The 288,358-nt window shown below is 42.3% G+C and overlaps 1 protein-coding gene and 1 non-coding gene across 2 annotated transcripts; one reads left to right on the top strand and one right to left on the bottom strand.

Annotated features, from left to right (window-relative positions):
* Nucleotides 1-58,174: 58,174 nt before the first annotated feature.
* Nucleotides 58,175-58,246, bottom strand: Trnas-acu. Its single transcript has one exon. It is a non-coding gene; the product is annotated as a tRNA-Ser (tRNA).
* Nucleotides 58,247-61,292: 3,046 nt separating this feature from the next.
* On the top strand, nt 61,293-279,199 carry LOC124711817 (amino acid transporter AVT1B). The gene is made up of 10 exons (XM_047242044.1): nt 61,293-61,341; nt 167,523-167,686; nt 200,440-200,560; nt 211,086-211,198; nt 224,779-224,911; nt 234,708-234,861; nt 241,096-241,183; nt 252,476-252,682; nt 262,916-263,189; nt 277,083-279,199. Exons 2-10 carry the CDS (start codon nt 167,533-167,535, stop codon nt 277,276-277,278), a joined length of 1,440 nt encoding a protein of 479 aa, XP_047098000.1. The 5' UTR covers nt 61,293-61,341; nt 167,523-167,532; the 3' UTR covers nt 277,279-279,199.
* The last annotated feature ends 9,159 nt before the right edge of the window (nt 279,200-288,358 follow it).

The following is a 288,358-nucleotide window of genomic DNA, read 5'->3' as shown; positions in this document are numbered from 1 at the left end:
CAGTCTGATGAGTGAATCCACTGAGGATTTGTAGTGTTGGGGGTCGTTGAGCTTGTCTAATTGGTAAATTACTGGGTTATCAGGCCTTCTTGATTGCCTGTAAAATTGTCTGGCATTGTTCTTAAATGTTTTTATAACTTCTAACCGTTTGGCCGCATCAGGAAGATAGCATGATGGGAAGTTTGAAAGCATGTGGAAAACCCTCCAAAGTGCCTTATCCTGGAGGGATTGCACCCTATGTAGTTATGTTCCAGCTGCAGATAATGCATGTATAGTTCATCAGTGGGCCTATGAACATTTTTAAGGTTGCCAGATCACAGTTGATTGATGATTCTAATTTTTTGTTAATTAGGGGGTGTGATTCACTAGCCTCTGAAAGATTTTGCATCAAATTTCTGAGATGTGGCTCCACCTGGTGAGTTTTATATCAATGAGAAAATGTAGGTTTATAACTGATGTGGTCCATTGTATCAGCTTGCCAAAAAGTTGTACTTCTGAGCGATTTGGTTGATGGTTTTTTTGAAATGAGTCTAGTTTGCTGTTGGATGCGTTAAATCCTAGATACCATTTCATTGTCCAGTTCTCCAGGGTGTGACATGCTTTTTGGAGTTGATGATGAAGCACTTGTTGCCATCTGCCTCTCATTATCAAAACTGTCACCTGTATAAATGGCTCATGAAATTGATTCAGCATTAGCTTCATTTGGTCTTCATACTCAGATATGAATTAATTTGTTTTCAAATGTGTCATCCTAACATTTGTATAGGAAGAAATTAGAAAATAGACTTGTAATTAAATAAGCTAGAAGAATGGTTAATAAATGGCAATTGCGTGCATTGAACTTCAAGCCAGAGATCAGCATGATTGACTACAATACAGAGGATGCATGTTTAATTCCTTATATGATTGATTTTACTTTTGTTAGGGGAGCCTAACAGGTTGCAATTCAGATTTATGAAGATGACCAAAGAGTTACTTGAAGCAAAAAAGTGGCCACATTATTGAAGGTCAACACAAACTAACAGGAGAACAGTATGCTAATTGGATGCACCTCCAGAACTCCTATATGATGGAGTCTTACACAGAGAATGAAGAATTAATATACCAGCAGCATCATTTGGCCCCCAAGTCTGGCTATTGAGCTACTTTTTGTTTTGTCTCAAAAAACAGTTCTTCTTTTCAAATACTGTCTTTTTGCTTTCAATCTACAACAAGTATGCTATTATGCTTAGTTTTAAGGAGTTGGAGAGGTAACCAAATCTTGTGGCTGATAACTTGCTACATCCTGAAATAGAAAGAAATAAAAAAAGAGTTAAAGCAGATAGATGCTGTCTGTTACAAATAACAGGAAGTTTGTTTGAAATCAATTATACTGTGGTTGCTGTTTACTTTACACACTTCCAAGAAAGTTTTAAGTTTTCGTACCTATACCTTGATTCACTGTATCATGAGGCCATAAGGTTAGTCTTTGGATCTTACTACATAAGTCCAACAACTAGGTTGTTAGTTTAGTCACACTGCTGCAACTTGTGATGAAGCTAATTGCATTCAAACTCTTGTCAGATATTCACTGATAATTTGTAACATTTCTCAGTAACTGTTGGGCCTAACAATGGCTCAAATTTGGAGCACAAAATCAGCTTTTTTGCGATGAAGACTAGATCAAATTTAGGTCTACAAAAATAAAGAGACTGCGGCATACCACATTATCCTTTTAAGGTTTGTGGTATCTTGAGCAAGCATCATGATTTTAAGATGTTATACTGATGTCTCTGTGCTAGGAGATTACCTTGTCTGCTGCTTTAGTTTATCATCCCACTTGTTGTGGTGTCACCTATCCAATAAAATTATTGTCAAGACAGATTTCAATCCAATTGCGACACTGAAGAATATGAGGTGTACGATCATTAACTTAACTTCTTTATAATTAATGTCTTTATTTTCTTTCTGTTAACTTCCTAAAATACATATCACCCACTTTGTAGCTAAAATAGTTCCTTGCTTTCTGCAAGACATTTTTAACCTACAAAATTAAAAAAAAAACTGTGTATTGCTGTTGGCTATTAGGCCACATGGGAATACATAAGAATGAACTATCAATTTTAAGTGTTAAGAAGACCCATAAATTGCTTGAGGTGACTTGATGTGTTACCCCTTTGTATGCCATACCATTATTATTGACGAGAATGTTATAAATCAGTGAATAGGTAGTCTCTGCACACAATGGAAAGTGAGCTGTGGTCAGTAAAAATTACACTACAACAGAAATATACTTCCTTCCACAGTCTGAGATGAGATGAAATGATTATAACCTACCTTAAAAAGGGCCGTCATACAATCTAATGCATTTTGTCATCTGGTAAGTAGTTTCATAACTTTCTAGTGCCTCAGAATACTACTGAACCACATATAGTCCTGAAACGATTTTAAGAGACTGCCACCACTGATGATGTACTTAAATCATTTACTAAAGCAATTATGTAACAAAGCAAACAAAATTTGTGACTGGTAGCAGTCTCTGAAAAACATTTTCATATTTTTGATACAGTCGAGGACATTTAAGTCAATATGGCTTCAAATCGACATGGGGTTCTAATAGATTGATTTTTACTGGCCAAAAGGCTGTGCCTTTCCAGAGGACTGAGCCTTTATTTTAGGTGGTAAGACATGAGTGAGTGTGATATGAGTTTTAATATCACCCGGCTATATATATTTGGCTTATACACTTCATCCTCTGATCCATGTATAATTTAATTTCTTTTAAGATAGTTTATACTTTTTATGATCTAATGGTTATCTCTCATTTTTATGGGCACAAGCAACCTAGTTGTTTACATTATGGCTTCACACCTAGTAAGTGATCAGCTATTGGTTTGAACATTATATATATATACTAATCCCAGTGCACTCAATAATTTGTTCTCCAGCATCCATTCTTTGGCTACCTCAGCACTTTTGCACTCCCTTTTGCACATTTCATTTCCTGGGTGCCTTGGTACATGTTCCATTAGCAAGTTCCTTTATCTGATAAGTGTTATTTACAACTAGATCTATACTCTGCAAACCACTGTGAAGTACATGACAGAGGGTACATCCCATTGTTCCAATTATTAGGGCTTTCTCTCATTCTATTCACATACGAAGCATGGGCAGAATGATTATTTAAAAGTCTCTGTGTACACTGTGGAATGGGACACCCATTATCCTGAATCTGGTATAGATGAACATTCTCGGCTGTTTCACTGAAAGAATTTCATTTGATTTTGTATTATATTTCAGACTAAAATGTATAAAAAGAAATTAATCTGTTAAACTCTGTATGTACAGTTAAAATTATTCTTCTTTTAGAAATATTTGAAGGTATGAAATATCTGGCATACTTAAATTCATATTATTAATTTGCCCAATCTGATGATAATTATTAAATTTATTTTTGGACTCATTTGTAAAATAATGACATAAATTAGTAAAGATTTTTCTTTTGTCAAGAATGTTTGTAAACTCTTTTTGCTTTGCAAATTCTTTGGAATATTGTTAGCACCGCAGAATGTTAGTAGTAGTGGGCATGCCTCTGATGGAAGCAGACGTAATTCTAATCTTGTCAACAACAATGTGAATTTGTGTTCTGAAGTGGAAATTGTCAAGTCGGTGTGATACAGAAGAATGGGATTAAATAAAATAAAGTCATAGCAACAGAAAGAATTTCCTCAATTATTCAGTTTAACAGGAACCCAAAAACCAAAATTTGGTTGTTTTCGGAAACTGGAATCCTGGTGGATTCAAGTTTCTGACGACTGTGACAGATACACCATCTCTATTTCCCATCATTCTATCCTTTCAATATACGCTTAAATTTTCCCCTAAAAATTTCACTGTCACCAACTTCAGGTCCCAACTATCTTTCTGTACCTAGTATTATGTGAGCTTTACTGGAATTTATGAGTGCTTTAAACTTTCACTTTGCTGCAAATGCTTCAGCAGTTAATCACTAAGAATTTTAATACTCTTTCTTGAGGGGGAGGGGGGGAGGGCTTTTCTTTGGATCCTACAGTGATAGTTCTGGCCCTTATACAGCTATTGTAATGAGGACTGGATGCAGAGTCACTTAATAAAAAAAACTAAAAAAAGCTGTTGTTTGCACCCCATACACAGTCAACTGTCTGGTAGCAGCGTATGATGTGCAGTGCATGCCTGACCCACTTAGGGCAATCCCTTAGCTCTCAACCCTACGGCACAAGTCTAGGAACCTGCAGCTTGGCGTGTCACAGAACCTACACGGTCTCTGGTTCAGGTCTCCCGCTCACCTCAGAGTGAGGGAGCAATGATTTGTTCTGTGGACAATGCTGCAGGTTTGTGAGCTTCTTTTGGAATTCCATGGGCAAGGCTGGTATTCTCAACCTTTTCTGCCAGTCACTGAAATGATCCAAGTATGACGTTAGAGGCTAGACAGCAGGCATCTTTTGTCCCAATGTGTGCTGCAATGTGCAGCTGGTTGCGTACTCTTCCCTCAGTGGCTGCCAGAATGTACTGTTCAGCACACCGAATGAAGCTCCCAGGCATACACACTGAGTGCTCATCCCTTGCTGCCACATCCATAAGGGGTACCATTATTTACTGCACGTCTAAACTGCCAACGAGTAATAGAACCCTGTGCTTTTGCGTTTTTCTTTCCTTGACATAGTACATTTTCCACCATGTGAAGTCACTTTCACTGATGAAGTGGAACACATCACATCAGATTAATTGGTTAGGAGGTTGAGTGTAGTGTCTTGAGTTCTCCCTGGTCTGTCTCCCCTGTAAGAGGCACCTAGCCCTCCTATTGACATGCCACTCACACTCAAGTGGATGAGTAGTGACAGATCCTGTACTTCCTGTACAGTAAACTGTATCCACAGAAGAGGATATGAGTGTGTGCCAAGAAGTAATACCTCCACATTTTTTAAGCTTTTAAAATAAAACAAATATTAACATTCTACATCTTTATTCTTCAAGTCTACATGTTTGCAGCCCTCTGCTGCTAGAGAGTTACAAATTGTAGCATGTAACATGGCAGCGTGTAACATAACCATGTTGCTGCATGGAGAAAACAGTGTTCTGTAATAAGGTTTCAAATTCAAATGTACACCCACATAAGGAGGACCTTCTCCTTCAGTGTGACAATTCCAGACCATATGTGAGTGCTGCAATATATGTGACAGACTGACACTTTGGGTTGACTGTTATTGATCATCCTCCATACAGTCCTGACTTTGCCAGATTAGATTTTCTGTTTCCAAAACTTAAAGAACACATTCACTGACTTCACTTTGATTGTGATGAAGTGGTGTAAGCATAGGTGAGGCTGCGGCTCCATCAGCATAGTGAAATATGCTACAGTGATGGTATCAACAAACTGGTCTCTTTTGGGGAGAAATGTGTTCGTTGCAAGGGTGATGAGAAATAAATAAAACAATGGAAAAGGGTAGATTGCTACTCACAATAAAGATGACACATTGAGTTGCAGACAAGTACAAATAAAATCTTCACTCATAGCTTTCAGCCAAAGCCCTCTCCGGAAAACAAATACATTTACACAAGCAAGCACATGTCACACACACGTGACCACCATCTCTGGTAGCACAGATTGGAATGCAACAGTCACATTGAATGAAAGCAGTAATCTGGAGTGGGGTGACTAAGGGAGAGAGATGGCAGAGTATGAGTGGGATAAGAGAAGAGCACTGTCTGGCAGAGCATGCAGGGACCAGATGGAGGCATGACATGACTGCCAAGCACAGCGTCAGGCAACTGTGTGACAGAAAAGAGGAGGGGGGGGGGGATGGCCATCAGTAGCAGAAAAGGATAGGAGCAGTGAAGGGAAAAGACAGACGTGTGCGTTGGCAGAGGGTGGTACACAGTGAGGGTAAGGGGAAGCGAATATAAAGGAGGTGATATGACAGGGGGGACAGAAATTGTTGAGTTGAGGGTGTGAGAACAGGAGGCTACTGCAGGTCAAGGCCAGGATAATTTCAGGAGTGGAGGATGTGGTGTAAGGATAAGTCCTATCTTTGCAGTGTGGAAAAGCTCGTGGTGGAGGGAAGGATCCAGATAGCCCTGGCTGTGAAGCAGTCATTGTAATCAAGCATGTTATGCTCAGCTGTATGGGGTGGTCTACCATGCCTTTGGCCATCTGTCTGGTAGTTGGTATTCATCCTGGTGGGCAGCTGATTGGTAGTCATACCACTATAAAAAGCTGTGCAGAGTTTGCAGTACGTTTGGTAGATGATATGGCTGCTTTCACAGATGGCCTGGTGTCTGATGGAGTAGGCTAAGCCTGTGACAGTACTGGAAGAGGATGCACTGAGTGGGTGGACTGGACAGATATTGCACCTTTGTCCTCCATAGGGTTATGATCTCTGTGGCAAGGGGTTGGCATTGGGTGTAGCATAGGGATGGACTAAGACGTTTTGCAGGTTCTGCAGGTGACACACCATCACTGTACAAGATGTAGGAAGGATCTTTGATAGTATGTTCCTATTCCAGTCCTGTCACTGGCTAATCCTATCCCATAGAGGCCGAGCCATCTGTGAAAGCAGCCATGTCATATAACTGGTGTGCTGCAGTCACTGCATAGCTTTTTGTATTGGTGTGACTACTAATCAGCTGTCCACCAGGATGAACAGCCACTGCCAAACTGCGGCCACAAGCATGGTAGACCACACTGTGGCACAACATGCAGCTGAACAAAACATGTTGATTTCAATGGCTGCTGCACAACCTGGGCCGTCTGGATCCCTCCTTTTACCACCAGCTTTTCTGAACTGCAGAGATGGCAGTTATCCTTACAACACATACTCCGCTCTTGAAATGACAGTGGCCTCAACCTACAGTAAACTACTGTCCCCACGTCCTCCACCCAACAGTTTTCACCCTCTCTGTCCTATCATCTTTTTCCTATTCACCTCCCACCACCATCATTGTGTCCCACCCTTCACCAGTGCACCTGTCTGCCTTTCCACTTTGCTGCTCCTTTCCTTTTCCACTTCCCATTCCACCCTTCATGTTTTCTTTTTGAATAAGGCTTTGGATGAAAGCAAACGAGCAAGCGCTGGTAGATAGATACAATAAAAATTACACAAACACACACACAAATTTCAAGCTTTCGCAACCCAAGGTTGCTTCATCAGGAAAGAGGGAAGGATAGGGAAAGACGAAAGGATGTGAGTTTTAAGGGAGAGGGTAAGGAGTCATTCCAATCCCAGGAGAGGAAAGACTTACCTTAGGGGGAAAAAAGGACAGGTATACACTTGCACACACACATATCCATCCGCACATATACAGACATAGGCAGACATATGTAAAGGCAAAGAAGTTGGGCAGAGCTGTCAGTCGAGGCGGAAGTACAGGGCCAAAGATGTTGTTGAATGATAAGTGATGTATGGGGGGCGGCAACTTGAAATTAGCGGAGGTTGAGGCCTGGTGGGTAACGGGAAGAGAGAATATATTGAAGGGCAAGTTCCAACTCCGGAGTTCTAATACGTTGGTGTCAGTGGGAAGTATCCAGATAACCTGGACGGTGTAACACTGTACCAAGATGTGCTGGCCATGAACCATTTAGCCACAGGGTGATCCTCATTACCAACAAACACTGTCTGCCTGTGAACCTATCAGAACTCCGGAGATGGGAACTTGCCCTTCAATATATTCTCTCCTCTCGTTACCCACCAGGCCTCAACCTCTGCTAATTTCAAGTTGCCACCCCCCTACATCACTTGTCATTCAACAGCATCTTTGTCCCTGTACTTCCACCTCGACTGACATCTCTGCCCAACCTCTTTGCCTTTACATATGTCTGCCTGTGTCTGTATATGTGCGGATGGATATGCATGTGTGTGCGAGTGTATACCTGTCCTTTTTTCCCCCTAAGGTAACTCTTTCCGCTCCCAGGATTGGAATGACTCCTTACCCTCTCCCTTAAAACCCACATCCTTTTGTCTTTCCCTCTCCTTCCCTCTTTCCTGATGAAGCAACTGTGGGTTGTGAAAGCTTGAAATTTGTGTGTGTGTTTGTGTGTTTTTTATTGTGTCTATCTACCAGCGCTTTCTCGTTTGGTAAATCACAGCATCTTTGTTTTTTTTTCAGTTTGTTTCATCTAAAAAGGTATAATAGTTTTCACATTAAAAATTTGGAGGCATTACTTTTCAACATGCCCTCATACTTGAGGTACAATTGATAACACAGGTACCTGACACTTGGTAGCCCTTACAACACAGGTTACAATTGTTAGACAGTGGTCGCAATGATTTCCAGTTGCTTATGAACAGTTACAAATTCATTCCTTGCCTGAGAACGTCATACACACCAGGGCTGCCAAGCGGCTTGTGCAATCTGTTACAGAACTTTAAACTAACTTTAATCCGAGCTTGCTGATTCTTTTTTAACTTATGGATCTGATGTACTACAAGTATTACCAGTAGCCTTTTAGAACTTAAGCAGTTAAGACCAAAAATAAATATCTATTATAACAACAACAAAAATTGGTGTAAAATTTACTGTTTCACTGAAATTATCTCTGAGATTATAGCCACTAACAAATTTAATAGTAGCATTAATTAACAATAAATGCAGACTATATACACTCCTCTTAAAACAAAATTAATTTGACACAATATGTAAGTTATATACAGTAACTGCAAATCACATACTCTGATTTCTTCTTCTGTGGTGGTCAATCCAAGGATTGGTTTGCAACAGCTACAATGGCAGCTTGTCTCCATTCTGTGCGTCTTTGAGCTTTTCTCTTCATTTCTTTATAGGTGTTACATCCCACATCTTTCACGATTTGATCCATGTACCTCAGTCGTGGTCTTCCTTTTGGTCTTTTTCCCTTGACGTATCCCTCTATGATTGTGTTCAGGAGTCCTTTATGTCTTAATAGATGGCCTGTAAATTGCACTCTTCTTTTAACAATGAAACTCCAGAAGCTTCCCTTCTCACCTGCTGTTTCCAGAACCACTTCGTTTGTGACCTTGTCGATACATTTTATTTTGAGCATGCGTCTATAGCACCACATTTCAAAAGAATTTAGCTTCTGGTCTTCCTCTGTCCCGAGAGTCCATGTTTCACACCCATAGCATGCCACACTCCACACATATGATTTCAAAAATCTTTTCCTGATTTCAAGGCTGATGCTCTTAGATGTTAAGATGTTTTTCTTCTTGTTAAAAGCAGCCTTTGCTTGAGCAATTCTGCTTCTCACTTCTGCCTTGCTCCTTCCATCCCTGGTAATATTACTGCCCAGATAATTAAATTTATCAACTTGTTCAAGCAGTTCATTGCCTACATAAACTTTGACTTTCACTTGATTTTTTTTTTCGCATGCCAGTACTTTTGTTTTTGCTTTATTAATTCTCTGATTTATTATGAAATAAAGGTTGATTCACAATGGCAGATTGTCACCCTCCCATTTGTCATATCAAAGTATTCTCCCCTATAGTTCAAATGGATGCATTATTACGTGCCATCAATGGAACGTGATAGAACTTCACTGTCATGTCAAGGTTTCTCAGGAAGAATTCTGTGATGGGCCATTGGTATAGTCCTGTGATATTTCCCTGCTGCTATTGACAAGGAGCAATTCCATATTAATTCATGTTCTGCCCATATTTTAGAGTTCTATGGATGTATTCGTGTTTGAGTTCACATATGGCTTCTATTGTGTGTAAATTTCACTTCTATTTTTCATTTTATTTATTACCACAAGTTGGCAGCATATTCCATTTGTTATCTGGATATTTTTATTTTAAATTTGACAATATTATGAAAAGGGTAGGTTACTACTCATCATGTAGAGGAGATGATGAGTCGCTGACAGATGCAACAGGGGGGGGGGGGGGTGAGGGGGGTCACAGTCTAATATTCTGCCCCCTGATCTAGCTATGTAGTTTTCGTTTTACCATCTCCTTAATGATAGGACAGGTTCTGGTCATATAACTGGATTCATCAGACATGTCATGGCTAGTCTATCAGCTCATTCATTGGGACAGTTCTTGAGCAACCAGGAACCCACAGCAGGTTTACACTGTTGGTTTCCCATAGTTTGATGAGAACTTCATAGTATTCTGCAACAACCTTTGATCTCATTGTGAGAGCTGACAGAGATTTCATAGCTGCATGGCTGTTTGAATAAACGTAGATTCTATGATCCTTCTAGTATCTATGCAAATTTTCCTCCATGCACACTCTGATAGTAGATATTTCCACCTGGAATACTATGGCTCACTTTCCTAGAGAGAGTGCTCTCTCTAATCCATGTTATATCCTGGATACTTTGGCCTCAGCACCTTTGTGTGTCTTTGATCCATCAGTAAACCAGACTACATCTCCTGAATGGTGTTGTGGTTTGTTTTCTCCCTGTCCCTTTTTCCATTTGTTACAATAAAAGGTTTATTGAAGCAGCTGGAAGTTATTGTATGAGTATCTGGCATTTCCTTGACTATTCTTATATTTACAACACTCACTATATTAGTGTGAAATTCTGGATATCCTAAAGGTATCTAGTTATTTACAGTTTTTAACCTGCATGACTCTGCTGCTGCCTCCATTATAACCCAAAGGCGTAATGGCGGTATTCCAGCATGGTCTCCATTGCAGCTGTGGTTGTTCTGCTAATTATGCCTGTTATGGCTGCACTTTTCCAAGCTCCGGAGTAACCTCCTCCTCTTCTAACTTATTCCACCATACTATAGTCCAGAAATTATCATAGGTCTTATCACAGTGGTGTATATCCAATACATACTCCTGGAATTTAGACCTCAGTTTTTACCACAGGTCCTTCAAGTGCTCATAAAAGTGTCCTCTGACTTGGAGCATACATTCTGTATGTGGAGGAGTCCATGTTACTTTTGCATCCTGGGTTACCACTAGATACTTGACTATGGTACCTACTTTGCTGGTAGAGTGTTGCTGAGGAGCATGAGATTCCATTATGTGTGCTGGATATGCTTCCTAGTAAATTGTACAACAACTGTTTTCTTGGGACTGGCCCATACATCCTGTTTTCTGCACTAATTTTGCTCAATGTTCAGTGCACATTTTGCCATTGTTCTAACAATACTAGCAAATTTTCCAAGTATTATTATGACTAAATCATCTGTACATCCTTGGCAAAAGGATCAACTAGTATTTAATTGTTCAGTTAGTTCATTCACCATTAAGTTCCACAGTAAGGGGGACAAAACCCAACCTTGTGGACACCCTGTGGTGGTGTTGATCAATCACCATTTTCTTATTCATCATACCCTACTTCTACTTTTCTTCTGTTACCATGGTTTCAATCTACCTGCATGTGGTGATTTCAATGCCATGCCCTTCTCCAGCTCTGACCATGGATTTGAAGGTTGTATTGCTTAAACTCCCTTGATATCTAGTAAGTTGCCGAGAACAATTTCCTGAAAGTTTAGAGCTTTTTTCATCTTCCCAACAACCTGGAAAAGTGCTGTTTCATGTGATTTGCCTGGTTGATAAAGTTGTTGCTTTACATGGTGAGGCAGCTCAGTTAACCTCTTTTTCCCTAACGTGCACATTAACCAGTTTTTCTAATGTCTTTATAAGAAATGGATAGGTTGATGTGAGGTCCAGTAGTTATTCAGAGATTAGGATGCTTACAAATGACAGAGTAATGTGGAGAGCTGCATCAAACCAGTCTTCATACTGAAGACCACATCAATTATAAGGAAGAAGGACAGACTGATCAATCTCATATTCCTATCCTTGGTGTGATAATTCTTCCATATTTCGGAATGAAGGCAACCCTCACTGTCCTCCAAGCATTATGAATGATTCCTGTAGCTAGACTGACCCTGAACAGTCTAGATAGGTATCAAATTAAACTCTCTGCTGCTTGTTGCAGTAGGGCTGGAAAGATTCCACCTGGGCCTAGTGATTTGAATAGTTAAAACATTCCCACTGCCCACAGGAATTTTATGAAATAAACACATTCTCTGGCAGATTTCCAGTTTCCTTTCTGGTTACCTGTAAACCAGTGCCTCTGAAGTAGTAACTCCTGGCCTGTGTTATCTGCCACAGGGCATTGAGGGATGTGGGTCTCGAGGAGTACATCCAGTATCTCATTCACTGTCCGTGTGTACCTACCATCCTCCTTCTGTAGAGTATCTCCTGGATTACTCGTTATTCTAGTTTGTATTTCATGAAGTCTAGTGCAAGTGGCAATACGTTCCACTTCCTCATAGAATGCCTTCAAGGATGATAGCTTTGCATATTTGGTCACAAGGTTTTATTTGACAAGGCTCTCCCAATATTTTGGCCATTGTCCTTTCTTTCTTACAGAGTTGAACAGTCTTCTTACCTGCTTCCTTTGCAATTCCATATTGTTGTTACAATGTGGTACATATTTGTTTGTGCACTTCTTGGTGACTGGGCAATTTTCTAATTATGAAGTCGTAATGGCAGATGTCACTGCATCTGTCATTTCCTCAAAATCTAAATGGTTCCTTATCAAAATTGTGATTTAAGTTAAGTGTGAGTTTAGGTTTTCCTATGTGGGTCCCAGTCTGTTTTCCTAGTATTCCTGTGGTTCATGATCTGTTTAACATCCATTTCAACCTCAAACTTAATGTATGTATGGTTAGATAAAGATGGCTTCAATGCCACATGCCATTTGTGACTTAACTACCCATTACAGCGCATCCAAAAGCTATGTTAGTTACTTCTTACCTTCTTGAGTTCCTGAATTTGGTTCTCTACTTCTATTCAAGATTTTAAAATTACTCTCCAGTACCTATTCAAGCAGGTGCTCGCCTCTGCTATTGGTGGTGCTGCTTCTCCACTCCAGGCTGGCATCACAGCTCATCAACAGTTCCTGTGAGCAGCTGTCTACTGGTCTCCTCACTTCCTGGGAAGGAGGAGTACTGTCCTTGTAGGGAAGGTAAGCTGAAGCCATTATAGTTTCCCTTGTGCTTTCTTCCTCCTTGTGTTTGGCCATGCAGTAATAGACTCTGGGAGAGGGGAATCTGTTTGCCTCAAAAATGTTTCATTATCAGCTCTGGATAGACGTATACTGTTGGTGACAGTGACAAAGTACATGAAATATCAAGTATGTTTGAGAAATGTTGAAACAATCAGTTTCAGATAATTTAAGTTGTAACAAATTGCATGTTTAGAGCTTGTGTTAATCTTGTGATGGATATGTAGTTATCAATATACGTTTACACCTTTTCCTTTCTGTACTATTTCTTTTGCCATGTATGCATGAGATCTCTCTTCTTTTCATCATTATTTCCTCACCATAAGCAAATATTATTCTCTCATGTTTCATATAGTCACCCTTCACTTCGCCACAAACTGTCATGTCTTTTTCATTATTCCCATTGCCAAGGTAATTTTTAACAAATGTAACCACTGCATCTCTTTTGACTCTTTTTTATATTTCAGAAGCAGTTCACTGTTCTCAAATTCAAAGTGCCTGAATAGTTTGGCAAGTAAAGATCTATCTTTGTTATTTGTTTTATGATTGTTATTTCTTCTTGTTATTCGTTGTTTCTTTGTCAGCTTTTGACTAGGAATGACAAAGTTTTAATTGAATTAGTAAGATAGCAATCTTAACTTTACAATATGAGTGATGGTAGATACTGATACTCCACGAGGGGAGAAACATTGTGGAACTAAATAGGAAAGGAGATTGGAGACACAGGTAAGTGTAAATGAAAGACATTAAAAAAATCCATTTAAAGCAAATAATTTAGGCATGCATGTTGGTTAATATGATTTTCTGTGCCCACAAGGCTCCTCTCAGGAAAGCGCTCCATATGGACTATTGAAAAAGTCCTTATACATTGTTCTGACAAGAAATGCCAAGTTTTTAGTGCGCCCATATTGTCTACTAGAGTTATTGTTGTTTCTCAGTCAGTCTAATACATTATTTGGTCAGTTAGGCACAGTGTGGTCTTTTCTGTAATTATGCACAATGCCTATAGACAGTGTAATTCTGTCTATATTTTCTGGGATAGCATTTATTTGGTGCATATGTATTCTGAATTTTTGTTTCATTTGTTCAAATGCATTTTCCAAAACTCACATGGTCAAGCCTTGAAAATTTGATGTAACTCTCTTTCTTCCAATCTTTACCTGGTTTGGACTGTGCACAGATGTTTCCATCATATTTCATCTTCCCTGTCCCCATACAATCCAGTACCCACAGAAACTAATTTGTAATGTGCATCAATCAATTTAAGCAGCACAATTGAAAAAGCCTGTTTGTAGTAATAGAACTGTGAGCCTGTGTGTGCTGGTGCCCAGTTTGTACATGTTTGCCCTCAATGGCACCATGCTGTTCATGAAGTTCCAGATTTGTCATAATTTTCCTGAAATTTACTTCCAGGCCCCTTCAGTTGGTGAGGGCATTACCTGAGACATCATGACATCAGCTATAGCTTGACAAACTTCCTTCATGATATTGTACACTTTGGCATGACAAAGGCAGAAACTGGAAGAAATAATTTGTAGATTATCACCAGCTGTAAGGTACCTGCAAATATTAGAAGTGGTGTTAAATATGCTATTTATAAACTGGCATATTGTAAATCATATTTAGAAGTACTTTAACTATTTGCTTTATATGAACTGTATGTAGGAAATGCAATATGCTTCAAATATGTTTTATTTTATGTGTATCACTCTTTCCTATGGTATAGTTCAATTTTTAAAAGCATTTGAAACTGCATTGTGTTTCTCTCCCTTAGTGTACTTTATCAGTTGATTCAAATTATCAGTGATTCTGTCATTACTCATAACTGACAGTCACAATTCAAACCTATCTTAAGTTTATTAATTGGTTCTGACAAAAAATTTTCCATCCATGGCCTTGGCTGTGGACATGAATGTGAATCAAATTACAATCACTTGCTTTCATTTCAGGCCATGAATGCAAATTGAGGCAGATTTCTTTCAGGGGCCAATATAGACAGATAATTAATACAACATCAACAAGTGGTCAGGCAGTGGGAATATGAAAACTTCATGGGCTTCCTGATGCTTTATTTCAGAGAAAGGGAGACAATAACTAATACTACCTGACCAACTGCAGAAAAGGAAATGGTTTGCATACAAGAATAATAATAATAATAATAATAATAATAATAATAATAAGAATAAAGGATGTCAACACCTGCCACCACTAGTTGCACAGTTGAGGTTTAACAATTCAACAACTCCAATAAGCACAGTCAGTTCGGAGAAGAGAGTTGGGTCAACATCCCACTTTTCTGACTTACTTAAAGAACTGGTGCATCGGATAACACAATCCCCCCATTACTCTGTTTCTTATGAGCATGGCAGGTATGATGAGAATCCTGATGCCACAGAGACAAATAATCCTTTGGGATGATGCATATAAAATAGTCAGTAGGCTTTAAAGTCAGAGGCAGCTAGGAGCTATGTAGTAGGTTTCAGACCAGAATCTCAGTAATTTAAATTTTTTATAATAAACATTTCAGGAATGGCTACATATAGATTCAGAAGACTTTGAGGACATTAAAACAAAATTAGTCAAAACAGCCTTGGAATAGCACCACTCAAGAGACACAAAATGCTCGGTATTGGAATAAACAATGTGAAATATCATTACTGCTTAGAAAATAAGCCTGGCAGAAACACTACTCCATCAAATGAAGTTAAGACTTTATCAGCTTTAAACAACAAAATTTTCAAACATAAAAAATGATAAGGGCAGCCAAAAGGAAGTTTGAAATAAACTAGCTATCACTAATTCAGGAAGACTTCCAAAAGAATGATACCAGGAAATTACATAAAACTTTTAAACAAAGCCTCTAAACTTACCAACCAACTAACTATGCTTTGAAAATGAAATTGGAAAATTAGCCCTAACATCCAAGAAAACTGAAATATTAGCAAGCTATTTACTGTAAAGAAGTTGTTGAATTGAGAGGAGCCAAGAGCAAATTTGTTAGAACAAAATCCATCATACACTTGCAGAAACTCAGAAACCCGCAGCATGGATGAAATCCAAAGTATCATTGAAGATTCGAAGGACAGTAAGGTCCCCAGCGAACATTCAGTAACTGATGAAATGTGAAAAAAAGCAGATGTTTGTAAAGTAGCAGAATGGGAAGACATGTAACAAAAGCTGTGATTCTAACCATCTCAGAATATCCATTACTATATTATGAACTTAACACAAAGCTATGTAAAGCTTAAACCATGTATTGTAATATCGTTAAGATGAGGAGACGTATTGTCCCCAATGCTGTTCAATTGTGTTCTAGAAAAGGTAATCAGGCAATGGAGGAAAAAAAGAAGAAGCAATTTAAAAAAAATCATAGTTGGGATAATCTGAGTATTGGTGGTTTGGCTTCCGCAGGTGATCTTACCATCTTACAAGGGAATAGTCCAGTCTGACATGTTGAAACCCACCCTGAATATTTTTGTGTGTTAAGAACACAATGTAAGAAATACACTGTCAAAATCATAGCTGTTAAGACACATTGAAAATATTTTTTTTTTAATTGTTGAATTTACTTGTTTTTGTTGCAAAAAAGAACTGCTTAGGACAGTGGTGTGTACAGCCCTACCAACCGAGTACACAATCGGCTGCGAGAAGAGAGCATGGTGCTGCATAGTGCTAATATCTGGACTGATTCAAGTGAAATTGAAGCACCTAAATCATATGAAAAAAGTCATGTATCATTAGGGTTTTGAACAGGAGGTGGTTCATACCAACAGCTAAACTGTTGTGTATGAAATTCTATAAAGGTAACTAGCAGAGGAAAATAAATAAAGGCAAGCTGGCTAGAACATCTCAAGCAAACAATAATAATAAAGGAACAATAAGTATTATAGGTACTGGTAAAGGACTAGATATGTTTTGTGGAGAGAAGAAGGCCTTGTTCCATTTGGGCATAGTAAAAAATGGCACAAAATCTGAAAATATAACTACTTTCTTTCATAAGTGTTTCCCAGACCTCAAGAATTTTGTATTCGAGAAACTATGCATGAAGCTATTTAATTGCAGTTCTAAACTAGTAGTTGGCTATGAACTAAAGGATAAATTGATGTAGCCTTCTATATGGCCTAAAATATAGTTATAAGGCATTTTTTATTGAAGAGGAAGTACAGCTCTCCAACTGAGTATTTATTCCAGACGAAAATGTGCCTTTAGTTGAAGAACGTGTAAATACACACTTTATCAGAACAAAACTAAACAGTTTAATTACCTTTGTGGACCAAGTGAAAACCAACGTTTTGTGCATCAGTGAAGTCTGACTAGCTGATCAGGAAGGGGATTATTATACACATGTGGAATATCTTGAAATGATAAGTGCATGGTATCATAAAACAACTACTCATGGTATTTTTCTATGCAAACATCAGTGTTAGTGCCTGAGAATATGGTCTGAAAAAGTTTTGTGTTGACCTGGATTTATACTTGGCTGTGTTAAAACTGTGTAACGTGAATATTGTTGTCATGTCTGTGTACCAAGCGTCTGGTGGAGACTTCGATAATTTTCTCATCAAGATGGATAGCTGTTTGTGGTATCTAGTACATATAAATTAAGTACTTTAGCACCTATACTAGCAAAAGTGATTGAAAATATAATGAAGAACCAAGTGTTATGTTATTTTGAAGACAACAACCTTTTCCTGGATAACCAACATGGATTTAGAAGATTAAAATCTACATTTACTGCAATGCTTGATGTAATAACAAAAATACTGGAAGAATGTGAAGAAGAGAACTGCGTGGCCTTAATTCATTGTGATCAAACAAGGCATTTGATCACACCTCTTATAAGACACTGTTGGAAAAATTAAAATCTTTTGGTGTTAAGGGCATCCTTCTGAGACACTGTCATGCTACATAAGAGACAGGCCATAAAGTGTTTGCATTCAGTGAACAATGTCTCAGGAAATGGCACTTGAACAGAGTGTACCACAGGGCTCTATACTTGGCCCTCTGCTCTTCTTAATATTTGTCAGTGACTTAGGTTGTGATAGTCACACCCTGTTCTTTACATATGATGAAACAGTCATGAATAAGGTTAGGAATTCAGTTAGGCATTAAAGGAAGCCAAAAAGTGGTTCAAAGCAAACGAAATGAAGTTAAATGAAGATAAAACTCAGAAAATTTTATACGACTGTGGTAATTGTGGATCCATAGCAAATTTTGACTCCTGAGAATCACAACTGACAACAAGCTGATGCAGACCAGACACACTTTACACAGTGTTATAAGCTCTAAAGAGTAATTTATCTCCTTACAATACTCAAATATGTGATAACAGGCTAGTACTTAATCAGAATATATTATACATTGTTCCACAGTCATATCACAAATGGACTGTTATTGTGGAGACACTATATTGAAATAAAAACATACTGCTCCTACAAAAGAAAGCTGTAAGAGTATCTTCCAGCAAGAAATTTGACCATTGTAGACCCATTTTCAAGCAGCTGAGGATAATATTTAGCAAGTGTGTTTTTAACTCTCTTGTCTACACAAAAGAATGTCTACGTTCTGCAAGAGACAAGAGATTCATAACTATGACACATGAAATAAGGCCAACATCGATATTCCAAGCTTTCATCTGATTAAGACACTGGACAGTTTTCCCACAGCAGCCGTGAAGATATCCTAACACATACCACCAGATGTTTTAACTTTGCCACTCAGTATATTCAGAGGTATACTGACACATCTGCTCAACCAACAGCCACTGTATTCTGTAAAAGAATTTTTCTCTACATGTGGAATTTTAGACTGGTCAACATGATCCCATCACATGGGAAACCACAAACTGGAAACATTTAATGTTGTGGTTGGCAGGAGAGCCAACACCGTGTTACTAGAGGAGGCCGAAATGCACGCATTTTAGCTCATGCAGGCTGGCGTGAGGTCTGGAACAGGACAAGGAAATTAGAATTTAGAAAAACGGACGTAGATGGTGGAATACTTAACTTTAATCCATTAATGATGAATGTTGGTCTAGAAGGTACATGATTGACAATATCAATAGTAACTGATAATGGCGCCTTGCTAGGTCGTAGCAAATGACATAGCTGAAGGCTATGCTAAACTATCGTCTTGGCAAATGAGAACGTAAGTAGGCAGTGAACCATTGCTAGCAAAGTTGGCTGTACAACTGGGGCGAGTGCTAGGAAGTCTCTCTCGACCTGCCGTGTGGTGGCGCTCGGTCTGTGTTCACTGATAGTGGCGACACGCGGGTCTGACGTATAGTAACGGACTGCGGCCGATTTAAAGGCTACCACCTAGCAAGTGTGGTGTCTGGCGGTGACACCACATTTAAGATCTGTAAACTGTTGTTTGCAACCATTTTCAGAAATTATTATTGTGTAATACTTCTTGTCTGTTATCTTAGTTTTAGTAGTGGTTTTAATATATAATCATTAAGATGCGATGCAGTCTGTCCGGCCATGGCTAGTGAACAATATTGACTTAGTAATAGTATATTACATTACACATGACTTCCATCAAATGTGACTTTAATTTATTAAAGTGAAATATCCTTTACATATACATCATTTTATAACAATTCTTGAAGCACAGTTCTTGTGATAATTTTTGAATGATGTACATTTTAGTAACGATGAAATGTTTCCTTGTTTATTCCCCACAGTCATCACAATACAGTGAAGTGTCATTTGAATAATGAAAACAAGACAAACGAAAAATTAATGCTTTCAGGCACATCACAGTAGTTGCTGGTTTCATTCAGACAGAATTGCGGTTTAGTAAGAAAGGGTCTTGGTGGTTGTTCTGCTTATTGTACTGTGTACCGAGCATACTTAAAGCAATTCATAAAATGAGCCAATGCAAACTGATCACACACAAATGACTGAAAATTTAGAATACTTTTCTCCTGATAAACCTCAAATGTCACATACCTATCAGAAATTATATTGTCTGGCAATTTCCTTAAAAATACTTTCCACGATTGAAAAACTCCTTTATCAAGAGTCACATTGGTTGCTCTGGTTTGAATCTGAATTATATCAACATCACCGTCCTGAAAGGCAGAGGTATCGTTGTGTCCATACCACGAGTCCAACAAAAGTAATGAATTAAATTCTGCAAATGGTTAGAAACCATAGTGAATAAAATGTTAGAAATTATTCTTTCCTATTTTTTCAGATTTTGATAACTCAATTACAACATTTGTCCCACTAATCAGTAATTTTTTAATTTTTTTGTCCTGATATGCCTTGAGGCCCCTGAAAGCAGATATAAAGCTATGGGAACAGTAATCCACTCGTACTTATCACTGTCATTGTTGTATATGAATGTGTCATAGCATTAATCAGTTGCACAGCAGACTGATAAAGTGTGATTTGCTAGCAGTTCTTTCATGAAAGCTAACTGATCAATATTAGATGCAGCAGATGGGGTAACAGCAATCTTCACCTTCATGTCAACTATGAATTAACTTGTTTTGCAACTTCCTGTTCTGTATGATTTCTTGAATCTGCTCAACCATATCAGAGAAGACTTGAAATCAGCAATGTTTATCTCAGTTGCAGTGCTAAGTGCCCAAATCTCATAGCTCTCATATGATAATGGTGCACTCTCTCTCACAAGCAGCTCTATATTTCAAGAAAACTCATCTAAAGGACTGTTGTTCATATTGTTTATTCAAGTTTAGAGATTTATGTTGATTCTTACTGGGGGTTAATAGGACTTTGTGGCCACTCTCTACAGGAAATCTCTCAGACAGTTTTTCTTTCACAATTTTGTGAATTTCATTTTGGCACCGATTTATTACTTTATGTAAGTCTTTCTTCCATTTACACAGTTAATAGTCAGATTTTATAAAGCAGAATCAGGTTTCCACACTGCTTAACATTAAGCCTTATCTCATTTTGAACATTTATGCTGCCGCAAAAGCAACTGGTTATAATTTCTTTGTTAGCTGGATCTATAGAAGATGTAGCAATGCAGATAAATGTCTTGAAGAGACAGCACTACATCACTGTCATTAAACCAGAATGACTTTCTTCTTCAGAATGCCTTTCATTAAATACAGCCAGACAATTAGGTGAAATAAAAAAGAAGGAAGGAAAAATTATCAGGAAAGTCTGGGGTCCAAATACGACACTGTGACTTGGAAATTAGCAAGCAATAAGGGCATTTATGGAAAAATAGAATGATATTAGACACAATGATGTAGGGAAGACACTTTAAAGGGTAGATGAAGAAAGAATAGAAAAAATAATTTTAACATTTTTGATAGAAACCCTAAAACACCAACAATATGGATCAAAGAAGTTAAAGCAGACCTGTGGGAAATGGAAATAATGGAGGAAGAAATAGGAGAAAAAGACAGAGCAAAAGTAAAATGTATCATGGGCTTCTAGGATAAAACAAAGGAAAAGACAGGTGCAGAAGAAAGAAGAGAACAACATAGGGAAAGAATGGAAAAGTCTTTTGAAAGGAAGAAAGGAGAAAAGAAAGAAGATGTAAGTTATTGTGTGAAGTCCTTAGAAATCCAAACCAGTAAATAAATAGTTTCTTTAAGGAATACAATTTTTTCTGGCAAATTTAAAATGTGTGCCAGACCAGGACTTCAACTCCGGTTCAAGTCTCGGTTCAGAACACAGTTTTAATCTGCCAGGGGATTTCATACCAATGCACATTTGCTTAAGAGTGGAAATTCATTCTGGGCTTTTAAAAAATGATTGAGTTCTGATTCATAAACACATTATATCTTTTTGTTTGTAATTGTGTCATTATTGTCACATGCCTGCATAGGATTTTCAATAGCATTTCTCTGTTATTTGCCCACTACTATATGTGTATTTATAAGTATAAAACAATGAAATGAATTGCAGTATGGCCACAATGTGAAGTGAAGAAAGTACTATGGTTAGAATTGAAGACTGACCAGTAAGTGGGATTTATTTAGTTTATTTGCATGTTGTCAAGCATTTGTAATGCTTCATATAGAAATAGACTGAAACCTTCTGAAACTACAACAGTAGTAAAACACTTTTTTGTGAACTATACATAAAGTAATATATTGCAGTTGTCTGTTTAGATATGGTACATAATGTTGGGTTGGCAAGATATGTGAAAACTAGACAGCTATGGAATATGGTATCACATGCACTCCATTAGTTTTTCATATGTTTAGTTGGGATTACCATACGTAAAATTGCTTATCGCTGGCAGCTTTCAGATCAGTGATAAACGGAATTTTTAACTGTGGGTTAAAGCCAGTATAAGCTGCAAGGCTACACTGAAGTCATGTTAAGTCAAGTCATGTCCAATATGAATGAATGCCAATTGTTTTTTCATGGGAACAACACACCTTGCAAATTATCTCTCTGCTCTTTTTATGCAGGAAGTATACATACAACACGTGAGTGCTGGAGTCCACATTGGTATAAAAATGGCATTTATCGGGATCAGTGTTTTGCAATTTGCAACAATAGTTCTTGTGTTACCAAATATGGGGCCAAATGATTTACCACTATTCTGACATTCACACCTCATTTGCAGTTTCACTCTGCCTACGGAGAAAAAATATAGTGTTTCAATTTTGCTTTTATTTAATACTAGTTTATCTTTATGTAGTTACTATGCAGACATACCAAGTATTGTCAGTACTTTTCTTTTCACTTCATATGTACTGCAGTCAGTTATTACAAGGGTTGTATCATGAGTGTATCTTACCGATTTGTAAGTCAAAGAACTAGATAGATCATTCATGTATATTAGAAGCAAATGTACAAGGAAGACCACTGTGAAAAAACTATGGGTAACATCGGAAATATTTCAGTTGATTGACGAAAGAAACAAAGACAAAAATGTTCTGGGAAATTCAGGAATACTGAAATACAGGTCACTTAGGAATGAAATAAGTGAGAAGTGCAGGAAAGCTACGGCAAAATGACTGCATGAAAAATGTGGAGGAATCATAAAATAGATTATTGTTGGAAGGACTGGCTCATACACACAAAATGCATAACAACATTTGGTTAAGGAAAAACAAGAGTGGTAACCTTGAAAATATAATGGTCATTCCACTGTTAAATGAAGAGGAGAGAGCAGTTTGGTGGAAAGAGTGCATTAAGGCCTCTATGAGGGGGAACACTTGTCTGACGACATGATAGGAGATGAAACAAGACTCAATACCGGTATAGAAGAGATAGGTGATTCAGTATTAGAATCAGACTTTAAAAGAGTGTTGGGAGACTTAAGAATAAAAAGACAGTAGGGATAGAGAGCATTCCATCTGAAGTTTTAAAATCATTGGGGGAAGTAGCAACAAAACAACTTCTCATGTTTATGTGTAGAGTCTTGTGACGTACCATCTGACTTTTAGAAAAACATCCTCCACACAATTCCAAGGATAGCAAGAGCCAAAAAGTGTGAGAATTATCATACAATCATTTAATAGCTCATGCATCCAAGTTGCTGACAAGAATAATATACAGAAGAATGGAATAGAAAATTGAGAATGTGTCAGGTGATGATCAATTTGGTTTTAGGAAAGGGAAAGGCACCAGAGATGCAGTTTTGACATTGTGGTTGATAATGGAAGTAAGACTAAAGAAAAATAAAGACACATTCATAGAATTTGTTGACATGAAAAATGTATTCAACAATGTCAAATGGTGAAAGATGTTTGGAATTCTGAGAAAAACAGGGGTAAGCTATAGGGAGAAAGAGAGGTAACATACAAGATGTACAAGAGTCAGGATGGAACAATAAGAATCAAAGACCAGAAACAAAGTGCACAGATTATAAAGAGTCTAAGACAGAGACACAGTCTCTTGCCCCTATGAAGAAGCAATGGCAGAAATAAAAGAAAGGTTCCAGAATGGAATTAAAATTTGAGGTGAAAGGATATCAATGATAAAATTCGCTGATGACATTACTATCCTCAGTGAAAGTGAAGAAGAATTACAGGATCTGTTAGATGAAATTAGCAGTCTAATCAGACAGGAAATGGCTGAGAAAAAATTGAAGAAAGACGAAAGTAATGAGAAGTAGTGGAAAAGAGAACAGCAAGAAAGTTAACATCAGAATTGGGGCTCATGAAGTAGATGAAGTTAAGGAATTCTGCTATCCAGGCAGCAAAAAGCAACAATGGATGGAGCAAGGAGGACATAAAAAGCAGACTATCACAAGAAAACTGGGCATTTCTCTCAAGAGAAGTCTACTAATATCAAACATGCACCTTAATTTGAGTTAGAAATTTCTGAGAATGTACATCTGGAGCACAGCATTGTATGATAATGAAACATGGACTACGAGAAAACCAGAAAAGAAGAGTATTGGGGCACTTGAGATGTTACATTACAGAAAATAGTTCAAAATTAGGTGGACTGATGAAGTTAGGCAGGAAGTGGTTCCAAGAGAATCTGTGACAAAAGGAATATATGGAAAACACTGACAAGAAGAAGGGACAGGATGGTTGAACATCTCTTGGGACATCACAGAATAATTTCCATAGTGCTAGAGGTAGCTGTGGAGGGTAAAAACAGTAGAGGAAAACAGAAATTGGAATAAGCCAGCAAATAACTAAAGACATAGGTTGCAAGTGCTACTCTGAGATGAAAAGGTTGGCACAGGAGAGGGATTCGTGGTGGGCTGCAACAAAGCAGTCAGAAAACTGATGACTCAGAAATAAAAAAATAAAATAAAATAAAAAAATTAGAAACAGAAGAGGTCCAGGACAGAACTTTATGGTACTCTGATATTAACAGGTAGGGTATTTGATATAAAATTACTTAATATAAGAAACTATTCAAGAAGTAGCCTCCTGAGGCAAGTCACATGATATCCTATAATATAAATGACTAGCTGAGTACCCAGTGTTGGTGGGTATGTGTTTACTCCACTCATCTATTAGTCCATCTTCTCCTTTTCCTCTCTCTGACCGAGCGAGGTGGCGCAGTAGTTAGCACACTGGACTCGCATTCGGGAGGACGACGGTTCAATCCTGTGTCCGGCCATCCCGATTTAGGTTTTCCGTCATTTCCCTAAATCGCTCCAGGCAAATGCCGGGATGGTTCCTTTGAAAGGGCGCAGCCGACTTCCTTCCCTAATCCGATGAGACCGATAACCTCGCTGTTTGGTCTCTTCCTCCAACCAATCCAATCCAATCCTCTCTCTGACCATCTCCTCCTCCCCCAACTCTCTGTCAATCTCCTCCTGATCCTTTCTTTGTCTGTTTTCTCCTCTTCTCCCTATCTGTCCATTTGCTCAGAACTCTCTCTCTATCCATATGCTCCTTCCTCCTCTGACCTTCCCCTCATTCTCCTTCCATGCCCATATCCTCCTCCCATTCTATCTCCTCCTCACCTGCCTCTCTATCTCTGCATCTCTCCTTTCTCTCTTCATCTTCTCCTTCTCCCTATCTTCATCGCCTCCTTGTGACCTGCCCCTTGCTCAATTCACTACAGTAATTGTAGTAATAAAGAATTTGGCAAACTTTGTAAACTACTAACTTTAGGTGTATTTGCATAAAAATGCATATTAATATGAGCAAGTGTAGCTAGAATAATCAAAATTTATTTCTACTTAACTTTGCAGTCGTTGAAATTGTTAATTGGCTGTTTGTCTAGATGGCAAAACACTTTCCTGCAAGACACAGTTGAGTTGTTACTTGGAAATATATATGTTGAATTAATATTGTGATACATCTACATCTACATGATCACTTTCTTTGCAAAGGCTGATTTTTGTGAGTAGCGTGCAGTGGTGACATTCTGCTTTTTGCTTTGAAAAAGTTGAACAGAAACTCTTGAAATGTTAAACATGGGAAAAATGATGAAATGTCAGTTCATGATAAACCTCCCTCTTTCTGTCCTTCCACAGCCCAACCACATAAAGATGTTGAAAACATTCATGCAGTCATCAACAAACATCAATGTTTGATCACTGTGCAGCCGTTGGGAGTTAGTTAGTTAATTAGTTAGTTAGTTAGTAAGTTAGTTGGTGGCATGTTCCATTGATCAGTCACATGGTATGGAAGCCATTATGATATGGAACATGTCAAGTGCACAAGAAATGCACTTATGATACAAGATTTTTTAATATATATGTAATACAGTACAGTGCTAAAGATTAATATTTCTATTATTTACCCCATTCCCTTAAATGGCACAACATGCATATACTATATTAATAGATTTATTCCTATTCAAGAATTCATCCATGGTTCAACTCAGAGTTCAGTGCAGTGAATTGAGACAGAAAATTTGGTAATGAAAAGGGCGGCTGCCAAATTCATACCACAGCGGCAGACTGCTGAACAAAAACAAGTGTATGTGGAAGCACACTGTGCTTTGAAAGAAAAGTTCTGAAATGATTCAAACTGACAAAACTTGGTGCTATGCTTTCAATTCTGAATCAAAGCAACAATCAAGCCGATGGAAGACTTCAAGTTTGCCTCACTCCAAGAAAGCCCTTCAGTTGAAATCAAACATTAGAACAATGCTGATTTATTTTCTTGATGTGAGAGGAATCATCCATTCAGAGCATGTTCTGCAGAGTCAGACAGTTAACAAGGCTTTCTACTTGGAAGTTCTGAAATGACTGTGCAACAGTGTGTGGTGGACCTGGCCATATATGTGGCAGTCAGGTGACTGGTTTTTCCACCACGACAGTCCCCCTCCTCACATTGCCTTGTCTGTATGACAATTCTTGACAGGTTAAGCAGCAATCTGCAATTGTTTGCTGATGATGTCATGGTGTATGAAAGGTGTCGAAGTTGAGACACTGTAAGAAGATACGAGACAACTTCGACAAAGTTGGTGTGATGAATTGCAGTTAGCTCTAAATGTGGAAAAATGTAAATTAATGTGGATAAGTAGCAAGATCAAACCTGTAATGTTCAGATACAGTATTACTAGTGTCCTGATTGACACAGTCAAGTCGTTTAAATATCAGGAAATAAGGTTGCAAAGCAATATGAAGTGGAACGAGCATGTGAGGAGTGTGGTAGGGAAGGTGAATGGTCAACTTTGGTTTATTGGGAGAATTTTAGGAAAGAGTGGTTCTCCTGAAGGAGACCACATGTAGGATGCTGGTGCGACTTATTCTTGAGTATTGCTTAAGTGTTTGGGATCCATACCATGTCAGATTGAAGGAAGGCGTCAAAGCGTTCCTGAAGTGGGTTTCTAGATTTGTTACCACTAGGTTCAAACAAGATGTAAGTGTTAGGGAGATGCTTCGGGGAGTCAAATGGGAATCCCTGGATGGAAGGAGACATTCTTTTGAAGCTGATTGCCAAACAGTTCTACTGTTGCCAACATACATTTTGTGAAAGGACCACAAAGGTAACATAAGAAAATTAGCTCTCGTAAAAAGGCACATACACAGTCATTTTTCTCTTGCAAGTGGAACAGGGGAGGGAATAACTAGTAGTGGTACAGGGTGCCCTCCGCCACACACTGTACAGTGGCTTGAGGAATACCTACATAGATGTAGGCGGCAATGTAGGTTTTTGTTCCTCATCCACCACACTCACCCAACTTTTCCCTGTGCAAGTTTTTCTTGTTGCCTAAAATGAAAAGAGACATGTTTGCTGATGTTGATGAAGTGAAAAAAAAAGATGGATGTACTGTCAAGCAGCACAAAAGATGAATTTCAACAATGTTTTGAGAAATAGAATAAAAGATTAGACAAACATATTAGTGCAAGTGGAGAATATTTTGAAGAGCATCGAAGGCTTGTGCTTAAAATGTAAATAAATAAGTTAAAAAGAACAAGTTCGGTTTTTTGGGTATCATCTTGTGTGCAAAATTGATATAGTCAATATTTCTTAAATGAAGCAATAGAGTCGATTAATATTTCATAAACAAAAGCATCTTTCTATCAATTTTAGCTCTTTGAATAGTTGTGGATAGCAATAATTATAATACTGACTTTAAATATTCATAACTTTAAACTATCAGATATCATGTATCAACTACTTTGGATACCATCCTACTTGAAAAAAGTGGGGTGTTGAGCAGTTCAATCACAAAAGCACACCAAGAATTGTGAAAGCATGAATGTGAACAAACTTCAGACACCAAAATAATAGAACAGTCCATGGCTGCTTTTTAACAAATGTAAAAGACACCATCAACTTGTTTAAAACTGAAATGTGTCCTATATGCATAGACTTAAGAGTAGTTAAGTATTATTTTAATTACTTTGACATAAAACAAACAGATATTCACAAATGGTGTTAGAAATGATTAGCTAAATAATTTAACAATACTAAACATAGATACAATTAGTGGTGTAGTTTTTCATATAAAATATTCTTTGTAATTAGGATAAGAATGCCTCACTGCATATGTATATCAATTATCAGTGTTTATAACAGCAGAAAATACTTTATATAAAAATGGTACAAACATCAAACTTTCCTTCACTTCACTTAGTTATTTTCATGTCCTTGGGATTACATCAGCTCATTTCTTGTAACGCATCAATCATTTTCACATCTTGACTTAACTGAATGTAATTTACATGATTATGAACACTTTTCACATCTTTGCTTAATATAAGGACCTTTAAAGCAATGTATTGTACTAGGTTAATGGATAACAAGTTTAAATACCTGTGACTGACTTAATTTCTGGGAGAAATAGACTAATATCAACTTTTCTCAGAATAAACCGTACTGGTAGAAATAATAGGTCAAAGTAGAAATTGTAAATGATTTTAATATTTATACAAATCCTCAAAATATGAATCAAAAATGAAATAATAGTACCATTATTTAACAATAGTTAATAAAGTTGGAATTTTAATACATCACTATGTCTTCCTGTTGCACCTTTTATTTTTATACCAACTACAGGCAACTTAGTAAATCCTTTTGTGTTTCAATTTTTTACTTAATGCTTCTGATATCACCAAAACCTAACTACATTTGTATGTAAGACACTTGCCTTCCCAAAAACCAATCTGTACTTTGATGAACGGAGTACAAATTTCGTCACTTTTATCAGAACTAGCTTCTTCATGAAATAACTGCTCTTCAATTTTTTTGGAACTATGTCCTTCAAATTTACTGTTACTTTTACTGTCTCAATTTGCAAGTCACACTTTCACCACATTAACACAAAAATCATCATTAATACTATTATTATTAGCAATCTTATTACTCCAACTAGATACATTTGTTTGAAACTGCTTTTCACTATGGTACTTATCTTTCAGTTGTTCAACATTACTGTACTTAATATTACATCATGAATCTGGATACAAAGTTACAAACACATTAATAATCGTTTTTATGTAGTTCTCATCCTTTCTTATAACATCATTATCTAGCATCCACCAGAAACAAAAAATTCTCATTTTCCCACTTCATCAGGTAACATATATACACTGTCATGTTTGGTAGCTGAAACGTTTTTATCAACTACACATAGTATTTCATAAGAAATCAAATCAAGAAACCCATTAGCTGCTATACTGTTGTTAATATTACTCACTTCTTTAATGATGTCCTTGGGTATCTTCATAACATTCCGACAACTGCTAATATCATCGTCGATTACCATTGCATCTAATTTCTCCATAAAATAGAGAAAATACTTCTCTTGTTCATCATCTATTACTAAGTCACCACAAGTGTCATTCTATCACACTATCACGAACATCATCAAAATCTCCTTTTACTTTTTAAAGATTGCTTGTACACCTAATTACATTAGTATCATTTTCAATTAACTCAGTGCTCACAACATGCTTACCTGGTTCCTTCAACAGTGTTTCAATTCCTAAATCATCATACAAATTAATTACTTGCCCATTTTCTGATAAGTGACAAGTGTCCAGCCAGTCATACAATTTTCATGTTTTCACTGACATCTGTATGTTTATTTACCTTATCTGCGTTCTTCAGTTTAACTGGTTGACATACTTCTTTTTCAACAGACATTATGTTGATAGAATAGTACACCTTTTTCAAATAATTACTAATTACTTCACATGAATCTTTATGTCCTCTATTTTTACTACCGTCGGTCTGTTTATTATATCACTCACTTGCCCCTATCTTGCAGACTGACAGTGGAATGCAAGCTAGTTTTTTTTAGTTCCTGAATAGTTGTATTCTGTTGTCTCTTTATGCCAGCGTGTCAATGCCAACTTCTATTCACACTTTTGTTACAATCATTTCCATAGTCTCCCCTTGGATGAAAATCATTACCATTATTGTTACTATTATGATTATCTGAGAAAAAGTTTTTACCATTCTAACCCTTATGTTCTTTCTGTGGTTATTAACATTTCCCCAATTTTGATTATCTCCCTTTTGTAAATGACTGTGATTGTTGTAGTGTTGTCTTCCATTTTTCTCCATAATTCTATCTAGTTTTTTCACATATTGTAAAAGTTGATCTACAGTGCCATGTGGCCCATACAACAAGTCCCATTGAATTTTTATTGGTAAACTCATTTTCAAAGCATCTATCTGTGTTGATTCATTGAACAGTGTGCTTAAGAGTGCTACCTTCTTTATTTGACCTTTATAAAATTGTTTCATGCATCCATATCTTTACCTGTTATTTGGTCCCTTGAAAAATTCATTTTTATTCTGGTCTGTTCCATTTCTGATCATTACATATCTGAGAACTCTTTTTGAAATTAGGAATAAAAAATACCCAATGAAAAATGTGATTAGCCAATGACAATGCCTCACCTTCCAAAAATTTTTTAACAAACTTATTTTTCATGTTTCTAGCAGAACAGCCAAAGAGGAACCAAGAGGGTTGTAGAAAAAGTATTAGCAAGGTTTAGGAAATAGGGAGAGCCTGGAAAAGTAGCCCAGAATCCCATGTAAGGTGAGACTTATTGCAAAGGATGAGACGGAAAGACAGTTTGCTGGGGACTGCACTGGATAAGATTTGAAAACCTTTTATTTGTTTAGCAGATTGACGTAGAGGTTTCTGAAATTATCTCCAGCCTAATATTAGTTTAGTAGAAATGTATAGCACAAGAAAGGAAGAATTGTTCATATCATAGTGACTTTAAAGAAGGTTGAACTCCAGCAATACAAATACTAAGTACAAATAAATAATGGAAAGTCCTTGTTTATAAAAAGAATAATTTCAGAGGATGCAAACTGTTTCATTTTTAACTAACATAATCAAAAATCATAATTTTAATGCAATATTTACAAATTCCAGCCCTTCCCCTCCCAGTCTGATGTACACTAGTGTATAGTTTTTCTGCAGACCCCATGGTACATAGTAATAATAAAATAATTGGAACTGAGACACACACACACACACACACACACACACACACACACACAGTGTGGCTCACCTAACATTACCACTGGAAACACCTCCCAAACCACAACAAACACTGAATAACCAATTCTACAGACAGAAATAGAGGAAACGGGCTGGTAATAATGGTTAATATAAACCACTGAGAAATGCACAGAAGTATGATTTTCAACACATGCTTATGTTTTTTTAAATGGAAACCTGTTATTATTTTTAGCACAACTGAAAATAGAAACAAATACTTAATCAATGCTGTTTATTACGTTGTAAAATGTTAATTACATCCAGAGTAATTTGCAACATAAAATTGATGCTTGAGTAACTTCTCAGCAGTTCAGTTGTGTGTATCGGAGAGAACCAAATTAATTAGGGATACAAAAAGAACAGTGATGCAATGAAGGTACAGAAGAGACATGACCAGCACATTACATCCACATGCTAACATTTTTATTAGTCTTATTCTCTGGAGAATACTGTACTGCTCTGATTTGTTAGACAAAGATGTACATTAAAATGAGAATGTAGAAGAATGTAGGTTGCAGTAAGTACTGGGAGATGAAAAAGCTTGCACAGGATGGAGTAGCATGGAGAGCTGCATCAAACCAGTCTCAGGACTGAAGATCACAACAACAACAGCAACAGTTAAACTTACCAATTTGTTTTTTGTTTTCAATTACAGAATGTGAAAGAGTGTGTCCTGACATTTCAGACCAATAAATGGTCAATGTGGTGGCCATCATTTGCTGCACATATTTGCAATCTACCACGTAATGAATGTCTTACACGATGCAGTACATCTGGTGTAATGTTGTCACAGGCTGTCTCAATATGATGCTTCATATTCTCTGGGGTTGTAGGCACATCACAGTATATGCTCTCCTTTAACGTATCCCACAGAAAGAAGTCTAAAGGTGTAAGATCAGGAGAACAGGCTGGCCAATTTGTGTGTCCACCACACCCTATGAAACGCCCATCAGATATTCTGTCAAGGATCAGCCTAGTGTTCACTGCAGAATGTGCAGGAGTACCACCATGTGGATACCACATATGTCTATGTGTTTCCACTGGGACATTTTCTAGCAGTGTTGGCAGATAATTTTGTGGAAACTCAATGTATTTTGCAGCCATCAATGAAGTGAGGACCAATGAGATGGTTGCCAATTACCCTGCACCATACATTTACATTCCACAGTTGCTGTCGCTCTGTCAAAGCCAGCGGGGATTGTCCATGGAACAATAATGCATGTTTCGCCAATTCATTGCATCATGGTTTGTGAAACCTGCTTCATCAGTAAACAGGTAGAACTGCAACATATTCTCTGTTAATGCCCACTGACAGATATTCACTCGATTATTAAAGTCTTCTCATGTAATTGCTGATGCAGCAACACATGATACGGGTGAAATTTGTGATGATGATGTATGCGCATTACACTGCTTTGACCCATTGCACTGCCTCTAGTGATGTCACATGAACCCATGTGTGGGTTCATAGCAACAGAAACTAACACAACAACTGCATCTGCTTCTCCTGTGATGCGTTTGTTACAGACCCATTTGCGTGTTACGATCATATCTGTTGCATACAATTGTTTGTAGATGTTTTAAAATGTGCGGTGCGTTGAATGATCTCTGTCTGGGCACCTTCCTGCATACAACCTGCAGGCTGCAGGTGCATTTTGTCTACACTCGCCACAGATGAGTATCATCTCTGCCTTTTCAGTGTCAGAATAAACCATTTTCACATTTCTTACAACACTGCACACACTGTTGTACTTGCGACCTTCTCACGTTCCTACTGTGCATACTTCTGTTCTTACTTATGTACCATACACTATCACAGATGTGCAGTTGCATAGTGTACTATAGTTATTGTGAGTACTCGGACTAATTCAGCAAGTGCTACAGGCAGGCACTGAGACAGCAAAACTCTTAAACATATTAGTCTTCGTAAACATACCCGTACTGTACTTGTTTGTGACCTCACCTGACTGAACGTATGAGCTTTCAAGCATCAACTTTACATTACAGATTACTCCGGATGTACTTAACATTTTACAATGAAAGAAACAACATTGATTAAGTATTTGTTTCTATTTTCAGTTGTGCAAAAAATAACAGGTTTCCAATTAAAAACATAAGTATGTGTTGAAAATCATACTTCCATGCATTTATCAATGGTTTTTATTAACCAATTCCACCAGCCCCTCTCCTGAGTTTTGGTCTGTGGAATTGATTATTTGGTGTTTTGTTGGGGTTTTGGAGGTGTTTCCAGTGGTAGTGTTAGGTTACTCTCCTTGTATATAATCTTTAGTCATGTCACATGTGTGTGCGTGAGTTACGTTTGCATGTGTGTGTGTCATCTGTTTTTGACAAAGACTTTGTTGGTCGAAAGCTTATATTGTGACAGTCTTTTTGTTGTGTATATCTGTGACTCAGCATCTCAATAACTTTCCATATATATACTTTCAATATGTGTGTACACTTTAGTTTAATATAATTAGCTAAGTACAATGACAAATGGTACTTGGAGTTTTATTAAGACAATAAGTATATTTCCTCAAACTTCTCATGGGTAGAAATGACTTTCAGTAAAATAAATACTCACACAAATCTGAAATTCAGTGTGATTAGCTTCATCCTGTAGCCAATGTCTGAAGGACATACTGTACAGATGGTGAAATATTTTTACACTAGATTCAGTTTTTTAGCATTAACCACACAATGTTGTACCAAATATATTTACCATATGAATTATTATTATCATTTTTCTTTCAGAATCACTTCCTTGTTTATCGTTAGGCCGGCCGGTGTGGCTGTGCGGTTCTAAGCGCTTCAGTTTGGAACCACATGACCGCTACGGTCGCAGGTTCGAATCCTTCCTCGGGCATGGATGTGTGTGATGTTCTTAGGTTAGCTAGGTTTAAGTAGTTCTAAGTTCTAGGGGACTGATGACCTCAGTAGTTAAGTCCCATAGTGCTCAGAGCCATTTTTGTTTATCGTTAGATCTCAATTGATTTATATTTTGGTACCAATTACTTATAATTAGCTGGATCATTACAATTGTCCTTTCATCTGCATCATTCTACTTGTTTCAATCATTACATCACCGTGTCATCACTGTAGTCCATTCATCCACAATCCATGGTCTACAAATATGTCACACTATCAGCAACTCATGAACATAGCTTCAGCTCAAACTTGATTTATGTAAACAACACTAACCCACCACAGACATTTCTCTCAGTGTACAGTCATAAACAAGATTAACATAAATTATACAACAGAGCAGCAGGAAGTCCCTAACACATCCTGAACCTAGCATCGACAGAATCTCTATAATCATTGCAGTGTGTATCACAAACATCACAATAAAAATTCCTGTAACTCTCATCATAATATTACATAAGCCTCAAAATACATGATCAAAACATCAGATATGTCCATAGTCTCATAAAGATCATCATATTACCTATATTCAAATTATATTCTGTATACAATTCTCATACTTCACTTATGACAACACACCATGTACTTGTATACAAGAAATACACTAGATTACAACTGATTTTTGAAGCATCACATTATATTCATATTCACTTGACCTGGCACTTATCCTCCTAAAGTATGCCTTTCCTTTTAACAATAATTATAGATTAATAGGTGGCATGGATTGCGAAAGTAGACATTATATTTTTATTTCACAACAACATTTTCAACTCATTACAACTCTGGATCTTTTAGTTTCACAAAAAATGTAACTGCTGACTATAACTAAATTTTGACAGTAAAGTTTGCTTTTCATAGACTACGCACTGTCAGTTTATCAGTATTCATAGGTATTCACCTTCCCGTATTTCAAGACAGCAATCATACAGCATAATAAAACTTTGTGATAATGTACTGAATCATGAATAAATTATGTTTAAGGAAATTATAAAAATTGCTTCAGTAGTTTAATACGAGGATTGGAACTTAAATAGTGGCAACTATTTATTTACAACTGATACCCAAGAGTTACATGTTTGCACCTGTTACTGTCCTTCAAAGTAGTCACCAGCATTGTGTAGAACCCATTGCCAGTGATGTGGAAGGTGTAGTATGCCATTAGCAGAGCCTGTTCTGTAGATGGTGCGAATGGAGCCGTCTACTGCCTGTCGAATCTCTGGAACAGTTCTGACGCGAATGCCACGAAGTGGATCCTTCATCTTCGGCATCAAATCAAGTCACAAGGACTTAAGTCCGGGGAGTATGGTGGATGGTACAGTACTTCCCAGTCCCATCTACTGAGCAGAGCAGCCACAGCTTGCGCTGTATGTGCCCGTGCATTGTCGTGCAAAATGATGGGTGGGTTGTGGAGAGTGTGTCACCGCTTCTTTCGCAAAGCTGGTCGCAGGTGATGCCCCAAAAACGAACGGTAATACTGTGCACTGATGGTCTGCCATGGAGGAACATAATACAATAGGATAACACCATCACAGTCGTACGCTAGAATCACCATAACTTTAGACCGCTCCATTCGCATCTGAACAGAACAGGCTCTGCTAACGGTACACTACGCCTTCCACATCGCTGGCAACGGGTTCTACACAATGCTGGTGACTACTTTGAAGGACAGTAACAGGTGCAATCATGTAACTCTTTTGTATCGGTTGTGAATAAGTAGTTGCAACTATTTAAGTTCCAACCTTCGTATGTAGAAAAATTCTTCAAATTACAGCAAAAGTAGTTTCATCTTTCAAATGTTTTCATTATGGACAGTCTTTGAGCGCTAACTGACATCTGTCACAGTCTATCTTTGGGTAGCCTGGGCGCGGTAGAATTTTGTTCTGCAGATGTGTGCCGTGTACGTATTTTCCGTTGACTTTACATAAGATTAAACTAGTGTTGTGCTCCAATATGTGTTCATTCACTATTTTTCAGAATTCAACGGCAGGAAATATGTACTTTCTTTTCGAAGCAGGAACCCCGTGCGGTAACACATTCACTATCCACCATCAAGTGAAGTGTTGTTCTCTTGCGGCGGCTGTTCTCTGCGTCTGTTACATAAATGTCATTTAATTTAATTCAGTTAAATCGCCTCTCTGAAAACTTTCACTGCTTCAGAAAACGCGGAGGCCCAGCATGGGACGACGAAAATGCGTTTTGAATGTATATTATAAATTATCCTATTTCTGTTTCATGTCAAATGTACGAGGGCAAACCAGGAAATAAATGACTGTAAAAAAAAGAAAAAAATGAAGGTATTTATCTGGAAGTAATTTAATTAAAAGCTGTACTGTTTACTGAATAAGAACAATTTTTTTGCTATCACGACGCTATGCAACACACTGTTCAAAAGATGAGGGATACCATCGCCCTTCGCTTGTTTCACAAGTTCGACACTTTTCAGACACTTAAAGAATGACCCGTTATGAATTTTAAGGGCGATTTTAATTATGCAATAATTATGTATGTTATTAATTAAAGTTTTCAGAAATTGCGTCTTTCACGCTGCACGTCTGAAGAGGTGTTAGTTGGCCAGTCGTATGTTCTGTTACGTTGGCATCCTTCTGGCTTCTCTGCCTTGCTTAATAATAACTGTATCACGTAATTATAGACTCTGTTTCTGTGTGAATTTGTAGACAACTATTTCTATGAATGTTATAATATTTTTGTGCATTCAATGATGACAAAACCTAGAAAGGCGCAAAATATGGGCACGGGGCCCGAAACTGAAAACCAGGCAAATGCTGATTAGCAGCTACATTGCCGATCCGACAATGAAGAATGCAGTCTGCCCCGATAGCTGAGTGGTCAGCTTGACGGATTGGCGTCCTACGGGCCGGGGTTTGATTCTCGGCTGGATCGAGGATTTTCTCCGCTCAGGGACTCGGTGTTATACTGTCTTCATCATCATTTCATCCCCATCCGGCGCTCAGGTCGCCCTATGTGGCGTTTAATGTAATAAGACCTGCACCAAGGCGGCCGGACCTGCCCCGCAAGGGGCTTCCCGATCAATGCCGCCAAACGCTCATTTCATTTCAATGAAGAATGCAGACTCTGGTCCTGATATATCGGAATCCGCGACTGCAAATGCCATTATTTATTTGAGGAGACCGATGTTCAAAATGGTTCAAATGGCCCTGAGCACTATGGGACTTAACTTCTGAGGTCATCAGTCCCCTAGAACTTAGAACTACTTAAACCTAACTAACCTAAGGACATCACACACATCCATGCCCGAGGCAGGATTCGAACCTGTGACCGTAGCGGTCGCGCGGTTCCAGACGGTAGCGCCAGAACCGCTCGGCCACCCCAGCCGGCGGACCGATGTTTAACTGCAGTTCAGTGCGGAAGTTTACGCAAAACCATTAGCCAGTCACCTCATCCAGTGATTTATATGAAAGATTAGCCACAATGATGACTGCTTGCGATTCAGAATCATTGAAAAGATTTGACCGTATTGCGGAGAAACAAACCACTAAGACGACGGAAATGTTTTCTGGGGTCGCGAAATCATAATCCATTAGAAAGAATAAAAAGCTCGACTGCGTCGGCAAGGCCATTAATTATCAAATAACCACAAATCCAGAAGTAATCAAAACAGAATTATCAAGCCCCGCAGAGGCTAACCGCGAAGCACTGGATTCAGTGCAGAACCAGTCTGAGGATGACCAGGCGCTAAAAGATGCTCAGATCACGATTGAAAGTAGGGAGTAGAAGATAACAATAACCTCACTGCTCAAAGGACGCTGTTTACAAAAGCCTTTAACGACTAGGTTTTCAAAAAGAATACGGATATCCTAGAGAAAGCAGAAAAGGACATTCATACTGCGATGTAGTCTGTTTGCGCGGAAGTTATGTCTGAACCAGGAATTTCAGGCGAAGCCATTCACAATGAGCTTCGTTAGTTACGGCAAACACTGAACCGTGACTTGCCAGGACGGGTGTGAAAACGGCACTGTATAGGTCACTGAACTGAAGTGAGAAGCAGAAATAGATAAAAGTTTGTTGCGTGAGGTGATGACCTATGCTGGCGCGCCTGAGTAAAAGCTGCACAGTAGTTAGTCCGTGTAAGTAAACTTTCTCCAACCATACAGGGCCTATTAGCCCACGTGCAAAATGCTCATACGAATCCGTGGGGGCGTCACCAACATTAACAGCTACGCTTTTGGAAGAAAGCTTTCTTAAGCATCGGGAGTTTGAGTTCTTTACGCCTGAAAAGAAATGTTCTCACCCGGTCGTATTCATTCGGACTGTCAGACGAATTTTGTCTAAAACTTGGAACGAACGCCAAAAGATTCAGTTTGCAGTAGCTTAAATGCAACGGGAATCCTTGCTGAGGGTCGCAGAAACGTCTGGATCTTGTTGAACCTATGTTCAGTCTGAACAGGCGTTCCTTCTAAGATATTGGTCGATGCTTGTGCAAGCTCGCCTGAGGCGATAAGTATTCAATACTGAGACATATAACCCAAAGAATGGCAGTGCTACAGAACAAAGAAGGAATCGGTTGACAGGAGACATTCTGTGTGTGTGTGTGTGTGTTGAGAAAGGGGGGGGGGGAGGAGACCAAGAGACGAGTACAGTACGCAGGTTCGGGTGGCCATAGTTATTTGGAGGTGAGGAGGCTTGCACAGGACAGAATAGCATGGAGCGCTCCATCAAAGCGGTCTTGAGACTGAAGACTATAACAACAGCATGACAGTATCACAGAACATTCTGTCGTACCCACCCGAACAACTCAACGTTCTGTTATAATGTGTTGTTGCAGTTGTCTAATATTCAGTCCGAAGATTTCGTATCCACCTTTCGGGGAACGTCTGAAGTGGGTATCCATAAATAACACGTTCAAAATGAGCAGTGGATCTATTATGTTAGAATTAAATAAGATGCGTGTACCAAGAGTTAGCAGGATATCTTTCTACAATGGGAGAAGCAAGGGAGAAAGTTGTACCTGGAGGATAGTACCCAGGAACACGTGAGATTTTCTGGTCCATTTTGGAACCAAATGACGGAATACGCACTAGAGACGGCCAGAAGCAGTTTTAGCCATTATCTACAGTTCTTGTTGTCGCTAAACATAAGGTCGTCTTTTTGCATAATTTGTAAATATTTAGATTTCTACATGTTTAACTGCTGTATAATACATTAAAGCCATTTGGAGTATACTGTTAATTCTTGAATTACAGAATTTTAAGGCAAGTAAAATTCTATATATTTTTATAACTAGTTATATAACTGAGAACGGTTAAGCCATTCGTCGTCGGTCGTACATCTTCTTGTACCTTGAATCAGAAGGAGGTCTTTTACCATGGAACTTGTATATTTGCAAATTAACTGAGTTTCGTTAAAGTGTTGCCAATTTTACCTGTCTTGCAAATGAAAATTTATGTTAGTTTGCAGTAGTTTCTGTTTCAAAATGTATTTAACTTGTAACTGGTTCTTGATAATACTTCTGCTGAAATTAATTTCACTTACTGAGTATTGGTACGTAACAGAGTAACAATGCAACGTACAGACGATTAAATACAACACTGACAAAATTTTCCCGATTGCAACGATTTTAAATTTCAGTAGAATGTTGGTTCCTAGGTAGATGACCATGCTTTCACGTATGAGAAAACCTTAATTTTTAGGTGTAATTTTTGTAGTTTCATAAAAGGACTCCAGGGTATAAAGATGAACACCACCGTTTAAAGGCGGAATAAGAAAATATAATAAACATCTATTACAGGATTTGTTAAAAGTGAAAGTCCAGGAAGTGTTCCATGGTACAACACCCTTCCCTACATCTCTCAGGAACGTAGTAGAGACCGATGCATTTGAGCGGGGAGGAACTATTGATCACGTCCCCCCACTATATCTACATCTACATTTATACTCCTAAAGCCATCTTACGGCATGTGGCAGAGGGAACTCAATGGAACAGTGTTACCCCCCCCCCCCCCTTTTCCTGTTCCAGTCGCGTATGTTTCTCGGGAAGAACGGTCACTGGTAAGTCTACGTGCGGGTTCAAATCTCTCTAATTTTCTCTTCAAGGTCTTATCACGAGATACGCGTAGGAGGAAGCAATATATTGGCTGCCTCATCTAGGGAGTGTACGCTCTCAGTAGCTCAACAGCAAACCACACCGTGACTCTGTTGCAGTGTCTGCCACTGGAGTTGACTGAGCATCTACGTGACGCTTTCGCGCTTACTAAATGAACTTGTAACGAAACGTGCTGCTCTTCTTTGGATTTTCTCTGTTTCCTCTGTCAGTCCTATCTTGCAGAGATCCCATACTGACGACCAGTATTCTAGTACTGGTCGAACTAGCTCCTTGCAAGCTGATCCCTTTGCTGACGGATTACAATTCCTGCGCATTCTTCCAATGAATGTCAGTCTGGGATCTGCCTTACTCCCGATTCGTTTTATGTGATCATGGTTCACTGCAAATCCGTGACTGTGACTCTTCACATCTGTAGCTTGAGCATGAGCCCTTTCAAGGGGTAATAATAAAGTTTATTTACTTCATCGAAAAAAATTTACGAAATTATTTTTGTTTCTCTGTAGGTACATGCATGCAGACCTGGTATGTATGGAGATTTTCGCGCCACAGTACCGTGACACGTCGCTAGAAAAGCCAAAACAACGTGCCGCAGCCGTTTGATTAAATGGAGTATTCTGAAGAAGATGAAGTCCCAGCTATGGTTCAAATGGTTCTAAGCACTATGGGACTTAACATCTGAAGTCATCAGTCCAGTAGATTTAGAGCTACTTAAACCTAACCTAAGGACATCACACACATCCATGCCCTGCGACCGTAGCAGAAGTGCGGTTCCGGACTGAAACACCTACAACCGCTCGACCACACCAGCTGGTTTCCCATCTATAGTCGGGCAAAGTGATACTGAGTGTTTTTGGGACTAGCATGGTGTGATGCTAACAGATTACGCTCGTCGTGCGCAAACGGTCAGGGAAGCATACTGTCGAAATCTTCGGACATGAATACTGTAGACTGTCGAGACGAAGCCTTGCGGAAAGCTGTTCAAGTGGTTGTTCTTTTTTCTTATTTTCCTTTGGTCCACGACAATGTCTCATTTCATTCTACACTGGTTACAGTCACACCTGCTGCTTCTTTCGGCAGTCAAATTCTTCGACTCCCTCTCACTCCCCCCCCCCCCCCCCCCCCCCCGCTCCCTTATTTTCCTACGACGCACGCAGTGGCTTCTTGGTCTTTCTTCGGACGAAGAAACTATTACCTGGTAGTCGTTTTCAGAATGCGGACGGGGTGATTTTCGAGGTGGAACGTTTCCCAAACGGGAAAAATACGACGTCTACGAGGGCTTACAATAAGTAATGCAGCAGAGTTATTTTCTGAAAGCAGGTTGGTTTTGTTCAGGATTCCAATACACCATATTATTCCCCACACTTCTGAATACAAAACCCTACTTTTCAACATAATCTCCGTTCAATGAGAGGCCCTTAAGCCACGTTAACTGGGAGAGCCTGTATGCCCGACGTTGGACCCATCGTCTTGCTTCATAAATAACCTTTCCATCATCCACGAACAGTCCCGCGGAGTGCGTCCTTCTTTGGGCCAAACAAATGTCAGAATGTGCGAGATCCGGGCTGTAGGGCGGATGAGGGAGAACAGTTCAGTGAAGTTTTATGAGGTCCTCTCGGATACGCAGACTTGTGCTGGGTCTTGCACTCTCATGGCGAAGGAGAAGTTCGTTTGCATTTTTGTGACGACGAACACGCTGAAGTTGTTTCTTCAATTTCCTGAGGCTAGCGCAGTACACTAGTACACATCAGAGTTGGTCGTTGCAACATGAGGGAAGACATCAAACAGTATAACCCATCTACATCTACATACATACTCCGCAATCCCCCATACTGTGCGTGGCGGAGGGTACCTCGTACCACAACTAGCATCTTCTCTCCCTGTTCCACTCCCAAACAGAACGAGGGAAAAATGACTGCCTATATGCCTCTGTACGCGCCCTAATCTCTCTTATCTTATCTTTGTGGTCTTTCCGCGAAGTATAAGTTCGCGGCCGTAAAATTGTACTACAGTCAGCCTCAGATGCTTGTTCTCTAAATTTCCTCAGTAGCGATTCACGAAAAGAACGCCTCCTTTCCATCAGAGACTCCCACCCGAGTTCCTGAAGCATTTCCGTAACACTCGCGTGATGATCAAACCTACCAGTAACAAATCTAGCAGCCCGCCTCTGAATTGCTTCTATGTCCTCCCTCAATCCGACCTGATAGGGATCCCGAACGCTCAAGCAGTACTCAAGAATAGGTCGTATTAGTATTTTATAAGCGGTCTCCTTTACAGGTGAACCACATCTTCCCAAAATTCAACCAATGAACCGAAGACGACTATTCGCCTTCCCCACAACTGCCATTACATGCTTGTCCCACTTCATATCGCTCTGCAATGTTACGCCCAAATATTTAATCTTCGTGACTGTGTCAAGCGCTACACTACTAATGGAGTGTTCAAACATTACGGGATTCTTTTTCCTATTCATCTGCATTAATTTACACTTATCTATATTTAGAGTTAGCTGCCGTTCTTTACACCAATCAAATCCTGTCCAAGTCTTCTTGTATCCTCTTACTGTCACTCAACGACGACACCTTCCCGTACACCACAGCATCATCAGCAAACAGCCGCACATTGCTATCCACCCTATCCAAAAGATCATTTATGTAGATAGAAAACAACAGCGGACCTACCACACTTCCCTGGGGCACTCCAGATGATACCCTCACCTCCGATGAACACTCACCATCGAGGACAACGTACTGGGTTCTATTACTTAAGAAGTCAACCCCTTCAGAGTCCTAGAAGACCGTCGCCATAAATCAGGGTGCGGTTTTCAACTTTTTCTTCGGAGAAGAGGTGGTGTGGCGCCACTCCATGGCTTGCCGTTTTGTTTCGTTTCGAAGTGATGAACCCATGTTTCACTGCGTGTCACTATGTACGACAAAAAATCGTAACGCGCGAACAATACCGCACAGATGGTCCTCCGTTGCCTTTTATGGTGTTCTGTTTGGCGGCGAGGAACCTAGCGTGCACACACCTTTTGTGTCAGCACTATTGGCAGATACATCTAGCTGACCAGAGAGGTGCTATATTGTGATCCGTAGATCACCTCGAATGAGAGTGTCCGCACGTTCCAGCATCGCAAGAATCGCAGCTGTTTGCGTTGGCCGGCACGCGCGATATCGGACAGGCTTCCTCGACTTTGTTGCTACGATGACGACTCACCATGCTTTTGTTCACTGCCAGATCTCCGTGGACATTCTACAAGCGCCTATGAACGTCTGCAATGCTCTGGTTTTCAGCCAAAAGAAACTCAGAGGCAGCTCTCTGCTTGGAACGCACCTCTGTTACAGACGCCATTTTGGAGGTTGCGTATAGCGCCGCCACCTGTCGGAACTTCATGAACAATAGTGGTTCAAGAAGGAAAATTCCACTATGTCCCATAACAAATTCATTTGTTCAACCGAAACTGGCCGAGAAAAGAATGTGTTGTATTACTTATTAAACGCCCCTCGTACAACCATGGTCTCTGTTATATCCTAGCCAGTAATGCCACCCGAGCCCGCTGCCAAAAGGTTGGCAGCATCCAAGTCCGGACGCCGTCCGCATAACCAGCGCCAGCGAGACAGCAAATCGCCGCAAGTCTGCGCGCGCCACCGCTGGCTTCTGGCTTCTTAAGCGCTGGAGTCGCGAGCGCTAGGACAGTTCTGTATTCGCCGCTCAGTTGTATACTCGCCACCGAATTGTGTACTTGCTAGTCAGTTGTGTGTTCATCGCAGCAGAGTTGTTGTTTGTCGTCAGCCGACGCTGACCTAGCCGCTCCGACTCGAACTAGACAGATTTCTGTAGACACGGAGTTCACTACTGTGTTTCTGTATCTTCTTTAATAAAGATAGGTACCGACTTTTATTTAATCAGAGTGTTTGGGTTTTCATCTTTCTGTTCACTGTTCCAGCGGACCGGTCGGCCCGCTATTAAAAGTGTGGCGGTGACTTCGTAAGCCGTTTCTACAGCGAATTGATTGTCGCTACGAACGCCGCCACAAAAGTCTCCACCAAGTCATCATTCACTGGAAAAAATGTGTAGCACTGAATGGTGAATATGAAGAGAAGGAATCTTATGACGGCAGCTTGATCGTTTTGGAGGCGATATTTAAATCTTTATGATGATCTCTCGTACATGACTGTTATGACTATTGAGCACTCTGTCTCTGGAGAAGGAGGTTCCATTCGACAAACTAAATATGCTGGAAAACGAGGATCGACTGTGCGGCGCTGGAGTTTCCATAGATACAACAAGACCGAAGGACTTACCACATAGTACTGAGCGCTACGTCCATTTCATATTGTACTGTTTTACGACTTTCAGTTGCCTGAATGTGCTTGCAGTCGATTGCAAACCCTCGTCGTTCATAATAGGCACTATTTATGTATCTGAGAACATGCTGAAAAGTAATGTCTACGAATTTTTATGCTGTTTTATTACGTTTAATGCATGTTACTTATGCTAGTAGCCTTCGCCGCTTCGCTGGCACAGGTTGCTATCCTCTGCCGCTAGAGGGCTCCGAATTGTAGCGGGTAACATGGCAGTGCGAACAGTGCGAAACATAACTGTGTCGGTGCGTGACAAACAGCGTGCAGCAACAGAGTTTTGAATTAGAACTTCATTCACCCCTGCAGCGCCCCCTCTCTCAGTTTGACAATGGAAGACCATACATGAGCGCTGCGACGTCTGCAACCGACGCCCTGCGTTCGCTGTTGTCGATCATCTTCCATACAGTTCCGACCTGGCCCCATTCGATTGTCATCTGTTACCAAAACTTAAGGAACACTTCAATTTGACAGAGATGAAGCGGTGCAATAACAGGCGAGGTTGTGGTTCCGTCAACAAAGTCAAGCGAGAAATTTTTTCGTCGCCAGGGTGACTAAATTGAGAAATAAATATGTAGACATGAAGAATAAAGACCTAGAATGTTGATAACGTTTGTTTTATTTAAAAAAAGAGAACATTAAAGAGTTTTCACATAGAAGTTCGGAGTCATTACTTTTCAGCACGCCCTCGTATATATCATGTAAACATCCATCGTAATTATTTTTTTGACCTGTTATCCTCACTATTATCACAAGCTCTTTTCGGCTCTCACAGAATTAAACTAATTGAAGGAAAAAACTTCCTGTCGTTGAATTTATTTTTGTCGTATTGAGTTTACTGTAGCTATGGGAACGTACGGCTATACCTGACTTTGCAGTTTCAAAGACTTATATCGTATTGCAGGCGACGCGTTGTCAATGAATTTTGACTTGTTTAAATTTGATTATTGACTGTAGAGGTTTATACTATCTTCGTAAAACTGAAGTAACATTAACACATAATTTGGATTATTTACTTCCTATCTTGGGCTAATGTTGCTTTCATCTTAGCGAAATAATTGCGTTACTCATTTCGGTTTTTGTAAAATCATATCTTCGGATATGTTCATTAAAAGTTGTACGATAATTTTTCTTATAAAATTTTTAAGTTTCCAACTCAGTATTTCTCTCGTCGTAAAAAATCAGTCTTGAGATTCATCACAGACAATAAACAGAAAGTTCTCCTCTTCTTGTTCCCCTGTTCCCATTTTCTGTTGGGACGACATTGTCATGTGCTTTTTGGAAACGTTAGTGGCCGGATGCCCTTGCTGACGCCACCACTCCTGGCGGAACGGAAATTGTGTACCCCATTTGCGTACTTCTAATCTCATGTTCAAGAGTGAGAAAGTTCTTCTAAATATTTGCGTAGCGATAACGGAGGTCGGTATTTATCTGGTTGGATGTGGGAAACCACCTAAAAATCACACCCAGGCTGGCCAATTGATCAGCCCTCGTCGTTAGTCCGTGAGGCTCAATTGATCCGGGGGAGGATAGCATCCCCGAATCCCGGAAGCGGTTCGTTAACGCTCTCAGTTACCCAGAAGAGTAATAAATAAGCAAACACTCTGCCATGAACAAAGGTAAAACGTTCAAAGTTGTGAATAGCTAGGCTATGTGGACATAGAAAGAACTGATTTACAATATCGCGATTTACGATACATTTCAAATGAAATGAAATGTCGTGTGGCTAGGGCCTCCCGTCGGGTAGACCGTTCGCCTGGTGCAGGTCTTTCGATTTGACGCCACTTCGGCGACCTGCGCGTCGATGGGGATGAAATGATGATGATTAGGACAATACAACACCCAGTCCCTGAGCGGAGAAAATCTCCGACCCAGCCGGGAATCGAACCCGAGCCCTTTGGATTGACAGTCTGTCACGCTGACCACTCAGCTACCTTTTTTTTTTTTTTTTTTTTTATAAAACCCTTATTAAAAAAAACAATGTTACACATTGCAAATACATACTAAGTTATACATACATGAAGTTATTTAAACAAAGCGGTTTGATCATTTCAATTGCGCTGACATTAAGGAAAGACAACAGAAGATTGTGTTACTGACTAAATCACCAGAAAGAATTAAATTAAACATAAATACTTGAGAATGGCGGAAAGGAGATATATAATAAAGTTGACTAGCCTTCCAACTACACTTTCTGGACATTAATTGAATCTAAGTATTTCAAGTGATCAGATCTATATAATCAGTCTTTCACTGCAAAAATGAACAGGGCAATGTGCCAGCCATTGAATATTACATTTACCGGATAGAATCTTATGGTTTTAACCAATCGATAAGGAAATTTCTATAAAAAACTGTCTATTTCCAAATTTCTAGTATAAGCCAATAATGCACCTTTCATGTTTTGTGTTTGGCACTATTAGACACACAATCTCAATGTCACATAAGTTCTGTACATTAGCTTATAAATTTCAAAAAACTACTCTCTGAAGTAGAGAAAGCACACGTAATAAATATACTGTAAAATCTTAAATAGTATCCTTAAGGTAACTATAATACATCACTGTCAACACAGTCTTCTTTTTTATATTAACCAATGCCCATTCTTTCAAATACAATTTTTAGCATATTACCGAACTTTTTCTTGTGATTCGAATAGCTTCTAATTTTGTGGAACTCACACAGCATGTGTACCTTGAACTCTATGATGCTATCGGATCCTAATTTGTTAAGGACGTAGTTAACAAAATTTCCCAGCAACCAGTACACAGCGTTATTTTTTGCTTCTGGGAAATAGCGTGCTTCAGGCCTGTTTATCAATGACAGCGATATATACTCAGGGGATGTTCTTGTAATCAGAGCTATTTGCTCCCGGATCCACTTCCAACTATTCATGTGACCACTGCAAGTATATCTATGAATTACTGTGTCAACTAGATGGCATTGTTGACATAAATTTGTTTCACAAAGTCCGATTGCGTGCAGTCTTTCATTGGTGCTAACTATGTTGTTAACTGTCTTGTACCATGACGTTTTTATGTTAGACGTGAGCACATTAGAACTAATGTTCTTCCAAATCTCAGTCCACTCAATGTTTGGAAACTGTCGTTCTATTTTGTTTCTTCCTTCGCTTTTCTTTCGTTCCCGCATTATGGCTCTCGATGTTAAGTGTCGGGACTGCCTGAGTTCGACACTGACATAACTAAACTCAACATAGAAAATCCTCACGTGCTGTAAGCGACTGTTGATATTCTGCACGTCAATCGGGGGAAGCAGGCTTGGAGGTTTAATGATCTCGAAAAGTTGGCTGGTTATGCTTTCTCGCGAGTCTCTTATTAAATTAACTTGCCTTTTGATAAAAAGAGCAGAGGCTTTATCCGTTATGTCAGTTAATCCTAGTCCACCATTTTTAGGATCTAAAGTGGCTACTTTAGCAGGTACTCTGAACACTTCACCTCTCCACAAAAATTTTGTGATTTTGGACATTATTCTTCTCGCTATCATTCTCGGTATTGGAAACAGCTGGGCAGTATAATAAGCCTTAGCAAGGATGCATGAGTTGATATACTGTGTTCGTTGAACTTGGTTCATATATCGAGTTAAATTCTCTACAATGGCTCCTTGCACTTTATCTGCTGCAACTTTCCAATTTAAAGCCGTCATTTTCATAGGGCATGCTGTCAGGGTGATCCCAAGTGTTTTATGTTGTCCGACTAATTTTGCCCACTCGACGTTGATATTAGCAAAACCTCTGAGATTTAACATCTTACTTTTTTTTCCGTTTGCATTGGCTCCAGATGCTCTACAGTACGAATCAATCACTGTTGCTAGCGTGGTTACCTCGTCATTATTCCTTATAATGACCCCTATATCGTCAGCATAGGCTCTTATAACTGTTTTGTTTCCTGATAATGTTAAGCCTTTTAATGTAGCATGGACGTGTCGGAGGAAAGGTTCCAGCGAAATTGCGAAGAGCGACATGGACAGAGGACTTCCTTGAGGAACACCTCGTTGTATTTGCATCGGCCTGGATTGTTGACAATTCACCGCTATTTTAGCATTTATTCCAGTTGCTATGTTCTTAATCAACTGGATAACCCTATCGTTGAAACCTATTTTCTTCAATGTCTGTAGAAGATATTCATGGTTAACTACATCGAACGCCTTATAAAAATCTAAAAACAATAAAGCACACTTTATGTTTGTTACAGAAGTTATTGCAATGATATCCCTGAATTCCGCTAGATTTTGAAAAATGGTTCTGCCTTGCGCACAGTTCTGATGTTGACTAATAATTTTATCTGTAAGGCATGAAATTCTCTTGTTTATTATTCTAGCTATTAATTTATAATCAGAATTCAGCAGTGAAATTGGACGAAAATTATTTAAATCTTTGTTTCCATTATTTTTTGGCACCAGAACAATTTTACTCTCCTTAAACTCAGCCGGAATCATTTTACCCTGAATAACCTCATTTACAATGTCCGTAATTTTCGCACCTACTATTGGCCAGTAACGGATGTAAAACTCTGCTGGCAGACCATCCGGTCCTGGGGATTTTTTTGGTGGCGAGGCGCACAGAGTCTCATACACGTCTTCTTCACTGACAACCTCGAGAAAATTTTCGTTGTCATCTTCAGTCAGCTGTGGGGCTATGATGTCAAGGAATTCTTCCAAGGAAGTATCACTACTTTGATGTACAGAATATAGCTCGCAATAATAGCGATAAATCTCGTCCATGATATCCTGCTGGGTTCTGAGAATCGTGCCGTGTTTTGTTCGAATTTCTTCAATAAAAGTCCTTCTCCCGTTTTTCGTATGCTTCACTAAATGATATAGGGAAGTAGTTTCATCTGCTGACACCGAATTTGCCTTCGATTTTATCTTCAACCCTTCCATTTGACTTCTCTTGATATTAAGTAACTTGGCTTTGACTTTTTTTATGTCTGCTATCCGAAGTGAGGAACCTGCTGAGACTTGATCATATAGATCTCTCAAAACAGAATAGTAATACTCTATAGTGCATTTCATTTCCCTTGCGCTCTGGGCACTGTATTGAATAAGAACTTTCCTCAACTTTGGCTTTGCCATTTTAACCCACCAGTCAATAGCAGTGGCATATCTACTACGGGCTCGCAGGCATATTGCCCATGTTTCTTTAATCAGATCTTCTAAATCATGATTAACTAACAAGGAAGTGTTCAAATTCCACTGATTCTTGAATCGGCGAACCGGCTGTCTTGTTAGATTTATGCAAGCTAAGACACTTGAATGGTCTGAAAAGTACGTAGGAACGGTTTCTACTTTTGTCACGGAAGTTACAAGATTTTTAGAAATATATAGTCTATCAATCCTGCTACGTGATGTTGCCGTGACATAAGTGAACTCAACAGTGGAGGGGTATTTGATTTCCCATATATCCTTTAATTCTAAACCAGTAACTAATTGTTTTAGTTCACTTGAGAAATTAAAATTAGGTAACTGATCTTTTCGATTTAAAACACAATTAAAATCACCTCCAAGCAATAACTGTCTTGGTGATTTCCTTAACAAGTATATCAGGTCATCTTTGAAGAAACGTGCCCTGTCAGCTCGATGAGAACTTCCTGAAGGGGCGTACAAGTTGATGATAGTCACATCATAGATGTTTAGTCCTATTCCCCTTCCGGATTCCAGTCGTTCCAACTCGCTTACTGTAATCCCTTCCCTTACCAAAATAGCTGTTCCAACACTTGTTTCGGGAGACACATTTATGTAACTGACAAAACCGGGAATTACCAACTCCGAAATTAGAACTTCTTGTAACAGGGCAATATCAGTCGCGGATTCGTACAAAAATTCCTTAAGGGCCGATAATTTCAAACCGGTCGTGATTTTATTTATGTTTATAGTGGTGACAGAATAAGATTGCGTCATTGTGCTGTCACTATGTAGTTGTTTTGTTGAACTAATTTAGTTTACTGTGGTTCAGGATTCAGTTAAGCTGTAACAGTTTTCTCGGAAGGCTGAACATGGAATAACACTTCAATCAGTTTATTAGTTACTGTCCCGTTTTTTTCTACTTCTGATGTTTTCTCTTGTGCCGCAAGCAGACTGATTTCCTGGTAAACTTTCTGATTTTTCCTCCAGTGATTCGTGTACGACCGTTTCGGACTGAACATTCTTTGGGCTTGGGTCGCCCCTACTGGATTTTCCCTTCCCTTGGTTACGAGCTACATTCTCATTTGGTTGCGTCGGTATTTTACTTCGCGGCTTATCTGGAGCAGCAGCAGACGCTTTCGCAATTTCGGTTGCCGGCGCCTGCCCTGAGGTGTTGACCGTGATTTCAGTTTGGCCACCACTTCCTCGTTCTTTATTAATTTCACTCACTTTCTGATCGAGGGAAACAAATGGAGACTGCAGTTTTGCATCCTCTCCCTGAAGTTGTTTATTAACAGATAGATTCTGATCTTTGCAATCGGCTACTGCACCTGTTGTTTCTTGCAAATTAATGCTACTTACACCCCTTTCATTTTCTGGTACCGTATGTGTATTATCTTTCTGTTCATTAGTTTCCATTCGCATTTTGCCTTCAGGTTCCTCTGCCTTCTCATCGCACTGTTTTTGCTTGCGAAGTGAGGGAGTGGGACAAGACAGCTCGTCCTCTGAGCAACTATCAGTTAGCTCCAGAGGTCGTTTTTTCGGTTGCATTTCAGTTTCACGAGTAGTGGCAACGGAGTTTCCTTTTGTTGTTAACGGGGGAAATTGACTGTTATCGTGAAGGGAGACATCAGCTTGTCCCGCTGCGTAAACATCCTCAACCAGTTGTTCCGGGCTATTCTTTGGTAACAGATCATTTAAGGTAAGCTTCTGACGCTGTATCAAATTACTTTTAAGCACAACAGTTCGCCGCGGACATTCCTGTCTGAAGTGGCCGGTTTCGTTACATATATGACATGTAGCTTCCTGACCTGTATAAACAATTTGTGCCTTATACCCACAAACAGTTATGTGAGACGGAATATTCGTCTTAACGTCCATCTCTACACAGCGGACCCCGTTAAAACACTGCAGTTTAAAGCGAGGCGACCATCTTTCATTTGCAATTGATTTAACGTCTCCGTAGTTTGAAAGAGCTTCCTTAATCTTATCATTTTCAATTTCAATGGGGAGATTCAAGACACGAACGGTTTTGTAATGAATGTCCGCTCTATAGATGGAAACCTTACTTTTATAACCATTTCTATGCACAAAATCTACTTCATAGCCCCACTTTCGTAACACTTTATCAACAGTCGAAGCACTGATTAACTTGACAAAAACACAGTATTTTTCCTGATCCAGTTGCCAGGTATGAACGGTTTCAGAATTTAGACCAATTACCTGTGTAATCCAGTCATCAATTTCCAGGGATGTCGGCTGAACAGGACGGGATTCTTTGTCAAAAGCAAATACCAGAGTATTCTTCCTGAGGTTTGTAGCCATGGTTAATCCAGCGAAGCAATTTCGGTTAAACAACCGAAATTCCAAGTAGCAGCAGCAAGACCAGAAAGAGCGATCAGATCACAAGGAACAGGAACGAACACGGAGATTAACGGACAGACGGCACTCGGCGAAGCACAAGTACAGCGATGTAAACACTGAAGCGCTACCTGGGGCGGACACATTTCAAATAAAATGTTTATTTTTTTCCTAGCGACTGAAACGATTCCAGCGGCAACTTCTCCTGTGGGCTGGCCTTCGTCTGGTATGTCTCCCGCGATCGCCGCTCTCAGACCCGAAAGATGGAAGTATACAATCTTCATGTCCTATTCTCTCGCTCGGTGAATGAGACGCTAAACACAATTATGTAGTTTAATTTACTACTCTGAAGCTGATACATTAAAGATGTCACTTAAAAAAGTAACACAAGCTCACCATATGTCTCTCAGCTCTGCACTGTCATAACTTTACGGCGTACTGCGGCATGCAGTTGTCTGAATGCTCATTAAAGGCTCCTCATCGGTACAAACAAACACTGTTTCTTACGTACAGTTATTTGGCCTCCTAGGTCATTCCACTGTGGTCAAACGTAACCTGTTTTCCTTAATCGGTGGGGCAGTATGGGAAACAAAGTGTTCGTCGCATTTCATATAAGTGAGTATTTGGCCCCATACACCCTGTCGTCTTCCCTAAAGTTTCTATTTTGCTGGTCTGTGTAGGATAACACTGTCTGTTGATTTCATAACCGACTAAAACGTAGTTTCATTACGGCTGATCTATTGTAAACGTGAAGTTCTAAACGCAGATTGCACTCTCCCAGACCTTGACGCCGGGAACGACGACGCCCGTGTAAACATTACGTCAGTCTGCACTGCGTTAGCGGAGTTTCCTCAAGGTGTGTGCCTGCATGTTCATTAGGTGTGCTTACCTTGCAGCGTTAGCAAATACGTGCATTATGCACTGCTAGCAATTAAATACGGCCGCGCGGGATTAGCCGAGCGGTCTGAAGCGCTGCAGTCATTGACTGTGCGGCTGGCCACGGCGGTGGTTCGAATCCTCCCTCGTGCATGGATGTGTGTGTTTGTCCTTAGAATAATTTAGGTTAAGTAGTGTGTAAGCTTAGGGACTGATGATCTTAGCAGTTAAGTCCCATAAGATTTCACACACATTTGAACACAGTTAAATATGCACGACTACGAAGGACGCAACTACCGAAAATTTTATTGATTGTGCATATGCGGGGTGGTCGGAAACGTCTGAAAGGCTTGTAAGAGTGTTATAGGGTAGCTTGTGCTGAGTAGTAACTGTTACGAAAAAGTTCGATGTTTTGCACCGTTTCCGACTTATTTTCCATTGAAGCTAATGAGGTCATTGAGTGCGCAAATTCAAGCACCTACCAGAGACAGTGTCGACAAACATGTTTTTCGTTTGGTTTCGTCAAACGGAACAAGAGAGCGATACAAAAATTGGACATTGGATAGCAGCAAGGTGGATGGCAACAAGGATCGTTTCCCGTGATTTTTTTTTTTTTTTTTTTTTTTTTTTTTCTGCTAACCAAACGAAGAATACGTTTGGCAACGCCACCTCTGGCAGGCGGCTTGAATTTGGGCACGCAGCGATCTAACTGGCTAATTTCAGTGCTAATTAATCGGAAAAAGCACAACGTATCGAAATTTCCTCTTAACATTTATTGTTCAGCACAAGCTACCCTGCAAAACCATTTTAAGGCTGTTTCTTACCTCCTCGTATGTTATAGTAGGAAACCTAAATGATTAACCGTTCTCTTGGAAGTTTTCACGCACGGAATTGTGCGTCGTGATGCTGTTCGCAGGACAAGGATTCATCTGAAAAGACGACGTGGTGCGACTCTTGTGTTCATTGTTATTGTTGACAGCACCACGGTGGGCTCGCCTCTCTCTGCTGCTTTGGCAAGGAAAGCTGCAACAATGGTTCCCCAGGACAATGTTGTATGCCCACTGCTGTTCATTATCTGTGTAAAAATTTAGGAGACAATCTGAACAGCCGTCTGAGGCTGTTTGTGTATGATGCTGTCGTTTATTGTCAAGTAAAGCCATCAGAAGAAAAAAAAAAACATTGCAAAACGGTTTAGAAAAGATATCTGTATGGCGCGACAACTGGTTCAAAAATGGTTCAAATGGCTCTGAGCACTATGGGACTTAACTACTGAGGTCATAAGTCCCCTAGAACTTAGAACTACTTAAACCTAACTAACCTAAGGACATCACACACATCCATGCCCGAGGCAGGATTCGAACCTGCGACCGTAGCAGTCCCGCGGTTCCGGACCGCAGCGCCTAGAACCGCACGGCCACCGCGGCCGGCGAAATTGACTCTAAATGACGAAAAGTGGGAGGTCATCCGCATGAGTGCTAAAAGGAATCCGTTAAACTTAGTTAAACGATTAATCAGTCAAATCTAAAGATTGTAAATTCAACTTAATATCTAAAGATTCCAGTTACTAACAACTTAAATTGGGAAGAACACTGCGTAGGCTCTTTAAATAGCCTACACATATGAATAAATATTTGTACTGATTCCTATTCGAGCCGTCCCCGTGCGGAAAAGATATCTTAGGGAGGTATTATATCTGAGTAAGCTCACAGAAAACTGAAGGCTATACCATCAATTTTTTTATGTAGCTCAGTTGTTTCTTTTACCGATATTGGTGTCTGCCGGTCTTTTGAGCTGGTGCGATAGAGACGTATACTTGTACTCTCCCAATATTGTGTTAATTAAAAGTTATGAACGCGAAAGTCGCAAGTTTTCATTCTCCTACCGAGCTATGTCCTAATCTCCACATACAGATGCGACGACGACTTGCATTTTTAAATGGATCTTTTCGGAGAAGAAGTGAACACGAAGAGAGATTAGCCGACGCAGCCACGCCGGCATTGTTGTACGTTGTTGGGCAGACGTGGTAAATATCAAGCCGTGCACCAGAACTCAAAGGAATTAACCTTCAATCAATTTTCCAGCTCTGTCACGTTTCTTAATCCTCACGCATCCATACCTCCGTGCGTCTCTCGACTTACCATTTCTGGTGCTGCTAAACGTGCATTTGCATTAGAACGTTAGCTCTGAACAATTCAAGTTATGTCTCTCCCTAACCACTACAACACATAGAAAATGTTGTGGGGGAGGCGAACCAGAGACTGCGTATTATTGCCAGAACAGTTAGAAGATGCAACAGATCTACTAAGGAGTCTGCCTACACTACGCTTGTCTGTCCTCTTTCGGAGTACTTCTGCGAGGTATAGGATCGTTACCAGACGGTATTGACAGAGCACACCGAGAAAGTTCAAAGAAGGGCAGCACGTTTTGTGTTATCAAGGGATAGGGGGGAGAGTGTCACGGGCATGATACGGAATTTGAGGTGGACATCATTAAAAAAAAAAAAATGTGTTTCTTGATGCGGCGTGATCTTCTCACGAAATTTTAGTCACCAACTTTCTTCTCCGAATGCGAAAATATTTTGTTGACACCCACTTACATAGGGATAAACGATCACTATATTAAAATAAGGGAAATTAGTGCTCACATTTTTTTCGCACGCTGTTCGAGAGTGCAATAATAGAAAATTATTGTGAAGGTGGCACGAAGTGTGATTTGCAGAGTAGCCATGTGGACGTAGATGTAGGTGTAGAATAGTCGCCATAGCCACAGTCCCTGCTGTTCTAGACCTCGTCTCACTGTCCGTGTGGATACTTGTCTTGCGGCAAATAAGCCCATTTCCTCTATCAACGTGGGTGAAGTGGCTGTCCTTCAAATCCAAGTGAACTGTATATCTGCCCTCTCAGGTGTGAGTCGCTTGGGGAGGTTTAGATCCTATATGGCGTCGAGTATGGCCCTCCTGGACCCATCGATTCATTTATTCGCATTACAGTAGTGAGATGCCGATAGCAGCAATATCGCGGAACAATAAATTTCATTTTCGACAGATCATAATCCTACCACTTTCTAATTCCGACATATATACACATTTTAATAGAAGATTATCTTTTTTAAAAGAGATGTAACACGAACTTACCATAAACAACTAACATTCATATGCAAATTCTGAATTAGAGACCCGCTGTGTAAACTTTTCTCATTTACAGAATCTAGAAGGTGTCACTCAGCCTTACTTTGTGCGTATGTACAGAAATGCTTATCACTTTCATATCCATGCTAACTCACGCTAAAATGCAAGCACTAGAGTTTCATTCATAATGCAAAAAATAGTCAATGTAGGCCAAAACAGATTTATATTGCATTTACATAATTTACACATGTATCATAAGTACTTTTTAGTTGGCATCTTGGCATACCTAGCTACTGTTTGGGCTCATAGAAAGCTACGTGGTAAAACTGGCGAAGACGTTAATGTGAGAAAAAAGTGGGGTCATGTTACGACTTACAGGAGCTTTCCGTAATGTACAAGGAGATGTCCTCATGCTGAGTTTCGGGATATGGTCTACCGACGAAATCATAAGATGCACAGGAAAGGCGTACTGGCTCAGGAGACAGCACAGAGAGATCAGCGACAATTTGGGTATTTATGCTGATAGCAGATTCTAAATAAGGAACATGTTAATGAAAAACCGGATGCGCCTCGAGCTAATTATTGAATGGGACGGTAATCGGTAGATGCAGACAATCTAATGATTACAGTCTCGGTAAAAATGGATCATTTATTCAAGAGAAAGAGTTTCACAAACAGAGCAAGTCAATAACGTATTGGTCCATCTCTGGCCTTTATTAAAGCTGTTATTCGGCCTGAAAGTGATTGATACAGTAGCTGGATGTCTTCCTGAGGGCTACCGTGCCAAATTCTGTCCAATTGGGGCATTAAATGGTAAAAATCGCGAGTCCTGCCAATACTCCTCCAAACGTTCTCAATTGTGGAGAGATTCGGCGACGTTTCTGGCCAACGTTGGATTTGGCAAGCACGGAGATCAGTAGTAGAAACTCTCGCCTTGACAGGGTGGGCTTTAATTTGCTGAAATGTAAGACCAGGATGGCTTGCCACGAAGCGCAACAAAGCAAGGCGCAGAATATCATCGGTATACCGCTGTGCTGTAAGGGTGTCACGGTTGACAACCAAAGGGGTCCTGCTGTGGAAGAAATTGCACTCCAGACCATCAGTCCTGGTTGTTGAACGGTAAGGGGAGCGACAGGTAGGTTGGTATCCCTTCACTGAAAGGGACGTCTCCAGACACATCTTGCTTTTGATTGGGGCTCATTTAAAAGTGGGACTCACCGCTGAAGATAATTCTACTCCAGTCAATGAGATTCCAGACCGGAGACGTGTATGGAGCTCCCCTGACATTAGTGGTATACCAACCTAACTGTCGCCCGTCGTATGGTTCGACAACGAGGGGTGATGATGGTCTGGGGTGCAATTTCATTTCATAGCAAGATCGCTTTAGTTTGTCATCTGCAGCGCTCTTACAGCACAGAGGTATGTCGACGTTACTATAGGCCCCTGTTTTTTTCTCCCTTCCCAGAAGCCATCCTGGGCCTACATTTCAGCAAGATAATGCCCGTCCGCACACGGCGCGAGTTCCTACTGCCTGTCTTCGTGCTTGCCAAACCCTGTGTTGGCCAGCAAGGTCGCCCGATCTCTCCCAAATTGAGATCTGTTGTAGCAGTACAGGCAGGACTCTCCAACCATCTCGGGTTTTTGACGATCTAATGCGCCAATTGGACAGAATTTGGGTCGCTGACTTGCTCAATTTGTGAAGCCCTTTTTCTTGAATTAATCGCCCAGTTCTTCTGAAACTGTAATCATTTTTTGTCTGTGCGTGTGCATTACATCTACCGATTTCTGTCCTGTTCCCCCATTCAGATACTTCCTTCGCGGTGCATTGGGTGTATGTGTTTTTTTCCCCATCGATTGAGGGGCGATGCCTATACATCCTGGGGTTAATACAGTTATTTCTGGATCCGGAAATATATTTGAAAAACTATATGTAAATTAAAGGGAGATCACCGCTACCAGCTGCAGCGGCACATTAAGCGGAATCAGCGGCGACAAGCGAAAATGTGTACCGGACCGGGATTCGAACCCGGGATCTCCTGCTTAGTAGGCAGGTGCGGTAACCTCTGCGCCATCCGCGAAACAGCGTTATCGCAACTACGCGGACAATCTCGGTAAGCCTTACGGCCGATCCACACACACATCGAGCGCCACCTATCCACAGTCCATTACACTCATGTTCGCTAATCAGAGATTCCCACACGAGGCTGGACGTATTTGTGCATTCGCACTGAAGAAAGTGGAACTATTGCCCAGCCAGGTTCCACTGTCTTCAGTGCTAAAGCTTAAACACGTCCGATCTCCTGTGGGAGTCTCTAAATTAGAGAACAGGAGTATAATGGACAGGGACTGAGGATAGGTGGCGTTCGATGGGAGTGTAGCTCGGCCGTGAGGCGTACCGAGATAGTCTTTGTGGTTGCGATAACGCTGCGTCCCGGATGGCACAGGGACCACTGCACCTGCCTACTAAGTAGGAGATCCCAGGTTCGAATTCCGGTCCGGTACACTTTTTCACTCGTCACCGCTGATTCCGCGAAATATCCCACTGCAGCTGATAGCAGTGATCCCCCTTCCGTTCTTTCGAAGAAGCAGACACTGCGCATTCAAATAATTTTTGAAAAGGATTAAAAAGCAAAAACAATCATATATGTGACTGTGAACAAATTAGGTTGCCAGAACACACTGTCAGTAACTGGTTGATTCAAAGATACTCAGGGTGTCCCCGGAGAAATTGTCAGTAATCAGGAATATGACAGGAAGGATCATTTGAAGCTAAAAAGTGTAGTAAACATGGGCTGTAAGATGCAAGTCTTAAGAGCTATCAGCAATTATTCAGTGCAATAGATATGTTCCACAGTAGCGAAGATGAACAACTGCTCATAGTTCGTAAGGTATGCTCTTTGGAGCCCATGTTTACTATACTTTTCTTTTCTTGTATTGGCACCGCTCAAAATATGAAAAGCGAAGAGCCTGTAATGGAAGAGGTTTGTTTCACATGACTGGAGATGGAGAAGTGCTCATAGCTCCTAAGTTATGCATTTTAGAGCTCATATTTACTAAACTTTTTGCCTCGACACGTCGTTCCTTTCATATCCCTGAATATTCACCATTCCTCGTTGAACATCCTGAACAACGGACGAAGAAAGGTGCACGTCGAGGGACAAAATCATTAAGTTATGGAAACCCAGAGGAAGAATTGCGCCAGCAAAGGAACAGGGACCGTCAATAAGGAATGGGACAGCTCAAGATCTCGGAAAAGACGGGGGACCACGTGAAATGTCAGAACAATAACACAAAAACATCGACTGATTCTGTGGGTGTATATACTCGTAAGTTATCGCACGAATAGAACATAGTGGTAAAAGACTTAGTGATTCCCTGTAAAAGCAGTTACCGATAAGCCAGCTGAGTACCATAAAAGAGACCAAAACTACATCAGTTTACTAAACAGTTTGGATGGTTAACAGAAATCTATTGAGACGTGCCAGGTATGTGGATAAACAGAAAGTGCTTCTCTGTTTTGACCCTCCATGCATGCACCAACAATGATATAACCATATTTTATTCCGCAAATTGTGCGCCACTGGAAATGCAATTTTATGTAGTGCCACACCAAGGAAGAAACATGAGAATGATGTGGAGAACGAGATACCCGTACCGTTTCTTGTGCAGGTTCCACGATTTGCTACTCAGATATCTAAGAGTTGATTTTAAAAAATCTGCCTTAACGGTCAGAATACAAAACGAAGTACGACTGCAGTGCTACATTTATAAATTGGAGTAAAACCTCTGTCACTGTTGTTTCAATCTTCTCCTTTTACTGTATCCATTCAGCTTCTGATAATAGTGAACATGGCTTCAAATGTGCTAAAGTAATCCATATCAATCTAAATGTCCTTAACTACTATTACTACTACTATTTTTATTTTTTGTTATTATTAGTATCATTATTGTTATTGGGAAGGTTGGAATATCTTTAGTGCGTGTCGCTCCCGTCAAATGTAAAAGAGACCCTTAGTGCCCCCATCTGGTGAGGTTAAATTAGCAATAAATAAACATAATGCACAGATCAGATTGTGAGTCCGATTTTATGAGGGTTATTAGATTAGTAGATATTGGGTATTAGGTAGCAATAGTTAACGTAGATTAGAATTTTTTGCGCGTCAGGGAAGCAGCGTTGGACGATTTAATTAGCTAGAGGAATTCGTCTGTGTCTGCTCTGGACGTACGCATCTAAGTCTACTAGTACTACGGACTTATTAGAGACAAGAAATACGATTAGACTAGACGAAGTTTTAACTTCATTTGTTTATATCTTGGAATAGATCACTAATATTTCATGCCGCAATTTACGCAAGAACAGAGAAAGTACAATGAAATTTTGGCATAGACTACGTTTCTTTTTCATTTAGTAGCTAACACGATTTGTCATAGGCGACAAGCGTTATATGTCATGGCAAATAAATATCGATGTATACAGTTCACTTCAATTTGATGCTTGTTAGCATGTTGCCATCATGATGTTTCAATTGTAATGACTAGCACTGAAAATCAATTTACTACATCGTACAGACAATGATTCGCAGTTTCTCGAACAGTTATCCAATAACACATTTGGCTCTCAGTCGTTTCCGTCCAATTATTCTTAATCGGAAATTGACACATTAGCCGTTCTCCACTATTGCTGCAGGTTTGTATATCAACAGAGAAATACATGTTAATAATTTTGGAACACTAATTGCCTTTCATTGCAGAAACCTGTGAGGACGTCTTATAGGTCCATTGTATTAGACAAGCAAAGGACATAATCAGTATTAACATTGTATCGGCGAACTGAACCGTTGTTTCAAGACCTGGAAATTTTACGTGCGTAATATGGCGTTGAAGGTCTTTTAGCGAACGTGTAGACAACAGGTGTGATATCGTTGTCGCGTGGGCAGCAGTCTGCGCGAGAACCGGTCGTTTCATACGAGTCGCTGGCCAAGTAACTGCTGGCAGCGCATGAGAACAGCGCTGTAACTGAGCTGGTCAAAGATGTCGAACGATGCACTACCTCAGCTGCTGCAGAGTGGACTGTCTTTCTAAGCGCCTTGCCGACCGCGGGCTTCATCTGGCTGCGGCTAGCCGCGCGTCGCGGGTTGCGTGAGCTGCTGTGAGGAATTTGTGCACAACAGGTAACTTGGCGTCGCATAGTCGCTTGCACAGTATATCAAAACACTGTCTGTATCTTCTGTAGGCTGCGATACCGTACTCAGAAACTACTGTGGCAGTTGTATTACATATGCAGTTTCAGTTGTCAGATGCGTCGAAAGATACAGGAAAAGTTTACGTAATTCTGTCAACGGTGCATCTGAAAGGACGCATTCCGCTGTTTGCTGGACTTTTAAATGTGATATCTGTTACTAATTGCTTAACTGTAAATGTAAATTAAGATCTGGATGTTCAGAACAGACTTTGCGACGTCTAGCGCTCTGTATTTTGTATGACTAGTGCTTTCGTTTTGTTCCGACTATTGGAAAATATCGCTCCATTTACAAGTCGATTTGACCACCTTTTACGGCGTTTCGAGCGCATATTACAGGATGGCAAAATGTAGCTCTGAAAACACAGTTTCTGAACGTAAATATTTATTATAATTGTAGGATGACCACGTGCCTGGCGTGTTACATAACCTTGGGGGCGGGGATAATTATTGTCTGTCACGCGCTCTCGACCAGCAGGAAGTGCCAAGAACATTGACCCTCACACCCACGCGAATCAAGATTCTGTTGCGGTAAGAAATTTAAACTGTCATTTACGATTTGGACTGCTGTTTGTGTATTGCTGGATTACGTTAGCATGGTTGACGGTCCAGAAAGGTAAAAAGTTACAGTATAGAGGAACGTCAAAGTATTTTCCCTACACCACAGATTCGTTACAGAGATATCAGAGGAAATTACTTTGTGAAATAATAGTACTGTTTGGCTTTGTCTGTTCAAAGCTTTCGGCTGGACACGCTTCTTTTGTTCATTTTGTTTTTATAATAACCTCAAATTCCACCACGTTGTTTCTTCGAGCTGTCCAAAATCGCCTTCATCGTCCTCTGCTTCACTCACGGTAGCAGAAATCGCTTCTCCAGCTCGTAACTTTTGTAAATCTTTCGTGTTGCTGTGCGAATGTGAAACAAAATTCAGCACCCTAATGAAAAGACGTTAAAAGTAAATTATTTGCTTTCTAATTTAATGTTGGTAAGCTTAATTTAAAAAAAATAAAGGAATGTGTGATAAACTTGGAAATACCGAGTGAAATAAATGACAATTATGAGTCGGTGCTTCAGGCAAGCAAGGATGTTTCACTGCCCCAGACATGAAAAACGTCCCAAAGCAATAAATAACCCTTCTGAATGAGTAGTGACAAGTTATTAGAGCACATTATCCATAAAAGAATACTGGTCAGTATCGAATAATATAAATCCTACAGTGATGAAATAAGACGACAGTACAAAAAGGATTCTGATAAGCGTGTAAAAATCACATTTAACGGCGAACGAATAGAAGTATTCGTGGAATTCCAACCAGAACAAAAAATCTTCTTCGAGAAATATGAACACTGATTGACCGCACGTACTCTTCGGTTATTTGCGTATTTGATAAGTCACATCTCATCCATACGAGACGAATTTCTTTAGACTGTGAGAAAGCTGTTCATTTGTACTTGTTATCACTTTACTGTATCAATAATTACGTGAATGCATTACCACAAATTGCTATTTACTGAATTGTAAGATTAACGGAACATTTTTCAAGGCATCACGGTCTTGTTGTCTATGTCATCTTTGAGCGCTTTAACGAATTGCTGCACAATACTTGTGAAATGCAAGGGCCTGAGTTGCAGTCCCGGTCCGGTGTAAAATTTTAATTTGTGACAGATATTTAAACGGTGATGTGGTGCTGCTTTGGAAGCTGACAAATGAAATGATTCACCTGAACTAAAGTGGCAGCTCATTGTCAATTCGTGGTACTCATTTATTCCCATTCCTACTAAAGCTTTCAATATTTTAGTGTTATGTGGCTAATAAATCCTGTTCTCAGACAGCTGTACTCCGGTTAAACATATGGCGGTCACCAGGACTCGAACCTGAACCACTGTCGCAGTAGTTAGCTATGTAGGCCGGCCGATGTGGCCGAGCGGTTCTAGGCGCTACATTCTGGAACCGCACGACCGCTACGGTCGCAGGTTCGAATCCTGCCTCGGGCATGGATGTGTGTGATGTCCTTAGGTTAGTTAGGTTTAAGTAGTTCTAAGTTCTAGGGGACTGATGACCTAAGAAGTTAAGTCCCATATTGCTCAGAGCCATTTGAACCATTTAGCTAGGTAAATAAAAAACTATGGAGACAGCATAAAGAGTAACAAAAACTACATTTTTTTTTTCTGGAATGTCTATAGATGGTGTTGGAAGTGTCATGAACATGTGCATACTGTTTTAATTAGATGAGCCATATGATTTTTTTAATTAGCCTATAACTTAGATCATATAGGCAGCTTATTTTTGCATAAAATAAACAGTTTTTGATAGATCATTACTGTTAGAATACGGATACACAGTTAGTTACAGACAGGTCAATTCAGTAAAAGCATTGTAAATTCAGACTTTATCGAACACTTTTGTATAATCCACTATGTGTGATATTTTGGTTTTATAATATAGAGATGCTGATACTTGCGGCAACAGCGAATCTGTATATCGCGGTGGACAGTCTATGGTCCATTGTTGCTAACGAGGTCACCGTGTAGGTTGGCAACGGATGACTAAGCTTCACAGGTTCTTGGAAAAGGTTTAAAGTACTTGCTTGTATTCTAAGGGCACCCAAAGTGGAGGTGATCTGCATTCTCCTCTTCTCCAAAAGAGGAGAAAGATGTCTCTAAGATGTGCAGCTTGTGAATATTTTTATGGAAACATCCATAGCTTAATTCAAGTCTGGCTATTAGAGGAGCGAGGTGTATAGACCTCGAATGTGTGTGGAATGTCGCGAAATGTGAGACCGACTGTGTATTACTGCTTACTTCTTGCCTTTGTGTCGTGTAGTTTCTTCCCTTTCCCGTTGCGACCTCTACCATACCTGGTGCTACAGTGGTAAAGCATGTGCCTGCAAACCGGCAGGACCGCCGAAATTTTTATTCTGCCTTTTATCTAGCCTTGGCCTCTCGGAGGTGTGAGTAGTTGCCAGGATCGACTTGTAGTTCAGATTCCATGTCAAACGGCAGGTCCCCTTTCCTCGGTTGGATAACTGGGGTGGTTTCTGGACACATTAGTCGCCGTATTGGCGTTCTTTTAAAAGACTTGCTTCCGGTCATTGAACAGCACGAAATTATTACTACTATATGTCTCTTACAGTAAATATCGGTAATCCATACTTAGGATGACAAAGAGCGGTCGACAGATTCATTGCCTTCTACAGATATCGTTTCCAACACTTTCATAATTCTATATACAATGCGGTTTTCCGTCAAGCAGTTCGCAAAATTTTTAACTACTTTTAGAGTAGGGAATATAAAGGTCCTGTCATCTGCGAGGAGAAACGTAGTGCTTCAACTCTTACAAAAAATTCTTTTATCATGATATATGTCTCTGTCGGAAATTTTAATACTCCAGACTTCAGAAAACGTGGAATGTGGAATTTAGTGCTGGTTTTGGAGATGTCAGTATAGAAATAGATTGGCTCCGGATTCTGTTTTATTGATGTGGATATCAAGGTCAAAGAGAACGACAGTTATTACATTCAACTGAGACAAATTTATATGGAAACTGGACGCTAAAAATATTTAGTCAAGGGACCGTAATGATCTTCCTTGAAATCTTCTGAGTATCGAAATATACTTGGACTAAGGGACGATGAGTTCCAGGAATCCGAAAGGTTCATGAATGTTCTATCGAAAAAAAGCTAGTAAATGACAGAAAATGTACTTAGATTGTGAAATGTATGCGGAATGAATTATTCGCGCCCTCCGTTAAAGCACAATCCAAGACTTGTTTCGCTTATGACTTTCGAAACTGTCCACAAACAACTGTAGTATCAGTGCAAATTCAGGAGGTGTCTGAATCATAAATATAAATGTAACACAAAATCCGAGGACAATTTAATTCAATGGAACAAGGCAAACTAATTAAAACGTGCATAGTGGATTATGGGGAAAGAGATTTTGTGTGCAGGGCAAGGGTAAAGCAAAACTAAGCAAAAACTGGAATTTGCTGATAGGTTTTAAACTGTGAGACTAACCAGGTCTCTAAACAGAAACGCTGCCATCCAAGGGTAGTTGTTTCAGTGGAAACACCCAAGCATACCTCACGCCTCTCCTGAAAACTACTTCACGATTCCTGCAAACCTAAGTCTCCTACCTAATAGCAATAATTACGTTTCCAAGAATCGTTGTAAGTATGGCGTATTAGTAAGGCTGCGGAAAAAATGTCGTTCATTAGAAGCCCTGAAGTTTTAGAAACTACCGGGATGTAAGTCAAGGACATAAGACAGTTCTGCAACAATATAGCGAAACTGGGATATAAGTCTCCGCTCCTTGAATACACCGCACAACAATTGCAGGGCATCCTCTGATCATTGGTCTCCGATTCTTTCTGCTATGAATTAATCTTTTTGTAACAGAAATGTTAAGGAATGTGACTGAAACGCCGTTTAGAATATTGCAGGAATTTCGACTTTAAAAAAGGCACTAACCATAAAATTGCTGAGCGTCTTAAAATATCAGTGCATTATGACAGGTTTAGTACGTGGAAAATTTGTCTTCAGATTGCTTATACTTTTGTAAATACCGTCTGAAGGTGGATTTATCCTAGCCCGCAATATGCCATGCTGCAACTCTATTTTAAAATTTGAAATAACTTTACGTATGCTAACTTTTATAGCTGTAGTCTGTTGCTTCATTGATTTTAATTATTATGATACTTAAGTTCTGTTTTCAAAACTGTTCCTATATCATAAATGAGTTAGATTGTGCGGTCATACGTGTTGTTCAACAAAGAACATGTGATGTTACGTTTGTTTTATTAGGGAATTAAGCTGTAACCTAAAAAAAAAAAAAACAAAAAAAAAAAAACCTGCGGCTATTGTGCTCTACCTCGAGACGAGAGTGAGACGGAAATTACTTAATGTCATTCCCTCTGTGCAGCAGTAATATAGGACTGGTTTCATTTTAATTCGTTGAAGACTAGGTTTTTATACATTCGCCTGCTTCTCTTTACTGAGTAACTTTGTGATTGTTGAATTACATAGGATTTTGAAATAAAGCAATCTGTTGGCTTGCTATTTCCTCATCAATTCATTTTGTTGTATTTAATTACTTGATACGTATTACATGGAAGCGTAAATATGTTTGTTGAGATGAAGTTTCAACAGAGCAGTTAAATTAGTGCATTAACAACAAGCCCAGATCTATATTCAATTTCTGTTCCTCTTCCTGTGTGCACTGTAATATCTAAGATAAATCTAGTTTTAACATCTCACGATATAAACAGTTTTATTCCAAATCTGTGCCTTTTGCTTGGCATATACTGTTTGAAAACACGTCTGTGTTCCCACGGAATTAGAGACACGTCGATGCACAAATCTCTGAATGGATTTAGAATTGAACTGGACTCAAAAAAATTCACAACGCACTTCATATTATAAAGCCTGCTCGCCCTCTCAGCGTCTCCCTAAACGCCTGCATCATTAAAATGTAACATTCGAAAAAATGTAGAAAAAGAATACCTAGGCATTACTTTCTAAAAGAAAGTCCTTCATTTTGTCTTTCTTTACGTGAGCCATCAGCATGCATACTGCTAAAAACTGATACATCTCGTCTGTACTTGCATCTGTCCACTGTATGGCCCCGGATGATTCTTGACATCGCCCATTCATTGCTTTATATAAGCTGTTTGTTTCACTGGCAATGCGTCCCATCAATTGCTTGTCCAATTGCTTAACTTTCACTAGGTTCCTCACTTAGTCCACAGTGAAGAATCACTCCAGAACTATCGTTAGAAAAACGTAATTATGAGATGTAAACAAGCTCCGTCTGTCAGCCATGTGTACCCACTGTTTCCGGCTTTTTCCTTCTTTCTCACCCGTGAAGGGCCCCGGTTCGTGAATAATTGCAACGTCACTCGATGAATCTTTACTTTATCTTGACAACACCCCGCAGTCTTCGTGGCCTTCGAAATCACTACCACATTCCGCAGCTTAGTCTTCATTTAACAGTATTTCTCTAATTTCACCGCCACTCAAATCTTTCGAACGCTTCATTTTCACCAAACGCGAAAACTCAAGTGAAAGTATCGAATTTAGTTCCCACAGATTGAATGTATATAAGGCCTCCAGAAAACGCAAGTAGTTACAGATGTCCGCAACAGATTTCAGCACTGTTCAGTCACAGAATGGCGCATCGGTACCGATGCGGCGGCAGTTACACATGACAGAACAGCGCGCATTTACCCAACGGTCGTAGGCTGCCGTACTGGTACGATTGTCGTCCGCAATGGGTTGAAGCAAAATCTTTCAAACTAAAATTATTAGTAGTTACCAAGATGATGTTGGCCGTTAGACAAGCTCCTTGGTTTGAAGATGTGTAGGGATACCAGTGGCGTTTTACTAACGTGCTGCAATGTGGTGGCCTATAGCGTTTTATCCTACGAGGGTAAATTGAATAGATTAATTTTACATATACAAACTGAAAAGTTTAAATATCTATAAATGTTATTTATGAAGAGTTTAACACTGCGAGGAATAAAAGAAAAAAAAGCTTATGATAATAGCAGGATTCGGCCCTCAGCCAACAAATTGCTAGTCGGTGCACTGTGCTATCGAGCCAATATGTAACATTTCGCTCGAATCTCCATCATAACCTATGCGTAAATTTTTTTAGAGTGTTGCAGCTTTCCCCACGGCCTATTCAGACGAAATATTCTATGAAGTTAAAAGGGGTATCTACCTGTTTCTACTGACATAGCTTGAGACAAATCGGTGAGCCTCATTCCGTGCCCTCTTGTTATTAGATTTACTTTTCGAGTATATCTACCTAACTCTTCAGATCTCACTTTTTCCTTCAGAGATCTAATGGAGAAGGGCCTCTTCAGCAGATCGTCTGCAGATAACACTTTCATACTAAACTTACTCGTACACTCGCTACTCGCTTTTTTTACCGTCAAAGGTTGTAATCGTAACTAAATTCAATGCATTAATTTTATGTATATAAACTACATTGTTTAAATGTATTCAAAGTTTATAATTAATAATTTAATATTGCGAGGAATAAAATAAAATGAAAGAAAAGGTAGCAGCAGCAATCGAACTCGAGCCTGCAAACTGCCAGTCAGTATACGGGACCACTTTTTTCCCCTCACTGTTCTCTTCATTTGATCTGGGCGGACGTCACGTGACACCCCTTGAAGTTCGTCGTTGAATCCGTCGCTCAGTTTTTTTATTACAGAGGGGGCTATCCCTTTGACCAAACACGCTGACCTGGTGCTGTGAGGAACGTATCATTCAATGTCCCGAAATGGATGACGTCACGTCAGAGCAAGTCCAGTCGGAAACAGACAACTGCGTCCCTTTTCTGAGTTGATTTGCAAAGCAGCCAACCAACAGCTTGTTTCTAGTTACTGCGGAGAGAGCACTACAAAACATGTTTTCCTACGCTTTATTTGCTTACCAGCATGCATTCCAAGAGAAATGGCGTAGTTTTAGCGCGATTTCTGGTTCGAATTCGAATAGAAATGCCATAACTATAGTGTATAGTGCGATGTTTACATTGTATTGTAGCATATTAGCATATGATAACTGGCAACCACAGAGGATACATTCCTGGGAGGCAACTGGCGGTTAGAATCAGTCAGGTAGTGGCAAACTAACATCTCAGGAGAGTTCTCTCAGAACTCGCAGTTGAGACACACAGATTTTTCAAGGAACGATCGTTTATGGTGCATAGCCTGAAAGTCTACTGTTTGGCCAGTTTTTAAATAGGATCTAGCAGGATGACTTTTGTAGGTTTGTTGGGGTAGGCAACACGTAACGTCCGTGTCGATCTCAGAGGACCTCGTGGACAAATGCGCTCCACAGTTAGCACAACACGTCAAGATGCCACGTCTTGCACGCTATCAACTGATGCTTGATAAACAGTGAGGTTGGTATTGAGCACCAGTGCACTCTTTCCTTCCCATTTCACAGCTTAATATTCACTTCATGTTGTCTTGTAAATTTTGAACTATGGAGTCGAATCATTACAGGCTGTCTACGGCCCATTCATCTGGAGAAGCGATATTGTGTCGCTGAAATCATCCCTCCTGACTTTCGACGAGACATTAATAGACGAAAATGTGAGGATCCAAGCAGCAGCAGCAGCATGAACTCATTCACAATTGAAATCGAGAAAGGGTTTCGTTGCAGACTGAGGAACTTGTACAATTACCACAGCAAACTGGCCTAAAAGCGTGGCGTGCTGGAGCTCAGCACATAGGAAGATGGACGACAACTGAAGAAGGGGTCCCTCATGGCACAAAGCCAGACGGAAGTGACATATTGCATGTGCTTCGGACTGATACCGTATTACCCGATATATAAATCTGGTATTTTTCTATATTCTATAGTTTTCTTAGAGTTACTTTATCACGTTCATACAGATACAAGTGATAATGGTTGAACACATGACTATTAATGAAGGTCATTCTTCGTAATCATAGGTTATATGACGTATGCTTTTTGGGTATGTGTCTTTTCGGTTTGTGATCTTTGTGCCTAATTACAGCATGGACCATCGTTTGTTTCAAAAATATTTAAAACTGTAAGTCATCGCCTTCTCAAAATAATCTGCTCAAACATTTGTTGCTGTCAAATATTTGATCAGACAATATGTGGAACAAACAACACTAATCCGTGTATCAAAGCTTGTAAGCGGGGTGCGCTGTGCAACTACTAACATGAGCAGTTAAATGAAGCCCTGATATATTAAAATCTGCCGTTTTAGGAAAATTTATGCCCCCGTATTCTACTGAAAATATTATCATCACGAATGATTAATGAAGTAGCCACACACACACACACACACACACATACATTTACTTAATACAAGTGCAACGATAGTGAAAATGCATAGCCGCGTATTCCGTCATCAAATTGTAGACAATCACTCATCAAAAGACCTTTAGAAAAGTTGCATAATGTGTACACTGTCAACTTGTATCAATGAGGCTGTTTCCTCGTAGCTGTAATCACTGAATTTATACTCGAAAGAACTATTAGTCAGTTGCTTCATTAAACCAAAGAGATCGTGACGCAATCTGAGAATGAAATCTTCACATACAACTGAAAATAGACAGACCTTTGCTGTCTTATGTTCCATGAAGTATCTCACTAATATATAAAACCACAGTGTGTAGTATTCTGAAGTTATCACCATTCCAGCATAGTGTCCAGTGACCTGCCTTTCTACATCTATAATTTGGTAATTCAGAAAGCCTAATACTTATTATTAATGTGTAGCTGTAGTAACGTAGGACTGAATCATTTAATTAATCGTACCATAACTGTTCACTGATATGGCAAAGTCTACAGCAACAGGTTATCACAAGATGGCGGTATGGCAGCATGGAACTATTTTACGTAATACAGAAATGACTTACGGTTGATCGAAATAATGCAGAGGAAAGAAATTTGTATATTGTTAAAAAAAAACAAGTAAATAAATCATAAAGACTTCATCAGTTCTTAAGTAATACCATATGAAGAAAGATTCTAGAAAAAAGATAACGAAATTACGTGTTCTCAAGACACAACTTCCAGCTAGACAATAAACCATTTAGAATGCAAGAAAGAACGATAAGTATTTATTTACAGCACAACGGACGGAAAAGATATTACTCGATCCAGTTTCCATTTCACGAAAAGTAAGCAGTCCATGAGCCTCGAGTCACCACGCGTAAGGATACCATTCAACGTTACAAGTCACTACAAGTTCTGTACGCGAAATGATCGCAAGATAAAATGTGCTTGTATTTAGAACGCCCAACTGAAACTGCATGAATATCGCCTATCATGCACGCCAAATAATTATAAAGATCTCACTCAGGATCTGTAACATTCAAGCACGCTGAACCAGCTTGTGTCGCCCACAAACACACCAGACAAAAGCAGAAAGCAGGGGGGTTGGGGGTTGTTTTGGGGGAATAGACCAAACTGCGAGGTCATCGGTCTCATCGGTTTAGGGAAGGACGGGGAAGGAAGTCGGCCGTGCCCTTTCAAAGGAACCATCGCGGCATTTGCCTGGAGCGATTTAACGAAATCACGGAAAACCTAAATCAGGATGGCTGGACGCGGGATTGAACCGTCGTCCTCCCGAATGCGAGTCCAGTGTGCTAACCACTGCGCCACCTCGCTCGGTCAGAAAGCAGGACCGCGCAGCACAGACGAGAACAGTATCGAATAGAACACGGGCCAGAATGGCGTGAGCCGATTCGAATTATATTGTTTCGTGACTCAACACAGGCGAACGTTTCCTGTTGGCTGGTGACTTCGTAGTACCCAAAGATAAAAACATACTCCAGCTTGATTCAAATAATTGAACCTGGCCGTAGTATAAAATGTCGAAACATTGCAAAACAAAGACGCGACTTTATAAACTAAAAATATTGTGGGCAAGAAATGAAAGTTTCAAGCGGTTACAGTTCCTTGCAACTTTCAGGGAAACTGTACTGTCTGAGTGGCCTTGGAGCACATTACCAGTTCGTCAGGCACACCACAATTCTCACGCTTATCTTCCTAACACAGGACCACATTCTGGGACGTACAAGATAACGTCTCTCAACAAGACATTTTGCCATACCAAACTGTGCAGAGGATGACCGTTAGGTTTCCCTCGTGCGCTGGAGGCACTATTAAGTCTTCATCGATCCCCAAGGCAGGGGGTCTGTCCCTCTCCACTCTGCTAAATAACCGACTCAACAGCGGCTTTCAGTGGATCTTCTGCATCGCGAGAGACGTTCCTGCTTCTTCTAGTTCTTTTGTACAGGGAATTAAAAAATGATTCCATGTTTGGAGAGGTGGCAGTGTGAACAAACACACGCGGAAGAAACGAAACTGCTTCCGTTATTAAGGAACTTAGAATTTCCTTCAACTCAAATGGTTCAAATGGCTCTGAGCACTATGCGACTTAACTTCTGAGGTCATCAGTCGCCTAGAACTTAGAACTAATTAAACCTAACTAACCTAAGGACATCACACACATCCATGCCCTAGGCAGGATTCGAACCTGCGACCGTAGCGGTCGCTCGGCTCCAGACTGTAGCGCCCAGAACCGCACGGCCACTCCGGCCGGCCCTTCAACTCACAATGAAACTCCTAAGTTGGAAGAACTTGCTTTAGACAGTACGTTAAGCTATAAGGAACACCTGTCAAAGACATCTTCAAAACTCTGTACGAGGAATGACATTACATAGAAACCATGTGGCATTCCATCTACCAGCAACAGCTTTAACTCTTGTTTATTCAGCAGTAGAATACTGCTGTCCCATCTGGCTTAACAGTACCCCCCAGAAAGAAAATAGACGTGCAACTACTGGAAATTATACAATGCGAATGATTTAGGGCACGATTAAAATTTCTCCCGCCTTCCGGGTACGAGTTCTAAGTCATATACCTCCACCGCAACTTAAGAAGACAAGATGCACTTCTTAAAGAATTCGGAAAAATTCAAAACAATCGACTTTCATTCGTTCTCTGGGTACATAAATATTGAACGTCTCCGCTCTAGAGAACCGTCATGTGTGAAGGCATATGCATTGAAAGTGACAACTTTGACATTGAGCAATACTGGACTGCCTCTGAAGATACGATAATTGCGGATTTCAAGAAATTCCGATACATCTCTGGAAAACCCACTGATTTTGACCTCCCGAGAATATCCGTGTTAAATCTAAACTGGTTTAGAGCCGAACATGTCAAATGTGCGGGCTTATTGTATAATAATGGAAACAAAACACTTCTCCGAAGTGCGACTGTGGAGCAGAAAGGCAGACAGTCCAGCAATATCCTCCAGACTAAGAGAGTACACGGGACAATGTGAAGACATCCTCAGTACGAGTGGTAGTTACATTAATACGTGGTCCATATAACGAATGCAGTCTGGAACATCAGCGACCGTGGCGGGTTAATGTATGGTGCGACATTATTGGAGGAAGGATAATTGGTCCCCATTTTATCGATGGCAATCTAAATGGTGCCTTGTATGCTGATTTCCTACGTAGTGTTCTACCGATGTTACTACAAGATGTTTCACTGCATGACAGAAAGGCGATGTACTTCCAACATGATGGATGTCCGGCGGTTGAAGCGGTATTGAATAGCATATTTCGTGACAGATGGATTGGTCGTCGAACCACCATACCATGGCCCGCCCGTTCACCGGATCTGACGTCCCCGGATTTCTTTCTGTGGGGAAAGTTGAAGGATATTTGCTATCGTGATCCACCGACAACGCCTGACAACATGCGTCAGCGCATTGTCAATGCATGAGCGAACATTACGGAAGGCGAACTACTCGCTGTTGAGAGGAATGTCGTTACACGTATTGCCAAATGCATTGAGGTTGACGGACATCATTTTGAGCATTTACCGCATTAATGTGGTATTTACAGGTAATCACGCTGTAACAGCATGCGTTCTCAGAAATGATAAGTTCACAAAGCTACATGTATCACATTGGAACAACCGAAATAAAATGTTCAAATGTACCTACGTTCTGTATTTTAATTTAAAAACCTACCTGTTACCAACTGATCGTCTATAATTATGAGCCATATGTTTGTGACTATTACAGCGCCATCTATCACAAAGCGAAAAAAGTGGTCCAATTAAAACATTCATATTTCTTTACGTACTACACGAGTATGTAATAGAAATGGGGGCTCCTATTTAAAAAAACGCAGTTGATATCTGTTTGACCTAAGGCAGCGCCATCTAGCGGGCCAACCATAGCGCCATCTGATTTCCCGCTTCAAGCTAGACGAGTTTCGTTCTTTGTAGTTTTTTTCGTTTGACGCTTATTTCGTGAGTTTGCGCAGGAACTTTCCCGTTTTTGACAAACACCTATAATAAAATGCCATGCCATTACTGTAGATCGTCTTTGGAGAAACATGTTATAGCGTTAGTTTTCAGTCAAAAGAGTGCCACTCTGTTTATTTATTTATTTGTCGTGTGGCTTAGTTATAAGCACACGGTCACGATCGATGGACCACCCTGTATACAGAACGTAGATGTCGTTATTCCTGCTTACTAATGGGCTGAAATGCTAGTTAATGGCATACCCAACCATGAAGTCATACCAGTTCCATGGTTATTTCGTGCCGCTTTTGTGATATTGCAGTTTTAATGCCCAGCAATGTGCTACAAACTGAAAAATCACAAATTCCTACAAGTGTTACAAAATGGTTCAAATGGCTCTGAGCACTATGGGACTTAACTTCTGAGGTCATCAGTCCCCTAGAATTTAGAACTACTTAAACCTAACTAACCTAAGGACATCACACACAACCATGCCCGAGGCAGGATTCGAACCTGCGACCGTAGCGGTCGCGCGGTTCCAGACTGTAGCGCCTAGAACCGCTCGGCCACTTCGGCCGGCACAAGTGTTACATCTAGTCCGTTTACTTACTATTAATCTGCAAATGCCACACTCTATTTTTACTGTAATTACTATGTGTAAGTAAAATCTGACACAAAGGTAATTATTAGACGCATTCTTGTTCACAGCATCAAAATGTCGTGTACGAGGTACGTATTCTTGCCAATTATGTTTATTATTGCTGCTCACCTTCAGTCTTTCAGTCCACACACCTCTTCATTCGTTTCTTCCATTGCTCGAAACAGTTCGACGCCTAATTTCCCGCGAGTTTGTGCAGGAACTGTCCCTTTTTCATAAACACCTATAATAAAATGCTCTGCCATTACCGAAGAGTCGATCGTCTTTGGAGAAACATCTTATAGCGTTAGTTTACAGTCAAAAGAGTGCCACACTGTTTATTTATTTATCATGTGGCTTAGTTATAAGCACATTAACGAACCTAAGCTAAGAGAAACATTCATAAATCACACAAACGTAAAGGCTGTGAATTCAACTAAATACTTAGGGATTACTATTATATGTAACATAAACTGGAACGATCACAGATAATGTGGATAAAGCTAACCAAAGACTGCGATTTGTTGGCAGAACACTTATTATACACAAACGAGCTACTAATAAGATTGACTACTCTACGCTTCTCTGCACACCTCTGAAGTATTGCTACACGGTTGGTTGGTCGATTTGGGGGAGGGGACCAAACAGCGAAGTCATCTGTCCCATCCGATTTGGGGAGGAGGGGGAAAGAAGTCGGCCCTGCCCTTTCAAAGAAACGATCGCGGCATTTGTCTGAAAATCACGGAGAACCTAAATCAGGACGGCTGGACGAGGGATTGAACAGTCGTCCTCCCGAATGCGAATCCATTGTGCTAAACACTGGGGCACCGCGCAGATAGGATTGGCGGAGGACGTCGAAAGAGTTCAGAGAAGGGCAGCTCGTTTTGTAATACCGCGAAATAGGGAAGAGAGCGTCACGGATATGACAAGCGAGTTGTGGTGGCTATCATTAAAACAAAGGCGTTTTTTTGCGGTAGGACCTCCTTGAGAAATTTCAATCACGAACTTTCTCCTCCGATTGCGAAAATGTTCTGTTGGGGCCCACCTACACAGGAAGACATTATTGTCATGATGAAATAAGAGACATCAGAGATCGCACACAAAGATTTAAGGGCCCGTTTTTCCCACGTGTAGATATAATTGGTACTGAAGGTGTTACACTTCTGACGTGTTAACGCCGGTGACTGTGCTCTGTCTTCAAGATCTCCGTGACGTTATCTAGCAACAAGATAAGGCAACAACGCATGTAGACCTGACTGTCTTGACCTGCCTCAGTTCAGAGTGTGTTCGATTGTTGCGCTGGCCACAACATGCTCCATACAGCGGCTTGGCCGGCCGGAGTGGCCGATGGTTCTAGGCGCTACAGTCTGAAACCGAGCGACCGCTATGGTCGCAGGTTCGAATCCTGCCTCGGGTATGGATGTGTGTGATGTCCTTAGGTTAGTTAGGTTTAATTAGTTCTAAGCTCTAGGCGACTGATGACCTCAGAAGTTAAGTCCCATAGTGCTCAGAGCCATTTGAACCATTTTGAACAGCGGCTTGCCAGCCACTACGACTGATGGTCTTTGACATAGAACTGAAGCAGCATGAAAGAACGTACTGCGTCTTCGACTTCATGCTTAGCTGGATTATCGTCATTATATTTACATGTACATCTGCATTATCCTTCGCAAGCCACCTAACGGTGTGTGATGGAGGGTACTTCTGGTGACACTGTAATGATACCCCCTTCCCTGTTCCACCGGAGAATGGCGCGTGGGACTAATGACTTTCGGTCAGCCTCAACATTAACTCTAATTTCTCAAATTTTCTCGTCGTGATCATTTTGTGGGGTGTATCTGGGAAGTCCGCAGCTTGTGGTCTTCCGGTAGCGTTCTCGCTTCCCGCGCACGGGGTCCCGGGTTCGATTCCTGGCGGGGTCAGTGATTTTCCCTGCCTCGAGATGACTGGGTGTTGTTGTGTCGTCTTCATCATCATCATTCATCCCCACTACGGTCGGAGGAAGGCAATGGCAAACCACCTCCGCTACGGCCTTGCCTAGTCGGCGGTGCGGGCCTTCCGCATCGTTCCCTATGCTCCTCGGAGTACGGGACCTCATCATCATCATCTGGGAAGATGTGATATGCTGACCGACTCTTACGGGAAAGTGCTCACTCGAAATTTCAGTCGTAAACCTCTCCGTGACGCACAACTCCTCTCTTGTAGCGTCTGCCACTGCAGTTTATTCAGCGTCTTTGTGACGTCCTCGCGCGGAATAAATCATCCCGAGGATAAACGCACCGTTCTTCGTTGGATCTTTTCTCTTCTACCAGTACTACTTGGTAAGGGTCCCATAATAATGAAAAGTACTCAGGAATTAGTTAAATAAGCGTTTTGTAAGCCACTTATTTCGTGGATGAGTTACATTTCCTTAAAGACATCAATGAATCTCAGTCTGATATCTACTTTTCCTGCTATCTGTTTTACGTAGTCGTTCCATTAAACGTCGCTGTTGATACTTACTCCTAGATATTTTACGATATATGTTGTCCCCACTAACTTGTTATCAGTATTTTTACTCTACAGTAGCGAATTTATTTTCCTCTTTATGCGTGATACATTGCATTTATTTTCGTCGAGGACCCACTATCAAAACCTACACTATTCATCACTCCTCTGTAGCTCATTCTACAAATCTATACTCTCTTCTGGTGTTGCCACTTTCTTATAGACAATCGCATCATCTGGGAACAGCCTTAAGGGATTCCGACCCTTTCCACTAGATCCTGTGCATACATTGTAAACAGTAACGGTCCTGCCACGCTTCCTTAGGGTACTCCGATAATTACCTTTACATCTGTCGATTTTGTTCCATTAAGAGGGATGTGCTGAGTTCTATCTGCAAGGAAGTCTTGAATCCAGTCGCAAATCTGATCCGATGCCCGGTAAGCTCGTACTTTTTTCAGTAAAGGCAGAGCTGGAAGATGGCAGATGCCTTACTAAAGTCAAGCAACATGGCATCTACCGCCGGCCGCGGTGACCGAGCGGTTCTAGGCGCTTCAGTCCGGAACCGCGCTGCTTCTACGGTCGTAGGTTCGAATCCTGCCTCGGTCATGGATGTGTGTGATGTCCTTAGGTTAGTTAGGTTTAAGTAGTTCTAAGTTCTAGGGGACTGATGACCTCAAATGTTAAGTCCCATAGTGCTCAGAGCCATTTGAACCATGGCATCTACCTGAGCGCCGTTGCCCATAGCGCTATGGATCTCACGGAGGAACAGAGCGAGCTGAGTTTCGGAGGATCTCTCCAGGACCCATGTCGATTTTTATAAAGTAGACTTTCGTTCTTCAAAAAAATCATAATTCTGTGAGAGGTGGCAGCTGCGTATACCACATTTTGCGCTCTGACTACCCGAAAATCATCTACAAGTTTAATTCGGTATTTTTCCCATTATACTATAAGTAAAACTTGGTAATTTGCTTTCCTGCCGGCGTTGCAATTCAAATGACTTGGAGTGTAGTATTAGTAACTGAGGTAGTAATTCGTTTCAGGAAAAGTGTAACGTAGTAAGCTGTACTTCTCCAGTCTACGAGTATCGAAGGTTAGAGCCGAGAGTGCAGCGTTTATGCAACTCGCGTGGCAAGGTGTGGTATGCGCCTCGCGCAGCTGCCTCCCACTGCGGATCACGTGGCTTACGTAAGAGTCAGCTGAGTGTGACGGAGCGTGGCCTCTGCCAATTACCCTTACTTCTTACTGCTCCATCGGATCTGTTTCGGCATAGCGTGTCCATTGACCAAAGTGTCGCCACTCAGCAATTCCATCTGAGAAAATAAAAGCCGAAAATTAGAAATCAGTTTACCAGTATATGACAATCTAGTGAATCAACTCGATCGTGCATTTCAATCATGCGGCAAGTGAGATAAAAAATGGCATTTTCCTTTGACACTAGGCGTATTCTGCTGTTCACAAAGCGACGACCGTTACATATTGGGTCAACGAAAACAGATTTTCTGGACTGGCTGCTCAAAATCCCGATCTAAACACGAACACGACGTGCCTCAAAATATGCTTAAAATGGCTCAAATGGCTCTGAGCACTATGGGGTATCTCAGGTTATCAGTCCCCTAGACTTAGAACTAAATAAACCTAACTAACCTATGGACATCCACATCCATGACCGAGGCAGGATTCGAACCCGCGACCGTAGCAGCAGCCAGTTCCGGACTGAGGTGCCTAGAACCGCTCGGCCACAGCAAAGATGCTTCACAGTTTCAGTGTACATAGCAGCGAAAAACCATAATTGCAGGACTACTACAAGTGATTCATTCGTTTTTAAAGCACTACCTTTTCCGAAGTACTACTTTGTAGCGTTGTTGCTTTAATCTGTGGTGTAAGCGGTGCTGATAGACAATAAAAGCGGGTTAAAAGCTGTGAGCTGTCTGGGGAAGTTAACCTTGCATTACTGAGCAACTGTTTCACCAGGTATCCAGTCTAGCTTACCAAATTCCCAACCAGACTAACATTAATTATAATCTTTTAATAGTCATACGACAACCGGTGATATATATATATATATAAGAGAATTTAAATAAAAAGAAATAAATCAGTTTGTATTTGGAAATTTATTTTAACATTGATCATTGAAATTTCAGCATATTAAACGTGAGTCATAACTAAGCTGGTGCCTTATTTAGGACTGTGAAAATGTGAGTTTGTAATCTTACGGAACACATCAAATATGGAGCCAAGACTGGGAGACTGCATACAACACTGCATTCATAAAATAACACACGAAGAACGTTGAAACATATGCAAGAGGAAATTAAGCACAACCAACCGATTCAATTTTCACCCAAAGAAATTACGTTCGTAGCACAATCCTGTCCGTCATGTAATTACCATACACTGGTATACTAAATTCATACTAACTCCCTGTGAAATCTTCCCGAAAAGAGTAGCTGAGGGCTACTTTGATGATTACACCACACGCTTCACGTGGTCAACTTGGTTTACACAAAGAGTGTAACTCCACAATAAATTTCGATAATTAAAATAAATTAGATCGAAGAGCAATTTACAAAAGAAAAACCTCAAACTGGTTACTATCGTCTTACTATTAACCTGATGAGTCAAACAATTGTATAAGCACGTGGTACTGATCTCACAAAGTACGCCCCACGTGGGTTGAACATAAAGAAAAGTTGCTATATTGAAAAATATTGTCAAGACGAGACGTTATAATCTCACGCACAATCGCATTGAAGATTGATGTTGCTAGTTAGAGTTACTGATCAACACGTGGTTCCACTTTACTCATAAAGTAGTGACAAAGCAACTACCGGAAGATATTCTGAACTTCACACTCGAATTACACTGCGTTGCAATTTAAGATAACATTAGATATTTTAGAGCTAAACCTGAAATAAAGGTGATTAAATTTTCAGTTAGGCTGAACTTAAGAAATCCATTGTCCTACGGACTTAGCAGACACGCGCTTAGCCGGAGATCTTACCACTTCAGACGCTCGCCACGGACAGACTGACGTGGTCCCTTCCTGAGGGTGGCTCACAAATACAAACGGAAGTGGCCAGAGAGGCAGCTTCCTATGCCAACATGACAAAGGATGGACAGGACCGTACTAAGGATACAAACCTCTTTGCGTTTAGAAAGCGTAGCTACCTGTTCCGACGTTGGTCCTACTGTTCTCTAGCAGACAGGCTTGTCTGCTACCCTCAAGCATGCAACTAGAAATACCTTTGCTCATTCATCCTCTCACACAGAAGGGAAGGGGGATGGCAGTATCTTATCATATACAGTATATAAAAGAAAGCGGATGTAGGTTCCGTTTGAGACTGTGTAACATGAATTACATATAAACTGTGTTTCAAAGTGTAGTAGTGTGACAGATCGTTCTTGTTTATGTGTAAAAGTAACACGTTCCACTACTCAGTCTCCTCCCAGATAGTCAGAAACGCCACAGTAAATTTAGACGAGGAATTTATGCCGTAAATGACAACAGATTTAAGAAATTAACATGAAAGGAATCCAACAGAGACCTTTCAACTTGTAGAACTATGGCTCATGCATGAATGGAACCGTGAACTTACCAAATTTGAGTTTTGCACTCTACAGTTGTACTATGAGTGCTCCCCTCATCGTCAGACACCCATCCAAGCGGTAGCCAGGTTCGTTCCATATCTCATGCAGCATAGCACTGATGCATTCTCTGAAATGTTACACTGTTCGTGGCAGCAGGGGTAAGTAAATAAGGTCCTCAATGTACGCCCAAAAGAAGGCGTTAGGGCAGGCGATCTGGGGAGCAGTGGAAACAGAGCATCATCATCTGCCCCAAAACACCCATTTAGCGGTACGGAAGTTCGTCGTTTAGATAGCGACGAGCATCGATGTTTCAGTGAAAGGCTGCCTCGTCTTACTGGTAAATAAAATTCTCGGAATCGGCAGTCAATTGTGGATAACCACAACAGCAACATATCAAGGTAAGAGGATCGTTGATTCACTGTACTGCGTACCAAACATTCCCTCACTATCTCCACGGTTGCATCTGACGTACTTTGTCGACCGGTACTTTTCTATTTGTAGATAGAATGGTGTCCCTAAACTGTTGATGCCAACGAACAATGCTATGTTTACATAGCTGCTCTTTTCCATATTTCCTTCTGAATGCACACTGTCAAAACAGATAAACATCTCGCAAATTCCAACAGACGCACATTCTTTTCTTGCTTTTCGTCATTTTGTCAAGGCACCACACTCGTAACGCCAAGAGGTGGGCACAATGAAAAATGTGTGTGTTTACGTTTCTATTCGTGCATCATTTATATTTGTACATGTTACAGTTTTGAAAATGCAGAAGTTTGGAAACGAATGAGTCATTTATGGCAGTCCCGGAGGAGGTTCGAGTCCTCCCTCGGGCATGGGTGTGTGTGTTTGTCCTTAGGATAATTTAGGTTAAGTAGCGTGTAAGCTCAGGGACTGATGACCTTAGCAGTTAAGTCCCATAAGATTTCACACACATTTGACATTTTTTATGGTAGCCATGTAGACAAAGTTTTCCTCTTACGTGCTTAACAAACCAAAAATATTCTGTTTCATAATATAGTCCTTTAGTGGCAGAACTAATAACCGCTTTAGATATCTCCCTATGCTCTCCTGCCTTTGCACATACAATGTAACGTGACGCCACGTGTCTCATCACCGGTTTATCACCGAGCGAGGTGGCGCAGTGGTTAGCTCACTGGACTCGCATTCGGGAGGACGACGGTTCAATCCCGCGTCCGGCCATCCTGATTTAGGTTTTCCGTGATTTCCCTAAATCGCTCCAGGCAAATGCCGGGATGGTTCCTTTGAAAGGGCACGGCCGACTTCCTTCCCTAATCCTATGAGACCGATGACCTCGTAGTTTGGTCTCTTCCCCCAAACAACCCAACCGGTTTACCTGCGCCCATTGTACCCAGACACATCGACAGTACGTGTTTAGTAGCTTTGGGCGGAACTAAATTAGGTGAAAAACAACAGGCTTCAACGGAAAAGACTAGTGCAGATGCTAGCACGTCTAACATCGTGCAGCAACCAGTGGACGCCTCAGGCGCAAACTCGCAGTGCACATTCTATGGGATACACTTATTGTTGTAGCTGCACCTCCGAAGCCATTGCTGCAGTTATTAGTTTGCCACACCCTCCAGTATTGAGTTACAAGGAAAAACAGGTCACTTTCGCTCCGAAAAAGAAGTATGGTCATAAGACATCTACTCTACTTCTTGGCACTCTCCCCAAAGGAAAACCATTGAGCGGGAAAGCGAAGCGTACAAAGCATGTCGTCAAGCCCTCTAACCGTAGTGCTTCAGTAACTTCTAACGGGGAAGACAGTACAATGGACCTAGACATACGTGTGGACGATGTACCAAGCCATCTATCTCTACCCCCAACCTTTTAAACTCCCCTCCTAGGGTAGAGAACACAATGAGGGTGAACTCAATAGTTAAGATGCGCCCCTCCTTCAATGGTATGTGAGCGGTTATTTGACGCATTTAGTGAACTTTAAGGCCACGAATAATCATGTTTTTCCTTCACAGGGAGGATGATCTAAGTTGTGATTGAGCAAAGGATGGTATAGCTGTGTCCGCCGGCCGCCGTGGACGAGCGGTTCTAGGCGCATCATTCCAGAACCGCGCTGCTGCTACGGTCGCAGGTTCGAATACTGCCTCGGGCATGGATGTCTGTGATGTCCTTAGGATAGTTAGGTTTAAGTAGTTCTAAGTCTAGGGGACTGATGACCTCTGATGTTAAATCCCATAGTGCTTATAGCCATTTGAACCATTTCAGCTGTGTTCAACAGGGAAAACCATCACACTGTGACAGCACGCAGAAGTGGGTCGCCCAAATCAGGAGTGATTCCTCCGTGTTTACATCTTCTCGCCAGCTTGGAAGAAAAGTCCTTTGGTGGAACAAGAAATGGTGATTAGCAATTAGGGAGAGGCGTGCTGCATTAAGTTGATTTAGGAACAGACCAAGTGAAGATCATCTCGCATCCTTCCGGAAAGCGATTTCTAAAGCTAGGGGAATCATCAGAAGAGCAAACGGAGTGCACAGAGAGAATTTTTGAAGTCCATTAACAGTTCCATACCGGCAACGAAGGTGTGGGAGTCAGTTCTGAAGATATCAGGGAATAAAGCTGCAGGCCCAATATATAGCATATTAAACAATGGTGTCCTTCAAACAGCATCTAGGGAAATAGCGCAGACGTTGACGAAACACTTTCGTGATTGTACCTCCACGTATTACGAAAAGTATCAATTCCGCCAGCAGAGACTGGACTTTTCGTCTTACAACTCGGAGCCATATTGCTACCCTTTCTTCATGCGGGAACTGCAGTCTGCACAAACTGTTGCGCGTGACATTGCTCCAGAGCCCGATAGGATTCAATAAAGCATGTTACGACACCTAAGCATGGAGGCAAAAGAAATCGTCCCATGCCTCTGTCGTCAAATTTGAGTTGAAGTCTATTCTCTTGACCCGTGGCGCTAGGCGATTCTGATACCGCCTCTCAGGCTACAGGAGTGTTGAGCTCACTAGCTGTGTAGAAAAGATTACGGAGCGGGTGGTAATTCAGCGCCTAGTATCAACTCTTGAAACCAAGGAATTGCTCAGCAGTTTCCGATCTGGGTTTCGGAAATACCGGTCCATGCTTGATGATCTCCTCCAATTACAGGGTACGCTACAAGGGCCATTCATACGCAAAGAGCAGTTTATGGGTATCTTTTTCGATCTGGAGAAAGTATATAACACCACGAGGAGACACAATACCATCCGTCAACTGCACGATTGGAGAATTCTTGGGCGTCCCCCTTGTGGTGTCACCGCCAGACACCACACTTGCTAGGTGGTAGTTTTAAATCGGCCGCGGTCCATTAGTACATGTCGGACCCGCGTGTCGCCACTGTGTGATCGCAGACCGAGCGCCACCACAAGGCAGGTCTCGAGATACGGACTAGCACTCGCCCCAGTTGTACGGACGACTTTGCTAGCGACTACACGGACGAAGCATCGCCGAGCAGCTAGTTAGCATAGCCTTCAGCTAAGTCAATGGCTACAACCTAACAAGGCGCCATTAGCATTACATTGCATTTATCTAGAGAGAGTCTCACTTGTCTCATCAAGAGCGATGTACCAGAAGGATGGATTAAAGTTAAGTATTCCAGAAGCTACGTACTTTTCTTTATAGCATTCATTACGTATCCTGTTTCAGACCTCACGCCATCCTTCGTGAGCTTATAGCGTCCATTGCGGTCCCCTCAAACCACACTGTGTCGGCACTTCTGTCGACACATCACCCCTATCCTCACTGACGCTATTTCCGGTATTGCGTTGGTGCTACACGCTTCGATCCCTTCCATCAACAGAACGGTGTTCAAGGTAGCGTTCTGGACGCCAACCTTTTTATCATAGCAATAAATAGTGTTCTTTCACAATACGGAATTCCTAATTTGTGGATGACGTTGCATCCTTCTGCTCTTCCACAGTCCCACGAGTATTACACTTCAACTACAGCTGACCCTTAAGAAGGTGGAGGGTGTGCCGACTCTATTCTCTTGGCCCGTGGCGCGAGGCGATTCTGATACCCGGTTTTAAATTCTCCTCCGAACGAATTCGGCTCAGAGGAACTATCTTGCATTTCAAGACTTCAGTGAGGTTCTTAGGCCTCATCTTTGGGAAGTTAACGTGGGCGTGACAGCCACACCTTCATGACCTGAAATTCAGATGTCTCAAGGCACTGAACTCCCTAAAACGTCTTAGCACTGGGCAGAAAATCGGCCCAGTTTGCTCACATACTATAGAATCTCTGTCCGCACATGGCTTGAGTAAGGCAGCACGGTGTACGGATCAGCTATGACTTCTTATTTAAAGATTTTGGATGCTGTCCACCATTGAGGCAGGCTGGCCACAGGGGCTCACCGAACCAGTCCTATTCCTAGCCTTTATGCAGAGCATGTGAGACGTCTCTTACGATGTGGTGAGAACTCCTGATGGTTCAACATATGTATATGTACAAAGTGTGATCCATCTCCGATCATCCTGTTGCCGGTGTTTTTGGAGCCGCCATCAGATACAAAGGAGATGTCAAGAATGAGATTTTCACTCTGCAGCGGAGTGTGCGCTGATATGAAACTTCCTGGCAGATCAAAACCGTGTGCCGGACCGAGACCCGAACTCGGAGGGTAGGAGACGACGTACTGGTGGAATTAAAGCACTGAGGACGGGTCGTGCTCAGATGGTAAAGCACTCGCCCGCGAAAGGTCCCGAGTTCGAGTCTCAATCCGGCACACGATTTTGATCTGCCATCAAGTTTGACAACGAAGGTATAAACCGGTCGCACTAAGAGTTTTTATATCCGTGATGAGGAACATATCGAGCAACGATGTAGCAGACATAAGACTTCTTAAAGAGTGATGAAGTAAATCCCCTCCCAGATGATTGACGGGGCCACTGTTAACTTGGGCATGACAGAGTGCAACAAGGTCACCACTCCGTCTTTAATTAGAAGGTGTTTTAACGGCGTTTTATCGGAGTGTAGCGAGCGCATGGAGCTTTTTCCGAGGCGCCAAAGCAAGGAGACAGTTCTGGGTATTCCGTTACCTCCCCACACTTTCTCATCAATTAAACTACGCCTACTAAGACACATCTTTGTGTACTATGTAGAGCTGTGGGCGATCTAGAAGGCACTGGATCACATGAAACTTCTTGGTGTAGGAAAGTTTCTTGTCTGTACTGACTGTCTTACAACTCTGAAAGCTATTCAGCAAATGTTTCCACGAGACAGGACAGCTCAGATGGTCCAGAACGCCATCCATCACCTGCACAGGTAGAAGAGAGAGGTGGCCTTGTGCTGGGTCCCTGACCACATGGGAATCGAGGGGAATGAGTAACTTACAAAGCAGAGAAAGTAGCCTGCCAGGCAAATACGCATTTCAACTTCACGTCCCCCTACAGGCTGAGGTGTCCTGGTTGACAGAGTATTGGCTAAGTGGTGAAGGCACGGCTAGAAGTGGTAACAACAAGCTGCGGTCGGTCAAACCGACTACTCGCCCATTGCTCATTTCTTTTCGGAATCTACGAAGGGACGAAGTGGTCCTCACTCACCTTCGTATCTGACACTGCCTAATGAGGCCTGCTTATCTCTTGCGGCAGAAAGACGCACCAGAATGCAGAGTTTGCGACGACCAACTCACGGTGCACCCTGTTTTAAGGTCCTGTGTGTACCGTGCCGATGGGAAGGAAGGCATGGATCTATTTAAGAGGGTGACAGTAGCACGAAAATTATTGGAATTTCGTGTGGCGTCTGGACTCCTGCCCGATTTACTTGGATGGACTTTTTTATTTTCTTATTTTTATTTTTTTTAGCAGTGGCGTTATCTTTCTAGTTTCGCGATGAACAGGACATCTTACTGACTTCCATTGTTTTACTAATTCTTTTAACATGTGACAATGGAATGAGTAGATCTACTGGCAACGGTATGCGAAATTGTCTGTTACTGTCGCTATCTATGACCTCAGCTTTTCATTTTAACTAGAGTACTGCCCATTCACTAGTACCACGATCATGCGAAAGGGCGCTGACGACAATGCTATTTAGCGCCCAACAATTTCTATTCCTTCCATCCATCCATATGTGTGGCGATTAGCCACGCAGCAACTGGCCCTTCAGTACAACCCAGAAAAAGCGCCAATGAAATGTAGATATCGATTTACATAACGTGACGAACAGTGCCTCAACAACACAAGAAACAGCTTTTTTTGTGATTTTGCGGTGTACAGAAAATCTTATTTCAGCCGCAGGCAGATTAAGAAATTGATTTTCTGGCTATAATGTAATGACGTTATACAATGAGGTGACGAAAGTCTACATCTACATCTACATTTATACTCCGCAAGTCACCCAACGGTGTGTGGCGGAGGGCACTTTACTGGCCACTGTCATTACCTCCATTTCCTGTTCCAGTCGCGTATGGTTCGCGGGAAGAACGACTGCCGGAAAGCCTTCGTGCGCGCTCGAATCTCTCTAATTTTACGTTCGTGATGTCCTCGGGAGGTATAAGTACGGGGAAGCATTATATTCGACACCTCATATAGAAACGCACCCTCTCGAAACCTGGACAGCAAGCTACTCCGCAATGCAGAGCGCCTCTCCTGCAGAGTCTGCCACTTGTGTTTGCTAAACATCTCCGTAACGCTATCACGCTTACCAAATAACCCTGTGACGAAACGCGATGCTCTTCTTTGGATCTTCTCTATCTCCTCCGTCAACCCGACCTGGTACGGATCCCACGCTGATGAGCGATACTCAAGCATAGGTCGAACGAGTGTTTTGTAAGCCACCTCCTTTGTTGATGGACTACATTTTCTAAGGACTCTCCCAATGAATCTCAACCTGGCACCCGCCTTACCAACAATTAATTTTATATGATCATTCCACTTCAAATCGTTCCGTATGCATACTCCCAGATATTTTACAGAAATAACTGCTACCAGTGTTTGTTCCGCTATCATATAATCATACAATAAAGGATCCTTCTTTCTATGTATTCGCAGTGCATTACATTTGTCTATGTTAAGGGTCAGTTGCCACTCCCTGCACCAAGTGCCAATCCGCTGCAGATCTTCCCGCATTTCGCTGCAATTTTCTAATGCTGCAACTTCTCTGTATATTACAGCATCATCCGCGAAAAGCCGCCTGGAACTTCCGACATTATCTACTAGGTCATTTATATATATATTGTGAAAAGCAATGGTCCCATAACACTCCTCTGTGTCTTACTTTGTTTATCAGGCGACAGTGCGGAACTGTATCGAACGCCTCCCGGAAGTCAAGGAAAATGGCATCTACCTGGGAGCCTATATCTAATATTTTCTGGGTCTCATGAACAAATAAAGCGAGTTGGGTCTCACACGATCGCTGTTTCCGGAATACATGTTGATTCCTACAGAGTAGATTCTGGGTTTTCAGAAATGACAGTATTCGCGAGCAAAAAACATGCTCTAAAATTCTACAACAGATCGATGTCAGAGATGTAGGCCTATAGTTTTGCGCATCTGCTCGACGACCCTTTTTTAAAACCGGGGCTACCTGCGCTCTTTTCAATCATTTGGTACCTTCCGTTTCTCTATAGACTTGCGGTACACGGCTGTTAGAAGGGGGCCAAGTTCTTTCGCGTACTCTATGTAGAATCGACTTGGTATCCCGTCAGGTCCAGTGGACATTCCTCTGTTGAGTGATTTCAATTGCTTTTCTATTCATTGGACACTTATTTCGATGTCAGCCATTTTTTCGTTCGTGCGTGGATTTAGAGAAGGAACTGCAGTGCGGTCTTCCTCTGTGAAACAGCTTTGGAAAAAGGTGTTTAGTATTTCAGCTTTACGCTTGTCATCCTCTGTTTCAATGCCATTATCATCCCAGAGTGTCTGGATATGCTGTTTCGATCCACTTACTGATTGAACGTAAGACCAGAACTACCAAGGATTTTCTGTCAAGTCGGTACATAGAATTTTACTTTAGAATTCGCTGAACTGGATAGTGATATGCACATGTCCATATACAAGTTGTAAAAGGGCAGTGCGTTGACGGAGCTGTCATTTGTACTCACGTGGTTCATGTGAAAAGGTTTCCGACGTGATTAGCGTCGCATCTCGGGTATTAACAGACTCTGAACGCAGAATGGCAGTTGGAGCTAGACTCGTGGGACATTTCATTACGCAAACCGCTAGGGAATTCAATATTCCGAGATCCAGAGTATCAAGAGTGTTCCGAGAAACCCAAATTTCGTGCATTACCTCTCAACACAACGCAGTGGCCGGCGGCCTGCACTTAACGACAGACAGCAACGACGTTTGCGTAGAGTTGTCAGTGCTGACAGACAGGCAACATAGCGCGAAATAACCGCAGAAATCAATGTGGGATTTGCGACGAGCCCGTCCGTTAGGACGGCGTGGCGAAATTTAGTGTTAATGGGGTATGCCAGCAGACAGAGCCGAGAGTGCCTTTGCTAACAGCACGACATCGCCTGCAGCGCTTCTCGTGAGGTCATGACCATATCGGTTGGACCCTACAACAGTGGAAAACCGTGGCCTGGTCAGATGAATCCCGATTTTAGATGACACAGTCCGCGTGTCGCGCAGACCCCACCAAGCCATGGACCTAAGTTGTCAAGAAGGCACTGTGAAAGCTGGTAGTGGCTCCGTAATGGTTTGAGCTGTGTTTACATGCAATGGATTTGATCCTCGATTACGTTTGCCTACTTGGATACCATTTACCATTCACGACTTTCATGTTCCCAAACAACGATGGAATTTTTGTGAACGACAATGCGCCCTGTCACCGGGCCACAACTGTTCGCGACTGGTTTCAAGAACATACCGCCGGCCGGTATGGCCGAGCGGTTCTAGGCGCTTCAGTTCGGAACCGAGCGACTGCTACGGTTGCAGGTTCGAATCCTGCCTTGGGCATGGATGTGTGTGATGTCCTTAGGTTAGTTAGGTTTAAGTGGTTCTAAGTCTAGGGGACTGATGACCTCAGATGTTAAGTTCCATAGTGCTCAGAGCCATTTGATCCAAGAACATACCGGACAATAAGAGCGAATGACTTGGCCACTCAGATCGCCCAGAATCCCATAAAACATTTATGGGACGTAATCGAGACGTCAGTTCGTACACAAAATCTTACACCGGCAATACTTTCGCAATTATGGACGGCTGCAGAGGCAGCATGGCTCAATATTTGTGCAGATGACTTCCAGCGATTTGTTGAGCGCATGCCACGTCGAGTTGGCCAGTGTGGCCACGCGGTTAAAGGCGCTTCAGTCTGGAACCGCGCGACCGCTACGGTCGCAGGTTCGAATCCTGCCTCGGGCATGGATGTGTGTGATGTCCATAGGTTAGTTAGGTTTAAGTAGTTCTAAGTTCTAGGGGACTGATGACCTCAGATGTTAAGTCCCATAGTGCTCAGAGCCATTTTGAACCACGTCGAGTTGCTGTACTACCTCGGGCAAAAGGAGGTTCAACATGATATTAGAAGGTATCTCATGGCTTTTATCACCTCAGTGTAATTCTGTTAGCGACGACGAAGTTCAAAAAATTGATAGTATCTTGATAAGAGGTTGTAAGATATGCATCAACAAATGTAAACGAGAGTAATGGAATGATAATGAGGTCCCATACTACGAGGAGCGTAGGGGTCGATGCGGGAGACCCGCACCGCCATACTAGGCAAGGTCCTCGTGGAGGTGGTTTGCCATTGTCTTCCTCCGACCGCAATGGGGATGAATGATGATGATGCAGACGACAAAACAACACCCAGTCATCTCGAGGCAGGAAAAATCCATGACCTCGCTGGGAATCGAACCCGGGACCCCGTGCGCGGGAATGCTACTTCAAACCAGGAGCTGAGGACGAGTAATGGAGTGTAGTAGAATTCAGATTTTCAAAAAATGGTTCATATGGCTCTAAGCACTATGGGACTTAACATCTGAGGTCATCAGTCCCCTAGACATAGAACTGCTTGAACCTAACTAACCTAAGGACATCATACACATCCATGCCCGAGGCAGGATTCCAACCTGCGACCGTAGCAGCAGCGCGGTATCGGACTGAAGCGCCTAGAACCGCTCGGCCACAGAGGCTGGTAAATATTCAAATGTGTATTAATTCCTAAACGACCAAACTGCTGAGGTCATAGGTCCCTAGACTTACACACTTCTTAAACTAACCTAAACTAACTTATGCCCGAGAGAGGACTCGAACCTCCGGCGGGAGGGGCCGCGCAATCCGTGACATGGCACCTGAAACCGCGTGGCCACTCCGTACGGCTAGAATTAATTCACAAAATTATGCTGAGGGAATTACCTTAGGAAATAAAACATTAAAAGTATGCTATTTTGGTGACAAGATGGCCAATTTGTAAACATCAAACATAAATTTAATTTTTAGGAAGTAGTTTCTAGTAGTATTTGCTTGCAGTGTAGGCTTATATAGAAATAGAACGTGGACGTAAGCGGTGCAATAGAGGAATGCTAGATGCTACTTGGATAAACTGAATAACTAATAAGAGGTACTGATTCGAACTGGAGAGAAAAGATTCTGGTATAACTTGACTAAAAAGATGATTCACTTTATAGTACACGTCCTGAGGCATCAAATAATAGTCAGTTTGGTAATGGAGGGAAATGTGCAGGGGGAGACAAAGGTATTAGTTCAATAAGCAGGTTCGGGTGAATGTAGATTGCCATAATTATCCAGAATTGAAAGGCTTGCACAGGTTAGACTAGCATGGAGAGCTGCATTAAGCTTTTCTCGGGCTGAAGAGCACAACAGCGATCATGTGATTACATCGTGGTGATAAATTTATTTGTTTTGTTTCGCGCTGATTGACTTTACGAAAATTTCCAGCATCCATTTTGTTTCATGTTTTCAATATGTCTCGGAACAGTATCCAATCATATTTCCTTCCGTGCTACTAGAACTTGCGAGTATCTCTGAGAGAGCCTAGAAAATGTGGATCTGAATTATCTGGCGCTTAACTCAAGGCTAGCGAGTTTTAGAGGACGTCAGCATCGAAGGAGCTGCCATTTCGGTCACGAGTCCACGAGCAACCTGCGCTGGAAGTCGTAGGCAGGGTTTATTACGGAGCCAGTCGGTCACATGTGGCATTGAGCCCACGGCCTTTAAGCGTACATTCTGTGGCCGGGTGACCTCCACACCTGTCTGCGAACCGCACGTTCAGTCACGCCAGATGATGGTGCTACTCGGTCTGTCCAGTTTAGGCCGCGGGCAAATGTCTTAGTTTGGAGGCTCTTTTGTAAGATTTCAGCCGTCACTGGATTTTTGTAAGATCTTACGGGACCAAACTGATGAGGTTATCGGTCCCTAAGCTTATGCACTACATAATCTAACTTAAACGAACTTACGCTAAGGACGTCACGCACGCACGCACGCACGCACGCGCGCGCACACACACACACACACACACACACACACACACACACACACACACACACATACCCGAGGGAAGTCTGGAACCTCCGACGGGGGAAGCCGCGCGGACCGTGACAAAGCGCCTTAGAGCGCGCGGATACCCCGCGCGGCCGTCACTGGAAAAGCATTTCGCAAAAAAAGTCCCTAGCACAACAATTTTGAAATTGCTATTAAAAAGTGCTGTAACGTTGCGGGCTTTCGAATAATTATGAAATGAAATGATGGTGTGGTTGCCACCAACTACGTACCCTCCGACTCAACGTTGAAATACACTCCTGGAAATGGAAAAAAGAACACATTGACACCGGTGTGTCAAACCCACCATACTTGCTCCGGACACTGCGAGAGGGCTGTACAAGCAATGATCACACGCACGGCACAGCGGACACACCAGGAACCGCGGTGTTGGCCGTCGAATGGCGCTAGCCGCGCAGCATTTGTGCACCGCCGCCGTCAGTGTCAGCCAGTTTGCCGTGGCATACGGAGCTCCATCGCAGTCTTTAACACTGGTAGCATGCCGCGACAGCGTGGACGTGAACCGTATGTGCAGTTGACGGACTTTGAGCGAGGGCGTATAGTGGGCATGCGGGAGGCCGGGTGGACGTACCGCCGAATCGCTCAACACGTGGGGCGTGAGGTCTCCACAGTACATCGATGTTGTCGCCAGTGGTCGGCGGAAGGTGCACGTGCCCGTCGACCTGGGACCAGACCGCAGCGACGCACGGATGCACGCCAAGACCGTAGGATCCTACGCAGTGCCGTAGGGGACCGCACCGCCACTTCCCAGCAAATTAGGGACACTGTTGCTCCTGGGGTATCGGCGAGGACCATTCGCAACCGTCTCCATGAAGCTGGGCTACGGTCCCGCACACCGTTAGGCCGTCTTCCGCTCACGCCCCAACATCGTGCAGCCCGCCTCCAGTAGTGTCGCGACAGGCGTGAATGGAGGGACGAATGGAGACGTGTCGTCTTCAGCGATGAGAGTCGCTTCTGCCTTGGTGCCAATGATGGTCGTATGCGTGTTTGGCGCCGTGCAGGTGAGCGCCACAATCAGGACTGCATACGACCGAGGCACACAGGGCCAACACCCGGCATCATGGTGTGGGGAGCGATCTGCTACACTGGCCGTACACCACTGGTGATCGTCGAGTGGACACTGAATAGTGCACGGTACATCCAAACCGTCATCGAACCCATCGTTCTACCATTCCTAGACCGTCAAGGGAACTTGCTGTTCCAACAGGACAATGCACGTCCGCATGTATCCCGTGCCACCCAACGTGCTCTAGAAGGTGTAAGTCAACTACCCTGGCCAGCAAGATCTCCGGATCTGTCCCCCATTGAGCATGTTTGGGACTGGATGAAGCGTCGTCTCACGCGGTCTGCACGTCCAGCACGAACGCTGGTCCAACTGAGGCGCCAGGTGGAAATGGCATGGCAAGCCGTTCGACAGGACTACATCCAGCATCTCTACGATCGTCTCCATGGGAGAATAGCAGTCTGCATTGCTGCGAAAGGTGGATATACACTGTACTAGTGCCGACATTGTGCATGCTCTGTTGCCTGTGTCTATGTGCCTGTGGTTCTGTCAGTGTGATCATGTGATGTATCTGACCCCAGGAATGTGTCAATAAAGTTTCCCCTTCCTGGGACAATGAATTCACGGTGTTCTTATTTCAATTTCCAGGAGTGTATTAAAGGTTTGGCTGGTTTCGTTGTCTAGGGGCTGGGATACGTAGTTGCCGCATTACAGGCCAAATACTGCTGAGTCTAAAGTGTACGATAAGAATACGCACATGAGTCGAATGGTCGAAGGTTTCTATCACTCGGCAATTGCGAATGATGAAAGTAACATATACATTTAGAAATAAAAGATTGCAATTAAATAAAATCTGCAGGTACTATCTTAACGACTTTAAATGACGAGTACGATAGTAGACGTAGTTTTGAGAATGCGGTATATTTCTGCAAAACACTTATTGGTGCCGATGGTCCAGCAATTAAATAAAATAAAGTTTGAATAACAGGGGAACAATAGATTCCTACAGCTCTTAATTAGTAATGAACAACAATACAGCTCGCGAGATGTTCACTTCTAAACGCACACTATGTCTTCACTGTAGAAGCCACGGAAATCTCACAAGTGCACAAGTCGGCACCCCACGGCACTACGACCACGCGCGAACTGCTCCAATCCAAGTCCTTCCCGAGGCCCTCCGCCGTACTGCTCAGAACTGCTGCACTGCCCGTTTCCTGTGCGACTCTCCCTCGCACAGCACTGTTCAGCACTTCCCGAACTCTCTTCCATCCAGTCTCCCCATTCACAAGTGCTGTGATTGGCTAGAGCGCTCGCGCCATGTCTTCATGCCAACGCACCCACACAAACATAATGAAACACATTCGAAGTACTAGATTCACATTAAAATAACTTGAAATTACATAAATATTCCTAAGGCTGGAACATAAGTACGCTCTAACACACATTATTTGATACATAAACAAATTAAATAAATATATATCAAAGGAATAGAACAAAAGGTAGGTCAGTAGCCTAATGTCTCTGTGCTTTCTGTAACACAGTAAATATTTAACCAATTTCTTCAGGAAATACTGCAAAATACTAACGCGAATTATTTACAGGCGAATGGAAAAACTGGTAGAAGCCGATCTCGGGGAAGATCAGTTTGGATTCCGTAGAAATGTTGGAACACGTGAGGCAATACTGACGCTACGGCTTATCTTAGAAGGTAGATTAAGAAAAGACAAACCTATGTTTCTAGCATTTGTAGACTTAGATAAAGCTTTTGACAATGTTGACTGGAATATTTTTCAAATTCTGAAGGTGGCAGGGGTAAAATACAGGGAGCGACAGGCTATTTACAATTTGTACAGAAAGCAGATGGCAGTTACAAGAGTCGAGTGACATGAGAGAGAAGTAGTGGTTGGGAAGGGATTGAGACAGGGGTGTAGCCTCTCCCCGATGTTCTTCAATCTGTATACTGAGCAAGCAGTAAAGGAAATAAAAGAAAAATTCGGAGTAGGTATTAATATCCATGGGGAAGAAATAAAAACTTTGAGGTTCGCCGACGAGATTGTAATTCTGTCAGAGACAGCAATGAACTTGGAAGAGCAGTTGAACGGAATGGACAGTGTCTTGAAAGGAAGATATAAGATGAACATCAACAAAAGCAAAACGAGGATAATGGAATGTAGTCGAGTTAAGTCGGGTGATGCTCAGGGAATTAGATTAGGAAATGAGACACTTAGAGTAGTAAAGGAGTTTTGCTATTTGGGGAGCAAAATAACTGATGATGGTCGAATTAGAGAGGATATAAAATGTAAACTGGCAATGGCAAGGAAAGCGTTTCTGAAGAAGAGAAATTTGTTAACATCGAGTATAGATTTAAGGGTAAGGAAGTCGTTTCTGAACGTATTTGTAAGCCATGTATGGAAGTGAAACATGGACTATAAATAGTTTGGACAAGAAGAGAATAGAAGCTTTCGAAATGTGGTGCTACTGAATAATGCTGAAGATTAGATGGGTAGAACACATAACTAATGAGGAGGTATTGAATAGAATTGTGGAGAAGATGAGTTTGTGGCACAACTTGACTAGAAGGAGGGATCGTTTGGTAGGACATGTTTTGAGGCATCAAGGGATCGCCAATATAGTATTGGACGGCAGCGTGGAGGGTAAAAATCGTAGAGGGAGACCAAGACATGAATACACTAAGCAGATTCAGAAGGATGTAGGCTGCAGTACGTACTGGGAGATGAAGCAGCTTGCACAGGATGGAGTAGCATGGAGAACTGCATCAAACCAGTCTCAGGACTGCAGACCACAACAACAACAACAACAACAACAGTATATATCGGATATAAACAAAGACATAGATGAATAAACATATTTATAAGAATGCTGCTGCCGTTTTTTCGTGTAACTGTGGAGTTGGTTTAAATGGCTCTGAGCACTATGGGACTTAACATCTGAGGTCATCAGTCCCCTGTAACTTAGAACTATTTAAACTACTTAAACCTAACTAAGCTAAGGACATCACACACATCCATGCACGAGGCAGGATTCGAACCTGCGACCGTAGCAGTCGCGCGGTTCTGGACTGAAGCGCCTAGAACCGCTCGGCCAAACTGGCCGGCAACTGTGGAGTACTTAAGGCCTGACGCCATCGATAGTAATCGGCCGCTTTGACCACCAATAACTGATGTACTATTCAAGTTACATGCCTGTAATTTGTACCAATTTATGCTTGCACTAATAGCTTTCTATAGACACGTAGCTCGACGAAATGGGATGAACCGTTTAGATTTTGGAAATTCGTTGCTGCGTGTTACTTGTGTAATTTACCGTCAGATACTAAACTTTAAACTAATAAAGATATTGAAAATCCGTTTACACCGTCAGAATCGTCGTGCAAATAATAGTAATGTACATGTTTCTTATTGAGGTAGCATCTGGCTACTATTAATTTCTATACGAACTGTGAAATGTCTGCCATGATGGTTTCACGAAGTCCGCCATGTTTGGCCCTCCCGGCGCACAGCGTCACCAAGTAATTCCCAGCCACGTGCTCGACGGACCACGTGCTCCGCCGGTTGTGAGTCGCCACGCGGATGCTAACGATCCCGGCCCTGCAGCGCTGCCCAAGCGGTGGCCGCCAACTCTCAACTTAGAATATTTCCAGGGCGCCGCAACTCGCCCGTTACCTCACAACGTGCAGTTAGCAAAGTAACGCTAACCTACCTCAAAATACTGTGACCTGTTGCCACTATTTGTGTGTCTGTTATTTCAATCTTTTGCAGTACAATGGCACAGACCTGATTCTATCTCTTACTCAGTCCACCCCCGGTAGCTGAGTGGGTAGCCAGCAAGGTAACTCAGCGTGTGCGGTCAGAGGGTTAGCTGCCCTTTGTAATAAAAAAAACTGAGTTAATGGATCACCAACGAACTGAAACGGGTGTCTTGCGACGTCCGCACCGAACAGGCGAAACGAACGAAAACGAAAAAATGAGATTAAAAAAAAAAAAAGTGGTCAGCGCGACGGACTGTCAATCCTACGGGCCCGGGTTCGATTCCCGGCTGGGTCGGAGATTTTCTCCGCTCAGGGACTGGGTGTTGTGTTGTCCTAATCATCTTCATTTCATCCCCATCGACGCGCAAATCGCCGAAGTGGCGTCAAATCGAAAGACTTGCACCAGCCGAGCGGTCTACCCGACGGGAGGCCCTCGTCACAACCGAGCGAGGTGGCGCAGTGGTTAGTACACTGGACTCGCATTCGGATGGACGACGGTTCAATCCCGCGTTCGGCCATCCTGATTTAGGTTTTCCGTGATTTCCCTATATCACTTCAGGCAAATGCCGGGATGGTTCCTTTGAAAGGGCACGGCCGATTTCCTTCCCCATCCTTCCCTAACCCGAGCTTGTGCTCCGTCTCTAATGACCTCGTTGTCGATGGGACGTTAAACACTAATCTCCTCCTCCTCCTCCTCCCTCGTCACACGCCATTATTTTATCTCTCACTCACAAAGTTAATTATTGAATTATGTGAACTGGTTGAGGCCATGATGTTCGTTACTATGTGATGAAGCAACAAGACGCAGGAATCGTATCCTCCTTCCAGAATAATGCACTCAAAATATAAAAACAGAGAAAATGAAACACTTTCCACAAAAATTTGAGCGAGCACCAGCCTTTGCAACTCCGATTTACTCTCTACGCAGCAATTTGACAGTAAGTGAAACGTAGCAGTAAAACTAAATTATCAGAAACACATTCACTTTTACATTCGTGTTAGCAAAATCACAGTGTATTGATTGGTGGGGGTCACCGTGGTCTAGGGGTAGCGTCTTTGATTCATAATCAAAACGTCTTCGGTCCTGGGTTCGATCCCCGCCACTGCCTAAATTTTGATAAATAATCAGCATTGGGGGCCGAAGACTTCCGGCATAAGAAGTCAGCCTCATTCTGCCAACGGCCTTGTCAAAGAGGGCGGAGGAGCGGATAGAGGTTCAGGGCACTCTCTTGTCCTAGGGGTGGGAAATTGCCCCTAAAGGCGGAAGAATCAGCAATGATCAACGACATGAGGATGCAGAAGGCAATGGAAACCACTGCATTAAAGACACGTAACGTGTATCCACAGGACATGTGGCCTGTAATTGAAGAAGTGTAATGATGATCTCTCCATTGGCAAAAGATTTCGGAATAGTCCCCCATTCGGATCTCCGGGAGGGGACTGCCAAGGGGGAGGTTACCATGAGAAAAAGATTGAATAATCTACGAAAGGATAACGTTCTACGAGTCGGGGCGTGGAATGTCAGAAGCTTGAACGTGGTAGGGAAACTAGAAAATCTGAAAAGGGAAATGCAAAGGCTCAATCTAGATACAGTAGGGGTCAGTGAAGTGAAGTGGAAGGAAAACAAGGATTTATGGTCAGATGAGTATCGGGTAATATCAACAGTAGCACAAAATGGTATAACAGGTGTAGGATTCGTTGTGAATAGGAAGGTAGGGCAGAGGGTGTGTTACTGTGAACAGTTCAGTGACCGGGTTGTTATAATCAGAATCGACAGCAGACCAACACCGACAACAGTTCAGGTATACATGCCGACGTCGCAAGCTGAAGATGAACAGATAGAGAAAGTGTATGGGGATATTGAAAGGGTGATGCAGTATGTAAAGGGGGACGAAAATCTAATAGTCATGGGCGACTGGAATGCAGTTGTAGGGAAAGGAGTAGAAGAAAAGGTTACAGGAGAATATGGGCTTGGGACAAGGAATGAAGGAGGAGAAAGACTAATTGAGTTCTGTAACAAGTTTTAGCTAGTAATAGTGAATACCCTGTTCAAAAATTACAAGAGGAGGAGGTATACTTGGCAAAGGCCGGGAGATACGGGAAGATTTCAATTAGATTACATCATGGTCAGACAGAGACTCCGAAATCAGATACTGGATTCTAAGGCGTACCCAGGGGCAGATATAGACTCAGATCACAATACAGTAGTGAAGAAGAGTAGGCTGAAGTTCAAGACATTAGTCAGGAAGAATCAATACGCAAAAAAGTGGGATACGGAAGCACTAAGGAATGACGAGATACGTTTGAAGTTCTCTAACGCTATAGATACAGCAATAAGGAATAGCGCAGTAGGCAGTACAGTTGAAGAGGAATGGACATCTCTAAAAAGGGCCATCACAGAAGTTGGGAAGGAAAACATAGGTACAAAGAAGGTAGCTGCGAAGAAACCATGGGTAACAGAAGAAATACTTCAGTTGATTGATGAAAGGAGGAAGTGCAAACATGTTCCGGGAAAATTAGGAATACAGAAATACAAGTCGCTCAGGAATGAAATAAATAGGAAGTGCAGGGAAGCTAAGACGAAATGGCTGCAAGAAAAATGTGAAGACATCGAAAAAGATATGATTGTCGGAAGGACAGACTCAGCATACAGGAAAGTCAAAACAACCTTTGGTGACATTAAAAGCAACGGTGGTAACGTTAAGAGTGCAACGGGAATTCCACTGTTAATATACAGAAGAATGGAAAAGAAAATTGAGAATGCGCTAGGTGACGATCAGTTTGGCTTTAGGAAAAGTAAAGGGACGAGAGAGGCAAATCTGACGTTACGGCTAATAATGGAAGCAAGGCTAAAGAAAAACCAAGACACTTTCATAGGATTTGTCGACCTGGAAAAAGCGTTCGACAATATAAAATGGTGCAAGCTGTTCGAGATTCTGAAAAAAGTAGGGGTAAGCTATAGGGAGAGACGGGTCATATACAATACGTACAACAACCAAGAGGGAATAATAAGAGTGGACGATCAAGAACGAAGTGCTCGTATTAAGAAGGGTGTAAGACAAGGCTGTAGCCTTTCGCCCCTACTCTTCAATCTGTACATCGAGGAAGCAATGATGGAAATTAAAGAAAGGTTCAGGAGTGGAATTAAAATACAAGGTGAAAGGATATCAATGATACGATTCGCTGATGACATTGCTATCCTGAGTGAAAGTGAAGAAGAATTAAATGATCTGTTGAACGGAATGAATAGTCTAATGAGTACACAGTATGGTTTGAGAGTAAATCGAAGAAAGACGAAGGTAATGAGAAGTAGTAGAAATGAGAACAGCGAGAAACTTAACATCAGGATTGATGGTCACGAAGTCAATGAAGTTAAGGAATTCTGCTACCTAGGCAGTAAAATAACCAATGACGGACGGAGCAAGGAGGACATCAAAAGCAGACTCGCTATGGCAAAAAAGGCATTTCTGGCCAAGAGAAGTCTATTAATATCAAATTCCGGCCTTAATTTGAGGAAGAAATTTCTGAGGATGTACGTCTGGAGTACAGCATTGTATGGTAGTGAAACATGGACTGTGGGAAAACCGGAACAGAAGAGAATCGAAGCATTTGAGATGTGGTACTATAGACGAATGTTGAAAATTAGGTGGACTGATAAGGTAAGGAATGAGGAGGTTCTACGCAGAATCGGAGAGGAAAGGAATATGTGGAAAACACTGATAAGGAGAAGGGACAGGATGATAGGACATCTCCTAAGACATGAGGGAATGACTTCCACGGTACTAGAGGGAGCTGTAGAAGGCAAAAACTGTAGAGGAAGACAGAGATTGGAATACGTCAAGCAAATAATTGAGGACGTAGGTTGCAATTGCTACTCTGAGATGAAGAGGTTAGCACAGGAAAGGAATTCGTGGCGGGCCGCATCAAACCAGTCAGTAGACTGATGAGCAAAAAAAAAAAAAAAAAAAAAAAAAAAAAAAAAAAATAAAAATAAATTGATATGGTCGTAGCCTTACTATTTTGATCATAAATATTTAGAATAATCTACACAAGTACAATGTAGTGGCAAAAATGTATCTAAATTTCATTGTACAAGTTGTATATGATTTTGATCCAATTACAATGCGAATGGACTTGGAATAATTCAAGTGATTGAACATTGAAACAACAACGGCTCACGATTCTGATTATAATTCAGTACATAGGAACAGTTTTTAGTCTGGCATAAAATATTCCACACGGACATAAACAGGGCCGATATTCATTTAAAACTCTGTTCAAATGGTTCAAATGGCTCTGAGCACTATGGGACTTAACACCTGAGGTCATCAGTCCCCTAGAAGTTAGAACTACGTAAAACTAACTAACCTACGGACATCACACACATCCACGCCCGAGGCAGGATTCGAACCTGCGACCGTAGCGGTCGCGCGGTTCCAGACTGAAGCGCCTGGAACCGCTCGGTCACAACGGCCGGCTAAAACTCTGTATTCTCAATTGTAATGTGTATCAAGTCATTGACAATCTAAAATCTGAATGGGGTCTACCTAACGTATAGCAAATCTTCGGCATGTTACCCTAGCTGTTGACACATAGAAAGATGTTGCCACCGCCGCCAACTTCCTCGATGAGCAAGTCCACACTTGCGTTATTGCACTACATCTCCTTGAGTAAACACTTCCGCTGTATACTCATAGCTAGCCTCCTTCCTACAGCCGCATATCCGTCGCTGAACAGTGACACAACAACTTATTGCCGTACACTAAATGAGAGTTGTTTACAAATGCTTTCCAGTAAGAGCTTTCAGTAGGTTACAATATTTTCAGGACGAGTGATTCCACATAAAGCTATAAACTTTAAATTAATTATGAATATGATAATTTACAAAATTTTCAACGAGTTACGTAGATTGAAAAACAAAATGATATTTACGTGTGTATCCTCAGTACTACAGTTTGAGGTGTCAGTCCACAAATTTTTTGAAATTAAGAACTGAACGAGGTTTCTTTCGGTGCACAAGACAGACCCTTGGCAAACAGCTCAGCATTAAATCACAAATTTATCTGTGGACTAACCGATTGCACCGCACATGTGTTTCGCTGGTAAACGGTAAGTCCAATAGAGGTAGAAGGTGACTCATTAAATGTACGGGGGAGAAAACTCGCGAAAACCGTCCTCAAACGAGACGAGTTTCCCTTCGTGAAGCACACCAACCTTGGGTTTCAACGTGGTTGGTGCGAGCTGAGAATTAGGCTGGTCGTCACACGGAACGTTCTGCTTAACGTGATTTGCGATCGTAGCGCTCTCCTGCGGCAGTTGTCTGATATACGACTATACGGCGTTCGAATCAGAATATCCTATTAAGAAAATGGACGCACATTTAATAGCTAAGTGAGCTCTGTACAGCGGTCGTCGAAGACGAGCGGAGGAGATTGCGAACAACGTTGATGGATCGATCAACTAACTGTCACGTGCGTTTAAAAAAGTAACTTTGATATTCCTTTGGACTCATTAACTGCGGCCTGTGGACAACGGTCTCAGCTCGGCAATCTTTCTTGTGGAGTTTTACTTTAGTGTTATACAAATCATCCTTCTTTATTGCTATATCCAGTGAAATGAACATTCGCTCCCTTGTCCATAGTGTGTAGACGGGCAGTACGTCATTTTATCCTGAAATGGTAATACAGATTTGCGTCATTCTTACAGGACACTAGGTTTGTGAATGTTGGGGATCTGATATGTCTCATAATGTATGGGGTGAAACAGAAATACGACAGAGGTTCCGAAGTTGTTCAGGAATCCCATCTAAGTATTTCGAATCAGAGACCCACGGTCTCCTGCTGCTCGTTTCAGAGTACCAGTATAATAATGATTTATTCAGTTTGTTACCCCGATTATCTTCTGATCAAATACAGCCACAACGATGAAAAAGACTGTAATATGCTACACCAAAACGTAAAACACATCTGATTTCTCGTACACTCATAAAAAAAGTTTTGCAACACCCCGGATACCAGAAATCCTGAAGATAGACCACTGTCAATATTGTATCACAATCACAGTCCCTTTGACTGTTCAGAGATGTCACTAAACCCGCCCAAAGATGTAAACAACCATGCATGAGCAACACCTATTAGACGGAGGGAGTCTGACAACCGATCAGTTCCAGTCATTCCGCCAGGAAGGAGATACACGGCTCGTGTTGTCTGTAGTTCAACCGTGCCTAGACGGTCAATATCGCGGTTAGATCGCGTCCGCATTGTTACTTTGTGCCAGGAAGGGCTCTCAACAAGTGAAGTGTCCATGCGTCTCGGAGTGAGCCAAAGCAATATACAGTAGTTCGGACATGGAAGAGATACAGAGAGACAGGAACTGTCGATGACATGCCTCACTCAGGCCGCCCGAGGGCTACTACTGCAGTGGATGACCGCTACCTGCGAATTATGACTGAGGGGAACCCTGACAGTAACGCCACCATGTTGAATAATGCTTTTCGTGCAGCCACAGGACGTCGTGTTGCGACTCAAATTGGGTGCAATAGGCTGCATGAAGCGCACCTTCACTCCCGACGTCCATGGCGAGGTCCATCTTTGCAACCATGTCACCATGCAGCGCGTTACAGGTGGGCTCAACAACATGCCGGATGGACCGCTCAGGATTCGATCACGTTCTCTTCACCGATGAGTGTCCCATATACCTTCAACCAAACAATCGTCGGAGACGTGTTTGGAGGCAGCCCGGTGAGGCTGAACGCCATACACTGTACCGCGAGTGCAGAGTGGAGGTCACCTGCTGTTTTGGGGTGGCATTATGTGGGGCGACGTACGCAGCTGGTTGTCATGGAAGGCGCCGTAACGGCTATACGATACGTGAATGCCATCCTCCGACCGGTAGTGCAACCATATCGGCAGCATATTGGCGAGGCATTCTACCAGATGGACAAAAATTCGCGCCCTCATCGTGCACATCTTGTGAATGACTTCTTTCAGGATATCGACATCGCTTGACTAGAGTGGCCGGCATGTTCTATAGGCATGACCCTATCGATCATGCCTGGGATATATTTAAAAGGGCTGTTTATGGACGACGTGATCCACCAACCACACTCTGAGGGATCTACGCCGACTCGCCGTTGAGGAGTGGGACAATCTGTACCAACAGTGCTTTGATGAACTTGTGGATAGTATGCCACGACGAATACAGGCATGCATCAATGCAGGAGGACGTGCTACTGGGTATTTGAGGTACCAGTGTGTACAGCAATCTGGACCACGATCTCTGAAGATCTTGCTTTACGGTGGTACAACATGCAATGTGTGGTTTTAATGAGCAATAAAAATGTCGGAAATGATGTTTATGTTGATCTCTATTCCAATTTTCTGTACAGGTTCCGGAACTCTCGGAACCGAGGTTGTTGTAACTGACAATTCGAACGTTTTCACAACACAACTTTTATTGACGTGAGTCTACATGGAAATGACTGAATAACAACTAAAAGTCACAATCACAAAGCCAGTAAGAATTTCCTACTAGAGGCAACAAAAGATAACTTCTAAGTTTCCCGCAAGAGTCCGTTGTAACACACATACACTTAATTCCAAGTCCTGTTCCGATGTCGAAGACGTAATCTTCCGTGGAGACGTCCTAGAGGTCGGTATTCGGCGTGAACTGACTTCCGGTGTCGGTTCTGACCTTTAAATAGTATTGGCCAGCCAATCAGATGTTGGTGTAGTAATATTTCCTGCAGGCCATCTCGAACTCCCTCTGCAGGAAGTAGTACGCGGGATGTCTGTTTCCAAAACAGCCAATGTTTACCATTGCTTACGCCTTTGGGCATAGGCAACCTCGGTCCTGTGACGTGTTGCAGGGCCGTAGGGGCTACCTTGGTGACGGCGTAACAGAGGTGATGCAAAACTTTTATTGATGTGTGTATAAGCCTATGTACAGATGCAAAAGAACTGTGATGTGGGTGTTGTCACTGCGGGAACAGCTCACCACAGGCGTCGCTTTGCCACTCTTTCACTGCATATAGTGAAAACATACAGGGAGTGCATATTCGTCAGCTCTTCATTAGTAAACGCATCCATGCTGCTGTGTGTCACTGTTGGCACACAACTAACACAGTGCGCTACTGAATGCAGGCTTGAAGGCGAAGAGTAAATTGCGCATTGTTGTTGTCAGCACATGAAAGGAAAAAGTTTATTTCCAAACAAGAAACACGACGCGTACACTCGACGTTTTCGCTGTTGTGCACTATTTTCAGTGCAATACAAATACAAAAGCAATTGGAGCAAGAAACCAAACGAAATGGAAAAACTGCAACGAGCCGCCAGAGACCACCCATCCCTTATATCAAAATACTCCGAATGTATCCCTGAACAACCTCTGAAAGTTTGTCAGTGGAGTTCTGGTTCACGATATACGGAGTGCAACAGGTAAACGTGCAGATATTTTTATTCGTTTCTGAGGAGAGTGTATTGAACAACATTATACCAGTATATTCTTCATTTGCAGACTAATAATTGTAGCTTTTACGAGCTTTATGTTTTTAGGTTGGTTGGTACCTCCAAATACATGTGACAAGAGCAAGCCAATCCTTGTTTTCCCCTGAGCATGTCAGGTGTTGAAGTGTGGACGCGTGGACGCAAAACAGGTGTCTATACTGCAGGTGTAGTCCTTTTAGTGGTGCAGTTACGACCGTGTAGAAAAATCTGGTTGTAAATTATGTGAGATGTTTCCAGGAATACTGTTTGACACTCAGAAAAAACAACCAGCATACTGTCGTGTGGATGTTAAGGTACAACATATAAAAATACCTACACTTATACCCGTTACACACTGTATACAGGGAGGTCCATTGCTCGTGACCGGGCCAAATATCTCACGAAATAAGCATCAAACGAAAAAACTACAAAGAACGAAACTTGTCTACCTTGAAGGGGGGAACCAGATGGCGCTGTGGTTGGCCCGCTGGATGGCACTGCCATAGGTCAAACGGATATCAACTGCGTTTTTTTTAAATAGGAACACCCATTTTTTATTACATATTCGTGTAGTACGTAAGTTTCAGTTGTACCACTTTTTTCGGTTTGTGATAGATGGCGCTGTAATAGTCACAAACATATGGATCACAATTTTGGACGAACAGTTGATGACAGGTAGGTTTTTTAAATTAAAATATAGAACGTAGGTACCTTTGAACATTTTATTTCGGTTGTTCCAATGAGATACATGTACCTTTGTGAACTTATCATTTCTGAGAACGCATGCTGATACAGCGTGATTACCTGTAAATACCACATTAATGCAATAAATGCTCAAAATGATGTCCGTCAACCTCAATGCATTTGGCAATACGTGTAACGACATTCCTCTCAACAGCGAGTAGTTCCCCTTCCGTAATGTTCGCACATGCATTGACAATGCGCTGACGCATGTTGTCAGGCGTTGTCGGTGGATCACGATAGCAAATATCCTTCAACTTCTCCCCACAGAAAGAAATCCGGGGACGTCAGATCCGGTGGACGTGCGGGGCGTGGTATGGTGCTTCGATGACCAATCCACCTGTCATGAAATATGCTATTCAATACCGCTACAACCACACGTGAGCTATGTGCCGGACATCCATCATGTTGAAAGTACATCGCCATTCTGTCATGCAGTGAAACATCTTGTAGTAACATCGGTAGAACATTACTTAGGAAATCAGCATACATTGCACCATTTAGATTGCCATCGATAAAACGGGCGCCAATTATCCTTTCTCCCATAATGCCGCACCATAGCCCGCCAAGGTCGCTGTTGTTCCACTTATCGCAGCCATCGTGGATTTTTCGTTGACCAATAGTGCATATTATGCCGGTTTACGTTACCGCTTTTGGTGAATGACGCTTCGTCGCTAAATAGAATGCGTGCAAAAAATCTGTCATCGTCCCGTAATTTCTCTTGTGCCCAGTGGCAGAACTGTACATGACGTTCAAAGTCGTCGCCATGCAATTCCTGGTGCATAGAAATATGGTACGGATGCAATCGATGTTGATGTAGCATTCTCAACACCGACGTTTTTGAGATTCCCGATTCTCGCGCAATTTGTCTGCTGCTGATGTGCGGATTAGCCGCGACAGCAGCTAAAACACCTACTTGGGCATCATCATGTGTTGCAGGTTGTAGCTGACGTTTTACATGTGGCTGAACACTTCCTGTTTCCTTAAATAACATAACTATCCGGCGAACGGTGCGGAAGTTGTATGATGCAGTCCAGGATACCGAGCAGCATACATAGCACACACCTGTTGGGCATTTTGATCACAATAGCCATACATCAACACGATATCGACCTTTTCCGTACTTTGTAAACGGTCCATTTTAACACGGGTAATGTATCACGAATCCAATACCGTCCGCACTGGCGGAATGTTACGTGATACCACGTACTTATACGTTTGTGACTATTACAGCGCCATCTGTCACAAAGCGAAAAAAGTGGTCCAACGAAAACATTTATATTTCTTTGCGTACTACACGAATTTGTAATAAAAAATGGGGGTTCCTATTTTGAAAAAAACGCAGTTGATATCCGTTTTACCTATGGCAGTGCCATCTAGCGGGCCAACCATAGCGCCATCTGGTTTCCCCCTTCAAGCTAGACAAGTTTCATTCTTTGTAGTTTTTTGGTTTGACGCTTATTTCGTGAGATATTTGGCCCCATCACGATCAATGGACCACCCTGTATATGGTCGTCCTCCTAACAGTCGTCACGCGCGTTTTCTGTAGTATTTCGGCAGATATATGCAATTTCCCTTTTGCAATGTCTACCGGTAATCAGCCCAAAAAAATAATACTCGTCACGTCTTTCATGCGACGCCCAGCGTCGACGGAAAGCGTGGTTTCGTTTCCGTTTACAAACAAAATGATTTTTGAAGCGGATTTTTACATGCGCATTCGATAGATCGGTCTCACATTAGTGTAGTACGGTATTCGTTTTATTGCTATATGTTAACTGGCACATTAAAAGACGATGAATAACCAGTACTCCAAGAGCAACTAACCAGCGCTGCTGCATGGTGGTAGCGGTCAGCGCGGGGCAGGGTAGCACGCGAGTCACCGCTGCAATGCTGGTTATTGTTATATTGTTCCTGTTAATACGTATCGCTAAACAGACATTGCACTAATCTAATGCCAGATCGCTCTATCGAATACACACTTAAAACCCGCTTTAAAAATCATTTTATTTGTAAACGGAAACAAAACCACCCTTTTCGTCGACCCTTGGCGCCGCATGAAAAATGTGATGAGTAGTGTTTTCTTGGTCTGACAGCAGCTACACACTGCAAAAATGAAATTACGAATATCTACCGAAACAAAAGAGAAAATGTGCCTGACGACGCTACGGAAGACACCTTGTTTAAATACAAGGTGACGACAGTCGTGGGACAGCGATAGAAATATATACAGTAGCGGTAATGTCGCGTACACAGTGTATAAAAGGGTAGCGCATTGGTGAAGCTGTCATTTGTACTCTGGTGCTGCATGTGAAAAGAGTCCGACGTGATTGTGGCTGCATGACTTGAATTATCAGAATGGTAGCTGGAGCTTCGCGCATGGGACATTCCATTTCATAAATCGTTAGGGAATTCAATATTCACAGAACCACGGTGACAAGAGTTTGCCGAGAATATAAAATTTCTGGCATTATCTCTCACCACGGAAAACGTAGTGCCAACAGGCAAGACACTGCATGAAATATCTGCAGAAATTAATGTGAGACTTACGACGAACGTGTCCGTTAGGGCACTGCGGCGAAATTTGGCTTTTATGGTCTATGGCAGCAGTCGACGAAAGCGAGTGCCTTGTCTAAGAGAAGGACATCGCCTGCAGCGCCTGTCCTGGGGACTGGTTGGATTCTAGACGTCTGTAAAATTTTGGCCTGGTCAGATGAGTCCCGATTTCAGTTGGCGAAAGCTGATGGTAGGGCTAGAGTGTGGCACAGACCCCACAAAGCCATGGAGCCAGGTTGTCGACAAGGCACTGTGAAAGCTGGTAGTGGCTCCATAATGGTGTGGGCTGTGTTGGAATGGAATGGAAAATTTGGGAATTTGTGGTAAGGTCTTATGGGACCAAACTGCTGAGGGCATCGGTCCCTGAGCTTACACACTACTTAATCTAACTTAAACTAACTTACGTTAAGGACGATACACACACTCATGCCCGATGGAGGACTCGAACCTCCGATGGGGGAAGCCGCGCGGACCGTGGCACGACGCCTAAGACCAAGCGGCTACACCGTGCGGCAAAATGGAATGGACGGGGTCATTTGGTATAACTGAAATGACCCTTACAAATGAAATGACACTATTTCACAGACGTAACTGACCCCACACAGACATAATTTTATGTGTATAGATTGAAGCGGCGAGTGAAAATTGGTACCAAGTCTGGGAATCCAAATCGGGTCTTTGCATACTAGGCAGGTAAGCTAGCCACGATGCCACCATCATAGCTCAGTGGTTCGCACAACTGCACGGATTACCATGGCACATCTTCCCCCTCGACGAAATTCTCACTGCCGCCCCAGTCTACATTAAATTACACATTACACGCGTAGAGAGTTGCCAAGGCTCTCCATGTTCTGGAATGGCACCTCAGCATTGAATGTAAATGGAGGATCCAGCCTGAAACACAGGTGCAGGTACTTATACAAATGAAATGTCACAATTTCAGAGATTTTACTTGTCTTATACAGTCATGATTTTATTTATATACGGTAAAAATTCAAAAATGGTTCAAATGGTTCTGAGCACTATGGGACTTAACTTCTGAGGTCATCAGTCCCCTAGAACTTAGAACTACTTAAACCTAACTAACCTAAGGACATCACACACATCCATGCCCGAGCATGATTCGAACCTGCGACCGTAGCGGTCGCGCGATTCCAGACTGTAGCGCCTAGAACCGCTCGGTCACACCGGCCGGCTATACACGGTAAAAATTTTCACTAGCCACTATCTTTGTGAGACCAGTAAAGTCCCTGAAATTGTGTCACTTCGTTTGTGTAAGTACCTGCACCTGGATTTCGGGCTGGATCCCACGTTTTCGTTCGTTGCTAAAGTGCTGTTCCAGAACACAGAGAGACTCGGCAATTCTGTTCATATATAAGGGGGAATTAAAAGCAGAGTGGGCCGGCAGTGAGAATCTGGATCGAAGAGGGAGGCGTACCAGAGCGGTCCATGCAGTTGTGCGAACTGCCGTGCCAAAGTGGCTTGGTGGCTAGTGCACCTGCCTAGTATGTAGGAGACTCCGGTTCGATTCGTGGCGTTGGTAACAACTGACCACTTACTGAAAATGGTTAAGTTCGGCTACTTGGAGACCATCTGCAACCATTCATGGATTTCATGTTTCCAAAAAAACGATGCAATTTTTATGGATGACAATGAGCGACGTCATTGTGGCAATTCCTGTTTGCAAATGATGTGAAGAACATTCTGGATAATTCGAGCGAATGATTTGGCCAACTAGATCACCGGACATAAATTCCATCGAACATTTAGGGGCATAATCGAGAGTTCACTTCCTGCACAAAATTCTGCACCAGCAACACTTTTGCAGTTATGGACTGCTATAGAGGCAGCATAGCTCAATATTTCTTCAGGGGACTTCACACGAATTGTTGAACCCTTGCCACATTGAATTGTTGCACTGGACAGGGCAAAAGGGGATCCGACACGATGTTCAGAAGTATCGCGTAAGACTTAATATCCTTTTTATTACAGGAACCGTTCAAAATACCGGAAGTTGGATTTCGGCAAATGACACTACATAGAGGAACACGCAATTTTGCTGCATGTTTTTCATCGTTAACTCTTGTGTCAACCAAGAAATTGAAGCAAGCATGGTATTTTTAAATACCCGGATATGTTGTTTTTAATGTAATTTTAAAGATCTAGAAAATATGAGTTTAATGATGTAACCCTTGTTAATGTTGGATGCTATGGCCAGCATTCGACCGAGTGTCAGGAACGACTGAAAAGAAGCGCGATGAGTCTGAAAGACCAATCTGCGGTCGTCAACGGTGGATCGCCGATTGGGAACAAAAAAGATAACGGACAAGTCGAGGGGTCCAACAAGTAACTGAGAGGGAAAACGTGATAGTGCAGCATAGAGGTAGCGGTGGCCAAGAACCAATGGTACGCTACGACGATTAGTCCAGTTGGCAGGTACATTTGGCCTAAGAAATGTTCGAAATATATGAGATTTTGGTATAATTTATTTATTTATTGTATGGCGTCTACAGTGGTAGCGTTATCAATTTCTTACATTCAAACGTAAAACACTCATATATTAAGAATTACACATCAATGAAGAAAAAAGAATGTTTAATGGAGATTACAATATTTAAACGTTAATTAAAGTCTAGTTTCGGTGCAGCACTTAATTTTTCAGTATGTGTCTGTTGCAAGAGGACGTCCGGCGAGTTCAGCCACTCAGTTGTTTCATATGTTGTTGCTAGCAGATCGTCCCACGTCCCTTAGAATTTCCGGTGTTGGCACTCTGTCATTATGTGCTGTATTTTTTTTTCTGGAGCGCCGTAGTCCCCATTTTCCACTTCAAAAAAAAAAAATGGCTCTGAGCACTATGGGACTCAACTGCTGAGGTCATTAGTCCCCTAGAACTTAGAACTAGTTAAACCTAACTAACCTAAGGACATCACAAACATCCATGCCCGAGGCAGGATTCGAACCTGCGACCGTAGCGGTCTTGCGGTTCCAGACTGCAGCGCCTTTAACCGCACGGCCACTTCGGCCGGCTTTTCCACTTCAAGAAAATTGATTTCGTTCTGGTAGGCCCTGTTCAGATTCTGTGGAGGCAGCTCCATGATTTCCGAGGCAAAGCATTCCTGTAGGTGGTTTGGTTGGACCTGTGTGGAACATGTAGTTGTTGCCCTGAAAGGATGCCCATCTGATCTCCACTGTTCTTCCAACCATAGATGAGTGTAATGGGGTTCCAGACAGGTTTCCTAGATTTAAGCCTATTATGTATTGGCATATCTTTGGCGACCGAGATACGGGCGATCTTGGTCCACTCTTGAACTACCCGTAGTTGTCGCCTGAAGTGAGGAGGGACAATATTAGAGGCAACAGGCAGCCATGGAAGATGCGTAGATTTGAGAGTTCCAGATGTTAGCCCCATTGTATCGTTAAGGTGTATATCTGCCGTTTGAACACGATGGCTTGTACTCCATGCAGGAAAAACAGTACTCAGCAACACAATAGACCGATGCTCGTGCAGCTATGCGCAGTATTTTTGCTTGTGCACTCCAACTTGTTCCAGCAATTTCTCTAATGAAGCTGTTTCTGGTTTTCACTTTTTGTCGCGTAGTTTCTAGGTGCTTTCTAAAGGTGAGATAGCAAAGTAGGCATACTCCAAGATATTCTGGGAACTGATTGTGTTTTATCTTCATATCACGAAAGAACGTATTTAGTTCTCTACTTGCTGTGTAGTTGCTCATATCATAACAGCATACTTCAGTTTTCTGAGGGTTCGGACATAACCTCCACTCCTTGTGATGTTTGCTTATGCTACCTAATTCCTTACTGAGTACTCGCCCACCTTGCTCACAGTGTTAGATCATGTGGTTATCGCTAAGTGGTAGGCATTACAGTATTTTTCGCAGTTTGATTCTGGGACGTCATTTGTACGTGTATACAGTGACACAAAAGAGTCGCAATACCAAAAGATAATTAATGTAGAGTAATGAAACTTTGGGAATACACATGTCTAGGTAACACATTTAAGTGATTAACATTTTAAGATCACAGGTTGATGCAAACGCGAGATAAGGCATTGCGAATGTGAAATGCTGACACATTAATAACCGATGTAACGGCCAGAATGTTGAAGGCAAGCATGCAAACGTGCATGCACTGTGTGTGGAGGTGCCGGTTTGTCAGTTCGGGGGATGGAGTTCCATGCCTGTTGCACTTGGTCTGGCACTACAATTAATGCTGTTTTTGGCTGACACTGGAGTTGTCGTCCGATGATGTCAGATATGTGCTCTATTGGAGACAGATCTGCTGAGCGTGCAGGCCAAGGCAACCTGTCGACACTCTGTAGAGCATGTTGGGCTAGAACAGCGGTATGAGGGCGAGCGTTACTCTGTTGGAAAACACACCCTGGAATGAAACTTCCTGGCAGATTAAAACTGTGTGCCCGACAGAGACTTCGAACTCGGGACCTTTGCCTTTCGCGGGCAAGTGCCCTACCATCAGAGATACCGAAGCACGACTCACGCCCGGTACTCACAGCTTTACTTCTGCCAGTATCTCGTCTCCTACCTTCCAAACTTGCCCGCGAAAGGCAAAGGTCCCGAGTTCGAAGTCTCGGTCGGGCACACAGTTTTAATCTGCCAGGAAGTTTCATAGCAGCGCACACTCCGCTGCAGAGTGAAAATCTCATTCTGGAAACACCCTGGAATGCTGTTCATGAATGGCAGCACAACGGGTCGAATCACCAGAATGATGAACAAAAAATGGTTCAAATGGCTCTGAGCACTATGGGACTTAACATCTATGGTCATCAGTCCCCTAGAACTTAGAACTACTTAAACCTAACTAACCTAAGGACAGCACACAACACTCAGCCATCACGAGGCAGAGAAAATCTCTGACCCCGCCGGGAATCGAACCCGAGAACTCGGGCGTGGGAAGCGAGAACGCTACCGCACAACCACGAGATGCGGGCAATGATGAACAAATTTGCAGTCAGGGTGCATTGGGATAACGAGAGGGCTCCGGCTGTCATACGAAAACGCACCACAGCCCGTAACTCCAGGTACGCCCAGCTGTTCTTGAAGTAAGCTATTCGTAACAGTTCGCTATGTCAGTGTGGTGCCAACTGCTGCTCAAACTGCTACTGCGTATACAGTTCGATGCGGCAGAGCCATACGCCGAACGTGATTAACTTCTCTCTCGGTAGTGCCACGTGGCCCTACAATCTTCTCGTGGCCACCGCTGCCAGCAATAATGTACAGTGGCTACATTCCTGCCACGTCTTTCTGTAATACCGCAGAAGGAACATCCAGCTTCTCGTAACCCAGTCACACGGCCTCGTTCAAGCTCAGTGAGGTTTTGATTATGGCCTCTTCATCACCTTCAAGACGTTCTTGGCTAACATCAAATCACCCCGTCCAGTCTCAGAGGTAACTAACACTCAAGATGGTTAAAGCGTGTCCATAAAGCAAACCTTATTTGCATGTTGATAGTGGCGCTAGTAGCACCAGTGTAACGCGACAAGCATGAAATTTAAATACGCATTCTCTTTCAGATGTAGAAACACGTCTACTGTCTTGCGCTTATGGCGCAGAACTCCTTTTTGGTGTTGCAATTTTTTTCCGTTAGTGCGTATTGTAGAGGTATGGGGCTAGTACGAATCTCTACGATACTCCGTTCTTGATGAGAGGTATCTACTAGTGACGTCTTTGACTGTGACTTTAAAGTAGCGGTTTTTCAGCTTATTTTCCAGAAAATTTGTCATGTTGAAACTTGGAACAGTTTTCTCCACTTTGTGAATCAGATCGTCTACTTATCCGTGTATAGGGTCCTGTTAAGTAAACGAATGCCACAGAAGTTTTCAATCCCTTTCGGAAGCTCGCCTCAATACATAATCCTAGGGCCAGAACTTACTCCCAAGAGCTACGCTCTGTACAGAACCCCGCCTGGTAGGAAGTGACAGATTCAGCAGTATGTTGGTAAATACTGTTATGCAGGGTGTCTCAAGGCTTTTGGTTCAAATTGAAAGAACTGACAGTGAGTCCACAGTAGATTATATTGAGAGAAGGAACCCATGGTCGGAAATGCATATTTATTGTGTTATGGACGTACACAGTGTACACCGCATAACAACGTAGCTCATAGTAATTGTTCAAAGTGACGACGGCCAGTCTGAGTGCATGCATGGCAGTGACACGAAGTTCTGCCGCGCTCTGTCAAAGATCAAAATGGTTCAAATGGCTCTGACCACTATGGGACTTAACATCTGAGGTCATCAGTCGCCTAGAACTTAGAACTACTTAAACCTAACTAACCTAAGGACATCACACACATCCATGCCCGAGGCAGGATTCGAACCTGCGACCGGAGCGGAAGGATGGAGAACGAAAGCGACCGTGTTCTTTCGAAGGAATCATCCTGGCATTTGTCGTAAGCGATTTAGGGAAATCACGGAAAACCTAAATTTGGATGGCCGGGCGTGGGTTTGAACTGTCGTCTTCCCGAATGCGAGTCTAGTGTACTAACCACTGCGCCACCTCGCCCGGTCATGCAGTGTACACGGTAAAACAGGTCACCATGTACACGTCACAAGCTGGCTGATGCAACTGACAACTGACAACAGGGATACTGGTGTGCGTGTGGCACATGTTGATGTGCCAGTACAAAGCATGCGGCCCTCACATGACACACAAGTTGTGCACAGTACGTATGTTTGGTAGTCAGGGGTGTACGCTGTTTACCTCCAGCTACCGGTTCCAGTGTATTACAGACACTCGGGATCTTAGCAGGAGTGCGGCAGAACTGCAAGCGCCATTGCAATACATGCAGTGAGACCGGCGATCGTCTCTTTGAACTATTAGTATGAGCTACATTGTTGCTATGCGGCGTATGCCGTGTATGCTTGTAACACAATAAATATGCATTTTCGACCATTGGTTCCCTATCTCAATATATTCGGTTGTGGATTCGTTATCACCTGTTTCAATTAGACCCAAATGTTTGAGAGATCCTGTGTATTGGTTCAAATGGTTCAAATGTCTCTGAGCATTATGGAACAACGTCTGAGATCATCAGTCCCCTAGACTTAGAGCTACTTGAACCTAACTATCCTAAGGACAGCACCCACATCCATGCCCGAAGCAGGATTCGAACCTGCGACCGTAGCAGCAGCGCGGTTCCGGACTGGAGGGCCTAGAACCGCTCGGCCACAACGGCCGCCTCCTGTGTATTAAGCGCAGTAAAAGATTATAGCGGAACTTAGCAGTGCTAAGAGACTATAACTTGTCGGGTCATCTTGTGGTTTTCCTGGTTTTAAAATATGAAGTGTTTTGGATATCTTTACTGGGGTACGAACTTGACCGATGTCAAAAATAATTGTTGTAACCAGTTTCTAGCATGAGATCCCAGGTAACGAACTCTGGAAATATAACATGAAGTAAAGCAACCATTCCTACTTCAAGCGTTTTTATAGCCTTTTCTTGTTCAATCTTTGTTGACCCATTATGGACCGTGGGACAACGGCTGGCATGTATTTCTTGATGCAATAATTTACCAACAGCCGTATGTATTGTAGAGATTTATTTTATGAACTTCTTAGGTGCTACCAGTTTCGGCATTACATTGATGCCATCTTCAGGCCCCACACGTCATAGTCGTAAAATCGCTATACACGGAAGGAGCCATATAACTGGATCCGTGAATCAAATCGTTATGCAACAGCTCTTGGTGGCCAGGCGACACAGACTGTGGCGGTTTCTAGTTCAGTCTCTGTGAGTGGAGTAGAAAGAGTGGTATCTTCTTTGGCCTGAGTATTCAGTTCATTCATTTGGAGTTTTATCTTGTCTTTGAACTTAGGGCGCAGTACAACATTTTGTGCTCGTTATTTTGTATGTACGGCTATTTGAGATATATTTGAGTGCCTTAATCGTAAATTGAGTTTTCAGCTTCCAGTTTACGTGTGACGGACCATGCTTACTGGCTGCTATGCGTTAGGTATAGATTTTATGTAAATTCTTTACACTGTTCCTTGTACAGTTCTTCTATTGTGCGGTTCCAACAAGGAATGTATTTCTTCCTGAAACCTTGAGGTGTGTTGTGTTTTGCTAATGCGATCGGTATTGCAGGAAATCTTGAGTATTTTTTGCCATAGGGTTGATCCATCGGATGTGTCAGTCGATCTCTTTCGTGTACACATACCAGTCTGCTTTCCTGAAATTCCACCTTGGTTGCGGAAATGATGTTATGAGAAGCAGTCGTAATCCTATGTTAAATACCGCTGGTCCACGTCGGCTAACTGGGAAGCACGGTAAAATTTTTCTTGTGTGTTGCAGTGGAGTTCCTGAGTTGTTCGTTGTTACTAAGCAAACACCTGGATTTGTTTCAATGTCCTTTGTCGTCAAAAACTAAGTAAAGTTCGTACTGGTCCATCCAATTTTCTGGCAGTACAGCCATTCCTACAGAACTGTTGCATTCCCAGTCGGTAGGGTGACTATTGAAGTCACAATGTATACACCTTGGTGGTTTATGTTTAGGAGAGGCGGATTTGTGAAACGACATAAGGGCCTGAAAGAGCGACTTACTGTCATTCCTGAAATTTCAGTTATCTAGTAGAGGTGACAACTCTATATTCCTTGATGTTGTGCCGTAGGTTTATTATAGAGCCATAAACATCAGATGTTACGCCGGCTATAATTCTATTTCTATGAATTTCTCCTCAAAGTTTAATTAGTTCCTAATGTTTTAAGCGTGTTTCCTGGTGTACTGTAATGTCTGTATTATTAGCCGTCGCTAATCTACTAAGCTGATAACTGGAATCTCGACTTCAGCCTTCCATGTTTAGTTACAGAACGCAACCTGATGCCAGATGTCTTTAGTCTGGCGCTTCTTAGAGGTGCTGTTCCCTGGTTTCTGTTGCAATATCTAGCGTCGCCGCCATTGGTGCATACTTTTAGCCATCCTGTTTACGCAGACCGGTCTGGCCAGTTCTCGACATCTCGTCCGGTCTAGGGCTCCACAGCACTTGCCTTTAAGGCTGCCAGATTAAGCAGATCTCGAAATTGTGACGTGCTTTTTCGAAGGCAATAAATTCATATTAGCCCGAAAGAAGAAAATGAACTACTAAAATCTATACGCTATCTGATCATAACCATCTGGACACCCCTATGTGACGTGGAATTCACCACTAGGCGTACCGAGCGAGGTGGTGCAGTGGATAGCACACTGCACTCGCATTCTGGAGGACGATGGTGCAAAGCCACGCCACTCATCCTGATTTAGGTTTTCCGTGATTTCCCCAAATCGCTTCAGATAAATGCCGGAATGGTTCCTTTGAACGGGTACGGCCACCTTCCTTCCCCATCCTTCCCTAATCCTATGGGACCGATGACCTCGCTGTTTGGTCCTATCTCCCAAATCAACCAAGTATCAACCACAACATGTCATGTGAAGTAGGTCCGCCTGTATAAAAGGAGATGGGAAGCATTGTGTTGTCAGTAAGGAAGCGTTAAGGGGAGGTTTATTATCTTTGGCCCGAAAAAAGCAGGTTCTTTGAGAATTTTTTTCTCGGGATTTGTTATAGATATCAATGTCAAATTTGGTCAAAATCTTTATTGATATTTCCTCTACAAACTGGAATTCTTTCGACCGGAAATGTCGAAGAGCAAAGGCAGAAGTGCCGTCGGAACGAAACAAAATTTCGATATAGACCTCCACGCGTGGTATGTCACAGGTCAGCCGGCTCGTCTGAAATCAAACCTGAGTTGACGTTAGCGAAGTATATAAGATTCTTTAGGAGTTGTACCTCGCTAGGATCATAGGAAACAAAATGGGGGCCATTAAAAAAAAAGGTTTGTTTCAGTGATCTTTCGACTTCGTCGACCAATTAAAAATATTTATAGTTGATGGATGGAAATAAAAGTGGTGCAGCTCCTAGACAATTTAGTTAGCTTCGTCGTAAACCAAGAATCATGTGAATCGGTTCAGTAGATTTAAAGTTACCATACCGCGCGATAAAAAAAGAACGTCATTTCGAGAAAAACGCGTTTGAAGTTTTGACTGCAAATAAATGCAAGATTATGTAACGTACGTTCAATCTGCTATTCCGGATCCATAAACTAGTCCTTCCTCTTCTTCATAGAGGACGTTCTGCTCGATCTGGGCCATCCTGCGATGCTCCAGAGCCGCTCGTACTGCCGGTGGCTGGTGGTTTCCGGCCGCTTGAATCCGGTGGTCATCCGAATGCTTGGCGACCTACATCGAATAGAGTCCCAATGTGACGTCCGTTGTAGTCATGGTCTTCAGAATTGCTGCCAGGAAAGTCGCAATCTCCACAGTCTTCACGTTGTTGTTGTTGTGGTCTTCAGTCCTGAGACTGGTTTGATGCAGCTCTCCATGCTACTCCTGCCTGTGCAAGCTTCTTCATCTCCCACTACCTACTGCAACCTACATCCATCTGAATCTGCTTAGTGTATTCATCTCTTGGTCTCCCTCTACAATTTTTACCCTCCACGCTGCCCTCCAATGCTAAGTTGGTGATCCCTTGATGCCTCAGAACATGTCCTACCAACCGGTCCCTTCTTCTTGTCAAGTTGTGCCACAAACTCCTCTTCTTCCCAATTGTATTCAGTACCTCCTCATTAGTTATGTGATCTACTCATCTAATCTTCAGCATTCTTCTGTAGCACCACATATCGAAAGCTTCTATTCTCTTCTTGTCCAAACTATTTATCGTCCATGTTTCACTTCCATACATGGCTACACTCCATACAAATACTTTCAGAAACAACTTCCTGACAAATCTATACTCTATGTTAACAAATTCCTCTTCTTCAGAAACGCTTTCCTTGCCATTGCCAGTCTACATTTTATATCCTCTCTACTGCGACCATCATCAGTTATTTTGCTCCCCAAATAGCAAAACTCACCAACTAATTTAAGTGTCTCATTTCCTAATCTAATTCCGTCAGCATCACCCCACTTAATTAGACTACATTCCACTATCCTCGTTTTACTTTTGTTGATGTTCATCTTATATCCTCCTTTCAAGACACTGTCCATTCCGTTCAACTGCTCTTCCAAGTCCTTTGCTGTCTCTGACAGAATTACAATGTCATCGGCGAACCTCAAAGTTTTTATTTCTTCTCCATGAATTTTAATACCTACTCCGAATTTTTCTTTTATTTCCTTTACTGCTTGCTCAATATACAGATTGAATAACATCGGGGAGATGCTACAGCCCTGTCTCACTCCCTTCCCAACCACTGCTTCCCTTTCATGCCCCTCGACTCTTATAACTGCCATCTGGTTTCTGTACAAATTGTAAATAGCCTATCGCTCCCTGTATTTTACCCCTGCCACCTTCAGAATTTGAAAGAGAATATTCCAGTCAACATCGTCAAAAGCTTTCTCTAAGTCTACAAATGCTGGAAACGTAGGTCTTCACAACAGAATGCAAATGCTTGGGGGCTAACTTCCAAACGCACGCGTTCAAACTTTGGTTTGATTTTTGTGTGTTTCCTCCCAAGCACCGGTACAATAACTCGTCCTCCGAAAAAGAAAAAATAAACTGGTGCGTGAAAAAGGCAGATTTCAGGCAGGTGCATTTTTTTGTTCAACCGCGAATAACAAACATTTCCGTTCAGTATTCGGAAAAACCGTTTCAGGGGTGGATTCTAAACACTTTTATGGATCCAAAAATGCAATTTATAAAAATTATATTTTTTGAACCCAACGATAGTGAGCCTCCCCTTAACAGCAGTATGCGTCTCTCAGGAGGGCTCAGTGATTTCGAACGTGGACTACTGACTGGATGTCACCTGAGTAACAAATCTAACAGGGGGATTTCAACGTTTCTAAAGCTGGCGAAACAGACTGTTAGTAATGTGATTGTGGAATGGACACGCGAAGAAACAACCGCAGTTAAAACAAGACCAGACAAACCTCATGTATTGCAGGTATCGTTGACCATTGCGAAGGGTATTTGCAAGAAACCGTCTGAAATCAGCAGAAGGAATCACTCGAAACTCCCGAGGTGCTAACATTAATCCAGTTAACACAAAAAATGAATGAGCTATAACGGTCGAGCAGCTCATTATAAGCCACACATTTCTGTAGTAAGAGATGGCGACGCTTGACGTAGTGTAAACAGTGAAGTCACTGGACAGTGGATGACTGGAAACGAGTGATGTGGGGCGTAGAAACACGATATGCCTTGGGCTGCTTCTAGGCGCTACAGTGTGGAACAGCGCGACCGCTACGGTCGCAGGTTCGAATTCTGCCTCGGGAATGGATGTGTGTGATGTCCTTAGGTTGGTTAGGTTTCAGTAGTTCTAAGTTCTAGGCGACTGCTCAGAGCCATTTGAACCGTTTCAATCTTGGGCTGCCATTCCTCCACAAACATTCAGACGCCTCACTGAAAGTGCCCCAGCAGAGTTCAAGCCGTTATGAAGGCGAAGAATGGACACACCGCATATTAATGTCCAGTAACAGGTTCCCGCATTCCTTCCATCAGACACTGTAGAAGAGTAGTATAGATACGCATCCAGAGCTGAGCTTGCACCTTTCCTATCCGTTTCTGAATAAGGACGGTATCTGCAAAGGAAAAAGTTCGCACTGTATGCAGCGTTCACTTCGAGACAAGATGCGCAACTGTGCAGTAACTGACGGTGGATAGCTATTACATAAATCTGTATGCGATACAACAGCCCGCCAATTCGGTCTGTAACATGTATGAGGACTCTGAAAAAAAAAAGACACTCCTGCACAAAATTAGTCTCCTCCGCAACAATAGCCGTTAAAGTTTACAAGATTTTTTTCTTGTCTGACCACACCAACAAAAGGCACCTCGTTTTAATGCCGATGACTGAAATGGCTGCAAAGGGCATTGTGGTAAAGCAGGTAATAGAAGAATTAATCAGGTCTGCTATCCTGTAGGTTGTCTGCATCTCACACCCCTTTTCGTATGTTGTACGTACGTGTTGTGCAGTGTAGAATGAAAATATCCGATCTGGACCATCTTGTGCTCATTTCTGGAGCCGGAAAATGGCGAAATCATACCAGTTTTCCAGGTTTTTTCTATATAGCTTTCTCCCTTGCAGCCTATGACGATACACCGCAAATTTTTTTTACAGCTTGCACTGGTAAAATGTACGTTTACACAAAATACTTACGTTACCAAAATGCAAAGCTGAAAACCCAAATTACCAGATAATCTGCAATAAGGACAGATTTTAGAATTATAATTTTAAATGTGCAGTCTTTTTAAAATGGGTCCCTAACGGTTAACACTTAATACCAAGAACCTCCACTCCCACAGCTTTTAGCATAAACGAGATGCCGATCAGCTTCTTCACGCACTGTTGGCGCTGTACATTATTACCTTCCCCAAACCCAGACTCTTTCGTCTGATTGCCATAGCGTATAACTTGATTCATCACTCCAAGTCACTCGTTCCCATCCATTGACTGTCCAGCGTGGTCGCTCTTTGCGCCCTCTTAAGCGTCGCCTAGCACTGACTACAGATATTTATGGCTATCAAGGAGCTGATCGAACATTGTACTCCATTCTTTTTCAACTCCCTAATCACTGTACAGTCACTGTACTAACTGGACTTTTTTTTGAGTCATCAGTCTTCTGACTGGTTTGATGCGGCCTGCCACGAATTCCTCTCGTGTGCCAACCTCTTCATCTCAGAGTAGCACTTTCAACCTACTTCTTCAATTATCTGCTGGATATATTCCAATCTCCGTCTTCCTCTACAGTTTTTGCCCTCTACAGCTCCCTCTAGTACCATGGAAGTCATTCCCTCATGTCTTAACAGATGTCCTATCATCCTGTCCCTTCTCCTTGTAAGTGTATCCCACATGTTACTTTCCTCTGCGATTCTGCGCAGAACCTCCTCGTTCCTTATCAGTTCACCTAATTTACAACATTCATCTGTAGCACCACATCTCAAATTCTTCGATTCTCTTGTGTTCCGGTTTTTACACAGCCCATACCAGCCCAAGTTTCACTACCATTCAATGCTGTGCTCCAAACATATTTCTTCCTCGAATGAAGGCCTATATTTCCCACTAGTAGACTTCTCTTGGCCAGGAATGCCCTTTTTGCCAGTGTTAGTCTGTTTTTGATGTCCTCCTTGCTCCATCCATCATTAGTTATTTTGCTGCCTAGACAGTAGAATTCCTTAAAAGGCTGTTCTCATTTCGGCTACTTCTCATTACTTTCGACTTTTGATAGCACTTTACAGTTCACGAGTGGTTCTTTCCTCTGATTTCATGCGTTTTCTTACAGCCACACTCCGCAATCACCTATGGTAAGTCTCCATCAGCAGGACATGAGATCTGCCTAGTCTTGTTTTAGGTGTTGCTGGTCCTATGTTTCTACTTCGCAATCACACCACCAACTGCCTGCTTGGACAACTTTAAAAAGACTGAAATGTCCCTGATGGATTTGTTACTCTGGTGACATCCGGTGACTAGTCCACGTTCCAAGTCACTCAGCGCTTCCGGCTGTTACTGTTCCTCTCCTGACAGCCCAGTACTTCCTGCCTCCATCTATAGTGGCGGGTCCAGCACGTCTGACATCTAGTAGTCATCTTCGCGTTACCTAGGGAATGTCCGGATGCTTATGATCAGGTACTGTATAGATTTCACTGCTAATTCGGATTTACTGCCTTCCTAACGGACGTGCCACTTGTCGGGGAAGTGCCCTGCCCGCTGCTGTTATAACGTGACTTGCTGTGGAACTGTAGACCGGACGAGGAGAACTGGCCAGACCGGTCGTGAGAGGACCGACCTGCACAGCGCAGGCTGCTTTCCGGCCTGGGGAAGCTGCCACGCCAAGAGCTGCCACGAATCGTCACTATATTTCAGCCCAGTCAACGGCAGTCTTTAGAAAAAGCTTTTTGGTTAAGTACCACACTGCCTCATTTTAAGGGAAACACTCTTCTATCTAGCCACATTTACAACTGCAGCATGCAGAACTTTATCCTACACTGGGTGAAAGGAAGATGATTAAAGATTACAACCTTTTTTTATCCCTGTTTGGATCCACGGCCTCTAAATACCTAACAAAAGAAAATGTGGTTAGTAGTATGTTGTAAGGTAAACGATCTTTATTTAAATCGTGCGATTACCTAATTTTTGTCATTTTCAGGCACTTGTATGGTATTAACGTATTAAATTTGCAATTATATAATTATTTTCTTTGTACATACAAATTAGATGGAATATGACGTCTGCTTTGTATGTATAAAGCACGACTCACGACCCGTCCTCACAGCTTCAGTTCTGCCAGTACCTCGTCTCCTACCTTCCAAACTCCACAGGACGGGGCGTGAGTCGTGCTTGGGTAGCTCAGTTGGTAGAGCACTTGCCCGCGAAAGGCAAAGGTCACGAGTTCGAGTCTCGGCCGGCACACAGTTTTAATCTGCGAGGAAGTCTCGTATCAGCGCACGCCCTGCTACAGAGTGAAAATCTCATTCTGGAATGATGGAGCTGATCACATAGGCTTGTACGTACATATTCCGCAAACCACCGTTAAGTGCGTGGCGGAGGTTACACTGTTCCATTATTAGTCATTCCATTTCCTGTTCCACTCGCAAATAGAGCCAGGGAGAAAGGTTCTCAATATGCCTCCGTATGAGCCCTAATTTCTCGTATCTTACGTGAAATGTATGTTGGTAGCAGCAGAGTCGTACTGCAGTCAGCTTCAACTGCCTATTCTCTAAATGTTCTCACTAGTGTTCCTCGGAAAGAACGTCGCCTTCCCTCCAGGGATTACCATTTGAGTTCCCAAAGCATCTCCGTAATACTTGCGTGTTGTTGGAACCTACTGGTAACGAATCTAGCTGCCCGCCTCTTAATTCCTTCAGTGTCTTTCGTTAATCCGACCTGATGTGGATCCCAGACACTCTAGGAGTACTCAGTAATGGGTCGAGCTAACGTCCTGTGTGTGGTCTCCTTTACAGATTAAATGCTTTTTTCCAAAATTCTCCTAATAAACCAAAATCGACCATTTGCTTCCCTACCACAATCGCCACATGTTTTTTCGATTTAATATCGCTTTGAAGTGTTATGTCCAGATATTTAAACACTGTGATTGTGTCAAGCAGGACAATGAATAAAATGTTCTCGGTTTTCAAGCCGCGTCAGTTCGAATAAAATCCTCGAGCTTTCGATGACCATCTCCGCCATCGTTGTCAGTTCACTGACTGCCGGGGCTGCTACGGTTTCTCGCTTATATAGGCATGATGACATCATCAGCAGCCAATCAGATAGACCCTATGTGGCGCGCGTGAGTAAGTCGACCCGGGCACCTAGCGGACCTATTGCTCCTGACAGCACCGGTGACGTCAGGTGGTGCCATTGTCTAGAAAACGGACATAAAATATAGTTCGAAAATACAAAAGTGTTGGCATCTACATATTGGGATTCCATTATAGAGGAAGCGGCCAAGATTCATTTGAACAACAACAATTTCAACAGAGACCAGGGGTACACACTCAGGAGGGCATGGGGGAGGGCGTTTCACATCGAAAGAAAGCAAAGACAGATGCGCGACGTGAGAGCGGTAGTTTCAAACGTGGCGCCTGCCCCTGGCGCCACATGACGTCTCCGGTGCTTCCACGGGGAATAGGTCCGCTAGGTGCCTGGGTCGACTTACGCTCGCGCGCAACATTGGGTCTATCTGATTGGCTGCTGATGATGTCATCATGCCTATATAAGCGAGAAACCGAAGCAGCCTCGACAATCAGTGAACTTCTGATGACGATGGTGGAGATGGTCACCGAAAACTCGAGCATTTTATTCGAATTGACGCGGCTTGAAAACCGAGAAAGTTTTATTCATGTATGCCGTCGCGAAAGACTTCGAGGACACAAGCAGGACACTTCTAATGTTGTATCCGAACATTACGGCCTTGTTTTTCCTTCTCAACTGCATTAACTTAAATTTTCTACATTTAGAACTATCTGCAATTCATTGCATCAAGTAGGAGTTTTGTTGGTTGGTTGATTTGGGGGAGGGGATCAAACAGCGAGATCATCGGTCCCTAGGAGGTTTGTCTATGTCATCTTGTATGTTCCTACAGTCACTCAAAGACAATCCCTTACCGTACACCACAGCCTCATCGGCGAACAACTTCAGATTGCTGCCCACTCTCTCTGCCATACAGAAAGTAATACGAATCCTATCACACTTTCCTTGGGCATTCATGACGATACCCATGTCTCTCAAAAACACTCACTATCGAGAAAAACGTACTGGGTTCTATTACTTAAGAAACCTTGGAGCCAATAACATATCTGGGAATCTATTCCATAAGCTCGTACTTTCTTTAACAGTCCTCAGTGGGGCACCGTGTCAAATGCTAAAAATGTGGAAGCTGCCTATAGCCCTTAGCCATTGTTCGCAGCAAATCGTGTGGGGAAAGACGACTCTTTCTCAAACCGTGCTGATTCCTGCACAGAAGGTTTTCCGCCTCATGGGAATTTTTTAAATTCTGACTGTGTTCAAGAACTCTGCAGCAAATCGATGTGAAGGATATTGGTTTGCAGTTTTGCAGGTCCGTTCTTTTACCCTTCTTATATCCTGGAGTCTCGTGCGCTTTTTTCCAGTCGCTTGGAACTTTGCGCTGAGTGAGAGATTCTCGATAAAGGTAAGTAAGCGGCTAGTTCCGTGGAGTGCTCTTTGTAAAACCGAGCTGGGACCTCTAGGACCTGGCGACTTATTTGTTTTCAACTCTTTCAGTTGTTTCTCTGCGCCAGGGCTGCCTATTACCATGTCTAAGTGAGACGCATAACTGCTTATCTTGTCTTTTTACCAGAAACATACTACTAGCCTTCTTGACTGATTTTTTAACTTTCGTAACCGTAGTCCGTTCGATGACATCTAATTTCGGTATCTATACGGACTCCGTCGATAAGGTCCGGCCTGTCTGTTGCTACAAACAGGAGATGATAAAGATGACGATGATGATGATGGAAATGATGTTGATAATAATGATTAAGATGAAGATGTAATGATGATGACGATGGTGGACGTGATAATTATCACCGCTACGGTCGCAGGTTCGAATCCGGCCTCGGGCATGGATGTGTGTGATGTCCTTAGGTTAGTTAGCTTTAAGTAGTTCTAAGTTCTAGGGCACTGATGACCTCAGAAGTTAAGTTCCATAGTGCTCAGAGCCATTTGAACCATTTGATAATTATCGATATGTTGATCTTGATGATATTGGTGTTGGAGATGAAGATGGATATGCTCGTCAGTAGCCTTATTGGCTGACAAAATACGTATGTCGTGGCTATTTAAATAACGATAGTTTACATTACAACCTATTACGAGCCACTTTTTCTTTTATTCAAGATTAGGCCTAGCCTTCTGTTGACGACAGCATCATCAGAATTACAGCAGAAGAGGGTAAGCAACCACCCAGGCATTAGCCTTAAGCGGTTAGGTAAACGACTGGAAATCTAAATCTGGATGGCCGGACGGGAATTTTTATCGTCATTCCCCCCCACCCCCCCGAATACGAGTCCAGTGTATTACCACAGCGCCATCCCTCTCACACCCTGGGTGGAGATACTGGATACTGTGGTAATAACCGGCGTGCCCCAAAGGAATGTTATAGGACTGCTGCTGTTAAGGCAACAAAAAATTGCTGACAGAGAATAATAACCGCAATATGACACTTCTCGCAGATAATGCAATTACCGACGAAGGAATTCTATGCTCTAGAAATTTCAGGAATGTCCAGTTCGATCTAATGAAAATATCAGCTACCTAATAGACTGCCAACTTTTATGATTCGTCGTAGCTCACAGCCACGACATACGAAAGGTTATTGAGGATTATTACCGTCAACAGAAAAGCTTTTGATTCGGTGCCACATGGACTGTTTCAACAAAAAGCAAGTTCCTTTGGAAAACTGGGGGTAGCCATGTCATGCAACTACGTTAATGACTTGCTCTGTCTGGAAAAAATTGTACTGCAGTGGCATCTCGTTTATCTGGGTGTCATTAATCCTTGTCTCCGGCATATTTGAATTATTTTTTCATCTTTGTTTAGCACAGTAATTGCATAGTGTTTGACACTCAAACCGTAATAGGGTGAAAATCTACGATGAAAACTATTTTCTTTAATTCAGCCAACAACCATACATATATCCTCACATGATGTCAGTTAACACATTGACATTGAGCTGCTAGCTACAGTATTGCTAACGTTTATTACGACTGCACAATGTTACCAAAGAAGAAGAAGGTAGCAGTGTCCATGGACAAAGAAACTGGATGCTCTGCATCGGATGGATAAATGGGAATCGTGAAAAACGTTGATTCTGAATTTATTATTGAAGCAATTGGAAAGATTCCAGGAAGTTCAGACTTCTACGGAACGGCAGTGATGATGACTACAGTATGATTTCTGAAGAGCGGTTTATCGCCTTTTGTTTGTCCACTGACAGTGACGATAATGGTAAACGATTACCAGAAGAAATCATTCTCAGGCTGAACAAATAACGACACATACAGAGAGAACAAAACAGCTGCAAAAAACAGTGGATTATTTGAAACGTCAGACAGAGAGAATTTCCGCCGAGCTGTTGTTGGTGATAGCGCTGCAATCTACACGTCACACAAATCCGTCTCAAAAGAAATTCGCTGGTAATTTATGTGTCTCAAATACACTGATTTGTTTTCAACATTTGGACAACGTTTATCTGAAAATAATGCGTAATAAACTATCTGATCTGAAGTGTCAAGAAACACTTGTGTATTGCGATATTGATCAGTAATGGAAATGCCGTGTGGCTAGGGCCTCCCGTCAGGTAGACCGTTCGCCTGGTGCAAGTCTTTCGAGTTGACGCCCCTTCGGCGACTTGCGTCTCGATGGGCATGGAATGAGGATGACAACACAACAACCAGTCCCTAAGATTTGACATTCCGTCGCGCTGACCACTCAGCTACTAGGGGCGGACACCTCTCGTGATATCTACTGATCAACCCGACGGATTGTCATATCTCACGGGCCGGGTTCGATTCCCAGCTGGGTCGGAGATTTTCTCCGCTCAGGGACTGTGTGTTGTGTTGTCCTTATCATCATCATTTCATCCCCATCGACACGCAAGTCGTCGACGTGGCATCAACTCGAAAGACATGCACAAGGCGAACGGTCTACCTAATGGGAGGCCCTAGCCACACGGCATTTACATTTACGAGAGGTGGGCGCACCAGTTTAAAAGGAAGCGGGAAATACTGCGTTTTCCGTATATATTTTTTTAATGTCTTTATTTTGGGCGCTTCAGTCCGGAAGCGCGTTGCTGCTACGGTCGCAGGTTCGAATCGCAGCATGTGTGTGAGGTCCTTACGTTAGTTAGGCTTAAGTAGGTCTAAGTCTAGGGGACTGATAACCTCAGATGTTAAGTCCCATAGTGCTTAGAGCCATTGGAACCATTTTTTAAATTTTGGGTTTGAGTTAAAAGGACCATACAGCCAAAAACGCTTATGAAGTGCCAAAGAAACATAATCGCAAAAAAGCTAAATAGTATAAAATTACGAAGTTGACATACAAACACATTCTTAAAATAAAATAAAAGCGCAGTTAGGCGAACACCAGACAGCCGACGGCCGACGACAATGACACTGGAGCAGAAGTACCGTCAGTACTGCATCTACATCTACATCCATACTCAGCAAGCCACCTGACGGTGTGTGGCGGAGGATACCTTGAGTACCTCTATCGGTTATCCCTTCTATTCCAGTCTCGTATTGTTCGTGGAAAGGAGGATTGTCGATATGCCTCTGCGTGGGCTCTAATCTCTCTGATTTTATCCTCACGGTCTCTTCGCGAGATATACGTAGGAGGGAGCAATGTACTGCTTGACTCCTCGGTGAGGGTATGTTCTCGAAAACAAAAGCCCGTATCGAGCTACTGAGCGTCTCTCCTGCAGAGTCTTCCACTGGAGTTTATCATCTCCGTAACGCTTTCCCGATTTCTAAATGATCCTGTAACGAAGCGCGCTGCTCTCCGTTGGATCTTCTCTATCTCTTCTATCAACCCTATCTGCTACCGATCCCACAATGGTGAGCAATATTCAAGCAGTGGGCGAACAGGTGTATTGTAACCTACTTCCTTTGTTTTCGGGTTGCATTTCCTTAGGATTCATCCAATGAATCTCAGTCTGGCATCTGCTTTACCGACGATCAACTTTATATGATCAATCTATTTTAAATCACTCCTAATGCGTACTCCCAGATAATTTATGGAATTAACTGCTTCCAGTTGCTGACCTGCTATATTGTAGCTAAATGATAAGGGATCTTTCTTTCTATGTATTCGCAGCACATTACAGTTGCCTACATTGAGATTCAATTGCCATTCCCTGCACCATGCGTCAATTCGCTGCAGATCCTCCTACATTTCAGTACAATTTTCCATTGGTACAACCTCTCGATACACCACAGAATCATCCGCAAAAAGCCTCAGTGAACTTCCGATGTTATCCACAAGGTCATTTATGTATATTGTGAATAGCAACGGTCCTACGACACTCCCCTGCGGCACATCTGAAATCACTCTTACTTCGGAAGACTTCTCTCCATTGAGAATGACATGCTGCGTTCTATTATCTAGGAACTCTTCATTCCAATCACACAATTGGTCTGATAGTCCATATGCTCTTACCTTGTTCATTAAACGACTGTGGGGAACTGTATCGAACGCTTTGCGGAAGTCAAGAAACACGGCATCTACCTGGGAACCCGTGTCTATGGCCCTCTGAGTCTCGTGGACGAATAGCGCGAGCTGGGTTTCACACGATCGTCTTTTTCGAAACCCATGCTGATTCCTACAGAGTAGATTTCTAGTCTTCAGAAAAGTCATTATACTGGAACATAATACGTGTTCCAAAATTCTACAGCTGATAGACGTTAGAGATATAGGTCTATAGTTCTGCACATCTGTTCGACGTCCCTTCTTGAAAACGGAGAGGACCTGTGCCGTTTTCAAACCCTTTGGAACGCTACGCTCTTCTAGAGACCTACGGTACACTCGTTGTCAGTATAGAAGCAGAAACTGCAGAATGGGTCGTTCAGAAGCGTCCAGTCACCACGAAGGTCGACTAGTGACTGAATGCCACCTGAATAACAAATCGATCAGACGTATGTGAACCCTTCTAAAGCTGCCCAAGTCAACTGTTGGTGATATCCTGAAGCGCAAACGCGCAGGAACAACCACAGCTAAAGCAAAATCAGGCAAATCTCATGTAAGAGAGTGATTGTAAGAAATCGCTTGAAAACACGGAAGGAATCACTCAAGTGTTCCGAAGTCCTATCATAAATCCGTCTAGCGCCATGACTGTGTGTAGGGAGTTGAACGGGACACAGTGCTTGAGCAGCTCCTCATAAGCCACACATTTTTGTGGTCAGAGCTAAACGACGCTTGAGGTGGAGTAAAGTGCGACACCGCAGGACAATGGATGTCTGGAAACGAGCGGACTGGAGTGATGAATCACGCTGTACCCTGAGGCAATCCGATGGAAGGGTTTCGGTTTAGCGAATGTGTGTTACTGTGTAGGGTCTTTTCTGTGGTTTGTGTGTGGTCACCGTACTGCGCTTAAGACAACTCCGAGTACAGAGAGTAGATATCACGAGACGTGTCCGCCCCTCGCAGCTGAGTGGTTAGCACGACGGAATGTCATACCTCACGGCCCGTTGTTCGCTTCCCGGCTGGCCGGCCATTGTGGCCGAGGGGTTCTAGGTGCTTCAGTCTGGAACCGAGCGACCGCTACGGTCGCAGGTTGTATCCTGCCTCGGGCATGGATGTGTGTGATGTCCTTAGGTTGATTAGGTTTAAGTAGTTCTAAGTTCTAGGGAACTGATGACCTCAGATGTTATGTCCCATAGTGCTCAGAGCCATTTGAACCATTTGATTCCCGACTGGGTCGGAGATTTTCTCCGCTCACGGACTGGGTGTTGTGTTATCCTTATCATCTTCATTTCATCTCCATCGACACGCAATCCAGCATTTTGTACAGCATATACACTCCTGGAAATTGAAATAAGAACACCGTGAATTCATTGTCCCAGGAAGGGGAAACTTTATTGACACATTCCTGGGGTCAGATACATCACATGATCACACTGACAGAACCACAGGCACATAGACACAGGCAACAGAGCATGCACAATGTCGGCACTAGTACAGTGTATATCCACCTTTCGCAGCAATGCAGGCTGCTATTCTCCCATGGAGACGATCATAGAGATGCTGGATGTAGTCCTGTGGAACGGCTTGCCATGCCATTTCCACCTGGCGCCTCAGTTGGACCAGCGTTCGTCCTGGACGTGCAGACTGCGTGAGACGACGCTTCATCCAGTCCCAAACATGCTCAATGGGGGACAGATCCGGAGATCTTGCTGGCCAGGGTAGTTGACTTACACCTTCTAGAGCACGTTGGGTGGCACGGGATACATGCGGACGTGCATTGTCCTGTTGGAACAGCAAGTTCCGTTGCCGGTCTAGGAATGGTAGAACGATGGGTTCGATGACGGTTTGTATGTACCGTGCACTATTCAGTGTCCCCTCGACGATCACCAGTGGTGTACGGCCAGTGTAGGAGATCGCGCCCCACACCATGATGCCGGGTGTTGGCCCTGTGTGCCTCGGTCGTATGCAGTCCTGATTGTGGCGCTCACCTGCACGGCGCCAAACACGCATACGACCATCATTGGCACCAAGGCAGAAGCGACTCTCATCGCTGAAGACGACACGTCTCCATTCGTCCCTCCATTCACGCCTGTCGCGACACCACTGGAGGCGGGCTGCACGATGTTGGGGCGTGAGCGGAAGATGGCCTAACGGTGTGCGGGACCGTAGCCCAGCTTCATGGAGACGGTTGCGAATGGTCCTCGCCGATACCCCAGGAGCAACAGTGTCCCTAATTTGTTGGGAAGTGGCGGTGCGGTCCCCTACGGCACTGCGTAGGATCCTACGGTCTTGGCGTGCATCCGTGCGTCGCTGCGGTCCGGTCCCAGGTCGACGGGCACGTGCACCTTCCGCCGACCACTGGCGACAACATCGATGTACTGTGGAGACCTCACGCCCCACGTGTTGAGCAATTCGGCGGTACGTCCACCCGGCCTCCCGCATGCCCACTATACGCCCTTGCTCAAAGTCCGTCAACTGCACATACGGTTCACGTCCACGCTGTCGCGGCATGCTACCAGTGTTAAAGACTGCGATGGAGCTCCGTATGCCACGGCAAACTGGCTGACACTGACGGCGGCGGTGCACAAATGCTGCGCAGCTAGCGCCATTCGACGGCCAACACCGCGGTTCCTGGTGTGTCCGCTGTGCCGTGCGTGTGATCATTGCTTGTACAGGCCTCTCGCAGTGTCCGGAGCAAGTATGGTGGGTCTGACACACCGGTGTCAATGTGTTCTTTTTTCCATTTCCAGGAGTGTAGTAGACGAACAGTTCGGAGACATTGTTTGTTTCCGTCAGGATGTTAGTGCCATCAGAGCCATTTGAACCATTTGATTCCCGGCTGGGTCGGAGATTTTCTCCGCTCACGGACTGGGTGTTGTGTTATCCTTATCATCTTCATTTCATCCCCATCGACACGCAATCCAGCATTTTGTACAGCATATAGTAGACGAACAGTTCGGAGACATTGTTTGTTTCCGTCAGGATGTTAGTGCACCGTGTCATAGAGCGGACTGTGAGCGGCAATGGTCTGTGGAGAATAACATTCCTGAAATGTAAAAGCATAGGTATAAGTTACAAGTAAAAAATACAATGTAAATGTCGTGTGACTATGGTCTCCCGTCGGGTAGACCGTTCCCTGAGCGGAGAAAATCTCCGACCCAGCCGGGAATCGATCCCGGACCCTTAGGATTAACATTCTGTCGCGCTATCACTCAGCTACCGGGGACGGACTACAAGTAAGAGTAGTATAGTTTTATAAGAAGTTACTTCGTAAAAAAAATGTCATTTGACCTCTGCGATCAAAGCTCTGTGAAAACGATTATTAGTGCCACCTTTACTGGTGCAATAACAAGACATCTATATTACTAAATGTCTAAAACGAAAACACGGTATCAGTTGCAGGTTGTCTATGTAGAGGCTTTCGGGGGCAATAAAATTTTGATTTTCAATATTACACATAATTATTGATCGAATTAAAAAAATTAATCTACTCATTAGGAGAACTAGGCTCTCACAACACGGTTCGACGCCTGGTGGAGTCCGACGGTGCACAAACTTTGCACTGCTTTATGACAGAGTCTCCACTTTGTCAGAGAGCAATCTATTGCAGCTTCTTGCCCGCAGCTCATGGTCTCGCGGTAGCGTTACGCTTCCCGAGCACAGCGTGCCGGGTTCGATTCCCGGCGGGGTCAGGGATTTTCAACTGCCTCGAGATGACTGGGTGTTGTTGTGTCGCCTTCATCATCATTATTCATCCCCATTACGGTCGGAGGAAGGTAATGGCAAACCACCTCCGCTACGACCTTGCCTAGTACAGCGGTGGCGGTCTCCCTCATCGTCCTCTACGCTCTGTCGAGGAGTATGGGACTTCATCATCAATCATTAGGAGCTGCAATCTTAAGTTAAGGGTTTAAAACAATACATCAAGTATTAACGTGAGAAACTGTGGGTGTGACTTGAGGCATAACTCACGACACGCAAATCACCGACACTGGATCCATCCGGTATTTCAGAACGTGAGCACTTAGCGACTTCCGACGAACCTTATACGTAATTTCTAACCTTTTAGACACTTTTTCTGGCTGAACGGGAAAAGTCAATAGCTTACTGTAAGGGGCAATTCAAATTTCCGTTCGAATTCCGTTCAGTCCACAATTGGTATGCCAATCTAGTAAAATCGCCGTGATCATTCAGACGAATCATCTCACCGATACACCAGGTTGAAGACACCCATTTTGTAAGACATCGTGTTCTGACTCGTCAATAAGTCCGTAAGAGCATGCTTCACATCCTCTTCCGACAGGAGCTGTCGACCCTTCAGGGACATTTTTAACGGACCGACGGCAGGGTAGTCACATGGGAAGCGAGCATGACTACAGGGCAGGTTCTGGAATGACTCCCACTTGAGTTGGCGTAACTTCTGCGACGTGCTTTTATCATGGAGCAGCAGCACCCCTTGTCGCACGGAACTTGGCACACCATTCCACAGCGGTGGCTTACGGCAGACCTGCTGCTCCCATTCACATCCTTCATGCCCCAACGGATGTGTATCAGTGTTTGTCCATCGGCAGCCAAGAAAATAAAAAGGTAATTTCGATGATCACTTGCAAGCGATATTTATCTGGTCCACGACTGTCATGGTGGCAGATATCGATTTTGTTTGCACCGGTAACAACAACAACAACAACAACGACAAAAGAAGACAGTAATTAAAACTTATCTTACTTGTCATCGAAAAAAATGGATCAAATGGCTCTGAGCACTATGGGACTTAACTGCTGAGGTCATCATTCCCCTAGAACTTGAACTACTTAAACCTAACTAACCTAAGAACATCACACACATCTATGCCCGAGGCAGTATTCGAACCTGCGACCGTAGCGGTCGCGCGGTTCCAGACTGTAGCGCCTAGAACCGCATGGCCACTCCGGCCGGCACTTCTCATCCAGATCTTCATCACTTCCACTTCTGCACGCAGCCAGAACCAATTATTTATTAAATGTTTTTTATTCCAGTATTTGATGACAATATCAATTCCTTTGACGATGACCAGTTCTAGTAAGTAATGACCATCTTGAGATCTACAATATAGAAATATATACACCTAATGGGCAGTCTGTCTTTCAAGACAATACAGCATTACATATCACAATATACTCTCATATAACCAGGGAAATGTACAGATAAAATACGGTAAAGTGTACCTGTTCTACACCATGTCTTAATGTGATAAGGCTGTAATGGCATCGTCAAAACATATAAATATACTCAGCACAGCATCGTCACATAGATCTAAAATATGGTGTAAAATACGCAACATCGTCCACACAGTCATTTTACAACTAGCTAATGAAGTGCAGTACCTACCAGAAATCTGTTTGCCTACATCTTTCATAGATGTCCCTAGTGTGGGCTTAGATGTAGTCATCATTTACGTAAGAAACATAATATGATAAAAACACATTAGGTAAAATACATGTAGCAGACTTTTAAATATTGATAACTGTTATAGAAACCAAATGTGACACAGTAAAAGACGATCACAGTTACCAATATAAAATTATTAAAAGGAAATATATAAAGATAATTGGTCTTACACTTTTATGATGAATTATTTTTTGCAGTAGCCAGCACAGGTCCAGAAACACGTACCGTTCGTCACTGTCACATAACAAACCTCACGACAAAAACCATAGTAGACCTAATCACAAACCGTATTTTGTAGATAATCCAGTTTCTGAAACATTGGCTGCTAACGTGTATTCTTTAATCCAGCAAGATGGTTCAGATGGTTCTGAGCACTATGGAAATTAACATCTGAGGTCATTAGTCCCCTAGAACTTAGAACTACTTAAACCTAACTAACCTAAGGACATCAGACACATCCATGCCCGAGGCAGGATTCGAACTTGCGACCGTAGCGGTCGCGCAGTTCCAGACCGAAGCGCCTAGAACCGCTCGGCCACAGCGGCCGGCAATCCAGCAAGAGTAAAATTATACTCTGCTGTATCGGCAATTTACATCTGTCAAACCACGTGTGTTTTCTGAACGTAGTTTTTTTGTGATGTTACGTGCAATATAACTGAAACAGGAAATCAAAGTCTGTCCTATTTTTTACCAAGTCTCGCACACATCTCTCCATGACAGTCCGCGCAGTCTCTAAAATCGTGATTCGGCAATGAATGATATTCTCAACAAAAGTCTAAACTACTTTCCACAATATACAGTTTCGGAATTAACTTCCATGGGGTAAGAGTAGGGTCTACCGACACTACACCGGCTCCAGTAGAGCGCTGCTGACGAGGTTCCCTGTTACAAGATGTTCTGTCATCAACGCTCCAAACAAAAGCAATAACTAATCGACATCTGGCACCATGGCAGTAGTGCGCTCAAAATATATCGTTGCGTCCTGCTTAGACACCTTTGGTAATAACGTCGGTAGTTCACGCTTCCGCATTTATCGCACGCACGTTGGAAAGACACAAATACCACATTAACCCCTTGCCTGGGGTACTAAGCAGACTAGCCTCCAAGTGGTGTACCCCGGGCAACGTAACTAAGTTACGGCTAAATAGTCTACAGATATAGGCTGCTGGACCTCTGGTGGTTGCAAATTACCTTAGGATATCCCAGCTGTTAGAGGATACATAGCAATGAAGCAAAACAGTTCTGCCAAGAACTACCTGACAAAGGACTTAGGGAATACCCTCCGGCTCTTGCAGCTAAACATAGAGGGAACAATCAGAGCAAAAAGTGAGTATCTCACTCAAATATTGATTGGAAACAAGGTGGACGTTGTTCTACCACAGGAAACCCACTGCTCAGACGAAACCCAACTTCATTCCAGGTGTAAGCTCCCTGGCTACACGTTAGCTGCTGCGACATACCATGCAAGTTACGGATCTGCAACATATATCAAGAATGATGTTGAATAGGTAACAGATGTCCAGACAAAACACGGAAAATAACATCCATACAATCAGGCTGAAAGTCGCCAACACAGAGATTGTGAACATCTTTAAGCCCCCAGCACAACCATGGGTAAATGAAGCTGCTCAAAATATTCCACAGCCAGGAATAGTAATTGGAGACTTCAACAGCCATAACACACAATGGGGCTACAGAACCACGAATGAAGATGGTGAGAAAGTATCAATATGGGCTGAAATGGAATTCCTTTTCTTACTATTTGATGGGAAGGACAAAGGGACATTCCGCTCAGCTAGATGGGCTCAGGACTACACTCCCGATCTCTGTTTCGTTACCACTAACAACAAAGGATTACCCTAGCAGAGCAGCAGGAAGGTGCTCAGTGATTTCCCTATAAGCCAACACCGACCTGTACTGGTGAAGGTTGGACTCGAAATCCCAGTTGTGAAGTCTATACCAAAGCCACGATGGAACTTCCAAAAAGCCAAATGGGAAAAGTTCTCTGAAGAGGTTGATCATATTATTCAGTTTATTCCACCTAAAGTTAGGCACTACGACCGCTTTGTTAGACTAATTCATTCCATTGCCAGAAAACATATTCCAAGAGGCTACAGAGAGAACTACATTCCTGGATGGAGCCCTAGATGTCAAGAATTGTATGACGAATTTAAAACGACTCGAGACACCAAGGTAACAGATGAATTGATTTCGGCCCTAGATTCAGCTAGGCAAAAGAAATGGATGGAATCAACTGAAAACATGTCTTTCCAACACTCGAGTAAGAAAGCTTGGAATTTATTAAGAAAGCGTGGCAGAGCCACAAAAGTTAATATCTTATCAGACAAAATAAATCCTAACAAAATAGCAGTCAGGATTGTTAATATAACAAGAACACCAAGCAACAACAACAAACAGAAAGCCAAAGAAATAAAACATGAGCTAAAGTCTAAAATGTCTCAAGCACAGCCTTCCGAATTTGCACAGAAAATCTCTGCAGCCGAAGTTGTTTCGGCCCTAGATACTCTGAAATCTGGTAAAGCAGCTGGTTGTGATGGTATATACCCGGAGTTCCTTAAACATGCTGGCCAAGGTGCAGTGCAGTGGCTAACTGCACTGTTTAATGAAATTCTCGCAACAGGAAGACTGCCAAATCTTTTTAAGAAAACTAAAATAATTGCCATCCTGAAACCGTCAAAATCTGGTAACAATCCTGAAGACTATAGACCCATTGCACTTCTAAGTGTCTGCTATAAACTGCTGGAGAGAGTACTCTATAATAGAATTGCACCATCCTGAAACACATTCCTGTAGAACAGGCTGGCTTCAGACGAGACCACAGGTGTAGCGATCAAGTGCTGGCGTTGGCAACATACATAGAGAAGGGCTTCGAAGACCTGAAGAAAACAATGGCCGTGTTTATTGACCTAACATCAGCATATGATACAGTGTGGCGGAAAGGCATGCTTCTTAAGTTCTTAAGAATAATTCCATGTAAAAGTATTTGCACAACTACTCAATAACATGCTGTCCAACAGGAAATTCCAAGTTCACCTAAAAGGCCAAGTAAGCAAGGTATACAATTTAAATGACGGACTACCACAAGGATCAGTATTGGCCCCCCTACTTTTCAATTTGTATGTCGCTGACTTGCCAGAAACGAAAGCAAGAACATTTATCTATGCTGATGACATAGCCTTGGTGACGCAGGCTAACGATTTTACAACTTCAGAAATGACTCTCACTCAGGATCTGCGAATTATAGATGAATTTTTTAATGGATGGCGACTCAAAGTAAACAGAAACAAAAATGAATCGTCCACCTTCAATCTGAGTAATAGGCATGCTCGCTATAAACCGCAAATTTCCTTTAGAAATCAGTTGCTGTTATATAACCCATTCCCAAAATTTCTCGGCGTGACCTTGGATCGTACTCTAACATATAGAAAACACCTAACTGAAACAGCTTTAAAAATGAGAACCAGAAACAATATATTACACAAACTCTCCGGAACAAGCTGGGGAGCTAAGGCATCAGTACTCAAAACAACTGCCCTCTCACTTGTATACTCTGTTGGGGAATACTGCAGCCCAGTATGGCTGAACAGCGCTCATACAGCCATGGTAGACACGCAGCTGAATGTAGCCATGAGAAGCGTATCCGGGACAATAAAATCCACACCCACAGAATGGCTACCCGTTCTGTCTAATGTTGCACCACCGAAGTTACGACGTCAAGCAGCGTTGAAAAGGGAATCGGAGAAATGCTCCAAGAATCCCGAGTTACCGCTACACCAGGACTGTGATGCCACTCAAAGGCAACATCTTAAGTCCAGGAAACCCTCCTGGAGACTTGGAAAAAGGCTTACTTCTGAAGGATTCCAACCAGAAACAGCATGGCGGGAAGAATGGTTCGCAGCCAATCCCTATTCTGCAGGTCTCATTGCTGATCTTACACGAGTCCCTCCTGGATCCCACTTACTTAGGAGGTCGTGGACCACCCTAAATCGCATACGCACCAAGCACGGAAGATGCCAGGACTTGAAGCATAAGTGGGGAATTGCTGAAAGTGCCAAGTGTGACTGCGGACACCAACGACAAACAATACACCACATAGTCACATAGTGTCCCCTACAGAAATATGCTGGAACTCTGACCAGCATACATGAGGTCTCTGAGGAAGCAATCTCCTGGCTGGATACTTTAGATATTAACCTATAGCTTTTATTACAACTTGAAGCTCTGTTTGTCAATATTACTGTCTATAAAAACCACATTTTCTCTTTTACGTGTAACTCATCCTAGTGCTTTTATCCATATGTATATTATTGATTTATCGTCCTAATCTAAGACTTTTATTACCATAAATGAATGTAATCTATTTTATTTGTAGTATATGCGTATTGTGTTACCAGTAACATCATTGCTGTTCAATTCAAGTAATGTATCCTTGATGCCAAACGAAATAATAACAATAAAAAAACCCTTGCCTACATGTCGGTTCTTATATACCCGAATCGGAGTCGCGCTACGTTGCATATACGCTTCAGCAATGCCCTCAAACGGAAACGTTTCGATCGCTGTTTACACGTTCTTGCTGTTCACTCTCTAAGACTTCAACATCAGTCATGACGTTTTGGTATATTGGTATTACTGACATGCATAACGTCAAATATCCAACACATTAACTTGTTTGTAAAGTACTGAGACGAATGAAGTTTGTTTGTTCCTTGGCAATTCGATTGTATATAGAACAAGGGGCGGTAAGGGGGTTACTGGTAATATATAAATTTATAGATATAGGAAGTGAACTAGTGTGAAGCGCGAACAGAGGCTGCTTGTTGTTGTATAATATCCTCTTATTAAGGTTTCGTCATCTTTCAGTCACGGATAGAGTTTGGGAAGAATGCTTGTATGCCTCGAAGCGATTTGTTATTTGCTGTCTCGAACCGTGCGATCGCTACGGTCGCAGGTTCGAATCCTGCCTCGGGCATGGATGTGTGTGACGTCCTTAGGTTAGTTTGGTTTAAGTAGTTCTAAGTTCTAGGGGACTGATGACCTCAGATGTTAAGTCCCATAGTGCTCAGAGCCATTTGAACCATTTGTTATTTGCTCAATTTTATCTGCATGATCTCTGTATCATCGATTCGTAGAGTATTGAAGAATATTGCTTTTTATTAGGGAAGGCTATTGTGGAAGTTTTATAATCAGCTTCTTGCGAATCTGCAGTGTCGTTCTTCGCGTGTCGGCCGTTGCAGCATTTTCATCATTTCCGTTACACACTCTCGCCAGCCAGACATGCTGGTGACTACCGGCACCGCCCTTCTTTTCACACTATAGGTGTTGTGACTGACAATTTGCAATTTTTCACAAACACAACTTTTATTGATGTAAGTTCACAGGGTTGATGACTGAACATACAAACGAAAGGTAACAATAACGAAAAAAGTCTCCTAATTGAGGCAAACAAAAGTTCACTTCTAATTTTCCACATAGGTTCGTGGTAACACACTCACACACTACTAACAGTCGAACACCGAGACGAAGACGTAATCTTCAACAGTCGGGGTACACGAGGTCGGCACCCAGCATGAACTGAACTTCAGGCCTGGTTCTAGCCCCTAAATAGCTGTCACCAGCCAATCAGGTTTTGGCGTAGTGATACTGCTGGCCGTGGCTCGAGCTCCCCCTGAAGGAAGTAGAGCTCGGAATGTCTGTTTCCATTATCTTGTATGTAAATAGCCGGTGTTCACCATGGTGCTTTTGGGTACGCCTTGGGCATAGACAACCTCGTCCTATGTGGTGTTATATGGGTTGCCTGCCCTCAGGGGCTACCTTGGCTCCGGTATAACGCTAGGCGTCCCTTCGACCTAATATACTTGAACAGCATGCAAATGTGGGTCGTACAGTTGATTTGTAAGATATCTCTTCTGTATTCAAACTGTGTTTATGCGGTTTCCTAGCAAAAAGTCACCCACCCCTATGAAGTGGCGGTACATATGGGGGGCGCCCCCCCCACCCCTTGGCCCCTTTGGCGGGGCCAACCGCATTGCCACCTGCGCCGCCCCCGCCAGTCAGCCCGCACGCTGTTCGTTCGTTTCTTCCGCCAGTCGACTCGTCTGAGTCGAGTTATCGAGTAGTTGTACATTCCTACACAGCACGCGCGTCCGCGTTATCTTATCTTATACGTTTCTGTCTGGCACGTAGTGATCGACTCCTGTTGAACACTCTCCTAGACATTGATTGTCCAATTGACGATGTAATTATTTGCCAGGAAGAATAGGCGCATAGAATTCATCATTTAAGGAAGAGAATCACAATTGTAACTTTTTTATATCATTTATATCATAAGATGGCATTGTCTTGTATATGGGTACAATTAGTTTAAATAAAACGTTCTTAAACTTTGCATGTGATTTGATTATTTTTTATTACGGTAAAATTAAAGGTAACTCAAGATATCTGTAGTGCCCGCTCCTTGAGGTTTTTCCTTATCCGTCACTGCCTCCATAGCCGAGGTCACTGACGTACACGTGTACAGTGACGCTCGACCTGGAGGTAAGCAGGTTCGAATTAAGGTGGTGGGTGAAATTTCCACTAGCAGTATATGCCCGGCAAGGGATGGGAGGGGGGGGGTTGGAAGAGGTGGTGGCGCAGTATTTCGAATAACCATGTTTTGCACTGACTGAAAGAGGTGGTTAACACACTGGACTCACATTATGGAGTACGCAGTTCAAATATCTTGCGGCCGTATTGCGGTAGGTTTTCTCTGATTTCCCTAATTATGATTCCTTTGAAGGAGTACAGTTGATTTCCATCCCCGTCCTTCAAACAGAGTTTGGGCTCCATCTATAATGACCTCGATGTCAACGGAACATCAAACCCCAATATTCCCACGTTTTTCTTTTCTCCCAGGTATTTCGGCAATGTTCTTGATTCTATTCCAAACCTCTCTACAGCTTTTCATGAACTGAAGACATGTGACAGTGTTGGTGGTGATCCGTCCGGGGAATGGGGACGTTAAGGTTGGTGGCCCCCTTGGTGCTATTCGAGAGGAGTAACCTCTGTGCCGACACCGGGTTCCACTCTCCTATTTCTCTCTTCATCGTCATCCAACGCACACGTAACACTACACTTTACAGATACACGAACTGCACACCTACCACATATCCGTGCGGAAAGGAACCAATGTTTGCAGAGCAAGAACACCCTCTCCGACAGGCGACTGAACACACCGCGTGGAATATCCCAGCCAACAGTGCCACCAGCGGAAAATTGCTCCTGCCGGAGCACAACAAAGGTGAATAGGCTCCAAGAGTCTGACGGAAACGTGGGGTACCAGCTGCCTCGTTCTATTTTCCTCAGCACCTTTAAAAATTTTGGCTTGCGAAGATATTCGCGCTCCTTTTAACATGGAACACACATCTTACTGAAGCTCCCCCAACTGTAATTCGCTCATACCGACTAGTCCATGGCTGTATGTCGCACATACCCATCCACTCCCACTTACCCATTCTCACTCGCTCATTCGCCCAACTCATTGTCATTATCTCTCTGTCACTTTCTCATAGCCACAGTCGCTTTCGTTCTGTCGTAGTACTACTGTTTCACTTGAGCTCTCTCTTACTGCTACTGATTCCTTACCACTGCTGATGTCTCTTCTCAGTCACTCTGTCTCTCTCTCTCTTCCTCGTTGTCAATGTCATAGACTATCCAGTCTCTCATTATCACTGGCTGTCATTCACTTCGACTTTCTCCTTCTATTTACACCTCTCCCACTGGCACTGTTTCCTTCTTTCTTTTTCTTGCACTGTTCTGTCACTTTAAAAATATTTTTATTATTGGTTAGTGAATTAAAAGTATTCGTTATTTATTTATTATTAATAATAAATATTCTTTACGTGTGATTTTCTTTTAATTATTGGTTAAGTCATTGTTTTAGTTGGTTTAGCTTAGTTCCGTATTTCCTTTTATCTATACTCTCCTGAAATCTTGGAAAATATAAATATTTCGCTTTAAATACCACAGCAGAGCAAGAGATGTATTCCGCCCTGGCGGTCTCTCGGAAATTCGTCGTCGTTACCTGAAATCTCTAAAACCTGTACTCGCTACGCAGCTCATTCGGCACAAGTGCGTGCTAAGTTGTTTGATGAGTCTGGATAATACATCCAGCAATTTAGCAAGTTACAATTTATTACTTCGGAGATACTCTCTCGACGAATTCTGACCGTGGAAAATGCAGGTTCGCACTATCGCCCCAAACTTCACCTCCGAGCGATCTACGTCTCGTAATATCTGTACCGTGATAATTAACTTGGATTACATGTAGTGCAAAACACTATTTGAACATTTACTATATACCATAATGGCGTCTCGCAACAATACAATCTCTCTCCATTTCCTTCTTAGAGTCTCAAAGACAAAATCTTTGTTCGTAGCACGGGACGTCGTATTCTCGCAGTCGGTATATGCCGTTCACCACAATATCAATTCGTCGCCCATGTTACGGGCATTATTGTACCATACTTCGTCGTCGGCATATAACTGACACTCTCTCATCATTCACAACGTGATGGTCTCCCTCGTTGCTTCTACACAACTGTCCTCCAAAATTTATGATTTCTCGTGGATCTACACATCTGTCTTCCACTATTTATAATTTCCCGTCGATTGCCCCTGTCTCCGTTTCTCTCAGCATTAAAAAGTGCGAATATATTCGCGTGCCAAAATTTTTGGAAAAGTTTTAAAGGTACTGAGGAAGATAGAAAGTATTCAGCTGATCCCCACGTTCCCGTAAAGTCTTTTAAAACTGGTATACATTGGCCGAGTAACGTGAATGAGGCGCAGGTACTCCACATTTCAGTCAGAGTCTTTTAAATAAACGTGAACATATTCGCATTTATTGTTGTCCGATAGGAGTATTTTTCAGCTGGTTCCGTTCTTTTCACTGTTGCAGCAGGGGATGTCATTTATATGAAAAGAAATGTATTGCTCATTAAAATTTTGACAGCTTACTTACGTGAGATTGGAATATCGAAAAACTAATTTTACACCTCAAACCAGATTTTACGTGCACAAGTGTTATGCATGTACTTCAGTACTACAACATGGAGTTTCTACAGCCCTTCTGACGATAACGGAGACACTTTACAGAATATTTCTCTGTGCTACGTCACATTATAAACTACAGTTTCGCCTCACAGCGAATATTACGTGTTTCGCGTGTAGAAGTAGCGTAACTTTCAACCTCTGTATCTCGGACACGGATAAATCAATGTATAGCCGTCTTGGAAAGCGCGGCTCGATTTTGATACTCGAAAACTGTATCCTAATACGAGGTAAATGTTTTTGAAAATGGGAGGATGGCACTCCTGGATAAATGCCTATAGAATATTCCGTTAAAATGTGGGCAATCTGCCATGGTTATTTATTGTTTACATTTCATCTTATATTTTACGTGTACAATTAGGGTAAGTTTGAACCTCTATAGCTCGGAAATGGATAAAAATATCAAGAAAATTTTCACCGTTGTTCTAGATCTGGAATTTGGGAATATATTAAAAAAATATCAGCTATTTTCTTTCCATAGCTGTCTTCGAGTCCGCGGCACGGTTTTGGTACCCAGAAACCACATTTTCGGGTTTTTTCACGAACCAGCCATGAACTAGACGGTGCATCCATAAGCTCTTTAAGGCGCACCATGGACCACATATAATGCAAAAAAAAAAAAAAAAAAACACCATTTGCTCCATTTACCTAAGCCGGATGAAATGTGTAATATTCAAACTTTGACCCTGTCCTGTAAGATAGTTACAGTAAGACGATCCTTCTATTGGGTATATAAGACGTTCCTAGCCGAAGGGCTACCCATAACACTTGACGCTAGTTTTCTATCACCAGTAGAACCGAGGTATGAGCCGTGGCAAAATGCCGTTTTTATGCCCGGCTTTCTGGAACATACTAGATAGCGCATTCTGTTGCATACGTACCTATACATTTATATTTTACCAAAGAATTGCTTTACCTTCATCTGAGTCATTTTGGTCGTTCCACTTCATAGCTGTACACATTGTTACTCCCAAACATTTTCGTGTTATGACGGATTCTAGTTGAGACTCAGTCCAAGGATATAGCGGTGTCAAGTTTTTTGAAGACTACAAAGTTGCATTTCTCTTCATCAAGAGGTAGTTTCCATTCTTTGCACGAGGCTGACATTTTGTCGAGACGTAACTGGGTGTTACTGTGAAACTTTGTTTATCTGGACAATCCAGATAATCGAAAATCCAGATAGTCTGGAAAGTCACATAAAAGCAGAAGAACGCCATGGGGTGAATGCTATAAACACACACGTTGTATACAATCCGATCAAAAGTATTCAGACACCTATTGATCAACATTAATGTGCGATGATTCCACACTTCACTTCAATGACGTCTTTAACTGTACTGGGAACACTTTTGTACCTTTTAGTTATTTATACTATAACTGTAACCCGCTCTGGTACTGAACGACTCGGTCAAAATTTGTTAAGACAGGAGGGGGTGAAGTACATAAGGCAGTGGACTCGCATTTGAACGAACCGGGGTTTAATTTATCCTCAGGTCATTAGTAATTGTCAGGAAATTCCTTGGGAGAGAACACAGTGAATTTCTTTCTCCAATCGCAGGCTGCACTTCGTCTCTAACGATCTCTCCGTTGACGGGAGTTTAAGCTCAGTTCTTCGTTCAGTATTATTACGGGAGGTGTAGTATCAACTTTCACGAGGGTATGGAAATAACTGCACCTAATTTTCTTTCAAATCGTAAAGAGATGCCTATAGCACTCTGAATATTAAAACGTGCGTCTTGTCAGCGGCGCTTGATGAACACCGAGGACGCGGGATGATGAGACACTTTTACGTTCTTTTTCTAAGCAAAGACCACATAAACACAGAAAGCTATTAATAAATTTTGTTGTGTGAGTTTGTATTACAGTCTGATTGTAAACTTGCTTGAGAATTGATGTATCCCATTCCTAAAAACTGACTTTATTGTTTACCTTCAACAATGTACTTTTTATGGATGATGACGAATTTATTTTTGACACTAGTTATCCAAATTTTCTTTCCTTGAGGTAAATCAAAATTCGATATTTGCGTTTAGGCTCATTATAGAGCTATGTTCTTTGTAGTCAATTACCACCAAGCTGCAAGTGAGCCAGAGGGATTTCCATATGGGAATATTTGAAAGAAGGACTATGACGACGTAGTTCATCATCATAATGAAGATGACAGTGATCACGATGGAAATCATGTGGGTGGAGATGATGGAGATATGATGATGGTGATGATGATCGTGATGGAGCTGATGACGGGCATGGTCATCTGCACCCTTATTGGATATCAACATGCTCATCTCGCGGCTTGACCGATGTCTGTTCTGACAAGCGAAATTACTGTGATAATTCCCCAGTAATACATGTTAACATTTGTTTTTCAAAATGTTCGCGACTGATAAAATCAGTTGGTCACTACTCTGTCATTTATTAAAAGCCACTAAACGTTTGAGAAAAACGCCATTTGGCCCACTCAGCTATGACACTTAAAATATTCAATTCTCTACTTCCAGGATGGATAATTAAACTCTCTTCGTAATTGAAGGAAACCTTATTGATCCCGACATGAAATGATACTTAATGAAACGAGAATAAAAGGATGAATCTATCTGTTATATGTGGATGGTTCGTCACGTAATGAAAAACAAAGTTCATTGACATTCTCTCCACAATTAGTTAAAAAGCCCGAAGTTCCACAAAATTTTGAAATGCATTTTACGGTGTTGTCGTTGTTGGCTAGAATGTTGGAATGCTCTGTAGTCAAGCTGAGGGTTCTCCGTATGTCACTATGAGAGACACACATTGGTAAAATCTGTTGTACTGAAAATGATATTCCACAAGCTTCACATTATGATGGACGAGGAAAAAAGTGTGTTAGTTGAGAGTTTGTACTTGTAATCTTGCTAACATCAATTCTATTCATCTGTGTGGCTGGCAAGATGTTCGTCACGCCTGGGCGGTAGGTTAGATTGACCGTAGTTTTTTTGCCTACCCTCTCCAATCTCTAATCGTACCTGACAATGCCTCTGACAACGAGGCACACTTAAACATGTTTAATTTGAATAGGATCAATATACTGAACTTAGGAAGTGAAAATAAAATGTGATGTAAACTGTAATGAGGAAAAGAGACAGCTGCTTGATACTTTTGTAAATAATGCATCCAAATTTAAACTACGTGAATTTCACGGAGAGAATAAAACGAGAAAGTGATGTTAGTTGCGGTCGAAATAGTTCGTTACGAAGTTTTAAGGACCACTAAAGATGGAGAATACTGATACAAAAATATTAAACTCAAGATGTGGCACTTCCAACAAAGGGTGTAATTAAAAGTGTACGCACCGTACTGAGGAAAGAACTACTAACAGAACACACATTTCTGTGAGCCTGAGGGACAGGCCGGATGCTGGAGCCGTGTTCTGCCCGGACATTCCATGAGAAATGACTCCTGATGACTTCGACTGGGATGCATTGTTGGATGCTGGCATAGTGACCGATGTGATACCAGAAATAGTTTCCAGATAACGCAGTGGTCGTCTCACGCTCAGAGAAAGAAAATAAGTTCGCATCAAAGAAATATCCAGTGGACTGAACAATGTAACACGTGACAGAGTACATCAGTAGCAGCAGTCTAACAGTAGAGGTCTAGGAAGGACCTCTTAGTCTTGAGGATACCGTTGGGGGTTCTCAATCGCGCGGTCCTGCGTTCGTTTCCCAGCCGGGTCGTCGATTTTCTCCACTCGGGAAAGGGTATGTGTTTTGTCCTCATCATCATTTCGGCGTCATCTGTGCGTAAGTCGCTGAAATAGCGTCATGAAAAGAGACTTGCACCAGGCGAACGAACACCACAGTTGTGTTCTCTGGGCCAAAAATGCGATGTGCATATTTTATTTATTTGATTTTTTTGCAGAAAGACAAAATTTTCGTAAATAGTCAAGAATAAATTTTGAGTGCCGGAGCTCCCGCTTCTCCAGTTCATAGTTCCTGACAAAGATGGCACATCACTCAAAGTGACGTAACACAATCCTGATGTGAGGGTTGTCCAGAAAGTAAGTTCCGATCGGTCGCGATATGGACACCACAGTGAAAACCCGATGAACCTTTGCACAGATGAACACATCTGGGTAGTGTCTCTAGTATGACCGTCGATCGCATCACGATGCTCTTTTCAGCTGTGAGCACACTGCGAGCGAGCCTAGAACAACGATGTCTCCCGTAAAGTAGGAGAGCCACTGAGAGGCTTCGCCTTAATGAATGCAGCCCACCTAACACAACTGCCACACACTTCCTTCTTCATGGCAATTGTCAGCCGCACTCTGCAGTTTTTTCGATGGGAAGTGTTCGATCACCCTCGACACAGCCCTAATTGGCTCTTCCTGAGTATCACCTCTGTTCACATGAAACGCTGGATACGAAGAAAACACTAGGGCGCAGGCTACGCGCTGTAGACCAGCGTAGAGAATTATCGGAAGACAAAGGCAGCTGCCTTCTATGACGATGGTGTTGGAAATTTGGTATAACACTCCACAGATGTCTACGTCGGAGTGGGGACTATGTAGTGAAGTATCTTGAAAGTGTAGTTAACTGCAAATAAAATGTTTCTGATTTTCACTGTGGTTTCCATTTTGCGACTTTCTGGACGACCCTAGTATATAGTTTTAAGCGGTTAGGTGGTGGATTCTTGTGATAAGTTATTCCAACTTTAGCAGATATATTCAGCGGTGATTAATGATTATTTGGATGCACGTTTAATATTTGTTACAATATTAATTTGTCTTATACAGTCTGCAGTAGGTGACGAGATCGTAGGTTTAGTTTTCTAGCAACAATAAATAGATATATGTCCGATAACGGGATGATAGCGTGCAGGAGAATCGCATATTGATTCACAAAACCTCTTCTACACGTTTCCTTGACTACTGTGTCAGCTGAATAGTTTCCCCATATCGCGACTTGTTAAGACAGAGATAGCATTTTTTGTGTGCGAGCACAAAAATATGTGTGAAGCCGTTCTTACACGGAACGAGTTAGCTAATGTCGACGTGGAGCTGTGCTGGTATTGTGGCGTCACTTCCTGCTGCTTCACACTGAGGAGCCATTTCGCCGCGTGAAACACAGAATAAGTTCTGCAATATTTTGGCAACGTGCCACGTAAAGCAGAACGAAAGAGAAGGAAGAACGCTCTCTACGTCAGAAGCACAACTTGCGAGATGCCGTATTGTATTTTTCGTGTTCATTCGAAACCGGTATTTGGTGGGTTTTATACCACGAGTCACGGTCCGTGCGGTTCCCCCCCGTCGGAAATTCGAGTCCTCCCTCTGGCATGGGTGTGTGTGTTATCCGTAGTATGTTAGGCTGAGTAGTGTGTAGGCTTAGGGACCAATGACCTAAGTAGTTTGGTCCCATAAGACCTTACCACATTATGCCACTAGAGATATTCTGTAAGTAAAGTCTGATAGGTTGCGAATTGGAAACAGCAGTGAAAATACGATGAAGCTTTGAACAGATGTCAAGGGCAACGTCTCTAGTACGCCTGTCGATCGCGTCGCGTCGCTCTTTTCAGTTCTGAGCTCACAGTGAGCAATTAAAGATGCCCAGGACAACAGTTTCTCCCTCCAAATATGGGTACCCACTGCGAGGTTTCGCCAGATTTTATGTAACCCACGTAACATACTTGTCATGCGTTTCCTTCTTCTTGACAGTTCTCGGCCGCACACTGCGGGATCACAGTGAGGACGCTCCTGCCACCCACTATACAGCACGGATATGGATCTCTCTGATTTTCATCTCTGCTCACATAAACGGCTGGATATGAAGACAATATTTTGGCACAGCCAACGAACTGCAGATCAATGTAGAGAAATGGCGGAAAGCACAGGCGGCCACTTTCTATGATGAGGGTATTTGAAAATTGCTACAATGATACGGCAGAATTCGAAGTCGGAGAGGTGGCTAAGTTGAGAGGTAGCTAGAAAGTGTAGTAAACTGTTGTAAGTAAAACATTTTTGATTTTCAGTGTGATTTCCATTACACGACCGAGCGAATCTTACTTTCAGAATTTTTCTCATGTAACTCACATCCTATGAATATATGCTGTTTCTAAGCACCAGAACGTTGAGGATCTCCAGAAAATACGTCTTTATTTGTACAATTCGTTGTAATAAAATACCGGGAAACGTCAAGTTGTTGGTTAAAGGATTTTCGTATTTTATTTTCGTTTTATAGCTTGCGTGTTACGGCAGTATGTCATTTTATAGCATTGGCACATCGAAGAGTTATCAAAATCGCGTCGTTCTTGGCAGAATTTGCTATAGTGAAAAGTCAGTTAACAACACATCGACGATTAAAGCCTTCAGAAGAACATATCACGAAATTCAAGGTCGTTCATGATATTCAAATCGGTTCTCCAGCAGGAACATAGCGTCATCTTGACACAATATTTCGGCGGTCCACCTGGCTTCCGTCTTCAGGTTAGTAAGCAGTCGCACTAGCTCGCCGGAACTGATATCAAACCGCAGCGGCGGCTCCATTATACACCGTCGGCATCTCCGCCGCCCGTGCTCGAACGTAACTGTCCTCTAGCGCAAAACACGACAGCGCACCAGTGGCGGAAACTCGCAGAAACGATAAATCGATATCAAACACTGTTGACATCTTTTGATGACCGAAACAAAGACATTTGTTTCTTAACGTCAAACAAAACTGGGTTTCAACTCTTACTTAAAGGATTCACTCTATATGATATTCTCAGCCTTATGTCAATAACTTCCTTCACTACACAGTCCCAATAATGTGACGCAGAGGCAAGCACTTGTGTCTCATCATACAACATTTTATGTCCTTCAATAAGACAAAGTTCCGCAACCGCAGATTTCTCTGGCTAAAATAAACCCGTGTGGTGATGGTGCTCCACCCTTCGATCCTGGACCGTACGAATCATTTGTCCAATATAGGCTTTCTCGCAATGAAACGGAATTTTGTAGACAACAGGCCTCCAAAAACACCAATCATCCCTTACTGAGCCGAACAGCACTCTGGTCCTAGCTGGCGAACGGAATAGACTTTCAATATATCAATCTCTTTAGAATTCTTCCTATTTTTGAAGATAAGCTTACCGCGAAAGGTAGGAACGCCCCGATTTGCCTGTATCTTCTGTTGGTTTCCGCGAAGGACCAAACTGTAGAGCATGACGGATCTGATTGTCGGTACAATCATTCTGCTTAAACACTGATTTTCGATGATTCAGTTATTGTATCATCTGAGAAGGTATAAGCCCTTTTATCAATGTACGTAGGACCCCTTTGCGTTGGTACAGTGGATGACAACTTGATGCATGAAGATATCGGTCCCTATGCGTGGGGTTACGATAAACACTATGTCCTAATGTCCCATCATCCCTCTAGTAGACCAATACATCTAAAAACGGAAGTTTTCCATCTTTTTCAGTTTCCATTGTGAACTTAATATTAGGATACAGAAAGTTAAAATGATCTAGGAAACGATGCAGAGCATCTGTCCTATGTGGCCACACCGTAAACGTGTCGTCGACATATTTCCAAAAACAAGTTGGTTTGAAGAACGTCATCGTCAGTGCGTGTCCTCAAAATATTCCATAAACAAACTGGAGGCTATGAGGGATAATGGACTTCTCATAGCCACTCCGACAGTTTGTTCAAAGTATTTGTCATTAAATAAAAAATAGTCGACGTCAACACACGGCGGAAAAGCTTAGTTGTTTCTTCGTCCAATTTTACAGCAATTAACTGGAAAGAATCTTCGAGAGAAAATCTGGTAAAAAGTGATACAACTTCGAAAATTAACGATCAAATGCGTGGGACTGACACACAAAGACTTCAAACGCCAAATACGAACGAGAGAATTGGAAATATGATATTCACATTTTCGACATGGGGACTGAGAATGGCTTCTAAATACTTGGTCAAGTTGTGAGTAGAGACACCCGAATTGCTAACAATAGGCCAAAGAGGAACCCCTTTCTTGTGTACCTTTGACAAACTGCATAGTCTCGCCGGCGCTGCAGCACCAGATCGAAATTTTTTAAGAACATCTTCAGGTAATGAACTCTTCTTCAAAAGTGAAAGCGTCTTGCGTTTTATATGTTCAGTTGGATCGTTCTTTAAGCTTCGGTGTGCCGAATCTGCCCAAATAATCGTCCTGCGAAAGAAGAACCGTTGCATTGCCCTTGTCCGCTGCTGGGATTACTAAATCCTGGTCTTCTCTGATGGATCTTTCAGGCGAGGAGATTTTACTTCGCAACGTATGCGAGACCTCTTGCCTAACTCGATCAGTTAGATCCTCGGAATACTTGGATACCGCTCGTTCAACCGCGGAAGTGAATTAAGTAATGGGAACATTCCTGGTGTAGGGGGAAAGTTTAATTTGTTTTCCAATACAGCCGGCATAGTATCGTCCAGTTGTTTGGTTGAGAGATTAATCACAACATGTCTACGGGTGTCATCATCCGTTATTGTAGACTGAGAAGAAAGTCGTTGAAAGTTGGAAGATTGCCTACTGATGGCGTTTGCGTGGACCCAATCCGATATTGCCCAGGAACAACTATCAACTCATTCTCAAGATTCAGCAGATAGCAGCTCCGATGCCTCCAAACGGAAATAAAATAAAGCCTTGGATACGAAATTTAGTTGTCTGCGAGTAACACGAATGCGCTCCATTACCAAGGCTACACCAGCACGCTTCTCAGCGGTGTTGACCATTTTTGTCCCATTGTAATGAACAGTTCTGGCAAATTTAGGTATTACCCTTCATTCAGGCATCTCAGTAGAAAATCGAGGGCACTAAGCAATTTTCCCTTCTTCTTACGAAGTTTATCAAACTTCTTTACAACTTCAAACACATTCTCGTAGAGGAGCCACATACAAGGTCGTTCATTGCGTAAGTTTAGCGTAACGTAGTTGGCAGAGGCGCCGAGTTACGAAACTATGCGTAGTGGTTTCTTTTTTTCACCTTCCTGTTTTATAAAAGGCTGTGGGACGTCTCATTTAATAATAATAGTAATTTCTGTAGCGTCTGATGTTATGTAAAGATAAGGGTGCTGTCTCTCAGAGTGAGGTTTTGTTGTTAAGTTTTATAAGCTGGTGGCCTCACTGACTGGACGTGGAACTTCTTATAAGATGTTGATTATTGAAGATTTTATTTATGTATACAGCAGACAGAACAACATGACTATCATGTGGACAAGGAAGGAAATGTGCGTACGATTGTATGCGGGTCCATTTCCGTAAACTAACTGTGTGGTTTGCGAGCCAAACAAAACTAAGAAATGCCACTGGACAGCGCTACAGTCCCAAATCACTTTAATCAGCACGTCCCAACTGATACATGCAAGGTTAGATATCCCGCTCGCATCCACAACAACATTAGCTGCTTCGGCCCGTCACAGGGCGGCGTAAGTGTACGTTTATGATGGAGCTCCGATAAACGACAGCAGGAACGATACTTGCGTAGGGTTGAGAAGTGTAAACGGAATTACCACAGCAGGTTTCATACCGAGGCATCGCTTTCAGCCATGCTCAGAAACTAAGCAGTGATAGCGGCGTCGGTAATCCTTAGTTCAGTTTTCTTCGCTGGCATTGAGCATGGATGTTTGGAATTTTATTGGTGAAATACTCGCCAGGCTCCATATAAGAATCAGAGAGACAAAATCATCATCTTGCTCGGGTTGGAAATTCCAGTTGACATTTTTCCGTGGTGGCGAATTATATTTGGGTTTCTAAGAACTCCATCTTCGACAAAACACAACGTATTTATACGTATTTATTTTTTCTGTTATTTACCCAAACATGTTTCAACAACTATGCTTCAGTGGGTCTCGTTTTATTTCTGAAACTACAGTAAGTGTGCAAGTTGGCCTGCTTTTATCTGTTCTATGGCTTGACAGCATGTAATGGTTTCCGTCGTACTGCACACGTTGGTTCCCTTACAGCTTGCAATTATGTGCAGTTTTTCGCTTTCCTTTAACTTCACTTTCTATAGGTATTATTGATTTTCACAGACAAGAACGAACTTGAGGCAGGAATTTACGTCGCCACGCTTATGAACTAACAACACTGCACAACACACATGTTGCCCTCTGCATGAAAATAGGCGATTGTGACTTATTTTCATATGCTGAATTCTGAAATGACTTAAGTTTCTCTCCATCACGTATCGTTTCTCCTAGATATCAGTTTCTGCGCTTGCTTTAATTTAATAGAACTAAGTTTCAGTTCACATGCAACATGCAGTGGGGAAACTTTCTTCTGCATGTGTATTTTGATATCTATATTTATCCACTTAGTGTTAGCTTTCATAAACAGAGGTCACAGTTCTACCTTGTGCTGCCCCTCGTGAGAAGAAAGAGTATTACTGCTGCAACGTGCTGGCAGTTATTAATGTACAGTGTGTTGTGCGTATGTGAGTATATTCTGCCAGAAATTTCTGTACAGAATGCTTAGACAGTGTCTAAATAATCCCGATATATTTTGTTACATACAAGTATGTGGGGAATATATAGTGAAAAGCCAAAGTCTTAATCCTAATCCATAGTTAAGAAGGCACACGAGTTGTATTTTGACTGCAGAGTTGCGGACCAAGATAAACCTTTTGCTCCTCATCCTTGTTGTGGCACAGTGGTACAGGTTTCTCGAACGTCAGTGCCATTTATGGTACCAACAGAACAGAAAGATCATGCCAGAGGCTGCTATTTTTCTTAACCAAAGTGAAAGGATATTCTGCAAAATCAAAACATGCTGTTCAGCATCCAAACCTGTCCTAGGCCAGTTCCCTATTGTTGACAGCAATGGGAACGAAATAGTTCCAGGATTCAGCACAGCACGTGTTGGTCTGGATACAGAGTATTTGGCACCACAATCATCAGCTCATTACATTGCGTTGCGAAGACTTAACGACCTCTGTACGGATTTGAATCTGTCACAGGCAGAATCTGAGTCACTGGCTTCGAGATTACAAGGCTGGTATTTGCTCGCTCAGGGTGTTAAAGTGACTTCATAGAGGAGGTGCCCGGGTTAGCTGCAACTTTTTTCTCTTCCTCCAACGAGTTTTTGTGCTGTAATGACATCAGTGATTTGATTGGAACACTGAGTCCAGCTTACGACCCTGAGGAAGGAAGGGTCTTTATTGATTACTAGAGCTCAAGTTTAAAGGCAGTCCTCATTCATAATTTTAATAAATATCCTAGTCGGATACTCGGTTAACAAGAAAGAGACATATGAAACTATGCGAGATTCGTGCAGTTACTTACAGCATGATATGTTTATCTGGAAATTGTGTGCCGATCTGAAAGTAATAAGGCTGTTGACTGGTATGCAACCAGGTTACACAAATATACTGCTGTTTTCTGTACGAGCGAGACAGTCTTAACAAGAAAGAACATTATACAGGGTCTTACAAAAAAGTACGGCCAAACGTTCAGGAAACATTCCCCACACACAAATATAGAAAAAATGTTATGTGGACATGTGTCCGGAAACGCTTAATTTCCATGTTAGAGCTCATTTTAGTTTCGTCAGTAGGTACTGTACTTCCTCAATTCACCGCCAGTTGGCCCAATTGAAGGAAGGTAATGTTGACTTCGGCGCTTGTGTTGACATGCGACTCATTGCTCTATAGTACTAGCATCAAGCACATCAGTACGTAGCATCAACAGGTTAGTGTTCATCACGAACGTGGTTTTGCAGTCAGTGCAATGTTTACAAATGCGGAGTTGGCAGATGTCAGTTTGATGTATGGATTAGCACGGGGAAATAGCCGTGGCGCGGTACGTTTGTATCGAGACAGATTTCCAGAATGCAGGTGTCCCGACAGGAAGACGTTCGAAGCAATTGATCGGCGTCTTAGGGAGTACGGAACATTCCAGCCTATGACTCGCAACTGGGGAAGACCTAGAACGACGAGGACACCTGCAATGGACGAGGTAATTCTTCGTGCAATTGTTGATAACCCTAATGTCAGCGCCAGAGATGTTGCTGCTGTACAAGGTAACGTTGACCACGTCACTGTATGGAGAGTGCTACAGGAGAACCAGTTGTTTCCGTACCATGTACAGCGTGTGCAGGCACTATCAGCAGCTGATTGGCCTCCACGGGTACACTTCTGCGAGTGGTTCATCCAACAATGTGTCAATCCTCATTTCAGTGCAAATGTTCTCTTTACGGATGAGGCTTCATTCCAACGTGATCAAATTGTAAATTTTAACAATCAACATGTGTGGGCTGACGAGCATCCGCACGCAATTGTGCAATCACGTCATCAACACAGATTTTCTGTGAACGTTTGGGCAGGCATTGTTGGTGATGTCTTGATTGGGCCCCATGTTCTTCCACCTACGCTCAATGGAGCACGTTATCATGATTTCATACGGGATACTCTACCTGTGCTGCTAGAACATGTGCCTTTACAAGTACGACACGACATGTGGTAAATGCACGATGGAGCTCCTGCACATTTCAGTCGAAGTGTTCGTACGCTTCTCAACAACAGATTCGGTGACCGATGGATTGGTAGAGGCGGACCAATTCCATGGCCTCCACGCTCTCCTGACCTCAACCCTCTTGACTTTCATTTATGGGGGCATTTGAAAGCTCTTGTCTACGCAACCCCGGTACCAAATGTAGAGACTCTTCGTGCTCGTACTGTGGACGGCTGTGATACAATACGCCATTCTCCAGGGCAACATCAGCGCATCAGGGATTCCATGCGACGGAGGGTGGATGCATGTATCCTCGCTAACGGAGAACATTTTGAACATTTCCTGTAACAAAGTGTTTGAAGTCACGCTGGTACGTTCTGTTGCTGTGTGTTTCCATTCCATGATTAATGTGATTTGAAGAGAAGTAATAAAATGAGCACTAACATGGAAAGTAAGCGTTTCCGGATACATGTCCACATAACATATTTTCTTTCCTTGTGTGTGAGGAATGTTTCCTGAAAGTTTAGCCGTACCTTTTTGTAACACTCTGTATACGTAAAGAGTGGCCTCAGCGAAACGCCTACATTCCAGCAAAATGAATACATCGTACGAGGCTTCAGTAAACTCTGAAGATGTGTGCCTCCAGCCCCTGCATATTAAAATGGAGTTAATGAAGATATATATAAAAGCGCTGGTCAGAGAAGGAAAGCTTTTGCACACCTGATGAAAAAAGTTTCCCACTATCAGCGTCGGAAAAAATAAATAGGTAGCGTTTATTGGCTCTCAGATACGACAGCTCATGCAAGATAGAGATTTCACCAACTAGTTAAGTGAGACTGAAAAAGATGCTGGAACGCCTTCGCGTCAGCGTTTTCGCACTATCTTGGAAATCACACGTCTGATGGCTATAAATCGCTTGTGAATAAAACGATGTGTCATACGTCACAAAAGCTGTTTCCTTTTTTACCATCTTGACTTTTTCGATCTGAACTTGGGGGATACAAGTGGTGAAAGCGGGGACAGCTTTCACAAGGACATTACAGTAATGGAATGGCGGTCTTTTGGACGATGTAACTGCAGCATATTGGTAGCATATTCTTGCTCCTTAGTTAAAGACACTACAGAACATGAATACAAAAGAAAACGCCCAAAAATTCACTTCTGAACTTATCCTTGTGTGAAATATTTGTGTTTCCAATGTTTCATAACTATGCATGTTTCATAAATGATAAAACCACTGTTTTTGGAAAACGGTATGTGATAGGAAATTTTTATTTTCAAAACCTTCTTCACATAGTCATGACAAGTGAAAAATCATAATTTTATCTGGAGGGTAGAGAAAAAGTTAAAATGTGGTATAGAGTGTTCAGTAGTCTCATAAACTCGTTTGTAGCAAATAGAAGTTTATTCTTCTGCTTTCTCAGCATAGAGCTAGCATGAGCAGTGCAAATAACTCGAATGCATCTTTCCCAAGCACTTAGAAACATTCCTAACAGATTGTAGTAGTCATTTGTTATATTTCTGAAATCGTCCGTTGCAGTTTTAACAATCTAACAGTCTTTCCTAATAACTTTAGTGACTCATTGTCCCATTTTCGCAGTAGTTGCAACTCCAATACGGAAAAAAAACACTTTGTTTCTAGTAGACGGATCTCGGAAGATATCGGTATTTCGTAAAACACGAGCTTTTTCTCAATTTATCGCGTGTTTATATTTATGCAGTATAGTTTAAAAGAGTAAGGTATTGTTAATCATAAGCCAAAACATTATGATCATGTGCTTAATACCGTGTCAGTCTACTTTTGAAACACAATACAGCAGCAGTTCCGCATGGCATGGATGTGACAAGTCCTTGGTAGATTTCCAGGTCTGTGTCGTACCAGATGTCTACACTTTTTTTTTGGTCTTCAGTCTACTGACTGGTTTGATGCGGCCCGCCACGAATTCCTTTCCTGTGCTAACCTCTTCATCTCAGAGTAGCACTTGCAACCTACGTCCTCAATTATTTGCTTGACGTATTCCAATCTCTGTCTTCCTCTACAGTTTTTGCCCTCTACAGCTCCCTCTAGTACCATGGAAGTCATTCCCTCATGTCTTAGCAGATGTCCTATCATCCTGTCCCTTCTCCTTTTCAGTGTTTTCCACATATTCCTTTCCTCTCCGATTCTGTGTAGAACCTCCTCATTCCTTACCTTATCAGTCCACCTAATTTTCAACATTCGTCTATAGCACCACATCTCAAATGCTTCGATTCTCTTCTGTTCCGGTTTTCCCACAGTCCATGTTTCACTACCATACAATGCTGTACTCCAGACGTACATCCTCAGAAATTTCTTCCTCAAATTAAGGCCGGTATTTGATATTAGTAGATTTATCTTGGCCAGAAATGCCTTTTTTTGCCATAGCGAGTCTGCTTTTGATGTCCTCCTTGCTCCGTCCGTCATTGGTTATTTTACTGCCTAGGTAGCAGAATTCCTTAACTTCATTGACTTCGTGACCATCAATCCTGATGTCAAGTTTCTCGCTGTTCTCATTTCTACTACTTCTCATTACCTTCGTCTTTCTCCGATTTACTCTCAAACCATACTGTGTACTCATTAGACTGTTCATTCCGTTCAGCAGATCATTTAACTCTTCTTCACTTTCACTCAGGATAGCAATGTCATCAGTGAATCGTATCATTGATATCCTTTCACCTGGTTTTTTAATTCCACTCCTGAACCTTTCTTTAATTTGCGTCATTGCTTCCTCGATGTACAGATTGAAGAGTAGGGGCGAAAGGCTACAGCCTTGTCTTACACCCTTCTTAATACGAGCACTTCGTTCTTGATCGTCCACTCTTATTATTCCCTCTTGGTTGTTGTACATATTGTATATGACCCGTCTCTCCCTATAGCTTACCCCTACTTTTTTCAGAATCTCGAACAGCTTGCACCATTTTATATTGTCGAACGCTTTTTCCAGGTCGACAAATCCTATGAAAGTGTCTTGATTTTTCTTTAGCCTTGCTTCCATTATTAGCCGTAACGTCAGAATTGCCTCTCTCGTCCCTTTACTTTTCCTAAAGCCAAACTGATCGTCACCTAGCGCATTCTCAATTTTTTTTTCCATTCTTCTGTATGTTATTCTTGTAAGCAGCTTCGATGCATGAGCTGTTAAGCTGATTGTGCGACAATTCTCGCACTTGTCAGCTCTTGCCGTCTTCGGAATTGTGTGGGTGATGCTTTTCCGAAATTCAGATTGTATGTCGCCAGACTCATATATTCTACACACCAACGTGAATAGTCGTTTTGTTGCCACTTCCCCAATGATTTTAGAAGTTCTGATGGAATGTTACTTATCCCTTCTGCCTTATTTGACCGTAAGTCCTCCAAAGCTCTTTTAAATTCCGATTCTAATACTGGATCCCCTATCTCTTCTAAATCGACTCCTGTTTCTTCTTCTATCGCATCAGACAAATCTTCACCCTCATAGAGGCTTTCAATGTATTCTTTCCACCTATCTGCTCTCTCCTCTGCATTTAACAGTGGGATTCCCGTTGCACTCTTAATGTTACCACCGTTGCTTTTAATGTCACCAAAGGTTGTTTTGACTTTCCTGTATACTGAGTCTGTCCTTCCGACAATCATATCTTTTTCGATGTCTTCACATTTTTCCTGCAGCCACTTCGTCTTAGCTTCCCTGCACTTCATATTTATTTCATTCCTCAGCGACTTGTATTTCTGTATTCCTGATTTTCCTGGAACATGTTTGTACTTCCTCCTTTCATCAATCAACTGAAGTATTTCTTCTGTTACCCATGGTTTCTTCGCAGCTACCTTCTTTGTACCTATGTTTTCCTTCCCAACTTCTGTGATGGCCCTTTTTAGAGGTGTCCATTCCTCTTCAACTGTACTGCCTACTTCGCTATTCCTTATTGCTGTATCTATAGCGTTAGAGAACTTCAAACGTATCTCGTCATTCCTTAGTACTTCCGTATCCCACTTCTTTGCGTATTGATTCTTCCTGACTGATGTATTGAACTTCAGCCTACTCTTCATCACTACTATATTGTGATCTGAGTCTATATCTGCTCCTGGGTACGCCTTGCAATCCAGTATCTGATTTTGGAATCTCTGTCTGACCATGATGTAATCTAATTGAAATCTTCCCGTATTTCCCGGCCTTTTCCAAATATATCTCCTCCTCTTGTGATCCTTGAACAGGGTATTCGCTATTACTAGCTGAAACTTGTTACAGAACTCAATTAGTCTTTCTCCTCTTTCATTCATTGTCCCAAGCCCATATTCTCCTGTAACCTTTTCTTCTACTCCTTCCCCTACAACTGCATTCCAGTCGCCCATGACTATTAGATTTTCGTCCCCCTTTACATACTGCATTACCCTTTCAATATCCTCACACAGTTTCTCTATCTGTTCATCTTCAGCCTGCGACGTCGGCATGTATACCTGAACTATCGTTGTCGGTGTTGGTCTGCTGTCGATTCTGATTAGAAAAACCCGGTCACTGAACTGTTCACAGTAACACATCCTCTGCCCTACCTTCCTATTCATAACGAATCCTACACCTGTTATACCATTTTCTGCTGCTGTTGATATTACCCGATACTCATCTGACCAGAAATCCTTGTCTTCCTTCCACTTCACTTCACTGACCCCTACTATATCTAGATTGAGCCTTTGCATTTCCCTTTTCAGATTTTCTAGTTTCCCTGCCACGTTCAAGCTTCTGACATTCTACGCCCCGACTCGTGGAACGTTATCCTTTCGTTGATTATTCAATCTTTTTCTCATGGTAACCTCCCCCGTGGCAGTCCCCTCCCGGAGATCCGAATGGGGGACTATTCCGGAATCATAGGTCAGTAATTTCCATAAATACGGCCTCGTGGTTTGTGAGCGTGAACCAGTGGCCGATAGCGTCCCAGATGTGATTCATTGGGTTCTGGTCAAGCAAATTTGGTGGCCCAGATATCAGCTTGAGATCACTAACACGCTCCCCAAACTACTGTGGCAAGAGTGTTGTTTTGTGAGACAGACATTTACCCCGCTGTAAGATGCCATTGGTGTCAGGGAAGACATCAGGTAGGGAGGGATGCTGGTGGTCTGCAGTAATGTTCATGTTGTACACAGATGACACATTTGACTACTGCGGAAGGTTCCATGAGTAGGATAACATTGCGGATGTGAGCCAAGATAACAATCTTATGTCTAGGTCATTGATGTGGACTTCTGGTGTTACATATGTGGGCTGATTATATTCAAGGTCAATCGTACTACCTTCCCTTCCTTCCCCCCTACCTCCCCCGGTATCATTGACAATTGTTGAAGGGTATTAAGAGAAACTGCTGCCTTGCCCACATACTCAGGCAATTGGGTTGGTTATATTCAAGGTCATTGTGTAACTCGGTATCAGTTATGTGGTCTTGTGTGTCAAAAAACTGGTGGGAAACCCTACCCTCCTCTCCTTATCCGTGCACCCCTTAATTCCTGCTTTTATAACTAGAGCACTTGAGTGGTGAGTTCATTCTTGAGCTGTGCTTCATATCGAGAGGATAAGCTGTAGCTATTTGTTAATAGCTAATTAATTTTACTGGTATGTCATTCAATGTCTAGGGTGTTGATTTCGTTAATATTATTCGATTTGCGTCATTCAAGGCTCCCACAGAGAGCATATCCAGGCAGATGTATAAGTATTCTCATTTCTCAACATTCGTATTTTTCCATATTTTCACAATTTACCTATTTTTCACATTTTTACAAATTTTCGAATTGATCATCAATTTAACAATTTTTACATATTTTTTTCCATGGCATCCATAGTCTGTATGATGAATATAAGGGTGCAAGAATACACGAGGATATGCCCTTACAGTAATGAATCATTTTAACAACAAATACACTTTTGCCAAGACCGTAAACAAATACCATAATAAACTCTTGTTTTACCATTCTTAAATTGTGTATGTTTAAAATGAGCGCACTGTTCGAAATAATGACGTCACTACTTCACTGCATGTTGCACAGAATCTCAGTAAATTTTACGATGTCATAGCAAAATTCTGAGGTTCCTTGATTATCCAGGATTGTCAACCAAAGATACGATATGTGTATACGAATTAGCACAGCGCTACAAAACATGGAACTGGAGAGGTGAGCAATATCTCCACCTACTACCAACAAAAAGTAAGGTGCCTTTCGGGAACACCACTCTTTGAATACTGATGCATAGGGGGCTTATAGTCCGACTGCGACGTTGAACACTATGCTAGTTAGCAACGCATCAACTGCCAAGAAATTTGTGTTATTTAACCAATATATGTGTAACTGTCTCCAGTCTTGCTGCCCTGGCAGAAAAATTAATGATGTAATCGAGAACTCAGGAAGGACCACATCAACAGCAAACCGGACATGACTTGTCAGCGGAAATACACTATGTGATCAAAAGTATTGTACATCCCCAAAAATATACGTTATTCATATTAGGTGCATTGCGCTGCCACCTACTGCCAAGTACTCCATATCAGTGACCTCAGTAGTCATTAGACAACGTGAGAGGGCAGAATGGGGCGCTTCATGGAACTCACGTACTTCGAACGTAGTCAGGTGATTGGGTGTCACTTGTATCGTATGTCTCTACGTGAGATTTCCACACTCCTAAACATCCCTAGGTCCCCTGTTTCTGATGTGATAGTGAAGTGGAAACGTGAAGGGACATGTACAGCACAAAAGTGCACAGGCTGACCTCGTCTGTTGACTGACAAAGACCGTCGACAGTTGAAGAGGGTTGTAGTGTGTAATAGGCAGACATCTATCCAGACCATCACATAGGAATTCCAAACTGCATCAGGATCCTCTGGAAGTACTTTGACAGTTAGGCCGGAGCGGCTGCTCATAAGCCACACATCACGCTGGTAAATGCCAAACGATGCCTCGCTTAGTGTAATGAGCGTAAACACTGGATGATTGAACAGTGAAAAAACGTCGTGTGGAGTGACGAATCACGGTACACAGTGTGGCGATCCGATGGCAGGGTGTGGGTATGGCGAATGCCCGGTGAACTTCATCTGCCAGCGTGTGGTATTATGGTGTGGTCATGCTTTTCATGGAGGGGGCTAGCACCCCTTGTTGTTTCGCGTGGGATTATCACAGCACAGGCGTACATTGATGTTTTAAGCACCTTCTTCCTTCCCACTGCTGAAGAGCAATTCAGGGATGGTAATTGCATCTTCAGCACGATCGAGCACCTGTTCATAATGCACGGCCTGTGGCGGTTACACAGTAATAACATCCCCGTGATGGACTGGCATGCACGGAGTCATCACCTGAATCCTATAGAACACCTTTGGGATATTTTGGAACGTCGTCTTCGTGCCAGGCCTCACTGACCGACATCGATACCTCTCCTTAGTGCAGCGCTCCATGACGAATGGGCGTCATTCCCCAAGAAACCTTCCAGTACCTGATTGAACGTATGCTTGCAAGAGTGGAAGCTGTCATCAAGGCTAAGCGTGGGCCAACACCATATTGAATTCCAGCATTACAGATGGAGGGCGCCACAAACTTGTAAGTCTTTTTCAGCCACGTGTCCGTATACTTTTCATCACATAATGTATGTGAACAGTTGTGCAGATAAGCGCCAAGCACACCCCACCTTTCTGTCTGGACCAATAGGAATGAAGCTCTCCAACCGTCCTGCTTTCAAAACTAGTGCGAACGCTTGGGCAACCCCGTTTTTAGCCAGACAGCACTTCCAGGTAGAATGATACATAATTACAGTTACGATATTTATACAAATAAAAGTTTTAAAATTATTATTTTGTGACAGTACTATAAGACCACAAATAACTTTGGAAAATAGTATGAATAGGAGTGTAGAATTGTGTAAGGTGTGTGGGTAAGGTGGGGATTCTCTTGGATGACTTTGAACAATTGCCAGTGAATTCCCAATGTGACAGTACTAAAAGACCAGTAAATAACTATGGAAAATAATATGAATAGGAGTGCAGAACTGCCTAAGGTATGAGGGTAAGGTGGAGATTCCTTTGGATGACCCAATGGAAGGGGAGTGGAGGCTAACTTTGAATGTAGGTAGCCACAGTGTGTAACCTGAGGCAAGATGTTCTCATCAGTGACTTGGAGATAAGATTATTATCTTGGTTCATACCAGCATTGCTATACTACTCACATGGAAGGCCTACTACATGAGCCAAACAGCAGAATACTACCTCCACCACTCTGCGTCCATGACCCAGTGCACGTTTAGAGCAACCTGTTTGCCAGAACGACAGCATGTGATTCATCCAACGAGGCAACATAGTCCAGTCCCGATGATCCGATGCCTACTGCACTCGCAGTTGAGGAGGAAGACACAGAGGTTGGCTTCTGTGGAGTCCAATGTTCAACAATATGTGCTTTACAGTGACCTCTGAAACGTGCCTACACCAGAATTGTATTCTTTCATCCGAAGACCAGTATCAGTTGCAAAGCGATTTAGAAACGATTGCTGTATGGTGTGGCAGGTGGCAGTTGACGCTAATTAACGAAAAGTGTGAGGTGATCCACATGAGTTTCAAAAGAAATCCGTTGGAATTCGATTACTCGATAAATAGTACAATTCTCAAGGCTGTCAATTCAACTAAGTACCTGGGTGTTAAAATTACGGACAACTTCAGTTGGAAAGACCACATGGATAATATTGTAGGGAAGGCGAGCCAAAGGTTGCGTTCCATTGGCAGGACACTTAGAAGATGCAACAAGTCCACTAAAGAGACAGCTTACACTACACTCGTTCGTCCTCTGTTAGAATATTGCTGCGCGGTGTGGGATCCTTACCAGGTGGGATTGACGGAGGACATCGAAAGGGTGCAAAAAAGGCCAGCTCGTTTTGTATTATCACGTAATAGCGGAGAGAGTGTGGCAGATATGATACGCGAGTTGGGATGGAAGTTATTAAAGCAAAGAGGTTTTTCGTCGCGGCGAGATCTATTTACGAAATTTCAGTCACCAACTTTCTCTTCCGAATGCGAAAATATTTTGTTGAGCCCAACCTACATAGGTAGGAATGATCATCAAAATAAAATAAGAGAAATCAGAGCTCGAACAGAAAGGTTTAGGTGTTCGTTTTTCACGCGCGCTGTTCGTGAGTGGAATGGTAGAGAGATAGTATGATTGTGGTTCGATGAACCCTCTACCAAGCACTTAAATGTGAATTGCAGAGTAGTCATGTAGATGTAGATCTGCCACAGAACACTACATAACCTGCTTTACAGATAAGGCAAGTCTCCGACGTGTATGTTCTGAGATGAGACACCCAGCAGGTAATTTCCTACTTATGGTTTGACCATCCTTCAACCATTTACCATTGACGGTCGTGACTCTGACATATAATGTCCGACGAGATTCGCCATTAGTGGTATGATTGTTACTGGGAGCTGGGCTATAACAGTCTTCTCTTTGTCAAAGTCACTGTGGTTGCCCAGTTATGAACCAAATCTATGGTAGAATAAACGACCATTCATCATTTCTCCGCTTAATCCTTCCTTACCATTCTTCTCCCCGCTTACCTTACCATGTTATCTGGCCTCACTGCCACCAGATATCATTCAGACTCGTGGTGGGCAGTGGTCAAAATGTTTTGGCTCGTCAGTGTAAATGAAGAAGCTTAGGACTACCTTCGCTTCGATTCCAAAATAAATATACTGTTCACTCTCAGCTCTGCGCTGTAATCAAAGCTCCTCGAAGAGCTAAGAGCCATACTGCGATATAGTCCCTGAGCTCTTTGGCACTCACACCATTTAACAGAGCTCCAACAGGGCTCATCCTAAGTGAGAGATATAACATAGTTTGTGGAGTGGTGCTGGAGCCTGCCCGAACCCACTTGTGATTGTCCTTCCACAGGGGGCAGGGCATGGCGGATCGCATGCCGCTGCTGCGGCCACGGTTTGCCGCAGCGAGTGACGGTGTGGGGGCCCGCCTCACACTGCTCTTGGCCACGCTCAGCATCATAGACCTGCTGGGTGTGCTGCCCATCATCGTGCTGCCGAGGACCATAGCTGAGTGTGGTGAGCCAGCATCTTCCAAGTGTGTGCTCTGAAATCGCAGTTGTTTGTCATGGATAGAGAAGCTTCCGATGACATAGTACTGAGTGCCAAAGGACGACAATTGCAAACACACACACACCTATATATATATATATACATATATATATATATATATATATATATATATATACTGACAAACCACAATAACTCGAAAAATAAGCTTCACACGAAAAAAGTATAGAATCCAAAGTTGATTATTTTCCAGGGGGTATCTGCTGGTGCTAAAATTAGCCCACCACCCTGGGGGTGGGGCGGGAGGCAACTTTATAATTTCAAATGGGAACCCTCTTTTTTATTGCAAAATCATATTCTACATAATAAGGTACGTATATTTTGTCTTAAACGTTTGTTTTGATTCTTGGTAGTAGGCGCTGTAATTCAAGAAAATCCATGTTCTCATTTTTGCCTGGAAAATGGTTACGTATAAATAAAAACTGAGTTCACTCTTTAGTAGGTAGGATGTTTGGTTAGTTTATTAGCTAGTCAGATGATTTGTTTGATAATTTAAACTTATGTTTCCTCATGACCACGAGACAAACAAAACTTATCCGAATCTGCAGAAAAACTTAATACAGTATTTGGGTCAACATTTATAAAACTCTAATTTCTCTCTCTCAAACCCCACCCTTTTAGCTAATCAAAATTTACGAAGTAAATAAGTATTTTTTATTTATCTGTAACCATTTTCCACGCAGAAATGAGAACATGGATTTTCTTGAATTACAGCACCAACTACCAAGAACCAAAACCAATGCTCAAGACAAAATATATGCAGTTTTTTTATGTAGAATCTGATTCTGCAATAAAAAATGGGGGTTCCCATTTGAAATTTTAAAGTTGCCTCCCGCCCCACCTCCAGCGGGCTGTGGTGGCGGGCTAGATTTAGCACAAGCAGATGCCCCCTCGAAAATAATCAACTTTGGATTCTACACATTTTTTTGTCTGAAGCTTATTTTTCGAGTTATTCTGGTTTGTCAACTTAAAATTTACGCCCTGTATATAATGAAATAACTCTAACAACACTGATTCGTCAACCTAAAGCTAAAAATAGTTAAATGAGAAAAACGGCCATATCTACCTAATTTCAGTTATACACCAGCAAGAAATATTAAACCAGAAACTGCAGGCTCTACATGAGCCTTATAAAGTCAAAGATCAACATAAATATTGGTATGATAACCAAAAACGCTAAAATTAAAAAAAATATATAAATACTAAAATAATAGGAACAAAAATGAAATAATAAAGGAAAACAAAGAGTATTAGTAAAATAATAAATGTTGAGTAAAACCAATAACAAACGTTATCTTGTAATTTAAGTGTAAGAAATTAAATAAGCACCGGCCTGAGAACACTCAGATTCATAACCCCAGCCTAAAATCAAAAGTAAAATAGGAACCATTGTAGATTTAAAGAAAATATAAAAAGACAATAGCCTTAATCTACACAACAAGCAATATAACGTAACTATTAATAGAAACATGAAAATAAAAGAAATTAGAGTGATAAGAAGATAAATAAACTGAACCTGTAGCAGTAATCTTTAAAGGACAGACACAAGAACTCAATAAAATCAAACTAAAAGAAAAAATCAAAACAATATCTGATTATATTTAAATCAGCATTAAAAATCATAAAAAATGACATAAATATCGAAAAATTAACCAGTCATCAACAGTTATTCAATAATAAAAGGGGGAACAATAAAATAGTTGTAAATACACTAACATTAAAAAATCGCAACATCAAAATACAATTAACGTAGCGTAATGAATTTTGAGATTACATTTCTCTACGTGACATATTAAAGTGTTTAACGTTTCAAGACCACAGATTAATGTAAGATAAGCCATTGCAAATGCCACAAGCTGGTGCGTTAATAACTAGTATAACTGCCAGAACATTGGATGCAAGCATCGAAATGTGTATGCGTTGTGTTGTAGAAGTGTCTCATGTTAGATTATGGGATGGAGCTTCATGCCTCTTGTACTTGGTCTGTTATTGCAGGAATGGTTAATGCTATTTGTGGATGACACTGGAGTTGTCCAGTGATGTCCCATACGTGTTGATTGTAGGCATATCTGGTAGTCGAGTAGGACAAGGCAACATTTCGACACTCTGTAGAGCATGTTGGGCTACAACAGCGGTATGTGAGCGGCCGTTGTACTGTTGGAAAACACCGCTTGGTTTGCTGTTCATGAATAGCAGCACAACAGGTCGAATCATCTGACTGATGCACAAATTTGCAGTCAGGGGGCGTGGGATAGCCATGAGAGTGCTCGTACTGTCGTACAAAATTGCACCCCAGAGAATTATTCCAGGTGTGGGTCCAGTGTGTGTACCATGCAGACAGGATAGCTGAAGGCCCTCATTTGGCTTCCTTCTAACCAACCCGCAGCCATCACTGGCACTGAGGCAGAACCAGCTTTCATCAGAAAACGCAGCAGACCTCCACTCTGCTCTCCAATGAGCTCTCGCTTGACACCACTGAAGTTGCAAATGACCGTGGTTTGGAGTCAGTGGAATGCATACTACAGGGCATATAGCACAGAGTTGTTCCTGAAGAAACTACTGCTTGAATTGCTGCTGCAGATGCAGTATGATGGACCAAAAATGAAGTGGCAGTGGTTGTACAAGAGAAAAGTAACATTTCCAACACCCAAAAATATGAACCTTCAGACCAGAAAATTTCAAAGGTAAGCAGTTTAGGATATAACGTGAACAAGGGGAAGACATAAACGAAACGATCAGAACTGTCCTAAATGTTTTTGACAGGAAGCTTTTGAAGATGAGATGCTTTGATGCTTTAAGAAATAAAGCCAGTCAAAGAGAAAAAAACATAATGAAGACATAGTGAGCTGAAGAGACAGAATGATTGGGCACATATTACGACACGAGTCGTCGATGAAAACTATAGTTCAGGAGTTGATGGGAAGGTCAAGAACTGGAGTGGCTGGCTTTTATAGCAGTATGTAAAACAAATTTCGTGTTAAATTCAAACTACACGGAGTTTTAATGTAATTTAGTTCATACGCTGTCCAGTGGAACAAATCTGACAACCTGTCAAAAACCTGAACAGTCACGTTTTGCAGCGCAGATGCGGCGAGACGTGCAACTGGAGGGTCATTGAGGTTCTGGAACGTACCGACAGAGATATGGAACCATGTCGATTCCAGTGCCATGACAGCTCTGCTAGATTACACGGTTGATCCCACAAATTATCGACTGGTTTCAAAACCGGGGACTTTGATCGCCGGAGGAATAAGATAAACTCGCCATTTTTCTCTTTCCCAAGTACACTACTGCCCATTGAAATTGCTACACCATGAATATGACGTGCTACAGACGCGAAATTTAACCGACAGGAAGAAGATGCTGTGATACGCAAATGATTAGTTTTTCAGAGCATTCACACAAGGTTGGCACCGGTGGCGACACCTACAACGTACTGACATGAGGAAAGTTTCCAACCGATTTCTCATACACAAACAGCAGTTGACCGGCGTTGCCTGGTGAAACGTTGTTGTGATGCCTCGTGCAAGGAGGAGAAATGCGTGCCATCACGTTTCCGACTTTGATAAAGGTCGGATTGTAGCCTATCGCGATTGCGGTTTATCGTATCGCGACATTGCTGCTCGCGTTGATCGAGATCCAATGACTGTTAGCAGAGTATGGAATCGGTGGGTTCAGGAGGATTATACGGAACGCCGTGCTGGATCCCAACGGCCTCGTATCACTAGCAGTCGAGATGACAGGCATCTTATCCGCATGGCTGTAACGGATAGTGCAGCCACGTCTCGATCCCTGAGTCAATAGATGGGGACGTTTGCAAGACAACAACCATCTGCACGAACAGTTGGGCGACGTTTGCAGCAGCATGGACTACCAGCTCGGAGACCACGGCTGCGGTTACCCTTGACGCAGCATCACAGACAGGAGCGCCTGTGATGGTGCACTCAACGACGAACCTGGGTGCACAAATGGGAAAACGTCATTTTTTCGGATGAATCCAGGTTCTATGTGCAGCATCATGATGGTCACATCCGTGTTTGGCGACGTCGCGGTGAACGCACATTGGAAGCGTGTATTCGTCATCGCCATACTGGCGTATCACCCGGTGTGACGGTATGGGGGGCTGGTTACACGTCTCGGTCATATCTTGTTCGCATTGACGGCACTTTGAACAGTTGACGTTACATTTCAGATGTGCTACGACCCGTGGCTCTACACTTCATTCGATCCCTGCGAAACCCTACATTTCAGCAGGATAATGCACGACCGCATGTTGCAGGTCTTGTACGGGCCTTTCTGGATACAGAAAATGTTCGACTACTGCCCTGGCCAGGACATTCTCCAGATCTCTCACCAATTGAAAACGTTTGGTGAATGGTGGCCGAGCAACTGGCTCGTCACAATACGTTGTCATTACTTTTGATGAACTGTGGTATCGTGTTGAAGCTGCATGGGCAGTTGTACCTGTACACGCCATCCAAGCTCTGTTTGACTCAATGCCCAGGCGTATCAAGGCCGTTGTTACGGCCAGAGGTGGTTGTTCTGGGTACTGATTTCTCAGGATCTATGCACGCAAATTGCGTGAAAATGTAATCGCATGTAAGTTATAGTATAATATATTTGTCCAATGAATACGCGTTTATCATCTGCATTTCTTCTTGGTGTAGCAGTTTTAATGGCTAGTAGCGTAAGTACACAGCGTGCTGTGTGACGCGTTGCATTGTCCTGCTGGTAGATGCCATCATGCGGGGAAAATACAAACTGCATGTGGGGATGGTCTATCTCCAAGGATAGATGCATACTTGTGCTCATTCATTGCGTCTTCGAGAATGACGGGATGACTCACGAAAATATTCCCCAGCCCAATACCTTCACTCCTCCAGCCTGGAACCTTTAGACGATTAGTGCAGAGAGTTCATCTGTTCGATGGAGCATAAAACTTGAGTCATCTAAAAAGGCCACCTGTCGCCACTCAGTGGACGTGCAGTTGCGGTGCTGGCGTGCGACTGCCAGCCTTCGCCGCCGATGAACAGGAATTAGCATGGGTACATGGAACAGGTACATCCTGCAGTCCCCTAAGTAGCAGCGTTCGCTGAATAGTCATTGACTGCTGGCAGCCCCTTGGTTCATCTGGGAAGTCAGTTGCCCTACAGTTGCCCGTCTTTTCGTCCGCAGCTGTCGTTACCCTTGTTATCACAGCTGCCTCGATGCCGCCTTTGGAAATCGCCATTTTGCCATGTACGGTATACTTTAATCGCCAACGGTCTTGCCGCAGTGGTAACACCGGTTCCCGTCAGATCACCGAATTTAAACGCTGTCGGGCTGGGCTAGCCCTTGGATGGGTGACCATCTTGTCTGCCGAGCGCTGTTGGCAAGCGGGGTGCACTCAGCCCTTGTGAGGCAAACTGAGGTGCTACTTGATTGAAAAGTAGCGGCTCCGGTCTCGGAAACTGATGTACGGCCGCCAGAGCGGTGTGCTGACCATGTGCCCCTCCATATCCGCATCCAGTGACGCCTGTGGGATGAAGATGACACAGCGGCTGGTCGGTACGTTTGGGCCTTCATGGCCTATTCGGGAGGAGTTTAGAGTTTAGCACCCGAACAGTTTACAAACATAGCCGTTTAGGAAATGCCTCCACCCTTGGCCCGAAAACCTATGAGCATGCCCTTTTGAATGTCAGATAAATCGCTCCGTTTCCGCGTTACGACAAAGACTACATTATTTTCCGCCTCCCTCAACGCGTTTCATATACCCCCTACTGCTGATGCTGCCATCGGTCGTCTGTGAGTGGATTATTGCACACTGATGTCGAACGTAAGTGGTGGTCACATATCTTTTGGTGTGTGATGGATGTTTGCTATACGTTATTATATTAAAATGAAATGAAGAGTCCTAATCGCACCAGGCTTTTGAAGTAGCTAGGTTAGGTAACAACATTCAATGTTCCAGACCATCACGTGTCGGTCTGGTGTCCAGTACATATTGATTATTCTTTCTCATCTGAAAGTTTACTGGATCGTATTAAGTGCGAAGAGTTTGAGCGACTTTGTTTCGTAACTATATCGTTTTGCGAGTGGATGCAAAATGAAATCACGGACATGGCAGTTTCTGTCTCATTGTGTAAGATATACGGAAGAAAGGCTATGAGAAGGAATGTTCAAATCGGACACTATCAGTGTACAGTCAACACTTCACATCGGTGGAACATCCGTTGAAATCGATGGAGGTGGCGCAATGGTTAAAACAATGGACTAGCATTTTGGAGGACGGCGATTCAGACCCCCGTCTTTGCATTAGTTTCAGTCTTCTGTGATTTCCCTAAATCGCTAACATCAGATTCCAAGAAGATTCTTTAGAAAAGGGCCCAGACGTGTTTTTCCTCCATCCTACTACAAACCTTGTTGTGGCCGGAACGTTAAGCATTATCTTCTGTCTTTCCTTGCCTCCATTTTGTGTGTGTGTGTGTGTGTGTGTGTGTGTGTGTGTGTGTGTGTGTGTGTATGTGTGAGAAAGAGATAGAGCGAGCAAGAGAGAGCGAGAGAGAGAGGGAGAGAGAGAGAGAGAGAGAGAGAGGGAGAGGGGGGGGGGATTGTGATATTGTGAGAACTAGTCCTATGAGAACTAGCCGTATAAGATAGCGGGTGGAAGAGGGAATAGGATAAGTTCTACTCACTCTAGTGCGACGAAAACAATCAATTTACTGCAAAATTTGTGACATTTCTATTGATAGAATAGTGGAAATAAGGTAGACTGTTTTGTAAAAAGAAAAGAAAAAGAAAGCTTACACGCTATGTGACCTGTTGGCGGGCCGGCCGCTGTGACCGAGCGCTTCTAGGCGCTTCAGTCTGGAACCGCGCGACCGCTACGGTCGCAGGTTTAAATCCTGCCTCAGGCATGGATGTTGTGATGTCCTTAGGTTAGTTAGGTTTAAGTAGTTCTAAGTTCTAGGGGACTGATGACCTCTGATGTTAAATCCGATAGTGCTCAGAGCCATTTTCACCATTTTGAAACTGTTGGTGGGGGGAAGGGAGGGGGAAGGGGGAGGGAGGGATAGAGGTGCAGGGAGACTGTACAACTAATATCAAATTCGTGGAAGCGGGATGGGTGGAGGAAACCAAGCATTATTTTGTAATAAAACAAAACTTAATACTGTTATCACCAAACATACTAATTATACCACTTTTTAATAGGTATCTACTATCTACATTTCACTTAACTGAGAGAATATACGTAGTTTGTACTAGGTTTTACCCGCTTTCCAAGCAGAGAAGGCCGCTGAGGGAATCCTATGCAGTGACATTCAATTCGGAGGTAAACTGTTTCGAATCATAGTGTTGGATGAAATTTTCGCCACCAGTATTTGGCCGGTAAAGAGAGGAGAGGTGGTGAAGTAAAGTTTCTAATCACGTCTTTGTGCCAATGTCCTGGATTAAATTCCAAACATCTCGGCATGAAATGCGCGCGTGTGACAGTGTAGATGGTGATCCGTCCGTCGGATGTGGATGCTTACCTCGGCGGCTCTCTTGCTGATATTCGCGAGGAGTAGGTTACGTGCCGGCACTGGGATTCACCCTCTCTCTCCCTTTCGTCCACAACAACACAAACCCAACACTGCATTGCACAAGCGCTCATGACATTCCTCCAGACGACACACGTACTCACCAGAAACTTGATAACAGGGGTCGGAAAACGGCAATGGTAAACCACACCCATTAGGACCTTGCCTAGAGCGTTGGTGCAGGATTCCTGCCTCCCTAAGCTCTTTTTTCTTTTGTTTTTTTTTTTTGCAGAGTGTGAGACTACTTTCAGTTTTGGATATGAGATTGCACATACATTTTTGCTACCACGCAGGTTCCGTTCATATACAACAGAATACTTTCTATAGTTACATTTTAGTAGTTTGGTAACGAATCATGTCGACTTGCTCAACTCATTGGCAGAATTAGCATGTCTGTCATATTAAGCATGCTCGAACAGTAAGATGAGAGGTGTCGCGCAATTGTTAAGGCATTGGACGCACGACGGGGCTCAAGTAGCCTTTTGGCAAGATCAATGTGTAGTTTTTTTAGTAGATAAGGACTAAGGATAAGGAAGGGAACTTTATTTAATTTCTATAATAATTAGTGAGATCACCCACGACATTTATTTTTTTATAATTATCAACACCTTTGACCCACACTGACACAGATTCCGATTCATATACTTTACGGTGATTCCTGGTCCTAAGAACCAACGGCATCGAAGACAGGTAATACGATTTACCCATATCTCTATTGTAGACCTCTGCAATCTGAAATGTCCGATAAGAGATGACTTCACGACTGTTAAAATTTTGTAGACCTGCAACTTTATCGGCTTTAGGTCCACGTACTAGAGCAACGGTGACCCAGCCATTACCGTGTTGATTGGTATCATTGTTGCCTAGGGTGAAGTTCAGAACTCCACCACAGAAAACTGATGGACCATGGAGGACAACTTGTGCGGTACATAATTCTCGGTTTTAATAGAAGTATTGTCTATTGCTTTATACACTGTCGGACGGTTACGCCTTCTCCTCCTATAATAACGGTTTTAATATATATATATATATATATATATATATATATATATATATATATATATATATATATATTGCTTTATACACTGTCGGACGGGTACGCCTTCTCTTCCTATAATAACGCGGCATCTCTGCAATTATCAACTGCAATAACGACTGACAGATATGCCGTGTTATTATTGGAGGAGAAGGCGTACCCGTCCGACAGTGTATGAAGCAAGAGGCAATATCGCAGGTGGCTTGCGTCCGCATTTTTCTACTCTGCTCGTAATAATGTCACTGTCGAATGGGCGTTGAGCGCTAATTTTGTTCTCTTTTTTTAACACTTAAACGAAGTGCAACTCTAACCACACGTCTTTCTCTTTGAATTACGCCAGCAGCACATTTGTAGAAGTGCAGCAGCAGTGCACATCAAGCTGTAACGCTCTCGTTGCAACATTTAAAGGAGACAAACAAACGCCGTGGCCCGTAAGCTACGTCAAGCGAGCGCCGACCGGGGTGTAGTGACCTCCCTCGATGGTTTGGCATTCTTCTGGCTTCACTTGTTATGCAAGACCCGCACGGCGCGTGCACTCGGAGTTTCATGTCAGACAGCTCCTGCCCACGATTCTCATCCGCACCAAATGGAAATGGTAGGCGAAATCATTCGTCTCTGCACTCTGCACTGTCAGTCAGATCCCAGTTATAAAATAAAAACAGACCTGATTCATCTCTTACTTTTCAAGCTTCTGTTTAGTCCGCAGCTCGTGGTCGTAGGGTAGCGTTCTCGCTTCCCGCGCCCGGGTTAGATTCCCGTCGGGGCCAGGGATTTTCTCTGCCTCGTGATGACTGGGTGTTGTGTGATGTCCTTAGGTTAGTTAGGTTTAAGTAGTTCTAAGTTCTAGGGGACTGATGCCATAGATGTTAAGTCCCATAGTGGTCAGAGCCATTTGAACCAATCAAGCTTCTGTTTTATTTCTCTCGCCTCTACGTTACCGATATTTCTGTCATGTTTACTAATAACAGAACTGTGAAACGGTTGTGTCTGTCTGTCTGTCTGTCTGTTTGGTTAATCTCCAGAACTACGAGACTGATAACCAAGGAATTTTCACAACAAACTTAATTTTAGCTTGGGACAACATATAGCCTTTGTTTCATCAGAATCAGATCACGAAATAAACTATATTGCAACTTAAAGTTTGATTTAAAACGGTCTTGTCTGTCTATTTGTTTGAACACGCTAATCACTAGAGCTACTACACTCATGCTCATAAATTAAGGAAAACTGCAGAATGTGGTGCCACACAACATGGCACTACACAAAACCGGCTCTAATAGCATAGGCACATAGGGAACAAACACGACACAGATCTGTAAGTCCACGGTATTTCTGATAAGTTGAGCAAACCGACACGAAACACATGTGCTACAAAGCGCCACTGTTTCCTGCGCATGTACCCCGACATGAATATGGGATATCATCACTATGCACACGTACACAGGCCGCACAACGTGTTGGCATACTCTGTATCGGGTGGTCGAGGAGCTGCTGGGGTACAGCCTCCCATTCTTGCACCAGTGCCTGTCGGAGCTCCTGAAGTGTCGTAGGGGTTTGAAGGCGTGCAGCGATACGTCGACCGTGAGCATCCCAGACGTGCTCGATGGGGTTTAGGTCTGGAGAACAAGCAGGCCACTCCATTCGCCTGATATCTTCTGTTTCAAGGTACTCCTCCACGATGGCAGCTCGGTGGGGCCGTGCGTTATCATCCACCAGGAGGAAGGTGGGACCCACTGCACCCCTGAAAAGGTGGACATACTAGTGCAAAATGACGTCCCGATTCACCTGACGTGTTACAGTTCCTCGGTCAAAGACATGCAGGGGTGTACGTGCACCAATCATAATCCCTCCCCACACCATCAAACAATGATCTCCATATAGGTCCCTTTCAAGAACATTAAGGGGTTGGTATCTGGTTCCTGGTTCACGCCAGATGAAAACCCGGCGAGATGAAAACCTGGACTCGTGCGTGAACATAACCTGGGACCATTGTTCCAATGACGATGTACTGTGTTCTTGACACCAGGCTTTACGGTCTCTCCCGCGACCAGGGGTCAGTGGAATGCACCTTGCAGGTATCCGGGCGAATAAACCGTGTCTGTTCGGTCGTCTGTAGACTGTGTGTCTGGCGACAAATGTTCCAGTGGCTGCGGTAAGGTACCTGCAGTACTTCGTGACCGTCTGCGGGCACTGATGGTGAGGTATCGGTCTTCTTGTGGTGTTGTACGCTGTGGACGTCCCGTACTGTAGCGCTTGGACACGTTTCCTGTCTGCTGGTATCGTTGCCATAATCTTGAGATTACACTTTGTGGCACACGAAGGGCCCGTGCTACGACCTGCAGTGTTTGACCATCCTCCAGTCGCCCTAATATTCTACTCCTCATAACGTCATCAATATGTGTTGTTTAAGCCATTTTCAACACACAGTAACCATTAGAATATCTGAAAACGTCTGCACACTTACTCGCTGCACCTTACTCTGACAAGCACCAACACACCTCTGCGTATGTAGACTGTTGCCAGCGGCATCGTGCGAAGATCACAGGTCATATGCACCGCATTCATTCTCTGTGCTTTCTCAACACCTTGAGATTTTATAGCCTTTTGATTGCTAATACTTCCCTCTGTTGACATAGCTGTGTGCTTGGCAGATAATGTGGTGGCACTGACCGCTGTTTCTACACAGTCTTCTGCTTTACTTTCCCATTTACGTGCTCCACTCACAGCTGATGTCGTTGCACTCAGCTGTTTCTGTGTTGTGTCCTGGCATGTTGTTTTGCCGATTTTTCTTTAGGGTCTTCTTCGGAACTCGTATTACCCTTTTCTAATGGTCGTTTCTTGTTGATCCGATTTCGATGAGAACAGGAAAGACTCTCATTTTCCATCTCTGTTTCGCTTTCTTGTTCTTGAATTGAAATCTCATGGACTCTGTAGCTGTTTTCCTGAACAATAGTCACAGACTGGTTTGTATCGGTTACACCCTCTTGATCGTTGTCTGCATATTTGTGCAGTTGTTTTGTTGCTAGTCTGTTGTTCAAGGATGGGAATTCCTTTTCACTTAAACTAGGAGAGTGGTCAGTGGATTCCACGTGAGTATTCTCGGTGTTGCCCGTTTCAGTACTTGAAGGAATTAATTCTTGTACCTGCAGTCTCGTGCTGTTGCAGAGTATTTCGTAGAATAAACAAACTCCCTAGGCAATTTTCTCGAAGATGTATTGGTTCATCGCACACTTGACATGGTGGAGTTTGTCCACATATATTGTGTGCTTTTCAACCTTCTACAAGAATGTGGGTCGGGATGTAGGAAGCAGTAAACATTCGCACAGATCTATTCCCGTTGTTGGACCTTGTGTCTCGACCGCTTTCCGAATTCGATATTTTTCACCTGTTCGTAATTATAAAGTGCCTGTATTAAGTCATTATCTAGCTCTGGGGGAAGATTTAGCATCCTAACAGTTTTCAGTTCGCCGTTAGTGTTACTAATATCAACGATACTGACAGAATCATCACGATGATGGAATTCAAATTTGTCCTAGGTATTCACTAATATTCTATCAAACGTAACAGAACTGTGCAATTTAGCAAAAACACAGTGTTTCTCATTATCCATTTGAATAATCTCTGCATCATCACCACAAATACCAAAATTTGCAGGTAGCCAGTTGTGAACTTCCACATGTATTCTTGTCAAAGGCGAACCTCAATTTATTTTTCCTGGTCGAATCCATGGACATTATTTACTGGTACGAAGTGGAACGTACACTTCAGGAACTATACACAAAGATTGTGAAGACGGTGAACAAGAAATATCACTACTTACTTACAAGTTCGGTAGCTGTAGAAGGAACACAATATACATGTACCGTTTTGTTAACGTAACCAGTCAGCTACAACACGTAGCGCTGTACAGCACAACGACACCGGGACTCGAACCCGGATGCCCCACTTCTCTAGAACGGTTACCCTAGCCGCCTAGGTCAACCGGACATGCTAATCTGCGAGCAGGGGGTTAATGGGCGGGGGTCGATGCGGTGCAGCTAGCAGGAAGTAGGGAATATGGATTGCCCGGATGGCCAACACGGTAAAGGCAACCGTTTTAGAAAAGCGGAGCATACGGGTCGAGTTCAGGCCTCGCGTAAATGTTCAACTCTCGCCGTTGCAGTGTCTCAACGCCCTATGCGGCTGAAAGTCATTATTCCTATCTTATCTCTTTCCCATCCAGTTTCCTTTCCATTCCTTTCACCCCATATATCCAGGGTTGTACAAGCCGCTGTTAGAGCTACTTAAGCTCTTCGTGCGGCAAAAATGACTAACTGTAATATATTTTTTTTAAAAAAATAGTTGCAGTTCGCCTTAGCAACTAAAATAGTGACAGTGACTCCCTTTCGGTGTGCTCTGTCGTCGGAGCAAAATACAGCCAGGGAAAAAGCACCACAGGCGAAAAGATGCGAGTTGGTGCCAGTGCCATAGAGACTCGCCACCATCACCACGGGCGTCGCTGAGGATGAAGATATCCACTTCTCCTCGGCCCATTGCCGGTCGAATACAATCCGCTAAAGACCGGAAGACAACGGACAAAACCTACTCGGGAGATGGAAGAGTAGTTTCGCGTATTTGGTTATAGATCATCGTATAGGGCTGACTTCTACGGGGAACGTCATTCAGTGACCTCTTAGAAGTGAAGGGACAGTTGTAAATTGCATTTGCTATGTACTGTGTAGTTTACCTGCGATTATTTACGCCTAGCCGTTGAGGGCTGTTTTTTTGTTATATTATATGTACTGTTCATTATTCGACAAGCCACAAAGATAAGTAAACCTTTTTAACTTATTTGTGTGACTTCGTTACTAATTTGTTGGAATGTTGTAGACGCTTCGATCTCTTATCCTGTTACCTGACACTGGCCTATAGCTGTGTAATAGTGATAGGGAGAAACTGTCTTAGCGGTGTACTGCACCAGAAGCCGTTTCACGAACTCACAAACTCGGCCTACCGTAACAGCAGTGGCAACTCGGTCTTCACAGTAGTATCGGCGAGGCTGTTACAAAACTGGCGACCAGGGCTTACAAAACGGTGCATTCTTGCTGTGCGAAAAATTTCAGGGTAGGTTCCGACGTACTGGATTGGACTATTCCCTCGTAAGTGATGGTCCAGAATTTGCACCAAGTACTCTGCATGAGAAGAAAAGGTTAAAGGTGGAAGAGAGTCTCTGAACAGCGCGGTAATAAGTCTTTTATGAGCGCTTGATTGCATTTTAGATGCGTTCAAACCTATGTTTTGCGCTCACTCACATACGGCAAGTAAGTCAGCAGTTATGTGCTGGATAGGTGCACATAGGTTTGTTGGACGTCTACTCAGATACAAACTGAAGGTCGCAGAGTATAGTTTACGCAGGGGAAAAAAAATTAAAATATTCAGGAAAACAAGAGGAATGATTAAACAATCTCTACTTGATACCACTTAAAAAAAAAAACCATTATTACTCCATGATACAGCTCAGTCAGTTTTGTGTTGGAAAAGGAAGTCGACACCTCATTGGAGAAAAAGAGCTAATAACACACTATGTACCCTTATTTACTTTATTTGGATTTCGCATGTAATTTAGCAATTTTTCTAAGAATTGATCAATTTTGCCCCTCCCCCCTTTCACCCACCAGTCGATGGATCGATGTCACGGTACCTCTATGACTGGTCTCTAGCAACTCAGTTTAGCAAAATGACAGAGGTATCTCAACTCAGATATCCAAGTAGAAATTATTCAAACACGAGCATTAAGCTATAAAGCGCCGGCTGGAGTGGCCGAGCGGTTCTAGGCGCTAAGGTTCGAATCCTGCCTCGGGCATGGATGTGTGTGATGTCCTTAGGTTAGTTAGCTTTAAGTAGTTCTAAGTTCTAGGGGACTAATGACCTCAGAAGTTAAGTCCCATAGTGCTCAGGGCCATTTTTTAAAGATATAAAGCAACTAAACAGAGAACATCTACAGTTACAAAAGAAGTAGTCACCAAGAACAGTCAGCTCCAGCAAGTGAGCGTGTTATGATACCCCGGGTACTAGGAGTAGATCTTTTTGTGTTACGTTTTTAATAACGTCATGTTTGCGCCAAGTGTGCAGTGTGATATTTTTTGCACTGGTTTCATGAAGAGGAATAAGGCTACTAAATAGAAGATATACACTGTGTGATCAAAAGTATCTGGACATCTGGCTGAAAATGACTTACAAGTTCGTGGCGCACTCCATCGGTAATACTGGAATTCCATATGGTGTTGGACCACCCTTAGCCTTCATGACAGCTTCCATTTTCGCAGGCATACGTTCAATCAGGTGCTGGAAAGTTTCTTGGGGAATGGCAGCCCATTCTTCACGAAGTGCTGCACTGAGGAGAGATATCGATGTCGGTCGGTGAGGCCTGGCACGAAGTCGGCGTTCCAAAACATCCCAAAGGTGTTCTGTAGAATTCAGGTTAGTACTCTGAGCAGGCCAGTCCATTACAGGGATGTTATTGTCGTGTAACCACTCCGCCACAGGCAGTGCATTATGAACAGGTGTTCGATCGTGTTGAAAGATGCAATCGCCATCCCCGAATTGCTCTCCTACAGTGGGAAGCCGGAAGGTGCTTAAAACATCAATGTAGGCCTGTGCTGTGACACAGCCACGCAAAACAAGGGCTGCAAGCCTCCTCCATGAAAACCACAACCGCACCATAACACCACCACCTCCGCATTTTATTGTTGGCACTACACACGCTGGCAGATGACGTTCACCGGGCATTCGCCATACCCACACCCTGACATCGGATCGCCACATTGTGTACCGTGATTAGTCACCCCACACAACGTTTTTCCACTGTTCAATCGTCCAATGTTTACGCTCATTACACCAGGTGAGGCGTCGTTTGGCATTTACCGGCGTGATGTGTGGCGTATGAGCAGCCGCTCGACCATGAAATCCAAGTTTAATCACCTCCCACCTAACTGTCATAGTACTAGCAGTGGATCGCCGGCCGGAGTTGCCGGGCGGTTCTAGGCGCTACGGTCTGGAACCGCGCGACCGCTACGGTCGCAGGTTCGAATTCTGCCTCGGGCATGGATGTGTGTGATGTCCTTAGGTTAGTTAGGTTTAAGTAGTTCTGAGTTCTAGGGGACTGATGACCTCAGAAGTTAAGTCCCATAGTGCTCAGAGCCATTTGAACCATTTGCAGTGGATCCTGATGCAGTTTGGAATTCCTGTGTGATGATCTGGACAGATGTCAGCCTATAACACATTACGACCCACTTCAACTGTCGACGGTCTATGTGAGTCAACAGACGATGTCGGCCTGTACACTTTTGTGCTGTACGTGTCCCTTCACGTTTCCACTTCACTATCACATCGGGAACGGTGGACCTATGGATGTGGAAATCTCGCGTGGAGACGTATGACACAAGTGACACATAATCACCTAACCACGTTCGAAGTTCGTGAGTTCCGCGCCGCGCCCGATTCTGCTCTCTCACGATGTCTAATGAGTATTGAGGTCGCCGATATGGAATAACTGGCAGTAGGTGGCAGCACAGTGCACGTAATATGAAAAACGTATGTTTTTGGGGGTGTCCAGATACTTTTGATCACATAATGTAGGTTATGTTGTAAAAAAGATCTATTGCTTTTCATACCTACGTGACAAACAAAGTTACAAGAAAGGCAGTCATACTTGTTGTTGCCGCCATGGGGACTAAACAACATTTAATCGATGCATTTTTTACTTTCCTTCTGGACAAAGTTTTTTGTGGTGCTGAAGACAAACAAATGGCGATCTCTCTAGTGTTGCTTACATTACAGTCATTTGTTTAGCGCCACGGGAGCTCAACTCCTCGATCGCGATCGACCGGACTATCGCAATGGCTTTATTAATCGATCTTTCAGTACTTTTGTCCGCAATCTGTTTAAATGTGCTGTTTTGCAAAATTCCAGTTTGTTGACAGTTCTGCACAGTATCTTGTGGTGATAAATCTGACGATAATGGTCCGCCTCTTTCGCCTCCACCTGCATTTCACCGGCTTCATAACGCTCGCGCCAAGCAAGTTTTATTTCCTCCTGTATGGTGAGGTCACTACTCGCAATCTATAACTTAGTGCATTCTGAGGGGGGAGGGGGTTGCGGTGTGAGGGGAGATTGCTCAGGGTTTGCTGTAACAAGCTGCACCTCCAGTAGGCAATGGCAATAAAAATCTATATTCCAGTCTCCACGAAACAACAACGTGCTCGACGGAGGTAATTGTCAATTAAATACTTCGAGCTGCGGAAACCCTAGGTGGATGTTTGTATTGATATGTCAGATAACTGCCACAGAGTGCGTAAGGTTCTTTTTGACAAATTATTCTCCAGGTTATAATAAACTGTCAATGATGTACAAAGCCAAGTGTCTCGCTAAATATTTTTCAACAGTTTTGATGCTTTCTGTTTTAATTTTTTTTTCATAATTTTAACGTCTTGAAAATTGAGCTGTAGATCGTCAACTTTTGACGGAGAGAAAATTACCTTTTATTTGTTTTGAGTAATTCAAATTAATTATTTTTGTAACGGTATATTTTTGTCTTTAAACCCCTATGAATTTTTAAGTGAGTAGATCTCTAAATGGACTAAACTGCATGTACCTTTGGTTTAGCGGTTTCTTCAGTCCAAATCTACTATTTTACACAACCTTCTTCCCATGGTTCCTCAAAGCAATAACTGATATTTGCAAGCGCAAATACAGACGTATCCCGATTCAGCGTACCAGGTTATTTCCCCGTTATGAGTCTACGAGGGCAGACAGGTTGTCCGTACCGCAAAATCAAAGCTACATCAGAAAAATATTGAAAATTTTCGTGACATAATTCCCTCGGTAAATTCATTTTTAAATTAACATCTCTTCATCGAGAAATAGGCCGAGTGCATTCATATTAGCGTCTGACTTACAACCATCTGTTTTACTTCGCGATATAAGCACAGCAAGAACCAGTTTTCACTGTAATATAATGACGATCAATGGACATATACAGTAAGATAGGAATTAATGAGACCTAGAGCTTCTTCCAGTGCAGTATCATAAATTACAAAATTAATTGTCTTGTAGATGTTGTAGAGTAACACCAGCGATCATGATTTGATGAAGCAAGTCTTATCCAGTCCTGAAACGCTGAAAGAAAAGTTATAATCATTTTAGATCAAAAATAAGAAATTATAATTCGGTGCAGTAGTCGCACAAAAGCTATACACCTCTGACAGCAATTCATGTTGAGTAATTCAAAGATTTTTATTTTTTTATTTTTTGTAGCGTACGTTTACAAAAATTAGTAATTTGTGGTAAGTCCTATGGGACCAAACTGCTGAGGTCATCGGTTCCTAAGCTTACACACTGCTTAATTTAACTTAAACTAACTTACGTTACAGACAACACACACAGACACCCATGCCCGAGGGAGGACTCGAACCTGTGACGGTGGCAGCCGCGTGAACCGTGACAGGGCGCCCAAGAGCACACGCTACCCCGCTCGGCGTACGTACGGTTATAAGCGTGTGCGTTAGCCACCTCAAGCAGATGTGCGTTTGTTGTACTCGACATTTCACGTCGTTTTTGTGAGATGTACTGAAGCTACAGTGTTCATTTTTGCCACGCCAGTGTTCAAGACGGGGCAAAATCAGCTAAACTGCCAAATCCGTGTAATTCACAAATTTATTTACTTATGTATCTAAAGCTGACTCCAGTTAATTCCTTTGTCTTCGAGTAAAATCTCGCGCGTCACATAAATTCATTTCGTAAATATAGGAACAAAGACTTGACATAAAATTTAAATGTGTTTTTCGTTTTGATTTTATAAAAACTCGTGCAGGTGTTGTGAGATATTGTGCAGTGTTTAATCATCGTTTGTAGACATAACATGGGTGCTTTTCAGGAACGTGATACATTGTGTAGTATTGTATACTCAACTGTTAACTTAACTGTGCTGTTCAGAAACTGCTCCCACAGGATCCTTGTTCACAACTGACAGTTCCTAATTTTAATTATACATTTACGTGAAAAAGGTATATTTATGAGAAGTTTCAGACGCTTGCAAAAGTTTTGGTAAATTACGAGTGTATTGCGCAACCTATTTCGCGATACATCGGTGATTGTGATTTACAGTTACTGTAACTACGCAACATATCATCTCACATTAGAAGTGTATATTATCAGCATTTACCGCAAATTAACACTACTATCGAATTTTATTATTGACCGCAATATGAAAAACGTTTCAGAGAAGCAGTTAAACTTATAACAAGTATTCTGTTGTCGTAATAGCTATCTCATTTTTGGTTGTAAATAGCTGCAGTTCCTGACAGCTACTGGTAATACTTGTAGCTTACCAGACTCATAAATTAAAAGACGATGAGCAAGCTTCATATAAACTGATTTGTTTATTATTCTGTAAAACAGTGTATTAGGCGTAAGTTATTTGCTTATTGTTCTGCAAAATACTGCATGAGGCATAATTCATCCTCACTGTGTTGCTGTTCTCGGACAGGGGATAAGTCGGTTGCTATTCGCAAGTAGCTGATCACCATGTCTCCTGTCAAGTGATCAGTGTCTACTCCTGCAGGAAATACAAGAGCCATCATTACTCGTCCACTTAACTGTGAGTGGCGTTTCAATGATGTTCCACCAATCCAGCTAACCAACAAGTTCGAGGTGATGTCTTCCGCTGAAACCGAAACTGAGCCAATGAGATTCATCTCATCTGTTGAGAAACCAGCAGTGACCTGTGTCAAAGGGTAGCGGACGCAAATGGGCAGTGGTCTACTAATCGTCGGCGATTCAAACATACGGCGAATAATGGTACACCTTAGGGAAATGGGAGCAAGGGGTGGATAGTAACATCAGAAACACTCGATGTGTATGCCTGGTGGCCTCATTCAGCATGTTGAAGACGCTCTTCCGGTAACCATTGAGGGAGAAGGGTGCCACTAACTGCAGATTACGGTGCACATGGCAATGCCTGTTGTCTGGGCTGTGAGGTCATACTCGGATCGTTCCAATGACTAGCACAGAAGACTGCTCACTCAGTTTCAACGAAGCACACGGTCTGCAGCATTATCCCCAGAACAGATCGTGGCCTACTGGTTCTGACTCGAGTGGAAGAATTGATGGGAATACTGCAAAGGTTCTGCGACAAGCTAAGCTTTGGCTTCCTAGACTTGCGACATGGGGTTGAAAATTGTAGGGTCTACCTAAATGTAAATGTGTCTGCACGACCAACCAGAGGCACTACCCAGATGTGTGTGTGGTTCAGACAATTTCCTCTTTTTTTTTTTTTTTTTTTTTAAGATTCGGCGACTCTCCAACCAACCCAAAAAATAAGATCCAAGGAAATGCCCGCTGCATGTCAAAGCATTAAAATTCTAGCAAGTTCCAGATCTTGAAATGCTCCTAAAAAGCGCTGAAGCTCACATAATACAAAAAGTTGGTTAAAACCTGGATTTGATAGTAGTGAGATCTTTGGGAAAAGTTTAAGTGTATAATGAAAGAATAGGAAAATGCGAAAAGGAGTTGGTATATTTCTCAAATCCGCCAAGACAGAAACTGAAGCTGCTTGTGAGAAAGTTTGGGCAAAGCACATTATCATGGATGGGCATAAAAATTTAATATACTCCTTGAAATTGAAATAAGAACACCGTGAATTCATTGTCCCAGGAAGGGGAAACTTTATTGACACATTCCTGGGGTCAGATACATCACATGATCACACTGACAGAACCACAGGCACATAGACACAGGCAACAGAGCATGCACAATGTCGGCACTAGTACAGTGTATATCCACCTTCCGCAGCAATGCAGGCTGCTATTCTCCCATGGAGACGATCGTAGAGATGCTGGATGTAGTCCTGTGGAACGGCTTGCCATGCCATTTCCACCTGGCGCCTCAGTTGGACCAGCGTTCGTGCTGGACGTGCAGACCGCGTGAGACGACGCTTCATCCAGTCCCAAACATGCTCAATGGGGGACAGATCCGGAGATCTTGCTGGCCAGGGTAGTTGACTTACACCTTCTAGAGCACGTTGGGTGGCACGGGATACATGCGGACGTGCATTGTCCTGTTGGAACAGCAAGTTCCCTTGCCGGTCTAGGAATGGTAGAACGATGGGTTCGATGACGGTTTGGATGTACCGTGCACTATTCAGTGTCCCCTCGACGATCACCAGTGGTGTACGGCCAGTGTAGGAGATCGCTCCCCACACCATGATGCCGGGTGTTGGCCCTGTGTGCCTCGGTCGTATGCAGTCCTGATTGTGGCGCTCACCTGCACGGCGCCAAACACGCATACGACCATCATTGGCACCAAGGCAGAAGCGACTCTCATCGCTGAAGACGACACGTCTCCATTCGTCCCTCCATTCACGCCTGTCGCGACACCACTGGAGGCGGGCTGCACGATGTTGGGGCGTGAGCGGAAGACGGCCTAACGGTGTGCGGGTATCGTAGCCCAGCTTCATGGAGACGGTTGCGAATGGTCCTCGCCGATAACCCAGGAGCAACAGTGTCCCTAATTTGCTGGGAAGTGGCGGTGCGGTCCCCTACGGCACTGCGTAGGATCCTACGGTCTTGGCGTGCATCCGTGCGTCGCTGCGGTCCGGTCCCAGGTCGACGGGCACGTGCACTTTCCGCCGACCACTGGCGACAACATCGATGTACTGTGGAGACCTCACGCCCCACGTGTTGAGCAATTCGGCGGTACGTCCACCCGGCCTCCCGCATGCCCACTATATGCCCTCGCTCAAAGTCCGTCAACTGCACATACGGTTCACGTCCGCGCTGTCGCGGCATGCTACCAGTGTTAAAGACTGCGATGGAGCTCCGTATGCCACGGCAAACTGTCTGACACTGACGGCGGCGGTGCACAAATGCTGCGCAGCTAGCGCCATTCGACGGCCAACACCGCGGTTCCTGGTGTGTCCGCTGTGCCGTGCATGTGATCATTGCTTGTACAGCCCTCTCGCAGTGTCCGGAGCAAGTATGGTGGGTCTGACACACCGGTGTCAATGTGTTCTTTTTTCCATTTCCAGGAGTGTAGATTCTTGTACTGACAATCACACTAGTATTGGGACGACGGGATTCTTGCGACGATTTTTACGTATATCAATTTGTAGCACATTAATTAGTTGACTCCATTTTCCCAGTGAAACTGTGCTGTAGCGTACTGCTAGAGGAGACAAACCCATTGATAAAGTGGAGTATGTACATTTACATCTGCATACGTACTGCGCAAGCCACCATATCATGTGTGGCGCAGAATACCGTGTACCATTCCTTTCCTGTCCCACTCGCAAATAAAGTGAGGGAAAAACGACTCTGTATATGCCTGCGTTTGAGCCCTAATTTCTCGTATGTTATCTACGTGGTCCTTTCGCGAAGGGTATGATTGCGGCAGTAGAATCGTTCGGCAGTCAGCTTCAAATGTCGATTCACTAAATTTTCTGAATAATGTTCCTCGAAAAGAACGTCGTCTTCCCTCCATAGATTCCCATTTGACTTTCCGAAGCATCTCCCCAACACCTGCGTGTCGTTCGAAACTACCGGTAACAGATCTAGCAGCCTGCCTCTGAATTGCTCCGAAGTCGTGCTTTATTCTGAACTGATACTTAACTCATACACTTGAGCAGTACTCAAGAATCGCTCACACTAACGTCCTATATGCGATATCCCTACAGATGAACCACACTTTCCTGAAATTTTCCTAATAAACAGAAGTCGACCATTCGCCTTTCCTATCAAAACCCTCACATGATCATCTCATTTCATTCCGCTTTGCAATGTTATACCCAGGTATTTGAACGACGTGATTGTGTCAAGCAGGACACTACTAATACTGTATACAAACATTACGGCTTTGTTTTTTCTATTCCTCCCCATTAACTTACATTTTTCTACATTTAGAGCTGCCACTCTCCTAGATAGGAGAGCTAGGAACACTCTTCTAGCCTTCTTGACGGATTTATGAACTTTCGTAACCACAGTTGCTATAATTACATCTCGACCAGTAATGCGTGTCACCGTACTGATTATGTCGATAAGGTTCAGTCGGTTTCTAGCTGTAAGGTCCAAGATATATCCATTGCTTGTAGGGTACCAAACTAGCTGCTCGAAAAGGTTTTCAGAAAACGTGTTCAAACATATTTCCAAACCAGTCTGTCAGTACGCCCCACAATGAACCCATAGAAGTCCCAGTTTACATCCGGCAAGTTAAAGTTGAAGCCAACTAAAAATTTTGTCTATAGCCACTCATCTTCGACACCTACCCGTACACTATAGCATTATCAGCAAACAACCGCTGCCTACCCTGTCTGCCAGACGGTTATGTATATAGAAAATAATAGCGGTTCTATCACACGTCCCTGGGCACTCATGATGATACCCTTGTCTCTGATGAACACTCACCGTCAGGGACAAGATATTGGGTTGTATTACTTAAGAAGTTTTCGAGCCGCACACATATTTAGGAGCCTCTTCCGTATGCTCGTACCCGCCGTTAACAGCCTGTAGTAAGGCACCGTGTCAAATGCTTTCTGGAAATCTAGGGATATGGAATTCGCCTGTTGCTCTTCATCCATATTTCGCAGAATATCATTTAAGAAAATGGCAAGCAGAGTTCCGCACTAGTGATACTTTGTAAAACAGTGCTGATTCGTTGACATAAGCTTATCGGTCTTAAAAAAAAATGTTCCAAATGAGAATATGTTTAGTGATTATGCAGCAAACCTATGTTAGGGATACTGATCTGTAATTTTGCTGGTCCTTTCCTTTATCCTTCTTGTGTACAGGAGTCACCTGCGCTTTTTTCCAGAGATTCGTGATAAATGCAACTAAGTCAGTGGAGTGCCCGAATTTGGATTCCATCCGAACATCGCGACTTATTTGTTTTCAACTCTTCCACCTTTTTCTCTTCCCCAGGGATGCTTATTGCTACGTCGCCCATATAGGAGTCTGTTAGATGGTCAAACGACAGATGTTTCTTCGGTTCTACTGTGTGAACGATTTCTTGAACGCGAAATTTAAAACTTTGCTGTCTTCAACTGCCGCATGAGAGTGGTCAACGAGTGACTGAATGGAAGCCTTAGACCCCCTTAGCCATTTTACGTAGGATCAGAATGTTCTCCGGGTCTCGGACAAATATTTTGCTAAAGTAAGATGCTGGTAGTTGTGGTGTGCTTCGAGCATAGATATTTTCACAAACACATGAATTTCTACTAAGCTTTGTCTGTCTCTTTTGAATCGGGAATACAACAACGTTTGCTTCATCAGCATTTTCCGAATTTCGTTGTATAACCATGGTGGGTCTTTTGCGTCCTTAATCCACTTACTAGGCACGAAGTTCTCCAGACCACGATTTAAAATCTGTTTAAACTTTGCCCATAATTCCTCTACGTCCATCTCACTGGATCTAGATGATGTCGTTTCCGGTGTCTGAGTGAGATGCTAAAAACTGCTTACCCGCTGTTTCTGGTAGGAGCACTCTCCTAGCCTTCTTGAAGAATTTTGTGAGGTAACGGGGGATAATATGGCCTTACAGCAGCTTTGCTACGGAAAAATGGATAGGATGTGAAAAGCACAAACACAAGTCAATACATTTATAGTATCATCTTTTCCTGATCAAGAGAAGGAAGCAATCAGCAGTTTTAGATGGTTTAAATTAGTTGGTTACATAACTGCATATAATTACTGTACCTGACTTTGCACTTAAATGAATAATGCAGGGAGTGCTTGTAATGTGAGTCCTTGGATTTGCTGGATACTTAATCATTGAAACAGAAGTCATGTGAGAAAGAGCTCTTCCAAGTAGTTAGTAATTTCAATTTAAAGCACAGTAGCAGAAATAATATGATGGGCTGGTGTACTTCAATCAAAGCGTTTCATAGTAGAATTAAGTTATGAGGATGTTTAGAACAACTGCAAAGTAAGTCATTATTTTATTATGAAGACAACATTCAGTTTCGATCTTTATAGTGCCAGACAAGTATTTGTATGTCTCATATCTCGTTCAAAGACATCATAAAATGAAGGGAGAGGGGTGAAACTGTCCCAAAAATGGAGTTATTCGTAATTATGTAAATCTGATAGCATGTCATAAATTACTACTGATTTTAATTTTCCGTGCTTAAGAATAAAAATATGTATTAAATGCAGACAGAAAATAGTGTACTGTAAAATGAACATGAAAATACTTGTTTTGTGTTTTGATGAGCGTTCGTAGTTCCGTTGCATTGTGTTTCATTTTTTTAAACTGCAACGAATTATAAAATTATGCGGTGATAAATGTGTGTAAAACTATGTAATGTATTTAGGTTTAAGTATTTAAATCTTGTTGCTGTGGTCTTCAGTCCAGAGACTGGTTTGATGCAGCTCTCCATGCTGCTCTATCCTGTGCAAGCTTCTTCACCTCCCGGTACCTACTGCAACCTACATTCTTCAGAATCTGCTTAATGTATTCATCTGTTGGTCTCGCTCTACGATTTTTACCCTCCACGATGCCCTCCAGTACTAAATTGGTGATCCCTTGATGTCTCAGATCATGCTCTACCAACCGATCCCTTGTACTAGTCAAGGTGTGCCACAAATTTCTCTTCTCCCTAATTCTATTCAGTACCTACTAATTAGTTATGTGATCTACCCATCTAATCTTCAGCATTCTTCTGTAGCACCACATTTCGAAAGCTTCTATTCTCTTCTTGTCCAAACTATATATCGTCCACGTTTCCCTTCCATACAGGGCCCCACTCCATACAAATACTTTCAGAAACGACTTCCTGACACTTTAATCTATACTCGATGTTAACAAATTTCTCTTCTTCAAAAACACTTTCCTTGCCATTGCCAGTCTACATTCATATCCTCTCTACTTCGACCATCATCAGTTATTTTGCTCCCCAAATAGCAAAACTCACCAACTAATTTAAGTGTCTCATTTCCTAATCTAATTCCGTCAGCATCACCCCACTTAATTAGACTACATTCCATTATCCTCGTTTTGCTTTTGTTGATGTTCATCTTATATCCTCCTTTCAAGACACTGTCCATTCCGTTCGACTGCTCTTCCAAGTCCTTTGCTGCCTCTGACAGAATTACAATGTCATCGGCGAACCTCAAAGTTTTTATTTCTTCTCCCTGGATTTTAATACCTACTCCGACTTTTTCTTTTGTTTCCTTTACTGCTTGTTCAATATACAGATTGAATAACATCGGGGATAGGCTACAATCCTGTCTCACTCCCTTCCTAATCACTGCTTCCCTTTCATGCCCCTCGACTCTTATAACTGCCATGTGGTTTCTGTGCAAATTGTAAATAGCGTTTCGCTCCCTGTATTTTACCCCTGCCACCTTCAGAATTTGAAAGAGAATATTCCAGTCAACATTGTCAAAAGCCTTCTTTAAGTCTACAAATGCAAGAAACTTAGGTTTGCCTTTCCTTAATCTATTTTAGAAGATAAGTCGCAGGGTCAGTATTGCCTCACGTGTTCCAACATATCTACGGAATCCAATCTGGTTTCCCCCGAGGTCGGCTTCTACCAACTTCTACCAATTTTTACATTTATCTGTAAAGAATTCGTGTTAATATTTTGATGCCGTGGCTTATTAAACTGATTGTTAAGTAATTTTCACATCTGTAACACCTACTTTCTTTGGGATTGGAATATTTATATCCTTCTTGAAGTCTGAGAGTTGTAAACGAATTGTGGCTATGTTTAGGAATTATTTTGATTAACGTAGTGTCACGTGAACCGACTCAGGACTGGGGATATGAGCGTGAAAGTGTGGGTTTTGGTCATTGTCTGTCGTGGTAAGTTCGGAACGGCAAAGTGTGGCGAGGGTAAGCATGGATGCCAGTGTATGCGAATAAACTGTGAGGGAACAGCGTGAAAGTGTGTAGGTCCGAGACAATAAACCACGTGTACGAATTGAACCGATTATCATTTATCCAGATCGGATTTATTTGTGAACTTTAATATGCATGGCCAAGATGTTAGAAGTGTTTTTTTATTTTAATAAATAAGTTTCGATCTGATCTTGTATAGTGTACCTCATTTTGTGCAAGGTTGTGGTATAGGCAGTTGTGTATTCAGTTCACTGCTGTTCAAAGGCTAGCCCATATATGACTCAGTATTAGGGGCGCAAATGCAACCTTTCACTACCAACCCCCTTTGCTGATGAGTCACGTATAAAACAGTTAGTGAATGAGCCCAAGTAATGTTGCAATTTATTGTCTTTCGTAACCACAGTTGCTATAATTAAATCTTTCCCGCTATTCTTTGTCACTTTACTGACTCTGTCGATAAGGTTCGGTCTGTTTGTAGCTACAAGGTCTAAGATATTTCCGCTGCTTGTAGGCTGCCAAACTAGCTGTTCGAAACAGTTTCCAGGAAATGTGTTCAAAATTACTTCCAAGACCGTCTGTCAGTACACCTCCCAATGAACTCATAGAAGTCCCAATTTATACTCGCTAAGTTGAAGTCACCTCCAAGTAGTATTGCATGATGTGGTTATTTACGAGCTACTAACAATAGACTTTCTTTGAATGACGCTAGAGCTGTCACAGCGGTATCGGGTGGTCGGTAAAAACATCCAACAATTAACATGGTTTGACTTACACCTGTTACACGCAAGTAGATAACATTCAACTTAGACCTCAATTGAATTAATACACTCCTGGAAATGGAAAAAAGAACACATTGACACCGGTGTGTCAGACCCACCATACTTGCTCCGGACACTGCGAGAGGGCTGTACAAGCAATGATCACACGCACGGCACAGCGGACACACCAGGAACCGCGGTGTTGGCCGTCGAATGGCGCTAGCTGCGCAGCATTTGTGCACCGCCGCCGTCAGTGTCAGCCAGTTTGCCGTGGCATACGGAGCTCCATCGCAGTCTTTAACACTGGTAGCATGCCGCGACAGCGTGGACGTGAACCGTATGTGCAGTTGACGGACTTTGAGCGAGGGCGTATAGTGGGCATGTGGGAGGCCGGGTGGACGTACCGCCGAATTGCTCAACACGTGGGGCGTGAGGTCTCCACAGTACATCGATGTTGTCGCCAGTGGTCGGCGAAAGGTACACGTGCCCGTCGACCTGGGACCGGACCGCAGCGACGCACGGATGCACGCCAATACCGTAGGATCCTACGCAGTGCCGTAGGGGACCGCACCGCCACTTCACAGCAAATTAGGGACACTGTTGCTCCTGGGGTATCGGCGAGGACCATTCGCAACCGTCTCCATGAAGCTGGGCTACGGTCCCGCACACCGTTAGGCCGTCTTCCGCTCACACCCCAACATCGTGCAGCCCGCCTCCAGTGGTGTCGCGACAGGCGTGAATGGAGGGACGAATGGAGACGTGTCGTCTTCAGCGATGAGAGTCGCTTCTGCCTTGGTGCCAATGATGGTCGTATGCGTGTTTGGCGCCGTGCAGGTGAGCGCCACAATCAGGACTGCATACGACTGAGGCACACAGGGCCAACACCAGGCATCATGGTGTGGGGAGCGATCTCCTACACTGGCCGTACACCACTGGTGATCGTCGAGGGGACACTGAATAGTGCACGGTACATCCAAACCGTCATCGAACCCATCGTTCTACCATTCCTAGACCGGCAAGGGAACTTGCTGTTCCAACAGGACAATGCACGTCCGCATGTATCCCATGCCACCCAACGTGCTCTAGAAGGTGTAAGTCAACTACCCTGGCCAGCAAGATCTCCGGATCTGTCCCCCATTGAGCATGTTTGGGACTGGATGAAGCGTCGTCTCACGCGGTCTGCACGTCCAGCACGAACGCTGGTCCAACTGAGGCGCCAGGTGGAAATGACATGGCAAGCCGTTCCACAGGACTACATCCAGCATCTCTACGATGTCTCCATGGGAGAATAGCAGCCTGCATTGCTGCGAAAGGTGGATATACACTGTACTAGTGCCGACATTGTGCATGCTCTGTTGCCTGTGTCTATGTGCCTGTGGTTCTGTCAGTGTGATCATGTGATGTATCTGACCCCAGGAATGTGTCAATAAAGTTTCCCCTTCCTGGGACAATGAATTCACGGTGTTCTTATTTCAATTTCCAGGAGTGTATTTTTGTCAACTGCAATGAACACTCCCACTCCTACGGCATTTTTCCGATATTTCTTCTACTACTCGATAAATATCTCAGAGCTTTCTACTTTATATCTAAGCCAGCTCTCGCTCCCATGAATAATTTGAGTACAGGTACATTCCTGGAGTGCAGTAAATTCGGAAACTTTGTTATGAATACTTAGACAATTTACTGATAAAATTTTGACACTCGAAGTACCTTTACTCTAAACGCCATCCGACTTCCTTTCCCGCGTATCGACTGGCGAGTCTTCATCAGAGTACCTCAAACTACAGTCTAGCTTAAGAAACCTCCAAGTACACTCCACAAATACTCTGTTATCTGAGTAGATGCTTCCTTTGTGTAGTGCACCCCTGACTTGTCGATCGGTAGTTCGTTTTTGAGAGCAGCGAAAACGTCGCAAATGCGTCAGGTCAATTCAGATGACTTTTTGAGCCATCTAGGTTATCCTAATAAAGGTACAATATTTCCAAATCTCTCGAAAACGAACTACTCCTCAGTACTTTATTTTATGGACAGGTTTGACGATTGTGTTTCGGTTCCTCTTTCGGTGTGCTGCGGTCCTGTGCCACAGGGATTTCATTGTGTATAAGGGTTGTAATTATGTAGCTGTTAACAAAAAAATAATTACATAATTTTGTTTCTTACAGATGATAAATTAAAACTTCATGACTAACTCCTGTATAACCTCGTATGCTTAATTCTTTCGTTGTAAAACTATGTACACCTAACTTTATTCACAGCTGTTATTTTCTTAGCAACTGTGGTGTATATTCAGAATAAAATTCAGTCGTCAGTTGTACAATTAGAAAATATATTTTTCTTTTCCACTTCTGATTCATCTGTCGTCTTCAGAAGCTTAATATTGGTTTAGTAGATGACAGTATCTTCATCACAGAAGCATAATGCAGAACTTATAAGAAAGGACACACACTGAGGTCGCAAAAGTTATGGGACACCACCTAATATCGTGTCGGATCTCCTTTTGACCGGCATAGAGCAGCAACTTGACATGGGAATGGACTCAACAGGTCAACAGGTCAACTGGAAGTCCTCTGCGGTAATATTGAGCCCTGCTGCCTCTATAGCCGTCCATAACTGCGAAAGAGTTGCCAGTGCAGCATTTTGTGCAGGAAGTGAACTCTCGATTATGTCCCATAAATGTTCGATGGGTAACCAGATCATTCGCTCGAATTGTCCAGAATGTTATTCAAACCAATTGCGAACAAATGTGACTCAGTGACATGGCGCATTGTCATCCATAAAAATTCCGTCCATCAGTGGCTGCAAATGGTCTTCAAGAAGTTGAATATAACTATTACCAGTTGATGATCGGTCCAACTGGACCAGACGACCCAGCCTATTCCATGTAAACACAGCCCCACAGAGCTGGCACAGTGCCTTGTCGTCAACTTGAGTCCAAAGCTTCGGGTATCTGTGCGACACTCGAGCTCCCACCGTAAGCTCTTACCAATTGACCCCGGGACTCATCTGACCAGCCCTCGGTTTTCTTGTCGTCAACAATCCAACTGATATGGTCCAGGAGAGGCGCTGCAGGCAATGCCGTGCTGTTAGCAAAGGCACTCGCGTCGGTCGTCTGCTGCCATACACCATTAACGCCAGATTTCGCCTCACTGTCCTAAGGGATACGCTCGTCGTACGTCCCAAATTAATTTCTGCGGTTATTTCAAGCAACCTCTGCTCTCGGTCGTTTAGCGAAGTAAGTCGGTCAGTGCCTTGTCCGTGGTGAGAGGTAATGCCTGAAATTTGGTATTCTCGGCACACTCTCTGTCTTAGAATTCCCTAACGATTTCCGAAATGAAATGTCTCATACGTCTAGTTCCACCTACCATTCCTCGTTCAGTGCCTGTTAATTTCCGTGGCGCTGCCGTGTTCACGAAAGCTTTTCGCATGTATCAGCTGAGAGCACAAATGACAGCTCCGCCAGTGCACTGCCCTTTCATATCTTGTATACGTGATACTACCGCCATCTGTATACGTGCATATCGTTATGGATCACCTCAGTGTATATTGCATGTAATAATTGTAAGCGCAGATAATGTATTTTTATTTATTTATTTATACGTCAAGTTCCGTAGGACCAAATTGAGGAGAAAATCTTCAAGGTCATGGAACTTGCCAGTGCATGAAATTACAACATAAAAGTAGTAACCGATAAAATTTAAATGTTTATGAACCCGAAAAAAGTCAATCCGCAAGTTTAAGTAAACGCAGTCAACAATACAACAAGAATCAGCTTAATTTTTCAAGGAACTCCTCGACAGAATAGAAGGAGTGACGCATGAGGAAACTCTTCAGTTTCGATTTGAAAGCGCGCGGATTACTGCTAAGATTTTTGAATTCGAACGGTAGCTAATTGATAATGGATGCAGCAGTATACTGCACACCTTTCTGCATAAAAGTTGAGGAAGTCCGATCCAAATGCATGTTTGATTTCTGCCGAGTATTAGCTGAGTCGAAGCTGCTTATTGTTCCGAATAAGTTAATATTGTTAACAAAAATGGTTCAAATGGCTCTAAGAACTATGGGACTCAACATCTGAGGTCATCAGTCCCCTAGACTTAGAACTACTTAAACCTACATCTGATGTCATCAGTCCCCTACACTTAGGACTACTTAAACCTAACTAACCTAAGGACGTCACACACATCCATACCAGAGGCAGGTTTCGAACCTGCGACGGTAGCAGCAGCGCGGTTCCAGACTGAAGCGCCGAGAACCGCTCGGCCACAGCGGCCGGCTATTGTTAACAAGAAATGTAAGTAAGGAATATATATATTGAGAGGCGAATGTCAAAAAACCCAGACTAGCGAACATAGTTCGACAGGAGTTTCGCGAACCCACACCACTTATTGCCCGAACCACCCGCTTCTGAGCCAAAAATATTCATTTAGAATGGGAAGAGTTACCCCAAAATGTAATACCATACGACATAAACGAATGAAAATAAGCGAAGTAGACTAATTTTCGTGTCGAACGATCACTCACTTCACATGCCGTTCGAATTGCGAAAATGGCAGTACTAAGTCTTTGCACAAGATCCTGAACGTGGGCTTCCCACGACAGATTACTATCTGAACAACTGAAAATTTGAACTGTTCAGTTTCACTAATCATATGCCCATTCTGCGAAATTAAAACGTCAGGTTTTGTTAAATTGTGTGTTAGAAACTGTAAAAACTGAGTCTTAGTGTGATTTAGCGTTAGTTTATTTTCTACAAGCCATGAGCTTAGGTTATGGACAGCACTATTTGAAACTGGGCTAATGTTGCACTCAACATCCTTTACTACCAGGCTAGTGTCATCAGCAAACAGAAATATTTTAGAGTTACCCGTAATACTGGAGGACATATCATTTATATAAATAAGAAACAAGAGTGGCCCCAATACTGATCCCTGGGGCACCTCCAATTTGATGGCACCCCACTCAGACCCCACATCACAGCCATTCTCAACATTGTGAATAATGACCTTATGCTGTCTGTTGCTAAAGTAAGAGGTGAACCAATTGTGAGCTACTCCGCGTATTCCTTAATGGTCTAACTTCTGGAGCAATATTTTGTGACCAACACAATCAATTTACATCGAAAGAATCACATTTATGTACAACAACTTGACTATGTAAACAAATGTGATTAATAAACTGTAAATTACCAGTCCATGTTTACAATTATCACACAGAATATGTAAATGTTTCGACACGTCGTGTCATTATGCTTTTGTGATGAAGATATTGTCATCTACTCAACCAATATTAATCTTCTGAAGACGACAGGTAAATCGGTTGATACCGGTAAAGCGAAATAAATTTTCTGATTGTGTAAATGACGACTATATTTTCAGAATAAAACTATGTACACCGTGGATGAAGAGCGGCATTTTGCTCCACTGCCAGAATGCCCCTTGTGTAGAACTGATACTCACCACCAGTTTGTGCGCATGCCCACAGGGTGGCTGGGTATCCCTCTGACGCTGCTGGTGTTTACGCTGCAGATATACACGGCGCTGCTTCTGGGCCGCTGCTGGATCATCGCAGAAACTCTACATCCAGATATCGTCTACGACAGCAGGTGCGTCGTTCTAAGCCTAGACTCACTCTGGTCACAGCAAATTAGTCGCTTTACTGCTAACACCGATTTATACGTTCACTGAAGCAAGGAACGTTAGTCCGATGGACAACTATGTCATTAGAGACGGAGCTGAAGCTTGGATGAAGGGAAGAATGGGTAGGATATCGACCGCGCCGTTTTGAAAGGAGCCATCTTGTCATTTGCCTTAAGTTATATTGCCTGTGAACACCTCGAAAAATACTAACATTTTTCATATCTAAAAAAACGTTAACTCTTATTGGGATGAAACTGTAGGACAAAGGAGGCCTTCTTGCAGAACATTTTGATATGCGAGGGCTATCCAGAAAATAACAGACGTTCTGAAATAAAAAATTAACAATATGGAATAAACAAATTTTATTATGTACATTTTAAAGGTACACTCTTAAGCCATTTTTCTACATAATCGACATTCGGAGTCAGGCACTAATAATATCGTGGCACAAGTTTTTCAACACCGTCTCTGTAGAAATATGGGGCCTGCGATTGGAGTTTAGGAATCCGCCTAGTACAAAATTTGTGGTAACAAAGCTTCTCCGCCACAGTTTTATGCACGAAACTGAAATTTTGGGGAAAATGTGAAAGTTCCGTAATCGTGAAACGACGATTTTTACGAATTTTATCGTTAGTTTTCATCACCAGTTCGTCAGTCACAAAACTAGGCGTACCACTGCAGTCCTCATCGTGAACACCGGTGCACTATTATTAACATCAGTCCACCATTGTCTCATTCGGCTTTAACTCATTATTCCTTCTCCGTACACATCGCAAAGGTCGCGATAAATTTCAATTGGTTTGCAATTTTGTCATACGGTGACATTATGGAGACCGTGGCTGTTGTTTGAAGACAAATGATGATGGTGTTAGGACAGCAACCACCCACAAATTTACTTTCAGTTCCTTTATTCAAAGGGTACCGTTACCGGTTTCGAATCGTTGTGATTCATCCTCTGGCGGTTTACACGCTTTCTTTATGACATGCGGTGTGTTTTTTACAGATTAATTGTCCCAAAATATAAATAATACATAATTATAAACACGCCACGGACAGATGGTTGCATTACAGATTTTCGTTGCATGTGACTTACGTGAAACGTCGGTTTGGAGTGTTTGTTTTCGTAACATTCATCCAATAGATGTAAATACATTCTCACTGCATTCTTATTGTTGCCTGTTTAACTGCCTCAAAGACCCACTTTGCAGCTTTGGCTACAGTAATAGAATCAATTTTCAAAAAGCAGTTCGTGTCATATGCAAATGAGAATACGAGAGAAAAGTCCAGGTCAGAGGATTTCCCCATTTGCGGCTTATATACAAAGTTGTAATAACTGACTGAAGCGATTTCATAAATTCACTGTAGCTACATTAATTAAGATGTTGTCACAAACAGAACACTCATATAGCAAAACTAAAAACTTTTGTGTTGATACAGCCACACTTCAGATTTCTGCCACGAGAGCACAGCAGTGCAAAATTAGGCAAGATGGTTAGGTTAGGTTAGTGTTTAACGTCCCGTCGACAACGAGGTCATTAGAGACGGAGCGCAAGCTCGGGTTAGGGAAGGAAATCGGCCGTGCCCTTTCAAAGGAACCATCCCGGCATTTGCATGAAACGATTTAGGGAAATCACAGAAAACCTAAATCAGGATGGCTGGAGACGGGATTGAACCGTCGTCCTCCCGAATGCGAGTCCAGTGTGCTACCACTGCGCCACCTCGTTCGGTTTAGGCAAGATGGCAACAGGCCCTGAGAAAGAGTATGTTGTGATTGAAATGCATTAACATCAGTCAGCCGTAACAGTGCAACGTCACATCAGAACGAAATTCAACAAAGATCCACCAGCTGCCAACTGCATGTGGCGATGGAATACCAGTTTGAAGCTTTAGGACGTCTCTGCAAAAGTGTGAGTGAAGAAACGGTTGACCTTGTACGGGCGAGTTTCACACGTAGCCCACAGAGGACAACGAAAAAAGCAAGCACGGAGTTGAAAATAGCGCAACAGATCGTTTGGAGATCTTAAGGAACGAGTGAAGCTTAAGCTTTAATTCTACCCCAGACTCCCGATGACAAAGTCAGACGCTTTGAATTTTCGGTACAGTTGGTGATCAGAAATTCATGTCATGGTCCCCACACTCTCCCGACGTAATCCTAGGCGAATATTTTCTTTGGGGCTATGTGGAAGATTCAGTTTTTCGCCTCCTCTACCAACAAACCTACCAGATCTGCGAGTTCACATCAACAGTGGTCTTGAACAGACTGATCAGTGCACGCTGGATCGAAACTGGGAAGAACTTATTATTCATAGTTACAGAGCCACTAAGACGGTACACATGGAGCATTTGTAGTACATGACTTTTGTTTATTTTTTCTGTGTGTGTGTGTGTGTGTGTGTGTGTGTGTGTGTGTGTGTTTGCAAAGCACTATGGTGATAACTCAAGTAATACAGCTACAGCAATTCTGTAAAATTGCTTCAACCATTTATAGTAACTTTGTACTTTCTCTTGACCATAGCTCTACCAGGTGGCATTCAGTCTCACAATGAGTAGTGGATATTATGTTTTCGCTCACCAGTGTATGTCATCCGGCTGCATGAGTAAGCAGCAAGTACTTGTGTGTAGTGCGAACCAGGAACTCCACTCTCCTAGTGTCCCACTTGAAGATGTCCTACACAGACGAGGACGAAACGTTGAGAAATTCATTCAGTTATGCTATAATAGAAGGGGAAATTTTAAGTTGTAACAATGATGGTCGTGAAGGATTTATTTTATGTCCTGATGACACCTTGATCCAGCTCATTCCACACTGCATACAGGCACTTGAAGCTAGTATTAGCTATCACCACCGCGTGATTAGGTGATTAATTTTCTTGCCTGATGAGTTTAATTTGTTGTTAAATTTGATTCATCTGTTGTTAATTTCCTCATAGTGACTCAATAAAGGTGTCAATTCTTTTCTTTTGACTGAATTTTGGTCCAATTGGTAGCCTCAGCATTTATCTATCATATACGAGGCGCAGCAGGTGGCTACATTTTCTCTGCACACACAAGCTAAATATCTATCCTTGTAGTAAAAAACACCGATAGACAGTAAATATACACTGACGTGAGAAAAATCATGGGATACCTCCTAATACCGTCTCGGACCTCCTCTTGCCCCAAGGTGAAACGTCCCCTTAGAAAACTTAATGAATTACTATGCAGATAAACCTCTTACATTATTTGATTTTCAAACAGCTGAGCAGAACTGAACGTACTCAGACATTTCTCTCTTTACTTATTCTGATCAACACTAAAGTGACACACAATATTTTTGGCGCAACGCAATCTGACTTTCAGAAACCCCTACAAAAGAATGGCCCTGACTAACATTAACCTATACGTTTCACGAATCACTTACTTCACAAAAAGCTTCGTTACTCGAACTACCGCAATACAGCGAGCGCCAATACCGCTAGCTAAATAAGAGATTCTAACTACTGAAGGCACTAACTACTGATAGGCATAGTTAGCAAATGAAAGATTTTGATAGAGAACAAGTAATGTATTTACCTTAATAGTGTTCAAAAGTCATTATATATATATATATATATATATATATATATATATATATATATATATATATCTCAGTCCATGATATCCAATATTACAAATTTACTCTTTCTGATGGACACACGTCCAGATCGTCCGCTCTCAAAATTCCGCCATCTCTCTCCCCACATCCACCACTGCTGGCGGCTCACCTCCAACTGCGCAACGCTACGCGCTGTTCACATCCAACTGCCCAACACTACAATAGTGAATATTCCAACAATGCCAACCAGCGACAGACTGCACACAGCACAGTCAGTGATTTTCATACAGTGTGTGTTAGGCGGGAGGAGAGAAAACGTGGATTTCATGGTCGAGCAGTTGCTCATAAGCCACACGTCACGCTGGTAAATGCCAAGCAACGCCTCAGTTGGTCTAAAGAGTGTAAACATTGGACGATTTAACAGTGGAAAAACGTTGTGTGACGTGATGAATGGACGGTACACAACGTGGCGATGCGATGGCAGGGTGTGGGTATCGCGAATGCCCGGTGAACGTCATCTGCCAGCGTGTGTAGTGGCAACAGTAAAATTCGGGGGCGGTTACCAGCGTGATGTGTTGCTTATGAGCAGCCGCTCCACCGTGAAATCCAAGTTTTCTCCCTAACTCTCATAGTACTTGCAGTGGATCCTGATGCAGTTTGGAATTCCTGTGTGATGGTCTGGATAGATGTGTGCCTATTACACATTACGACCCTCTTCAACTATCGGCGGTCTCTGTCACCAAACACACGAGGTCGGCCTGTACGCTTTTGTGCTGTACGTGTGCCTTCAGATTTCCACTTCACTATCACATCGGAAACTGTGGAACTAGGGATGTTTAGGGATGTGGAAATCTCGCGTACAGACGTGTGACACAAGAGACACCCAGTCACCTGACCACGTACGAAGTCCGTGAGTTCCGCTGAGCGCTCCATTCTACTCTCTCACGAAGTCCTATGACTTCTGAGGTCGCTGATATGGAGTACCTGGCAGTAGGTGGCAGCACAATACACATAATATGAAAACTGTATGTTTTTGGGGGTGTCCGGATGCTTTTGATCACGTAGTGTATACAGATAGCTGTAGCCTTGTATTCACAAGGTATAATAAGCCAGAGCACTGGCAGAGCTGTCATTTGTACTCAGGCGATTCATGCGAAAAGGTTTCCGACTAGATTACGGACTCGCGACGGGAATAATTAGTTTTTAAACGCGGAATTGTAGTTGGAGCTAGACGCATGGGACATTCCATTTCTGAAATCGGGAGTTCCATATTCCCAGATCCACAGCGTCAAGAGTGTGTCGAGAATACCAAATTTCAGGTATTACCTCGCACCAGCTGGACAACGCGGTGGCCGATGGCCTTCGCTTAATAACCAAGAGCAATGGTGTTCGCGTAGAGTTGTCACTGCTGACAGACAAGCAACATTGCGTGAAATAACCGCAGAGATCAGTGGGACACACTACGAATGTAACCGTTAGAACAGTACGGCGAAATCAGGCAGTAATGGGCAGCAGACGACCGACGCGAGTGCCCTCGCTAACAGCACATCACCTGCAGCGCCTCTCCTGCGACCCTGCGGAACCTGCGCTACACTAGAACACCACCATCAGCTCTTACCAACTGAAATCAGATGCAATATTACCAACCCTCGGTTAATAATCTCTTTTTTTCCAGTCTACTCTTTCTCATTAAGTATGAAAATTTCTACTATTATATAGTATTGAATAGTATAGTATTAAAAAGGATAGTATGAAAAAGGCTTCAGATGTTGCATTAAGCTCATAAAATTCAGAGATAGAGCTGTACTTTAGCTGTAAAAACGAAATAACAATTGCAAAGGTAGCATTATAAATGTCTGGAGGGTATTTTACTGCAACTTCGCTCTCAGACTAATGTTGTTGTTGTTGTGGTCTTCAGTCCTGAGACTGGTTTGATGCAGCTCTCCATGCTACTCTATCCTGTGCAAGCTTTTTCATCTCCCAGTACCTACTGCAACCTACATCCTTCTGAATCTGCTTAGTGTATTCATCTCTTGGTCTCCCTCTACGATTTTTACCCTCCACGCTGCCCTCCAATACTAAATTGGTGATCCCTTGATGCCTCAGAACATGTCCTACCAACCGATCCCTTCTTCTGGTCAAGTTGTGCCACAAACTTCTCTTCTCCCCAATCCTATTCAACACTTCCTCATTAGTTATGTGATCTACCCATCTAATCTTCAGCATTCTTCTGTAGCACCACATTTCGAAAGCTTCTATTCTCTTCTTGTCCAAACTATTTATCGTCCATGTTTCACTTCCATACATGGCTACACTCCATACGAATACTTTCAGAAATGACTTCCTGACACTTAAATCAATACTGGATGTTAACAAATTTCTCTTCTTCAGAAACGCTTTCCTTGCCATTGCCAGCCTACATTTTATATCCTCTCTACTTCGACCATCATCAGTTATTTTGCTCCCCAAATAGCAAAACTCCTTTACTACTTTAAGTGCCTCATTTCCTAATCTAATTCCCTCAGCATCACCCGACTTAATTAGACTACATTCCATTATCCTTGTTTTGCTTTTGTTGATGTTCATCTTATATCCTCCTTTCAAGACACTGTCCATTCCATTCAACTGCTCTTCCAAGTCCTTTGCTGTCTCTGACAGAATTACAATGTCATCGGCGAACCTCAAAGTTTTTATTTCTTCTCCATGAATTTTAATACCTACTCCGAATTTTTCTTTTGTTTCCTTTACTGCTTGCTCAATATACAGATTGAACAACATCGGGGAGAGGCTACACCCCTGTCTTACTCCCTTCCCAACCACTGCTTCCCTTTCATGTCCCTCGACTCTTATAACTGCCATCTGGTTTCTGTACAAATTGTAAATAGCCTTTCGCTCCCTGTATTTTACCCCTGCCACCTTTAGAATTTGAAAGAGAGTATTCCAGTCAACATTGTCAAAGCTTTCTCTAAGTCTACAAATGCTAGAAACGTAGGTTTGCCTTTCCTTAATCTTTCTTCTAAGATAAGTCGTAAGGTCAGTATTGCCTCACGTGTTCCAGTGTTTCTGCGGAATCCAAACTGATCTTCCCCGAGGTTGGCTTCTACTAGTTTTTCCATTCGTCTGTAAAGAATTCGTGTTAGTATTTTGCAGCTGTGACTTATTAAGCTGATAGTTCGGTAATTTTCACATCTGTCAACACCTGCTTTCTTTGGGATTGGAATTATTATATTCTTCTTGAAGTCTGAGGGTATTTCGCCTGTCTCATACATCTTCCTCACCAGATGGTAGAGTTTTGTCAGGACTGGCTCTCCCACGGCCGTCAGTAGTTCCAATGGAATATTGTCTACTCCGGGGGCTTTGTTTCGACTCAGGTCTTTCAGTGCTCTGTCAAACTCTTCACGCAGTATCATATCTCCCATTTCATCTTCATCTACATCCTCTTCCATTTCCATAATATTGTCCTCAAATACATCGCCCTTGTATAGACCCTCTATATACTCCTTCCACCTTTCTGCTTTCCCTTCTTTGCTTAGAACTGGGTTTCCATCTGAGCTCTTAATATTCATACAAGTCGTTCTCTTATCTCCAAAAGTCTCTTTTATTTTCCTGTAGGCGGTATCTATCTTACCCCTAGTGAGATAGGCCTCTACATCCTTACATTTGTCCTCTAGCCATCCCTGCTTAGCCATTTTGCACTTCCTGTCGATCTCATTTTTGAGACGTTTGTATTCCTTTTTGCCTGTTTCACTTACTGCATTTTTATATTTTCTCCTTTCATCAATTAAATTCAATATTTCTTCTGTTACCCAAGGATTTCTACTAGCCCTCGTCTTTTTACCTACTTGATCCTCTGCTGCCTTCACTACTTCATCCCTCAAAGCTACCCATTCTTCTTCTACTGTATTTATTTCCCCCATTCCTGTCAATTGCTCACTTATGCTCTCCCTGAATCTCTGTACAACCTCTGGTTCTTTTAGTTTATCCAGGTCCCATCTCCTTAAATTCCCACCTTTTTGCAGTTTCTTCAGTTTTAATCTACAGGTCATAGCCAATAGATTGTGGTCAGAGTCCACATCTGCCCCTGGAAATGTCTTACAATTTAAAACCTGGTTCCTAAATCTCTGTCTTACCATTATATAATCTATCTGATACCTTTTAGTATCTCCAGGGTTCTTCCATGTATACAACCTTCTTTCATGATTCTTAAACCAAGTGTTAGTTATGATTATGTTGTGCTCTGTGCAAAATTCTACCAGGCGGCTTCCTCTTTCATTTCTATCCCCCAATCCATATTCACCTACTATGTTTCCTTCTCTCCCTTTTCATACACTCGAATTCCAGTCACCCATGACTATTAAATTTTCGTCTCCCTTCACAATCTGAATAATTTCTTTTATTTCATCATACATTTCTTCAATTTCTTCGTCATCTGCAGAGCTAGTTTGCATATAAACTTGTACTACTGTAGTAGGTGTGGGCTTCGTATCTATCTTGGCCACAATAATGCGTTCACTATGCTGTTTGTAGTAGCTTACCCGCATTCCTATTTTCCTATTCATTATTAAACCTACTCCTGCATTACCCCTATTTGATTTTGTGTTTATAACCCTGTAGTCACCTGACCAGAAGTCTTGTTCCTCCTGCCACCGAACTTCACTAATTCCCACAATATCTAACTTCAACCTATCCATTTCCCTTTTTAAATTTTCTAACCTACCTGCCCGATTAAGGGATCTGACATTCCACGCTCCGATCCGTAGAACGCCAGTTTTCTTTCTCCTGATAACGACATCCTCTTGAGTAATCCCCGCCCGGAGATCCGAATGGGGGACTATTTTACCTCCGGAATATTTTACCCAAGAGGACGCCATCATCATGTAATCATACAGTAAAGCTGCATGCCCTCGGGAAAAATTACGGCTGTAGTTTCCCCTTGCTTTCAGCCGTTCGCAGTACCGGCACGGCAAGGCCGTTTCGGTTATTGTTACAAGGCCAGATCAGTCAATCATCCAGACTGTTGCCCTTGCAACTACTGAAAAGGCTGCTGCCCCTCTTCAGGAACCACACGTTTGTCTGGCCTCTCAACAGATACCCCTCCGTTGTGGTTGCACCTACGGTACGGCTATCTGTATCGCTGAGGCACGCAAGCCTCCCCACCAACGACAAGGTCCATGGTTCATGGGGGGGGGGGGGGGGGGGGGGGGCAGACTAATGTAACGACTCATAAAATATTTTTTTATGTGTTCTGACGTACGCTGTAGAGACCTGGAGGACAGGAAAAGGCTGTATGTTCCTGAAACGTGGATTCTGCTTACAATGGAAAACACACAAAGGAAAAAGAGGAACAGGTTAATAAAAATAAAGAAAAACTGAACTGGCTGTATTATAGAGCGAACGGTAAAGAAGTATGGAGGAGAAAGAGAAAAGCAAGACAGTGAAAAATTCAGCTCCTGCGTAATCCAAAGGAAGGCTTCAGATACACTGAATGGTAAAAAGAAGCACTGGATCGCAAAAGGACAGACTTAGCTGTTGATTACAAAAGTAGTAAGTAATATGAGGTCTTAGAAACGTACCTGAACTCACTGGATATAAAGAACATAGAATTTTGATCATTGGTTTGCCAGGTCACCGACACACTCCAACGCATAGTATTTACACTGAGGTGACAAAAGTCGTGGGATAGCGATACGCAGGATACAGATGACAATAGTGTCGCGTCAACGCGGTATAAAAGGGCAGTGCATTGGCGGATCTGTCATTTCTTCTCAGTTGTCATTTGCTCATGTGAAAAGGCTACCGACGTGATTATGGCCGCTCAACGGTAATTGACAGTCTTTGAAGGCGGAATATTAGTTGGAGCTAGACGCATGGGTCATTCCATTTCGGAAATGGTGAGGGAATTCAATAATCCGAGATCCACAGTATCAAGAGTGTACTATGAGTACCAAATTTCAGGCATTACCTCTCACCACAGACAAAGCAGTGGCTGACGGCCTCCACTTAATGACTGAGAGCAGCGGCTTTTGCGTAGAGTTGTCGGTGCTAACAGGCAAGCAACACTGCATGAAATAACCGCAGAAATCAACGTGGGACGTACGTCGAACGTATGCGTTAGGACAGTGCGTCTAAATTTGGCGTTAATGGGCTATGGCAGCAGACGACCGACGTGAGTGTCTTTGCTAAGAGCACGACGCGACATCGCATGCCGCACGCCTCTTGGACTGTGATCATGCACGATCAGCCGAGTCCCGATCTGAGTTGGTAAGAGCTGATGTTAGGGTTAGAGTGTGGCGCAGCCCTACGAAACCATGGACCCAGGTTGTCAAGAATGCTGTGCAACCTGATGGTGGCTGCAAAATGGTGTGGACTGTGTTTACGTGGAATGGACTGGGTCCTCTGAAGCAACTGAACTGATCATTGATCAATTTCAGCCTTCATAGACTTCGTGTCCCCAAACAACGATGGAATTCTTATAGATGACAAAGCGCCATGTCACTGGGGAACTGTTCTGAAAAACATTCTGGACTATTCGAGTAAACGATTTGGTCACTCAGATTGTCCCAAATGAATCCCATCGAACGAGTTATGGGATATAATCGAGAGGTCTGTTCGTGTACCAAATCCTGCACCAACAACACTTTCGCAACTATGGATGGCCATAGAGGCAGCATGGCTCAGTATTTCTGCAGAGGACTTCCGACTTATTGAGGCCATGTCAAGCCAGGCTGCTTCACTACACCTGCCAAAAGTTGATCGGACACTATGAAGTATTCTTCATTACTTAAACGTTTTCAGTCTTTAATGCTTTCGATCTTGATCCCTGTACTGATGAGCCATCCTTTATTTTTATCGATGTTTATTAGAAGGATGAGAATGAGTAGTCCCAAGTATATTAACTATAGACTGTGTTTTAACAGGTATCCATATGCGGCGCTGGCTGAACTTTCCTACGGCCGCAAATTTGGGAAGTTTGTGACCATCCTGCTAGACCTCCATATCTTCGGCAACGCAGTACCTGATCTGATAGTGGGTGAGTGTCTACTCAGTTTTGAAACACACAACATTGCAGCTTGGGTTAACAATAAGAAATTGTATGGCCGAATGTACATGCCATGTTTGAATGAATAGACCATGAGATCCCCATACTCTCCAGATCGTCATTCTGACGTCATCATACAATATCGCAGGGCTAGAGATCCATATGATTGCATATGTGGCATTGAAATAGTTGTGCTCTTAGAAAGAAAATAGAGGATAGTCTTCTTAGGTATTTATGCAAAAATGCTGTCCCAGGGGAGAAAGGTATGCTCCGAAACCAGGAACTTTTGCTCTGCTGTCGTAAAATACATTTCCACAACAAGTTAGTTGCACAAAAGTGTCATTGTCTAGTTGTTCTTTTTCCCAACACAACGGTCAGACCAAACAATAAATCGTCTGTTTCTATCACTTGCACAGATGTCATATTTATTTAGACGTGAGGCAGTTTCAGCTGATCCCAATTTTTCTTAGGATTCGTACCACAAGCGTTCTCGAGTTTCCTCTACTCTTGCATTGAAGACAGCAAGGATATATGTAGTAAGATGCCGCTGATAATACGTAGTTGCTTGTCGTAATGCACGCAAGATAAAATTTGCTGCATGTCGACACATATATAACCACAAAATCTTTGTTGAATTTTGCTTTCTCAATAGCAACATGCAATGTTTTGTATGCTAATGCAGCTTGGGAATGGTGGAGATTACTTTTGTATAAATTTGTTGTCTTTTTTCCTCGTCGTCCGCAAAAAAAGCTTAACAAACAACTGATCACAATATTTAGACGTTATTTAATCTAGGTGCACCACGTTTTAAATTAAATTCAAAGTTAATAATATCTCCACGCAGATGTTTACTTGCTGGACTACTTGGACGCATCTCCTTGTTTATATGCTTTACCCAACAATAAAATAAAGTGATAGGTACTTGGTGTGTTTCGCCTGCTGTAGTAGATGGGCTGCTCCGCCACTTTTCATTTGTGCTCTGATTTGGTCCTTCAGAGCACCAGTAATTACATTATTGCGCAATAATGTTTACCGTGGTTATCACGTAGGCTCCAAATTAGAAATCTGAGTTTATTCTGTAGAATCCAGGTGCATCGAGGTCTAACTGGAACTGCATCACAGTACGTTTTTAGACAAATATCAACATTCTTACCTTCATTGATAAGTAATAACGAAATGTAGACTCCATGTGATGAGGCATCAGTATGATCTCTTCTTCTGAATGGTTCCAACAGTTCAGTTAAGTTACTTAGTTGATGAGATCGAGCATTGTAGTCATCCTTAAATAAATGCTCTCTTATATCTTTATTTATCAAAGAACAATCTATTTTAAAGCAGCCATAGGCGTTACATATTCTGCTCTGAAACTTAAATATTGTAAAATTATAAATGTGATAATGGTTTAGGAATACAATAAACTTTGAGAGGCACCCACATGCCTTGCTCATACTGTGGCATCAAGCAATCTGGCCTGCAAGATGAGTGGTCTGCCAAGCGAGTGGATTCATTCTTATTTGTCGAGTAACATGAACTCTAGTACTCACAATTAAGTTACAAATTATCCTCCTGTATGAATATTACGCAACGGAAACGCACATCTGACTATTAGTAATTTACACTACTCTGACTGTTCACTACGCACTGGCAATACCACATTTTATCAACACGTGGCCATCGCACTGAATATGAATGGCGCACACATTACAAATTCTGGATATCATGACAACATACAATTCGAAGGAAAAGGCCACCAATCTTTTTCTTTTCACTATATTATTTATTCCGATAAATTCTATAACCCAAACACACAAATTCTATAACCTACAACAATAACACATGAGAAATTCCGCCCAGTGGGCATGGCTTTACATTGGTGGTTCTCTATCTTATGGTCTCGTAATTATTTAATGCTACAGTGCACTTTCTGGATAGGATGGTGGATTTTTATTATATCTCACACTTCGACTCTCACAATCATCATCACGAAACTTTCCTCCAGACCGAGTGGTACAAAAGGAACATGCATAACCCACTACCTCTGAAACTACCTTGCTACTCTCCCATGCAAACCACACATACTTAAATTACATGACATACACCACACTGCAACATGGAATGCAACATAAGGAATAGTCACAACATTATAATCACATCACTTTCAGCTTTCCCACTTCAATTAGTATTCATCCCAGTTTCACATGACACTGCCCCCCCACTTCGTAACTTTCCTACTACGAACTATGCAATGCAAGCCAAGTGGCGTTGCTGGATAGACGGCTGACTCACCATGCTTCTCTCTCAGAGTATTATAGTTGAAATCAAGCGTCACACGGAAACATAACACGCAAAGTAATATTAAGAACATATTCATCACACACGCGAGTCCTCAACTGATAGCATGGACGAGTACTTCTCTTTATCCTTTGTCTCATACACAGATTGAGACTCACACAGTACTCACCACGGGGAAGTACCTGTCTCTAATTTCAAGTCCTGCACACGCCATTTCTTAAATATTTTCAACTTATAGTACACACGCTAGTAATTCAGCTTAACTTAAGCACTCGAAAGTATTTCAACTTATTGCTACATGTGGTTTCATTGTGACCGTTGGTCACTTCCGAAGATTACTACGATCCCCTTAATATTACCTGCCTGACATTTAATCCTCCCCACAAAAGTTCCTGAAATAGAGAAATTATTATTCTAAACTACTCTTAAGTATCTCACATGCATACCACGTCTCCATTCTTTTGTCTTTACGGAGCACACCTAAGACAGGTCTTACCAACACTAGATACTGCGGCAGAGTGCTGAAACATGGCCGTTCTTCAGGTCCTCTCGCACCTCTGCCGAAGTGGGGGAGCACCTTGCTACTGTATTGATCAGCCACATTTCAGGCGCTCAAAGCTCAGGTAAATTTCATCTCTTTGGTCCCACCAAAGGTGACCCAAGTACCGTCTCAAAGATGATCATATATTCAGATTCACTATCTGTGGTTAGCAGACGACCATACTTTCATTCATTTCACAGATCTCACCAAACTGGATGTAGGGATTTATTTTGTGGGAGTAAACATGTGATCAATTAAATAAATAAATTGTCATTCTCTCCCACACTGGTATCCGGCTTCGCTGTATTAATTGAAATTGAGTTATTATTAGAAAAAATATGTTGTTCTGACAAGAATAACGAAGAATGTTGTACCTATTTTCAATGTCAGGCGGTACTGTACCCTTTCAACTTATCTTACTTTATTCTTGTGTACAAGTTTAAGGTTATAATGATATACAACGTTCTTGTTCATACCACGTTTCACGTAGTTTTTCCACGTGCCTCTTCGACAACAGTAGAATTGTAAGTCTGTCCACTGTTCCTTTTAATTTTCTTGGCATTATGATTCCAATTTGATGGATATGTTTTCATTTTTTTTGCCTTTATTTAACGTTACAATAACCTTTGGACCGAAACACGTAGCAGCCATAACCGCCATTTTTATTGATATACAACGTTTTTCCCACCTCAGCTTAAAAACAGAAAGGAAGACGTCCGTTACTATGGAAGCATGTCTCTTGCGACGTTCAACTTTATTCAGGTGAAAACTCAACATTTACAAAAATGTGATATACACCCTTCCGTGAGGGGGGTGTTCAATCTACACAACACTGCTCTGAGCCGCATATGTGGGCTATTGTAAAATGATTATTATTGGAGCATTTTTAAAATGTATAACATTAACAATATTTGTGCTAAATGCATTTATAGATTACTCTTCTCACTTTTAAATTAATTACAATATTACAATATAATTTAAAAACATTTTTGTTTATTTGACTCCCATCTATTCAATACAGTGCCAATTATCATGAAGTAAAACATAAAAGTACCAATCTTCACATTATTTTCAATTCAAATCGGTGCTCTATTCTATGTTTTGTGAAACGTATTTTGGTAAATATCCACAAGAAAAAATAATTAATTACAGTTCTGTGGCCGGCCGTGGTGGACGATCGGTTCTAGGCGCTCAGTCCGGAACCGCGCGACTGCTACAGTCGCAGGTTCGAATCCTGCTTCGGGCATGGATGTGTGTGATGTCCTTAGGTTAGTTAAGTTTAAGTAGTTCTAAGTTCTAGGGGACTGACGACCACAGCTGTTAAGTCCCGTAGTGCTCAGAGCCATTTGAACCATTTGAACAGTTCTGTGTGCATATAACTTGTAGTTACACTGGCAGTAAAAAAATTGCAACACAAAAAATTAATTAGAGTAGTTAAATTTTGGGAACACATTTGTCTAGGTAATACTTCAGTGATTAATATTGCAAGAGGACAGGTTAATGTAAACGCGAGATAAGGCATTACAAATATGAATGCTGAATGCAAGCATGTACACATGAATGCATCCTATTCCACAGGTACCATATGTCAGTTTGTGGGCAGGAGTTCCATGCCTTTGGTGGATCAATACAGAGACTGTTAATGCTGTTTGTGGAAGATCCTCGAGTTTTCGTCCAATGGTGTCGCGTATGTGCTCGAATGGAGACAGATCTGTGCCAAGGCAACACGTCGACACTCCGTAGAGCACATTGGATTACAACAGCAGTATGTGGGCTGGCGTTAACTTGTTGGAAAAGACCCTCTCCGGAATGCTGTCCATGAATGGCAGCGCAACAGGTAGAATCAGCAGAATGACATACAATTTTGTACTCAGGTACGTAGGTAATCACGAGAACTGTCATACGAAATCACACCGCAGACAATAACTCCAGGTATAGGTCCAATATGTGAAGCACGCAGACAGGTTGATTGCAGGCTCTCAACTCGCCTGCTTCTGTCCAACACGCAGCCATCACAGGCACCCGAGGCAGGACCAGTTTTTATTAGAAAACACAACAGACCTCCACTCTGCCCTCCAATGAGCTCTCGCTAGACACCTCTGAAGTCGCAAACGACGGTAGTTTGTGGTCAGTGGAATGGACGCTACAGGGCGACTGGCTCGTAGCTGTTCTTGAAGTAGCAGATTGGTAGCAGTCCGTTGTGTCACTGTGGTGACAGATGATGCTCAGATTGCTGCTGCAGATGCAGTACGATGCACCAGAGCCATACGACGAACATGGTAGCGCCACTTAGTCGTCTGAAGCCCGGTCTTCTTGCGACCGTACATTGTCGTGACCTCCACTGGCAGCAGTCATGTACAGTGGCTACATTCCTACCAAGTGTTCTGCAGTATTACAGAAGAAACATCCGGCATCTCGTAGCTCTAATACACGACCACTTTCGAACTCAGTGAGGTGCTGATAATGACGTATTTGTCATATTAAAGGCATTCTTGATTAGCATCAACTCCCCACGTCCAATCTCAAAGGTAACTGATTATCACATCCACGTCCATCACATGGCCATATCCATTCTGAATATGAAGCAAGTAAGTTGTGCAACAGGGCACCTTATGTCCTACACCGCGAAGATCACGTGCTACATAAGTGATAGGCAAATGATTAGCTTTTCAGAGCATTCACACAAGGTTGGCGCTGGTGGCGACACCTACAACGTACTGACATGAGGAAAGTTTCCAACCGATTTCTCATACACAAGCAGTAGTTGACCGTCGTTGCCTGGTGAAACGTTGTTGTGATGCCTCGTGTAAGGAGGAGAAATGCGTACCATCACGTTTCCGACTTTGATAAAGGTCGGATTGTAGCCTATCGCGATTGCGGTTTATCGTATCGCGACATTGCTGCTCGCGTTCGTCGAGATCAAATGACAGTTAGCAGAATATGGAATCGGTGGGTTCAGGAGGATAATACGAAACGCCGTGCTGGATCCCAACGGCCTCGTATCACTAGCAGTCGAGATGACAGCCATCTTATTCGCATGGCTGTAACGGATCGTGCAGCCACGTCTCGATCCCTGAGTCAACGAATGGGGACGTTTGCAAGACAACGACCATCTGCACGAACAGTTCGACGACGTTTGCAGCAGCATGGACTATCAGCTCGGAGACCATGGCTGCGGTTACCCTTGACGCTGCATCACAGACAGGAGCGCCTGCGATGATGTACTCAACGAAGAACCTGGATGCAAGAATGGCAAAACGTCATTTTTTCGGATGAATGCAGGTTCTGTTTACAGCATCAATATGGTCGCATCCGTGTTTGGTGACATCGCGGTGAATGCACATTGGAAGCGTGTACTCGTCATCGCCATACTGACGTATCACCCGGCGTGATGGTATGGGGTGTCATTGGTTACACGTCTCGGTCACCTCTTGTTCGCATTGACGGCACTTTGAACAGTGGACGTTACATTTCAGATGTGTTACGACCCGTGGCTCTACCCTTCATTCGATCCCTGCGAAACTCTACATTTCAGCAGGCTAATGCGTAACCGCATGTTGCAGGTCCTGTACGGGCCTTTCTGGATACAGAAAATGTTGGACTGCTGCCCTGGTCAGCACATTCTTCAGATCTCTCACCAATTGAAAACGTCTGGTCAATGGTGGCCGAGCAACTGGCTCGTCGCAATACGCCAGTCACTACTCTTGATGAACTGTGGTACCTTGTTGAAGCTGCATGGGCAGCTGTACCTGTACACGCCATCCAAGCTCTGTTTGACTCAATGCCCAGGCGTATCAGGGCCGTTATTGCGGCCAGAGGTGGTTGTCTCAGGATCTGTGCACCCAAATTGCGGGAAAATGTAATATATGTATATTAATTTGTGGTAAGATATTATGGTAATCGGTCCCGTAGAGTTAGTCTTTTTTTTCTCTTAACGTACTATTACTGATACAAGAAGAAAAGTAGCAGTACGTCTGCTAACGAAAGGACGAAAAGCCGCCATAGAATGTTTCAAAACAAACTGATTGTAGTTCAATGTTGACATTGTTCAGTACATGTTAAACTGCATGTAGCACACCACATATAATACTAGAGCTTACAACTACAGTTTGTTTAAATAATGAAATACGAAGAGTAGACTATGTTACGTTTTTGGAGCTACCGTGTGACATGTCTACAAGGAAGAGAGGTGACATTCAGGGTCGAGGTGGGCAGTGTTCATATAGTCTGGGCCCAACAGTGCATATCCGCATCTTAAGATATTTTTCGAACGACTTGTTACATACTGTACAAAATTGAAACACCTACTCTCTTGGTTTAGCGTGGTTTGTATGCTTTGCATCTTATTCACACGAATTTAAGGAAAGTATCCGGTAGTAAAATGTTTCTTACGCCTATTATTTCCTCACAGCGCCGGCTGATGGTAAATTGACTGCCTTTTCCTTGTTGATCTTACCTGTTACGATGCTCCTGAATTAATTAACTCATCGGACATTATTCGAAGTATTTCCAGTGGAATATATAGTCACCATGTGCTTCGAGTAGTAACAACCAGGTGGAAACAAACGGAAAGCAATACACAAACAACAAGTGTTTTAGTTCAGACATCGAGTCCGTTGATAGGAAGTCTTGTTCTCGGATGTGATGCTGAAATGCCCTCCTCAGTCCTGAGTTTGTATTTTATGAATGAAAAGTGTAATTTGCGATCAGTGCATTGCTCTGTTACAAAGCAGTATTGAAATACCAAATATAAAAAATTGGTGTTCAAAAAATGGTTCAAATGGCTCTGAGCACTATGGGACTTAACTTCTAAGGTCATCAGTCCCCTAGAACGTAGAACTACTTAAACCTACCCAACCTAAGGACATCACACACATCCATGCCCGAGGCAGGATTCGAACCTGCGACCGTAGCGGTCTCGCGGTTCTAGACTGTAGCGCCTAGAACCGCTCGGCCACTCCGGCCGGCAAATTGGTGTGATTCACCAAAATTTAAGAATGTAATTTGATTACTATTTATGTTAAAAAATAACTGAAATATATGCAGTAATCAGAAGATTCAACACCTCATAGCTACGAGAGCAGTGCCACTAGAATGTGAAAGTGTTGGTCGTTGACGAGTGTAGTATCAGTGCTACATTAAGTGCTATAGTGATGAAATAAACAATCTTTTATTTGATAACGTAGTGTGTGTTAGGATATTACAGCATTTTCTGATGGCGCTCTTGTCCAAAACTACTAAAACAAACAGAAATTACTTTTATTTCTCAAATATATGCTGACATTGTGATAAACAGCTTTCTTTAAGCAGACGAAGGTCTCCATGAGGGCAAGAATTGTCTGATGACGTGATAGAAGAAGAACGTGGAGTCGATGAGGATGACATAGGGGATCAGTATTAGAGCCAGAATTAGAAGAGTTCTGGAGGACTTGAGATCAAATCAAGCAGCAGGGATAGATAACATTCCATCGAAATTTCCAACATCATTTGGGGAAGTGACAACCAAACCACTATTCAAGTTGGTGTGTAGAATCTGTGAGACAGCGACGCACCATCAGACTTTCGGAAAAATATCACACATAAAATTCGGAAGATAGCAAGGGCAGATAAGCGCGAAAACTCTAGCACAATCAGCTTAACAGTTCAAGTTGCTGACAAGAATAATATACAGGAAAATGGAAAAGAAAATTGACGATAAGTTTCACTATTCTCACGTTAAGCTTGGTAGTGGAAGTCACATTGAAGAAAGATCGAAATGCGCTCATAGCCTTCATCAACCTAGAAAAAGCATTCGTCAATGTAAAAAGTGCAAAACATTGGAAAAACTGAGAAAAATATTGGTAAGTATATGGAAAGACGGGTAATATACTAAATGTTCACGAAATAAGTGCGAAAAATAAGACTGAAAGACAATGAACAAAGTGCTCGGATTAAAAAGGATGCAGTACACTGAAGAAGCAAAGACGAAATTAAAGAAAGGTTCAAGAGTGGGATTAAAATTCAGTGTGAAACGATATCGTGACAAGATTCCCTGATGACACTGGTGTCCTTAGTGAATGTGAAGAGGAGCTGCAAAATCTGTTGGATGGAAAGAACAGTCTGACGAGAACATAAAAGCAGACATAAAAGAGGACATAAAAAGCAGACTAGCACAGGCAAAGATAGCATTCTTAACCGAGAGAAATATACTTAATTTGAGGAAGGAATTTCTGAGAATTTACGCCTGGAGCACGGCTTTGTAAGGAAGTCAACCATGGACAGTTGGAAAACCGAAACACAAGATAATCGAAGCGATTGGGATGTGGTGTTAAAGAAGGATTTTTGAAGTCAGGTAGGCTGATAAGATAAGGAATGAAGAGATTCTCCGCAGAATCGGCGAAGGAAGGGACATATGGAAAACACTGACAAGAAGGGGGAACAGAATGATAGGACGTACGTGAAGGTATCGGGGAATAAACTCCATGATACTAGACGGAACTGTGCAGGGTCAAAACTGCAGGGGAGGGCAGAGATTGGATTATATACAACAGATAATTGAGAACCTATGGTGGAAGTGCTATTCTGAGATGAAGAGGTTCGCATCACACCAGTCAGAAGAATCATGGCTTGCTGTGAACAGGCAGAAACGAAAACAAGGGATTCACTTAAAGCACGTGGTATAAAATACAAGCTACATATCAAGCACGGCGAGTTTTATTCTCTGAGCTGGAACAAAAAAAAGTTGCATTTAATATACAAGGTGAATCAGAAATAGACTGATAAAACTTTCAGGGTTGTTCAGGTATACCTTCTGAGTATTTTGGCATAAAGAAGTCACAGTATCCGCCAGCGTATTACATATTTATTGCATTTAATTTGTTTTCTTGCCCCAATTAGCTTTGTATTTGTATTGTACTGAAAATAGTGTACAACAGTGCAGACGTCGACGGTATGCGCTGTTTGTCTTATTTGGATTGTTAATTTCATCAGAAAACAGAAACGCAGGAAATACATCCTTGGCTGGTTTGCGCCGAATTAAAGACGCAGTTATGGGCTAACAGTAAATTACGCAATTTCCAAAGAGGTCAAACGTAGTTTCTCTTCATTTAGTGGTGACGAGCTCGAAAGCAGTCATTCTGCTTCTGTAGAGAGGGCCATAGGTGCGACAGTCTGCCAGCTATACGCTATGTTTGCCCTAATTCTGACGAGATGGCCAGGGACGGCGGACGGCGCAGAAGTGACACGGGCTACTTCTTTCGACGATCCTCCGGACCATTATTCCTTCTGGCTGGAGAGGTGTGGTGTTATGTAGCTTCTCTGACGCTTTGTTACTACTACATTCTTTTCTGTTTTCTGTTTTTTAGAATTTCGTACCTATTTAAAATCCGTTGTTAGTGAGTTGTACATCGTCAGCATATGAAATACACCATCTGATAAAGAATGCCTGGATACCCCTATGTAATCTGGTATTGACCACTAGATATAACAAGAGGTAGATCGGCCATTGTAAAAGGAAGCCGGGAGTATTGTGTTGTCAGTAGAGAAGCAGAATGGATCAGACAAGAGAGCTCAGTGACTTCGAACATGGGCTAAGCATAGTATGCCTCATGAGCAATAAACCCATCAGGTACTTTTCAGTCCTTCTAAAGCTGCCGAAATCGACTGTTGGTGATGATATTGTAAAATTGAAATATCAAGGAATAACCACAGCTAAGCTGAGATGGACATGGACCATCGAGCATAGCCGAGGGTGATTGTAAGAATAACATGAAATCAGCAGATGAAATCGCTCGTGAATTCCAAAGTGCTACCAACAGTCCAGCTGCACAATGACTGTGCGTGGCGATTTGAAAAGAATGGCATGGACTATTGGAAATGAGCGAGTTGCAGTGATGAATCAAGCTATACTCTGTAGCAGTCCGATGGAAGGCTTTGGGTTTGTCGAAGGAGGTGTTGTTACGGTAAGGGATTGTTCTGCGTGGTTAGGTTATCATTCCATTGTTGCACTTATTAAAACGCGAATGAATATGAGCACATTTTACAGTATTGTGTGTTTGTACTGTGATAGTACAGTGTCGAGACGATGATTATATCGGAATGTCAGTGCAGCCTGTCAAAAGTACACTCCTGGAAATGGAAAAAAGAACACATTGACACCGGTGTGTCAGACCCACCATACTTGCTCCGGACACTGCGAGAGGGCTGTACAAGCAATGATCACACGCACGGCACAGCGGTGTTGGCCGTCGAATGGCGCTAGCTGCGCAGCATTTGTGCACCGCCGCCGTCAGTGTCAGCCAGTTTGCCGTGGCATACGGAGCTCCATCGCAGTCTTTAACACTGGTAGCATGCCGCGACAGCGTGGACGTGAACCGTATGTGCAGTTGACGGACTTTGAGCGAGGGCGTATAGTGGGCATGCGGGAGGCCGGGTGGACGTACCGCCGAATTGCTCAACACGTGGGGCGTGAGGTCTCCACAGTACATCGATGTTGTCGCCAGTGGTCGGCGGCAGGTGCACGTGCCCGTCGACCTGGGACCGGACCGCAGCGACGCACGGATGCACGCCAAGACCGTAGGATCCTACGCAGTGCCGTAGGGGACCGCACCGCCACTTCCCAGCAAATTAGGGACACTGTTGCTCCTGGGGTATCGGCTAGGACCATTCGCAACCGTCTCCATGAAGCTGGGCTACGGTCCCGCACACCGTTAGGCCGTCTTCCGCTCACGCCCAAACATCGTGCAGCCCGCCTCCAGTGGTGTCGCGACAGGCGTGAATGGAGGGACGAATGGAGACGTGTCGTCTTCAGCGATGAGAGTCGCTTGTGCCTTGGTGCCAATGATGGTCGTATGCGTGTTTGGCGCCGTGCAGGTGAGCGCCACAATCAGGACTGCATACGACCGAGGCACACAGGGCCAACACCCGGCATCATGGTGTGGGGAGCGATCTCCTACACTGGCCGTACACCACTGGTGATCGTCGAGGGGACACTGAATAGTGCACGGTACATCCAAACCGTCATCGGACCCATCGTTCTACCATTCCTAGAGCGGCAAGGGAACTTGCTGTTCCAACAGCACAATGCACGTCCGCATGTATCCCGTGCCGCCCAACGTGGTCTAGAAGGTGTAAGTGAACTACCCTGGCCAGCAAGATCTCCGGATCTGTCCCCCATTGAGCATGTTTGGGACTGGATGAAGCGTCGTCTCACGTGGTCTGCAGGTCCAGCACGAACGCTGGTCCAACTGAGGCGCCAGGTGGAAATGGCATGGCAAGCCGTTCCACAGGACTACATCCAGCATCTCTACGATCGTCTCCATGGGAGAATAGCAGCCTGCATTGCTGCGAAAGGTGGATATACACTGTACTAGTGCCGACATTGTGCATGCTCTGTTGCCTGTGTCTATGTGTCTGTGGTTCTGTCAGTGTGATCATGTGATGTATCTGACCCCAGGAATGTGTCAATAAAGTTTCCCCTTCCTGGGACGATGAATTCACGGTGTTCTTATTTCAATTTCCAGGAGTGTAGCTTCTGTGAGGCAATGATTTATGGACAATAACATTCCTGAAATAGAATGACCTGTCCAGAGACCCATTGGAACACTTTTGGGATGAGTCAGAAAACAGACTTCGCTCCAGACCACAGCGTCCAGCATTACCACCTTCTCTCGTTTCGTGTGTTGAGGAAGATGGAGCTACTATTCCTCAATAGACATTCAGAGATGTCACTGAAAGTGTCCACTGCGGAATTCAAGCTATCAAAAAGGCAAAGGGTGGATACACCTATATTAATACCCAGCAACAGGTGTCCGTATACTTTTTATCAGATGGCGTATATCGTTTTCCGTGACTATCATTCTGTAAACAAGAGCAAAAGATAGCACTATTTCAGAAAAGGGGTTGTACTGGTAGAGAATCTACGCAGTATTTTCTTCGCCCGTTGTACCCCTCCACGTGGTAAATTCAGAAATCGTTTCCAGTTCGCTAAGCTTGTCATGTTGACCCTTTGTTTCTCCTGCCTACCCAGCTATATTTGATAACAAAACAGGTTACTAAATAAATTCCTAAAATCTCAGCTTTGCCAAATAAAATTATTTTTCTACGAGCATGCCATTTTAAAGTAATAATGGGTCTCATATTTGAGTTAAACTGCTTGGAAACTAAAAATATAAAAGGTTTGATTAAAAAAAATATTGTTAGTCTATTCAGAAATTACTCGAAAAATTTTGGGTCCAATGTATGAGAATAATATTTGGAACTGAGAAGAAACAAAGAGGTGTACGAAAAAACTGTGAACATAATAGCTGCAACGAGAAGGTGGAGGACTATATTTTATAGGCGCTCAAAAATAATTGATTGCTCAAGGCTGACATATAAGTATCCAGTTTGTTCGACAAAAACTAAAGAATTCAAAATTCATGGTTTGTGGAAGTTCATAAAGATCTAGAGGAGTCGGAAATAACAGACGAAGACATAGAGAACAGACATGAATTCATGAGAAAGGTCGAAAAAGTCGAGACTTTTTATAAGAAAGAACAGAGAAGAGGGACTCCGACAGAAGAAAGAAAAGAACAACATATAAAAAGAATAAAGAAGTGTTGGAGACTACAAATAAAAAAAAGGGAATGGGTCAGCTGTTTCTCATGGTACTGAGTTGGCTAAATTCGGAATATTATTAAGTATCATTATTGTATGTGCTAGTTTGTAGTGCTGATGGAGGTCTTCTTTGAGTGAAGTGGTGTATGTTTTGTGATGACAGCGGCAGAGAACCTGCAGCTGCTGGGCCTCAAGTCGTCCTCCTGGGAATTCGACTTCTCCTTCTGCTACTGGACGCTCGTCCTGGGCATCTGTCTCTGCCCCATCACTTGGCTCGGCACGCCCAGGGACACCAAGTGAGTCTGCACTCTGGCGCCACGTTCTGTTTGCATCCTGGTCCTGCCTATGCGTTACTGCTGTGCTGGATATTTCTGCATATACAGCCAGTTACTTTGCATGTAGATGTATGCATGCTCACACACACACACACACACATATATATATATATATATATATATATATATATATATATATATATATGAAGCAAACACACTAAACTGTGCTGGATATTTTAGCATATACAGTCAGTTATGCACGTAGATGTATGCACGTGCATGCATGTGCATGCACACATGCACGCAAGCACACACACACACAAACACACACACACACACACACACACACACACACACACAGTGGTAAGACAATGAAACTGTTTTTGTGAAGATGATAGTTCAGATACCCATCCCCATCTAGATTTCCCATGATTACACTAAATCACTAAAAGTGAATGACAGGATTGTTCTTTTGAAAGGATGCACACCATCAATGCAACCCGCACACTGATCATGTTCATAAGGGGCTGTCAATAGATGCAGTCTCATAGCTTTCACAAGTGTTCGGAGCTGGTACCAAAATCGCCTTAGCTCCAGCACTGTTGTGTCCTGCTGGGTTTCTTCAAAATGTCGCAGTGGAAGTAGTCAACTTGTCCTAAGTTTAAAATTCAAGACAGAAATCCGAGATGGCGAGCTTATGATGTTACAATCCAAGATGGCGATCCAGGATTTCATCGATGACGTCAACATCCAAGATGGCTATTCAAGTTCACAGACCTGGGGATAAGGGGCAGTCTATAATAGTTGTTGCAGTTTCCGTAGCGCTGCAGTCATATATCCGCACTATTTATCCTTAGCTTCTAGGATTGCTAGACATTAAATGGACTCGACGCTTGTGCTCTGAATACCATAGCAATAGGCTGATCATTATCATGAAAGCATCATTAGAGATCTATCAAGTTTACACACAAAAAACGTCATATGCCCTTTCTCTTGCTTAACAATTGTTGTGAGACAGAGTCTAAAGTTATCTAGTGTTTCTTCTGCCTTGTTAACGCCATCTGTGCATTATCAGCAAGTTACTGTTAAGTTCAGACCTTAGACGCTAATGCCTCGCATTTGTCTATTCCCACCAAGGAGCTCGCTTTCACCGCATTCGCCAATGACATGTGTATTGTTAACTGTCGGTTTCTGCATTAATGATAACAGACTGTGAAAAGCTACCATCTCACGGTAAGCATTGGTTAAAACCAATAGCAGATTTTAAATATAAAAACCATATGCAGTGTAATTCTATACTTTACCAACTAGATGCCTAAACATAGTGTAGATGAGGAAAGAAGTATTGTTAAACATGTGAAATAATCTTATTATTCCAAGGTACCCCCTAGGTATTTTGTCCTTTTGATGTATGTAGTTTCACAAATCTTTTTTCTTCTTTTATCGTGTGTTCGCCATGACGACGTGAATTACTTGATTTCTAGCGTTTCCCAGCAGCTCCACTGATTGTATAGTTTTGGATTTCGGTACAAGTGATTCCACGTTTCTCGTGATGTTTCTAAATCTGACTTAGTTGTCTTCTTAAAGTGCACTGAGCTATGTCTTAGATGCGACACAATAAATTTCTATTTCAAAATCATATAAACATACGTTCTGTGCAACCCATCATACAGCTTGTAATCAAGGGTATCTTATATCCCAGCTAGTCATTCCGTTTCCCATTGAACTCCAAAATGGAATGATGGGAGAAATACTGTGTGTCTTCTGTCAGGTAGCTTCGTCTATGTTGTGACGAAAAGTCTGGTACCTATACAGTAACTGCATGTGCGTCTCTAGTAGTACTGCTCCGTTGATTTAACTTGAACATTTAGACCTAGGCGCTGATGGATGATGTTAAATCATTGTCACCACGTTCATGTTGCGAGTTCTGAATTCTCATATTGTGTACATAATCGCATTCAACAGGACTCGTTTTCACCTTCATATGTTTCATTCAAGAAAGGCGAAGAATGTTGTACCGTTTCAAAACTACGCGTTTCAGTTCCTTTCAATCTATTCAGGGCTAATCCAGTCCATGTAACACGGAATCGAGATGGAGTACTGTGAGCAAAAACAGGTGGTCAACGGTTTATTAAGCAGACGCTCCCAATTCTAAGAACTGCCATCGAGTTCATGCACACAATATCGCTAATATCGAATGATTGTAGGATTACGAAAGAAATGTTGTACTCCTGTATCCTAACCTTTCTAACGGCGGACTATCAGCATGTATTCCATAAACAATGACTTCGTGAAATTAAGCTCGTTTTACACGTCCACAAGGCTACAGAGACTGTAGATGTCGATACCATCTAGCAATGGAGCGGTCAAGTGCAGTAACCCCAATGGTATTAGCTTGGTGTGACCTGTAACTGTTTGCAGATCGGTGTACTGTTCTAAAATTAGCGCAGTTTTAAGTGCAATGTCATGTAGGCAGCTGTGGTGGAATGTACTGTCTACAGTGTATAACAGACAACTCCCCATATTCCTAACTGATTATGTGGCACAGTGACATAGATATACGTCTTGTTCCAACATGCATTGGTGAAAGCTTTGTGATGGACCACTAACTTCATGCAGGTGCCTGGTTTGGGGTGGGGGTGGGAGTGGGGGGTGGGGTGGTGGGGGGAAGGGTAGCGGGAGCGTAGTCAGTGGGATCATGCTCTGTTACCCTTACTCAGGTATGAATACAGTGCTGGTTATGATTACAGCACTGTTGTTTTATTACATCAAGCATCCACTGTAGGCTGCCTGAGCGCATGGGGAGCTGGACTCATTGCTAGTGGCATTCTGACCCCTTCAGCCCAATCAGGCACAGTGCACAGTGACTGTTGAATGATGTGCACGGTTTTATCGTCGGTGGCGGCATGGGCAAGGCGTTGTCGACATGTGGTTCACTCCAATATGATGTGGAATAAGTTTAAATAAAGACATGATTGTTCACATCCTATCCTAAGCTAGTGGAAATGGCATTGGCAATTGTTAGACAAGGATGCAGGCTGAAACAGTGTTCTGCAGTTTTAAATTTACTATGACAAGCATATAGGTTGCATGAAGTGGGAATCCTTTTATTTTAAACTTAGGACAAGTAGAGCCTGAATTTATACCATTTTAGACATAGAGCATGAACTTTTTTTGAATATTTTAGAGAAGTTAATTGTTGAATCCTATAGCGTGATGACCGTTTAAACTGTGATGTTAGAGGGGTGGGGGAAATTATTTAAACTTAGGACAAGTCCTATGTGCCATCAGGAAAAACCAAATCACGGTCCTGGATCGGCATCTTGAAATCTGTACTTAAAATAAGTGACATGCCAACGATGCAGACTGTTCCAGCATGCACCAAGTCTGCCATCTTGGATTCTGATGTCATAGGGCTGAGGGAAATCTGCCAGCCACGTAAGCTGTCCTAGTATCATCTGGTCTTTCAGCTAGGATCCTAGTAATTTATTTATTTCATTGACAGTACAGAGTAACCCACTGCCTTGAAATGTAAGGTGGGTCGGTTGCTTCTGAATCCAACAGCAAAAACTTTTCAGTGTTACACTGTTATTGGTATACAATTGTTACTGCTTTGTTTTTAAATAATATAAAAAACACAACATAAAAATTTTTCTAAGGTTACAGCGTCTTTAGTGCTTAACAGTTGTTAAAATGGTTCTATACAATTTGTTTGTGCCTATCTGATGAGAATATAATTTATACACGCAAATGTCAAAGAAAAATAAAAGGAAAAACGTAATACAATGAGTGTGGTGGAAATAATTTGTACTATGTAGAGGGAAGTGATACACAGTATCTGGATGTGAAATATAGCCTATGTAGCATGTTGGTTGGTAATGGCCTATTTCTACCTGTTTCAGGTAAGAAGGTTTCGGTAGAACCTTGAGCTATTCTCATCTGAAATGGTTTGTGCCTATCTATGTTTACTGTGTTTCTGTGTGTTGGTATATTGCCGGGAGTGTTGCAAGTCAGGAGACTACATGAAGCCGGCCCTTTGGACGAGCGCTTCTAGGCACTTCAGTCTGGAACCGCACTGCTGCTAATGTCGCAGGTTCGAATCCTGGATGTGTATGATGTCCTTAGGTTAGTTCGGTTTAAGTAGTTCTAAGTCTAGGGTACTGATGACCTCACATGTTAAGTCCCATAGTGCTTAGAGCCATTTGAACCATTTTGAACACTACATGATATTCAGCAGCTGTTTGTTCATCCTATTGTTGGTAGTTGTGGTAAATTGTACGTGATACTTTAGATACATACATGTGATATAATACAGATTAAATACTGACTGAGCATTTGATACATGGAATACATTTATGCCCAGGTCACCATCTTGGACTACAATTTTGGATTGTGACACCATACAGACTGTCCTAGTACACCTGGGTCAGGATCTTGGATCGCCATCTTACATTTTTTAATTTTACATCAACAGGATTGTTGTATTTTTGAATTTGCTGCCAATTTAAACTTACGACAAGTGACTTAATTACACAGTGACATTAGAGGTCTCGAGGAAAGCTCTGGCTATTTTGAATTTGCTGCCAATTTTAGAATTTGCCACCATTTTATACCTAGGGCGACTGGTATACATCAGGAAGGTGAGGGAAGTGTGGCAATGTTACATGATGTCATATGGTGGAAGGGAGGAATCTGACAATCATTCCGACTGTCCCAGTGTCCCTAGGTATGCCATCTAGGATTGTGACATTATACGGTTGGAGACAATCTGAGAATCATGCGGGCTGGCCGAGTATCCCAAAGTCTGTCATCTTAGATTATGACGTCATAGGGGTGGGGAAAATCTGACAACTATGCAAGCTAGCCTAGTATCCCAGGGTATGCAATATTGGAGTGGGTAATTTTTCAACATCGTGGAGTGGGAGGAATCTGACAACAGTGTAGCCTGGGCTGAAAGAGACACAAATGCGAGACATTGTTTTTCAACATTGTCAAAAAGGCACTGTAAGCGGTAACTTGTCCCAATAATTCAATTTCTTGACAATAGAAATCTGCCTCTTAGACATGGAGCTGTTCGAGAACTGCTGCGTGAAGGTCCTCAACGTCAGAAATCCTGCAGTTGGTGTGTGACAGCTTCTCGACTTCCTGGACATTGTGGTCGATGTCGGGGCTCTTCCTTCCACAGCAGCATCATCCCTGTCCGTGCAGCGTTGGTCAAATTGTTGACACCATTTTAGTACGGATGGATGCTACATTGCGTGTGGTAAATATATTGCTAGAAGTTAACGGTGAATCTATGTGAAATGTGCCCACAAATTGTTTCCTGCTGCCACGCTATTTCACTCCCGCAATGTTATGCACCTGTTATCTATATCGCAGCAGAACTGTGTCTTCAGGACACCCTGAAGACGTACTCTCTTCTAAAAAGGCACCACTCTAGATTAAATACTGGCTGAGCATTTGATACATGGAATACATTTATGCCCAGTGACCTTTGTGTGTGACGGCATGTATTACTTATCTTTTGAAGTCCCCTCGTACCTTAATCTACTCTTCAGCATGATCTCCGACAAAATTATGCCACTTATCGAAACGATTAGTTTTCTTTTGTATTCCAATCTCATGAAAATCTACTGCCTGGTTTGGCAACCACTGCTCTAGGTTAAATGAAACAAATTTTTGGTTGACAGGCTGCAGTGGCAGGGGACAGCGAATGATACTAAAAAGTGGGCAACATGGGAAGCACGCGGAGACGAGAAATTCCTGCGATTGGCTACCAGCTGTCGCCACCATTCGATTCCATGAAACGTGAATTGCGAACTTAGTATAAGCAAATTAGTACAACCAAAGTAATCCACACTGTCGTAGCACTACTGTGTCACATAGAACACTTCTCGAAAGCTGAAGAAACCATTAGAAAAAGACAAAATTATGAAGTGTGTTTTACGAGAGTTATTCGGAAAGTAACGTCCTAATCGCCGATGTCCTGCGAACATCGAAATGCGCAATCTGACTGACTCCAGTCATACCTTGCCTGAGAAACGAAGCCATTTGGATTGGTATTACCATAATTGTGCTGTTTGCAATTTCATTTAAAAATGTTTAAAACTATTGACCAGCCCGGCGACTGCGAAATACGGTCAGTGATTAGATTTTTGACAGCAAGGAACGTTGCAGCAGTGGAAATTTATCGACTGATAAGTGAGTTGCATGGTCTCGATGCGATGAGTGAAAGAAAAGTGCTTGAGTGGGTGAGAACTTTCAAGGACGGACGGGAAAATATCCGTGATGAACCGTGAACCGACCGACCATCAGTGTTGTCAGAAGATTTGGTCAAAGGCGTGGACGAAAAGATACGTGAATACTGGCGATTAACAATTTCAATTTTAGAATGGGAGTTTCCAAAAGTGAGTAGAACAACTTCGCAACTTTTTAGAGACACTTTTTTACAGTTTCCCAAATTGTGCACTCGTTGTATTCCCAGGCTGCTCACTGAGAAACACAAAATGAAAAGCACGACTTATGCTCTTGTTTTTTTCGGACCAAAATCATACAGAAGGTGATCAGTTTTTTAGACAACATTATTACAGAAATGAAACATTGGTTTCTCACATGACTGTGGAGTCTAAGTGTCACTCAATGGAACGGCGTCACGCGAGATCAACAGTTAAAGTCAAGACCAAGGAGAGAGAAAGTTTATGGCAACCACGTTTTGGGATAAACATGGAGTCTCTTTAGTCGGGTTTAGGCAGCAAGGAATAACAATAATCGCAGCCGCTACCTGCGCTATCCTGGCTAAATTTCAACGTGCAATAAAGAATAAGTGACGTCGCCTTCTAACATCTGGAGTTTTGTTGCTGCATGGCGATGCCAGATCCCATTTCTCCGTTCACAACCTGATCAGATCTTTCGGGTGAGAACAGACTGTCCACACGCTGAACCGTTCAGACTTGGCATGGAGCGTTTTTCACTTGCTTCACTATCTCAAGGAGTTTATCGGCGGCAAGCGCTTCGTAACAGATGACGAAGTGAAAGAAGCAGTAAGAGACAGGTTATCCTCACAGGCGTCAGACGTCTATGACTTAGAGATACAAATGCTTGAGAATGCTATGAGGTATGTTTAAACAAGTATGGAAACTATGTAGAAAAATACGAAAACTTTTAAGTATTTAAATAAAAACAATTTTTTGAAATAAAAGTATGTTAATTTATGTTTCACAAGAAATCAGCCCTTATTTTGCGATTAACCCTCGCATTAGACCTTGAATCAACTTTATGCACAAAGTCTTCATTGATGACAGGTAGTCATACACTACTGCATTTCATTACGAACTTTAGTGAGATATCTTTAACTTTACTAATCCTGTTTACTGTGCTTGGTGTATCTCCATAAACATCACAAATCCTTCAATGAATTTATACACATCTCGCGTCTTTTGCATACAGAAAACGAACGATTGCACATATTTTACACTAGTTGCAATTTTTCCATTAATAGTGGAAATAAAAATTTTATGTCATTCAAAGGAGAAAGAGGAATTCGAGTTATCAGTTTCGACCAAAGTGTAGCGACTTACCGAAATAGTCAACAGTAAGTTTATTTTTGCAAATTCAGGTGGTATTTCCAAGAGAAAAAATGATCATTTTATTTCGAAAGATTTCCTTAACTGCAGTTATTATCTTTTTAGAGTTTCTCTTTTATTATGCCTACATGAATTGGGATCTAGATTACCAGATCTTGCATTGCTATCACGCATTTCAGAAAGTTATAAATCAAATGTAATAGAAGAATGTACTCGAACTAAACCAGGCAATGCTAGAGGAATTACATTAGGAAATGAGACTCAGGAGATGGTAGATGAGTTTTGCTATTTGTACAGCAAAATAACTAATTATGACGGAAGTAGGGAAGATGTAAAATACAGGATGAGAATAGCAAGAAAAGGATTTGTGGAAAAGAGTTAACATTGAACAAAAGAAAGAGACTTTTTTTAAAGTGTTTGTCTAGAGTGTGGCCTTGTTCTGATGCGACACATGGAATATAAGTGGTCCAGAGAAGAAGAGAATAGAAGCCTTTGAAATACAGTGCTACAGAAGAACTATGAAGATTCTACAGGTGGATCAGATAAGTAATGAAGTAATGCTGAATTGAATTGGGACTGTTACACAGAATACATGTGTTAGGAGCATTTGTAAGATTTTCTCAACGTGGTTTCCGGGTGGCTAACACCCCATGTTGGAATCAGGATGACAAACAGGAAGAAAGCTGGCACTGCGAATAGCAAAACAAACCTGGATGATACTGCCTCACTTTACACAAGCGAAATACCTGAATCATGAGTCCAGCAACGTGACTTCAGTGAGGAGAAGACTTAATGTCATTTAGACAGCACATATTGATTTCACAAGAGAGAAAAAAAGTTTCATACGAACAGCCTGCTGAAATGGTGGAAAGACAAGATGAAGCTCTGAAAGCCATTTTTCGGTAAGTTATCGGTGGTGAAGACTGATGATGGGCCCAGAAAAGTACACCACATTTGGTCATCACTGGTTTGGTGGGTCCAGAAAAGTAGGCCTCATCTGTTCATCGCTGGTCAGATATAACGTCATCGCCTCAGACGACCAATAACAAATAATAAATAATTACGTTGCAGTACATCAACTACGATGCAGAACCTGTGATGTGCTGCTACCATTCCTAAAAATGACTTCTGCCAACTGCTACCTATCTGGTCTTCTGTACATGGTCACTGTGAGCTGCTGACCTCTCACCCACTTATCAGGAGACTCGGAGATTCTACCTCTAGTTTCCTGAGATGATTTGACGAGGTCTGGAAGCACAGTCAACCCGACGCAATATTCAGGAGGCGTGCTAACCGCTAATGCTCCCAACTAGTACCTGTAAGACGTCATTAATGTCCCTGTCCTTCCTTGGTGGAAGGTCTGTACTGATTTTCATTTCCACACCGTGCACGGCTGCTGAGACTTTACCCAAACAGATTCTTTCGAAGTTCACATGAGTGCTCTGGGCAGAAACACCTGCAGCACTGGCTACGTCGGCCACTAGTGAGATAGGCTGTCCACTCGACACCGTATTTACGTGTATGGACGCCACTGGGGCGATGTTCTCCGAAGAGTTCTAAGACAACGTCAACACTCTCTGAGGCCATGCGCTGCTCTGCTGCTCCACCATAGAGGAGAACACATGATTGTAGAGTTTAATGTAATAAATTATTATGCCGTTAATGTTCTATCATTAGCGCCCAGCGGCGTCTGATCTGCTGCACCACACTCCAAGCTCTATCATCCCAATAACAGAAAGGGTTTCTACCCAGATCCTTATGAGAGAAACAAGAAATATGTGGTACAACTTGACCAAAAGAAGGAATCAGTTAATAAGTTACATCCTGAGACATAAAATAATTGTCTGTTTCGTAAAATAAACATGTTGAAATTGATACATGTTAGGGTAGTTTACAAAGAGACGAAGAGGCTTGTATGGGAACTAGTGTGGATAACAGCGTCAATCTAATCTTCAGACTGAAAACCAGAACAACACCAAATAGACAGCAACTAGACAGCTTTTCTCTGAATCATTACGTTATCACATTAAAATGATTCTTGCAGAAAGAAGGGTTACGTAGGTCAACCTCCATCAGTCGTTCAAATTCTGTGGACCTGAGAGGGGAACGTACTGATGCTTAGGTGCTTTTGGGGGATAATCCAGTCTATTGTGATGTTTGTTGCTGGATTTTATGTCAGAGACCTTAGGCCATGTCAAATACTGTGTGACAGAGTATTCTTTGTGCATCGACAGATGGGTGACGACACTATCAGTGATGCTGGTGGTGTCCTCTACGCTGCTGGTGTGGGCGTGTTTGGTCGCCAGCGGGGGCGAATGGAGGCCCGTCCCACTCCCCGATCCTGCCTGGGACTCTGTCGCTATCGCATACGGCGTTCTCGCCTTCCAGGTACGTGTCATACTGAACTGAGACCATTCTCAGGTACACAGATGATGCACCACCTAAACTTCCCCTCCCGAGCTGGGGATATTTCACAAAAATTGCTGTACATCCATGTGATGAAGACTCTAGGGTTCATCTCAACATGTACAGAATCGACACTGGTGAAAGACTTGCTTGGCGCGTTCGTCTAGAGACTGCAGTCACATATGAGGAGTCACCTCTTCAAATACCTATCTGGCCATCCTGATTTAGGTTTTTCTGTGTTTTGCCTAAATGGATTGAGTCAGAAACCAGGTTCGTTCCTTTGAAAATGGATCTGTCCTATTTTATTCCTCATCGTTATCCTTGTTCATTCCAAGCGTGTATTTCATCTACAATGACCTCATATGCCAATTCATAAACTTCTTCCACTCTAGCATCCACTGACGAGTTGCTTCTGAACAGGTACTGTAACAAACGGTGCAGTCTATTGCAAAATATTCGTGCAGTAGACGAGATCTGTGTAACAGCAAACAGGAAACTACAGTTTATGTTCTGTTAGTGTTATAGTTATTCGAGTTTGAGCAGTAGCTGAATTGGATAATGATGGAGGAAAGCTTTGATTGTTATTTTGCTAAATGTATCGGTCTGTTAAGCATCTTAATTGATATAGAGACCTTTACTTACTAATTTATTTATTTCCAATATTAACTTCATGGCAAGCTGTCTAGATACTATTGTCAGATACTGCTTTCCATCACTGACACAACTAACAATCATAGTTGAATAATGATATCATAGCTAAATAATAATATCATATACAATTACAACGTTTAGTCACAGTTATGTACCTAATGAGATTTTAATTGCAAAGATTGATGTCTAACCACTAATTCTTTGTAAAGGCTATCGTTACCTTACCTAACAGATACTAAATATGCGAAAAATTAAACAAATTTAACCTGAAATTTATAAGAAAAGTGAAAGAACAGAAAATAGGAAAACATCGATTATGTCATCATTGCAACTATTGTAGCCTTGGAATGCACACAGATTTCATACTTCACGGATAATTACCTACATTCTACTAGTATTTCCACTCCATGTAGTCTTGAAGGTCTGGCTCACACTCTGAATTACTATAACTGTAACTTTTCCCTTACAGGGACGCCATGGGAAAATTAAATATAGGTGGCCGGACGAGGATTTAAATCTTTCTCCTCCTGAATAAAAATCTCTTCTTACCACTTGTTCCACCTCTGTAAGTAAGGCAAGAGACAGACTGTAAGAACATTCATAAAAATTTAATACTAGTGTCATAAAATTCATTGAATGGCGTCACCAAGGTAAAGGCGACCCAAAAAATTCAGACAAGAACAAAATTGTGAGATAGTTATGCATTATAATGCTGTTCAGCAACAGCTAAAAAATCTGTGTAAATATACCTTTGTGAAAGCAGTCAGTGCAGTGTTTTTCCAGCGTTTCTTGATATTGGCTGTGTACCCTAAACATTAACACTGTTTGAGGAATAGCTAACTACCAGTCCCAAATGTGACAGATCTCTCACAGACTGCAGAATACGACGAAGTAAGTTTTGGGGCTGCACCACATATGAACCTATTTGACTATGAACACTTGCTGTCGATAAAAAGTCCTGTATCAGGGATCCAGATGTTTCCTTCTTCATACATGCCATGTTGTAGTCCACTGAAATCACAAAAAAGAACACAGCCAACACATATGCTGATACTTCATCTGACGTATGGCACAGTAACACAAAAGGGGATATGGCTAATGTGTGTAATATGTTTGTGGCTGTAAGATCAGTACAAAATCGGCCACAGCTGTGTTCACTACTTATGTCACATGCAAAACTGATTCAAGTTTTCAAGAAATGGTCGAAGTTTATGGTACTTCTGACTTAAATATTGTTAATGATTTCTGTATTTGGTACTTATGAAGAAGTATCCTCAGAATGAACATAGTACTTGTCATTAGCACTACAGTAAAATCTCAGTAATTCGAGATAATTTGAACTGAGCAGAGTTCGAATTTGAGAAAACTTCAATTACATGAAGGGTGACAGTTTTAGAGACCTTTTATTTGAAATAGTTTCAGAACTTGATGCTCACAATTGTGTTACTGTAAACAAAGTTATTTCATCAGTCAATATATTACTTAGAGTTTACTTTAGAAATAATAGTCAAGTAAAAACTCAACAATAATGCAGTATATATGTAACAGGAACTGGCTACACATACACACAAAAATGAGCCTGAGCAGACACTGGCTGACTGGTGACACAGAAAACAACAATAGGGGATAAAGTGGGCACAATTGTAAACAAAGTATGTGCAAATATCTCTGCTGCTGATCACAGTCACTCCCTGTGTATTTTCGATTTTATACTTGATTTTCTTTTGACTCTTTTTACACTGCAGTCATCTGTCATCCACCTCAGGTTAAACGGAGGCTTGGATTGCCGGGCATTCAATTACTGAGGTTTTACTGTATATGTTTCTTAGTTCTCCTAAAATTACTGGTTGACATGCAACTGATTCGTCTTCAGGGCAGCTACTAACTGGGTCTAGAGATCTATACTTTTCAGTTATGGACATGAGGGATGTCACTGCAAGCTCCATAGTTTACTTGAACTACCAGAAATGTGCTTTTTACCAGTATAGCATATACAAAACAGGTGCTGTGTGAATGAATTTTATATAATGTTTCTACACTCTCGAAATTCAAAAGGATATTTATGATTTTTGTTTTATTTCTCCTGACCAACATTTCTATTTTTTTAACTGAATATTTTTAATTAAATGGAAATAGCAAATTATTGTGATCTAAGTGAGGTTCAATAAATAAGGTAGATTTGGTTGTTTCTTGATTCATTTGTGTATATCTTTTGCTGATGTTGAAACGAATACAGTAGCCTCTACATTTCTTGAAATCTTTGATTCAAACTGTATCTGATAAAAATGCATCCATTGCATTTACATTACTTTATATTAAGGCAATGTAAAATTTGCCAGTGCAGCTATGTGAAAATTTATTTTGAATTTCTCATATTATACTACTAATAACGTACTAGCATGAACTTAATTTCCTATATGTTTAAATGAATTCTTTTCTTCTAACATGAATATCATTGGACTCCATTACGTAAATGTCAATTAAAATATGTATCTTATGTTAGTTTTGATTCTAGCAATAATGCACATATTTATTATTATGAAAATAGTATGTTTTTCAATATAATCATATTACAAGTATAATTGGAATTTTTTACTCTTATTACCAGCATTGTGAAGTCATAAGTTCTAACCTTGAAAGCAACTAGTGGTACATCATGCTCATTCAGATGCTAACGTAGAGCACTGTGGACATAATGTGGTATTCATATAAAGTTCTCATATGTCATATAAAATCCTTCGTACCTGTGTTATGTGATAAATTATCAAAATTAGGATAATTGTTGTTACATGGTTTATATGGCTAAGCTGTCAGTTCTCTGTGTACAGACATTAGGGTGTCTAACAACACTAAATTTGTTTTCTATATTAGAATTTCATTTGTACTGGTATATGTATGATCTTGAGTAGCTAAGGAATAATGTTCATTAGCTACTAACTGTGACAAACATAGCCAGAAGTACATTGCAATTTGCAACTGCTAGCTGAATTATTTCAATCTGATCTCTGCTATACCTATGTTCAGCATGCCATTCAGATTAAATTGTGGTAAGGTGTAACTAATTTAAAAATAACATATTAATGAACAAATACATCAAACAATTAAATAATCTAGTAGTATGTATCCAGAAACTTGTAACCTGTATTTAAGGTAAAGTAAATTATTTGAACAAATACAATCAATGAAAATACAATAATCTTAAATTAACATTTTATTAGACAGCTTTAAATATAGGCAACGAAAGTTTTAAATACAAATAAGATTAAGAGCAGCATATACATATTTTAAGAGCAAGTATTTGATTCAGGAATTCCACTTTGGCATATGCCAAAGAAGCAGAATACAGATCACTGATTCTTCACAAGTCAGAAAACGTAACTTTGAGGAGATGGGTAAAACCTAACTTAGCACCATAATGAAGTTAATACTATTGGTTGGTTATCCAAAACAACTTTTATATTGACTGTTATGAAGGACTTACTATTAAAGAACATTGTTTGCAGTGGGGCAGGTTAAAGTCTCACTATCCAATCAATCCACGTACCTGGATGTGTTTCAGGCTGTCTGCCCCTTCGCTGTGCAATGGTAGATACTGGTTTAGCCAACAAAAACAGCACTGACGAAAATTTGACTAAATTCCTACCATGCAAAGCCCACATAGCTCCAGACCATGGGCATAGCAAAAATTAGATAAATTATCGAGCGTTCGGGTTTCTTGCATGATTCGTTTGAAAAAATGTCTAGAATTTCCTTTAAGTTGGTCTACTGTCTTTAACGCACAGAAAATGGCTATCAAGTGCGTATTTAATAACCCGAAATCAATTAAGCAATGTTACTGATTGTCTCTGTTACAAGCTGACACACAAAAGCAGCTAGAACATATTTAGTCCGCCCCGGATTTTGAATGTCTTAAACAGCCACTGACTCACGATAACTTGCGAGTTAACACATTCAGTCGTTCAGTAGGCTTCTTGTAAAGAAGCGCTCGCCATGATGTCTCCTTACTTGCATGTAACACGCCACGCGTAGCTAACGCACGACGTGAAATGTTCACACTCAAATATCTGCTAAAATAAACCACTCACAACGCTCAAACTTTCACAAAATTGTGCTGTAGTCGCTTTTCGTCAGCGACTCGAGAGCCGATCAAACGAGCAAATTTCTTTGTTTTGGTACAAATTTGATCAGTGCGGTTTAACATAGGTGTTTACCAGAAGACGTCTCCCGAGCGTCTATATCGACTCACAGATCTAAGGCACAAAACCCTATTCAATCGCATGGGAAACGCTGAATTCCTATTGGCTAGTATGTTAAGCAGCCAATCAGATCAACTTCAGTACTTTTATACTCGCGGTATTTCTAAAGCTAGCCAGTCCGATTACTACAGATAATTTAGACTAGAAATCTCGTAATTCCGAAACCAAATAAAATTTAATGATAACAAAATATAATAACTTTCCACGAAGTAAATTACTAACAAATTAATATTTCACGCCCCTTCTATCTCATTCTTACGTCCTTTATATCCTCGCCCCCTCTCTCTGTTTCCTCCCCTTTTTCTGTATGTTTCCTCATGCTCGTCTCTCTGTCCATCTCCCCTCCTCCCCCACATAGTCTCAGTCCATCTCTTCTGCCCTCACTCTCTGTCCATCTCATCCTCTTTCTTTGTCTTCCATTCCTCCCTCCCCCTCCTCTCTCGTATCTGTACCCATGTATTCCTTCCCCTTTATCTCTTTCTCCCCCCTTCTCTCTCCACGTTATCACTCCCATACGAATAGCAGTTTGTTGGTTCTCATCCCCACAGTACTTCCTTGCAGGTAGTAAGTAATAGATATATATGCCAAGAAGTGTTGATGCCTATTCAGGGGTTTAAGCGGAGCTTCTCACCTCCTGCTCTACCAGAATACGCACATGTCCCGTGCATTTCATGTATTTTTAACGTATTTCACAGATACTTTTACTCATTTTTCGCTGGTTTCTGTAGCTAATTTCATCCTTCTAATTTCGTCCTGCAGTTTCATTTTCACGCAGCTCAATCTCTATGACGTCATACCTCCTAAACAGTGTGTCGTACTGTGATATAATTTTGCACGTACATTCAATAGTATAGGCGAATAACGTCCACTGAATCTGTCATGAATGCAGTTAGTAGTATGGAAGCAATGGATTAAAACGTCGTGCTTGATGTGGCTGTTTCAATGCATGGCCATCGAAAATGTAGTTTTTGTGAGGATTGTCAGCAAGAAATAGTTTCGCGACGGTCTGAAATTTCGTAGCAAGTCACTAAGAGCTCTCATTCTCTTATAGTGGATGAATAAAGCCTATTAATTCGTGCGTAGTGAGCTACACTATTTTTTTACCCCCACCCTCTGATGCGTAGGTTGTTCTTACTCCTACAGCGATTGTTTCCAGACAGTAAGTGATATGTGTGCCAAGTTTGGTTGAAATCGGTCCAGTGGTTTAGATGTGGAACATACATATTCATATATATGTACATCCATTTTTATAAAATGCATGAATTATACCGTATAGCTATGTAACACAGATTGCTTACGTCTGTTCCAGTTTGATGTACATCCACTAATCCTTAGCGTGCAGATGGAGATGGACCGCAAGGACCATCTTGGTTATGCCATCCTCGGAGCATTCTTTGGTGAGTTAATATACTATTACTACAAATTCCAGTAACCTCAGCTGAGCTTTTCTGAAATTATTTAATGTAACTGTTCATTTCATAGTTATGTTGTTGCACAGAGGCGGTTTATCCTTACAGCATATACGGCAGAGGTACCCAACATCCACTTTGCCTTCTGTTCTGGGGGAAAGTTAGCAGTTTCGAATTGAAAGTAATAATAGTGTTGAGGACAATATGTGCATATTTGGTGGCCAGCAAAGATATAAACGGCGGCCGTGATAGCCTCTATTACTGCGCAAGCTAGCACGATGTTTTTGAAGCATTGAAGTAATACACCATTGGCGTGAAATTTTGGGTATTTTGGAATATTCGAATACATTATTCGTTCCTCTAATGTAGTAAGCTACGTTTTATGTGTTACAAATTCGCACAACGGTTTTATTTCCATGTTTTATTCCACTCTCTTGTGCTTTGCGTTATTACGAACTTGTGTTAAATTTCGTCGACAGCGACTGTTTGAGTTGCAGTTTTTGCTGTCAAAAATTATTTGCTAACTACCCTTATAGCTAACGTCGTAGACAGCCAAACGAAACTGCCTACCACCAAGCAGAATATTTCATGAATCTGAAACCTACTCCTCTGACCTGAGGTTAGTGGTAGCTTAGTTAGTGCTGCTTCTGCAAAAGTTTTTTCGTTCCTTTCACTGATTATATGGTTAGTCACAGTGTTCCTTTACAGCACATTGTCTACCATGTTTCAAAGCATTTATATGAATTTTTCATACTTGCTATAATGTTTAATTCACTTCGATACGTCAGTGTGCTTATTGCTGAGTCGAAAGTAGATCAAACATTGCTAACAAGTGTGTCGCTGTGCTATTCTTAATCGATTAATTAGTTACTTGTTTAATAGATATGATTTTGAGAGTAGCAGAGATATTCAAAAGTACGATACAAGCAGAAAACACGTTCGGCAGTACTCTTCAATGTATCTGGCTTTGGCTGCAAACCGATCGAAACATGCAGCAATAAAAGGTGCTTGACAATCTACACATGGAAATAAAGTGTCAGACATATAGCAGAGTGTTTTCAAGTGTAGATTACAGATGTTTCTCCTAAACAGCACCTTTGATAAGGCACAGAATACCCCAAATGGTGATATTTTATTGTATAAATATTTTATTATGTGTACCATAACCATTTAAATAGATGATTCCGTAGAGTAGTCATTTTGAAATTGTAACTGTGACTGAGTAGGTATCCCATTGTTACACAGGTGTGTGACAACTGTGAAGTACATTACCGTCTCAAAAATGATAGAAAAGAGTTTGGGAACTGAAACTGGGTAGTAGTTATTAACAATTGTTGTCACTCTTCTTACAAAATAGCCCAAGAAAGGCATACTTTAATCTGTATGGTAAAACAGTGTGAGTTATTGATGTGTTGCATAAGTAACGAAAAACATTAAGTAATTTGAGGCCACAAATTTTAATATCTTGCTGGAAAAATTCTCTCTCCACCGAACAAGCCTCTAAAGGCCTCGTCGGTACCGACCGACGGCCTATCATCCTCTGCTGACAGACGTTACTGGATGTGGATATAGAGGGTCACAAGGTCTGCACACTGCCCTCCAGGACAGATCCGCTATTTTTCAATAAAATAGCTCCTCAGTTGGTCTCACAAGGAATGAGTGCACCCCACTTGCTAACAGTGCTTGGCAGACCCAGACAGTGACCATCCCAATGATAGCCAAGCCCAACAGCGCTTAACTTCAGTGATCTGACGGGAACAGGAGTTTCTGCTGTGGCAAGGTCGTTGGTGCCAGAGATGTTATCCACCGCAAATGAACTTTTACTTCTTAGAGTCATAATGATCTTCCTTATTTCAAATAAGTATGTGAGTTTAATTTTTATTTCACTAAATATCCTTTGTGTCGCGTCTTCAGTGCACTGTTGCACCTACTTTCACACCTGTTTTTAAAAAGTAATTATTAAAAATATCTGCTGCAAATGAACTGTCTTAAAACGTTCCCATTCTCTTGAACAGAATTAATGTTATCTCTCTTAACAATATTGAATATTAATTTTATTTTATTGTCTGATGTGTCAATTTCAGACAAGATGTGCATACTCCTTGTCCTTTTTACTTCTCTTAATATTTTACAGTACTGTATATAACATGTAATTATTTCTACATCCTTACTTTTTATAGCTGTTTTGAAGAGACTTTTGTACTTGTAGTGGTACAAGATTTCTTTAATGACTTCCTTTATTATATTTAATTGTCTTTTTAGGACAGCTACTTTACAAAATAAACATGAGCTCATTATGAAATATGTTGAATTGTAAGCTAGCATTAGGCTCATGTTAAACTTGACCCTAGCCACTATTTATTTATGCTTTCTTTAAAATCTTCAGTAATTTTGTGATTAATCAGCCTCGCTATTTTCTTAGAGTGTTTCTGAATTGTAACTGGAGCTAAGTTATGTTACACTGGTTAAAAAATTTAAACTTTTTTACTGTATCTGGTTGGTAAATGGGTGGATTTACCTGGGGTGCTGGATAAACTGGTAAAATCAGATTTTCTCTGTGAAATTTCCTAGGTACACACCAGAGAAAAAAATGGTAACAGCGAAAATTGACACGATTAAGTCAAACAAAAATACACATTCAGAACGTTTGAAATCAATACTATTTTGTATGTATTTATGGGGATGATGCGAAGAAAAGGTCCAAATTAGTTCAGAAGATATTTTCACCTTTAATCGTTTTCAGGTTTTGAAAAATGCGATGACAGAGCTCTTCTTTTGTTCACCGTTTTATCACTCTCCCTAACAAGACCCCAGCAGTAGTCACCCATCATCGAAGTGTTCCAATGGCCTTGGTAACGGTGTTCCATGGTAAGAATGTCTTAGTGAAAGCGTTCACCATGCTCATCGCTTACGGCTCCAAAATTTTCCGTGAAGAAATCAATGTGAGAATGTAAAAACGTGAATTTTAAGCGACATTCTACACCCCATGTTCTTGTAGTTGTCCACCAGATCATTCAAACTGATAACATAGTTTTTGTCTTTTCTGTTACCCAAAAAAACCCTTCACCATTGCTTGAAAAGAAGACCAAGCAACTAATTGGATATCTGTGAGTTTGGTATCAAAGGTTGAATCTTTCAGCAATTTTCTTATTTGTGGTCCAACAAATATATCCTCTTTCAGCCTTGCCTCACTTAATATGGGAAACTTTTATTTTAAGTGATCGAAGGCTTCACCTTCTTCGTGCAGAGCTTTTACAAAGTTCTTGATAAGGCTCAACGTGACATGAAGGGGAGGCAAAATGATTTTATCGGTCTCAACCAATGGGGTTATGTTTCACATTTACTTCTCCAGGAACATATGACATCCTTATAGGCCATTCCTTGACTGTGTAGTGGTTCTTGGCGTGATGGCTGTCCCAGAAGCACAAAAAGCCGCAGTATTTCGTGAATTCAGCCTGTAGATCTGTGAGGAGAGCATCAACTTTTGAATCACAGCAAAGCTGCCATTCATGATCCTTATATTTGATTGCCTCTATCAGCAAAGCCATGGTTTCATAAGTTTCTTTCATGTCTACTGCTAAGCCAAAGGTACCGATGGAAATGTATTGCCATTACGCAGTAGTACTGCTTTCAAGCTGGTTTTACTGGAGTCAATAAATAGTTGCCACTCCTGTGGATTATGTTGTACACCTAGCTGCATCATCAAACCATTGACATCTATACATACACACATTGAATTCAGCATATCGAAATATTGAGCGAAGGAAGCACCTCTTGATCTGAAACAGGAAATTTTTGCCCCTGGAGCCAGAAGCTTCCGTTGTTGTAGTCTCGACCCCAAGAGTTCAGTAAGTTTTAGATCGCGAACCAAATCGTTCAGTTCCTTTTGATTAAAGAGCTGAGGCGAAGCGTCATGATATTGAGGGCAGTACTCTTCTATATGTTCAATACTTTCTGATTCACTTGACATGGTGTCTGGTTAGGTGGCTTTCAAGTTACAGACTGGAACAGACAACCCCTCATCATGGGGCACAGGCAAATGCACTGAAGATACATTTGGATACTTTAATTTGTGTCTAGTTTTGCTTGAATGTCCCGAAATATTTGTAAGACAGAAGTAACAGTCTGAATAATGGTCATTAGGCTTACACCACACGAACGGAAGAGTGAATGGCATGACTTCGCGTTTTCCTTTCAACCACTCGGTTAAGGTTGTCGTACAGGTTATTCAGGCAATATGAGGTGCAAAATTTTTATCTTGATCACCAACAGGGCAATCAAAATACAATTTATATGCTTTCTTTACCAAATCAGTGATTGGTTTTCTTTGGGCTTTTGGAGAGAATTTCCCACGCACATAAAAAAAAGTTGTTTAGATAGTTTAGACAGCAACGAGATTTACTAGTTGCCATTTTTCTTAGTGTAAGTTTTAAATAAAAAAGTTTGCACTATCTTTCACGGGAAACACTCACTGAAGATCTCCTTCACACCACTGTATTACCACACCAACCATTTACTAACGATTTGTGGATCTTCTAGTTGTCCTCTGCAAATCAAAAACAAACAATTAAACATCAAAACAGAAAACAGCAAAAAGCGAAACACTTAACACGAAAAATAAAAAGCCTTTAAAAACTCAAAAATGGTACGTGCTAGAACATTTTGAAAGGTATATTCGGATTCTACGCATCAAAATACATATTAGTTGATGTATCACATCTCATATGCTAAACAGCTGCTGACTAGTGTTATTTGACTAATTATACTAATATCTTGTGCAACTGTGATAAGGAAATTTATTACTAAGACTAAATTATAAGCGGCTAACAGGACCTCTAGATCACTTTTGCTTTCGGATTCCTCCAAAAAATTTTCATTAAAATCATCACAAACTAATAAGCCTTTCCTTCTGTCTGACAGACAATACAGCAATCCATCAATTTTTATTTTCATGAAAATTTCCAAATTACCCAGTGGAGACTTGTGTGATGTAACGATCACAAGTGTTACATTCCCTAATATTAACTCACAACTATCATGGTTCTGTATCCCATAACCTTTAAAAATTTACTTATTGTAATACTTTTATATTTGTATTCCTGTTTTATGAGTGTGACAAGTCCTCCTTTATCCATGTTGCATATATGTGAATATACAGCTAATTTTCTATCCTTTAGGTTATATGCTCTTCAAAGAGATAAATGGCATCGATTTCTTTCGAGCTACTAATATAATGCAATTCTAGTGAAGCAAGTTGATTTCACTTTGCACTGTACTATTACAATATGAACTGGAAGACTCCATTAATTTAATTTCGTTTAATACTGTACGTCTGAATTCTATATCCGATCTAAAATCAGTGTCTCACCAGACCCCACTAACCACAGGGATTTGCCTTTGTGTGCTAGTGTCAGCCTTATGTTTTCTGCTCACAGATCTGCTAACTTTTCGTTACTCCCTATTCAGGTATAGACCATCAGACGTATATCGCTATATTCCTATAGAAGCTACGGTAACAGCGCCAATAAGAGATTTTGCATCTGTTGAAGGAGTCCTTTCAGCTCCATGTTTACCTTGTTAACAGCGCCACAGATTCTCCACGAAATTCTTATTTGTATGCTCAGTAACTGCTCCTATTATGCTCAAGTCACCTCTAATACCTTATTTTTGTTTTTAAACAGGCAGCTTCCAGTTCCCACAACAACTAGCACCTGATATATTTTGTTGAAATTCTTACACATTTGTCGTAGTTTTTCTGTTCCATGGTGAAGACTAGCTTTTGAGACTTGGTATTCACTGTCTAATTTTTCCTACAGCTGATGGCCTACAACCATAAACGTCTGCAAGGAGGCGGGAACAGAGGGCATCTTCACTCTCCTTTGGAATCTGAAGCACAGAATTTTTATTCATTAGGCAATTTTCATACATTTCTAGAAGGAGAAATATTGAATGGCTAACCATTAAGTCTCTAGGGTATAATAAGTTGTTTTGTATCACTTACAATTTTTTTTTTGTGGCATCAGACACGAATCAAAATCGATCAACTAATTTATGTCAAAAATGGTAATTTTAGAGTCTTGGCCACTCCTGGATAAATTTATACGGACGCCCATGACTCCTACCTAGCAGCAGAACTCTTCTTTGCCTCCTTTGCTTTTCAGCCGACTTACCTGTCAGTTTCCTAGCATCCTTCTGCTGCACTCTACGTTTCTCAACATCTGTATGAACTCTTTCTTTTCTACTTCTGGTAGCGAGCGAAATCTACGGCTTAATTGAATTTCGAATTCGCTAACAAAATTTTCCACTTTGTCTGCCGTTTTGCCTATCACCACTTTTATTTCCCCTCTACAACTGTCGTATTTCAAATTTCGCGTTCTATAACTCTGCCGGAAGAGCACAGAATTTCGCCTCTTGTTTCTCGATTTTCAGGTTCTTCCGGCTTAATCCACAGTTCCTTGGAAGAGCCTCATTCTATTTTCCATTGCAGTTGTCCCAGGGAAACTGTAACCTTCAATTGTAGCAAAACACTCGCTGTTTAACAAATCTGCAGCAATAGACACGCTTATTACGCTTGACTGATCCATTTTATAAAACTGCAACGCCATATACAATGAAAGAAAACAACTGATGTAATGAAACAGAAATTATGTTACTCTTTTTGCGCATTTCTCTCACTTTAAAGTAGGCCTAAAGCTAGAACTGTATGCCAGAGAAAAATAATACATCCGTTTATCTTTTTAACACAACACTAATACTTACAGTAATGTAAGTAATCTTACATTATATTTATAACAAGAAGAATTGTTTAAAAGTTGCTTATAATATCGTATTCACATAATTACTTGTGGAGGCAGAATTCACTACGATCTCGCGGGTGCAGTATTGCCAACCTGAGTGTAGTTGCTTCACCGAGTTAATAATATTTTTTATTGCAACAGGACACGATTTATTTACCTATTTATTTGTGTAAAAAGCAATTTGTTCCCTCGGTCAGGGAACGGAACTGATGAAAGTAAATGTGATAGGTGGTTTTAGTGCCTTGGCTGATGTTTATGTGTTATTCAGATGATAGTTCAAAAATAAGTGCTTACTTTCTGTTAGTGATTATATTAACTAAATAAAAGTCTGTTATACATTGAAACTTTCTGGCAGATGAAAAATGTGTGCAGACTGAGACTTGAAATATAAACCTTTGCCTTTTGTGGAGAAGTGCTCTACTGATAGAGCTACACAAACATGATTCACACGACCTGTCTTTACAGCTTTACTTCCGCCAGTACCTCGTTTCCTACTTTTCAAACTTCACAGAAGCTTTCCTGCGGAACTTGCATTCCTGGAAGTATAGATATTGCGAAGCCATGGCTTAACTACAGCTGGGGGGGGGGGGGGGGGTAGGGGGGATGTTTCCAGAATGAAAATTTCACTCTTCAGCGGAGTGTGCGCTGATTTGAAACTTCCGCACAGATTGAAACTGTTTGCAGACCGAGAGTTATAAAATATCTACACTAAACGTCAGTCACCAGTAACGTATAATAGAACTAGCTGAGGTATTTCTCCAACAGTAACAATGTGGAGATAGAATACGACATTCGTACAGTAAAACGACTCATAGAGGAAAAAAAATGTTCAAGTGTGTGCGAAATCTTATGGGACTTAACTGCTAAGGTCATCAGTCCCAAAGCTTACACACTACTTAACCTAAATTATCCTAAGGACAAACACACACACCCATGCCCAAGGGAGCACTCGAACCTCCGCGGGGACCAGCCGCACAGTCCATAACTGCAGCGCCCTAGACCGCTCGGCTAATCCCGCGTAGCGAAACAAAGGCAGTTCAGCCTTAAATTCACATCGCTTTTATATACAGAGGGGTCCAAAAAAATGTATCCACTGTTTAAAAGTCCATAACTGGCAAACTAATTGATGGAGCTGTCTCATCTTTGGTAGTGTAATAGTTTGTAGTTCCGGCAATCGCCACACAAGCGTTGTATTGCGCTGTTTTGTTTTGTCAGATGACAGTCGCCAGATAGTCAGTGTTTTGTTCTTAGTTGCACCTAGTTACTCGAGTAAACATGGCTGGCGCAAGGCTTACATTCGATGAAAGGAAGTCAGTTTTGAAGTGGTATTTTAAGTACGAAAACATTAATGAGGTTCAACGGCAATGGCGAAATGAGTATGAAACAGAGCCACCGACACGTTTAACGATTCGTCGCATTCGAGACAAGTGTGAAGCCGAAGGCTGTGTTAAAGATGTACACAAACAACGATCTGGACGACCTGTAACAGTAACAAGCCCAGCTAACTCCCGTCGTGTGTTACAACAATTCACTCGCTCACTGCAGAAGTCTGTGAGACAGTGTGCTAGTGAAACTGGAGTGAGTAGCTCAAGTGTTCGGCGAATTTTGAAGACAGCAAAGTGGATGTGCTACATCCTAATGATTGCTACACGCAGTGAACGAGGACGACCTAGATCGTAGAATGGAGTACTGCGAGTGGTTTACTAACATGGTGCGCAACGATGAGGAGTTTGCAGAGATGATTGTGTGGTCTGATGAGGCACAGTTCAAACTCAATGGTACAGTAAATCGCCGCAATTGCATCTACTGTGCCGCCGAAAATCCGGACGTCCATATAGACAAAGCCGTGAATTTGCCAGGAGTAAACGTGTGGTGTGGGTTGTCTTACCGGGGTTTGATTGGGCCATTCTTCTTTGACGGCACAGTTACCGGTGAAGTGTACCTTCAGAAGCTTCAGACATCCATTTTAACTGCCATCCGAGACTTATGTGGAGACGAAAGAGTTTACTTTCAAGAAGATGGCGCCCCAGCCCACTACCAAAATCGTGTTATGGCGTATCTCGATGAAAATCTACCAGGAAGACGGATAGGCCGTAGAGGTGCTGTGGAGTATCCACCACGTTCCCCCGACCTAACTCCTCTGGACTTTTACCTGTGGGGAACACTAAAGGACGTCGTTTATCGACAAAAGCCACGCACATTGGATGAACTTCGAGGATCCATCGTACATTCAGGTGCAAATATCCAAATGAACAGGTTGCAGTCAGTAGTTCGTGCTGCAGTTCGGCGGCATCGTTTGTGTGTGGATGTTAATCACCTACAGTGATATCTTTAAGTTGGACTTTAAGCTACACTTTCACGAAAAATGAGACAACTCCGGTCAATTAGTAGACTTTTAAACAGTGGATACATTTTTTTGGTCCCCTCTGTGTTTTGAAAAGCCATCAAGCGATCAAGTTTAGGGTTATAAATTATTGACAATAATGAATGACAGTGGCTATCCAACACACCTAACAAGAGCAGTGAAAAGCGTGTATCACGAAACGAAAATGATAACAAATACAGGAGAGAAAAGGATAAATGAGAGAAAAATCAGTCGAGAAGTGAGACACGGGTTTATTATTTTCACCCACTCCTTGTAACGTTTATACTAACAAGTCCTTAAAAATTGGAAACGACGAAACTATTCGGATTAGTCACGGGATCATTTATTCGGCGAGAGAGTGTTACGGAGATATTCGACAAAAAATTGAGCGAGAGACTCTACAAGAGAGGCGTTGTGCATCACAGCAAGGCTTACCATCGAAATTTTGAGAGAGCGTTTTTGAGAAGACCCTCACAACAAATCACTTCCTCCCACACGCATCCATCGGAAAGACAAATCGAGAAATTAGAGCTTATGCAGCGGCTTACCGACGGTAATTATTCCCACGCGCCAGGCCGGTCGTGTGTGGAAGAGAGCAGGAGGGGACTAGTTTGTGGTACCAGATATACCCTCCGCCGCACACCGCTGGGTGGCTTGCAGAGTACGACGCAGATGTACACTACTGGCCATTAAAATTGCTACACCACGAAGATGACGTGCTAGAGACGCGAAATTTAACCGACAGGCAGAAGATGCTGTGATATGCAAATGATTAGCTTTTCAGAGCATTCACACAAGGTTGGCGCCGGTGACCACACCTACAACGTGCTGACATGAGGAAAGTTTCCAACCGATTTCTCATACACAAACAGCAGTTGACCGGCGTTGTCTGGTGAAACGTTGTTGTGATGCCTCGTGTAAGGAGGAGAAATGCGTACCATCACGTTTCCGACTTTGATAAAGGTCGGTTTGTAGCCTATCGTGATTGCGGTTTATCGAATCGCGACATTGCTGCTCGCGTTGGTCGAGATCCAATGACTGTTAGCAGAATATGGAATCGGTGGGTTCAGGAGGGTAATACGGAACGCCGTGCTGGATCCCAACGGCCTCGTATCACTAGCAGTCGCGATGACAGGCGTCTTATCCGCATGGCTTTAATGCAGCCATGTCTCGATCCCTGAGTCAACAGATGAGGACGTTTGCAAGACAACAACCATATGCACGAACAGTTCGACGACGTTCGCAGCAGCATGGACTATCAGCTCGGAGGCCATGGCGGCGGTTACCATTGACGCTGCGTCACAGACAGGAGCGCCTGCGATGGTGTACTCAATGACGAACCTGGGTGCCCGAATGGCAAAACGTAATTTTTTCGGATGAATCCAGGTTCTGTTTACAGCATCATGATGGTCGCATCCATGTTTGGCGACATCGCGGTGAACGCACATTGGAAGCGTGTATTCGTCATCGCCATACTGGCGTATCACCCAGCGTGATGGTATGGGGTGCCATTGGTTACAAGTCTCGGTCACCTCTTGTTCGCATTGGCAGCAGTTTGAACAGTGGACGTTACATTTCAGATGTGTTGCGAGCCGCGGCTCTACCCTTCATTCGATCCCTGCGAAACCCTACATTTCAGCAGGATAATGCACGACCGCATGTTGCAGGTCCTGTACGGGCCTTTCTGGATACAGAAAATGTTCGACTGTTGCCCTGGCCAGCGCATTCTCCAGATCTCTCACCAACTGAAAACGTCTGGTCAGTGTTGGCCGAGCAACTGGCTCGTCACAATACGCCAGTCACTGCTCTTGATGATGTGTGGTATCGTGTTGAAGCTGCATGGGCAGCTGTACCTGTACACGCCATCCAAGCTCTGTTTGACTCAATGCCCAGGCGTATCAAGCCCGTTATTACGGCCAGAGGTGGTTGTTCTGCGTACTGATTTCTCAGGATATATGCACCCAAATTGCGTGAAAATGTAATCACATGTCACTTCTAGTATAATATATTTGTGGAATGAATACCCGTTTATCATCTGCATTTCTCCTAGGTGTAGCAATTTTAATGGCCAGTAGTATAGAAGTGTGTTAGCTGTATGTGTCTTTTCTGTTTGTGCAGTGACGGGCGGCCTGTCGCTGGCGACGACGGGCGTGGTGCTGGCGCGGTTCGGTGGCGCGGCGCGCGCCAACCTGCTGCAGGGGTTCGCGTCCAGCCCGCAGCTCTACTTGGCGCTGCTGCTCGCCACGGCGCAGCTCTGCCTGGCGCTCGTGCTGTCCGCCGCGCGCTGCTTCGGCGACATCGAGGACAAGCTGGGCATGCCGCAAGGTCGGCCACCGCTGCACTGCGCTGCCGTGCCAGACTGCGGCACTGGTGTCATTGCTGCACGTGGTGCATACTGATGTGACACATGCATTCTCCACACTGATACACTATGTGATCAAAAGTATACGGAGAACTGGCTGAAAATGAGGTACACATTCGTGGCGACCTCCATCGGTAATGCTGGAATTCAGCATGGTGTTGGCCCATCCTTAGCTTTGATGACAGCTTAAATTCTCGCAGGCATACGTTCAATCATGTGCTGGAAAGTTTCTTGGGGAATGGCAGCCCATTCTTCACGGTGTGCTGCACTGGGAAGAGGTATCGATGTCGGTACGTGAGGCCTGGCACGAAGTCGGCGTTCCAAAACATCCCAAAGGTGTTCTAAAGGATTCAGGTCAGGACTCTATACAGGCCAGTCCATTACAGGGTTGTTATTGTCGTGTAACCAGTCCGCCACAGGCCCTGCATTATGAACAGGTGCTCGGTCGTGTTGAAAGATGCAATCGCCATCCCCTAATTGCTCTTCAACAGTGGGAAGAAAGAAGGTGCCTGAAACATCAATGTAGGCCTGTGCTGTGATAGTGCCACGCAAACAACAAGCGGTGCAAGCCCCCTCCATGAAAACACGACCACACCATAACACCACCGCCTCCCAATTTTACTGTTACCACATTGTGTACCGTGATTCGTCACTCCACAGAACGTTTTTCCACTGTTCAATCGTCCACCTACGCTCCTTACGCAAAGTGAGGCGTCGTTTGGTATTTATCGGCGCAATGTCTGGCTTACGAGCAGCCGCTCGACCATGAAATCCCAGTTTTCTCACCTTCCGCCTAACTGTCATAGTACTTGTAGTGGATCCTGACGTAGTTAGGAATGGTCTGGATAGATGTCTGCTTATGGCACATTACGACCTTCTTCAACTCTCTGTCAGTCAACAGACGATGTCGGCCTGTACCCTTTTGTGCTGTCCGTGTCCTTTAACGTTTCCACTTCACTACCACATCGGAAACAGTGGACCTAGGGATGTTTAGGGGTGTGGAAATCTCGCGTACAGATCTGACCACTTTCGGAGTTTGTGAGTTCCGTGGAACGTGCCATTCTGCTCTCTCACTAAGTCTAATGACCACTGAGGTCGCTGACATGGAGTGGAACCGCGCGACCGCTACAGTCGCAGGTTCGAATCCTGCCTCGGGCATGGATGCGTGTGATGTCCTTAGGTTAGTTAGGTTTAAGTAGTTCTAAGTTCTAGGGGACTGATGACCTGAGAAATTAAGTCCCATAGAGCTCAGAGCCATTTGAATATGATATGGAGTACCTGGAAGTGGGTGACGGCACAGTACACCTAATATGAAAAACGTATGTTTTTGGGGTGTCCGGATACTTTTGATCACATAGTGTTCCGCCGCGCGGGATTAGCCGAGCGGTCTGAGGCACTGCAGTCATGGACTGTGCAGCTGGTCACGGCGGAGGTTCGAGTCCTCCCTGGGGCATGGCATGGGGGTGTGTGTTTGTCCTTAGGATAATTTAAGTTAACTCGTGTGTAAGCTTAGGGACTGATGACCTTAGCAGTTAAGTCCCATAAGATTTCACACACATTTGAATATTTGAACATAGTGTTTCTACGAGGATGGGCAAAAATATGAAAACACCAAAGATACAACACATTACGACGCCGAATACGGTCTCGGAAAACGATTGACATATCGAGTCACCTCGATATGGATAAACACAGGTTCCGTATGATCTTAAATTACATCTCACACGTTCCGCCTATGTTCGACGTCATCGTGCAATAACCACTCCCAGACGGCGGTTGGTAGCTCTAGCAGTGGAAGACGGTGTTTCTGGGACGCGGGAAAACAGTGCAGTCCTTGTCTTAATGCGGAAACAGAGCGATTTACCTTACGTCCAAAACGGCATGATCATTGGCTTTCGGGCCAAGGGTGGAAACATTTCCGAAATGGCAAAGTTTGCAAACTGATCGCGTGCCGCCGTCGTTAAGTTGTGCATGGTAAAGTGGCACTGTCCAAACCGACGGCGAGTCAACTGTGGTACACCATGGGCCTTTCACGATAGGGGTGAAGGACGTCTGTGGAGATGTGCATGGTCGAACAGACATGCAGCTGTTGAGCAACTGACAGCCCAGATGAACCAATGGTCTACCAACACTCTCTCCAAAAGGCCCATTCAGCAAACGTTGCTACGTATGGCCATCCGCAACAGACGCCTTGTTCATGCACACATGCTGACTGCTGTTCATCAGTGAGAAACGCTGCTGATGCTCACTGAATGGTGATATCCACAGATATCATGTTTGGTGCGTGTGGCCCTGCAACAGTCTTTGGAACGTTCCAGGGTGGATGAGGGAGCGTTACGGTCTGGGAAACATTTTTGTGGCATTCCCTGGTTGGTCATTCTGGAAGGGGGAGTGGATCAACACAAATATGTATCTATTCTTGGGCACCATGTCTACAGTTACATGAAGTTTGTTTTTCCTCGATACGATGGCGTGTCAGTTGAACAATGCAAAGTGTGACACAGTTCTCAGGGTAAGCGCTTGGATCAAACAGCACGACGATTAGTTTACCGTACTCCGTTGACCAGGAAACTCAGGAGACATAAACGCAGTCGAGAATCTCTGGGACTAACTCGATCGAGCTGTTTGTTCCATGGATCCTCAAGTGAGTCATCTACCGCAGCTGGCCACGGCACTGGAATCACCAAGTTCCACCTCCCTGTCTGTATCTTCCAGAAACTCATTCACTCTATCTGTACGTCTCGCAACGACCCGCATTTCAAAAGTGATTACTCAGGCTTTTGACAGGTCGTCGCATTAATGTCTATGGACAGTGTATAACATTCACCCAGCAAAGAAGTGGCGAGCTGTGGTAATGATGATAGAGGTGGTAAGCGATCACGCACCCTTCTCTGCAAAGTAGATCACAAAGACTCAATAGTATTGAGATGTCGTGACGACAATGGCCAAGGGGTATGGGACAATTCGTCCTCGTGCTAACAAAAACAGTCCTGGACAATGTGAGATGTGTGAACAGCAGCTCTGACATCTTGGAACACAGCATGTACATTGCGGAGCAAACATTGTAGTATGGGATGGAGCTGATCAGCCAAAATGGTCACATAATCCTTGGAAGTAATGCGATCTTGCGTAGTACTCATGAGGCCCACGGACTACCACAGTATGGCAGCACAAATCACCACTACAACCCCGCCATATTTCACTCTTGGTTCCTAAACTCGGCCAGACGTTGGAAACAGTGTGAAACAAGACTCTTCCGACCAAACGACTTTCTTCCATCGTCACATAGTCCAAGTTTTATGGCTTCGGCACCACGTTTTCCTGTTACGGGCATTTGCTTCACAGATGAGTGATTTTGGAATTCCATCTCTCCCTGCGATTCCACCTTTCGTTTTGTTTTGGTGCTGACAGAAATCGCGAGTGCGATATTCAGTTCTGCAGTGGCTTTTACAGCCGTCATCCTCTTGTTTTCCGTCACAGTCCTCTTCAATTATCGTGTCACGATAACTTAACACACACTTTCGTCCTCGTCCTCGGATGACGATTTTCCGCCTCCCTTGTATTCCATGTAAATCCTCGATAGGGTGTGTCTTGAGATACCAGACACTTTGTCTCCCTTGGTTACGGAAGTACCCTCCATAGGAGCACCAACAATTTCCCCATCTCGAATGCACTAAGCTGTTTCATAAGGCACTCAACACGCGTCAGGACACTGTTTCTGAGCATGACTGACGCTTGCAAAGCATTGAGGACATTGCGCTGCTGCGATTCATGGTTCAATACACGCTTGCCCAGCACCTGCATTTATTTTCAAGGTTGCATTTCTAGCCGTGTTTCCACATTTTTATCCAATCCCTGTACATCTATTTTCTCTAAACAGTTGTGTACAGCTTTAGTTTATCTAAAGAAGGACATCAACGAAAGACTAAAAGGTTTTGCAACATATGTATAATGATTCACTGGCACTTTTCAGCCACGAGACCACTTTTAATTCTCGGACTAGCATTCTATCATGTACAAAAAAGATTACTAGCCGTCAGTTATGTAATTTTAAGACTGTGTGCCTCACAATTAGTAAATATTTAAAAAATCTCGGGATTCATCGCCAAGAACTGCTGATAAACATTTCTTTACTGTAGAATCAGTTTCGTGTCTACAGATCAACAGGTATCACGAAATATTTACACCTTACAAGGAGATAAATATCAATGTCATCGTCACTGTACTCAATTACTAATATGTATTACGTCGTCAGTTGTAAAATGAGCCAGACATTGCTCTCCTGCATTTATACTAACAGGAAAGTCCGCAGCTCGTGGTCGTGCGGTAGCGTTCTCGCTTCCCACGCCCGGGTTCCCGGGTTCGATTCCCGGCGGGGCCAGAGATTTTCTCTGCCTCGTGATGACTGGATGTTGTATGGTGTCCTTAGGTTAGTTAGGTTTCAGTAGTTCTAAGTTCAAGGGGACTGATGACCATAGATGTTAAGTCCCGTAGTGCTCAGAGCCATTTGAACCATTTTGAACTAACAGAAAATAATAAAGTCACGAAGGGAAGCAGTCTACATACTGATGAGAGCGGAGGGTACGCGGATGTAACGGGGGAAGGCCCTAATAGCGGGTACAGTGGGACGTGCCCTCCGTCATACACTTCATAATGGTTTGCAGAGTACAGATGTAGATGTGGATGCAGATTTTGAGGAGACCACGTTTAGAACACTACCGCGAACCATTATTGTGTACTGCTCGTATGTTAGGGATCGCCAACAGGTCGGATTAAAGGAAAACATCGAAGCAATCCAAAGGTGGGCTAGTAGATTTGTTACCGGTAGGTTCGATCAACACGCGAGTATTACGGAAATGCTTTGGGAACTCGAATGCCAATCCCTGGACGGAAGAAAACGGTACTGAGAAACTTTAGAGAACCGGCAATGGAAGCTGGCTGTACAAAACGACTCTGCTGCCGCCAAGCTGTAGGACTGCGAAAACAAGAGAAATAAGGGCTTGTATAAAATGGTTCAAATGGCTCTAAGCACTATGGGACTTAACATCTGACGTCATCAGTCCCTAAACTTAGAACTACTTAAACCTAACCAAGCTAAGGACATCTCACACATCCATGCCCGAGGCAGGATTCGAACCTGCGACCGTAGCAGCAGTGCGGTTCCGGACTGAAGCGCCTAGAACCGCTCGGTCACAGTGGCCGGCAAGGGCTTGTATAATCTGTCGTTTTTTCCTCTCTCTATCTGCGGGTGGAAGAAGAAGGGAAATTACTAGTAGTGCTATGTGCTATCTACATCTACATCTACATCCATACTCCGCAAGCCACCTGACGGTGTGTGGCGGAGCGTACTTTGAGAACCTCTATCGGTTCTCCCTTCTATTCCAGTCTCGTATTGTTCGAGGAAAGAAAGATTGTCGGTATGCCTCTGTGTGGGCTCTAATCTCTCTGATTTTATCCTCATGGTCTCTTCGCGAGATATACGTAGGAGGGAGCAATACAGGGTGAGTCACCTAACATTACCGCTGGATATATTTCGTAAACCACATCAATTACTGACGAATCGATTCCACAGACCGAACGTGAGGAGAGGTGATAGTGTAACTGGTTAATACAAACCATAAAAAAAATGCACGGTAGTATGTTTTTTAACACAAACCTACGTTTTTGTAAATGGAACCCCGTTAGTTTTGTTAGCACATCTGAACATATAAACAAATACGTAATCAGTGTCGTTTGTTGCATTGTAAAATGTTAATTACATCCGCAGATATTGTAACCTAAAGTTGACGCTTGAGTAGCACTCCCTCCGCTGTTCGATCGTGTGTATCGGAGAGCACCGAATTACGTAGGGATCCAAATGGAACGGTGATGGACCTTAGGTACAGAAGAGACTGGAACAGCACATTACGTCCACATGCTAACACCTTTTTATTGTTTTTTTTCACTGACGCACATGTACATTACCATGAGGGGTGAGGTACACGTACACACGTGGTTTCCGTTTTCAATTACGGAGTGGAATAGAGTGTGTCCCGACATGTCAGGCCAATAGATGTTCAATGTGGTGGCCATCATTTGCTGCACACAATTGCAATCTCTGGCGTAATGAATGTCGTACACGCCGCAGTACATCTGGTGTAATGACGCCGCAGGCTGCCACAATACGTTGTTTCATATCCTCTGGGGTTGTAGGCACAGCACGTTACACATTTTCCTTTAACGTACCCCACAGAAAGAAGTCCAGAGGTGTAAGATCAGGAGAAAGGGCTGGCCAATTTATGCACGTCCTATGAAACGCCCGTCGAACATCCTGTCAAGGGTCAGCCTAGTGTTAATTGCGGAATGTGCAGGTGCACCATCATGCTGATACCACATACGTCGACGCGTTTCCAGTGGGACATTTTCGAGCAAGTTTGGCAGATCATTCTGTAGAAACGCGATGTATGTTGCAGCTGTTTGGGCCCCTGCAATGAAGTGAGGACCAATGAGGTGGTCACCAATGATTCCGCACCATACATTTACAGTCCACGGTCGCTGTCGCTCTACCTGTCCTAGCCAGCGAGGATTGTCCACGGACCAGTAATGCATGTTCCGTAGATTCACTGCCCCGTGGTTTGTGAAACCCGCTTCATCGGTAAACAGGTAGAGCTGTAACGCATTCTCTGTTAATGCCCATTGACAGAATTGCACTCGATGATTAAAGTCATCACCATGTAATTGCTGATGTAGCGACACATGAAACGGGTGAAAGCGGTGACGATGCAGTATGCGCATGACACTACTTTGACACAGTCCACCGGCTCTCGCCATGTCCCGTGTACTCATGTGTGGGTTCATGGCAACAGCAGCTAACACACCAACTGCACCCGCTTCTCCTGTGACGGGCCTGTTACGGACCCGTTTGCGTGCTACTACCATACCTGTTGCATACAGTTGGCGGTAAATGTTTTGCAATGTGCGGCACGTTGGACGCTCTCTGTCCGGGTACCGTTCTGCATACACCCTGCAGGCTTCAGCTGCATTTCGTCGACGCTCGCCATAGATGAGTATCATCTCCGCATTTTCAGAGTTCGAATACACCATGGTCACAGTTCTTACAACACTACACTATCTCAGACGTCTGGTAACACGGTGTACTATAGTCGGTCTGCGTACGGAGACGAATGCAGAATAACAATAGCAGCAAGCGCTACATGCGGACACTGCGACAGCTAGACCAAACCACAACAGTGCACTAAAGCCACACTCGTAAACACGGTCGTCATCGTAAACATGTCCCTGCAGATGCTGCAGGCCGTGGCCCGTGTTTGATACAACACGCAACTGAACGTCGGAGGTTTCAAGCGTCAACTTTAGGTTACAATATCTCCGGATGTAATTAACATTTTACAATGCAACAAACGGCACTGATTACGTATTTGTTTATATGTTCAGATGTGCCAGCAAAACTAACGTGGTTCTATTTAATAAAACGTAGGCTAGTGATAAAAAACATACTTCCGTGCATTTTTGTATGGTTTGTATTAAACAATTACACTAGCCCCTCTCCTCACGTTCGGTCTGTGGAATCGGTTCGTCAGTATTTGATGTGGTTTACGAAATATATCCAGCGGTAACGTTAGATGACTCACCCTGTATACTGCTTGATTCCTGGGTGAAGGTATGTTCTCGAAACTTCAACAAAAGCCCGTACCGAGCTACTGAGCGTCTCTCCTGCAGAGTCTTCCACTGAAGTTTATCTGTCATCTCCGTAACGCTTTCGTGGTTACTAAATGATCCTGTAACGAAGCGCGCTGCTCTACGTTGGATCTTTTCTATCTCTTCTATCAACCCTATCACACCGGTGAGCAGTATTAAAGCAGTGGGCGAAAAAGTGTACTGTAACCTACTTCCTTTGTTTGCGGACTGTATTTCCTTAGGATACTTCCAATGAATCTCAGTCTGGCATCTGCTTTACCGACGATTAATTTTATATGCTGATTCCATTAAAATCACGCCTAATGCCTACTACCAGATAATTTATGGAATTGACTGCTTCCAGTTGCTGACCTGCTATATTGTAGCTAAATGATAAAGGATCTTTTTTTGTGTGTATTCGCAGCACATTACACTTGTCAATTGCCATTCCCTGCACCATGCGTCAGTTCGTTGCAGGTCCTCCTGCATTTCAGTACAATTTTCCATTGTTACAACCTCTCGATATACTACAGCATCATGCGTAAAAAGCCTCAGTGAACTTCTCATGTTATCCACAAAGTTATTTATATATATCGTGAATAGCAACGGTCCTACGACACTCCCCTGCGGCACACCTGAAATCACTCTTACTTCGGAAGACTTCTCTCCATTGAGAATGACATACTGCGTTCTGTTATCTAGGAACTCTTCAATCCAATCACACAATTGGTCTGCTAATCCATATGCTCTTACTTTGTCCATTAAAAGACTACTGCCGTTGATGGCCAGTTGGTACCACTCACACACTTTCACACATGTATGAATATACACTGTTATGAAGAAACTTCGCCAGCATCCAGTACACGTGGAGCCAGCTGGCTATCACAACGGCAGCAGACAGATGGATGCCAACAACAAAAGCCGCCCAAGCTGTCGCAAGCCAGCACCCAGCATCACGCCTGAAACAGCCATGCAGCCTCCAGAAAACCATCTGGAGATGAGCCCGGAAAGGCTGGAAAACCGGGTCATAGAATCGATAAATAACTATTCAAAAAACTGACTGGTTGTTGTTTCCTGTATTTAAATTTAAATACTTCGATAACTACTGAGTGGAGAGAAGTCTTCCGAAGTAAGAGTGATTTCAGGTGTGCCACAGGGGAGTGTCATAGGACCGTTGCTATTCACAATATACGTAAATGACATTGTGGATGACATCGGAAGTTCACTGAGGCTTTTTGCAGATGATGCTGTGGTGTATCGAGAGGTTGTAAGAATGGAAAATTGTACTGAGATGCAGGAGGATCTGCAGCGAATTGACGCATGGTACAGGGAATGGCAATTGAATCTCAATGTAGACAAGTGTAATGTGCTGCGAATGCATAGGAAGATAGATCCCTTATCATTTAGCTACAAAATAGCAGGTCAGCAACTGGAAGCAGTTAATTCCATAAATTACCTGGGAGTAGGCATTAGGAGTGATTTAAAATGGAATGAGCATATAAAGTTGATCGTCGGTAAAGCAGATGGCAGACTGAGACTCATTGGAAGAATCCTAAGGAAATGCAATCCGAAAACAAAGGAAGTAGGTTACAGTACGCTTGTTCGCCCACTGCTTGAATACCGCTCAGCAATGTGGGATCCGTACCAGATAGGGTTGATAGAAGAGATAGAGAAGATCCAACAGAGAGTAGCGCGCTTCGTTACAGGATCATTTAGCAATCGGGAAAGCGTTACGGAGATGATAAACTCCAGTGGAAGACTCTGCAGGAGAGACGCTCAATAGCTCGGTACGGGCTTTTGTTAAAGTTTCGAGAACATACCTTCACCTCTAGGCGCTTCAGTCTGGAACCGCGCGACCGCTACGGTCGCAGGTTCGAATCCTGCCTCGGACATGGATGTGTGTGATGTCATTAGGTTAGTTAGGTTTAAGTAGTTCTAGGGGACTGATGACCTCAGTTGTCATGTCCCATAGTGCTCAGAGCCAGAGCCATACCTTCACCGAAGAGCCAAGCATTATATTGCTCCCTCCTACGTACACCTCGTGAAGAGACCATGAGGATAAAATCAGAGAGATAAGAGCCCACACAGAGGCATACCGACAATCCTTCTTTCCACGAAAAATACGAGACTGGAATAAAGGGAAAACTGATAGAGGTACTCAATGTACCCTCCGCCACACACCGTCAGGTGGCTTGCGGAGTATGGATGTAGATGTAGATGTAACTGTAGAGTGCATAGTACAAACCTGAAGAAGATACCGCTTGTCTTTGCTACTTTTTTTTTAAACTGTAAAGAGACTTCATGGGCATCTTGTATACTTAACTTGTTAGGTAAGACTTTGTAGAGGTAGACGTACAACAGGACTAATAATTTTTTGATGGTTGGAACACCGACAACTGGGTGGCTTGAGGATTTTGTAGATAACCGTGAACGAATATCTGTCCGCAGACGCCTTAGCTCGCGGACACGAGTGTGTGTGGTGAAGCCCACGGTGAGAGAGCGCTCATCCTGTGCGGCAGGTTTCGGGTGGCAGCGCGCGCTGCTGCGCACGGCACTAGTCGGTCTGGCGGTGCTGGCGGCGGAGGGCGTGCCGCGCTTCGACCTGCTGATGGGGCTGGTGGGCGGCTCTCTGACGGGCCCGCTCATGCTGCTGCTGCCGCCGCTCGTGTACGCGCGCCTGCGCACCATGCAGGACCAGGCGCGACGCGTCCCGGCGCCCGACTACACCGCCACCGACGACAGCGTCGACGAGACGCTGCCGCCGAGTCTGCCACCTGTCGGCACTGCCGAGAGGTCAGTAGAGCCAACACCACCTGGACTACAGGCCTGCGCGCACACTCGTGACGTCACATACTGATGGCCGGATCAGTATCGGAACGCTCCTGTTAAGCACTCTGCAGCTGTACGAACTTTACGAGTTGTAGAGCTGAGACCGCATAGGGATTCTCGTGCTTTCCTCTTATACATGGCCTTGTAATGAAGGTATGGAAATTTATATCATTGCGTAAAGTAACTGAACAAAACTGCCCTATTTTATTTCAAAATGTAAAATTATTTTGACGATTTGCGTTAAATACGCATTTCCATGCTTGAATACAGACTAATTTTAAATTCCGTCTTTTACCTCAGGAGCTACGTTTTCTTGCAGTAAAAAATCGGCAATATGCAACAACAAGCAGACGTTTTCGTTTTTAAATAAAGCAGCTGCAGCTCCTACAGTATTTAAGAACGTGTTTCCCCGGTTATTTTCGTAAATTTTCCTCTCCACTTCAAAATTTGCTGACCTCACACGAAGCTCACATCATTCGACGAAATGGAGCACCTCCTGACAGCCGGCCGGTGTGGCCGACCGGTTCTAGGCGCTTCAGTCCGGAACCGTGCGACTGCTACGTCGCAAGTTCGAATCCTGCCTCGGGCATGGATGTGTGTGATGTCCTTAGGTTAGGTAGGTTTAAGTAGTTCTAAGTTCTAGGGGCTGATGACCTCAGCAGTTAAGTCCCATAGTGCTCAGAGCCATTTGAACCATTTGAACCTCTGGACATAATATTTAATAAATCAAAACAACCCGAAAAAATATTTAATTTCCCTGTTTCTCCAGAACTTTAGAACCTTAAACATGAAAAGATTGTTTCCCCTATATCCTTGACTGAAATTCGTGTCACAGAGTGCTGTTGATTTAATCACAATGCACTTATCTCGAAATTCTGCTTTATATACTGCCTAATCTGTCGAACACTGAATTCATTAAAACAATTTTCTAAGGTAGTTTACTCAAATTGAAATTATTTCCGAATAGCTGTATACGTAAAACTGAACAAAATCATTCTGTAGCTCTCCCAAATAAAAGTGCTGGAAACTCAATAATCTGGTAGGAATGATAAGGAATACTAAACATTTTCGAGTCACACTAATTAATATAACTAATCTGTGTGACAATACTTGCAAATATGAGAGACATTTCACAGCCAGCTTAGCATTAACCTCGCAGCAATGGTCCAGCATTAAGAAACAAATGATACTGCTACATGATAAATAACTGCTTTTAAAAACAAGTGGCAAATGTGGTGCAATGGAAACAAATAACGCCCTATAAATTTTTTATCACTTACTTACCCTTGAATTATGCGTAGACACAAATTCCTGTCTGGGAATAGGTGCAATCCAGCTATTTGTCAACTTCACACTTTTGGGAAATCGAAACATGTGCACTTTCATGCCTTTTTGGGATTTATAATTTCCCTGGCAAAAAGGAACGCAACACTTGTATCCCATACTTCGATGAACTGTAGGCGAATACTGTATGAAATCTATATCAGTTTCACGTGGCGCACACTTTCAACACAACATACGCGTCAACAGGACTGCCGACTAAAGATAAGATGGCCAACAGTATGTGACGTCACGTGCCAATATGGCCGCTGCGCGTAGGCCTTGAAGGCTTAGAAGGCTTTGGTAGAGCGCTGCCGGCACGCGGACGATCCGCGTGGTCTACACCGGGGAGAGAGAGGGCGAATTAACTTCTCGTGGCTCGACGGAAGCTGCCGAATATGACCGATGCTGCCTCTCCTAATGGCACAGCCGACTACAGTTTGCGCTGACGTTATGCGCTTCGGTTTCTCCCAACTGCACGTGCTTTGCGATGTAGATGTTCCTTTCTTCAGTCGAAACACTGGTCTGATGAAGCTCTCCATGCTGGTCTGTCCTGTGCAAGCGTCTTCATCTCGGCCTAACTGCCTGCTTCTGTATCCAAGCTTTGGTCTCCCTATACAATTTTTACTCACCACAATTCCTTCCACTATCAAACTGGCGATTGTTTATTCCCTCAGGATGTGTCCTATCAATCCATTCCTTTTTAATTCAAGCTGTATCATAATTTTCTTTCTCCCACGATTTGATTCAGGATCTTCTCACTTGTTATTTGATCTATCCATCTAATCCCCAGCGTTCTTCTGTATCACCACAATTCAAAAGCTTCTTTTTTTTTTTACTTGAACTGTTTATCGTCCATACTCTAGACAAATACCTTCAGAAAAGACACCCCACCACTTAAATTTATGCAAATTGAAGGTGGAGGGAGGAGAAAGGAAAGGAAAGGGAAGAAACTACTGAAGTCAGCTACAGCAGAACTTTATGCGGAATCAGCGCGACGAGTGAAAATGTGTACCGGACTGGGATTCGAATTCAGGATCGCCTGCTTATTAGGGAGTTGCATTAGCGAATGCGTGCTAAGAAAGTCTGCGCATTTGCAGTTAACACTGAGTCCAAACGAAACAGCCGTCAACGCAACTCCCTAGTAACAGAATAACTCATCTACTTACTTTTAGTTTCTCATTTTCTGATCTAATTCCTACGGCCTTTCACTTAATTTGGTTACACTCCATTACTTGTGTTTTACTTTTTCTGATGTTTATCATATAGCCTATTTTCAAGACACAATTCGTTTAACTCATCTGCTCTTCCAAATCCTTTGCCATCTCTGATAGAATTACAACGAAATCGGCGAACCTTAGAGATTTTATTTCCTCACAATATACTTTAATTCAGTCTCTACATTTCCTCTTGGTTTCCTTTACTGTTTGCTAAATGTACAGACTGAATAATATCGGAGATAGGCTACAACCATGCCTCGCTTCCTTCTCAACTATGGCCACCCTTTCATATCCTTCAACTCTTATAACTGTAGTGTGGTTGCTCGTCAAAGTAGGGCTCGGCAAGCACGAAGACATTCAGTACAAACTCGCACCGTTTGCAGTTGGGCATTGTGTTTCTGAAATGTAAGCCCAGGATGGTCTGTCATGAAGGGCAGCAAAATAGGACTTTGATATCGTCGACCGGCCGCTTTGCTGTAAAGCTGCCGCAGATGACAGCCAGAGAGATCCAACTATGAAATGGAATGGACCCCAGACTCCTGGTTGTAGAGCCGTATGGCGCGTGGCATTCAGGTTCATATCCTACTGCTGTCCTGGACGTTTTCAGAGACGTCTTCGGCCTAGAATTTCATTGACTGAAATAGAAAGATTAAAACAATTTAGATTCACAAGTAGACGGAATATAGTGATAATGACATTAACATACGTATGAACCATAAAAGCGCCTACAGATACCTGAGATAAGCGTGTAAGACAGATACACAACAGGCAGCCTTGAAATACCCAAACTGGGATGCTGAATTGAACAGCAGACAGGACGCTAGACGTGTCTTGAGACGGTCTCCGTGGTGTCTTCGACCTGTAATCTCATTGACTGGAGTAGAATTGTCTTCAATGGTGAGTTTCACTTCGAACTGAGCTCCGACGACCAGCGAAGACGTGTCTGGAGACGCCCCAGACAGTGATGGGGTACAAACCTGACCAGGAGTGATGGTCTAGAGTGCCACTTCTTCTCATAGCAGGATCCATTTAGTTGTCATCCACCGCATCCTTACAGCACAGCGGTACATCGATGATGTTTTTCACCCCGTTTTGTCGCCTTTCATGGCAAGCCATCCTGCGCTTACATTTCAGCAAGATAATGCCTGCCCCAACAGGATGAGAGTTTCTACTGCTTGTCTTCGTGTCTGGGAAACATTAGCTTGCCTAACAAAGTCGCCAGATCTCTCCCCACTCGAGATCGCTTGGATTATTATGTGCGGGGCACTCCTAGCAGCTCGGGATTTTAACGATGTAACGCGCCAGTTGGACAATATTTGGCACGCTCACCCTCAGGAGGAAATTCAACAAATCTGTCAATCAATACCAAACCGCACAACTGCTTGCATAAAGACCGAGCTGGACCAACTCACTTTTGACTAGCTCAGTTTGTGAAACTCTATCCGTTGAATAAATCATCCAATTTTTCTGAGACTGTACTCATTTCTTTGTTTGTACATGTACATCATATCTACCAGTCCCCGTCGCATTCTGATAATTTGAGTAATTCCTTCGTAGTTCGTCATTTTTTTGGTTTTGTTTTGAAGCGTAATTCTATGGTGCCTTCAGAAACTCTTACGAGTAAAGTGGCGGGACCAATGTTTTAGTAGTCACGGTGTAACGTGCCAGAAAGACGATAAATTACTTCGCCTTGAGTACTTCAGCTCCGATAACAGTATATCGATGGTAAAAGTGATACAGAAAAATCGGGACATGTTGTTGACGCCAGTACGTGAACTGAAGATAACAGAGTATCAAAAAATTGCTTCATATTACTATAAAATAATCGAGACTAAAAGTTTTGAAAAGAAAGGAAGAAATGGGCAGAAGTTTCCAGTACGGTGGAGCTTGATTTGTATAATATGAACCTCTTTTCTTGTTTTTTTGGGTTCGTTAAGTGACAGTCTAATTTATTTGTAGCTCTAAAACAAATAGGATTGGTTGCGTACGGGAGTATTCATTCGTTAAAACGAAAGCTGCAGTGAGCATGTTTGTCAGAGCTAAAATTTTCTTCATGTATTTTGTCTCTGATGCCTTCAGAATTTCGTGGAGTGCACTCCAGTTGACATTATCAAATGCTTTCTTTAAATGTATAGATGACATATACATAGGTTTGCCTTTCTTCAACCTACGAGTATCTGCTAGGATAAGTCGTAAGGGCGGTGCTGATTCACATGTTCCTAGATTTCTCCAGAACAGGTTGACGTCTACCAGTTTTGGCATTTTTCTCTAAATAATCTCTGTCAACATTCTGCAACCATAACTTACGAAACTGATGGTTCGGTAGCATTCAAACGTGTCATCACATGCTGTCTTTGTAATTAACATTACTACATTCTCCCTAAAGTTGAGGATATTTCGCCTCTCTCACATTTCTTACAGACCAAGTGGGCAGATGAAGTAATTCCGTCGTGTCTGGCTCACACAAGAATGCCAACAATTCTGAGAGAATCTCGTCTACAAAAGGGGCCTCGTTTCCGCTTATGTCTTTCAGTGCGCTATACAATTTTTTTTGGCAGTATCATGTCTCCCATGTCATATTCGCCTGCTTGCTCTTCTCTGTCTGTAATATGGTCCTCAAGATTGTTTACCTCAGGTAGGTCCTCTATATAATCGTTCAGTTGCATCGCTCAGCTCTTTGCTGCGTACTGCTTGCCCGGTGAGCTCTTCATATTTATACAACTGCTCCTTACTCCAAAGATCTCTTTAATTTTCTTGTACACGACATCTATCTTTGCCCTAGATATGCAGTCTTGCATTTGTCGTCTAGCCTTTCCTGATCAACTAGTTTGCACTTTTTGTTAATATCATTTTCAGACGACTGTATTTCCTTTCATCTGCTTTGCTTGCTACATTTTTGTATATTTTCTCCTTCCGCCAGTTAAACTCAATATCTCACATGTTTTCCAGGGATTTCCACTAATTCTTTTCCTTTACCTATATGATCCTCGGCTGCCTTCATTATTTCATTTTTCAAAGTTACCCGTTTGTCTTCTGTTGCATACCTTTTTTCCTGTTTCGGTATAACGTTACCTAACGCTCCCTCAGAAGCTGTCAACAATCTCTGGTCCCTCTGCTTAATTTTCTGTCTTTCTGCAGCGTCTTACAGTCAGCAGTTCACAAAGAATAAATTATGGTCAGAGTCCGCATCGGCCCCTGGAAATGTCTTAGAGTTTAAGATATGTTTTTCTTTCTTACCGTCACATAATCAGTCTGAAACCTTCCAGTGCATCCAGGTTTCCTCCACATATAGAATCTCTTTCACGATTCTTAAGTCGATAGCGATGATTAAATTATGTTCTGCGTAAAATTCTACGAGGTGTCTGTCATTCCTTTCCTCAATCCATGTTTTCCTACTATTTTTACTTCTCTTTCTTTTACTACCACCTAATTCCAGTATCTTTTTAATAACTGAATAATTTCGTTCACGTTATGACATACTGTTTCAATCTCTTCATCATCTGCAGAAGTAGTTGACGTATACACTCGTACTGTTGTGGTGCGTTCACTAACCTGTGCTCGTACCAAAAAGGACGCTGCCCCTCTTCAGGATTATGGGTTAGCCTGGCCTTCCCACAGATACTCCACACATCATGGATCGCACTCAGAGACTGTTCGATCATGTGAAGGATTGCTATGATGTTATTTGTGAAAGGGGGGGGGGGGGGGTGAGAATCGCAAAGGGACTCAAATGAGTAGTGTGTTACAAACAGTTCGGACTCAGTTTGAATGCGATGGGGTAACACATTACCTCACTAAAAGACCTCTTCGCTTGCCGGGTACAGTGACGACGATAGACGTAAAAGGACTCTTTTTCATTCCTCCAAAATAATCCTCAGGTGAAAGTCCTTCCACCACCTACATGAATAATTTCCTGAAGGCAGATGAGATGGGTCATCTGATATGGGTTCCGACGTACTCGTATGTTGCTGTCAGCATTTACTAACGTGTATTCGACTATAACGAATCGTTTCCACAGTCCGTTGTTGTAAGATGGGGGTGCCTTGATCCGATTTATCACGATGGCGTAGCCTCTTCTCTGCCCAGGCGTTCTGGTTTCATTTGGCGTAACGGAGGAGGCAGGAATCCGACAAAAGTGATGGTGGCCGCTCCAAGTCACACAGATTACAGTAAAACTCTTTACTATTGCATCAAGCTCGGTTATACACTGGAGTGCGCCCTCATCTGCTGGCTGCGGCCTAGAGCCGATTCAGTGGTCGTTGTAACAGACGCAGCAAAGGCAGCCATGCCTGGAGACAACTTGCGCTGATGAGGCACTGCGCTATGTGAGTTGGTGGTCAGCTAATGAGAGTGCAGTGTTCTTGTAGGCGGAAGCAACTGCGAAAAGCGAAGCAAGTGGCAACTTGGCGCTGGCCCGTCGCGTGCACAAGATTCTGTGGACAGTCTGCTGACATCGAACCGCGAACCCCAAAGAGTCTGACTGACTTTTGCCTGGAGGAGGCCGTTTAAACCGATACCCAACTCCGCTGCCCTCTTCTACTGAACTATTTGCTGCTGGCAGGCCACCGAGCCTGTTTATTGGTAGTCCCTCCACACCGAATTGTTTTGCTGGCCGATGGTGGATGGCAAGCAGGGAAGATTGCTGCAGTGCTGTGCCGTGCTTAATTACAGTGGTCGTATCACATGTTGACGTAACGCTGACGGTAGTCAGCAGGTTGGATGTTTCGTCAGCCACGTGTCTTTTGGGCGGTTACTGAATCACTGTACTTCGTAATTCCTCTGCGTTGCGACATTCCGTCTGCACTGTGACTTATTAGTAAAAGCTGCAGATTTCTATCTTCTCGATAGCCATATCGTTGATTCACATCATGGCTTGTCAAATAACACCTTGGATGGAAAGAATGAGGTTTTCACTCTGCAGCGGAGTATGTGCTATATGAAACTTCCTGGCAGATTAAAACTGTATGCCGGACCGAGACTCGAACTCGGGACCTTTGCCTTTCGCGGGCAAGTGCTCTACCATCTGACACCGTGGATGTCGTATCGTCGTGTAAACAGTGTACAGCGCCAGATTTGCACCTGGTCCCCGAAATTGGAACTAATTTTTCTCGGCGTATCGATACCCCATTAACGCGTTAGCTCTTCTACTAGGTTTTGCTGCCGTGCGATAGTTACAGCTCACACTCGACCTGCATTAGTCTCGAGGGTATGGCTGGTCTAGAATTGATGCTACCCAGCACCGAGATAGTTCGTAATTCACTGGCCTGCAGTCCTCACATCTGCTGTAACCGAGCGAGGTGGCGCAGTGGTTAGCACACTGGACACTCATTCGAGAGGGTGACGGTTCAAACCCGCGTCCGGCCATCCTGATTTAGGTTTTCCGTGGTTTCCCTAAATCACTCCAGGCAAATGCCGGGATGGTTCCTTTGAAAGGGCGATTTCCTTTCCCATTCTTCCCTAATCCAATGGGACCGATAATGTCTTTGTTTGGTCCCCTCTTCCGAACCAACCAACCATCTGCTGTTAAAAGTCATGAGAGCCACTGTGATCAACACGACAGTTGCCTCTGGCTGCGGTGAAGTTCTTCGAATCGACGTACTCAGGGGCCTCACTATGGCACAGTGTTGCTTGAGTTGCCAGAAGCCAATGCGACCCACTAACTAGGTGCGATCACAAGAGGTGATACCGTGGGTCTTACCCAGGCTTCAATCGGGTGTCACGCCCATGGCCAGTTCACGGCTTGTCGTAATCCCAGTTACGTGACACGCCGAACTATGCTCTTCTCTTTGGCAACACATCAGCTGCCTCTAATTCAATTGGCCATTACGTGAGGTAGTGTGACCCGACTCCGGCATCTGTCAGTTGTTTATTTTTATCATTGTGTATCGTTTATCTACATGATGGAGTACAAGATCTCATTGAACATTATAAAGGAGGTGTGACAGCTGATAAGTGGAAATTCTGTACTTCCAAGTGTGGCGTCGCGCTATTTCTCCAATTGTAACTATGATGTGCAGCATTAGGCACAACTACGATGCTATTCAATCTGTATCTTGAGCAAGCAGTAAAGGAAACAAAAGAAAAGTTCGGAGTAGGTATTAAAATTCATGGAGAAGAAATAAAAACTTTGATGTTCGCCGATGACATTGCAATTCTGTCAGAGACAGCAAAGGACTTGGAAGAGCAGTTGAACGGAATGGATAGTGGTGATGCCGAGGGAATTAGATTAGGAAACGAGACACTTAAAGTAGTAAAGGAGTTTTGCTATTTGGGGAGCAAAATAACTGATGATGGTCGAAGTAGAGAGGATATAAAATGTAGACTGGCAATGGCAAGGAAAGCGTTTCTGAAGAAGAGAAATTTGTTAATATCGAGTATAGATTTAAGTGTCAGGAAGTTATTTCTGAAAGTATTCGTATGGAGTGTAGCCATGTATGGAAGTGAAACATGGACGATAAACAGTTTGGACAAGAAGAGAATAGAAGCTTTCGAAATGTAGTGCTACAGAAGAATGCTGAAGATTAGGTGGGTAGATCACATTACTAATGAGGAGTTATTGAATAGGATTGGGGAGAAGAGGAGTTTGTGGCACAACTTGACTAGAAGAAGAGATCGGTTGGTAGGACATGTTCTGAGGCATCAAGGGATCACCAATTTAGTACTGGAGGGCAGCGTGGAGGGTAAAAATCGTAGAGGGAGACAAAGAGATGAATACATTGCGCAGATTCAGAAGGATGTAGGCTGCAGTACGTACTGGGAGATGAAGAAGCTTGCACAGGATAGAACAGCATGGAGAGCTGCATCAAACCAGTCTCAGGACTGAAGACCACAACAACAACATGATGCGCAGCATCAGGCACAACGAAGTCGGTGGGAATTGAAAGTGTTAGTCACTATTGTCATTGTGCCCTGGCCAGGTAGTGCAGTAACACTGTTGCGAAGCAGGTCGGGCAGTGGTAGTCTCGCGCAGTTGGACTTTTTGGCCTGGAGAACGAACTTTTGCACTGCTTCCGTGGGCGTTTTCTCATAGAATTGTCGCGCCTGTTTCTTGAAGCACTCATGGAGGAGCAGCATCCCCGCCATATCGTGAATCTCTTATGTAACATACCAAGAAGATATTTCCAGTTCACGTTTTAAGGCGCGGTTGTATACTGTCCGCAGCATCAGTAGGTTCCATTATGCTGTGTTGCCCCATACAATAGCAACATATTCCAGTATCGACAACACCATTGTTTTGTATAGGGTGAGGCGAACGTGAAGGAAGAGAAGACATGGGGTCGAAGAGGAGGTAAAGTTCCCTGTCTTCCGAATGCCTTTCCTGTGATCTGGAGAATATACTTGCGCTAGATAAGTCTCCTGTGCAACGTGAAGCCTTGTGTGTAGGTGATCGTTCGATGGTTTCGCCCCTCAACTTTGCTTCTTGTAAGTCTTTGGGCACCATCTTCTGAGTAACTATATCACTGTGTTTTCGAGACGTTATAGGAGAGTAGCTACGGCCTTCCCCATTGGGCGAGGGATATACGTCGGGCCAGAAAGCGATGGAGCTAAGACTGTGAAATCGGAACAGGTGCACACTGACGACACTGTGGATCTCAGACTGTTGAATTCCCAAACGATTTCCAAAATGGAATGGCCCATGCGTCTGGCTCCAACTACATCCGCATTCAGAGTCTGTTTATGAGCCGGCCGCTGTGACCGAGCAGTTCTAGGTTCTTCAGTCTGGAACCGCGCGACCGCTACGGTCGCATATTCGAATCCTGCCTCGGGCATGGATGTGTGTGATGTCCTTAGGTTAGCTAGGTTTAAGTAGTTCTAAGTTCTAGGGGACTGATGACCACAGATGTTAAGTCCCATAGTGCTCAGAGCCATTTGAACCATTTCTGTTTATGGCATTCGTGCGACCATAACACGTCGCATACCTTTTCACATGAATCAGCTAAGTACAAACAACAGCTCCACCAATGAACTGCCATTTTACACCTTGTGTAAGATATATTACCGCCATCTGTGTATGTGCATATCGCTATCCCATGACTTTTGTCAGCTCATTGTAAGGCGGGGCCCATCGGAAGAAAAATCAGACATCGGGACCACCTGTAAACGTCAAGTCAGCTGGCCTACATATTGCATCTTTTTTTCCGACGACGCCACCATGCTGAATACCGAAGTACATTTCAAAATCATCATAAGCTGAGTAAGACTGAAATAATACATTTTGTAATTAGTATTGATCTACTGATAACATTACCATGTACTCTAGGTGTTCGAATTATTTTCTCGAGTTCTTGCCGTAAAGCTCCTCCAACGTATAAACTTACGAAAATTTTCACAAAAAGGTGTAATTGACGCAAACTGCTGTTTCCTGAAGTGGCCAGGATGAGATTTTTGAGAAATCTTTGGATTTTTGAAGCAGGAAACGTAACAAGATCTCTGATGCTTTACTTGATTAAATCAATGCAGTTATATGTTATTGATTACGACAACTGTTCATTTTGGTTCCCAGAAAACGTCCTGGATTTTTCGTTTGTTTCTGTTTACGTGATGTGGAAGAGGTCTTATACTTTTTTCCTAACAAATTTCGACACCTGCACTATGTATGTTCTCTTTTCATTAACCATTTTCACTTTAAAAAAACTTACATACTGATGACAGCTGCAGCCTTACAGCAATTCTGCAACATTTGGCTAACTGTTTCGACCTAACGCTGACCCTTAATGTAGACATTAGACAATAACTCACAGTTTTACTATTATTATCGTTAGTGTTTCAATTGAGTTAAAATTTGAAAGTAGACAGATATAAGTAATTTCACGTATGACATCATGGTACGTGCACGCGTGCGTGCGAGCTTGTGCGTTCATGTGAGCGTGTGTGTTTGTGGGTCTGTGTATACAGGGTCTTACAAAAAGGTACGGCCAAACTTTCAGGAAATATTTCTCACACACAAAGGAAAAAAATATGTTATGTGGACATGTGTCCGGAAACGCTTACTTTCCATGTTAGAGCTCATTTTATTACTTCTCATCAAATCACATTAATCATGGAATGGAAACACACAGCAACAGAACGTACCAGCGTGACTTCAAACACTTTGTTACAGGAAATGTTCAAAATGTCCTCCGTTAGCGAGGATACATGCATCCACCCTCCGTCGAATGGAATCCCTGATGCGCTGATGCAGCCCTGGAGAATGGCGCATTGTATCACAGCCGTCCACAATACGAGCACGAAGAGTCTCTACATTTGGTACCGGGGTTGCGTAGACAAGAGCTTTCAAATGCCCCCATAAATGAAAGTCAAGAGGGTTGAGGTCAGGACAGCGTGGAGGCCATGGCATTGGTCCGCCTCCACCAATCCATCGGTCACCGAATCTGTTGTTGAGAAGCGTACGAACACTTCGACTGAAATGTGCAGGAGCTCCATCGTGCATGAACCACATGTCGTGTCGTACTTGTAAAGGCACATGTTCTAGCAGCACAGGTAGAGTATCCCGTATGAAATCATGATTGAGCGTAGGTGGAAGAACATGGGGCCCAATCAAGACATCACCAACAATGCCTGCCCAAACGTTCACAGAAAATCTGTGTTGATGACGTGATTGCATAATTGCGTGCGGATTCTCGTCAGCCCACTCATATTGATTGTGAAAATTTACAATTTGATCACGTTGGAATGAAGCCTCATCCGTAAAGGGAACATTTGCACTGAAATGAGGATTGACACACTGTTGGATGAACCATTCGCAGAAGTGTACCCGTGGAGGCCAATCAGCTGCTGATAGTGTCTGCACACGCTGTACATGGTACGGAAACAACTGGTTCTCCTGTAGCACTCTCCATACAGTGACGTGGTCAACGTTACCTTTTACAGCAGCAACATCTCTGGCGCTGACATTAGGGTTATCAACAATTGCACGAAGAATTACCTCGTCCATTGCAGGTGTCTTCGTCGTTCTAGGTCTTCCCCAGTTGCGAGTCATAGGCTGGAATGTTCCGTACTCCCTAAGACGCCGATCAATTGCTGCGAACGTCTTCCTGTGTGGACACCTTCGTTCTGGAAATCTGTCTCGATACAAACGTACCGCGCCACGGCTATTGCCCCGTGCTAATCCATACATCAAATGGGCATCTGCCAACTCAGCATTTGTAAAGATTGCACTGAAACCACGTTCGTGATGAACACTAACCTGTTGATGCTACGTACTGATGTGCTTGGTGCTAGTACTGTAGAGCAATGAGTCGCATGTCAACACAAGCGCCGAAGTCAACATTACCTTCCTTCAATTGGGCCAACTGGCGGTGAATCGAGGAAGCACAGTAGATACTGACGAAACTAAAATGAGCTCTAACTTGGAAAGTAAGCGTTTCCGGACACATGTCCACATAACATCTTTTCTTTATTTGTGTGTGAGGAATGTTTTAGTTGTGTCAATTAAAGTGTACTATGTGCTAAATTGCGTAAAATTAGGTCGTCTTTGTTGGACTGTTCAAAGGAACAGCAACTGTTTATGATAATAGAAGTTCAAATAAAACAATTATCTGCGTTCAGTCGCTCTTTTCATTTCTTCCCATGACGCGTTTCAATAGTTTACACTATCATCTTCAGTTGGAACAATGATATTATGTTTCAAGTTTGCTACTGGATGCAGCCAGTTGTTTGTTGTGGTTTCATGTAGCTACAAAAACGTATAACAAACAATTGTTAGCGTAATATGGCACTGAGATTATAAATTATAACGGTGATAGAGTTACTTACAGTGTACTCCAGTGAAGTAGGTCTATCATCGTTTAAAATTTGTAATCCTGGTCCCATATTACGATAACAAGTGCCTGTTATACGTTTTTTTGGCAAAATGAACCACAAAAAACTGGCTGCATCCATCTAGAATATTCTTCCACCCGAGGACGAGAGTGTAAACTCTCGAAATGCGTCTTGGGATGAAATAAAAAGAGTTATTGACGCGGATAATAGTTTTATTTGAGCTTTTAAATTGCGTAAAATCAGTTAAATATAAGTGTGTAAGATTTTTCAAAAAAGAAATTACGATTTTAATTACCTAAAATACCACTAACTACAAACTTGAATGTCTTACCTTTTGAACTAATAAAGTGTGTGCTGAATATTGTAAAAGTAACATTTGTTACGTGATCACATTTTCCCCCTATCTTACGACATTTCTGCATGCAACGAACTTACGGTGCATCGTGATGTATACTTAAGAGAGATATCGTGTACTTCTATAGGTTAGTTTCTGTGTGTTACACTACACTGCCCACCACGCCACGGCTCATGGTATATTGTGTGTTGGCCTTTGCAGCGGTCTGCTGCGAGCGACCGCGTGTCGCCTGCTGTCCCTGGAGGGAGCTTCGGATGAGGGCCCTCTGTCTATCTGGGAGACGCTGCTGGTCTCTTCCGTCGTCGTGGCGGGCATCGCCGCGTCTCTGGCAGCCACCTACTTCAGCATGCGCGACTCCATCAACATCGCCCAATTCTCGCCTCCATGTCTGCAGTAGCCGGTCGACCAGTGGGATGGTCAGCGTCTTCCTTCCGGTGCCCTGTTGCTGGCAGAACACGTACCGTCTCTTCATCCACTATCTTCGACTGGCTCTCAACAAACATCGCATTTTCCATATGGTTCATGCGTAAGCAGTCGGGAGGAAACGGTGTAACACTTCATCATGTTGCGTTCGCAACTGCATCCTGGTCAATTCAGCGAAGCACCTCACTTTGTTTTTGTCAGGGACCGTACTCGATCTGTAGTCAAGAGATGCGAGTTTATAGCCAGCAATCAGCTACCACACCCACACTGGTCAGCTCCTAGTTCACGTCGATCATCTCACCTATACTATAATTTTATGTCCATAATCCTGTTATACCCAGAATTTGTATGTCACTCTGGAGCAGAGTATGAGCTGTTCCGTAACCTGCTGCGACATTAATGCTTTGTGATGTACCAGTATTTTACCTTTCACGTATATTTCTCTTACTAATTGAGATATTCAGCCACGACGTACGACCTCCCTTCATACTTTCAGTTATGTCACTACCACTCTCTTCGAGCCCTGCTAAAGCCTCTGTAATTTGGTTCGTCAAGAGAGAAATGGACAGTGCCTGGCGATTCACAAAATAATCCGTCAAACCAAATGAAAGCAATGAAACTCTCTTTGCATAACTGCCACAGTTTACATCCGTTTTTGCTGGTAATCTGATGTATGGGCCGTGGTTCAAGGTATAATTTTCTGCCTAACGTTCGTCTTCCACTGCCGGAGAGATCATCAGAGACTTTAGTGGCTCAGAAAGCTATTACACACTCATACTAGCTCAGCAAGCGAAATTGTTTATATGTATTGCCGCAACGATCGGTTCGTGCTACCATCAAGGATTATTCTATCTCTCTCTCTCTAAAATTTTTATCCCTTGCACTCAATTCCACCAACAAATTGCCGATTGCTTGATGCCTCACGGTGCATCCTATTAGTTGATCCTTTCCTTTAGTAAAGGTGTGCCCAATTTTCAACATTCATCTGTTGTACCACATTTGAAAAGTTTCCATTCTCTTCATATCCGAGCTGCTTGTCGTACACGTTTCACTTCCGCGAAAGTCTAAACTCCAGTCAAATACCGTCAGAAAAAACTTCCTAATAATTAAAATTTTATTTGATGTTAACAAATTTCTCTTTTTCAGAAATGCTTTTCTCAATATTGCTAGTCTGCATTCTAAATCCTCATTACTTTGACCATCGTCAGTTACTTTGCTGCTCAAATAGAAAAACTCATCCACTACTTTTAATATCTCATTTCCTACTCTAACTCTATCAGGATCGATTGATTTAAGTCAACTTCATTCTATTACATTTGTTGATATTCATCGTATAAACTGTTTTCAACTAACTATCCATTCCATTCACCTGTTCTTCCAAGTCTCTGATAGAATTACTTTGTCATCGCCAACGTAGAGTTTTTATTTATTCTTCCTGAACTTGAGTTCCATTTCCAATATTTATCTTGTTTTCCTTTAATGCTCGCTCAATGTACAGGTTGAATAATATTGGCGAGGGGCTACAACTATTACATTCCTTCTCAATTACTGCTTTCCTTTCATGTCCTTCGAATTCACTCTGGTTTCTGTAAGAGATATATATAACTTTTCACTATCTCTGTTTTACCATGAGAATTTGAAAGAATATATTCCAATGAACATTGTCAAAACATTTCTTTAAGTCTACAAATGCTACAAACATAAGCTTGTTTTTCATCAGTCTATCTTCTTTGAAGGTGAGTATGATATCATGTTTATCTAAATGCCTTTGGAACCCAAAATGATTTTGGTCCTATCGGTCAGTGCAGGCAAGCGCACATTGAACTATCTTCCAACCACATCTGTAAAGACGCCTTTACAAAGAGTGTATTACAAATATTTTTAAAACTACAGGAAGGGGCAGGTTTGGGGGAGGGGGCAGGGGGGATAGATATTCCGATTGGGCGGGCGCTTCAAGAGGCGAAAATAAGATAAAAGGCAACACGGATGTGTACATAAATCATTAGGTTCTAAATTTTTGTTGAAACAACGACGTATGAAAGTTCTAGCGTCAGAAACTATTCAAGGAAGGTTCGAAATGCCCTCCGTTCTTCTGCACACAAGCACTCGTTGGTTCATGGACTGTCGCACGTTTTCAGTGACCCTCAAGCAATACTCAACTGGCACTCCTACTGTGTTCGCATGTAAGAAACAGTTGTTCATTACTGCATTTACTCAGAGCTTGCGTCAACAAGATGGCAGGTTACAATCACCAAACTTGGATTTTTGTAAAAAATTATAGTTAATCTTGTTTGTGAGACCTAATTTTCAAAGCCAACTTTGATCCTCATATCTGTGGTTATATGACGTTTTCGTTTCATTTTTAGCGTCATAAATAATACAGTTTAGTTTAGTTCCTAAGTTTATATGGTTACAAAATATTCATAGCAACCCCTCTCACAGAAACAATGGTTGTAATACTAGCATAGTGCCTATTTTGTATCAATTTAACAATTATTTATTGTAAAATTGAAATGTGTTACGTTCAGAATAGATTCGTCAGGTGTACAGTGCAATCATATAATATAGCACGTCATCTTAAGTTTAACCTACTAAATAGTCTTATAATAATGCACAGTTCAGAGAAAACTGAGGTTACGAATTCCACGTCTGTTGATGTTGTAAGCCCTTGTTATTCCTTGGGTCAAGAATGCAAAATTGTCATGCTGTGCGCATGGTAGGGAGCATTGGTGTTAAGAAATAGTGTGTACAAGTACTAAGGATACCAATACTGTATGAGCTACAAATTCCTTGACTGGTGCCCCTGTTGTTTTTTGCCACTACACTGTAATTACTGAAGCATGCAAGGCAAGATAGCCCGCATGCTAATTTTAGGTAAGGAGCTGAATACATTGTGAGTAGTCCAAAACTTCTGAAAGGGATCAGAAGGGTGAACTATTGTACAGTGTTTCTCATTTAGCTATATGTCTCTAGTGAAACCAGTTCTTAGTTGAAGACAACCCAGCATATCACTTATGTTCTTCTTGGGAAATAATAACAAAAAGTGTGTGAATTGCAGCAAGTATTTCAGGTGTGCTTCGCTTCCTAAAGATCAGTTTGATTAATGTGGGATTTTTTACATGGACAAAGAAATGTGTCCGACTTTATGATCCATAGAAATGAAAGAGTATTTCACACAGTAGAGAAAAATGTCATTAAGACTGAAATAAAGATAGCTATAGCAACATTTTTGTATGTGCATGAACCATAACTTCTAAATACACTTGGTATCTGCTTAGCATTCATCGCACAAAACAATAAGGCAGACATTTTTGAGTAGTGTATTAACAGTAATTTTAATGTATCATATATGAATTCATAACGAGAAACTTCACCTGCCATGGTGTCAAAGAAGACACTGAATACAGGATGGAAAATCACTTGGAAAGCTCTCCAGACCAATTTTTCCATAAGTGTAGTTCTCCATACAAGCATTACAAACTAAATTTACCTTAACATTTGTAATTGTATCACTTCAAAGACTGTTTGAAGAAATCGGCACGCATTTATTCACTGTGCCAAATGTATTGTCACTGCCTGGAAATGTGTATGTAGTCGTTGCCTATCCAGTATTTTGTCATGTAATTGACATTATAATTGGAAATTCAAATAATTGTTGTTTATTTGTAAGATTTGTTACATAAAGTGTTATGTGTAGAATTATTTAATTGTCTGTATTTGTACAGTGCCTTGTTCCTTTAATAAACACCAATGAAGTGTTCTTCTGGTTAATAAATAGAAAGCATAAAAATGTGGTACTTTTAATAAATGAATTCGAATGTAATGCAGACACATGACATCAAAGCGCATATATTCCAAGAAAAACATAGAACATAAAGGGACAAGAAATGGAAGGAGACAGAGAGGAACAACATGGTAGCCAAATATTGGGGTACTGTAAGAGATAATTATAGTTCCTATTCCTTATGATTAATCCCTCATATCTTTGAAAATCTAAGACTAAATGACGAAAATTCGTCGCAGTTGGCTATGGTAAAATCTTCTCATAGTGTCTGCAATTAATATACTGTGAGTATGGTATTGCACTTGATTTTTTTAAATTTTGCAGTGTTCTACAACATTATGCTACAAAAAGATGCTCCACCCCAGAAAAAGGACACAAAACAGTTAAAACATAGAAAAATACAAGAAGAATTATGTGCATGCAAGCATGTTTATACAACGCTTCACATGATATGAAAGCATGAGGGCTTTATGTCCTTATTTCAGGGATTCCAATGGGCAAAAAAAAGTTTGCACAGTGCCAACATCTGTAGCAGAGAGTGCTGCATTGTGTTCTATTATGTGGGAAACATGGCAATTGTCAAAATACAAGTAGTTTTGCCTAACTTCCTTGAATGGACTGGAGCACATGAGTAACTATGTAAGAATTAGTTATTATGATCATTTGTAGTCTACCGTGTGTAGAAACTGATTATATATACTTTGTCTTTCTTCTCCCCCATATTGTTATGAATGACACTGGAAAGAGTCCATCAGTTCATAACTACTAAACTAGTATAAGTTATTTAAAACAGTAAAGCCATCCTGTAGCATAATGTTGGTTTAAACACTGTTGTACTTTATTACAGTCCTGTTCATGGTGGTGTCCTCTTACCTTTCTGTGAAATGACCTATCAGTCCAGTTACATTGAAGTCAGAGACTACAATGTTAACTCTGAATTACAGTGCAGCTTGATATTTTCTACATTTTAAAACAAGAGATAATATAAATCCTAATACCTAATATAAATCCTAATACCTTACCACTGAGACATGATGCCACACAAGACATTTATGGAAAGCTAATTTTCCCTTTGATCTCAATTCCTTGCATTATTTTTTATTATGGAAATCTCTGTGAACATGAAATAAATTTATTTTGGATTCTAGTAATTTGTCCAATTATTCTAAAAAGAAATGTAAAATTTCTTTTTCTTCATTGATAAAAGCAAAGTAAACAGATATCTTGTACATCTCAGAGAGTTTTCAGTGGATAGAAGATACATAGCCATTAATTGTTGTATGCGGGCCTCTGAATGGCTTTCCATATAATGATATATACATAACAACTGAGCATGATCATTTTTGCTTATTACTGTTCAAAATTATTTTATGTTTCATTTATTGAGATAGATGTTCCCAGGATTACTCATATTTATGCAGAAATTTCTAATACATGTATGGGCACTAGCATAAATACAGCCATCAGTACCAGTTCCACATAAGTGAATGTGGTGTCCATATCATACATTATGCAATTGCAGCTATGGTGAAATATCAGTTTTATATAGTGACTCTAAGAGACCTAATTTACAATAAATGTGGGATAATGTGTAGAAAACTTTTGTGTTTTGGTCTCATGGACTGCTGTCTAGAGCAGGGTCTTCAAAATACTGGAGCAAGAGGGGCACATATCAAATTTTGAATCTCAGCAGGAGCCACGTAACACGTTTTTGTCAAATATTGAAAAAGCAAAGCATAATTTAATTCTTTATTGTTTTTTAACACAAACACAACATTCAATGAAAACCTCAGGTGCGCTTTATTACTCTTTAGTACACGTAGTGAGACTACGAAATCTGTCTTTTAAATTCAAAATATTTTCAAACTGTGATTGTAACTTAGTATGTTGCATAAGTAAAATATCTCTTAAACGTTTTTGTATTTGGATTTTTTAAACTTCAGCAAAGAAAATGTTTGTTAACTCTTGTAGGGAGTGCCAAATATAGATAATATACCATGCGTGAAGACTTCAATTGTGGGACACTTTTCTTATAAACTGAACAGCACTCCCTTCTTTGAACTTGTCCTAAATTCTGTCCTCAGCCCGTAGATCAATGATTTACCTCAACTTCATAGGAAAAGGGTTTCTTGAACATTTAAATCTCTTTGGATTGGCTATTTAAATCTGAGAAACGCCCTCAGATTACCAAAAGATTCCACTACAAGTAAGAATGGAAAACTTTAACCTTATTGGCCCTTCAACAACTGGCAAACTGGCGACGTGTGAGAAATTTCTTGTCTGACGCTGTGTTAAAAATGTATCAGTTTCTGTCTCAAATCTTTAACGTGCATGAAATGGTCACAAATAATATTGTCCTCCCTTGAATGCTTTTATACAGTTCATTAAGATAGAGAGTAACATCAGCCAGGGAAGCTACTTCCAATTGATATTCTTTGTGTGAGCAGACTTCCAAAAGATTGTTTTCTTCATGCAAAAATATTTCAATATTTGTTGTCAAAGATAAGAAGCTCAGCAGAGTTTTATCACAAGTTAATCACCTTACTCTCATGTGTTGTGGGAGATTGAGCCCATGACACACAATGAAATTGACAACAGAAATTACAGACCTCTTCACAAAGGACATAGCCACTGCTTTTGCAAAGAGTGCTTGCTAATGAAGAATGAAGTGTACTGTTAAAGGTCTGGTAACACCACTGGCTTCACATTATGAGTTTACATATATTTCTCCCCCCCCCCCCTCCTCCTCCCCCCCATGTGCTGCAACGTAATTCCGCAAGCAAGGAGTAAGATTGCGGTTCTCAATTAAAAACTATATCCATTGAAACGCATCCTCACCTGTTCTTGTGTAATGCAAGGAAATTAGGGTCAAATTGCTATGTACTCTTAACTCTATCTCAAATATCCGATTCATTTGGCACAGTTGTAATATGCGATCCTTCAACTCAGGAATGGTGGCACAACGTGTTCGGTACTCTTTTTGCTTTAGGTAGCCGCAAAGGAAAAAGTCTGCACATCAAAAGTCAGGTGAGCGGGTGGCCAGGAAATGTCACCAAAACGGGAAACTACCGTACCGGGAAATGTCTGTCGCAAGAAATCCATGCAGATTCTGGCCATCATTCCTGGCTTGAAGGATCACATGAGAACTGCCGTCGGCAGTGTCCCAGGGAATACGTTACGCCGAGTTATGGAAAGCTTCCATCGCCGCCTAGATAAATGTGTTGTGCAGAGGGGACACCATTTGACAGAAGTCATTTTCAAAAAGTAATCCACGCTATGGCTAATGATTTACACATTAGTAAATGGCACACCTTTAACTATTAATTGACATAAGAGGTAATAAATAAATTACAGTTACTGCCTGATGGTGTGTTTTTAATATCCTACTATGAACGCTGCCGCACCCTGTATATATAATGCTGCTTCTAGTTATTATCTCTGTTAGCAGAACAAAGAAATGTATCGTCATTAAAGAATACTAGTGAAATTTTGGACAATTTTTTTTATTTTCCAAATCGGTTTGTTCATATAAATCAATGTTAAAATATTTCGTTACATTTGTGAAAATTTCTGTTTCTTCCAATGTATTTAGTATTCTGCCTTTTTTCTGCAACGTGTAGGACTCATAGACATTGTGTCATATCAGTGGTTCTGTGGTTTTCTCTATTAAGTGTGTACTAAATGAAGATAGGTCCATACCAGTCAGTTTCAGATGCTCTTTAATGTTGTTCTGAAATTTAGTGCTGTTTGTCCTAAGGAGACTTTCTCACAGTTATCGCATTTTAATTAATACACACCTGAAAGGACAAATTTACAAAACTATTTCACATTATGACATATTTCTGGTTATAATGTTTTGCGTGTTCTGAAGATTATTTTTTAACTTGTTTTCTAAAGTGCATTTCTTATATTTGAAATTTTTCCGCAGCATGCTATAATTTGTCCATAATGAGGTAATGTTGCCTTTTATTTACGTTTATGTGCAGTTTTCTAGTATTAATTTTATCGACTATGGTGGTGCTGTAACCGTTGTCCCCAAAAGAGTACGTAAATAAAATCTTACAATTTTTCAGCCAAAACATTACTCACATGGAAAACACCCAGCTGATCGATTTCGAGCTCTAATGAAGAAAGACCAAAATAAAACTGCTGTTTTAAAATATAAAAGAGAAAAAGCATATTGCACCATGATGAACCGATCTGCACGCAAATTACGACCCCATCAAAAATTCGTAAAGGAAACATATCTGTGAAATCAACAATAATATGAGCAGTCCAGCATTCTGAAATAGCACAAAATTAAATTATATTATGACTCATAATTATATATATTATAATCAGTTCATAGTAAAGAACTCAAGTGACCTGCAACAACAAATTAAAACTGTTCACATCACAGAGAATGCAAGACTTATTTCTTTAGATACAAATTACACATGCATTAATGTAGCAGTTAATGAAACTACTGAAATTGTAGAACATAACTTACACACACACATGGTAAAATGTTATCTAACCGAAACAGAAGAATTTATCACTTTATTAAAACTGACTCTCTTCCATAATTATTGAGTTCATTAACTAAATACAAATGCAAGAAAATGTTTTAGCAATGGGAAATTGCCTTGATAGTATTCTACCTAACTTTTCTTCACCACATCGAGAGTAAATTTTCTACAAACCATCCAAACAGACTAACAAAATACAGTAATACTGCAGAAATTTAGATGACAAATTAACTTTATATCCAGAAACAAAACAAGAAATAGATATTTTCCAATCATAATGGAACAGCTCATATAAAAACGTCACATTTATACTCGAACGTGAATAAGATTATAAAATAAATTTTCTACATCTTGAAATCACAAGAAATGGACCAATGCAAAAATTCAGTGTCTAATAAAAACAGACAACCACTGCCTATATAATACACAATAGTTCTTATCACCTGAAAGAACGTGAAGAAACATATTATGGAACCTGCAAAAAGAGACTAATGATGTATCCATTGACTAATATAAATTAAAAACACTAAAAAGAACAGCAAAAATTAATGGTTACAACCCAGCCATAGTGCACAAAATTTATACCAGAGGAATACACACAATCGAAAATAAAATAAAAGACGAGACTACGTTAACAAGACCAAATTATAACAAAAATTAGCAAGTCGGTATCGTACTACAAAGGAAAAAAAGATAAAATCAGACTCGCACTTCAAAAAATCTACCTAAAAACAGGTTTGAGAACACAAAACATACTACGATCAGAAATCTGTCATAACATAGAACAAACCCATAAATTTGCAAGTTCAGGGGTTTATATGTTGAAGTCAATTTACTGTGAGAAACACTTCATCGGACAAATTGGAGCAAATTTCAACTTAAGATTTAAAGAACATCTGAACCTGACTGGCACGAACATATCTTCATTTAGTGAACACTGAAAAGAAGAAAACCACAGAGTCACTGACGTGACGCTGTGCCTATCAGTCCTACATTTTGTGGAAAAAGACAATATGCTAAATATTTTGAAAGAAACAGAAGTTTTGAAGTTTTGTCATACATAACGAAGCATCCTGGCATTATTTTAAATGAACAGACTGAGTTAACAAAGAAGAAAAAAAATCGTGAAATGTAGCAAGGGAAAAACGACTGGCATGAGCCCTAATTTCTCGTATCTTCTCTTTGTGATCCTTATGCGCAGTGTATGTTGGCGGCAGTAGAGTCGTTTGGCAATCAGCTTCAAATGCCGGTTCTCTAAATTTTCTGAACAGTGTTTCTCGAAAAGATCGCCACTTTTCCTCCTGGGATTCCAATTTGTGTTACCGAAACATTTCTGTAAGACTGAAGTGTTGTTCGAACCTACCAGTAACAAATATAGCACACCGCCTTTGAATTGCTTCGATGTCTCCCTTCAATCCGACCTGGTGTGGATCCCAAACACTCGAGCAGTACTCAAGACTAGGTTGCACCAGCGTCTTATCTGCGCTCTCCTTTACAGGTGATCCACTTTTTCCTAAAATCCTACAAGTAAACCAAAGTCGCCGTTCGCTTTCTCTACCACAGTTCTCAAATGCTCATTGCATTTCATAAAGCTTTGCAACGATACGTCCAGCTATTTCAACGATTCGACTATGTCAAGGAGGAGAATAATAATACTGTATCCGAATATTACAGGTTTGTTCTTCCTACTCATCCGCATAACTTACGTTTTTCCACATTTAGAGCTGGTTGCCATTCATCACACCAACTGGAAATTTCGTCTAACTCGTTTTGTATCTTTCTACAGTAACCCAATTTCGACACCTTACCGTACACCACGGCATCATCCGTAAATAATGGCAGACTGTTACCCACCCTGTCCGCAAAATCACTTATGTATATAGATAACAACAGCGGTCCTATCATACTTCCCTGGGGCACACACAGTCGAGGACAACATACTGAGCTCTATTACTTCGAGCCATTATATGCTCGTACCTTAGTTAACAGCCTGCAATGGGACACCGTGTCGAATGCTTTCAGGAAATCTAGAAATACGGAATCTGCTTGTTGTCCTTCATCCATTGTTCGCAGTATATCATGTGAGAAAAGGGGCAGCTGAATTTCGCACGAGCTATGCTTTCTAAAACCGTGCTGATTCGAGGACATTAGCTTCTCAGGCTGAAGAAAATTTAGTATATTCGAACTGAGAATACTATCAGTGATTCTGCGGAAAACCGATCTGATTGATTTGTAATGTGGCGGGTCCGTTGTTTTACCTTTTTTATATACTGGAGACACCTGCGCTTTTTTCCAGTGGCTTGGGACTTTGCGCTGGGCGAGAGATTCACGATAAATGCAAGCTAGGTAAGGTGCCAATGCCATAGGGTACACTTTGTAAAATTGAACTCGGATTCCATCCGGATCTGGTGATTTATTTGATTTCATATCATTCAGTTATTTCTCTACGGCAGGTATGAGTATTACTGCGCCGTTCTTACGGGAGTCTGTCCAATGGGCAAATGGCGGTACATTTGTACGATTCTCCTGTGTGAACGTTATCTTAAATATGAAATTTAAACTTCGACTATCGTTTTGCTATCTTCAGCTACCACACTAGTCAAAAAGGGACTGAATGAAGCCTTATATCCACTTGGCAGTAAACATAAGACCAGGATTTTCTCGGGTTCAGTTTCAGATCTTTTGTTAAGGTGTGCTAAGGAGGAAGTTGTATGCTTCGCGCATGGATCTTTTCACAGACGCACAAATCTCTGCTAACCTTT

This window comes from Schistocerca piceifrons, chromosome 8 (genome assembly GCF_021461385.2).
Source record: "Schistocerca piceifrons isolate TAMUIC-IGC-003096 chromosome 8, iqSchPice1.1, whole genome shotgun sequence".
Taxonomy (NCBI): domain Eukaryota; kingdom Metazoa; phylum Arthropoda; class Insecta; order Orthoptera; family Acrididae; genus Schistocerca; species Schistocerca piceifrons.
This window is presented reverse-complemented; position numbering and strand designations above follow the sequence as displayed.

Bases quoted from the DNA above. Each gene is read 5' to 3' on its own strand.
- LOC124711817 (XM_047242044.1), top strand. From the start codon at position 167,533: ATGGCGGATCGCATGCCGCTGCTGCGGCCACGGTTTGCCGCAGCGAGT. The intron at 200,561-211,085 runs GTGCGTCGTTCT...GTGTTTTAACAG, and splicing joins GATATCGTCTACGACAGCAG to GTATCCATATGCGGCGCTGG. The intron at 252,683-262,915 runs GTCGGCCACCGC...CCTGTGCGGCAG, and splicing joins CAAGCTGGGCATGCCGCAAG to GTTTCGGGTGGCAGCGCGCG.